Source organism: Halichoerus grypus, chromosome 5 (genome assembly GCF_964656455.1).
Source record: "Halichoerus grypus chromosome 5, mHalGry1.hap1.1, whole genome shotgun sequence".
NCBI classification, from domain to species: Eukaryota; Metazoa; Chordata; class Mammalia; order Carnivora; family Phocidae; genus Halichoerus; species Halichoerus grypus.
The window spans coordinates 176,414,962-176,637,212 of NC_135716.1; the positions used below are offsets into that span (position 1 = coordinate 176,414,962).

General features: G+C 48.9%; 2 protein-coding genes across 6 annotated transcripts; both read right to left on the reverse strand.

Annotated features, from left to right (window-relative positions):
• Positions 1-240: 240 nt before the first annotated feature.
• FHAD1 (forkhead associated phosphopeptide binding domain 1) lies at positions 241-124,625 on the reverse strand. Its single transcript, XM_078071797.1, has 32 exons — positions 124,505-124,625; positions 120,954-121,060; positions 103,216-103,422; positions 87,452-87,719; positions 78,852-78,961; positions 75,386-75,604; positions 71,557-71,680; positions 67,525-67,655; positions 65,204-65,293; positions 64,049-64,153; positions 57,092-57,175; positions 56,189-56,341; positions 55,072-55,267; positions 45,343-45,413; positions 43,583-43,735; positions 40,454-40,561; positions 40,108-40,215; positions 33,330-33,437; positions 28,799-28,972; positions 26,956-27,181; positions 25,497-25,581; positions 24,851-24,957; positions 23,068-23,227; positions 21,741-21,873; positions 18,334-18,463; positions 17,351-17,475; positions 14,649-14,741; positions 13,997-14,217; positions 13,307-13,472; positions 8,587-8,667; positions 5,946-5,999; positions 241-1,314 (listed from the first exon to the last, which is right to left on the reverse strand). The coding sequence occupies exons 2-32, from the start codon at positions 121,044-121,046 to the stop codon at positions 1,198-1,200; spliced, it is 4,200 nt and encodes a 1,399-aa protein (XP_077927923.1). The 5' UTR covers positions 121,047-121,060; positions 124,505-124,625; the 3' UTR covers positions 241-1,197.
• A 17,271-nt stretch (positions 124,626-141,896) lies between these two features.
• On the reverse strand, positions 141,897-197,205 carry TMEM51 (transmembrane protein 51). Of its 5 annotated transcripts, none has more exons than XM_078073771.1 (4): positions 197,188-197,205; positions 149,523-149,597; positions 145,175-145,723; positions 141,897-143,038 (listed from the first exon to the last, which is right to left on the reverse strand). In XM_078073771.1, exons 3-4 carry the CDS (start codon positions 145,516-145,518, stop codon positions 142,630-142,632), a joined length of 753 nt encoding a protein of 250 aa, XP_077929897.1. In that variant the 5' UTR covers positions 145,519-145,723; positions 149,523-149,597; positions 197,188-197,205; the 3' UTR covers positions 141,897-142,629. The 5 variants fall into 5 exon arrangements, with proteins under 5 accessions (XP_077929897.1, XP_035956228.1, XP_077929898.1 ...); XM_036100335.2 differs by lacking the exon at positions 197,188-197,205 and adding an exon at positions 196,157-196,498; XM_078073772.1 differs by lacking the exon at positions 197,188-197,205 and adding an exon at positions 194,975-194,993.
• Between the last annotated feature and the right edge of the window lie 25,046 nt (positions 197,206-222,251).

Consider the following 222,251-nt stretch of genomic DNA (forward strand, 5'->3'; position numbering starts at 1 on the left):
TTTTAAATTTATTTGACCGAGAGAGACACAGCGAGAGAGGGAACACAAGCAGGGGGAGTGGGAGAGGGAGAAACAGGTTCCCCGCTGAGCAGGGAGCCCGATGCGGGGTCCTGGTGATCCCCAGGACCCTGGGATCATGACCTGAGCTGAAGGCAGCTGCTTAACGACTGAGCCACCCAGGCGCCCCTCCTTCTAGTTTTAATCAGTATAAAGAATCCATTTGGTTTTAAGATAGCAAAATATTTTTATTGTGGCTTTTTAAAAATAAAAAATAAACGATATTCATGACTTCTGGCTCTTCCTCTTATTTTGTTCGGCGGTCCTGGCCACACCAGAAAGGCAAGGGGACAGATGGACGGGGAGAGGGCAGAACATGGGAGCAAGAAGAATGAGGGTCTCTACAAACACGGTGATAAAGGGGTGTGTCCACCTGGGCAGTGTGTGCTCTTCTGGGACCGGGTACTAGGGTCTGTCCTCCTCAGGAGGCTGGCGCCTGAACCCCTCAAGCAGCCGAATGGGCAGGATGGGATGGGAGTCAGAAACTGGGTTCTGGACCCAATTTTTGAATTTAGTAGCTGCATGATTTTAGACAGGAAATTTAACCTCTTTGGGCCTTATCTTCTTCATCTGTAAAATGGGGATCAGAATACTACTTACTTCCCAGGGTTTGGGGGAGGATTAGGTGAGAAGCATTTTGAAAACTGCAGAGTGCCACATAAATGTCAGTCATTATGATGGAAGCGATAAGACAACTAGGCATGCTAAATTTATTATAATAAACTTAGATATAAATGTGCTCTACCATGGCCTCAGCCTCAGACCCGAGGTTGCCATTCTGTCCTGTGGCCCCAGTACACATCTTGGGTTTTGCCAGTGGTGGGTTTCTTGCAGTTCCACGGAGGTGGATGTGTGGGTACGCCACAGCTCAGATGTGGCGCCACGTAATTGTATCTACCAAGCCTAGGAGCCTGGGCTTGAAACTTACATTCTTTGTATGTATACATCTGTAAGTAATTCTAAAAAGAACCTCCATCCCTGCATGCTCCATAATGCAGCATTGTGCAAACACCAGTCTAGGAAGCAACATACTAGGGTAACAACCTTTAAAGTCCTATAAAAGCGTCTTAGTATTTTGACACACAAGAGTCACCCACGTGACTCACGGAGGATCACGCAAGGCCCGATGGGATGACATTTCTAGGTCCTGTCACCAGGCTTAGAAAACAGAAGGCTCTGGCTGGATTTGCTGGATGTGTCTTTCTTCAGCGTCTCCCTTTCTTGGTCCATCTTTGGGGCGGCTTTTCTGGATCCAACCTTCAATGAGCAAGAAAAAACAAATGCGCAAACTCTATAATTGTGGCAAGATCCCAAAATGTTCCACTCAAATGATTTTTTTTTACTCAAAATAAAATGTTTGTTGTAAAAAAAATTATATATATATATAATTATAGCGAGAGAGGAGGAGGGAGGGAGAGAAAGAGAGAGGGATGCGTAAGAAGAAGCTAAAATGATCCACAATTATCCCGCTACCCAAAGGTAAGCATTATGACTGTTGTGGTGTACACGCTTCCAGATACACAACAGTTTCCCTTTTTACATTTTTGTGCTTTTGAAACTCGGAGCTTCTTATGCTGGGCATATTCATCGTGATGGAGTTTCTTTCTCCTTGAAAGCTCTTACTGAGCTGTGTGTGTCTTCCGTCTAGGGTCTAGGCCTTTTCCGCGCACTGCCCTTCCTCCTCCCAGCTGCCCCAAGTGTGACTGTCCCTGGTCACAGTTGATTGGATACTTGGCACGGGCTGTGCTTTGCATATGATCGCGCCCAGGATTTGGGGTTATGGGCTCTGAGATGCTACTCGTTCCCTGGGCTGGTCCTTTAAACGGCGGGATGGTGAGGTCATCTCTTGCAGTGGGATAACTGGAGAGAGAAGAGATGAGCTGGTACAGGGAGACCCAGAGAAGGAATACGGTATACGAGAGCACGCGCGCGCGCGCGCGCGTGTGTGTGTGTGTGTGTGTGTGTGTGTGTGTGTGTCAGGGAGCTGATGCCTGGGACCTGGGGCTTACCAGTTCTCTTTAGAGGCGGAAGCCTCTTTCAGCCCTTCGTTCTCATGACACATGGATTCCTGTACCCCCTATAAGCACACCCCTCCCAGTTTCTGAGCAGGTTTCCCTTAGTTGCCACCCGAGCATCTCCTTCTCACACTCTTCTGCACGTACTGTACATGGGATCCTAACTTGCATGTTTCTTTCCAACAGGCTCCAAATCCAGCCCTACTTCCTGCAAGTGTTTGACTCCAGTCACAAGGTTGCATACTCCTGGGGGTGGGGTGGGGGGGGGTTGGAGAGGGCTGGTGGGTCGTCAGGTTTGAGCTTGGCCACTTACTGCATGACTCTCGGTTTCCTCATCTGTCAAATAGGGACCAGAATATCCATCCTGACTTCCTCAGGGGCCAGGAGAAGATTCTGGGTGGATTTTATTTTATTTTATTTAAGATTTTATTTATTTGTCAGAGAGAGAGGGAATACAAGTAGGGGAAGCGGCAGGCAGAGGGAGAAGCAGGCTCCCTACTGACCAAGGAGCCCAATGCGGGACTCGATTCCAGGACCCTGGGATCACGACCTGAACCCAAGGCAGACGCTTAACCGATTGAGCCACCCAGGCGTCCCTCTGGGTGGATTTTAAAGGCAGGGACTGCGAGGACCATCTCTTGAGCTCTTTCCACTTAGGAGGTCTGTGCCAGTGGTGACAGGGGGTCTTGAAGGTGATTTGAGACTGCATCCAAAATCATTTCAGGGTGAGAAGGGCTAGCTTCTCTACACGAGCCTACCAAGTAAATCTGGGTCGGAATGCCCAGTGAAAATGAAAACAGACAGCAAATGTCAAAAAATCTCCCCCAAACCACCTCTCCTTTATATCCCCTTTTCTTTGATTTTCCATAAAATTGCTGGCTGTGGATGGTTCCCAAATTCCAGTGCCCTGACCCGTTGTGAAGTCGGCCATCAGGGTCGGAGCCAGGGATGTGGTTAAAAATAAAGAGTGCCTGGTCCCGGCATCTCTATATAATTATAGAGAGAGAGGAGGAGGGAGGGAGAGAGAGGTCGACCCCTAGGTCGGCCGGGAGCTTGGGGTAGGAAGCGCCTCAGAGCAAGCAAGCTTTGCTCCACTTTTGGAGTGGCAAGGTTGGGGGGTAGCAGAAGGCAGAGGGATGACCTGGGAAGAGGAGGACACTGGGGCAGGTGGGGGGAAGGGCTGGGAAGTCTTGCAGCACCCTTACTGAACAGGGACCACAGGTGAGCACCACGCCTTAGGCTTCTCTGTCTGGGAACCACACGCCTCACCCTTGAAATGAAAGGTCAGGGATGGGGCGCCTGGGTGGCTCAGTTGGTTAAGCATCTGCCTTCAGCTCAGGTCGTGATCCCAGGGTCCTGGGACCCAGTCCTGCATCGGGCTCCCTGCTCAGGAGGGAGTCTGCTTCTCCCTCTCCCTCTGCCCCTCCCCCCCACTCGTGCTCTCTCTCTCTCTCTCTCTCTCTCGTTCACTTTCTCTCTCTCAAATAAATAAATAAAATCTTTTTTTTTTTTTTTTTTTTTTTTTTAAAGATTTTATTTATTTATTTGAGACAGAGAGAATGAGAGAGAGAGAGAGCACATGAGAGGGGTGAGGGTCATAGGGAGAAGCAGGCTCCCTGCCGAGCAGGGAGCCCGATGCGGGACTCGATCCAGGGACTCCAGGATCATGACCTGAGCCGAAGGCAGTCGCTTAACCAACTGAGCCACCCAGGCGCCCTAAATAAATAAAATCTTAAAAAAAAAAAGAAAGGTCAGGGATAGAAGCTGGGCCATTAAATGGCGACACCCAGGGGAAAATGAACTCAGGACACACTGGAGTGGCTGCTTGAGGGGACTGCAAGCTCCAGAAAGTCCCTTCCGTTCCCACCCAGTCTCAGGGCTGTTTACGTCGCTCCTCCTGGGGAGGCCTCTCCTGGCCCTTGGACTGAGTGAGTCCTTGTGAAATCTGCTCCTGAACTCAGGCAACTGGCCTTTGTTCCCAAAGCATTATGTGCAAGGTAATTATTGAATCATTACTGCATTTACTGAAAAAAAAAAAATGTCCAAGAATGGAAGCTAGAAAGGCAGGGGATTTCGTGTGTCTCTCCTTTAAGCCTGAGTTGCTCCCCCTTGTTCTCATTATTGTTCTGCACTAAGGAGCCTCCTCAGACTCCCATTTCTTAGTTGCTCCCGCCCCCATGAAATTTTAATATGACAGATATGTGTGTGCTTTATACATTACAAAAATAATTTTCCCCCTCTCAGGGGTGGTCCTGTCCCCACTGAGAATTCCTGATTGAACCCCGACGCCTGGACAGTACCTGTGACCTTTAGGTCCTCAGTAACTATTCCTGGAATGAATGAGGGCTGCCAGGACAGTACCTTTTTGTCCACCCCTCCATCCCCCCTGCTGAGGGTGGCCTGTGGCCTAGACTAGGTCGTCAATAAATACTTGTTAACTAGAAGATGTTCCTCCTTAGCATACAACTCCCAAACAACTATAAATGCCTTTTAGCTGCAATAGAAATCAATATACAATCACTGAATGGCATTAGGAAGGACAGAAAACAAAAACCCAGAGGCCCTCAAAGAGGGAGGAGGCACCATTTCTGAGGCTTGCTAGGGATGGAGACTCTTTTTATGAGAGGGCAAGAGTCAAAAGCAGATTTTACATGTCCTGTTTTTTTCACGGTGCTCACGGCGACTCCTTCCCTCTAAGGACTCAAGGCACATTGTAGAGAAAGGGGACGCCCAAGCCGCACTTCGTAAGGACCATGAAGACCTTTCTGTACTGAGGGGGTCCTAGACACCAAACCTCTAAGCTCGGGCTCGGGGGTTGGGAGAATGGCAAGCTCACGCTTTGCTCTTAGCCGGAGCACCATGTGCAACATTCTGTGATGCCCAGAGGCGGCCTGAAATTCCGGGGAGCTCCACAGCTCAGAGAAGCACAAGGTGCCTACAACATCTAGGGCCCATCCTGGCATCTCCTCTGTTATCTCACATTCCTAGGTGCTCCTCAGACAAGCCCTCCCTGCAGAGCGGTTCCTGCCTGCTCCTGGCTCAACCCGATATATGGGTAAGTGACAAACCTCCCCCTCATTCCCACTTGGCAGGCTGGCGAAGGTCTCAGAGGACACTCTTTCCTCTTCACATCCTGCTCTGGGTAGTAACCACCTTCCAGAATTAGAAAAAGGGTGTGGGTTGAGAAGAGGCTTCTATTTTCCCAACATGTCCCTTACCTAGAATATCTGCGTTTTTTTGAATGATAATTTTGTTGTCTCGGAATTATTGTGGCCTTTTATCAAACTCGAATATGGCTCCTGTTTCTCGTTTCACTGCAACGTGTTTAGCTTTCAAGCTTCCTGAGAGCTCACCTCTACTTTCTGCAAAGTGGGAATGTGGTTGGGTCAATTCCAGTTCTAGGGCTGAATTGTGAATGGCAGTGTTTCAACATGTTTAAAATTTCGGAGTCTTGATTCCCAACTCTTAAAAAAGAGTGTTCTAGAGGATGCTTCCTTGTAATTCAAGAGAAAACGCATCCGAAATGTATCAGGTTTAGTATCTGGAGGTTGATTACCTAAAGGAGGGGAGAGGCAGGGTTCACCTGGGTGGGTGTCCAGATCTGCAACAAGTTCCAGCTCTCTTATTTAGCTGTACGGCTCTAGACAAATAACGTAAAGTCTCTGAACTTCAGACACCTCCTCTGCTAATGGAGGATTAAAACAATACGTAGCCCTAGTGTTGTTGTGAAGACTGAATGAGACATAATGCCTGTCGAGGGCATAGCTCTGTGCCTGGCACGTACTAAATGCTCAGTACATAACAGAGGGGGTATTATTGTCAACCTGGGTTTCCTGCTGACGTCCTACTGTTTTCTTTCTCCTTCTAGCTCACCTGGGGACTTGAATTCTGCATCTTGTTCTTCACCGTCTCTACAAACATTCGTCTCTTGAATACAGAAGGAATATTGACAACATTTAGCTTATGTTTTTCTTTCCCTTTTGCATCAGAGAAAAGTGCTTTTTTTTTCCCCCTCCACTTTCAGATGTTACCCATTTGGATGAAATGTTGGGCTTTCCTAGGGATGGGGGGGGGCGGTGAGGATGTGCTTCTGCGGAAGGGGGCCCGGTTTTCAGGCGCTGCTATACTGTCCTGCCGAGCTCCTTAGGGATCTCTGCTCCAGATTCCAGAGGAATCTGAGAGGAGGAGCCTTGTCAAGCAAGGGTCCCTGGAGGATTATTGCAGTCCTCTTGGGGGACAAATCAGCTTTGGGTGGAAGCAGAGCCTCCCAGATCAATGGACGAGGATGAAGACGTGGGTTTCTACCCAGCATCCCAACAGCCCGGGGAATGATGAAGCCACAGTGGTTGACTTCCCTGTCAGGGACGGCAGGCACCTGCTTGGGAGCCAGCATCGTGGCAAATCTGGAGCTTGCCCTTCCTCTGGGGGTTGATGACTGTTGCTGATCCTGGTCTCCTCAAGACCCTGCACCTTGGGACAGTTCGCTGAAAAAAGAGCATGTCCTAGGCACGCTGGGCACATGACAGTGAGAGCAGGCTAGGGCCTCTCTCACAGACTGACACTCTAGCAGGGGATGGTGCAGGGGTGTCGGGAAGAGGGTGTCTCTCAGAGAGTCCCGAGCCTCTGCGGGAGGCGCTAGCCAGACGCCTACAGGGGCTGGGGAAGTAAAAGCAGTGGGTGGAGTGAGCTGGGTGGGGAAGGCGGCAAACCCACAAGCCCAGTGCTTTTCTAAGGGGCCTAGAAGATGGTGGTTGTGGGACTATGGGCCTAGAAGCCCCAGATCTTCCAAGTTGCACAGAGAAGCTGGAAATCCAGCGTATTTTGTGAAAGTGCCCTATTTGGAAATGTTACTTAAAAAAAGACCCCCCGCCCCCCAAAAAAGAAAACCCATGAGCCAAATGAAAGGCTGGGCTGCCATTTTGTGACATGTTCTTCAGAGCCTGCCCTCTTGGCTTCCAGCTGGTGCTCAGTAAAGAGTTGTTGGTGGGGTTGCCAGATGAAATACAGGATGCCCCGTGAAATTTGACTTCCAGAGCAGAAAGAAAGAAATTTTTTTAGTCTAAGTATGTCTCATGCAATATTTGGGACATACTTATACTGAATAACTATTTGTTGCTTATCTGAAATTCAAATTTAACTGGGCATCCTGTTTTGTTTTGCTTGTCCTTAGCTCTGGCAACTCTATTGGGTATTCACAAAAGTCATGGAGGGAGTGAGCAGGGAGGCCCCAGCTCGCCATCTTTTGGAGAGGGCACGGGCATTTGTCTCTTCCATTCCCGCAGAAGGGTGCCAACGTGCCCTTACAGCAACTGTCTACGAAGGCTGAGGGGCCTGTATTTAACTGAATTGCCCTCTGGGCATTTTTCACTGAGAAGGCCCTGGGCCTGCAGCCTCTCAACATTTATCACAGGCTCAGCTGAGAGGAGCTAAGCTTAGAAGACAGTCACCAACCAAACTCCTGGAGAATTGCAAAGCAGGACTTTTTAAACCAGCAACCTCCCTTCCTCCCCCCTCTCCCCCAGCAGATTTAAGCAAAATCCCATGAGGAACTTGGAATATGAAACAGATAAAGGAGAACTTTTCCTGGGGAAACAAGGTCTATGTGTGTGTGTGTGGGGGGGGGCGCGTAAGGGGGAATGTTGAGAGTCACACTCTTCCATGGCACCCAAGGGCTCCAGGGAACCCCAGTTTGAGCATTGCTCCAAAATATCTTGGATTAAATCCAATCAGTGGACGGCTGAACACTGAAGGGCACAGATCCTGGCCCCTGCACACCTGCTTTTCCTGAACTTGCCTGAACTCCCTGGGCTGTAATGACACCAGCCTGTCTCAAGAGCTGTCCTCAGACATGGCCCAGCCAACACTACGCTGTTCTTCTTGGAGATGTTATTCATTATATCACACAGTGTCCTCTCTAGTGGAAAATCCAGTACTGTCCTTATTCTCAGAACACTTCCGAGCATTGCATCCATTGTATCTGCTGGACACTGTGAGCTCTGGGTTTTCCAGATCCCACTGTCTGCCAGAAAGCCCAGTCAAGTGTGGTTTCTCCCTTGGCAGGTAAGAAGGTCGTTAGAGTTGGCACCTTCCTCCTCACTCCTGGCTCCATTTTGTGCCCACTTTCCTCCCCTTCTTGTACCCACTTATTTCCCTCTTAGGGCAGGGGTTCCTGGGGCTCCCACTCCTTTCTTCTTTTCTTAGGACCTGTCTCCAAGTCCCCAGATCACTCAGTGCCTAGGGTGGTTGTTCAGCCAAAACTACACTTGCCTGCCCCCTGGGGCTTTACCTCCGGATAGTGGGTTGGATGCTTGCCTGTCTCTTAGGTTCATTTGCTCAGACTGCAGGCAAGGGAGGGGCAGGGGCTGGGGTGGGGGGAGGGAACGGGGTGGAGGTGGAGGTGTGTGGGTATTCCTGGCTGGGCACAAGCTGGCTTCTATACCCCACCAGGTTCTACCCTTTGAACCTACTGTATCTATCTTGTGTCTGGCTGCGAGATCAGAAGACCTCTCCATACCTGCCTCTCTTTCTCTTTGAAGGAACAGTTGCAAGGTGTTGATTCTTTTGCATTTCTCTGTTCGCCATCCTCTAAACGTTCCTGAGTGAAAATATTAGGGGAGCAAGAGAGCGTTTAGTGTGACCTGTCCTGTTTCGTTCTGGGACACACCTCCGAGGTTTCTGGGAGCCACTGGGGCGCACTGGAATTGGTGGGCAGAGGATGAAGGGCGGAAAGGGTCGTCACCCCCTATCCACCCGCTATAGCGCCCTCACCACATTTTACTTTCTCATGCTTGCGTGGGCCAGAGTACCGCCCCCCCGTTCCCATCCTACGCAACACCGACTGATTTCTAGGTCTTGGTCAAAATCACGCAAGTGGCACCGAGGAAACCTGGATCTCGCGAATGCTTGGGGCCAAGAAAATTTTGGAAAATCGTGATTTAAATAAGATAGTGATGATATCGATGATGTATGGGCGCTTGTATTGAGTAGTTCTGGGTGCGAAAGAGCTCGTATCCGTACTCTCCTGGAAGCGAACGCACTGAGGGACGTGCCGCCTTTACTCTCACCTTCCAGACGACGGAGCTGAGCTAATCAAGCACCGGGACGGTCCAGCCCCGCTCCCCGCCGACCCCACCTGGCAACGTTGTGGCCACGCCCCTGGGCCAGGCTTTGATTGGCTGGAGGGTTGATTGGCAGGAGAACTGAGGGGCTTTCCCCAGCCAGACTCAAGCCTGTCTCAGGCTTGAAGCCCTAAGAAAGGGCCAGGAAGGGGAGTGCGCGCTTCCAAATGGCAGCTTCTGTGCACTTAAAAAGGTCATAGTGAAACTAACAGCTTTAACCCATTCACAAAAAGTATCTGAGCTCTTGTTGGCCGTAGCCCGAGCTGTATTCACCAACTATAAAGGAGAGCTTCACAAAAAAGCCGCTGGCTCCAGGCGGCCCGGGAAAGCGGCTTGGGGTCGGCCGCCTGTGTGAGCGGGCAGGGGCTCTCTGGGAGAGACGCAGGCCTCGCCGCACCCGTCCAAAAGTTGTCCTTTCTCTCCCCCAGAGTAACCATGCTCGCCAGGCACCGGGCTCTGTCGGCATTATGTCATTTAACCCTCTCGGGTCCCCCCCGTTATCATTTTTGGTGGTGATTGTCCAGGACTCTGAGATACAAGGCATGACCCACTTTACTCGGGGTCACTCCGGGCCAGAGGTGGGGCTTTAACCCTCTTTGTCTGACTCCAGAGGCCGCCTCTGAACTCTGAGAGACACAGCTGCCTTATCTAGGGATGGGGGAACTGGATGAGACTGAGCACAGCCTGGGCCACGGTCATTGTCCCCCTGTCGCATGGAGGGAGTGCCAGCGGCGCCCCCCCCCCCTCATTCCTAAGTTCAGAGCTGATAACCTCAAGGTTCTCTGTGAATGCCCAGCACTGAACTTTTCCCCGCATTTTGTATCCAGTCTCATTGTCACAGCCAAAGGTATGAGTGTGGAAGTATGATTCCAGGAAGTTCTGCTTGGTGAAGAGATGTTCAAACATTCAAACTAAAAACTACATCTTTTTTTTTTTTTTTTTTTGAGGAGGGTACTGGTTGGGAAGCTCAAGGGGAGTAATTTCATTAACTAGTGGTTTAACCACCTCTTCTCTATGAATGGGTGAGCTTTGATACATGAGACTGGAAACATTAAGGCTCCTTGTGAAAATATTAGGTGTAAAACTTGAAACAAAAAGGAATTCTATTTTCCTTGAGCTTCCATTGAAAGAACGAATATATTCCTTGGAAGGAACTGTGGCCAAGACAGATGTATACAAGTTCCCTTTAGAATCCAGCAAAACTTTACAATTGATGGGTTTTTATTTCCCGACAAACAGGAATTTCCGACAACATATGAATAACAAACCTTAAATGCAAACCCAAGCCCTGGAATGAAAACCCCAGGAAGGATGGTGAGTGGAGGATGGGGGGGCGGCCGCCTAGAAAGGGAGGTGCAGAGAGCAACAGGTGTGGAGAAGTGGACTGGAGTCAGGGAGGGCAGCAGGCCTGGGGTGGGGGAGGGGGGGTAGTCCCGTTTCTGCTGCTGGGCAGCCGGGTGCCTCTGCCCTCTGTCAGCCTCTCTGAATGGGCGGCCGGGTGCCAGCATTCCTTGCAGGGTTGATGGAGAGATGAAGCGCGTGCAGTGTGGAGCAGGTGCCTGCCACTCGGGAAGGGCTCAGTAACGTCAGCACTGCTGTGATTGTGGCTGTGATTTTTCATAATCTTTCCCTAAATTGTGACTTCCTGGAATTTGAACATTCCCAGCTCCCACTCTTCTGGGGACACAGACGCAGGGTCAACTTGGCCATTTTAGATCCTCCTGCACAGAAGGCTGTCTGGTGCCCAACAGGCTGGCACGGCCCTTGCATTGTGTATGAATGAGGCAGCTCATGAATAATGCATGTAGAGCCTGATTATGTAAATCCTCAGGTTTTCTTATATTTTTAGCCAGCACATGACAATGGCCTTTTTGGGGCCCTTTGCTGTCCCATTCTGTGGTCTGGTGTTTCTGCTTTGGGGGCTAGCCTGCCAAGTCCTAGGGCGGGGTGGGGGGGGCACCTGAGGGAGGGGTGAGCTCTCCAGAGGGCACATCAAAGGAAAAGTCAGAGCTCTGTCACTGGCCCAGCTCTCCCTGACTTTGCTGGTATGAAAGGAAATGGTCCTTTGCCTGAAGCCTGTGATGTTTAATTCAGAGCCATGGATGCTAGAAACCCCGCATCTGGGGCTCCCTCAGAGCAGGGTGGCTGCTTTCATTTCTAGGGCTACAAGCTGGGGAGCCTGTTGTCTGGAAGGTTTGCAGGATGGAGGAGGGCAGCTTCCTGCAAGGAACTTATCTGACCAGCGTCTCCTAGTTGGGGAGGAGGGCACCCTTCTATGGCCTTCTATGGCTTGACCTCCTTAGAGCTTATTCAGGCAACACATACACACACACACACACACACACACGCAAACAGACATACAAATATACACACAGAAACACACATACAGCGCATACGCGCACGCACTTCTATACACTTATACACATGCGAGCATGCGTGCACAAATACACAGCCCAAGTCAGGAAAACTAACATTTACAAGGTGAAGAATGGGGCGAGGCCAGCATAGAACACAGGAACTAGGGTCAGTGGTCCCGGGGCCAGGTCTAGGTTCTGCTTACCAGCTACGGTGTGAACTTGGGCAAGTCTCTTAACTTTCTGAGGCTCAGTTTCCTTATCTAAAAGGGGGGTCATCATAGCTACCAGGCTGAGCTACCAAGGCATTAGTAACCCCGATCGGTGCTGCAAAGCCCGGGGGGAGCCCGGTGCCTATAGATGATCATGAGATAGCGGTTATGGTAATTTTCCTTGTTTGCCTGATCTTAGTCTTGGGACCTGCTCTACCTCCGGCAAGAGTTAAGAACGAGGGAGAGTCTGGTTTGGAAATGAATGCGGGAGTGAGGGGTTATGGGTATAAACTGCAGAGAAGACAGGACAGCCCCTCTGCCAACCACGGGGCAGGCCCAGGTCTGTTGGGGAGCTTCCGAAGCGCTCGTCTGGGTGCTGGTCACGCGTGCCGGGCTGTCAGCCGCACCTCGGCCGCGTCTGAGGCAGAGCTTGCCTGAGCCACCACATGTGCGGGCTTCTGGCCACATGGAGGAGAGCAGCGTCCACCTGCCGAGTGCCAGGCCCTGGGCTAATGCTTTAGAGTGTCCCTCTAGGTGTCCCTCACCTCCCGAAACCACATGGCCTGTGAGTTCACACTGCGAGAGCTTGGACAGGGAGAGTACCTGCCTCGTGTGCAGTCTCCCCAACAACCCTGCAGGGCACGCGCGGTGAGGAAGCAGGGCTCAGAGAGGGGACTGGACTTGCACGAGGCCACAGGTTAGTAAGTGGAAGGGGGCGGGATCTGAACCCAGGACTAACTCCTGCGCTGTGTGACAGAGGAGATAACAAGGCGAGGGGAGGAGGGGGCTTTTGGCTGGATCACCAGCCCGAGTCTCCAATCTTGGTTTCTCAAGGCAATGCTACTACCAAGTTCATGCCAGGAGGCAGATCACTCCTCCTCCTGCCTTTCCTCCGGGGTTCCCAGAGCCCGGGATGCACACCCGCCCATGCCTCTGGTGGACACACTCCCGATTCTCCTTTGCAACTCAGTGTAGATGTCATCACTTGGAAAGCACTCTCCAAATGCTCTGGGCTGGCTGGGTGCCTGCCTCTGGATGACGCAGCCTGAGCACCCGTTAGACAGAGACTTTAAATCCTTAAATCAGCCTGAAGTCAGCTCTTTACCCGTCTGTTGTGCACTAAAGGACATCCTTTAAGGATCTTCAAGGACATCCATCCATCCATCAAATATTTATTGGATGTCACCTATGTTCCAAGCACTCAGAATAGTGAACCCAAATCTTCATTCACAGATTGCTTGTTCATCTATGTATCCCTACCACCTAGAAGCACAATAAAAATGCAAACAACAGCTACGATTTACAAAGATACACATGAGCTAGATAGTGAGTTTCAGAGAGGTTAAGGAATCCACCTGGGATGACAGAGTAAGTGGTAGAGCTAGGGTCTGAAGCTAAGTGTGTCTGATGCTAAAGCAATTCTGCCGCCTCCCTTTGCATCAGTAAATGTGTTCTGTGCTGCCCGGAGCCCCGGGCCCTCACTTTGCTGTTTCTAAAGGGAGCCAAGGGGCCGCAGCCTCCGAGGTTCTGCCCCAAGCAAGACCCCTCACCTTCTGCTGCCGGATGGCCCTGTTGATTCTCTTCTCCTGGTGCAGCTGGTGCTCTATGCGCTCCAGAGCCTCCTTCAGCAGAGCCTTCTCTTCTGCCTCTTTGTAGATGCTGTCCTCCAGCTTTGCCACCTGCGACTCGTACATCTGCACCGACACTTTGCTCTGCCTGAGCGCACGGGAGAGACACAGGCTCTTTTCCCCTCCTCTTTCTCATCCATGTCCCCAACCTGGGAGAGTCTCAGAATACTTCCGGCGGCGGCTAACTTAGTGGCTTCATGGCAAGCAGATTTGGGGCGTAGAGGACAGAATAAATAGCTCATCGGGTGCCTAAGTGTAGTAGGAGGGTATGCTGCCAGACACCCCCCCCCATTTCCCAGGGAGGGCGTAGGGGAGCTGAGGCCACTAGAATAGGGTGAGCTATGGAAAGTACATAGGGTGAGTCCTAAGTCAAAATGCACACAAGGTGCAGCTTGTTCGTGGAGAGAGAGACAGAACGAACACTGAGCACCTCGATCGCTGCTTTCTCACGGACAGACTCGCCTCTGTCGGGCCCTAGTCATCACCGCCGCGCCCCCCCCCCCCCCCGTCCCCAAGGTCTCTCTGCCTGCCCTGGACCCGGGTCTGCTGCTGCCCCGAGGCTCAGCCGCGAGAACGGACACCTGGTCCTTTCTGTGGGGTCACCGGCGGTACCTGAGCTGTTCTATGTCTTTTTCGTATCCTCTCAAAAGCTCCTCTTTTCTCTCCAGCCGGTTCTTGAGTTGGGTGATCTTATCAAACACCAGATCGAGGTCCCTTTGTCGGAGCTGGTTGACTCTCTCTCTCTCTTTTGCAGAGAGGTATTTCATGGATATGTGACCGGACATGTCCTTGATGTTCATCAGACTCCCGAGCGTTTTGCTCATGTCCATGTACTATGAGGAAAGCGTTTGGCAGATAAGAGGCCGGGCCCAAGGCTGCTGGTGGCTGCTCTGAGGAAGCCAACATCTAATTCTGTGTCGTTCATTTTCTACAATTGCCAAGAACACACCCATGCTTGGAAGCGAGTGCCACTGGGCTTTCAGGAGGACTTTCATTTACTCCACATCCCTTTATGCTATGCCTTTTTGAGAACCAGGAGGAAAAGTGACAACAGACATAAACATTCATTCTAACTACCTAGTTTTTCAAGGAATTGGCCTATGCAACGTCTGACCCATGCAGGGAGAGTAGATGGGTCTTGCGGAGCTATTATTACAAGTAAATATGCGTGCGAAGCTGATGTTTAGTTACACTCTCTGGTGGTTAACGATGACTGTGGGGGACCCAGCTTTGGACAGGAGGGGACGGTGCTGTATGTACATACCAGCTTTTCACTGAGATCTAAAGCCTCAGCTACATCCATTTTCCCTGACTTTTCCATGGCTGGGATGGCTGAGTTGGCAAGGCCATTCTGAGGCTGAAATAAAAAAGAAGTGAAAACTCTCTTGGCGTGCCATTGTGAATGTCTACATCCTGGAGATAAAACACCGTAGTTATCGAAGAATGACTTGAGAGAGTTGATTCTCCTTTCAGTTCCTGACCAGCCCGTCTGATTCCTCTGTCAACTGCTTTCTGGTAACTGTGCTCCCACCCTTCAGAACATGACTCTCACTTGCCTTGTTCTCTGGTTACTTACTGTCTTCCCTCTGGACCAGTGGTTCTCGGTCAAGGGTGATTTTGCCCACCCTCCCCTGCATGCCCAAGACCTTCGTCAATGCCAGGATACATTTTGGTTGTTGCAGCTGAAGGTGGGGAGTGCTACTGGCATCCGGAGGGTGGAGGGCAAGGATGCTGCTAAACATCCCACAGTGCATCGGATGGCCCCCCAAACAAGGAATTACCTGGCCCAAATTATCAGTACTGCTCAGGTTGAGAAACCCCAGTCTAGAGGACAAGCTTCATAAAAACAGAGGTCGTGTTGCTTTTGCTCACTATTCCATCTCTTGTGCCCAGCATGGCACCTGGCACAGAGTGGGCAGAGAAAATAGCTTTCCTCCTTTTATTAAAGGAATCTCATTTTTAGGCAACGGAAACTATACCGTCGCCAAATCTGGCCAAACCTTCACCTAGTGCTGGAACCTGCTGGGCGAGCATCCCTTCAGACCCACTCCGGAAACAATGCCCAGTGGTGTTCACAGCTGTGCCCTCCGTAACACTCTCTCAGCCAGCTGGCTGCTGAAAGTCCCTACTGACCACAAGGAAGAGCCACCAGACAGATCAGGGAGTCTGGAAGACCATAAATAACTGTAATAAATCTCCCTAAAAAGCAAACTGGGTTTTAAGTGCTCACCCCGAGCATCTCTTGGCCCATAGCATCTGCTGGCACTCCACTGTAAACCTCTGAGATTAAAAAAAAACTGACTACAAAAACATAAAGGCTCAGCAAGTGACTGTGATAGATAAGCGTGAGCTATTTGTCTCTCCATCTCTAGTGCTGAGTGTGAAGGAGGGGATTTGAGGATGACAGAGCCTGAAGTACCACTCAGCGTCTCCAGCCCTGGGCGGTGTCTTCCGTATCCCGCTCCGGGTTCCCCTTCCTTTCCTGATGGAGGGTCACCTAAGGCAGAATCTGGTGGATGAGGTTTAATCACATAGTCCCCATGTCCTTCTCTGCAGACTAGCAGGGAGCTAGACACAGTCCTGGGTCCATCAGTCATTATGCTGTGACCTTGGGTGAGGTACCTGACTGCCTGAAGTCTTAACTTTTCTTATCTGTAGAATGGGGATCATGACAGTAACTCCAGCACAAGGCTGCTGTGAGGGTTGAATGATAACTGGCTGAATGATAAATGATAGCTTAGCTCAGTGCCTGGCACATGGCAAACACTTAATAGATGTCAGCGAGCCTTCCTCCTGCTCCTTCTCTTCTTTCAATTTGCATTATTGCCAACCTTGGAGGATTGAGCTCTTCCGAGAGGGCTGGGGGCTCTCCTGCTCTGTGGTCGTGGTGGTGGCATAGGGTCGGTGCTAGGGAGAAGGTAAATCTTGGGAAGCAGGTCAGGATAGGAGAGCCAGCTGAGTTCCCCACCTGGAGACTGTCTCTCCACTTCCAACCTCGGAGAATGAGGGCTTATCCAGAAAGCCAGTACATTCCTGAAGACTCACATCCCTAGCAAATGTCCAGAAAAATGGTGCAGGAGAATGTTGGTACAGGTAGGATGACTTTGTTCCATGGTCTAAAAGCCTCTGCGTGGTGTAGATCCAGCTGTGGAAGCAAGCCACGCCCAGCAGATCCCGTGATTGACCGTGACCCGAGCGGTCCATTGTCAGGTGTCAATCAGGCACCCATCAAACATCCATTTAGGGTACAGGGCACCTTCAACATAACGGTCAAATCACTTCTGAAAATCCTAGCAAATACAACTATTTCCCTTAAGAGAGGAAGGGTTTCTTGAGTGTCACTATCTAAATACTATTAAGCAATCATAACAGCTATCATTTATTAAGTGTTTGCTCTGAGCCGGACGCGGGGATAAGCACTTAAACCAGCCACCTCTAGGTTCTCACCAGGGCGCAGCTGGGCAAAGGAGGCCCAGAAAGGGTAAGAGCCCACCTGAGGTCACATGGAGGGCGGGACTGGCATTCGGACACAGGTCCCTCTGACTCTAGAACTTGCGTCCTCTTAATCAACCCTCCGGCTGCTCTTTATGTGTTCACGCTTCTCAGTTTGCCGTGCAAAGCAAACTTCAGGCAAACTCATGGCATAATGTTAAAAATTAGCCTGTTGAGTATTTTCTGCAGGATATAACACATCGTGTGAAAAGGAGGGCCCACCAGAGATTGCTCTGGACCAGGGTCAGTGAAATGATTTAACACGCTGGGCACAAACGGAGAGCAACCTCTCTGTTCAGACATGGGGCTGCTGGTTCACCAAAGCCTTGAGCCGGTAGTGCAGACGCTGGCCTCCCAGGGAGGCCTGGCCCCAAGCCACTGACGTGTGAGGCCGTGCTGGGGCACCCGGCTAGTGTCTGCCCCCACGCCCACCCTCTCCACGTGTCACCGCAGAGAGAAACTTTCTTTGGTTACCGCTCCGATCTCTATTCTTGAGAGAGTTGGCAAATCAGGTTTTGCGTGCAAGAATTTCTGGACATTTTTTTCCATTCTGACCGTCTTTAAGTCTAGATAGGATTCAGTCAGGTGGTCCTTATGATCTATAAAATAAATGAGAGTCAAAAGAAAGGGTCAGGAAGAAGTTATTGCTTGTAATAATCACAGCTGCTGGGGCACCTGGGTGGCTCAGTTGGTTAAACATCTGACTTCAGCTCAGGTCATGATCTCAGGGTCCTGGGATTGAGCCCGAGTTGGGCCCTCCTCTCAGCAGGGAGTCTGCTTCTCCCTCTCCCTGCCCCACCCCTCAGTTCATGCCCTCTCTCTCTCTCTCAAATAAATAAATAAAATCTTAAAAAGAAATCACAGCTGTGGTTTACTGGACCTTACTGCAGGCCAGTGCTGATCTCCACCACCCTCCCTTGGCAGGTGAGAAATAGGCCTAGACAGGTAAATGGCTTGTCCAAGGTCACACATAGTAGGAGGCTGGGGCCTCGCGGGAGCCAGTGCCGAGACATGGACGGTGAACTTTCAGCCACAGGAACCAGGCTGGAACTTGAACCCTGGCTTCTGGGGCCTAGCCCAGCACTCCCCCCCACCCCCCAGCAACAGGTGCAGTGTCTTGAAAACGTTATCCCTTCTAAATAGAGTATTCTAGGAGGTTCCCAAGCTGATCCTTGCACTGTTAGTCCATGACAAAGTTCCCACCAGGCCACAGCGAAATAAGAAAAAGGACAATGTAGTGAGTTTTTTATGAAATCCCATTTATTTAAGATCAAGGCTTGCCCTTGACTCTGAGATCATGCCTGCCATCTTTCCTCGTATGACAATGTCCTTTTGGCTATGAAGTGACAGGACAGAAGACAGTGGTCCTGGCCGATGGCAGTGCCCAGAGTGACCTCTAGAGTCTGGGGCTCAGGGCTCTGAGCAGGGAGAGGGAGACCAGCAGGGAGGGAACTTACTTGATGAGCAGGACTTCTCAAGCTCCTTGATTCGCGCACGCAGTTCAGACAAGGCCTTTTTCTGACGCTGAATGATTTCCTCATGTCGGGACCCTTTGCACTTGGCCCCTAGATCACTGAAGGATTGTTCCTGTGGCCAGAATGGTGTAGAGGACAGCTTTATCAGGGGTCAGAATCTCTCTCTTATAGTCCAAGAAACATGTACAACTCATGACTAGCAGAGACCCTGTCACTTAGTACCTTGGAAGCTACTGTAAGGGGCTTTAGCGCAGAAGGAATTTAAATTTTTCATTTCAAATATAAAGTCACATCTAGGAAGATTTCCAACTCTCTTACCTACTTAGCATATCTATAAATAAAACCCCCCTCTATGTTCCCTCCCTGTGTTTTATATTTTCTTCTAATATTCTTCTAAGCTTGGGTTTCTGTTTGTTGTCATTTGGGTCTTGTCTCAGAATAATCACATCAAATTCTGCTCCAGGAGGGGGCATTTTTAGATAAGAACACATGGTACTTTCTTCCTGACTGGAAATAGGGATGGCTCTTCAATATTTGCTAGGGGGAATTTGATAGATTGGCTCGTGGTTGGTCTGGAGAAAGGAAAACCTTCCTCCGAGACTTCTGGAGGTTCTACTGTCCAACAGAACTTTCCGGGATGAAGGAATGGTTCCACTTCTTGCACCATCCAATATGGCAGCCACCAGGCACAGAGCACAGAGCTAGTGTAGGGCTTATGAAAGGCATAGACAAGGAGAGGTCTTCTCTGTCTTTTAAGGGTCATGCCCACCTTTCAGATTCAGAAGAATGCAAGGTTCCATCTTTCAGAAAAATTCCCAGACACACAAAAATTTGTGTACAGGGGCGTCTGGGTGGCTCAGTTGGTTGAGTGTCTGACTCTTGATTTCGGCTCAGCTCATGATCTCAGGGTCCTGGGATCTTGCCCCGCATCGGGATCTGCACTCAGTGGGGAGCCTGCATGAGGATTCTCTCTCTTCCTCTCCCTCTGCCCCTCCCCGCTGCTCTCTCTCTCTCAAATAAATCTTTAAAAAATTTGCATGCAGATTCTGGAGGTTCAGGGCCCCCTGAAGCCCAGTAATGAACTCTATGCAACACATGGGCTCCGTGAGAGCAAAGTCTTTGTCTCCATTGGAGACTGTGGTGTTCCCAGGGCCCAGCACTGTGCCTGAGCTTAGTAGACGGTCCACAGTTACGGAGCCTGACTGAAATGAGGTTAGAAACAGGGTGGGAAGGAGCTTGTTCCAGCTTTCTGGCTGGGACCAGGGCTCAGCAGCAAAAAGAAGGGGACGTGCCACTCCTGGCTGGACTTAGTAGGACCTCACTTGAGCCTGACATGGGCTTCAGCCTGCTTATAGGCTGCATGGCTGGTCCACTCTTCCCAGGTTGATTCTACACTGGCCTTGCTGTCTTTGAGGATGTATGCTTGCCCAGGAATGTCATGTGTGTGTGTGTGTGTGTGTGTGCACGCACGTGTGCAGGAGTGTGGAGAGGAGGATAGGGTCTACTGACCTGGGGCTGGGGCAGCCACAGCAGTGAGGCTTGGTGACAGCCTTTATTCTGTCTGAAGAGTATGCCTGAGCCCGATGTGACCCTTACTCATGGCTCTTCTGGGAATTTGTTTATTTAGAGAAGAAGATGGAGATTCTTTCTCATACAACTCTGAAGCCCTCTGACCCACTCTGGCTTAGAAAGCAGGAAGTAGCCTGAGTTTGGAAAGCCATTCGGAGAAAGAACAAATACTTTTTTCCTTTTATCTTGCAGCCTCCCTCCCCCATCCTCTTCAGTTAATCCTGCCTCATAAGGGAAACTAATAATCTCGGCATCCAGTCAACAATCCGTTCTAGCAAACTCTGTGCAGAGTCGGAGGGGGTCTGGTGTGAACAGGAGCCCTGGGCCTCCCCCTCTGCGCCCACCCCGGGCCTGGCATGCAGCAGACACTCTATGGTTGTTGAGCGAGTGAACGAGTATGGGCTGGGTCCTGCACTGAGAGCTCGGGATTCTGACAGGTCTGAGACAGGAGCGAGACTTGCTCCCCGCCCCGCAGAGCTCAGGGTGCGGGACCGCTGGCGCTTCCCCGGGCACCTTCACCTTCCGTGAAACGCTCTGGACAGCGATGGTGCTGCCCAGATGGCTGGGCCTCGAGCCCTTTCGTTCAAGCTGCGTGCGGCCCTGGCTCACTGCTGTTTGGCAGGGGAATGGCATCTTTGAGAAAGCAGGAAGGCAGGCTGACACATTTGGCCCTGTTTCCAAGTGAAGGTCCAAAGCCCATTACTGAAATGCCCTGTTCTCTAGTTTCATAAAGCAAAGGGGAAAAGGATGTCCCTGGGCTCCAGGAAACCCGAGGCCTCAAGGAATCGCTGCACCCGCAGTCAGCCTTCCACGGACAACGGGAAGCATCCCAGGGCAGAGTGGGAGTGCCACCTTGGGGGGCAGCGTGGTGAAGGCTGTTCTCACTCGGAGACACGCTCCCTGTGTTCTGAGCAGCTGAGGCGTCCAGACATGCAAAGGCTTCTGGCCAGGCACCCCAAGAGGAGTCAGGGAGAGACGGGCACGCAGCAGAAATGGTACATGGCTCTTTGGGAAGACAGTCTGGCCCCACCAAGCACAATTTGAGATGCCCTCTGGACCCTGCATTTTCACATCTGGGGAATTTGTTCTATGTACAAACCTACAGGGACATTAACTATAGCAACGTGTGAAAGTAGACACAGCCTCAGTGTCCATCCGCAGGGGACTCGGGGTGGACAAGAGGGAGGCAGTGGAATTCTATGCACCCAATTAAAAGAACAGAGTGGTTCTTTATATACTTACTAGGAAAGAGGGTCTTTATATGTATAGTGTTCAGTGGGGGAAAAAAACACATTGCAGAATAGACATGGCTTAATACCATTATTTTGCAAAAAGATCTCTTGTATAAACATGCATATATAGGGTGCGTGTGCTTGTGTGCATAAACAAAGTTTGTTTCTCTACAACCCCACGCGGTGGTGGCTGTCATCCTGCTACTTTCCAGACAAGGGAGCCGGCATACAATTACCTCCCTGGGGTCAGCGTTTCTGGGTGCAGGGGTCTCACCCCGGGATGGAACCCGGGCGGCCTGGAGCCGAGGCTGGTCTTCGCACACTGTGGGGTCGCGCCTGTATGAGGGTAGGGCAGGCTCTGTGAGGAAAAGGGCTGATGGCACATGTGTCAAACTGCCAACAGCCGTGACCTCCAGTGGCCTCGGGAGGAGGGCGGGGACTACCGCTTTTTACTGCGCGCATTTCACATAAGCAAGTCAGATCTTTGGAACTTAGAATGCAAATATTTTCAGAAGCAAAGACGGGCACCATGGGGCTCTTTTTTCTTAGCATTGTCCCGCTGAGTGGCCGGGCCTCGGCGGCACTCACCTCTTGACCGCTCAAGAGAATGTCAGTGTGGACCGGTTCTATTTGCACCGAGATGTCACACATCTGGGCCGTGTTCCTGGGCTTCTGTTCCTTCTCCTTGTACAGCTGGACTCTGTGTTTCTCTTGGGAGGCCCTAGGGCAGAGAAGATGAGTCACTGGACGGCAGGATGGCCGGCAGCCTGAGGTTCCAGGAACCACCACTGACCTTTGGAGCCACTGACAGGACAGAAAAAGGAACTCCGTTTTTATAGGTAACTGAAACCTTCGGGTCTTCAAGTCTCCTGCCGGCAGATTTCTGGAGACTTTAGTTTCAGGGGACTTCTAAAATCGTGGCCAGGGCGGCAGACACCTGTCCCCCTTTGTTTCCCATACTAGGTCTGCGGGACACCCGCTGGGGCATTTGCTGGGGCATTTGCCGCGTATCTGCTGTTTCTAACACTTTGTACGTGTTAACCCTTCTATTTCTCGTAACAATCCCATGAGTTGGGGACTCTCTTTGCCTCATTTACAGGCAAGGAAAGAGACCCACAGCAATTTGCCCAAGCTTGTAAGTGAAGGTGGCTGGCTTTGAATCCAGGCAGCCTGTGTCTCTAACCACTCTGTGAATCTGTCTTGGCCAGGAGCCAGGAGGCATATGAATCTACAGGGTAGTCACAAGATGTGGCTTTTACTCAACCTTTCTTGGAGAAAACATTACTCTTATGTCAAAATAAGGGCAAGTTGTGGATGAAACTGCAAACTCACATGTATTTTTCAGACTAATCCGTGGAATGACAATGACATCTTACATTTATTTTAAGCTGACTTCTTTTACCCCAGTTTATACATTGGTTCCATCAATATTTATAAAGTTCCCTATGTGCCAGGCACTGTGTGAATGCTGGGGAGTCAACAGCAGGCAAGGTCTATATGGGGGCCTTATGGGGAAGGCGGATAGGCAAACAGGCCATAGCAGCCTGGCTGTGTGAGAAGTGTTAGGTTGTACGGAGTGCAGGGGCTGAGAGACCCCGGGCAGAGTAGGAGCCCTTGGCTCTGTTTGGTGAGGGTAAGTGACAGAGGGCTCCTTGGAGGAAGTGGCATTTAAGCTGAGGCCTGTCCTCTGGAATACTGGGCAGGAATGTTTACGAGGCACAGAACTAAGCAAAACCCTGTTTTAAATGATGAGGTTGTGAAGTAATGAAACACATGCCTGCCATCCATCCATCCATCCATCCATCCATCCCTCCCTCCCTCCTTTTAACATTTACCGAGTGACCTCCACGTGGGAGGCTCCCTGGGCACTTGGGTGTGTCTGGGCCCCCTATACCATGAGGGCCTTCCCACACACCTGAGCGCCTCCTTGAGGACCTCCAGCTCCCTGTCCTTCCTTTCCACCAGGCCGGTCAGCTGCACCATCTTTTCCTTGAGCGCTCTCAGCTCGCTGCTTTGTTGCTGGACCAGCGCCACGTTCCGCTCCAGTTCCATCTTCTGCTTTTCATTAAGCTCCCCTGGAGAGACAGGAAAGCTGGTGAGGGGGTCTCCTGCATTGGGGCTCTGCCAGGGCCACGGCCCATCGGCCAGGTCTACAAGAACCATGAGGCAGGTCCACGCTCCAGGAATTCTCGCGGCGGGGCTGGGGGGGCGTTAGTAACAGCCAGGGGGTCTGCCTGCGTCTTAGCAAACGACAGCAAAGCCCTGTCTGACCCCGGTGTTCCAGAAGCTGTCAGGGCCCTGCCTTTGCACCTGTGGCCTCTGGGGGCTCCCTGGTCCACCTTCGGCTGCCTGCTTCTGCATCTGTTTGCCTAAGGGCGTTCCTTCTCCGGCCTCTGGGGTCTGCTCTGCTCCTGGGTCTGCCAGGTGCATCAGCCTCCACCCGAGACTGGAATTCACAGCCCGGTTCCCCTCACCCCTGGGGCTGGCGACCCGGGGTCTGGGCTGTACCCTGCTCCCCAGCGTTCGCCCCCTGCAGAATTCAGCTCCAGCTGCCCGCTCTGCCCCTGACTGACAACACAGCTTTCTTTGCCTTTGTCCCTCTCCTGCCTCTAGTCTACCTCCATTGCTGCTGGTCCTGGGATCGCCTCTCAAACCCACCACCCGCAGGAGCATTCTGGTCTCAGGGTCAGCCTCTGTTGGCAAAACCCAAACGGAGACACTTGCATTACCTCAGATTTTCATAGCAACCCTCCAAGTGAGTTACTGGTCACAGCCCCACTTCACGGAGGCAGAAACAGGCTTGGAGAGGTAAAGGTGCTTGCCGAAACTCCGGGGACTAAAATAAGTAGCAGATCCAGAACCAGGTCCAACGTCTCCTAATTCTAGTACTGGACCTGCTAGCCTCTCTGCTATACTTTCTCCTACCTTAGTATGAAAACAATCACTCTTTGGAAAATTCAGCCATAAATGCCCTGGGGGCGTTGACAGTACAGCTCGAGGGGGAGCAAATACCACTGAAGGTTTTGGGGGTACACAGGGTTTGAGATGGGGACAAGACAAGAGGAGTGCTCTTCGCCCTCCCTTGACTTCCCCAAACCAAGTTCTGTCTCCTGACTCCCACCTGCCTGTGCGTTTTGGGGCTGGGAAGGAGAAAATGTCTATAAGAAGCAAAAGAGGGGAGGCGGAAATAAAAGGATGGGTTTGGGGCGGGGAGAGAAAAAGAGCAAAGTAGGAATATTCAGCTAGACTGGTTCGTGCTCTTTGGTCCCTAGTGTAGGAGGTCCCTAATGTCCAGCCAGCTCCAGGAAATAGGTGTGTTGTAGGTGATTTTGCACAGGAGGAAGGGGAGGTGAGGAGGGAATACCTTGCTCTAGGTCCCAGAGCTGGGGGGTGCTGGGGTTTGTGCCCTCCCTCCCAGCCTTTGCCTCCAGAGACAAATCCTCTAAGGCAAAAGGGCATTTTTCTCAAAAGGAAAGTTGCATTTCAAGGCAGAGGTCTGAAGCCCTCTGAGAATGCTCCCTGTGGCCCCCTGATCAGGCACCTGTCTTGCTGACCGAGGTACAAATGCTCAAATGCTGTGACCGCCCAGGAAAGCAGGTCAGCAGGATTTTTAATGCTAAGCTTTCCAACTCTTAAGCCTGTTCTTTCCTTTCTCAAAGTGGGTCAGGAAGTCAAGAGCCACAGGCAATCATACAAACCTCTCAAATCTGACATTCGGTTGTGGGCTTCCGTGAGGTTTTTCCTTAGCCTCATGATGACCTCCTGCTGAGACAGGATTTCCTTCTGAGCGGTCAGTAGATCCCCTCTGAAACTCACAAAGACAGGCCAAGTCAGCTCACCTCAGTCTCCAGGATGTCCCCAGTGCCTGGAAGGGGCCAGGTAGAAATGCAAAGTGATCCTCCTTCAGTGCGGGTCCGAGGGATACCAGTCCCAGCAAGGGGGAGAAGCACGCTCTTTAAAAATTCTCAAAGCAAAAATTCATTTTGATGCAAAAAAATATATATATATAGGGAGATAGGACAGAGGATCCCAGCTGGGTTCAATCTGAGGCTGAGCTATGACAAGTACCAGCTTATTTCACAAGTGATTAAACTAAGGTGCAGCGATGGGACGTGACTTGCCCAGAGCCACACACCTGCAAGGGGTTGAGTTGGGATCTGAACATAGACCCACCCAGATCTTACCATGACATCATCCTGACCTGCTAGAGGATCGAGAAATTCAAATGACAGCGAAAAGACCCCAAACTCGACTCCGTTTTTTCAGGGTCCGACGACGTGGCCAGAAGTGGGGGTGGGGAGGGGTGTCTCTGGCCTGGTGTGCACACACCCCTTGGGTACTCACATCAAGGTGTCACATACTTCGTCTTTGACACTGCCCTCCATCGGAGGTGCCGCTGGGGGGTCTCGCTGCATCACCTCCTCCTGGGCTGAATCAGAGGGACCCGTGAATGTCATTACAGTCCGCATGCAACTGATGCCCTCCTTCCCCTGGGCTTATAAACACACCTGCGTCTTTTCCAACTTAGCCACCCCCCCTACACTCTGCCGCCCTCTCCACCTAATGAGCCCCACCATGGGTTCTGTGGCACAGGCTGGGACCCCCCACGTACAAGCTCATGAAATATTTCCAGCTACTCTATGAGGCAGGGATCATGAACCCCATTTACAGGGGAGGAAATGGGCACAGGAGGGACAGAACTTGCCGGTGGCCAGTCAGCGAGGCCGGTGAGGAGTGGAGCCCCAACCACTGGACCACGCCTCCTCCCTATTCGGCCTTTCCTCCCAGACAAGTCCTGTCCTGTCCTCTCCTCACACTTACTCCTCAGCCCACCGCCTTCCGGTTTCCATCCTCATCCTCGGTTGCACCTTTACTCGTTCATCAGGTGTTTATGGAATGTCTGCTTTCTGGCAGATTCTGAGCTAAATGTGACTACTTTGTTGTCACTCTTCGGGTCCCAGCTCCCTCTGACCTCAACTTGGGTTGGGAGACTGAGTCCCGCCTCATGCCTGGGCCATGGTGCCCTGTTCCGACTGGGTCACCTGTCAGGGCCGTCATTTGATGAACTGCAGGGACCGTGCCTGGATTCCATATGGAATCCCCAATGCCTAGAATAAACTTGGAACCTAACAGACGCTCAACAAAGAGCGTCGAGTGAATGAAAGCATGACGTGAGTCCCGACAGCTTGTCAGCTGGCTGTAGACCAGGACCATGGTTCCCAATCAGGGGTGAGTTTGCCCCCCGCCCCCGGGGAAATCTGGCACTGTCCGCAGACGTTTCTGGTAGTCACCCTTGGTGTGGGGGGTGGTGCTGCTGGCACTCAGAGCAGCCCTGGCCCGAGGCCTCAACTTCCAGAACTCTCCTCCGAGAGCTCAGCGTCTTTGCAATGCATTGCGTCGCCTCGGTCATTTAGGGTGAGTACGTGCTCACAACCCTTAGTTCTTTTCTCAGCCGCTTTTGGATTTCTTTTTAAAGCTGGTTATGAAAGGCCATTAGACAAAGTCGCAAACTCCTGAGGGCAGAGAGAAGGCTCTGAAAGGCCTGGTAGTCTGTGCATCTCCGCTGGCTCGCTGGCTCGGCACAAAGGACGTCCTGTCCCGTTGTTGTGACTTCTGTCTAACCTGGGCCTCGAGGGCCCCTAACCTTGTTGTGCAACGGGAAGAAAATGGTGCCTCCAGGGAAAAAAGGAGCGTTCAAGCGAGGTGCAGCCTTTTCGGGCCCATTAGCAGCCTACTGAGACCCACGGGATAATCAGAACCTGCCCCGAACGCTAAGATTTCCTCAGCTTCTCTTTGGACCGACCTGGATTGCTGTCCTTCAAGGTTGCAATCTCTCCTTCTATTTTTTTATGGTGCTCAGTCACTTTTTGGAGTCTTTCTTCGAGGCTCACGATCGTCTGGGAGTGCTGTTTGATTTGCTCCTTATATTCCCTGATTTCTGTTTCAAATCCGTGTTTCTGTGAGTCCTGTTCTTCCTGGAGGGCCTTCACTGTCTGCTGTTCCAGCTGTATCCGCTCCTCCATGATGAGCTGGGAAAACAGGGACATGATTAGTGTGATCTTGGGAGCTGGGTGTGATGCCAAGGACGACAAAAGCAATATGCCCCTTTTGCACCCACAGGCATGGAACTTGGACCCACCTCAGGGCCTTTGCACGTGCTGTTCCTTCTGCACAGTACTCTCCTCGCCCCCAAGCTCCTTGCACGGCTGACTCCTTCTCATGTTTCAGGTCTCAACTCCAATGTCACCTCCCTCAGAGAGGCCCTTCCTTGACTGCCTGTCTAAAGGAGCAGACCGAGACACTTTCTATTCCATCTTCTGCTTTCATTTTCCGCGATGTGCTTATCACCATCTGAATGATCTTGTTTCTTTATTTCCCATTCCCACTAGAATGTAAGCTCCAGGAGAGCAGAAACTTACTTTTCCTTATTTACCAATGTACCCACAGCACCAGTGCCTAGATCCCTGCCATAGCATCTAGACCTAGATGCTCAATAAGTATTTGTTGAATTAACAAATGAACAATTTTATAAGAAAAAGAGAATGAATTTGTATTTTTTTAAATTTCTTTTTCATTTTTTAAAGTAGGCTCCACACCCAGCATGGAGCCCAACGTGGGGCTTGAACTCACGACTCTGAGATCAAGACCTGAGATCAACAGTCAGACGTTAACCAACTGAGCCACCCGGGAGCCCCAAATTTCTATTTCTTAAAAGCAAAAAGTCCCAATCATCACCAAGAGGTGAGCTGGACCCTTTCCCTCAGCCGCCCTGCCCTTCCTGAGGCTCTTCTCGGGGCTTCTCGATGCCTCATCCTTGCTCCCCTCCTGCTTCTCTGACCACTCCTTCCTTGGCTCTCCTGATGACATCAGACTCCTGCTCCTTATTCCCAGCTGACATGTTGGGCCGCAGCCCCCGATCCTGAAGCTCACACACACACACACACACACACACACACACACACACACACACACTGTTTTAGCGATCATGCCTCCTCTAAATTGAGATGTCTTGTCTTGCCACAGCCTGAGCTGGCCTCTCCAACTCCAGTCTCTCTCAAATTCACTTTGCGTACTTTGGCCAGATGAGTCCTCATTACTTCCTTGCCCACAGACCTGTTGGTTGAATGTATGAATGACGAATGAGTGCAATATTGAGCCCTGATGGTGGAGGGCCTTGAATGCCGAGCTAAATTTTAAAACATTATCTTAAAGTCTGTGGAATAGTCATTGATTACTAAGGTCTGGGGCTGCTCAGTCCTTCAGCCTGATCCTGTGAGGACCCTGTATTACAACATCTTAGAACTCCTGGAGAGAGGGCATTGTAGCCTCAGTTCATTTTTTATTCAAGACCAGTGCTTCTCAATAGAGGGTGATTTTGCCCCCCAAAGGACATTTGGCGAAGTCTGAAGACACTGTGGGTTGACATGTCTGGAGGGAGACTGCAACTGGCATCTAGCAGGTGAGACCTGGGGCAATGTTAAGCATCCTGTGATGCAAAGGACGGCTGCGCACAAGAAAGGGTTAACCAGCCTGGGGCACCAGCAGCACCCAGGCTGAGAGCCCCTGGTCTAAATCGTGAGTTCTCCCAGCGTTGGGATCCTTCATTGAGGGAAAGATTCTCCCGTCCCCGGAAGGCACCAACTCACCATTTTTGTCTTGGCGGTTTCCAGTTCAGCTAACGTTTCATTTAATTTCAGGGTGAGGCTCTCTGCTCTTAGGCTCTCGGCTGCCTTGGTTTTCTGAGTCTCTTCTACCATGGCCAGTGCGTCATTTAATTTATTATTTAAAACATCTTCTTTTTGTACTTTTAAGTCTATTTCCTGGACAAACAGCAAACATCAAATTAACAGAAATTCAAGAATGAATATTTACCCTAGCCACCCCCTGGCCCGGCCCCCCATTTTCAGAAAGGAGGTGAACTCCATTCTGTTATTGTCCCTTTTTCAGCCCGAAGTCCACGCTTTCCCGGGAAGGTTCCAGTTACTATAGAGCTTGCTTTTCTCTCCAGCTGAGACTGTCTCCTGGTGATTTCTGGTCTCTGAGCTCAGTTCTGTCACCTGGAGTGCACTGAGCAAGTTTTATTTCTCTTTTATGAGACAGCCCTTTAAATATTTGAGGAGGGCTGTCATGTCTCTCTCTAAATCTATTTTCCAGGATAAATGTGCTGAGCTCCTTTACCCCTTCGCCACAGGATCTGCCTTCAGCACCCTCCTCCGCATCCCTCCCTGGCTTCGGAGGGATGGCCTCCCCTCTTCCCTCTGGGCTCCGGCAAGGTGGACTCCCCTCGTCATGTCCGTGCACACCTCATCCCTCCTCCTGGATCCACTCTTCCAGCCCTGGACTCCCCAAATTCTACTCTTCTCCAGGAGCCCCTCCTCAGGCCATGCAGAATGTAAGCTTTGTGACTGGTCTTTGGTGGGGGCTTCATGAACTTTATTTATTTGACTTTATTTTTTTATTTTTTTATTTTTTATTTTTTATTTTTATTTTTTTTTTTTTTAAGATTTTATTTATTTATTTGACAGAAAGAGAGCGAGAGAGGGAACACAAGCAGGGGGAGTGGGAGAGGGAGAAGCAGGCTTCCCGCTGAGCAGGGAGCCTGACGTGGGGCTCGATCCCAGGACCCTGGGATCATGACCTGAGCTGAAGGCAGACGCTTAACGACTGAGCCACCCAGGCGCCCTGACTTTATTTTTTTAAAAAGATTATTTATTTGAGCAAGAGAGAGAGAGAGAGAGAGCATGAGCAGGGTGGGGGAGGGGCAGAGGGAGAAGCAGACTCCCCACTCGATCCCAGGACCCCGGGATCATGACTTGAGCTGAGAGGGCAGATGCTTAACTGTCTGAGCCACCCAGGCGCCCCTACTTGACTTTATTTTTGAAGAGCGGTTTTGGGCTCACAGCAAAATTGAGAGGAAAATACAGAGCTCTCTTATATGCTCTCTCCCCTCCATTGTGCGGGATCATCAACATCCTGCACCAGATGGTACCTTTGTTCCAACTGATAAACCTGCGCTGACACATCACAGTTACCAAAAGTCCGTAGTTTATGCTAGGGTTCACTCAGTGCTATACACTCTACGGGTTTGAACAAATGTATAATGACACGTATCCACCATTATAGTATAGTACAGAGTAATTTCACTGCCCTGAAAATCCCTTGTGCTCCATCTAGTCATCCCTCCCCTCCACCAACCCCTGGTCTTCGGTCTCCATAGTTCTGCCTTTTCCAGAATGTCACAGACTTGGAATCATACTGTAGGCGGGCTTTTCACAAACATTATTTCATCCAATGTAAAATAGTAGTTGATGAGATGTAGTGCTGGGTCTTCTCAGCCTCTGTTGCTGGCAGGATAAACTGGTAGGACCTTTTATTTGGGAACGTGTATCAAGAGGCTGAACATGTTTACACCCTGTGACCCAGCGATTCCACTTTTGGGAATCTATCCTAAGGACATAACCGCACACATTCGCGAGGACTGACGTGCAGGGCTGTTCAGCCAAGCATTTTTTCACTCGAGTGGAAAGTGAGAAACAGTCCCAGGGCCCAACCACAGGGGACAGGTCAATAAATTGGGGTCCACCCAACGCAGTGCAAACCCTGCTCAGCTGTCCGTGGCAGGTCGTGGAAGAATGTTCCATGCCATAGAGACATTTTGGTAATGTATTCAGTTAAAATACAGCACCCAGGTCAGTGTGCACAGTGTAACAGGGTAAATCACTTTGTAACAAATGGATGTTTGTGGTGTCTGTAATAAGGATCAACGTGTAGATGGTCTGGGAGGAAGCCCATCAAAATGTCACTAGTGGTAACTCCGCTCAGTGGAAATCATCGGCAGTTTTTTATCTTCTTCTGAATGATTTTCTATAAATAGTTGCTCCTTTTATAATTGGGAAGGGAAACGGATTTAAAAACAACAAGAAAAATCCATTTTCGTCATGTGATTCCTGTAAGCCTCACCGGGGAGCCACTTCGTTCTCTGCGTATCACCACTGAACTCCATCTGATTCTATTTCGGGGCCTTCACATCACCGTGACTGTTGAGAAATCCCAGTGCAGTGCAGACCACGTGCAGCCCTGGCCAGAGAAGGTGCTCACCAGGGACGCGGGCAGGCATCCCACGGAGCCGCCTGTCACCTGCAGCGAAACACTCCAGCTGTCCCCGAGAATCCACAGCAAACCAATGGTTTCTTTGATGGGCCGCGAAGCTGCCCAAGGGCAGAACGCACTGCCAGGCGTCTTTGCTCCTTGCCAACCGCTCAGCCTCTTTGACCCAAGGACAGGACAACAAAGTTGACTGTGCCCCCGGGTCTGGATTTATTTTTCTTCTCCCCGCTCTCCTTTCTTTGTGCCCATTGCTCTTCTGTGTATACGAGTAAAACAGCATGTGAATAAGCAATTCTATGTCTGGGTGGTTCTTTGACCTTGCCCTTCCTTGGTATTTCCTGGTACATGGGGATTTCCTGGGGAGGGGTCCTGTTTCTCCTTGTCCGGTGTGATGCCCCCCGTCTGCCTGGAGGGCAGTCACGAGACCTCGCCCTCTGATGTCACTGTTGTTTTCCCTGAGGCTGTTGAGGGTGTTGAATGCACAGCAGAGTCCTCTATCTGATGATCCTTAGGACAGATTCTCTCTGGGTTGAGTACCGAGAATGGCTCAGTATCCACGAGCCATCAGTTCACTTTGATCCAGAGAATTGTGCAGCCCCCTGAGCCCTCCCTTTCGCTGTAACTGTTAGAGTAAAAACTGACCGTTTGTTGATTTCACTGATACACGTTTTTTTATTTTTTTTTATTTTTTGTGGGGTTTTTTTTGGCATTAGTCTCATCCCTGATCCATTTGATGTCCTCACTAATGTACTTTAAAAATGTTAATGTCTCCTTTCCTCCTGCCCCGAACTGAAGTGTTTTATGGAAGATCCATGGTGAATCGTTTGGGGAAACAAGGCTGTGTGTGAACAGATTGCGCCCCTGGGGCTCTGTGGGCCCGCAGTGTCTGCCCGCCCTCCCTCAGTGCACCAGCCTCGGCTGACAAGCCCTGCATCATTTCCCCCCGACTCTGGTCTGCCTTCTCTGGGCACGCTCCAGTTGGTTAAGGTTCCTCTTAGGAAGCCGTGCCTGGGACTGATACGTCATGCAGATGTGGTTTACTGATGCCCATCTCTCTGGGGCAGCGGTGTTCCAAATGCACCAGCACCACGTGGGGCTGCTTGTTAAAGATGCAGATTGCTGAGTCCACCCCCTTGACGGTGAATCTGAATCTCTGGGGGCAAGGCTCAGGAAATGGGCATTTAAACACCGCCCCCTCAACCCTGCCTCAAGTGATTCTATGCATGCTAATGTTTGGGAATCTTGTTTTAAAGAAAGTGATCTCAGATTGATGTGAATAGACGCAAAGACCTTTTTCGTCCCATCTGGTCTTCAAAGTCCTCTGAAATTGTGTTTACCTGCATTGAAATTTAACCCCCTATTGTCAGGGTGTGTGTTGAATCCCTTGCCTTGACTTTTTCGATATTAGCCATTGTGTGTGTGTGTCCCTTGTACTGTTGGGACCCAAGAGGAGTGAATTCTGTCTTACAGCATGGAGGTGCCTAAGACAGGGTCCCATCAACAACCTGTCTGCTCCTCCCAGGAACAATCATCAGTGCGGTTTGACTGGGCAGGTCGTGGTACCCACGGGGACAAGTTCGGCAGAGACGCTGCTGTCCAGGTGATGGGAAATTCAGGCATCCCTCTCCTGACATCCCCTCTGTGACCCCCAGCAGCTGAGGCCACACACTGTTCAAGGATAGTAGGGAGAGGAGGGGGACAGTGCGGGGTTCGGTTCTGCCCCTCCACATCCCAGCTATGAGCTCATAATAATAATAATAATAATAATAATAATAATAATAAAATAAAAGGAGCCGACACACAGAGCATTCACTGAGTGCTAGACACTTTCCTCTGCGTTTTATGAGCTTGTGAGCAATCAAGCCTCACCACTCGATGGGGCTGATCTATGGGCATTATCTGGACTTCATAACTAGGGAAACGTAGGCACAGGGATGGTAAGACACTTGCCTCAGATTGCATGGGCAGAAAGCGGCAGAGGTGGGATTCGAACCCAGACCGCCTGCCTCCAGAGCCCTGCTCTTAACCGTGCTGGGCGTCTCCGTGTCTGCTCCTCTCTGAGACTCTTACCTCTTTCTGCTTGGTTATGTCGTTCTCCAGATCTTGCACCTTCTTCTTTTCCTTCTCTATGGCCTCTTTTGCTTTGTGTTTCTCGTAGGCGAGGCTGCTTTCTGAAATCTGGAAGTCAGGGACAACTGGTTTGAGGGAGTGTACGCGAGGAAGGAAGGGAAGGGGCACCATGAGGGAAGCCAGGATTAGTAATTGCCCAGATCAGTGAGTCAGGGCTTGGGAATAAGGGCTCAGGGAACAGGATGCTCACGGGAGAGAGGGGTGGGAGTCTTGGCATGCCCGCCATGGCGGCGAGAACCTGAAGGTCATATCTGTTTGTCACCGCATAAAAGAGAGGGTTATTCATCGTTCAGGATTTCGGGGCTGTGTTCAGGAAGTGACGTGCTGGTGAGTGTTCGGGTCAAGGCGTTTGGCACTGAGCCACTAATTGAACTGGAATGTGGGCCCTCCTTTGGGAAGTACCTGGCTTCTTGGGAGGTGGGGCAGGAGAGGCAAAGTGGAGGGGAGACACCTCCTGTCCCAGCAGACCTGACACACCTGTGGCTTCAGGCTCTCTCCAGCCTTCAAGGGCTTGGGTCCAAAAATTGATGTCCAGGACCATTTGGAACTGAGAACATGTAGCCCGCGGGTCCAGTGACATGGAGGTGGGGATTGAGGACCAGCCTCACCTACACAAGCCCCAGGAGGTACACAGTGCAGGGGGGTTGGAAAACTCAATTTGCAGCTTGGAATCCTTGCGGTGATGCTCCCATACAAACACAAAGTTCACAGAAAAATATTTTAAATATATGCATGTATGCATAGACAAGGGCCTGAAGAGATGTGTACTGAAATGTAAATACTGGTTATTTTGGGGGATTGGGATTATGGCAATTTACATTTCCTCTTTTCGCTGGTCTGTATCTTCTATATTTTCTTGCGTGAACATACATTATTTGGCAAAAAGAAAAATGACTGCAAATTGTCCTAGGGAATGCGGTGCTGGGGGGTAAGACGAAGCTTTGGGGCTGCGTGGCCCTGGAGAAAAAGTCTTTCCAACAGTCCTGCCATCGGAGCATATGTCTGCGGTCGCCATCCCGCCTGCCCTGCTCTGCACAGGCCTCCAGCCCCACCTGGGCTCTGACTCACCTCCCTGCACGAGCTTGGCATTTGCCTGCTGCCATGTCTGCTTAAGATTGCCCAGCCCCCACCCTGCCAGTCGGAAGAGGCTGCTGGCCCCCTTCTGCGTGCCCCGTGGGATTCTGCGCCGCTTGGCGTGTCGCAGTTGAAAATAATGATGACACTGACTCCTCTTGAAATGCTTGCAACACGAGTGCTGGGCACCAGGCACTGAGCGCATTTGTGCATCTCATCAGCAAACCCCCAGAACGTCTGCCCAGCGAGCTGCGTTCTGCAGGTGAGGACATGGTGGCTGTCACCGAGGCAGTAAGGGGACGGATAATGTACAGAGGTCACACCACCGGGGAGTGGCGGTGCACGCTGGGACACCAGCGCCCTGCCCTAACCATATGGCCACTCGGCTTCCGGACCTTGACTTATGTGTCATCCTGATTAAAACCCCACCCTCCCCGGAGGCAGAGACCTGCTTCTACGCCCATACTTAGTCGGGCACCGTGTCCACCGCACCACGGCGGGAGCCAGCGCCTCAAGACCCCACTCCTGGCCCATCTGTATAAGGGACACTCTAGGCACAGCTGCTAAGTTTGACCTCACTCCCTGCACGGGCTGACACAGTCCCACTGCCAAGGTCTTTGCTGGACTGTCTGCCCCCCCCCCCACCTCATTGGACCCACACCATCCTCCCCACCCCACCTGGACGCTGACCTCACCTGGGCAGGTACTTCATAATGAATACACTGACTCCTCACGACAAACGTCTAGGGTGGTTCTGCCACTACACCGTTACAGATGGGGGCACAGAGATGGCAAGGCACTTGCCCAGGGTCAAACAGCATGTTGGGGTAGAGCTGGGATTTGAGCCAGAATTGGCACTTTTCGCCTACCAAGCTTTCCTGCTTCACCGCCTTTGCGTCTCCCTCTGGCTTTCTTCCCCGGACCCCTCATCTGGCTTCTATCTTGTTCCAGCTTTGTTTCCTTCCTCACACCGCTGCCCCTGTCCCTCCGGCTAAGGGAGGTCCCTGTCCCCTGCAGCTGGGCCACTTTACCCAGTGGCATTTTCTCCCCCCCCCCCCCAGATGTTCCCTTCATGCTCCTTCTCCCCTCCAGGTCTCACTCAAGTGTCACCTCCTCAGAGAGGCCCTCCCTGCCTGGGGCCACTCTCTAGCCCACCCCTTTGATCTTCGCTGCAGGCTTGTGGCCCTGGAGTTCTCGTGTGCCCCTGGGTATGTGGTGTCTGTCCCTCAGCCTAGAGTGGAAGCTCTGGGAGGACTGTGCACTGTGGTGTCGCCAACGCCCAATAGGGCCTGGCCCATGCTAGGCGCTCGGGAAGCACTTGTGGGTGGATGAATGGAACAGAAATGAACAATTCATGGAGTCAGTACTCTGTTTCTGGGAGTTCCCTGAGGGCCAGCCCACGTCGGTGCCCCCTGCGGCCTTGGAGCCCAGCTCACGGAGCTGCCACCACAGGTCACTGAGTTCTCGCCCTGGCCTCCAACTCCTTCTTTGACTTCTTGCGGGGAGGGGGGGGCGGTTGGGGTGTTTGGGTTAACCTGAGTGACATCCCTCCTCTCAGCCTTAGGCCTGCCTTCCATGACTGCTCCAGGCCGGTGTGGCTGGTGGAGGTGGCTAGAGGTGGACGTCTCCAGCACTCCCCAGGCATGGCGCTCGGGCCTGCCCAAACCATTGTCACCCTCTCCCTGAGGGTGCACTTCTCATCCGCTCCGGATCTCCGGCACTTACTCGTGGGACTGCTATGCGAGCCTGTCATGTACTGGTCTACGCCATCTTACTCCACAACTGTTTGTGTCTCTATAAAAGATCTATGAAACCAGGAGACCAGAGCTGGGAGCGAGTGTTTTTCTACGGCGCCCGTGCTGGGTTGTGTCATAAATACCTTTCTGTGAGGAGGAGGGGGGTGCTGGCTGAGGGACTGACCCAGACCCCAACCCAAGGGTTCTCTCCTGGAGCGCATCTCTCTGCCTTCGGTGGCTGGGCGGGGAATCTACATGCAAGGTGCAGGTCTAAGTCCTCTGTCTATATTACTCATTTAATCCTGCCAGGCAGGGGCTGTTACCATGCCCATTTTACAGAGGAGGCAACTGAGGCCCTGGAGGTTAAGTGACCTGCCCTAGGTCATACAACTAGTGAGTTGTACTCGACATTGGCCACTTCCCACGGAAGTGCCACCCAGCACCTGCCCACTGGCCTGCCATATTCTCCACTGGGGCGTAGAACCATGGCCTCCTGTCTGGCCTCAGAGCTCCTTCCACAGGGGTTTTGGCTGCCATGGCCCATTTATCTCTCTGCTCCTCATACCTCCTTCTGTTGGGTCAAGTGGTTCTCCAGATCTTGAACTCTTCTCCTCTCTGTCTCTAAAGCTTCCTTTGCTTTCCTTTTCTCATGGGCCATGCTGCTCTCCAAAACCTGAAAATCAACGACCAGTCTTTTCGGTTGCCTGCGCATTTCGGGCGGGGAAACTGCTCATTCTGGCCATACCACTAATAGTGGTAGCAGCTCCCACGCTGGGGGGTGGTGAGTATCCCTGCTGGGGCCCACGGCCAGCACGTCACACACAGTGAACCCTATCACGGTGACCCTAGCGGACGAGTTAGTGGCCCCAGTTTGTAGACAAGGAAGCTGAGGAACAGAAAGGTGCAGGAGGCCCAGGGGTCATGCAGTTTGTTGTAGGTGAGGTCAGGATTTGAGCCCTGTGCAGAGGACGGCCCATGGCCTGCATCCGGAGGCCCTCGGCAGGGAGCACGTGAGCAGAGGGAAGCGGGTCTGTCTTATTTTGGAGCCAGAGCTCTTATCACTGCGCCAGGCAGTCGCTCTGATAAGGAGAAGAATCTCATTAATAATGGATATCCTATTATTAAAATAAATCTCCTAAAGAGAACCAGGTTTCAAGATGCGGACAGTGTATTGAACTCATGAGCCGCAACACCAATTTCTAGAAGGGGTGGGGGTGGACCTCACACGTGGAGCTCGGAGAGGGCGTATGGGGAAAAATGTGGTTTGGTACTCGTGCTCAAGGAATTTTATTTAGGAAGTAAATGGCTAACACCAATCGCAAAGGATAGAAATTGCCCACAAGGCCCCTGTTTCTAGTCCCTGCAAGAAAGGGCACGTGAGCTTTCAAATGGGTTGAGTTCTAAGCACCAGCTTGACAGTAAGATGTCTGGAACTTGGAACACGGTTTCCATTATAACCCGTGGGTAGGGTCCCAGAGATTAGCCTGCCCAGATGAGCCTGGCTGAAATACTATTTTGTAGTGAAAAGTCATTAAAAAAAAATCCCAATAGCAGCCCTAACGAAAGCAGAAGAACAGTAGCATCATGGGAGTTGGCACACTGCTTTTGAACATTTGGTGGGGGGGGGTCGGGGTTTCCTGTAATTTGTGGAAGAGACTCCCAAGCACTTTCCAGTGACTTAGGGTCAGCTCCGCTGCATCTGATCTCGCATCTATACTCACGACTTTGCTCTCGGCAGCTCCTTTGCAGCCGAGAGGGGCACTAAGGGGAAGATCGTCTTTGCATGACTTGACACGCACGGGCCCTGGCCCCCTCCGCCGCTCTGCTCCCAAGTTCCCAGGCAGGTAATGGGAGTTCACCTCTAACGTTACCTCAAAACTCGCATTATGGCCTAGCATTCTGTTGCCCTTAAAGATTCATCTGATAATGTGGCAGAAAGCCTAATAAAAAGAAAAATCAAAGAACCATTTGAGGTTGATTAAAGTCTGTGCCTGGGACTTTTTATCTCAGATTTCCCCATCAAGAAACCACAGAGAGGTTCTGCTGGGAGAGGTAGGCTGCCGTTTTCCTAGGCTTGGGGTGACCCGGCCACAGCTCCTCCCCTGCAGTGAGGCTGACCCCATCACGCCTTCTTCCTTAAATCTCTCTCCTGAAGTCCCCCATGACCTCGACATCTCTAAATTCAAGGGCTGCCCCGGGCCCTCGAGCTGAGCTGTTGACCTCTCGGTGGCATTTGGCCTCCGTGAACCCTTGGGAGACTCTGCTCCTCGTCAGCACCCCTGGAGAGATAACTCAGAGCCAGGCCTCCGTGACACTGTTTACACAGGCCGCCAAGCACAGCCATACAGGTGACCCCAGGTGACACCCGGCACATAAACATCTTCCCTCCTTGGATCAGGTGGGACCGCACAGGCTCTGCCCGGCCCGCCTCCTTGTCTTTCTGGCAGCGGTGGGTGGGCGAGGACTTCCCTCTGGGCAGTGAGGATGGGGAGGGGGCCGATAGGGAGAGAAGGGCTTGTGAAAATTCTAACAGCTACACTGACCGAGCAGCAATTCTGGGTCAAATGCTTCACTGTGCATGACCGCTGACCCTTGCAGCCACCCCAAGAGGAGGAGGGTCCTGAGCGAGCTGCCGAGGCCCGTAGGTCGTCCAGCCAGGATTTGCACCTGCTTCTCACGTGGCTGCAAGGCCTGCACTCTTCACCCCTCTGTGCTGCCTCGGGGTGCAAGAGCTCATGATAACAGTATGTGAAAAAGACTCCGAGGTCCAAGGGTGACCACAAGGCAAGCTTGAGCCGACGATGTCATAGAGCACTCCCCAAAGTTGGTTTGGGAGCGTCAGTACAAGTGCAAAATCTTCAACAGGGGAGCAGAATCCTGCCCTGGGCCACCATGGCTGGAGAACCGGGGCCGATTCTGGCCGCCGCACTTTGGGAAGAAAACAGAGCAGGGGTTGCAAACTCAGATGTCTACAGGGGCCAGACAGGTGCCAGCAAGGAAGTGGGCTGCGTTGAACGCAACAGGGAATGGTGGGGACGGTGGGAAATCCCTGCTGCTTGGTTGAGCTCCCATCCACTTCTGCCAAGTGGAAATGGGGCCAGATTTTCTGACTTTTCAGGAGAGGATGGAAATCTGGATTTTTAAGTAAATGTTATGAATTCAAAATAAAATACTCGGGGGCCAAACGTAACATGTCCCCAGGCCCTTTTCAGCCACTGAGCTGCTAATCTGTGCCTTCTGGAGAACAGAGCAGGCCAGAGGAGGGGACCAAGGCCAGGCTCCAGGAGAAACAAGGGCATATTCGGGTCTGGAAAGGAGCAGATGTCTCATTTTCAAGCCTTTAAAAGGTTATTATGTGGATGAGGAGGTGGACAGGTCTTGCAGGGGCCTGGGAGGCCAGTGGCGGATTGATGCTCTTCTGGGAGAAAGAGTTTGCTTGTGCTCAACCTAAAAGAAGAACTTTCTGCCAGCCCAAGGCATCACCACTGGGTTGGACTGCCCTGGCCTGTACAAAATTCCTTGATGGTGGAGCTGAAGGCTGGATGATTTTAGGATGTTGTTGGGAGGACTGACACAGCCCTGAAGTCCCAGGACCCTGTACCTCCTTCCCGTCTATGCTTTGGGACACAGTCTCCATGCAGAAGACGCTGTGTCACCAGCGCCGACTTGTCTCTCAAGTTCTATGTCTGCATGTTTACAATTTTTCCAACTGGCTGTCAAAGTTACGACTCCAGGGCTCTCTCCTTGAGCCCCACTGCTTCCCAGAGTAGCCTAACCCTCCCAAGGACAGATCACGGTAGGAAAGCTCTGCCACGCTCTACCCCCATCATCCGTGGTTCAGAACTCACTTCCACATGGCCCGCAAGCCGGACTTGGGCTCGAGCTGACTGTCTCCCCCAGCTGCATACCTCCTTCTGGCGGGTTAAGCGATTCTCCAGCTCTTGGACTCTGGTCTGTTCTTCTTCTAATGCTTCCTTCACTCTGTTTTTCTCTTGGGTAATGCTTTCCTCCCAGACCTGCAATCCAATGGCCACTGTTTAATAGACATAGTTACCATGGCAGGAACCTGGACTCTGTGCCAGGAACTACACCGGAAGCCCTTCGCTGCTCACCACAACCCCACGGGGGAGACTGGGCAGCCAGGAGCAAGGGATCCGGAGTGGGCAGGCTCAGTTCAGAGCCCCAGGTTGGTCCTCCCTGGGTGCGTGACCTTGATTTGGGCTCAGGACGACTCTGTCTCCCCCAGCAGCATACCTTCTTCTGGTAGGCTAAACGATTCTCCAGCTCTTGGATTCTCTTCTGTTCTTCTTCTAAAGCTTCTTTTGCTCTGTTTTTCTCTTGAGTAATGCTTTCCTCCAAAGCCTGAAAGTCAATGACTGCTGTTTAATAGACATAGTTACCATGGCAGGAATCTGGACTCTGTGCCAGGCACTGCACGGGCTAGCTCTTTACTCCTACAACAACCCCATGGGGGAGACTGTGGGGAGCGAGGAGCAAGGGATCCAGAGCGGGCAGGCCCAGATCAGAGCCCCAGGTTGGGCCTTTCCAGGTGCATGACCCTAGGAAGGTGAGAAGCGATAGAAGCTTCAGTCTCCCTATCTGTACAATGGGGACAATAATAGTGCTTCCTGCATTGGGTGAATGTGAGGGGCAGATGAGAGGCTGAACACAGACCACTTGGCACGTGATCACCGTTCATTAATAAGGGTCAGTCATTTCTTCTGTGATCTCTATTTTGCAGAGGAGGAAACAGACTTAGAGGGACTAAGGAATCTATCAAATTTGCTAGCAAATCACATGAGCAGGGATTCGAATCCTGGTCCATTTGACTCGAGAGCCTGTTTTCTAAGCCAGGGTTTGGCTAACCATAGCCTACCAGCCAAATCTGGCCTGCTGTCTGCATTTTGTAACTCAAGTTTTATTGGAACACTTCCTTGCTCACTGTTTGTAGATTGCCTATGACTGCTTTTGCACCAAATAGCAGAGCTGAGCAGTCATGACAGAGCAGCGTGGCCCGCAAAACTGAAAATAAATACTATCTGGCTCTTTATGGAAAAAGTCTGCTGACCCTGATCTAAATCATGAGTGTGTGCACAAGTTAAGTGCATGTTGTTAACATTTCATAACAAAAAAGGATTAGCTTGATAAAGCAACCTAGAATTTCTTACTTTTCAAACAGTCCTCAAATGAGTCAGGATTCATGAGAAGGAGTTTAATTAATGAATTTTGACACATGTATTTTTAGAAAGGGTGGGGGTGATGGTGTCTTATGGTGCAAGGAAGGTTCATTTAAAATTGGGACCCCCGCAGGGCTCCTGGGTGGCTCAGTCAGTTAAGCGTCTGCCTTCGGCACAGGTCATGATCTCAGGGTCCTGGGATCAAGCCCCGAGTCAGGCTCAATGCTCAGCGGGGAGTCTGCTTCTCTCTCTCTCCCTCTGCCCCCTCCCCCGGTTTGTGCTCTATCTCTTTCTCAAATAAATAAAATCTTTAAAAAAATAAAAATAAAATTGGGACCTGTGTTGTTAAGTCTCGGACAGTACTTTCAGCTGAGTCCCTCGGGTCAAGTTGATCTACCAAGTGTCTGGTGAGTGATGACCCTCAATGGGATAATAATGACCATGAGCAGGGTACCGTCTGGGTGGGTACCTGATAGTGCTTTCTCCTCCTCGTGCGGTGGTGTGCACTGAGGTTCATTCTGTTTAAAAGGGATTTGCAAGGCTGGCTTCAGGATCTTGTCTGCATCAGGATCGAGGTTATAAATGGGCATCTGGGAGGCCCAGGCTGGTGCCCAAGTTGGCATTGAACCCAGTGGGGCCGAAATACTGCACACCCGCAGTGGAAAAAGTCAACCCCAAATTAAAAGTCAAATAAGACATTTGGAAAGGGAGAGGGTAATCAGGGAGGAGCAAGGAAGCAGGTGGAGAGCTTTGTGAGGACTTTGAAGATTTCCAGCTCTTTCTGGTTTTGTTTTCCTCTCTTGAATGACACTGGCTTTTCCCAAGTCGAACTGACCTTCAAAACGGGCTCCCCTTGATTTAAGGCTATTGTTAATACTGCCTTCAGGGGACCACATGCAATTTTTAGTGTTCCCTTTTTAGTCTTTTCCTTCATAAAAAGCAGAAAGGGGCAAACAGAAGAAGAGGTAGAAGGAGGAGAGAGATTTCTTGAGATAACTGGGCATGAATCAGAGGCTGAACGAGGCAGAGAGGTCTGCAGAGCTGGTGCGTGTGACAGGGAGGGGGGGGTCCAAGCCAGAAGTCACGCAGCTGCGACTGAGGAAAGGTGGAGAGGGTGTCAGGTGCAGCCCTCCTCAGGGGAGCAGGGGGGTCCAGCAGATCTGGGGCTGTGGTCTCCAGGTGGGTGGGAGCCGGGACAGCGAGCCGTGGTTCTCAACCATGGCTGCATATTGGGAACCACCCAGGAGCACTTACAGTCCCAGCCACACCCTCACCGCAATTAGAGCTGAACCTGGGGATGGGGGTGGGAGAAGAGGGGCCAGGCATTATTAGGACCTTTTAATCTCCTAAGTGACAAAAGGGCAGCCAAAGTCATGAGCCATGGATCTAGGGTGGTGGCAGTGAAGTAGTTAAAAATTCATGGCAGTCCCTGAATATCAAAAAGAGCCAACTCTTGGACAAAGATGAGAACCGGTTCATTAAATGCTGTTTCCTGGCCTTCTCCAGAGATTCTGATGTAGTGGGTCTGGGCTGGGGCCTGAGAATCTGTATTTTTAACAAGTGTCCAGGTGGTGCTTATCAGGTAACTTTGGGAAAACCTTCCTCCAAGATTTGCTGCTGAAAATGTGGTCTGCAGACCTGTGCTCTCAGCCCCAGCTGGGAGCTGGTTGGAAATGCAGAATGCCAGTTTCTGCCCCCAGACCTTCCCGAGTCAGAATCTGCATTTTAACAGCCTCCCCAGGTGCTTCCTGGGCACCTCTAAGTTTGAGAGGTGCTGCTGCAAAGTATCTTGTAACTGGCTTGGTTTTTAGAAAAGTAAGTAGCAATCTTGGCTATTTGTTTCCTGTGATATGTATCAAGAGAGAGCAGAAGACGAAAATAATGTGAAGTTGGTCTTGCACGTACTTAAGAGACGGTCGGTTACGAACCAGGACCGGCAGCAATGACTCGAACTTGGTAAATCGACTGTGGTATCTGAGCTAATAAGGTACCATTTCCAGGAATTTCAATAACTTTACTGTTTCAAATTGAGTTTTAGAGTTCAAGCTTCATGTTAATTCCTCCAACATTACTCACCTATTTAATTAATTTACTTCCATAGCATCAAACAAGGAGTTGCTGAGATTTCTCCTCCCAAGTACATGCCCTCAGAAAAGGCCATTCTATCAGTTTCCAGGAGTAAAGAAAACGACGGGGACCACCTTACCGCCTTCTCTTCCATCAGCCGTTTGATTCTGGCTTTTAGTTTCTCCTCTTGCTGCAGCCTGTCCTCATTCAGCTTCTCCTTCTCTGCCAGATGCTCCCGCAGCTTCTCTTGCATGAACGACTGCTGAGTTTCCTGAGAACTGTGGATCTTGATCTGAAACGAGAGGAAAGGAAACTGAAGCTGATGAGGGGGAAACAGGACTAATTAAAGGAGTCATGTCAACATTTTTCTTTTACAAGTTCTTTACCTTTGGGGGTACAAAGGTTTACACAAAACTTTCTTAAAAACACAGAAAAACTATGCTTAGCCTAGTTTCTGGTAGTGAAGCAGTAGAGTAGAGCAGATAAGAACTCAGACTCTCGATCTAGATAGAATCTCAGCTCTACTTCTTTCTAGATGCTTCTTCATTTAGAAAATAAGGATAATAATGGTATCTGCCTCTTCGAGTAAGGACTGAGTGAGAGCGTGATGGAAAGCTTTTAGCACAGTGCTTAGCACAGAGTAGGTGCTCAGTTAATGGCAGCTAGAATTATTAGTTATTATTTGCTGAGTGGAAGAGAAAAAGCAGTGAGCTAGGGTCAGAAGGCCTGAGGTTTTGTCTTGATTCTTCCATCAACTAGCTATGTGACATTGAAATAATCACCTGCCTCTGAGGCTCTATATTCATATCTGTAAAATAAGAAGAATGGACTAGATCAGGGGTTGACAAAGTGCTGTCTACAGGCCAAATCTGGCTCACTGCCAATCTTTATAAATAAAGTTTTATTGGAACAAAGCCACGCCCATCATGCTCATTCATTTGCATATTGTCCTTGGCTGCTTTTACTCTACAGCAGCAGTTGAGTAGGTGTGATAAACGCTATATAGCCTGCAAGCCTAAAATATTGACCATCTGGCCCTTTGCTTTAGGAAAAGTCTGTCGACTGCTGGACTAGATGGTCTGTGGGGTTGATCATGATGGTGGTCCCAATACTTCACCCTCTCTCCACCATGTCTTTGGCCATGTACCTTGCAGGGACCACCCATATGCTGCTTTGACACTGAACTCAGCCATGTGACCTACTTTGGCTAATGGGATGTTAACACAGCAGAGAATTGAAAAGCTTTCCATGACTGGGCTGCTTTTTCTCCTGTACCTCCTCATCGCCACGGGAACATGGCCAGGCTAGCCTGTTGGAGGATGAGAGACAGGTGGAGCGGAGCATAGCTCCTCCAGCTGAGGCCGGCCTAGACCAATCAAGGCCAGCCAACAGCCAGACACTTGGGCAAGCCTGTCCAGGACAGGTGTACCCACCTAGTGGCTGACCCCAGACATGTGAGCAGTGAACAATAATTGTGGAATGCCACTAAAGTTTTGTAGGTGTTTATTACAAAGCCTTGTTATGGCAGTAGCTACCAGAGTGGTACAATCCCTAAGGATCATTTGCCTCTAAAATGTGGACATTACGTAACTTCTGGTAATCCTGCTCCCCATATTGTGGGTAGCTGTGTATTTAATAAGCATAATTCTCAAGATCTGATGGCATTTAAATCTTTCTGATAATTTTGACAGAAGACAACAAGCATCCTGTCTTTGCCCTTGCCCTCCTGGGAGATTTCAGCCACCCTGTTTGAATCTTTTTGTGTCAAGTGGAGATATCATATCACATCTTGGAGAATGTGGACTGACTAGTTAACAGAGAAAAAACAGGGTTAAAATGCACAGTGCTATATAAACGCCAAGGAGGAGCTGAAATGAACTTTCAAAGTTAAAATATTACCTGAAGTTCCTGGGTTTGGCTTGTAATTTTTTTATAATATACCAGAAGATATTCCAGGTACAAAGACAATCCTTGAAAAGAGAAGCAAGAAGGTAAGTATCAATTCGATTCACCTCCTTTGCTTTCCAAATAATGTTGTAACAGAGCTTGTTCGCAGGTGGATGCGGGTGACATGGCCCCCCCATCAAGAAGACATGAGTTGCCATCCAATGTGTCTTTTTAAAATGGTTGGTCAGCCTTAAATGGGCTCAAATCCAGTTTCTTTTTGAAGGTGGAAAATGAAACCCATCAACAGAGCACCTGTTGCCTAAATGTCCCCTGTGTGCAAAGCCATGAGCTGAGTGTTGGGGGGGGCAGGGGATGCTATGAAGCTATTTCTCAAGGTTCAGTCTGAGGCACAGGGTCTAACTGTCTGATGGGAAATAGGCAGTGGCTCTATGTAACATGTAAGTGACTGCTGATGGAGTGCGGGAGTGTGAGAGTCTCAGAGGAGGAGAGGTCATTAGCCTGGAGGGATCATAGGAGGCTACTTGGCCAAGGAGCTACTGGGCATGGGCACTGCTGGGTAGGCAGAATTCAGAGTTGGAGGGGAGGGCATTTCTGAATGGAAGATGTACATGCCAGGCTACATGGTGGCCGCCAAAGATACCCACGTCCTAGTCTCTGGAGCCTGTGAATGTTACCTTATGGGGCAGAGGGAACTTTGCAGATGTCATCAGGTTAAGGACCTTGAGATGTGGGGGGTTAGCCTGGATTATTGGGTGGACCCAGTATCATCCCATGGGAGGATCTGACTCCAGACAGACGGAGGACAGGTGATGTGAGAGAAACAGAGCCTGGAAGATGCTGCGCTGCTGGCTCTGAGGATGGAGGAAGGGACCACAAGCCAAGCTCTAGAGACTGGAAAGGCAAAGAAATGGATCCTTGCCTGGAGCCTTCAGAAGGACCCAGCCTCGCTGACACACCCTCACTGATTTCAGGCTTTTGGCTTCCAGGACCGTACGTGAATAAGACACTGCATTTGTGGCACTTGTGAGAGCAGGCGCAGGAAACTAACACGGGGGAGGGAGGGGGGAGGGGAGGCAGATGGGGAGCTAGGGAAAGGCAGCGCCTATCCCGTGAGGATGCTGCGCTTAACTGGGCCGCACGGATGGTGCGAGGCAGGGCGCGGAAGGTTGGGTCAAGTTGTGGCGGGGTTACAACAGTAACCTACAAAGTGCAGACCCGATTTAAACATCTCTGAAGTGTTCCGAGCATGTGCTGTGTGCCCGGCTCTCTGCCAGGCGGTCAGTGCATCACCCCACTGTATCACCTGATCATCCCCCTGTGTGACAGGTGAGGCAGCTGGGCTCTGGGACCTGTGACAGCCAAGCGCCACAAGGCTGGCAAATGGCCCAACCGGGCCTTGGGCTCAAGTCAGCGTGACGCCGGTGTCTGAGTCACTGTGACTTCAGTTGCCGATGGAGCAATGAACTGCCCTGATGAAGAGTGTTTTGTTGTTTTGCTTTTTAAAACAATTTTTCAGAAAAATAGCCGGGATGGATTAGAGGCGAAGGGACTAGCAGGGTATCCTAACTGAAGCTCTACTGATAGGTGGGGCTAGGCAATTCTTTGTTGGGGGGGGGCGTCCTGTACACTGTAGGATGCCAGGAGCACCTTCTGCCCCAGCTGTGACAACCAAAATGTCTCCAGACATTGCTGGGTGTCTCCCAGTGGCCAGATCCCTTCCTGCGAGTTAGAGGCTGAGAGCCCACGGACGTCCAGTCTTCAGTGCTGAAGTTCTAAAAGAGGGTGGGAGAAATGGGGATAAAAAGGAGAGAGAGAAAGCTCTTTCTAGGGGTTGGATGGTGGCCCCACTGTCAGACAGAAGAGACAGGTTGGGTGGTGTGGGGGCTGGGGAGAAGGGAGGAGCCGCCAAGCTCGTTTTCAGACAAGTGGAATTTGAGGTACTGGAAGGACTGTCAGGAGGGTGGTCGGCAGAGAGCAGGAATAGCCCGGCCCACCCATGGTCTTTGTGAGATTGGGAAGGTGCAGCCTTCTTCCTGGTGGATGTGCCCCGGCCAGGGGTCCCACCTGCTGCCATTCCTGGCAGCATGGATGTGGAGGTGTCCCCTTGGCCACTGCTGCCATGGGAGGGGTTGTTGAAGCACCTGGATGGAGACTTTCTTCGTGAGAAAGGAGACAAGAGAGAGGGGAGGACCACCGACTGCATTGGAGGAGACACTCGGGTAGGGGCAGGAATAGGTGAAAGGGGCTGCTGAAAACAAATGGAGAAGGTCAAGAGATGGGCAGGGTATGCCAGTCCCAGGAGAGCCAAGGGGTGAGAGTGTTTCCAGGAAGAGATCCAAGAGCTTTGGGTGCACCAGCGAGAACACAGGCTGGAGAAAGATGGTGGGCCTGTCAGTGCAGGAGGGCTCCGTGTCAGTTACATGCAGGGGCAAAGCAAGGAGGCAAAGACAGAGCAGGACATTTGCAATGAAGACAGAGGGCGTAACACACTTCCTCAAGATCATAGGTGGGACAGGAGAGTCAGTAGTAGAAAAAGAGCTAGAGATGCAGCAGGTTCCAGGGAAGGATTGCCCTCTTGAGAGGCGTGTTTGATGGCAAGAGGAGGAATAAGGGGGAGAGAAAGGCTGTAGGTGCCAGAGAAGGAAGTCATAATTCCAGACCTTGTGCACAGGCTCCCTGGGAAGGGACAGCGAAGGGGAGACACGGGGAGGGGAGGGAGGGAAGGGCTGCATCTGGAGAAAGCAGTGAGAATACAGTGGGAATTTGGAGGGAAAGGAGAAAAGACAGTCGAGAGAGAGAGAGAGAGAGAGAGAGAGAAAGGAAGAGAGCTGAATATGTTGATGCCTGGAGCCTTGATCCCTGGCAGTGCAACTTTCAGAGAATTTCCAGCATGCAAGAGTAGAGCAGTAATATTATAATAATAGCTATCGAGTATTAAGAACCTGCCGTGTGCCAGGCACCATGCCAGGAGTTTTACACGTGATACTTTCTCATCGTTATAAACAACCCAGCAAGGAAATGTGTTTGCATTTGTAGGTGAGGCAACAGAAACTCAGCAAGGTTGAGGTACAGAGCTGGTTAAGTGGTAGGATCAGAATCCAGACCTCAGTCTGTCACTCTCTTTCAAGTGACTGGGTGGCAAATATGAAGGGTGCATCAGGAGAGGTGCTCTGTGAGGATATCAAGATGGCAGGCATCGGGGGAGGTGGCCTGGGTGATGTTGGCATGAACTTTAGGAGCACATGGATTTGGGGTGGCTAACTTGGGATTCAATCTGCGACCCAGGAACCCAAGGGGAAGGAGCAAAGCATGAGTAGGATTCAGAGAGGATTAGGGAGAGGAAGGACTCAAGAATGTTGAAGGGGAAGAGGGAGAGTGCGATCACGTGTCTGGGTTCGATGATGAGCTGTAATCATAATAGGATTTCTCTCTTCTTGAGAAGCAATTCTTCATTATATTTCTGGTTACAAAAGTTATGTGTCTCTTATACAAATCCAAACATTATAGACATCCATGACGTGGAAAGTGTTCACTGCTCTAGCTTCCCGGGCCGGCACACAGTAGGTCTGCAACAAATAGTTGATGAACGACCAAGTGAAAGCAAAGGTCCTGTGTAATCCCACCATGCTGGATAATGCTCCCAACACTTGCATGTCTTTTTCTTCAGAGTTTTCTTTTGGTTGGATACTGATACTTAGAAATGGGAGCACACTATGCATATTGTATTACAACCTCCTTTTCTCATTTAAAAATGCTGCGTATTTTGGATATCTGAGAAAGAGTGATTTTTCTATGCATGCTGGGAAGCCTTTTATTTGTAACAAAGTCTTGCAGAAAGAGAGACAAACAACTGACCTTGCAAGAAAAAATGCAGTCCGTCCTTTCCTTTATCAAAAGAAGCCGAGAAACCAGGCAGGAGGAGTGGGGACTAACTTTCAAGGTCCCTCTTTAGACATTTTACATCTTCCCAGCTGGACCACACAGCAAATCCTTCACCAGTCAGGTCTTTAGTGGCAACACGAACCTTCTGGGTCCCTTAGGATGCTAGCCAACAATACTTCAAATAGTTCCCCTTTACATTACTCGACCTGCATTCCCCTGGGGGATTTATTTCAGGATTTACAAACCTAGCTGTTAGGTGTGCTTTACCTCTTAGGACAGTATTGGAAAAGGCAGGTGGTATGGTAGTTAAGAGTAGGGGCTTGGCGATCAGAGGGATCTGAACTGAATCCCAGATCTACCACTTGGCTGTTGGGACACTCGGCCCATTGTCATGACTCTAGGAAGGAGACCTGGGAAGGGCTCTTTTGGGTGCAACCCAACTGACTGCTCATGGCTAAGAAAATCCCGTTTGCTGCCAAGTGGAGATGGGAGGTTGCACGTCAAGTTACCTCAGTGTGAATAAATCAAGCTGTACGGCCTATACATATACCTATCTGACCCATGTTTAGGTCAAATTAGGTCAACAAATATTTCAGGTTGGCGATCATGGCAGCTTCTGTTTATTAAGCCTACTGTGGCCCAGGCTCCATGATTGGTGCATGCATCTCAGTGTTTAATCCTTACAACATCCCTATGGGATCTTAGCCCCATTTTATGAACAGGAAAACAGGGGCGCACGGAAGTCAAGCAACCTGCTCACACAACTAATAAGTGCACAGTTGAGATCCAAACTTTGGCAGCTGGTCTCCAAAGCCCATGCTCAGAACAATTCTGCTGGGGAATGCAAATGAGCCTTCAGAGAGGCTCATCAGAGAGGCAGCTCACCTTGGGGAGTGAGCACTCTTAGCTCTTTCTTTGCCCAAGTTGATGACAGAATCTGTCCTCTAGGAATTGGGCATGTACCTGGTACCTCTCTGGATCTTCAGAGAGAGTGTGGGGTCACAGGAAAAAAAACACAGGTATTAGGATCACAACGACTTGTTTGACTCCTGACCTTACCAGGTACCAGCTGTGTGACCTTGAGCAAGTTTCTTAATGCACTGAGACTCAGTTTCCTTACCTGAAAAATAAAGACAATAATAGTACCTCGCTTATTGGGATATGGGAGGATAAAAGTATACAACGCCTATAAAACGTCTAACACAGTGATAAGCTCCCAGGAGGAGCTTAAATAAACCATGGTTCCCACCCTTCTCTCGGGAACTGGGGACACAGAGGCCTTTAGGAGTGTTTGTGGATGGCGGTGAATGACTGGCCTCAGTTATGTGAAGTACCTTCAATCTCCTTATCATGCTGGAATACTCACAAAAGTGGTTTTTGAGACATTTTCTTCATTTCTAAAATGAGGATAACAGTACCTGCCTCACAGAGTTGTTGTGAGGATGAACTGAGATAATGTATGGAAATGCTTGGAATAGCATCTAGAATAGAAGTGCTCAGTAGTGAATGATGACCACCACCATCATCATCATCACCATCATCCTCCTCCTCAACATTACCACCATCGCCATTTGATCACTACCATGATTGTCATACTTATCACCATTATCCTCTACTACCACCATCATCATCCTTAGCACCACCATCCTCCCCACCATCATTGTCGCCATCACCATCACCATCCTCCCCACCATCATCATCATCATCCTTCCAACCATCATCGTCATCCTCCCCACCATCATCATTATCCTCACCATCATCATCATCATCACAACCATCATCATCATCATCACCACCATCCTTACCATTATCATCATCATCATCCTCACCACTGTCATCATCATCACCACCATCATCATCATCCTCACCATTTTCTGCATCCTATCACTACCATGGCAGCTGCCATCTGTGTGTAGATGGTTCTGTGTTAGGAATGAGGTATACAGTAGTACTTACCACAGAGAATACAGGGAATTCTCTAGCTCATCCCTTTCTTTTAGTCTTTTGGGACCTTGCCATAATACTGCTTTTACTGGAAGAGAAAAATACCTTTGCCATCAACTTCTCCTGCCGAATGAATGAGGGATGGGCCCTACTCACTGACCTTTCTGTTATTACCCTCCATGCTTCCTCTTTGACTTCTCTGAACCAAGTAGTTGTAATTACAGAATATAGTCTGTGTTTCCCCCACAGGTGTTCCACAGAGCATTATTCCAAAAGATATTAGATGCAGGTGAGGACAGCAAAAAAGGAGAAATATGTTTTGGGAACACTGCATTCTTTATCCCATTTTTCTAGATCCATAGTGCATATTAGTATAGGAGGGACTCTGCGCCTGAGATGGCAGGTCTGAGAAATGTTGCCTGAAATGACTCTTTGTCAGTCTTTCTGGAATTGCTGGCCTGAAACTTAACTCTATAATCCACATTTCTTTATGAAAACATGTATGACTAGATTTATGGACATAAGCTACAATGACTAAAATGGTCTTGGACATGGGGAGGGGATGGTACACACATGGCTTGGCCCCACTATTGCTAGGATAGAGATGACGGTCTTTGTTTTAGTTCTAATCTTGAAGAACAACTAGCACTGTGATCCATGTGTTACCTGATTTCATGTTTGCTCAAGATTGCCAACATTACCACAGTAACACTGGGATTGGGGAGCCACTGGGTGGTCCGGAGAAGACCAGCTCCCCTCTTTGTGCTGTATATGATGGGCAGGCAGTTATAGAAGTTAAACTTGCTTTTGTTTTTGCTTTTGCCTTCTTTTTAAAAGAACTTTACACCACCTTCAGGACTACTTTGGAGAAATCATGGCTAGGGATGTTGAATAATCAGAGTTGAAAATCACTCCTCTATTCTCATTTATTGCTATAAGAATGTCAAAGTCATTCTATGAAGGGTGACTTGGCAAGGTGTAGCAACAATCTCCAAAATGTCAGAGTTCCTCAAGGTGTAGCCCTGGGCTCTCTCCCTCATATACTTTCTTCCTAAGTGAGAGCATTCACACCTATGGCTTTAATCATCCTTCCATCCATCCATCCATCCACCCACCCTTCCATCCCCCCATCCATCTATCCACCCACCATCTACCCACCCATCCCCCCATCTATCCATACATTCCCCCATCTATCCATCCATCCATCCACCCACCATCCACCCATCCACTCATCCGTCCATCCATCTACCCACCCACCATCCATCCACCCATCCACTCATCCGTCCATCCCTCCCATAGTTATTTATTAAGCACCCACTATGTGGCACATGCTTTTCTGGGTTCTGGAGATACACCACACTAATGTCTATTTCCAGACTAGACATACAGGGTGACAGCTGCATCCTTGGCACCTCATCTTGAATATCTCACAGGCACTTCCTTCAAACCTGGTCTTCATGCAGTGTTCCTTATTCTGGATTTTAGTGAAGGAAGCATTGTCCTTTTACACAAGCCAGAAACCTGGAGGTCTGTAGACCCCTTTCTCTCTGTCACTTCCCTTCTAACTACATCCAATTCCACTACCGAGGCCTGTTGATTTACCTCTTAAATGCCTGAGAAACTTCTCTCTTTCTCTGTCCCACCCCTGCCCTGGAGCTACCATCATCTCTTGTGACAGCCTCCTAACTGGTTCTCTGGTGCTCTGTGGTGGCCATTTTCCAGGACATTTTCCACTCACAGCCAAGAGGATTATCTCCAAAAGCAAACCTGTTCCATCAGTTCCCTACTTAAAATCTTTCATTGGCTCACTGTCCTTAGGTTAAAGCAGAGTTTCTTAGAAGGGCCCTGCAAGCCCACACGGCACAGCCCCTGCTGACCTTCCCTGCCAGCCCTGTCCCACCTCTGATCCCCATTTCTTTCAGTCCCTTGTGTTCTTCATGCTCCCCTCCCACCACCATGCAAATCTTTTTGCCCAGAATTCTCTCCCCTCCCTTCTTCTCCCCTCCCCTCTTTGGCAAATACCTCCTATGCATCATAACTCCTATGCATCCTGCAAATGCCCTGCCCTCCCTGACCAGGTCAGAGCTCTGCATGTCTTCTTTGTAGCACTTGTCACCTTTAAAGTTTTACATGTGAGTGATTTTTCAATTTGTTCCCACCCCCCCCTCCCCAGACCACAAGGTCTTTGAGGGCAGGAATAGTGCCTGTTTTCCCCTCACTATTTTAATATGGCAAATTTCAAACGTACATAAAGCTAGAGGAATTTTCCAGCTAACACCCATACACTCTCGGCCAGGATTCCACCTGTTTCTGGCCCCACTACATCTCTGCCCCACACAGTGCTGATGTCTAGTAGACATGCAATAAGTCCTTGTTGAATGGAAGTGGTTCAATGTCCTTCCACCTCTAAGATGACAAATGTAAGGTGAATAGATGTATGTTCAATAGCGTTCACTTCAGCGTTATCTGTAAGTATGGAAAACTGGAAATAACTTAAATGTCCACGATAAAAAAAAATTAAAAAAATGTATAGGCAATGCCTACTCTGTACCAGATACAACTCTAAGTACTTTGCATATACCAATACATTTTAATCCTCACAACAACCTTAAGGGGTACGTACTCCTTATTATCCTCATTTTACACGTAAGGAAACTGAGGCAAGAGAGGGTAAGAATCATACAGCTATTTCCATGGGAAAATGCTGTGGAAGTTACACCTGAACTATAACAGTAGTGACAATATCAAATGCTGGCAAAGGATGCGGAGCAACAGGAACTCCCGTGCATTGCTGGTGGGAATGCAAACTGGTGCAGGCCCTCTGGAAGATAGTTTGGTGGTTTCTTTAGAAACTAACTCTACTCTTACTACATGCTCTAGCAATCATACTCTCTGGTATTTATACAAAGGGGTTGAAAACTTATACCCACACAAAAACCTGCATGCAGGTGGTGATGGTAGTTTACTCCTAATTGCCAAAACTTGGAAGCAACCAGGATGTCCTTCACTAGGTGGATGGATAAATAAACTATCCAGACAATTATTCAGTGGTCCGTCCAGACAATTATTCAGTGCTAAAAAGAACTGAGCTATCAAGTCATGAAAAGACGTGGAGGGAACATAAATGCATATTATGAAGTGAGAGCAGCCAATCTGAAAGATTGTATGATTCCAACAGCGTAACATTCGGGAAAAGGCAGAACGATGGAGGCAGTAAAAAGATCAGTAGTTGCCAGGAGCTGGAAGTTGGGGGAGGGATGAGTAGATAGAGAGCAGAGGATTTTTACGGCAATGAGACTCTCCTGTGTGTATGATAATGGTAGATACATGCCATGATACCTTTGTTCAAACCCACAGAATGTGCAATGCCGAGAGTGAGCCCAATTGCGAAGCATGGTCTCTGGGTGTAATGATGTGTCAGTGTAGGTTACCAACTGTGACAAATGTACCACTGTGGTGGGGGATGCTGATAACGGCGGGAGGGGGGGGGGCCTGGGCATGTGGGGCGGCAGGGGGTACACGGGAAGGCTCTGTACTTTCCTCTCTGTTTTGCTGTGAACTTAAAACTGCTCTAAAAAAAAGTCTATTAAAAATTATATATGTATATATATATATTGGTAGTTGCTTCTGAGAGATAGGATTTAGCATAATTTTGATTTAATCTTCCTTTTGCTTGTGTCACGTCTCATTTTTCTTCAGTAATCAGGTCTCACTTTTTTTTTTTTTTTTTTACCCCCAAGGAAAAAATCACTTCTCAAAGAAAGTCTGCAGAAGGGAATACTTGGCCACATACCTAAGAAGCCTTCCTCAACAGATGTCCCACCATGATAAGATTCAACGCGACATTTTAGAGTCATGGGACTATGTGAGAGAAAAAAAAAAAGTGCCATTAACCTGTGTCCGAGCTGGATAACTGGATCCCGACGTCCCGGAGGAGATGCTCCGTTTCCTCCAGCCAGGAGAGCGACAGGCGCAGGATGTCCAGCACCACCTTCTGGAGCCCTGAAACAGGTGGGCTCACCTGAAGGGTCTGAAGCATGTCCACCTCCTTCTTCAGGTCCTTGCTACAGCAGGACATTTTCATGCAAGCCTGGAAAGACACGAGGTCATGGGGCGCCCAGACCCTGTGGCCAGAGATGGCACCTGAGCAGTGCCCTCGCCTTTGCTCTGAGGCAGATGACGCCCACATGCTGGACGCACTGGGATGGCTCCGTTGTATTTACCTTCCTTTGGGGGGCAGCTTTTTTTTTTTTTTTTTGCACTCTAATTTGGACTTTGGATGGTCAAAGAGACCCCACTTTTAGGTATCTGCGGTTCCAAAGCCAAATTGCCAAGGATACCTGGCGGCAATGGGAACCAAGTTTGGCGACTCCTGTTCATCAAAATTCCTGTTGAGATCAATGCATCAGCTGGTCAGAAAGTGGGGTTTCCTGATTTCAGAGTGCTGACAAGCCAGCGTTTGCATGGGCTCTCCAAATAGTAGCTGCTTATTTCCAGAGAAAGCAGAAGCAGCTGCCTGCTCTGGAAGGCTCCATTTCGGTGTGGGAGCCGCGGGGGTTCAGGCAGACTTCTGGACCCGTCTCCTCCAGAGTCAAAAGCAAAAGAGGCACACACAAAAAAAAGACCCCCAAACAATAGCCTTTCCACTGCTGGACCAAAAAAAAAAAAATAATAATGCAAATAAAGAGCCGGGATGTTTCTTTGGTTTCTCTGGAAATAACAGGGGACTTATTTAGTTATTTACTTATTTTTGCTGGGGTCTGGGGTCTCCCCAAATCAATACCAGAAGTGTGTCAGGCCTCTTTTCCTTGGCCACACCAAATTCACCTGGAGGCATTTTTTTGAGGCTCTTTGTTTTCTGCTCCCAAACAGATTTCTCCGACAAGAGAAAAGGACAAAAGAGAGCAGAGCATTTCTGCCCGACCTGCTCCACGAACCCTGGGCAATTTCCCAAACCAGCAGCACAAGAAAGAGACGAAGGGGGCGTTTGTAAAAAGCCGAGAGAGGCCACCTGGCAGCTTTCTAAAGATGCCTTCAGCTTCTCGACATTCTCCGTGATTGCCTCCTGTTTGGAATTGCTGAGCTGAGTCTCCTTCTGCAGCGTCCATTTTTTCTGCTGAAAGTTGATGTTGTCCTCGGTGACCTGGGTAATCTTCTCTATTAGCTGGTGAGAAAAAGGAGAGAGAGATTTACAGAAAAGTGTGGCTCTGGGAGGGGAGCTGGGAGCATAATTCAAGCTCCCGGGTCCGCAGCTGAGCAGGGAGGCCCTGACGTGTCTTGGTGATGGCTCTGGAGAAGGACATCGGCTCTTGTCCCCAGGACATGTCTCCCAGGATCTGAGATGGCTTTTAAGAGCCAAAGGTCTGTAATGTTGTCATGAGTTTGTTCTAGATTCTTCTGCATAGTAGCAGTGATTTGTAACATGGAGCCTGATGCTGTGGGCTCATGAATAGCAGGTCAGTGTCCACAGCCGACGAGAGCAGCCCACGGTGTGTCTTCTCACATTTGCATGGACACAGAGGGTTGGAAAAGAAAATCGGAAGAATGACCAGGCAATCGTTATGGCCAGAAGTCCACCCCCATTACCATCTCTTCCCTGGAAGGAAGAAGTGAGAATGCATCATCTACAGAGAGGCAGCCCCCCCTTTTTTTAAGGTGCTAACGAAGGGTAAATGTGTGTGTCTGGAGACCAGAAATAGGCCTGAGTGGTTTAATTTGATTTTCACAGAAACATTTCAAGGGAGTTTAACTGGCTTTTACTTTAAAAGCCAGGAAATCCCATAAAATCAAAACAAATCTTTATGGTGTAGCAACAGTGTGAAAAATATGTACCACCAACAAAACACAGAAGCATATGCTCCCAGTGCCTGGAGTCCCAGGTCCCCGGAGGAGGAAGTGACAACGTGAGACAAACCTGTTGATCCGTGATGGGCTTGTCCAGGAACGGCTTCACCCGTCCGTAGGTGGCCTTGATGACTTGACTTCTGAAATGCTCCAGCTACAGCACAAAGGGAAGGCGACAGAGTCAGCGGGGCTGGCAGGGGGCCCTGCAAGCCTGGGTGCGGCACTTGCGGCGCGGGGGGGCCCAGGAGTGAGGAGGCTCCGCGCACTGCTAATGGTCATCGTGGGTCATGAAAATCTTCACCTCTCGCTGGAAGGGGCAGTGCCGACAGAAGAGAACAGAACAGCGGGTTTTAATTACTTTTTCGGTCTGCCTGCCCAACCCAACCGACCCACGTGGTCAGCGCACACACGTCTGGTGACCTCGGAAGAGCCACTCGCTGCCAATTATCCAGTGGGATGTCTGGGGCCGGGAGCGCTCTGTGATAATTGTTAAGTTGGCACCAGACTGTGAAATAAATATTGAGGCTGTCAGCCGAAGTAAATGGTGTCATCAGCCCGGGTGCCCGGCGAGAAGGACAACGTGCTCCCTTCTGCCATCCTGGGCCTCCGACCATACGTGTCCTGAACACGGTGTCTATTGTCTTTGTCTCTCCAGAGCCTGGTACGGTGCCCGGCAGAGTGGGCGCTCAATACATATTCATCGGATGCTTGTATGCAGAGACATCTGTTACAAACCCGGGTCCTCTACTCCGGTTCAACCGGCTTTTATCGAGTGTCTCCTGGGCGCTGGTGTTTTCAGATTATGGCCGATGAAACAGCACAGTTAAATTAAATCAGGGCACACAGAAGTTCAAGTTCAAGGCATCCAGTTCCAGGAGAAGTGAGAAGCAAAGAAGCCCCACTTTCTCTGAGAATTTACCAACACGGCCTGAGTTTTTGGTTCGCTGGCAAAATGTGGTTATTGACTCTAAAAGAGAGCCCTGAAAATTAAAAAAATAAACAAAGGAAAAAGAAAAAAGAAAACAAACACACACTCACAAACACACAAACAAAACAAAAATAATAAATAAATAAATACAACAGAGCCCTGAAGGGACCATAAATGCCACTGAATCAACTTAAAAATCAAAAGGTCCTAATATGCAGGGTTTACTATATACTGTGGAGTTCTGGGAACCCAACAGTGGAATGATGAATCTCCTAAGGATGCCGCTGCAATCAGCCAGCCCAAAGCTGACTGGGGGGTGCCTCGAGGCATTCCAGGCCATCCTCTGGATCCACAGCCAAGGGGAGCATCCTAACTAGCCCAGGAAGAGGAAGAGGTTATGTAGAGAGGCCCCAGTGAATGATGGCTCCCCATCACCACCAGAGGCACCCTACAGCACGGCTCAGGGACAGGTCCTCCTGGTTCTAGGGCTCAGTCCTGGAGCCACTTGCCTGGGGAGGGGCAGAATCTCAGACAGGGAGCAGGGCCATGGAAATACGGGGGGTGGGATGGGAAGGTGGCAGAGACAGGGCTCATCCTCTGTCTCTTGGGTCTAGACCTGGAGGAATCTCAGTGTCTCTGAGGGTCCTCCCAAAGACTTCTCCCCAGAGCCATTACCTGGACCATGGTACTTGGGCAAGTGACACAGATCATGCCTTCAAATCAGGTGTGTGTTGGGGGCTGCAGAGCACAGGAAGGGTGAGGGGCTAGTCCAGATGCAAAAGGGAGGCCCAGATTGGCAGGCTCTCTGCCCTTGCTCTGTGCTGGCCCCCTGCAGAGATGACACTGGGGGTGACATTCGTTGAAGGGGCTTTAAGATCTGCCCAATGGTCAGCGTCATTATTTAACTTGTGTGTGCCTCTCACAAAGCCAGGTCACGCTGCCCCGGGAAGGCTCAGAAGGGCTTTGGGAGCTGGGCCTCATGGGATAGAGGGCTCCTTTAAGGCTTGTGGTTCTTAACTTTTCTTGGTGGCTCACAGACCCTTCGGAGAATCCAATGGGCGACATGGTGCACCCTCCTTCCCAGAAAAACAAAAGCACAAACACATATATACACATAAAACGTTCTTGGGTCCCCTGGAGCTGTCCGTGGTTGCCAGGAGAGAGCCCCTTGGGGAGAAGTCCAAGGTGGGTTGCTCTTGGAGGGCCATATTCTGGAGGGTCAGTGCCCCCATTCTGGCTTCCCGTTTGCTCTCCTTTAGCCTTTGGTGAAGTCTTGTTTGCATGTTCTGGCCCTCACATCTGTGCCACACATAAGAGGAAGGGTCACTGGGCCACCTGGAGCCAGAGTATTAGAGAAATGGCATCCCCAGTCAGAGCCTGCTCACCACCCTGCCTAGGGACTTCCCCATCGAGCGAGTGCTCTGACATTCTGGGGTCTTACTTTATTTCCTTAAGGACACTGACTGTGACATCTGCTGGCGAACAGAGGAAGCGAGATCATGCTAAATGTCAAGACGAAAAATGTGAGGAAGAAAGTACTAAAAACACCATGGGATCAAGAGGCTCAAACTTCCCCAGAGGGAGCCGCCCCGGGGGTTAATTGGGGCAGGCATGGAGCCGGGATGGGCTGCCTGGGTCTCAGACAGGGAACTGCTTGTGTGGGCAGCTTCCCAGCAGGAGAAGCCTGTTCGAGGTGTTCACTGGGATGCAGAAGCCACACTCGGCTTCTCCTCCAGGATAAAAGGGAGAATTCAACCATGGCCAATGTCCTCACTCATCCCCACCAGCGGCTTGGGTGCAGAAAACCCATGGGGAACGTGGGCCACTAAAGGGGGCTCTGGAGCTGGCCTACCTGACCTACTGCCCTTTCCAAATTGACTTTAATGAGGTTCTCTCTGTTCCCCATTTCTTGTAGCTGGAGCAATTTCCTTCTGGAATCCTCCTGAAGCTTCTCTTCAACCTGAAATGACGATGAAAGCATGTGCTCGCCACTAATGTGATCATAATGCACTCCGGAGAACTTCCTCTAGGAGGTCTAATGGCCATGGGGGAGTCCCAGGGGGGCAGGGGCGGTTGCAGCCCAGGTGGCAGGGGTCACAGGCCAGAGCAGGGTGGAGGCAGGCTCGCCAGAGCTGTCCCCCAGGGGAGAGGGCCGAGCTCTGCGCCCCCCGGGGCTCAGGCTCCGATCCCCTCTAGGTCCCCAGCAAGCTGTGTGACCTCGGAACAGTGTCCTCATCTGTCAAATGGGGATGATGATCCTAGTACGCCTCATAGGGTTATTGCGGGGATTCAAAATGTTTAGAGTAGCGCCAGGGCTCTATGCGTGCATCAGGTGGTGTACTCTGTAGACGGGGACAGGAACGTCCACCAGGCGGCGTCATTCTAATGCCGCTAGGAACTGGCCCATGGTGAGTACTTGGTAGATGTTATTATTAGGCTTATTATCGTAACGATTTGTCATTGCCACTTTTAGCACACTCACCGGTGGAAACCGCTCTAGGGGCTTGCTAAGCAATGTCTTTTAAGAATCGCAGATTTCAAAAGAAGGCGTTTACAGCGGGGAAACTTGCCCATTTATTCCCCCTTGCTTGGTCAGTAGTCAAGGCGAGGCGAGCTTGCAGGTGCTCGAGGCTGCCCCCTGCTGGCTGTTATGGGACCCTGCAGCTGAGCCGTTCTTTCCTGAACAATAACATTTTGGACAAGCACCTGTTGAACCAGGGCTCTGGCACCATTGGGAAATGAAGCAAACTCCCCTAAATGAACGTGAGGATTTTGTGCTGAAACAACTTCACGAGCTGTTTCTTAGGGGGCTGATGGGGGCGGGGGAATCACAGAAGCAATAAAAGACCCAGAAGAGCCCCGTAGAGCTTTCTTCTGAGCAGTGTGGCATGGTGGCAGGGACTCTAAGTAGTGACGGTACCTTGGCAAAGCCATCCAACCTCCCTGGGCCTTGGCTTCCTCCGCGTACATCCCCCTAAACATGTCTAAACATGCTCCCACTTCTATTTCAGCAGACTTTCTCATACGCCGGGAAAGCCAAGTCCAGCCCGGACTCTGCTCTTAGCTACGCTCCCCATCGAATGAACAGCCCCTCATTCCCCGCCCCAACCCTGGGGGTCTTCCTGCGCTGCCAGCCCACTCTGTCTCTCACGCTCGGTGATCTCCAAGCCTGTGGCTCCAACCCCCCTCACATCCAGTCCACGTCTCCGTCCCTAGCCTGGCGAGCCCCGCCACCGGACACTGGGCACCTCTGGCCTGGGGTAAAGTGGCCTCCTCCTTCCCGTTTACTTCCTTCCAGCACATTCTCCACGGTGCTGTGCAAGTCACCAGGCTGTGGGGCAGCTCGGTCTGACAGAGCTTTCTGCAGCGATAGAAATGCTCCACGTCTGTGCTGAATAGTAGCCACATCTGGGTCTCAAGCGCTTGAAATGTGGCTGGCGTGACTGAGGAACTCAATTTTGAATTTCACCTAATCTTGATTAATTTCAGTGTGAAGAGTCGCGCGAGGCTACTGGCTGTGCCCCAGTGACTGGAGCCAGACAAGCTTGGCTTCCAGTCTTAGCTTCACCTCCTGCTGACAGTGTGGCCATGGGCTGGTTGCCCTACTAGTGACTGAGAGCCTCAATTCCCTCATCTGAAAAATGGAGAGGATAAATGTTTGAGAGAGATTAAATGTTTGGCATAATGCCTAGTACATGGGAAATTATAGCTATTATAGCTATTGTTTTCACCATTATTATTATTATTTGTACAGGATTTTATTTATTTATTTGATTGAAAGAGAGAGAGAGAGAGAGCGCACAAGCAGGGGGTCAGGGCAGAGGGAGAGGGAGGAGCAGACTCCCCGCTGAGCAGGGAGCCCGACGCAGGGCTCGATCCCAGGACCCCGGGATCATGACCTGAGCCGAAGGCAGGTGTTTAACCGACCGAGCCACCCAGGCGCCCTTCACCATTATTATTGATCACAATGTAATCATACCAGTTCCCTGTTCAAAAGCCTTCAGCAGCTCCCCACTGCCTGTGTGGTAGGTCACCCGAGTGCCACACTAATGCAAAACACCCAGCCAAGGATTCAAGAAGCCCATATGAATGCCAAACAAGGTAAATGAAAATGAATCCACACCTAAATAAATCATAATAAAGCTGCTAAAAATGAAGAGAAAAGAAAATCTTAAAAGCGGCCAGGGAAAACCGATTACACAAAGGCACAAGAGTTAGGCTTCTAAATGACTTCTAAGTGGAAACAACAGGACCCGAGAGACAAGGGAATGATGGTCCTGATGCTATGGGTAACGCGCCGGAAGAATGTCATCGCCAATGCAGAATTCGATACTCAGTCAAAATGTGTTTTAAGAATGAAGGTTAAATATTCATTTCCAAAGATGCATGTGCAAGAATCTGAGAGAATTTGTCATCAGCACATCCATGCTGAAGGAAAACACAAAGTAAATAAAATAAGATAAAAAATAAAATAAAATAGGGGCGCCTGGGTGGCTCAGTCGTTAAGCGTCTGCCTTCGGCTCAGGTCATGATCCCAGGGTCCTGGGATCGAGCCCCACATCGGGCTGCCTGCTCAGCGGGAAGCCTGCTTCTCCCTCTCCCACTCCCCCTGCTTGTGTTCCCTCTCTCGCTGTGTCTCTCTCTGTCAAAGAAATAAATAAAATCTTTAAAAAAATAAAATAAAATAAAATAAAATAAAAGGAATAGTCTAGAAAATGACAACAGTGGCATACAAATCTGGAGGGGGATGAGCGAAGTTAGTGTTCTACGGTCATTGCCTTACCAAGGAGAAGTGAATAATTATCAACTAATGTTGGATCTTGGTAAGTCAAGAATGCAGATTATAGCCATTAGGCTGACCATTAAAAGAATAAAGAGTGAGAAATTCAATTACTATTGGATTTTGGTAAGTCAAGGCTGAATGCTATTGTCTTGCTATTATTAAAAGAGTAGTAAAAGAGGAAAGAATTTCCAAGCTAAGAGAAAAATGGAATGACAGAAAACCACTAACTCAAAAGAGGGCAAGAAAGGAAGAAAAGGGAGCATCACACAGATCGTAGAGCTGGTACTGAGCAGGAAGGTAGATTTAAACCCCAATAAACCAGCGACCACTTTATATATAAATGGACTAAAAAACAAAGATTGTCAAAGTGGATTTTATAAAGATGATGTGCTATTTAGAAGAGATGTGTCTAAAACTTAAAACAAAGATTGACAGAAAAAGTAGGAACAAGATATGCTATGAAAATTCTAACCAAAAGAAAAACCAGTGTGGCCACCAGTTTTATATATATATAAAGATTTTATTTATTTATTTATTTATTTATTTATTTATTTATTTAAGAGAGAGCGAGAAGCAGAGGGAGATGGAGAGGGACAAGCAGACTCTGCACTGAGCGCAGAGCCTGATGTAGGGCTTGATCCCAGGACCCTGAGATCATGACTGAGCCAAAACCAAGAGTTGGACACCGACTGAGCCACCCAGGTGCCCCACTGCCAGAGTTATATTAATGACAAAGTAGACTTTAAGGGGAAAACACTATTAGAGATGAAGAGGGATGTTTTATGATGATCAAAGGGTTTTTTTTTTTTTTTCCAATGAGAAGTGTTAAAATTCTAAATTTATAGGCACCTAGTAACACAGCCTCAAAATATACAAAGCAAAAGTTGGCAATACTAAAAGTAACAATACACAAATGCACAATGATGAAATTTTAAAAAATATACCTCTTCAATGACTGATAGAACACATAGCCAAAAACATCAATAAGGGCATTTAAGTTTGAACAACGTCATTGGCAAACTTGATTTAATGGATCAATTCTCTTCTGGATAAATTTTACCAATTACGAGTTGAAGTCAGTCTAGACTAGCAGTTACACACAAGAGCATTGGAGTCAGATAGACCTGGGTTCAGGTTCTGAATAGTACAGCTACTTTATCTGCGTGAACTTTACCTCTGTGAGCTTCGGTTTCTCAACCGTCAAGTGGGGTTAATACCGGTATTGACCACACGGAGTCGTTGTGAGATTCATGGAGATGTTGCGCGCAGAGAGCCTGGCCCAGAGCGGTCACTGGGCCACACTGTCCTTGTCTTACCTTGCTCTTTTCTCGCAGCGTTTTAGAGATCATGTTCTGTTCAGTACAACTCTTCTTCAGGTCCTCCCTGAGCTTCTTCATTTCTTTCTCCATGTCTTGGATTTGCTGAAAGAGTTTCAACAACAGGAAGTCAATTTCCCTCATGGGAAGTGGGAGTTGCCCTCTAGGCTGAAAATTCTGAATCTCTGTAGCTCATTTCATTGGGTTCATTAAGACAGAAACCTAGTCTGGTATTAGCTTAATTGCTTCCCTTGGGGGAAAATTCTCCATCCGTGGGGCAAAGTAGACGTTTCTTCAACTGATGTATGGGAAATTGGGTAAAGGGAAATGATTAGTTTCTTTTGAAAATCAGCATGGACCCTGGATTAAACAGTACAAGATATCTATCAACTCATTAGAAGCTCTTCTCCTGGGGTATCTTCTTGAGATCAATCTAAATAACGGCTGCTTGGATGAACAATGGACACGGTTTGGAAGGACAGAACAATGAAATTTTTCTTTTTTCCCATTTCGAGGCAGAGAATAGCAATGTTCCTGGCACAGAGAACAGACGTGTCTCCTCCTCGTGGCTAAGGCGCTGTACTTCCCAGCATATGGAAACTCACGCCTGCTGTTGGGGAAGAGGGTTCAGCTGGTGCAGGCGATGAGCATTTTCATTTGAGTGCTCATATTTTTGTCATTGTTTATTTCCAAAGTCATCATCTATCTAAGGCAAATGATACCTTTTCTTTTTGTTTTGTTTTTATGAATTGGTGTAACGTTGGTTTATTTCCGCAAAAATACTTCAAGAAGAATTTTGTGTTAATAACCGTGTCCATGCCTCTGATAAACTCTGACAGGGGAACATGACAGTGTGGGCACCATGGGTCCAGGGGCCGGGGCCGTGTGTCCCACACCCAGGCCCAGGGGGAACGTGCCCACTGCCCGGAGAATGCTGGGAGAGTGCGTTTTCTACGGTATTTTCAGCCATCTCTTCCTTGAGGCTAGAGGCAGCATTTCAAAGAATTAGGAGGCTAGGTTAATGAACAATCATTAAAGCCCCACAGCTTGTGCTATCTAATGGTCCAAGGAACCCCTCCCCGGCCCCCCAGAAAACGCTGAGGGTCAAAGTCTAGCCCTTCTGGGGACACTTAGCAGTGAGGAGACTCAACTCACAATTTTGCAGAGTTTTAACTCTTTCCCTTGGGCTTCCTGTTGCTCCTTGTGAGCATCTTCCTTCTTTAACTCTTCTTTCAGCATGGAGCACTATGGAGAAAAAGGACAGCAAGACCACATGGGGTTGTCTGTGGGTCCCTAGTCCCCGTATTTGCCCCTAAGAGCATTTCTTGTTGTTTCATCCAATCACTTCCCCAAATTCCCAGAGGCGAGGCCATTTGTGTCTGAGGGATGCCCCGGGCCCTGCAGCAGTTCCTAGTCACCCCTCTCGTGATTCCCGGGGGTAACATATGTAAATTCTTCCCCAACGAGTGCCTGGGTGGCTCAGTTGCTTAAGACTCTGTCTTAGGCTCAGGTCATGATCCCAGGGTCCTGGGATCGAGCCCTGCGTTGGGTTCCTTGCTCAGCGGGGAGCCTGCTTCTCCCTCTCCCTCTGCCTGCAGCATCCCCTGCTTGTCCTCTCTCTCTCTGTCAAATAAATAAATAAAATCTTTTAAAAAAAGTTTCTTCTTTAAGATCCAGCAATCTACACGATGGGACAGACACAGCTTTGCAGAGTCTGGATCCTTAGGGTGGAAGGATGGGTGTGTTTTCCTCTGTGACCAGCCAAGAGAGCTTGCAGGAATACCGGGAGGGTCTCGCTAGTGAACTTGGATGGCTCTCAGTGCTTTCTGCAAGTTAACATCTCAAAACACAGCCGCCTGGCCGTGGAAATGTAAGTGAAACAGCCCTTCTGGAGGGCAGTTTGGCAACACGCATTAAGAACATAAAGATGTGCCTTCTTTTGACCCAGAAATTCCCACTTTAGTATTGTCTCTTAAGGATGATGATTAGAGAAATCAGCAAATCTGTAGGTTCAGGGATGTTCTTCACAGTATTATTAGCAACAGGAAAAAAAAAAGAAAGAAAAAAAGAAACAACCGTGTCCAACCACAGACCGTTTTATTACATTGTGTACATCCAGAAAAATATTATGTAGCTTTTAGGACAGATGATATGAGCTTTTATTTATTAATATGGGAAAATAGTAAGCATTTAAAATTTAAAAAATGTGTATAGTATATATGTTAAAATATTTATCTCTTTATTGTATATAGAAACAAGATTGGAAAAATATACATTAAAATATTAATGTGGATTTCTAGGGTAGCATTTTCTTTCTTATCTCTCTAGTTTTGCTTCTCAGTATCATCTACTTTTATTTCCCTAAAATTCACACGCATGACAAAGGGAATTAGAAAAACAAAAGATAGGCCTCCCACATGCTCCCCAGAGCCAAACCCTTGGGGGCAGGACCCCTGTGTGCTAATGGATGGCACAGGCTAGGGGAGGAGGGATACCTCATTCCAAGGTCAATGAGGAAGAGGAAATGGGGAGAAAAAGAATCCAAATGTACTTTAAGAAGTAGAACAGTCAAAACGGGGCTGTTTTTCCATATCTCTTCCACTTAGCATCAGCTCTGCAACCCGCCCCCCCTCCCCAACATGCACGCACACACCCACGCACACACTCACGTACCCCACATAAAGCAGTGATACTGTGCATCTAGGGAGTCAATCTACCTGGGAGAAATGAATGTATGGACGGGGCTCGGCCAGGCAGCTGACCAGGTGCAGAGTCGGAAGAGCACAACTGAAATCAGCCTCTCACTTCTCAGAAAAATGGTTTTGTTATCCCCATTTCACAGATGTGGAAACAGAGGCCAAATAAGTTACAAGAAAAGAAAGCTCTGGGATTGGATCCTAGTCTGTCCAACCCCAAAGCTCACGTTCTGCCTTTTCTCAGTTCCAAACTGAGTATCGTACTAAGCACCCGACACTACTTCTTGTGCCTTTTCTTTGGAACTTCGAGCTCTATCCAGCCACCCCCCCCCCATCCCTGCAGACTGAGCTACCTGATCAGGCAGCCACTGGAATCTCTGAGCTGCCGGCCAAGATGACAGCTATTGGGTTTTACCTCGACTCATTGAAACACACAAAGCACATGCATCCTGAGAAATCGTCCTCTACAGGATCAGGATTCTAAAGTCAGGATTGAAGGCATCATTTGCAGAGTCAAAGTTACGTTTAAAAAGCTCTTTACCTTGCAGAGAACCTGGCCCCTGCCTTTAGTCTCTCCAGGTGGGCCTTTGGTGTTTTGGGCCACCCAGCGGCTGTCCTCCTGGTGGACACCAGCCCTTGGGCACCAGTCCATCTCACAGTGGTGGGAGAGATGGGAGTGACATTTAAAGCTGGGGCCCGGGGTACGTGAGATGAGTCATGGGACTCTGCTCTGCTTTTTGGGGACAGCTACAAGGATGATGATGGTGCCCCAATACTCACTCTGGAGCTGAGGGCTTCAAGCTGGTGATCCTTTTCTTTGTTCTCACTTTTTAGTTGGTTCACCTCCTGTTTGAGTTGTTGAATCTCCTCATCCCTTGTTAACACTTCTTTTTGCAATGATGACACCATCCCTGTAAAAAAAATAAATAAATAAAGACTCGCAGAGGTCAAAGGGGCAGGAAGGATGACCGTCACCACAGCTGTCGGCCAACTTGTGGGGGAGCCCCTTCCAAGCCCGGGAGGCCCCTGGTCCTCGTCTGCAACTCAGGAGCTTTTGTCCAGGCTCCCGGAGCTGGGACAGGGATGACCCTGAAAAGCGTGGAACAGTGTTTGTTTAAGACCTCAGTGAGAACAAGAAGTCAGCGAGTGTTGCTGGGAGAAGAAAAGCCTTTGGGGGGCCCCTGTGGGCTCAGGTTTGGCAGGAGAGGCCACGCCATGGGCCTGGGGAACAAAGGCCAGTGCGGGGAAGGACCAGGAATTTTTCACCAGGTGCCATAAAAAGTCTTACGGCAGAAGGAGGCTGTGAGCAGGGTGGCTGGATTCACACTCACCCGAGTTTGGAACCCGTTTCTACCACTTAGTAGTGTGGTGTTCTCGGACAAGTTATTTTCCCTGTAAGTATCTTTCGCTATATGTCCCCCATGGAGTTATTATAAGGGTTAAAGACATATAAAGAATTTAGGAGAGTGGCTGACCCATTGTGTTCGTTACAGGGTACCCATTATTTTTTGTGGTAGCCGGCTTCTAAAATGGCCCCAGTGATCCTGACCTCCCGGAGTTCATGCCCTGGCACAGCCCCTTCCTACCATGAGTAGGGTTGACGTGTGTAACCAGTGTGATTTTGTGGAAAAGATGGACCGTGACTTCCTAGGTGGGTCATAAAAGATACTGCAGCTTTCCTTTCGCTCTCTGTCGGATCACTCACTCAGCGGGGGAAGCCAACCACCATGTTGTGAGGATGCTCAAGCCGCCTGGGGAGAGGCCCAAATTGTTCAGAATGGAAGCGTCCAGATAACAGCCGTGTGGACGAGCCATTCTGGAAGCAGATCCTCCAGCTCCTGATGCGGCTTTAGATAAGGTGACATTTGCCTCAGCCAATGTCCTGGCTGCCCCTCATGGGAAACCCTGAGAACCAAGTCACCCCCTCATTCCTGAGCTCCAGAAGCTGGATGACATAATCAATGGTGGTTGTTGTTTTACCCATGAACTTTTGGGATAACCGGTTAGGTAGCAGGAGATCACTAATACATTATTGGATTCTCAGGTTGAGGACACGTGGGAAGAAGGGCATGGAAATGCTGTGGGATTGGATTATCTCACGTGGTTCTTTTCTTGGAAGAACATTATGCCCAATTTCGTTGATAGCCGTCAATCAAAAAAAGTATGTGAGATGAAGGACAATGTGACCCAGAATTTCATTTAAACAATGAGCTCTGTCACAGGACACGGTTAAGTTACTTTGAAACAGGTTGATCCCTTTGGGACTTGCCTTCTAGCTTTGGGAGGCGGGACTGGAGCAACACACATTTATTTATTTATTTATTTATTTATTTATTTATTTATTTATATTCATGTGGATTTTAATTTTATTCTTATTTTTAATTTTTTTTATTATGTTCATTTAGCCAGCATATAGTACATCATAAGTTTTTGTCGTAGTGTTCCACGATTCATTAGTTGCATGTAACACCCAGTGGGCATCCCAACACGTGCCCCCGGAGCAACCTCTAGTCTAGTGGCATTTGGGCCTCATGAGTGAGCCAACACCTTTTTGACTATCAGATACCCTGTGGATTATGAAGCCGCTCCGTTCTGGAGGCTGGGAAAGTCAACCATTCTTGGCCTGTGTGAGCTTCGAGATGGTCCCCTCTGCTCCTGCTGGGTTTTCTTTCCCTGCCCACCTACCTGTGCTGCTCAACACTCAGCTGAAGACTGGTGGGGGACCCTCTAGAGATCACCTCTCTGTGTGGCCTCTCCTCCCTGGCACGCTGCCCAGCACCCCGGAGCTGTGTTGACCTCTCCAGTGCCATCCCCTCAAAGTGGGGGCCCACTGGTTTGTTTCCTCTCTCCTGGATCATGGTCATGTGAAAATAATTATTGCAGATATATTTTTTCTTTTTTTGGTTGTTTCAGGCAGGAGAGCAAACCCAGTTCCCATCATTCCATTTGCCCTGTACGTCTTTCCCGCCTCTCTCACTGTGGAAGCAGGCGCTGTGATGGCCTCTGTCAGCCTGGTCCCTGAGTGGCCACGATGAGCAAAGCCCCTGCTAACCCACGATGGATACCACGTGGAGGCAAGACAGGAGCCCGTCTGTTATAAGCCACTGAGCCTCGGGGCCCGTAGCTGCAGCGTAACCCAGCCCCGTGCTTCTCGAGCTTGAATGTGCATACGAAACCCCAGGGACTTCAGCAAAGTCAGATGCCCTTTCAGGAGGTTCTGGGCTGGGGCCTGAAACTCTGTGGTTCTCACCAGGACCCAGGGCAGGCTGATGCTGCTGGTCTGGGGACCACACTGTGAGTGGGTCCAGCCCACCCCAAGTGTTACCCTAACGCAAGTCTGTCCAATCCCTGAGTGAAGAAGGTGGTATCCGAGACAGGCCTGGAGCACAGATGAGATCTGACAGGCCGGTGTGGACGAGGAAGATAAGGACCCAGGGTGTCTGTGTCTGGAGCCGTACCCGGCTCGCAGGAAGGGCTCAGCAAATATCTGAGGACATTGTAAATTAGGGAAGAGCATGACCAGGCCTGGCAGGTGGTGGGGGTAAGGGTGGGAAGTTGCAGAGTGAGGCGGAGGAAAAGCCAGGGGTCAGGCTGTCCTGGTGCATGGCACCCGGATTCAGAAAGAGATAGATGGCGATTCACCTGTGGCTCAGCGCTATGCTCGGCTTTCACAGCTATGGACGCGTTTCCTGCCGTGTAGCCGGTACTCTGAGAGCAATATGCCCCTTCCAGACTCACTGCCTGCTCCCCATCCCCCCTGCTTCACTCCCTCCCCTCTTTCTCTGTTAATGGCCCATCCTTCTCAGGCATGCGATTTCTCTCTAAAAACCCCAGTGGCTCCCCATCACCCTTAGAATAAAACCCAGACTCCTCCCTGTGACCTACCCCCTGCGTCCCTCTCTGACCTTGCCCGTCCCCCACTCCCACGTTCACCCCACTCCAGCCACACCCGCCTTCAGCTCCTCCCACGCGGCCAGCTGGCCCCAGCCTCAGGCCCTTTGCATTTGTGATCCCTCTGCCTGGAACACTGTTCCCTCTGGCTCCCTCACTGCCCTTCCCTTTCACCTCTTCAAAGACCTGTCCCTTCCAGCCCACTAAGCTATTCTCCCTTCACTTCCGCCCCTGAAGCACTTCGCTCCCACACTGCCCACTTGTCTCTGAAACAGGCTTGTTTATTTACCTGTTTACGTTTAGTGTCTGTCACCCACTTGCACATGTGAACCCTAGGAGTACAGAAACATTGTGATCAGGGCTGTCTCTCCCCAGCACCTAGAGCAGGGCCGGACACCTAGTAGTGCTCAGTAAACACGTACAATGAATGAAAGGATCCAGGGTAAGAAGCAGCTGGCCTCTGGACGATGTGCTCGCCCCACCTCCCCCAAGTCTGTAGTGTGCAACCTCCTCTGCTGGCCAATTAGGAAATGTTTCCACCGGGGTCCAAGTGCACCAGGGCCCTAACGTGGTGACCCCACTCTGTCCATATTCTAGCTTGCACTGAAGGCAAGCTGGCTTCTGGAACCACCCAAGCCACACGGTGCCCTGTGTTCTCCCTGGTGAGCCTGGCACTCACTAGACATAGCTAAGTGATAACCTTCACTCAAATCGTTATCAGGCCCTGCCCTAGGAACCAGATGGCAAAAACCCTCTCTTGAGGGCAGGCTGCAACTCACAGACGCAGGTCACTCAGAAGATCTCCGAGGCTGCACCCCAGATCAGTGAGCAGCGGTGCGGTGGTTGATTGGTGATGTCTGCTGTGGCCTGGGAATGAGGGGGAGGGGAGCGGCTCTCAGGCCCACATCAGAGAGAGCTCACCTGAGGTGACGGCATTGTCCCTCCGCAAGTTCTCGCCCTCGTTCTTCAGGGATGTGATCTCTGAGTTCCTCTCAGACAAGGTCTGGCACAGCACCTGGCTGTAGCCTTTCTGTAGGGCACTGATCTGTGGGAGGAGGCAACACACAGTCAGAGGGGGCCGGCCCAGGCGTACTTCTCCACGGCTGGACAAGAGATTTGGACTGATCTTTGGTGGGGTGTTGGGGAAGCCGAGTTTTTAGTTTTAACTAGTGGGAGGGACAGGAGAGGGCCTGTTCCTTCAGTGACCACTGTGTCATACGAATGAAAACGTGAGCCTTAGCTCTGTGTCTACAAAATGGCTCAGGAGCAGCTGCCTGGGGACAGCTGATCCCTGACGTGCCTTCCTACCACCTTTGGACTCCCGGCCAGAAGGAGACCAGCTGTTGGTTCCGGGTCATCCAGCGCCGACCAGATGCAGAGCAGAGCTCACGAGAGGGAAGCATGTTATAAAATTAACTTCCCCGAATGAGAACAACAGCGGCTTATATCTCAGAACACTCCAGAGCTCACAAAGCCCGTTCCCAGATGCTACCTCCCTAGCTCCTCACCGCATCGCAGGAGGCTGAGGTTCCCATTAATGCTCCCAGGTTGCAAGCGAGCATCCCGAGTCTCACGGCCGTGAGGATGACACGGCCGGCAGAGGTGGAGTCCCGATTCGGCTGGTCTCCAGGTGCCCGGTTCCCGCTCTGCCCCCCTTGCCGGGTGGCTCTAGGCACAGGAGTCCGGGCTGCAGGCTGTAAAGCACAGCGTGGACTTGGGAGCCCGACTGTGGCCTGCAGATTCTGTTGCTGCCACTCACCGGCTGAGGAACACACCGGGAGGACACCGGATTCTGTCTCACTGTTTCATTAAGTGGGGTGATGGCAGTCCCAATCGGATAGGATCGTGAGAAGTATTTTAATAAGTTCGTGTATGTACAAGCGCCCAGATGGTGCCTGGCCTACGGCATACAGGTGGTAGATGCGACTGTCCTCTGACCTCACTACCCAGGTGTGTGTGAGCGGTAGCTCCCCGAGTCAACCCCGCAGCTCCCTGTCAAGCCTCTTACCCTGCTGGAGGTGTGGCTTAAAGAACGAAGGCAGGTGGGGCGCGCTCAGGTAATGCGGGTGTGGGCGCAGAGGCCTTGGCCAGCAGAGGGCGCTCACGGTCCTTGTTCTTGGTGTCTGTCCCTGAAAACCTTGTCATTCTTACTCTGGGAGAATTAACAGAAGGAACAAGGTTTCACACGTTCCCTGGCTCATTTCACGCACCATCATTGTTCAGATTCTATGACAGCTGGGGCAGGTACACTTACTTTGTCCCTGGGGTATCTGAGACATTGGGAAGGGGGCGTCTGCAAGAAGGTGGTGGGGACACAGATGACTCTGTCCCCCACCCTCCCCAAGGCTATACTTTTGCATGTTTGTGCTTTTGAAACTTTGAGTGAAAACGTTTCTTTCACCTCTTACTGTTCTCGGTGGGGGACATGCAACTTTCCCATAAAAGGTACTTGGGATAATTTTTAAGAGTGTTTCTAGCTCTTCTCCGCGTCGTGCTTTTATTTGCACAACACCAGAGGCACAGGGCAAAGAGACAAGCTTCCAGAAGGGATGGGAAGACATATGCCCGCCTGCCCAAAGACGCCAGTGTTTCTGCTTCTGACAGATAGAAGATAATTCAATCTAGGCACCAGGGTTTGAGGATTTCAGATTACGAGGAAACTCCAGTCTTCAAACCTCTGTTTCCTTCCCCACCTAAATAAGTATCCAGATTGTCTCTAATGGGCATGTATCCCAAGAAGTTGCATGTCTGCTATCCTGGGTAATAAGATGGGCACCGAATCTTAAGAAAGCTGATAGCGTTAGGAGGATGGCCTCGAGAAAATAATTCGGCTGTTAATTAGCTCGGGCGTTCAAGAACAGGCAGGGGCAAGCACTTCCCAGTGATACTGTAGCGGATGGAAGACCTTTGAGAGCCCTCATGATGCACACACTTTCAGGGGGACCTGATGACTATAAAGTAATCAGAACAATAAATCAACCAGCCGCGTGGCTTATATTTCTGGCTGAATGTTCTGCAGGCAGTAGAATATTTAAAAAACTAAAATGTGAGCGGATAGAACTTGATTTGGGTTCAGATCAACTGCAGTTTCCAGTCCAGATATGCCTTGTTACAAAATACTCTCTTTCGGTTACAAGTGAAGATCCAGGGGTGGGGGGCGGCGACAGTATAATGAATTGGTGTAATTATTTCTAGATACTTTCTTTGTGAACATTTTCCCCCCAGATATCACTAGCCACTTTAAACAAGACTCGAATTGTGACCTACGGATGCTCAAAGATACGTGAGGATTACACTTTACATGTCAAATATATTTGACTAATAAAGATTATGTGGGAATTATTCACCCTTGTCCGCGGACCTGGACAAGACACGCCACTTGTACTCAGGAAAGCTCTGAGATGGGAGAATAGCCGAAAGAGATATTACCCTGTCCGATGGCAAAACTGGGTTCAGATCAAGAACAAGATGCCCGTCAAGGAGTTAGCTTCCTGTCAAGTAGCTGTCAAGTAGTAATTCCTATAGGATCTACTACTTTCCTTGTTTTTCCCAAAACACGTCTGACAGAGAGTCATTTGTTCATTTGAATATGAGAGCATATATCTGTTTACTTATTAATTCTGTCTCCCTCATTGGAACATAAAGGAGGGAAGGCAAAAATCATACCTGCCTCGTTCTCTGCCGAATTCCCAGAGCCCAGAAGAGAGCATGGCACAAGATGGGCACCCAATAAATCTTACTTGAATGAATGAATGAACAAATGAACGGACACGGTCCTATCAGTGTTCTAGGAAGTAGCTGGGCCCACTCTTTGCTCTCATGGAGCTTACGGTCTCCTGGTAGAATCTCCTAGGTTCACCACGCACAACCTAAGTCCTTTCCTGGGGCACCATTTCTCGGATCAAAGCCACGCACCTTGAGTTGCTTAGAGGAGGGGAAAGGCAGTGAACAGGGAAGCAGAGAACAGAGGCCCCAAGCATAGGGAGTCTACAGGTTTGGGCAACAGTTTATACCAAGGCCACAGAACTGTGGCCAGTTTGTTGTTGTTGTTTCAAATCAACTTTGTTGACATGTAATTTATGTACAAGATCAATAGCCAATTTTAAAGTAGTTGAAGAAAATTTTTTTTTGGATCTAGTTAGTCTCAAGGATAATGTAGAAATTCTGCGTGGAGAATTTTTGTTGGAGGAAGTTCCCTACAAGTGAGCCAGCAAGTGCCTTTGGGCTTGGGTTTGGAAAATGGGGGATTCCTTCTCCCCCTCTCCAGCTGACTACCTACAGCTCGTTCTGGCTGGGGCTGGGGTGGGGGTGAGCGACAGTCACTGAAGCCATGGAGCTGTGTAGGTGGGATGAAAGCAGAGGATCTGCAAGGAGGCAGACCTGCATTCAACTTGCACCACCCCCTCTAACTTCCTGTGTGAACTGAACAAGTTCCCGGGCGCCCCCAAGCCTGCCTCAGTCTCCTCATCTGTAGAATGGTACATGTCAGAGGACCGTGCGGTTTAAGTGAGCCAATGCATCTACAGCACTTACACCAAAGCTTGCTCCTTGAACGTGGTTCTCCTGGGCTAGGAGCCTGCCATGCCCCCGATTCCTGGGATGTGTGCTCATACCCACAGCACTGCGCTGACCATCCCTTTTCTATCCATCTGGGTGACTCCCCTCCATGCTCCCCTGGCTCTCCCCGACAGCTGCTGCCCTGTGTCCTGACTCTAAGGCCTCCACCAATGTGTCTCCGAGTCCTACCCACCTGGTTTTTCAAGCTCTGGATCTCTCTGCGTTTGGCATCGATGTCTTCATCCAGATCCTGGAACTGACTCTGCCTGGACGAGGCGGACTCCGAAAGCCTCTGACTCAGGCTGGCCACTTCATTCTGCAGCTTCGCTATCACGGCGTCTTTGTATTTGGATTCAAGTTCAAAATCCGAGAGACGGCTGATTTCTTTCCCCAGCAGCAGAATGATTTCATCCTGGGTGGAGGCCAGATGGGGAGTTTAGTAGGTGTGGGTCCGGGGTGCAAGACTGAGCCCATTTTTAAAAATGTAGGGAAAATGGAGTGTGATTCTTTTGGGAGGGTGAGGACAGGTGGGGAGGGGAAAAAGCGTAGTTTCAAGGTTATCTCCATCACTTGGAAAACCTCACCGAGACAAGAGTTTGGCGAAAATGATACACTTGTATACAGACCCCTGTAATAGGTGTTTATACTTCACAGAAAATTTCCTTTCCCGTGAAATTATACTTTCATGTTGAGAACAACTGCCCCACATGGGAACTTTTGTTGCTAGGGAGTTTATTTATAATATTTTTGTTTATAATATTCAGCCTAGCACACTGGGGACCCAGGAAAGGTAGTTAGGAAAACGACATTCTATTTGACCACATCCTGCATATAATGAGGACTATTCTTTAACTTAAAAAATTTAATACATTCTGAAATATTTCTTTTCCCTTTCCTCCCTTCTGGTACTTCCTGCCTCTTTGCGTTATTCATGCAAAAATTTACTCCAGGTAACTGAATCTGCAAGTAAATGAGATAAGAGTGGTGATTTATTCGTGTGGGCTCATCAACTTTGGGTCGGGGAAAAAAAAAATTGCCGGCTGACTTTACCCACAGGTATAATTAACCCAGTTCTCCATCTCTCCAAAAGAAAGAGCTCTACAGCCAAAGAATTTGTTAGGCTTCCCCACCAAAAAGAGAAAAAAAAAATTCCCCAAACTTTTCACCAGAAGTCATCAATAAAATGTCCAAAAAAACTGAAACACAAGTCCCCAGATGTATTTGCAAATGTAGCTACAGAATTTCTGCTTCTAAAGTAGACCCTGCTCTTCCAACCATTTCCCACTGGTTGGAAGGAGGTAAATGAGTAATTTGTAAGCCAGCTCGTTTCCTGGGGAGCTTTACCCAATCAGCCTCAAGACCTTCCAGCTCCCCGACCCATGGAAGGACAGGGTTTCCGTCGTGAGGAAGCTTCTCTGGCATTGCCAATTGCTGCCAAGGGTCTTTCTTTGAATCCCTGCAAATGCTTGTGGCAAAGTTTCAAGGGATAGCATCAAACAGATTCCATACTCCTGGGCGGCCATGCCTGTTTCACCCAATTATGGTCAGCCAGGTGCTTAGTATCTAGTTATGCAATAAACATTTATTGAGCAGCTACTATGTGCCAGGCCCTGTGCTGGGCTCTGGAGTATAAAGAAGGCTGTAAGGTGTGCCATACAGATGGAGTTTAAGCCTTTCTGTGAGGACCCCAAGCTCTTCCTTGAGAGAGTCCTCCCCCTTCCATGTGGTCTTGGTAGGACTGTCAATCATGTGCCCTGCTCCTTCCTGTCCCGCCTCCCCGTGTGCACGTGACCCAAGCTGTTCAATCAGGGTTTTCTCAGAGATTTCACGCCTCCATCACAGAGGGAGAAGATCATGCCTCCTTTTGGATCACAAACTTTAAATTTATGGGCTTATGTGCCTGAGTTTGTCTTTTCCAACACATGAAGGCTGTGTGCTATAGAAAGCCAAAATCCGAGGGAAACAGAGGGAAGAGATCGGTAGTAGGGAGTGTTTTGATCTCGCTTATGCTCCCGTATCTGGCCATGCCTGAAGCTAGTGGGCTTTTAAATTTCCAAGAAGATGAGCCAATAAATGCTTATTTTTTTTAATTTATTTTTTTTTGCTTAAGCTAATTTGTTTATTGGCACTTGCATTTGAAGGAGTCCTGGAAAGTCAGGGCATAAATGGCTTATAAATAGAAAAAAATATATAAATGTGGTTGCATCCTATTTCCAGTTTAAAACTGGGGTAGATTGAAAAATGACCACAAATGCTTTGCACCTTCTGCCATCAAGCAGAATTGGACTTCCCCATTCCCTAAGTTGGGGCCGGTCCTGTATCTTGCTTTAACCAATAGAATATGGCAGAAGTGATGTACAGCAATCTCCAGGCAAGTTCTTAAAAGGCTATATGGCTTCTGTTCTGGCCCTCTGGGAAGCCTGGGGCCACTCTGCTGTGAAGCAGCCCCAGACGATAAACCATGTGCAGAGAGAGGCCTATCACTCCAGGCATGCTGGCTGAGGTCCCAGACATGGGAATGAGGCCATTCGAGACCACTGGCCGGGCCACGCCACTGGTTGACTACAGTTGCATGAACGAAGCCAGGGGACACCAGCAGAAGAACATTCCAGGTCAACCTGTAGATTCTGGGAAGTAATAAATTGCTGTTTTTTGGGGTTTTTTTTGAGTAGGCTTCACACCCCACATGGGGCTTGAACTCATGACCCTGAGATCAAGAGTCACATGCTCTACTGACTAAGCCAGCCAAGGTGCCCAATAAATTGCCATTTTAAGCCACTAAGTTTTGGGATGGCTTGTGCACAGCGAGAGAGAACTAATAACAGCGTCTGAGCCTGGCTTCTCGCCTCACTGCAATACTTCTCCAAGGTTTGGTCCTGGGACACCTGCCACCTGAAGTCGCAGATTCCCACGCCCAGTCTGGACCCCACGTGGTTCTGCTCCTCATAGACTCAGAGAATTGCTGCAGTCTCAGGCCCCGGTCTTTAAGGAAAGTAAGATATCGCAGGACTGCTTCTTTTAGGATAATTTCAGGTTGTGTCTATGTAGGGAGAAATCAACCTGGACCCTTCCCAGCATGGCTTGAATTCATCTGCTCTGGCTCCCATTCCCATTTCATTCTAAACCTCTCTGGTTCTTCAACAAACCTCTGTCTTCCCTCAGTCCTCAACTTCATTGCTCACTACTTCCTGCCAGGAAACGTGTTTTCCCCACCACTGTGCTGCTACTCATGTTTGACCAAGCAGTTACTGTGTGGGAGCCAGGAGCACCAGCTTGCAAATTAACCAGGCCTAGCTTTGAATCCCAGCTTTGCCCCTCACTCTGTGCAACCTTGGGCCAGTTACTGAACCTCTCTGAGCTTCGGCTCCCTCCTCTGTAAAGTGAGGGTAGTAACATTTATTTTGAAGATGGTGAAGATTACTGAGCTAATTGAATGTCAAGGGCCCAGGACACAGTCCAGCACACAGTAGGTGCTCAATACTTTGTGCTTGTAGATGTTGTTATTTGGGATAAAATGAGCAGTCACCAAACCTTTGGTTGAATGTCCCGGGAGTAAAAGGTGGTTTCTTGGAAGTAGTAAAAAAAAAAAGGCACTTCTAGACCACAGAGAGCAAGAGACAATCCCTCTGCAGTCTCTCTTGCTGCTATAGACCCCTCACCTTATCCTGCTGGGCTGCGTCCTGGTCCACGTAAATATCCCTGGAAGGTCCTGCCCCGGAAATTCCTTCGACCACTGACTGTTCCGACAGCTCCACAGCATTGGTCCACACTAACGCCAAGATCAACAGAGAGCACACAGGACATTGTGAGTGACCCTGAGGTCTAGAAGGATCTTTTTAGACCACCTTCTTAATTCTTTTCCTGCTGTTATTAAAAATGGTAAAGCAGTGTCTACGTTCACGGCAAAGCGATGAAGAAGGCATTACAGAAGTATCAGAAAGGGACAGAACAGCCTCCTCCCTCTTCTCCAGGGTTAGCTGCGCTGATTCGCTTTGGTGCACCCCTTTCTAGGCTTTTTGCTATTCCATGTAACAGCTGGTGACCTTGGGCAGGTCATTTACTCTCTAAGCCTTGGTTATATAACTTACATGTTACAGTCTCTGTTATAGAGGACACTTTGAGGATTAACTGAAGTAGTAGAGCAGGGGTTGGCAAACTATGGCACTAGGGACAAATCTGGCCTCCCAACTGTTTTTGTAAATAAAGTTTTATTGAAACACATCCACAGTCATTCATTTGCATATTGTCTATGGCTGCTTTCCAGCTACAAAGGCTGGGTTGAGTAGCTGTGACAGAGACGATATAGCCCACAGAGCCTAAAATATTTACAGAAAAAGCTTCTCTTTACAGAAGTTTCCTACCCCTGAGCACTATATTAACATTAAGCACGAAATGTTAGCGATTTTTATTGCAATTATATCTTTAAAAAAACAAAAATGGATTTCTATTGCAGAGATCTTTCCCCAGCTTGCTTTTTCACTTGACACTATATCAAAAACATCTTCCTATGTCAATATTTGTAGCTATGCTGTGGTGTTGTTTTTTTTTTTCTATAACTAGAAGTTTGTACCTTTTAATCCCCTTCATTATTTATATTGTGTTCTGTTTTTTTTAAGATTTTATTTTTATTTTTTTAAAAGATTTTAGTTATTTATTTGAGAGAGCGAGAGTAAGAGAGCGCGAGCACAAACTGTGGGGGAGGCAGAGGGAGAGGGAGAAGCAGACTTCCCGCTGATCAGGGAGCCCCATGGGAGGCTGGATCCCGGGACCCCGGGATTATGACCTGAAGCAAAGGCAGATGCTCAACCGACTGAGCCACCCAGGTCCCCCGAGATTTTATTTTTAAGTAATCTCTGCACCCAGCGTAGGGCTCAAACCCATGACCCTGAGATCAAGAGTTGCAGGCTCCATTGACTGAGCCAGCCAGGCACCCCTATGCTGTATTTTTTTTAATGGTAGTGTTGCAGTCCATCGTACAAATGTGCCAAACATATTTAACTTGGATCCGCTTGATAGACATTCAGGATTTCCTGATTTTTTTTTTCTTTTTTTTTTTTTGCTTATTTCCCCACAATATTACAAGGGTTGTTCATGACTTTCAGGAGGCCTGGCATTGTTATGCTTGGAGGCCCCACTCTGTATCTCATCAAACACACCACGATTCACTCACATTAACACTGAATACATTTTTTTTTTTGGGTGTACAAACTTTTGAAAAGATTTCTATATTTCTGTTTTTGAGATCATTTGGCTCTAAGTGGCATGTTTTAAATTTCCAACTGACTGATTTCTGGGCAATCATTGCACATTCTTGTCTTCTTGTGAAGTGAGAAATTGAACCAATTGTTTTCAAAGGCTATGAAACATTAATGAATGTTAACATTAACAATTAATGAAGTACACACCTTCACATTTGTGGACATTTACTCAATCATTTAGTCCCTTTGATTCTGCATTTTTTATTTACGCACTTCAGAGCCAACGATTTTCTCCCCCAGGTCTCGACCGTGTTTGTGGACTCCAGAAGCACGAGTGGACATAGTCAAAGGCCTGTGGTGCCTGGCAAATGCGTGGCCTTGCGTGTTGGATGAGTGGCCTTGGCCAAAATGTTTCCTGGGCACGTGGAAGGGAAGGGGCCTGGGCTCCCAACCACCCTCCCTGCATCTGCACCAGAACAGGCTGGGATAGGCCTCCTGGTGTAGCTGGACCTTGGGTCACATCCCCTCCCTGGCTAACACCTGCCATCACTTCCTTCTTTTTATAGGGTCTTTTTACAGGGTCTCAGGCCACGTTCCTCTGGGAGGGTACTCTTCAGCCACACTGCCCAACATCTCGCACTCGTCCCAGCCACTGCCCACCCTTGCCACTCACTGTCCCTTCCACCTGGAATGCTGTTCCCTCCCCTCTGCACTTTGTGAAGGTCACTTGCCTTTCAGTGCTTGGCTTGAGTGTCACTCTCTCGGGGACACCTTCCTGATCCGCCAACTAAGTCGGGGCCTTATAGTTACGAGCCAATGGGTACTGGGCATCTCTGCTGCTGAGTGTTACCATGGTTACCATTTTATAGATGTTGTTCTGTGATCCTTTTGTTAATGTCAGGTAAGTTCTGTGAGATAGGGGACCATGTCTCAGTTTGTGCCCCTTAAAATGAATTGGCTAATCCCATCTGACAGATATGTAAATGGGCACAGAGAGAGAACACCTCTGCCCAAGCTCACAGAGCTGGAAAGAGGCCAAGCCCTCACCTATCTCCATTCTGTGATGCGCTCATGGACAGGGAAAGGTGCTCAGGAGTATTGTCGAAGAACAAAAAGCTCAGGGCCTGGCCCACTCTTGACCAATAACTCACGAAAGGCTTGTTGGCCACTAGTGCCTTCCATAAGTCAATGCTGGGGCTCACAAAATCCGCTGTGAGGCAGCTGCTGTTACAGCCATGTTGAGAAGCCCAGGTGCAGAGAGATGGAGGCCACGCGTCTGGTATGGGGCGGTCAGGTCTGACCCAGTCAGTGTGGCTCCGGAACCGGCGCACACACCCGCACGTAGGAGGTCCTCCCCGGTGGTGAACATGTGAATGAGGCCGTGAGTGAGGAATTTAGGAGCTGGTTCACCGTGACAAACCCGTCAACGAGGAGCAGTTTCGCATGGACCGTGTCCCATGGAGTGTCTCCCTTCCTACTGATCGCCAAGGACTGGATTTGGGATTCACTTGATGGAGTTTCAGCCGCTGCCTGATGAAACTGGTCAAGTGACCAACTGTCCTGGTTTGCCAGGCACTGCGGGGCTTCCTGGGAGGGGGGACTTTCCGTACCAAAGCTGGCGAAGACCCAGGCAAACCAGGACCAGTTGGTCTTCCTAGAAATAGTCGAGAAAAGAAAGCTCCCTACTTACCCACCTACACACCCACTTGGTTTCCTGTGTCCATGCTGGAGGCCAACAGCACTATGGACAGAAAAGGCTTAGGGAAAAAGTCCTGCTGGGTGCGCTGGCCTCAAATCTCAGACACAGGTGTGCTCACGCCACCCCTGAGCATGGGCCTCCCATGTTCTGTCAGTATTCTGCGTGTGGAGAGCAGGCCTGGGGCCCAAAGCACCAAGATGGCGACTCCCTCTCTCTGTGGAATGCTCTCCCTGCTTCCTCCCCAGGAATTCTGGAAGGTGGCTGCCGCTACGTGTGGGGGGAAGGGCAAGTGCGGAACAGAGTAAGGGGCAACAGAAGGGCTTCCTGGGGAATGTCACTGAGCAGCGCTGTCTTATAGAAAACTGATGGGAGCTACATAAGAGAATTTAAATTCCTCTAGCACTAGTCACATTAAAAAGGTAAAAAGATGAAACTGATTCTGAAATGTATTTTATTTAACCCAGTACGTTAAAACATCGCATTTCCACATGTAATCAAGACCAAAAACGATGGAGGTGTTTTACATTCTTTTTCTTTTGGGCACCAAGTCTTTGAAATCCAGGGTTCCTTTTACACGTCTAATGCCCCTCGATTTGGAAGCTGCATGTTCAACAGGAAGACCTGATCTGTGTTTGGGCTTCACCATAACTTACAGTTGGGAAGAAGCAGATTTGCATACTCAAGACGTTCTGGGCATACTTTAAACCTTCCAATAACTGAATCAGGTATCGGTTTTGAAATTTAAATTAATGCAAATTAAACATTTTGTTCCTCTGTCCCATTAGCCGCCTTAGCTCAGTCCCTGTGTGGCTGGTGGCTACCCCATCAGAAAGCACATGCCGGGCAGCATTACATGGACAGGCCACAGTCCAGAGACAGCTCTGACACCTGAGGCTTTCCTAATTAGCAAACTGAAGGCCAGAGATGGGTTTTTATTGGTAAAATTGGTGGCCCGTGACCTTGTATGCTCTGTGTTAGAAACAGGCTCCCAATGGTCAAACGGAGGAAGGAACTGCCTGAGGGTCAGCCGAAGTACTGGGGAGCCCCTCCCGTGTGCTCCCCAGGAGGGACCTGTGTCCAGATGATCTTTGCCATCTGATGCCATCTCTGGGAGTAACTCCAGATGCCCCTGTGACCTTGTCCTGGCTGCCTTGAGTGAGCCTTTTCTACCAGGTGACAGCCGGAGCCCTTAAAGGACAGAGAGCCTAGACTTGATCAAACCTATAGGGCAGGCTGAATGAGGCTTGGGACCCCTTTGCTATATTGTTTACTGGAAGTCTGCATGGGAATTTATCTGAGACTTGCTTTCCTTATACCCAGGCAGGGAGGTGCTGGAGCAATTTCCCCCACCGGCCCCAAACGTCTTTACTGGCTCCTGTTACATTTCAAAGAGAACCCAAGGGCCTGGTGTGACCAAACTGGCTTAACTCAGTTCAAGACAAACTCTCTAGCTGCTGGATCATTTGGAGGTCCCAGTGGGGAGAACCCCGAGGGAGGGATGGGATGGCTGGGGCAGTGGGATGGCAGGAGTGGGAGACAGAGGTGCTTTAAGAAGTTTCAAGGTACAACTATTTGCCAAATGGGAGAGAAGTTGCTTCAATATTTTAACAACTGTCTGGCTCTCCCGGAACTTATCAGATAATTATCAGTTCTCACCAGGGACATCATGTGTGTTCCTGCATTGTGTCTTTAGGATTTGGACTGCGTGCCTTTCATTGTGTGGTGGTCAGCCTCCAAGATGGCACCAATGGTTCTTATCTCCTGGTATCCACACCCTTGGATTGTCCTCTCCAACAGTGGATGGACTTTGCAATGGTCAGCTCAGCAGCCATGATGAAATACCATAGACTGCGCAGCTTAAGCAATGGAATGATATTCCTTACAGCCTGGAGGCTGGTAGTCCAAGGTCAAGATGCCATCAGGGTTGGTTTCTCCTGAGGCCTCTCTTCGTGGTTTGTAGACGGCTACTTTCTTTCTGTGTCTTCACATGGCCTTTCCTCCATGTGTAGGCATCCCTGGTCAGTGTGTCTGTCTGTTTCTCTTTCTCTTCTTATAAGGATCCCTGTGATGTGGTGGCAGGAAGTCTTGTAACACATTGCCTGTGGTGATGGGGAAAGTAGAAAATGTTCCTAATGAACTGGGTGATGGAGCTCAGGCAGAGTGCCACCTTACTCCTTTCTGGCACTTACTGTGAATGCAGGAGGGGACAGAGGCCAATGGAGGGACTGTTGAACCACAAGGAGCTGGGACTCGATTGGGCTTGAAGATTCCCTGCCTCTCCACGTGGCAAAAGAAATGCAAGACAGGTTCTGGGCAAAGGTCAAATCCAGGGCACTCTCAGGAAAACATGCTCCGAAGATGAAGCTGAGTGTAAGACTGTAATATCCTTTGTCAAGAATGCAGAACAATCTGAGCCAGTGTCTCAGAGAATGATCTGGGCAAAGCATGGGGCTTCTAAGAAGTGCTGTCCCTCCCACTCTTGGCAGAAGCCCAGGGCAGAGGAGTGCTTATGTCAAAGGAACATGTGGGCATGGCTTTTGCCTAGTTGGGTGAACCCCAATAAGGAACACTACCAATGTGGATTGAGGGAGGCAGAGACCCACAAAAGCAAAAGAAGCCAATGAACCCCACAAGTCTATAGGCAGGTAGCTGACTATAAAACTATGCAGTTGCAAACATGTGATGTCCTTCATGGAAAAGGTAGGAGGACTCAGAGGGCCCATCCAAGGAACCAGAGGGCAGAGGCGAGAGCCATGGAGGGTCATTTCTGGGCAAGAATAGGTCTAAGTCCTAATCAGGGAACTTCCAACATTTTCCTGGCTGGATTTCAGAATTGCTTTGGGCCAAGCACTCCTGTGTGTTTGTTTTTCCCTTTTGAACAGAAGGCGTGTCCACAGCAGTATGCTATGGGTGTCCCACCAGTGTATGTTGGGTGTGTGAGGGACAGACGACCCGTCTCTTTAGTTCAAAGGTCTTCAGATTGCTGGAAATGGTACTTGAGAAGCTGAACTTAAGGAACTACACCTAGTGAGCCTCATCTGCACCTGGACTTGATTTAGATGATGAGATTCTGGAATTTAGGCTGATGCTGGAATGGGGTCAGACTTTGGGGGAACTTGGGAGAGGGTGAGGGAGTGGTACAAGTGGGGGGGGTGAATCCTTGAGGACCAAAGGGCAGACTGTGGTAGCCAGCCTCTAAGATAGGGCTGCCAATAACACTTGCCTCCTGGTATTCAGGCCCATGGGCTGTCTTCTCCCAACCTGGATGGAGCTGACTTGGGTAATGACAGAGTAGCTTTGGAGGCTTGCCCTAAGAGATGTTGTAGTTTCCATCTTGCTTTCTTGGATCACTTGCTCAGGAAGAGCCATCTGCTATTCCATGAGGATTCTCCAGCAACTCTCTGGATAGGTCCCTATTGTGAGGACGTGGGGCCTCCTGCCAACAGCTATGTGAGTGCGCCATCTTGGAAGCAGATTCTCCAGCCCCCGTCAAGCCTTCAGAAGACTGCAGTCCTGGCCAACAGCTTACCTGCAACTTATAAGTGACCCTGAGCCACCCTGCTAAGCTGCTCCCAAATTCCTGACCCACAGAAACTGTATCAGATAATACATGTTTGGGGTTGTGTGTGTGTGTGTGTGTGTGTGTGTGTGTGTGTTTGCTTTAGGCCACTAAATTTTGGGAGAATTTGTCATGCAGCAGTTGATAACTTATATATGTTGCAGTTAATTTTACATCAAAAAGACAAAAACTGTTGAGCTCTGGTTACTGTTACATATATTAACATATTAAGGGGGAAGACTATAGATATGTGCAATTTATTTTGAAACATATCAAAAAATAAGATGGGTTAACGAATGGGTAGAAGGATGGTTAGAGAGATATGCAATAGAGTATAGCAAGGTGTTTTTTTTTTTTTAAAGATTTTATTTATTTATTTGACAGAGAGAGAGACAGCCTAAGAGGGAACACAAGCAGGGGGAGTGGGAGAGGAAGAAGCAGGCTCCTGGCTGAGCAGGGAGCCCGATGTGGGGCTCGATCCCAGGACCCTGGGACCATGACCTGAGCCGAAGGCAGACGCTTAACGACTGAGCCACCCAGGCGCCCCGAATATAGCAAAATGTTAATGATGCAATTAGGTAGGATGTTCTCTGTCAAATTCTTTTTACTTTGCTGTATGTTTGAAAACTTTCATATTTATAAAATATAGGGGGGAAATGGCTGAGTAATTTCATTTGCTGTTGATGGCACGTAAGGGTTCCTCTGATGATGAAGATGAAGATGAGGATGATATAACTGCATTTCATTTACTCCTCTGTTTGTATATTTCACAACAATAACTATTATTTGAATGGCTGAGGGAGGTGATTAGGTGAACGGTCCTGAGTGACACCAGTGGAGGATGAGAAGCCACAGACACAGCTGGGGACTCCGAGGGGTCTGGGGCTGGGATGCAGAGGAAAGAGAACGGGATCTTCACATCACAGGCATGGAGGAAACCGGAATCATGCCAGGGACTAAATCAAACTCGCTGGTGAGGCCAAGAGGACAGTGACAGGCAGGAAGTCCCCTCCTCAGATGCCATGAGACCTTCCGGGGAAGGGGTTGAGGAAAGGAAACCGGGAAGGCTGGTCCCCAGAGTGACCGGGCTGTGAGTGACAGCAACAGTGACTGAGATAACCAGCCTTCAATTTGACTGAAAAATGTTAGATTGGACTAGATTGAATATGTCACATCTGGGAGGTAATTTTCCTCAATAAGCCTCAGCCTCCTCTCACCTGTAAAATGATAATAAAATATTTAAAAACCTCCTAAGGCTGTTGTGGCCAAGGGGGATTTCAGGTGCCAATATTTCTGCACATGTGAGTCAAAGCTGTGAGTTTACAGTCCTGCTACACATTCATATATAAGCACACACACACACACACACACATACACACACACCCACATCCACCCACTCGCCACAGGGACACTGATGGGTGCCAGCGTGCAGAGCACGAAGTCTGAAGGGATATGCCCCAAAAAGTCAACAGGGGATATTGGGTGATGAGGGTGACAAATGGTCTTTAACTATTTTCTTACTTTCTCTTTATCCCTGATTTTTTTTTTAAATTTTTTAAGTAGGCTCCACCCTGGGCTTTTGCCAACGTGCGGCTTGAACCCACCACCCTGAGATCAAGACCTGAGCTGAGATCGAGAGTCGGATGCTCAACTGATGGAACCACCCAGGCACCCCTAACCCTGATTTTCTCACAATTAAATGTGTTCTACTTTTAGAATTGGAGAAAATAGGCAAAAATCAAGACCCACCCTTGTGGCTCTACGCCCATCCCCAAAGCCACCAGGGGAAGCGCGCATGAATACCTTGCTTGATGATGGGAGGCCTGTGAGTGCTATCCACCACAAAGGAGAACATCTTCCCACCAGCACTCACGGGCCGCTTGTGGGAGGCAGGCGGGACCATGGTGGGTCTGGGAAACCCCTGGGACCAGCTCCTCTGCACTGGTGGTGTCCAGATGCCTGGGCGGAAGGGCATCTGTGGTGGTGAGGGTGACTGTTTCGACTGCTGTGTGGCTCGAGGTGGCTGTGGTCTTGGCCAAGGTACCGAACCACTCATCCATGGGAAGGAGACCTGCAGGGGCAGACAAGAGGGTCAGAGGAGGTTCCGATCTGCCGGGGGGTGGTCTCCACTCTTGTCCCAGCCCTATAATTGCTGCCCTGGGGCTCACCTTATAAGTCTCTTCCCCCAGGAAGCCCTCCCAGACTCTCCCCAAGTTTGCACATTGCACACTGTCACACCACCATTAATTGGGGGCAGCCTTCATGCCAGGCATCCTGGCAAGAGGTTCACGTGCACTGCCCTATTTAATACACCCAACACTCTTCTGTCGTGAGACTGAGGCTGAGCAAGACCTCGTGACTTTCCAAGATCACAGATTTGCCGGTGAGCCTCTGAGCTGGTAGAATGTCACCTCTAAGAGAAGAGGGCTTTTTGTCTATCTTGCTCACCCCTGTATCCTCAGCACCTAGAATAAGTGCCTGGCACATACAGAGCAGGCCCTCGAATACTGGGTGAAAGAACGAGGGAACAGATCACTGAGATTCACACCCAGCTTTCTAGGACCCCCAGCCTGCTTTCTTTCCATCCATGCAGCCCATCTCTTGGGCACTTCTACGCCATCTGTCCTCCGAAGCCGAGAGCTCTGGGATGACAGGAATCCCAACTGTCTCATTAACCTTTGATCCTCAATGTCTACCACACCTGATTCTTGGGAGATGCTCCGTAAATATCTACCAAGGGAATGTTTCAGCATCTGACCCGTGGAAGATGTCTGCAGCCACTGTCATTGGGAAGCAAGCCCAACTCCATCTAACCTCGGCCAGGCCCCTAGAGGGGCTGACACCTGGCTTGTGCCTGGGTTTAATGCCTCTGTGGTGGCTTCTCCCTGTGTCTAGGGGTTAAACAGTGACACTGGGGCAGGCTGTCATTTATTGCTCTTTCCTTATCCATTCCTCACAATAGCCCTTCAGGTCTCCTGATTCCTACTTTACAAACCGAGGCTTGGTGAGGTTAAGGAATTTACTCAGGCTCAGGTCGTGGTGGGGAAGGAACTGGGATGGAGGTCTGATGACCCCTGTCTCTGTTTCTGTCTCTCAACCCTCACTCCCTTCTCTTGGCAGAAAAAACACACTAAGTTCAAATGTTTGTCAGGACCTATGTAGGGCCACACATCTATTCCCCTTGGCTCACATTTCTCCTTCTGTAGACTGGAGAGAATATGAGTTCAGAGGCACACAGAGAGAAACAGACACTTCCAAAATATGAGCACCAGCTTGCAGAGCTTCAGTTGGATTTTATTCAAGAGGAAGGCTCTCCCGCTCACTCAGGCTCCTGAACCAAGCTTTTGGTCCAGTCTTTCCCCAAAAAGTCAAGGATCCTGTGCGTTCCCTCTGAAGACTCTTTCTTGGAGACAGTGAGATCAGTGTTTGGGGGAAATCAAGCTCCAAGCTCCAACTGCCTGGAGACATCTGGCCCAGCATTCCTAACGTTGCTGGCTCACTTTACATCTGCTTCAGGAACAGACTTGGCAGGGTGCCGGGAATCTGTTACCTTCTGCGCAGTTTCGAATTTCTCTCCACTGTCAACATCTTAGTCTCTCCATCTGTGCCTTCCTCCTGTCTTCACTCTCCGCGGCCGAGGTGCCCTGCCCCTGCCCTGACTTCTCCATCCACCCTGTCCCTTCCCTTCCCCTCCTCTTGCCTCAGTCACTCCTATAACTTTTCCCGTCAGTTTAATAAATATTTATTGAACGAATGGGCCCAAGGAGACAAAGGGTAAATTCTAATGTGGTTTACCCCCAGCCTGCTGGAGAGCAAATCTAGAGGTTACTGGCAGGGGTGGAGGAACTCCCTCTCATGCTGGGGTCCTCAGGTAACCTGCTCACCGCTAACCAACTGCAAGGATGCTAGCAGGAGTGAACACACCGGGGGTCTCCAGTGCTCCACTTCCCTAGCGCTCAGGCCAGAACCCACTCGGGTCTTTTGGGAGATCCCCGGGGAATCCCCCACCCAATAGCCGAGCTCCTTATTGTGGGTGGGGCTACACACTCAGCCAATCACATCCCCTGGGCATCGTGATTGGTCCAGTAGTGGGGCATGTGATCCAATCAGAGGACCCGTGGGACCCGTGGGACCCGCGGGACCCGCGGCTGGACACCGGGATCTGGAAAGACCTCCCAGACTCGAGAATGTAGCCCCCGCGGATGAGGGAGTGGGGCCCAGGCACCGAGAGATGGAAGCTATTGCTGTTTTAATTTGGTAAATCACACATAACATAAAATTTGCCATCTTAACCATTTTTAAGTGCAGGGTTCAGGAGTGTTAAGGACACTCACATTGCTGGGAGACAGATCTTCAGAAAGTTTCCATCTTGCAAAACTGAAACGCTGTCCCCATGAAATAACACCTCCCCTTTTCCCCTCCCCCCAGCCCCTGGCACCCAGCATTCCACTTTCTGTCTCTATGAATTTGACTCTCTAGGTACCTCAGGTAAGCGGAATCACACAGCATTTGTCTTTTGGTGACTGGCTTATTTCACTGAGCAGCGGGTCCTCAAGGTTCATCCACATTGTAGCAGGTGTCAGAATTCCCTTCCTTTCTGTATACGTCACATTTTGTTTATCCATTCAGTGTCAGAGGGCACTTGGGTTGTTTCCACTCTGACTATTGTGACCATGCTGCTGTGAACGTGGACGTGCACGCGGGGAAGCTTGCTTTGAGCCCTGGCTTGGGTGCCCTGAGCTGCTCAGCCCCATGAGGCCAGCTGGAACAGCACAGAGCCCTAACCATAGGGCGTCTAAATGGGGAGGAGCCAGAGACTCCTGAATGCAGCAAAGCCTCCAGTCGGCTTTTTGGGTTCGAAAATAAAACTATAAAGCTTTTCGTTTTCTTTCTCAAGCTTGTTGATTGTGGATGGCTTTAGTTGGAAGGTTAAAGTTGATTTTTTCTGGTTTGCCTGCTTGCTCTATAATAGGGCAAGGTCAAGGTTTTCTCAGAAATTGCTGCCGGTAACTCTAAGGAAATAGGCAGGGGTAAAGCAAACACAGAAAGACTCACATTAAACAGCTGGTTCTGGGCTGTGCTCACATTAGAATGTACACAGAGGTTGGGGTCAAGGTCAGTTATCAACAAGTCTGTTTTTAGAAACTTTAGTTTAAAAATACATGCTAATGCCTTTTCTTGTTCTTTTTTCCCCCCCATTCTCTGACCCTATGGCATGCTGCATGGTTTTTTTTGTTTTGTTTTTGAGGGAGCATATGTGATGTTCACACTCTCTCTAAAATAGCAGGTTGTCAACCACCTGGATTAACCATGACACGCCCACTGCTGAATTTATATCAGCTTGAACAAACACCTGGCAATGATTTACTCAAGAAAACATAATCCATTTTTTTCAGATTATCTACTTGTTCTTTGTGTTATCTTTCCAGTATGTGCTTTTAGCCCTGTAAAAGGTGCAGGCTGAATGGGACACTCTAAAGTAATCAAGGTAGTTTGGATACAGGGTGCCTACAGGACACACACATTCTGCCAGGAAGCCCTGGAAGCTGGGTAGAAAGTGAAGTAGACCTTGCCCTTGGAGAGCCTGTCACAAGCTCTGTTATTTGTAATTGCCGATACTTCTATGACTATGAGCCACCATGTTGAGAAGGCACACGTGTGCTGGAGACTGTGTTGTGCACTGAACATGTGTGTTCTCATCTGATCGCCAGGATAATCTCGGAGGTGGGGAGGCATTTTTACCCCCATGTTGTGGATTAAGAAACTGAAGCTCAGAGAGGTTAAGTGACTTGCCCAAGGTCCCACAGCCAGGAAGAAGTGATGCTGTTTGACTCTAACACCGTGCTCTCAGAGCTTTGAGGTTATTCAAAGTCATGATTTTATACCTGCTTTCTATACCCACGAAAGGGTCTTAAACGATTGGTTAGTGAGGAATAGGAGATTTTCTGAGTTATAAGAAAGAAAATAAGAAAGAAACAGTGTGAAGAACCACAAGATGTTGCAAGGGGTACTTGGAAACAGGATTTTCTAGGAACACTGACAACTCTTTTATGGAAGTGTTATTCATATGGCACGCGCTGGATGTGACTCAGAGGACACCAGCCTCCACCCAAGCAGGACGGGGGCATATCCTCTGTACCAGGGGTGTGCTGGGGCCAGCCGCTACCAGCTCGTGAGAGCCAGTTACTAAATGCCCAGGAGTTTCTTTTTTTTTTTTTCTAAAGATTTTATTTATTTGACAGAGAGAGACACAGTGAGAGAGGGAACACAAGCAGGGGGAGTGGGAGAGGGAGAAGCAGGCTTCCCGCCAAGCAGGGAGCCCGATGCGGGGCTCGATCCCAGGACCCTGGGATCATGACCTGAGCCGAAGGCAGACGCTTAATGACTGAGCCACCCAGGTGCCCCGCCCACGAGTTTCTTGAGCTGGTTGAGAGACACAGCCATTAATAAAAATCAAATTACATAAACATACAATTAAATGATATTAGAAACAAAGGTAACAGATAGTTAGAACTCACCCTTCCTAATTATTTTACTATATTTTATTATTATTTATGCTCTTGAGGTTATTTAACTCTACATATGTGTGCGTTACCGCTCGTCTCTCTGCATCTCTGTATTCAGTGAGGTCTCACTGGTCGCTTGACAATGGCCTTGATGGAAGTATTTATACCACAGAAATCAGGACATACTGTAAATCAGAGCTTGATCTTTTTTGTTTTGCTGATCGTCTACACTTAAGGAGGTTCTGGCGAAAATGTTAACAATGTAAATTACATAAAAGCATGTATGTCTAGAGCCATTAAATTATGAGTAGCATGTAAAATTGGCGAAATAGTTCTCGAGGAAGTATTCAAAAACTATTATCTGGTACAGCAAAGAGGCCACTGATAAACACGTGAAGTTCCAACATACATCTTCCTTGTTTCACTTTTGTCTTACTCGTGGATGCAAACAAAGATATCCACCCACGTTCAGGTTGGGAACCCACTCTCTCGTCAGTCATGAAGGTAAGTTGGCTGTGGGTGTGAGCATTCAGCCCGTCAGTGAAAGTGCTCTGGGAGAGTCGATTGGCTATATGCAACTTACGATAAAGAGCAGTGTATATTTTATTATTATTTGTAGAGAATGTGTTACACATTCTCTCCATCAGTAAGGCTTACACTCTATGTGCATACTTTACTTTTTCCAGAGAGCTGGTTGGTAAACATCTTCCAGCGGAGCATGGCTGTGCCCAGCACCCCGAACCGTGCCTGGGACGTGCTGCGGGTGTCAGCTGGCTGAACTGAATGGGACAACTGGCAAACAGAGCACAAGTAAAGAGGCCTTTGGCTGATTCTGGAGGTGGGGTGGGGAAAATACACCACAAGCCTGGCTCATCTTATAATAGTGGAAAGTAAGGAGGTCCTCCAAAGCCAAGGGTGGGGACCTGTCAAGGGACATGGCAACCAACCTCAAAGAGCTCCCAGTGGCCAAGGCTGGAGTTATTTGAGCGGCAAGACAGATAACGTAGTATTGGATCATAACCCAAAGTATACACGGAATATACACAAGTTCATACTGATATAAATACATGATTCAGCAAATACATAAACAGGGAAGGAGAGACAATCTTCCTTACAGAAGAATTTAGCATATGTAGATAGGCCCCCCTCCAGGAGGTGGAGCTTGATTCCCACTGTCTGCTCCTTCCTCCCCTCTCCTTTGGGGTGGGCTATACACATGACCTGCTTCCAAAGACTAGAGTACGAAAGGGGAGAAGTAGTAACTTTCTAGTGGAGAAACCTGGCAAAGACCAGCTTAGCCAAGTGAAGAAGTTAACATCCCCAGGGATGTCGTGTGGATATTGGGTCCCCCCTGATATGTGACAAGGACACTTCACCTTTGTGGCATGTTTTCTGAAAACCATAACCCCAATCTAATAAGAGAAGAGGATCAGGCAAATCAGATATGAACACAATGCAATCCAATCAGGTATCCTGGAGAATGACCCCTGGTCAGTATTCCTCAAGACTATTGAGGTCATGAAAGACAGACCAAGAAATTGTCCCAGACCAGAGGAGGTTAAGAAGACATAGTGATGAAAGGCAGCGTGGTGCCCTGTGTTAGGTCATGGAGCCTGAAGTTCAGTTAATAATCGTGGGCCAATGTTGGTGTCTTGGTTTGGAAAACTCTACTATGGTCATGTAAAATGCTTAAAATGGGGGAAATGGAGGGAGAGGTATACAAGAACTCTCTATACTATCATTACAACTTTTATGTAAATCTAGAAATTATTCCAAAATGAAAATGTTATTTCCTTGGCTGGGGGCGGGGGGCGGGGAAGAAAGGCTTTGAGTTACCAGGAGAAAACCCTACAAAATCCTTATGCAACTACTAATGTAGCTGACTCATGGGAGAGTTCTCTGGGACTGCTTCCAGCCCCAGAAGTTTACAAAATAAAGTTTACTAAACTTTACTCTTGTAGCTACACAACTGTAATGACTGGAAGGGGTGAAGGTGGAAAACAGTCACACTGACCACAGCAAGGAGGCTCAACTGGATAGACTAGAAAACACAGACGTTAGCGCCCACAGCCAGCAGGGGGCACTATTTGGCACGAGGGCCAACAGACTTCCCTACCTCAGCAGCTCCTGGGCTGTTGCACTAACTCCAAGTGGGGTAATAATTCTAAGTCCCCTAGAAAAGGAGAAATTGTGTCCAAGACTTTCAGTGTGAGAAATCAGGATTATGCATTTGGAACAGGGACGTGACAGGTTATATATAATTTTTGGAGCTTCAGAAAGGCGGTCTGTTTGAGCGGTTCATAAGAATCATTCATTTGGATTTTTACCAGCTGGGTTAAAAAGGAGATCTGGCCCATTGAATTTCTCCATTGTCTGTAAGTCTTCTAGCCTAGAGTTTTCCCTTTCTTTTCTTTTTTTTAAGATTTTATTTATTTATTTGACAGAGAGAGAGGGAAAGCAGGGGAGGGGGAGAAGCAGAGGGACAAGCAGACTCCCCACTGAGCAGGGAGCCTGACATGAGGCTCAATCCAGGACCCTGAGATCATGACCTGAGCTGAAGGCAGATGCTTAACCGACTGAGCCACCCAGACGCCTCCAGTTTTCCCTTTCACGTTCTAACTAGCTTCCTGGTCAGTCCACAAAATGGGAAATAAGAGTCTAATGAGAAAAGATCCAGATTTTTGCAAATAGCCTCTTCTACCCCTAGATGAGGTCTATTTCAGGTCAGTCTTGCCAGATTGAGACTGAAGGGGTCAAAGAATGATTGATCTCCCACTAAGTTGAGAAAAGAGAAGCAGCAAGGTGGTTCTAGTGTGATCATAGAGTGTGAGCTTCCAGAGGACGCCGTAAGCAGCCACGGTCGGTCCCTTGTTTCCTGGGCTGGGTTGTTTTGCCTGGATGCTAAGGCTTCACCTGCGCATTTCCCTCTGCGTCCCCGCCCTGCCCTCCGATGTCATCTGGGTGGCCTGTAGACATCTGATGACAACACAGACCTCAAGAGTCCTTTTGTGTGAGTTTTTGCTGAGGACACCTCCTGAGGCGTGTGCTGCTCAGGCCCTACACGCCACTGGCCTCAGAAGATCTCCTCCGACAAGAAACACCTGGCCTCAGGGCACCTCATCACATCAGCAGGTCCCCACACCTACGAGATCAGGTTGGGGATGACAAAGCTTGCCTAGCAAGAGGTTTGTTCTGAAGAGCTCTCTGGTCCATTTGGTCACTGGTCCCTCAAGCCTGGGGACAGGCAAAGCCACATCTTCTCAAGAATGGAATCTATGCAAAGGTGCCATGAAGATGGAAATGCCACCCTTCTCCAGGATGGACCAATAAGCCCCCAACTCCATGAGCTTCTCATCACACCCATTCACCAGAGGAGATGAATGAGCTACTCTGCTTCTTTGGGGATTGGCTTGGGGCTTTTCCAATGGAAAAGTGGATTGTTTCTCATTTTCTTCCCTCTTCCCCCAAATTCCTACTCTCAATCCTGTTAGGAAGGTTCGGTTGAGGCAGGGGGAATGCTTCCTGATGTCACGGACATCTGGAGTTTCTTTGTTTGTTTTGCCTACCCTGCATCCATTTCTCCATCTTCTGGATGGGCACCTTAATTTTTGTGGAGCAGACAGCCTGCTCCCCCCCACTTTTGGTCCATGTAATTCTGGTGGGGCTGATCCCTTCTGCTCCAGGGGAGAGACCATGACCCAGGCCTGGCAATCAGAGCATTCCTTGTCCCTGGCCTCAGTGATTGGTTCAGGGATAGGCATGTGGTCCAAGTCAAGCTAATTAAGAAATTTCTACTTTTCTTGGAACTGCTAAATTTAGAGGGTGCTGGGGATGCTGGCCACCACCTCACTACAGGTAAGGCAAGGGACTGCCTGAGATTGTGAAGCTAGATGAAAAAGACAGATTCCTGACCATTGTTTGGGCACCTGGATCCAGCTGGGCCTGAAGCTGGTACTTTTGGCCTTTTCAGTTACATGAGCTCCTCCCGCCCACCCCCCGCCCCACGCCTTAGGCTGTTTGAGTTGGGTTTCTGACACTTGCAAACAATAAAATTTCCTGGAAAATATGCTTATTGAGACTTTAGCACAAGCATCAGGATGTAGTCAGAATGAGAGGTGTTACGCAGGTTATGATATACTCAAATACAACCCACCAGATCGTAAACAGGCACCACATTTATCTTTAAACTTGTAAAAATAAAGCAGTGGCCCAGAGAAGAAGTGATTTAAGACCAAGGAACCAACCATAAGACCAGTAGTGAAACATCACATAGAGAAACTTTGAAAAATAAATAGTTCTCTAGCTACAGCGGACTTCAGACTACAAATCCCAAATATCTTTTCAAAGTTATACCAGGAACAACATTCCAAGTTTTAAAAGAAAACTTTCCAATTGAAGAAACAGTAAAATGTATAATATGCATCTGTTGTATATATTATATATTAACGTCTAGGATATCTATCAGATATGTCTCAATGTGATTATATTATGACATGTGCAAATGCATATATATAATGTATCTACATATTTAGAACCACATATTTCCAGCTTTTTCAAAAAAGATGTGGTGAAAAGATTGTTCAAATCTATTTTTTCAGCTTGCCTATTTTTTTCTTATTCCTCAGTTAACCAAGTAAAAGCAATTGAGAAGCACAGTTTCTGGAACACAGGAGGGCTCGGGCTGGGCTAGCTCCTTCTCCCTGTCCTCACCTCCATTTTCAGCTCTTCTTTCAGAAAACTAAGGAAAAGAGGAGAGTCGGTGGAGCATGGGGTTATAAACAGAGGCTGGTCAATGTTTCCCGTAGAGCCAGACAGTAGATGTTTCCAGCTTTGTGTGCCGCATGCTCTGCCCAGCTAATTCTGCCGCCGTAGCAGGACAGCGGACTTAGCTACGCCGACATGAACAGGATGGCTGGTTTCCCATAAAACTTTATTTACAGAAACAGGTGATGGCCTGGATTTGGCCTGTGGGCTGTAGTTTGCCAACCTCTGGTTAGGAGCGTGGGATTCAGCATTACACAGAATCAGGTGCTGCTCCCTCTTTGTCCCTGACCATCTGTGTGACCCTGACGAATGTGTTCGTTTTGTGCCTCATCTGAAAAATCAGGATGGTAACAGCTACTTCTTAGTTGGTGAGAAGTGAAAGAGATAGCGCATGTACCACGCTTAGAGTACTTCCTGGTACGTGGTACGTGCACACCGAACAGTAGCCATCAGACATTATCATCAGCAGCAAAGAGGAAAAAGAAAGGGTGTGGCTGGATTTGCCCAGGAGCTGCAGCAATATCCGGGTAAAAAGTTAGTGGAGGCAAATAAGGAAGCCAATAAGTGCAATTGCATTTTCTTCTGCTATTGGTGGCTTTCGTTTTTACTGCCATGATACATCTTCCCCATCAGCAGGTGCAATTGCAGGCTGGCCTGGGGCCCCCAGGACGTGCCTTGACCGCCCTGCAGTGAAGGACCTGCCTGAGCTCTCGCAGCACCATGGGGCTCCAGGTGCCCCACTGTTAGGAAAAGCCCCTAGACCCCTAGGGACTCAGGAGAGCAGCCTTTCAATCCCAGCGCTGGCTGTAACCAATACATAACCTTGAGGAAGTCGCAGGAAATCTTTGAGCACCATTTACACAATGATAGGGTGGTCCCAATGACCTCTACAGAAATTCTGAAGGGAGAAGGGGGACCTGTGATTAATGAGTATCTCCTTGGCAGAAACTGGAAACAAAAGCTTAGAGAGGTGACATAAGTTGTAGCTGGAATTTGAACTTGGGTCTATCGAACTCCAAAGCGCTTGCTTTCTTCACTGTATCTGCAGAGCTTCCCCATCACAGCGGCAAGCAGCAAGGGGTGCTGGGCTGATAGAGGTGCTCTTTGTGTCGGGTGGGATGTCATGACGTTGCAGGAAGGACGAAGGAGGTATCCAGGTCACATGGGACAGTGTGGCTGGACTGGGAACAGGGCCAAGCAGCTAAAGGGAAGGGTAGTCATGTTTACCACTGTGGGGCCCCCCACTGGCCCCTGTGGGCAAGGGTAGCCCAGAGCCCGATCTGGGGTGGTTGCTGATGGGGCCATGCACGGGGCAAGGAAAACCGCTGCCAAGGGCTGTCAACCCATTCATGAAACAACTGTACACATCACTTGGGACGTCTGGCTTCCTTTCTTCCTTCTGCACATTTCCCTTAGACTTGCCATATTTCAGAACAGAGAAAGACCCGATTTATAGATTTGGGTGAGGTGGGTTTCCTTGCCCCTCTGCTTGATCAGAATACCACTACCATGAATAGGACAGCTTGTTTCCACACCTCCCTTCCCAGAGATCAGAAAGCACTCCAAAAGGCAACCACAGACAAAAGCCACAATATGGCAGGCATGTCCGGATGTGACTTCAATTGCCCATGCCTCGTGCTGAAGCAGAGACTCTGTTATTACTTAACTGTTTTTTGGGGGGCATTGCAAATGTCCCTGCAGCTCATGTCCTGCCTAGCTGGGGTGGGGGGATGGCGCCCTCCACATGGACTCTGATGTGAATGGTGACTCTGGAGTTGTGCAACATGGCGGCCCTACGTTAGACTTCGGCGGAAGAACTATGATTTACAAAGCATGTTCCCGGACATATCCCCGGGGGCAGGTGCCAATGTATTTTGTCAACCAAGAGGGGTTTTGGGGGGTATTTTTTCATCTTGGATGTCGTCCCACAGGTAATTTATATGGACATGTATCCATCTGCTGGCTGGGGAGGTTTTGGGGGTCCTTCCTGTCCTGTCTAACTCCCAGAAGAGGCATCCTGGCCGCTAACATGCTTATTTGCTTGGTTCTAAAGCTGAGAGTTACCATGACCTTGTCAGAGGGGCTGGACGCCAGGCCAAGCGATTTACATACATTACGAACTTAACGCCACAGTAACTTCATGCGGTAGGGACCGGTAGTGCCCCGAGTTTACAGCAGCAGGAACCAAGCTGTGAGAGTGGGGTGACTTGTGCATGAGCCCATGGCGTAAGCGCAGGGCTGGGACTGTGCTCGAGGCAGCCTGACCAGGACACACACTCTCCCCACCGTGACATCTGCTAATACATGTAGCTCCCCGACCTCCCACCACCCTCCACCCCCATCCCCAAGGAAAGGCGGTCACATCCCTTCTGATTGGTATGGTCACCACAAAGCCTGAAATAAATGTTTTCATTTGGGAACTCTGTCAGGAAGAGAATAGCTCTGATCATGCCCATCCCTTTTGACATCATGATGATCCTCCTTGAAAACTCTACCTCAGGGGGAAACACAGTGCCCTCACCTGGGACCCAAAAAACCAGCCAGAAACAAGAGTATGCAGCAATCAGGATGGCCACAAATTTCCTAGAAAAGCTGGACCTCAAAGTATTTAATGAGAGATGCCCTTCATTACCTCCTCTTCCTTCCTTCCCTCCTTCCTTCCTTCCTTCCTTCCTACCGCCCTACCTTCCTTCCGTCCTTCCAGTCCATAAGCCTACCCTCACTCAGGCCCTGCAGAGGACCCCTCCATTACTAAGAGCTCAGAGGATGCTTGCATGAAAGTCTCTCAATCTAGGAATGCCCTGAGCAGAGAGCACTTTGGGGAGGATGGAGGAGGGAGAGCCTGCAGGGAAAGGTGGCTCCCTGGGAAAGCCCAGGCTGCTATAAGCGCCCTGGGCACAGGCCTGCAGAACATTTGTGCAGCTGATTGCAGTCACTTGAGGGAATGAAGCGGGACGCAAATGCTTATAGAAATAAGAATGAAAAAAATGTGTGTATATTCAAGTGCCCACAAAAGTGTGCTTTGCTGTCTTTGGAAACCAGTCGGGGATACTGCTCTGGCTAGCATTAGATTAAATGGTTTTCTTCCCTCTGTTCCCCACAAGTGGGGACAGAGATGAATTCTGCATTGACCAGCTGTGTGATGCTGGGAAAATCACTTAACTTCTCTGAGTTTTGGATTCTTTGTCTGTAAGATGGGGATCATGAGAGAACCCACCTCGTAGGTTGTTGTGAGTGTTAAATAAGGGAGAGCAGGCAAATTGCTTAGCACAGTGTCGTTCATATCCGTAACTCCTGCTACTCCACTGATTTCTCTTTTTACCAAGCGTCCTCTCCTTCTGTAGTCGAGGTTCGAGGTCGTCATCATTGTTTCTTACACTTATATCAGAAACACCTCGTAAAATGAAGTACCCCTTCCATACTTAGACACCTGTGTGCATGACACCCTTATTCACAACAGCCAGAAGGTGGGAACAACTATCGATGGATGAATGGCTCAATGAAATGTGGTGTAGACCCACGACGGAATATTACTCAGCTCAAAAGCATCCCTTTACTCAAAAAGGAAGGGGATTCTGACACCTGCTACAACATGTATGCACCTTGAGGACATGATACTACATAAGTGGAGCGAGACAGTCACAAAGGGACAAACACTGTTAGATTCCACTTACACGAGGTGCCCGGAGAGGTCAAATTCAGAGAGACAGAAAGAATGGTGGCTGGGGGCGGAAGGAGGAGGGAGTTTTTATTTAATGGGCACCAAGTTTCAGTTTGGGAAGATGAACAGAGTTCTGGACACTGCTGTAGAACCATGCGAATGTAATGGCGTGGAACTCTATACTTAAAAACGGTTACGATGGTGAATATTTTCAGTATTTGGCCACAATCTTTAAAATTAAAAATTAAAAACAAACAAAAAAACCTAAGTACCTCCAAGGTTGTTTTTTTTTTTTTTTTAAAGACTTTATTTATTTATTTGACAGAGAGAGAGACACAGCGAGAGAGAGAACACAAGCAAGGGGAGTGGGAGAGGGAGAAGCAAGCTTCCCGCGGAGCAGGGAGCCCGACGCGGGGCTCGATCCCAGGACCCTGGGATCATGACCTGAGCCGAAGGCAGTCGCTTAACCAACTGAGCCACCCAGGCGCCCATAAAGCTATTTCTTAAAAAAGCAGCACAGTTTTCCATATACGAACGAACTCCTTGTAGTTTTTTCAAACAATGCCCCCTTTTGATGGATATTTAAGTTTCAATTTTTGTGTCCCTATAAATAATATTTCCATAAATATCTTCATATGAAAAAAATGCAAACACTGTTGGTCTTTCCCCTGCTGGCAAGCCACAAAATAAGAATTTCCCAGGCAGGGCTTTCTGGGAACCTGTAATTTTGTTGAACATTCCAGAAACATTCTTATAATCAAACATATTTGAGAAACATTGACTCAAACTTCACAAACTTGGATTTATAGGCTTGGGGTTTGAAACTCCATTTTCTCTGGTTCAGAAAAAAAATCTGTAAATGCTCTATACAAGGGATTCCATATTTAGGCTTCCCTTCTGTTGGGGGTACATCGGAATCACCAAGGAGCCTGTGAGAATGCATATTCCCCAATGCAGGCCCCACTCCCAGGGAGGCTGTGTAGGGTCGCCAGATTTAACATAAATAAATACGTAGATTAAAAAAATATATATAAATGAAATATAGAGTATCCAATTAACTCCGAATTTCAGACAAATACTAAATAATTTTTTTAGCATAAGTGATCCCTTGCAATATTTGGGACATACTTATACTAAAAGATTATTTGTTGTTTCTCTGAAATTCAGATTTAACTGGGTGTCCTGTGTTTTTTCTGGCAACCTTAAGTATGAGTCCTTGGGCCTCAATGAGGCCCAGGGATCTGCATTGTTGGTCTGCTCCCCACAGGGTTCTGATGTGGGTGTGTGTGTGGGGGGGTCCTTATTATCCATGTTGAGATCTCTTGATCAGGTCAACACCTTCTGGGTCAGGAGCCCTGCCACTTCAGTGCTGCCCCAGGACCCTGGTGCATTCCATGAGCAAACATACTTTAATGGTCTAAGGAGGATAAGGCAGCTGAGCAGCAGCTGAAAAATCTGCCTGCCCCACATCTTCAAAGCCAAATGTGATGGATGTGGCATCATGACCCACGCAACCTGAGGGACGCCGTCCATCTTCCTGGGGTGCACAGTTAGGGCTGCCTGTGGGCTCAAAACCCCAGGAGTCTGTCTAGATCCTCTAAATTTGATTTATTTATACCCAGCCTTGTCCCAGAAAGGATTTTAAGCCTTGGAGGCCTCAGTCCATGTAGCGTTCTTGGGGGGCGGTGAGTAAGATAAAGATGCCGTCTCTCTTGGACACACGTGACAGATGTTAATTGTGTGCTCACCGTGAACGGGCACCATGCTAGTTTTACAATTATAATCATCTCTTTCCACCCTCAAGGTGAGCCTGCAAGGTAATTGCTGTCATTGGCCCCATTTTATAGAGGAAGAAAAGGAAGAAACGGGAGGTTCTGGGGGGTCCAGAGGCTTGCTCAGGAGCGCATGAGATATGCGAGTGGCAGAGCTGGGATTCTGACCAAAGCCTGAGCCACTAACCAGCCCCCCGCGCCCCCTGCCCCACCTGGCCCCAGCCTGCCTCCCCCGTGAACGGTGTGTTCCTTGGGACTGAGCTTTAATGAGGAAGTTTTGTATTGCATTTTGCTTAAACTGGGGCCATATTTTAGGTCAGGATCCCAAGGATGTTTCTGATCGGGGGTATGACAAGAGGGGCCATGTGCTGACTCCCTGCCGGGGGCGGACACTGACTTTCACGCTTTACAGATAGATACCCTCTCAATGCCGTGCAGCATCGGAAGCCCGAGACCCGGGCATATAAAGAACCCTGGCTGAGGTCACAAAGCAAGGAAGCTGCAGAGTACTGATCTGCCTAAAAAGAAGCATCCATTTCTGAGTTTTCAAAAGGACACGCCTGCTTTCCTCTTGCCCTAACCAAGCTTTGCATTTCCAGGAAAACGCTATGGTTCGGGGTTCGCCCCTGTACAACTCTTACACGTCATTCCAGGAAATGCCCAGAAGAGGGCGCTAGGACGCACACCCCACCAGGATCCGGCGGGATTGGCGTGAACCTTGCAAGGTCGGGTGGGTCAATGTCACTTGTGTGCACAGCATGAAATCCGGGTGGCACGTTCTGGACAAGCACCACCCTTTGGATGCACAAAAGGCAACAGGACATGGCGCCTCTGGCCCCCTACCCTGCAAGGGCATGGACTCACCGAGGGTGGGTTTTCGATGACCAGTTCGTAGGTCAGCCCTCCAGACCCAAATCTCAGGACGTCTCCGGCTAGCAGCTTCACGGCCACATTCTGAATGTGGCACTCGTTGACGAAGGTGCCGTTTCGGGAATTGAAGTCCTGGAGAACAAAGCTGTCCTCGGCCTCATTATATTCAATAAGTGCATGATGGTTGTCGATGTCAGCAGACTGAAATACAGAAGGAAGACAGCTGTAACCAGGGCCCCAACATCTACTAGTGAGCACTGGGTACCGGAAGGTGCTAAGTCCCTCGCCTGGCCAGCTGGTCACCACAACCCTCATTTAAAAATGATAACGCTTGGCCTCTGGGCTGGGCATGGAGCCTGCTTAAGATACTCTGCCTCTCCTCGGTCTGCCCCACCCCCACAACACTCTCTCCATTAAAAAAAAAAAAAAATGATGACGCTCAGGGTCAGAGAAGTTAAGTGACCTGGCCAAGGCCACATGGTTAGTGTGTGGCGGAGCTGGGGTATGCGCTCTCTGACTCCAGACCCAGAGCAGGTGCCCAAGTTGTGAGGTGGGGAATCAGGCAGCACAGAGGCAAAGGGAACTTGGGGGAGTCTGAATGAGCACATATTCTGGCCAGGGAGTTGGCCCCTTTCTCTTTCCCTGACCCCACATAGGTACGCTTTTGGTTGTCCAGAATGGCAGGACAGAAAGCAAAAATCACCCCAAACACAAACTAGAAAGATCAGTTGGCAAGTGACAACTGTCCACTTTCCTGCAAGGAAAATACCAAGTTTGTGGAATAAGGTACATAGAGCTAAGGAAGGGGAGAGTTTCTAATGATTGTTGTTCATTAATTTTTTTATTCATTTTGAAAATAACATTTTAAAAGTGTTACAGAAAATGAGAATTGGAGAAAAGCACAAAGAAGACATTATAATCACTTAGGCTCCCATCCCCCAGAGGCAGGCACCGTTTTAACACTGTGGCTCACTTCCTTCCAGTCTTCTGTCTATGCTTACAATCTTTTTAAAAAGTTCAAACAAAATTGAGATCACACCACATAACATACAGTTTTATAACTACTTTTACAAAACCTTGGTGTACAATGAAGGTTTTCCCATGTGATTAGTTATTTCTATTGCTTTTTAAAAGCTGCTCAGAATTTATCTCATCGGTGATGATCTGCTTTTCAATAGGGGGCCAGGTGTGACTACATTTCCAGAAAGAAAGGGACCCCAGCCCAGATAGTGTGTCTGTGAGTTGGCAATGCGGGGCAGAAGGCTCCTCCGTACTTTCTCTTTCGTTAGAAGAGTGAGCAAAGTTTAGCACCCAGGAGGAAAGACTACATTCCCTGGGTCGTAGGGCTCTGGACTGTGGCTGTAGGGCACGTGTGAAGTCTTTCTCTTTTCAGGACACTGTGCCTATGAGACATCCACCCCGGCCTGAGACTTTGCAATCAGTTTCTAGATTTATCTTCTCAGAGTGCCTCATCTGACATTCTCACAGAGTACTTGCACTTAGAAAAGTATAAAGTCCCATAATACAGTACAAAGTGTAAAGTCCCATAATACAATGATACCAATAGCTTGTATTGATAATATAATAATAGCTTATATTATATAGCTTATATTGTTATACAGTAATATAATAACTTGTATTAATAGAATATATTAATTCAACATTACATGCCAGGAAATTTGCTAAGTGCTCTACTGCATTATCCCATTTCATCTACACAATAATCCAAAGGGATGGTTCTCTATTTTGTAGATAAGGAAACTGAGGCACAGAATGATTAAATTTGCCCAAAGTCACCCAGCTTGGCTAGCCTGGATTGTATTCAGATTTGCTTGATTCAAATGTCTGTGTTCTTACCCACTTTGCAAATTTTTATCATATACTTCGGTATTCAAAATATTGAAACACAGAAAGCAGGAGGAACTATATTAATTTCAGATGGAACTGACTTCAGAGCAAGAAGTGTTACTAGGGGTAAAGAGAGGCATTACATATGATGACAAAGGGGTCAATTCTCCAAGAAGACATAACAATCCTTAATTGTATGTGCCTAAAGATAGAGCATCAGAATAGGTGAGGCAGAAAGTGATAGAAGTCTGAGGAGAAATAAACAAATCCATTATGATAGTTGGAGACTTCAACATCCCTGTATCAGTAATGGACAGATTCAGCAGGCAGAAAATTAGTAAGGATAAAGCTGAACTGAACACCACCATCAGTCAACTGGATCTAAATGACATGTATAGATTGCTTCACCAAATAACAACAAAATGCACATTGTTCTCAAGCTCACATAGAACATTCACCAAGATAGACCACACTCTGAGCACAAAACATAACTCAACAAATTTAAAAGAACAGAAATCATACAAAGTATGCCCTCAGCCTATGATGGAATCAAACTAGGAATCAATAGCTGAAAGATAGTTGAAAATTCCAAAGTATTTGGAGATTAAACAACATGCTTCTAAACAGCATGTTGGTCAAGGAAGAAGTCGTAAGACAAAGAAAAAATTATCTAAATGAAATGGAAGTACATGCAAATGAAAATACAACTTATCAGAATTTGTGGGATGCAGGAAAGCAGTGCTGAGAAGGAAATTTATAGCATAGAATGCATATATTAGAAATGAAAGAGTTTAAAATCAATAATCTAAGCTTCCACCTTAGGAAATTAGAGAATGAAGAGCAATATAAGCCTAAGACAAGCAGAAGAAAAAATTAGGACAGAAATGAATGAAATAAAAAAACAGGAAAATAATAGAGAAAAATCAATGAAATGAAAAGTTGATTCTTTGAAAAGATTGATAAAATTGGCAAGCCTCTAGGAGGCTAACCAAGAAAAAAAGAGAGAGGGTACAAATTACTAAAATCAGAAATGAAAGAGAGACCATCACTACTCATCCCATAAACATTAAAAGGATAATAAAGTAACATTATAAATAATTCTATGCCCACCAATTTGATAACTTAGATGAAACTGACCACCTCCTCGAAAGATACAATGTATCAAAACTCATACAAGGAGAATTAAATGATCTGAATAGGCCCATATATATTTAAGAATTTGAATCAATAGTTAATAGCCTTCCAAAACAGAAAGCACCAGGCCCAGATGGGTTCATTTGTGAATTCCATCAAACACTTAAGGAAAAAATGATACCAGTTCTCTACAGCCTCTTCCAGAACATAGAAACAGAAGGAACACTCCCTAACTCATTCTATGTGGACAACATTACTCTAATACCAAAACCAGACAAAGATATTACAAGAAGAGAAAACTTCAGACCAATATTTCTCATGAACATAGAAGCAAAATCCTCAACAAAATATTAGCAAATTGAATCCAACAATGTATACAAAGAATTGTATACCACAAGCAAGTATGCAGGTATGCAAGACTGGGTTGACACTTGAAAATCAATTAATGTAATCTATCACCTCAACAGGCTAGCGAAGAAAAGTCACAGGATCATATCACTGGATGAAGAAAGAGCATTTGACAAAATTCAACACCTATTCATCATTAAAAAGCAAAAACACAAAACTTTTGGCAAATTAGGAATAGAGGGGAACTTCCTCAACCTGATAAAGAACATCTACAAAATCCCTAAAGCTAATCACACTTAATGATGAGAAACTAGAAACTTTTCCATTAAGATCAGGAACAAGACAAGGATATCCCTTTTCACACTCCTTTTTAACACAGTACAGTGTCCTAGCCAGGACATGCAATAAGACAAGAAAAGGAAATAAAAGGTACGTAGATTGGGAAGGAAGAAATAAAACTGTCTCTGGTTGCAGATGACATGATTGCCTATGTAGAAAATCCCAAAGAATCAACAAAAACACTCTTAGAATTAATAAGCAATTATAGGAAGGCTTCAAGATACAAAATTAATATACAAAAGTTGATTGCTTTCCTGTATACCAGCAATGAACAGCTGGAATTGGAAATTAAAAATACAACACCACTTACGTTAGCACCAAAAAAAAAAAAAAAAAAAAAAAAAAAAGGGAAAAGAAAGACCAGACAGACAGACTTAGGTATAAATCTAACAAAATATGTAAAGATCTATATGAAGAAAACTATATGATGTTTAGCATCATTTCATAGGCTTATTTGCCATCTGTATATCTTCTTTGGTGAGGTGTCTATTCATATCTTTTGCCCATTTGTAAACTGGGTTGTCTGTTTCTTAATTGTTGAGTTTTAAGACTCATTTATTTTGGATACATGTTTATAGTATTCTTATTCATAACTGCCCCAAACTGGAAGCAACCAAGGTGTCCTTTAAAAGGTAAATGGATAGGCAAATTGTGGTACATCCGTACAATAAAATAATAGTGATGAAAAGAAATGAGCTATCAAGCCACAAAAAGACATGGCGGAACCATGTAAACGCGCATTGCTTAGTGAAAGAAGCCAGTCTGAAAAGGCTGTACGATTTCAACTATATGAAATTCTGAAAAAAGTAAAACTATAGAGATGGTAAAAAGATCAGTGGTTTCCAGTTGGATGGAACTGGAATGGAATGGAATTCCAAATGGAATTCCAGTTGGATGGGTTCATCCCATCCAAAGCGATGGATGTGGGACGGCATGAATAGGGGGAGCACAGGGATTTCGGGGCAGTGAAACTATTCTGTATGACACGGCAGTGGTGTATACTTATTATATATTTGCCAAAACCCACAGAATATGCAATGCGAGGAGTGAGCCCTAATGTAAACTATGGACTTTAGTTAATAATAATATATCAACATTGGTTCCTCAGTGGTAACTAATGTCCCATGTTAAAGCAAGATGTTAACGATAGGGGAAGCTCTGTGTGTGTTTGGTGGGGCTGGGTATATGGGAACTCTATGTACTATTTGCTCAATAACCTATAAACCTCAATCTGGTCTAAAAAAGAAACATTTTTTTCAATATTAAAACACATCAGTTCTTTGGGAAATGCCACTCACGTCATGGTCATCACCATTCTCATTGATCTCTGTGTTCCATGAACTCTGGATAACCCATCAAAGAGAGAAATTCTATGGGCTGCATTTTGTTTTTCTTTTCCCAGGCCTCATTTACTTTCAGTTCCTCAGTAGCTGTCAGGCCATTATTAAGAAATCAAAGCAAGCAGGAAGTTTTGAATGACTCCATAAAATGGGGTGAGCCCCTGCCACATATTGGGCCAAGAGAGTGCTTCCTGGGACTGCCCTATCATACCAGACCGTCCACTTCCTTGGAAAATTGAAAAGCTACTATTGGGACAGAAGCCCTGCTGCTCAGATAGGCTGAATGTATAAACTCCACCCTGCTGAGCTGTACCACGATTCACTGGTGGGAATGTTAAAACGTGCAGCTCGATGTGAAAGACAGTTCCTCAAAAACTTAAGAATGAAATTATCAGATGATCCGGCATACAACCAAAGGAACAGAAAGCAAGGGCTTGAAGAAATATTTGTACGCCCATGTTCACAGTTCTATTTGCAATAGCTGGAACGTGGAAACAACCCAGGGTCCATTGACAGATGAGTGCATAAGCAAAACGTGCCAAGTACCTACGATGGAATATTATTCAGCCTTAAAAAGGAAGAGAATTCTGATGCATGCTACAATATGGGATGAACCTTGAAGACATCACGCTGAGTGAAATAAGCCAGTCATACATAGGCAACTACTGTCTGATTCTACTAATATGAAGTGGGTAGAGTTGTCAAGCTCATAGAAACAGAAAGTAGGATGGGACTGGGACTGGCGGGGGAGGGGAAGTTGGGCATTATTTGGTGGTTTAATGGGTATAGAATTTCAGTTTTGCAAGATGAAGAAGTTCTGATTGGTTATACAACAATGTGAACACTCTTAACACTGCTAATCCGCACACTTAAAATTGGTTCAGGTGGTAAACGTTATGTGCATTTTACCACAATATTGAAAATGGCTAAGATGGGAGCGCCTGGGTGGCTCAGTAGGTTGAGTGTCCAGCTCTTGGTTTCGGCTCAGGTGTTGATCTCAGGGTCATGGGATCAAGTCCCGCGTTGGGTTCTCTGCTCAGCGCAGAGTCCGCTTGTCCCTCTCCCTCCCCCTCAAATAAATAAATAAAATCTTTAAGATAAATGGCTAAGATGAAGTGCCTCAGCCAACATCAAGATGCTGGCACATGGCAGTCAGAACCAAAATCTGTATCCTTGACTTACCCCTTACGCTTGTCACAGTAGACAGTGATTTAATAGTGAGACAGGAGTGGGGTGGAACTGAATATGGGCCACGCATTTTATTATTTATTTATTTATTTATTTGAGAGTGAGAGATCGCAGGCACACGTGTGTGTGCATGGCGGGGGAGAGAGGCAGAGGCAGAGGGAGAGAGAATCTCAGGCTGACTCCATGCTCAGCGTGGAGCCTGACCGGGGCCCAGCCCAAGTGGCTGCATCGATGGGCTGATGGGCTCCTTGCTTCTGGTTTCTGGTTGGGGCTGGCCAATGGGGGATCAGAGATCCAAGCAGGGAGGAGAGAGGGTAGGGTAGTTGTTCTCCTGGCTCCCTCCCTGTGGGGTCACCATGAGCTGGGTGCAACCCTCCACCAAAAGCCACAGCTCCTGTTGGGGGTTCCAGGAGATGTAACCCCCTCACCCTTCAGGTCTAGGGGGTGGGAACAGCCCCTCACTCTTAGTGGCTCTGGGCACTGCACCATCCGGAGTGGTTTCTTTAAGTCTGGCCACCCCCTGTAGGAGTCCCTTTATGAAACCCACCTCTGTCTCTCCACACCCATTCTGGATGGCCCTCTGCCCCCTGCCAGGACCTGGAGTTCCAGCAGGGAGAAGCTGTCAGATATGACTTTCAAGTCCCCTTCTCTCAGCCATGGAGGGGCTCAGGGTGGTCTTGTCATTACCCCACCTTGTCTGGTCCCAGCTCACGGAGGGTCTCCTCTTTGTATCTTCAGTCTCAGCATGACCCCCTAACCCGTGACCATGTTCACCATCCTCACAATGCCTCCCCTCCCCGTCCCCCATTCCTTTCCATTGGTGTCAAACTGTCTCGAGAGTGTTCCTTCCCACCTGAGCCCTCAGCCCACTGTCACTGTCACCCATGGCCCCCCAGCTTCTGCGGCAGCTAGCACTGTGGTCGGGGGAGGCATGTGGCCTCCTGGTTAAGGGGCTGAAGAGGCAGGATGGTGTGGTGCTTATTGGACTGGCTTTCGAGGTGGGGGGCCTGGGCTCAAAGTCCAGCTCTCCTACTTCCTAGTTGGGTGACCTTGGGCACGTGACCTATTCTCTTAGTGCCTCGGTTTCCTCGTCGGTGAATACAGACAACAATAGAACAGCTTAGTAGTTATTGGTGACGTATAAATGAGATAACACATACAAAAGCACTGAGAACTTTGGCACATATAGAGAATGCCAAAATGCTCACTACTGCGAGCAAGAGGACGGGCTCTAGGGTTGGAAAGCCTGGAGTCCAATCCCGCCTCTGCCGCATCCCAGCTGTCAGCCTGGGGCAGGTCTCTTGCTTCCTGTGGTCGCTTCCCCTGCAAAAGTGGGTTTCATATGCTGTGCTTCACAGGACTGACAGCAGGTACTCTTTGGAGGAATTTTCAAGGTAGGAGGACAACATTTTAAAAATTAAATGGTGTGTGTATGTGCATGTGATCTAATTCCTTTTACCTTTTGGTTCTTGGCTATCCCATTCCCTTGCTCCATCCTCCTTACTGCCTCAAGAAAGATATAATGCAGATATATGTTAAGAAAGAAAAAAAGAAGAAGAAGAATGTAGCAGGAGGGGAAGAATGAAGGGGGGGAAATCGGAGGGGGAGAAGAACCATGAGAGACAATGGACTCTGAAAAACAAACTGAGGGTTCTAGAGGGGAGGGGGTTGGGAGGATGGGTTAGCCTGGTGATGGGTATTGAGGAGGGCACGTTCTGCATGGAGCACTGGGTGTTATGCACAAACAATGAATCATGGAACACTATATCTAAAACTAATGATGTAATGTATGGGGATTAACATAACAATAAAAAAATTAAAAAAAAAAAAAGAAAGATGTAATGCAGAAACAGTGAAAACTGGGGTTTCAAAAGAATAAGGAAATGAAGAAACAGCTGAGCTCTGGTAAGACAGTGAGTCTGGGAGGAGAAGGGCAGGGGAAGCATCTCTCCTTCCCTCTGTCAGTGACACCCGCCTACCTTGGTCTCCCTGGGAAGGCCCCGAGGAAGGGCAAAGCCTCAAGAAGAGGCTAGTTCCTAAAATCAGACTGCCTGAGCAGGGTTCCCAGCCCCCAACCCACCCTGTGTGACCTCAACTTCCTCACCTATAAAATGGGGGAAATGATAGTGCCTGCCGCGTAGGGTTGTTCATTGTAAGGATTAAATGAGTTAATATACTCGGAAGTGCCCAGAACAGTGCCTGGCACCAAGTAAACCCTCAGTGTGTTATGCATATGTTACTGATATGTTCCCTGGCCTGGCCACAGCTTGCTGGCTCTGCTACCTGTCTGATTACTCCTAGGTCTCCATGCTGGGCTCCTCTCCCTTTGCCTGCCCCCGGATTCCATGGCTCCGAGGAGTCTAGGGCCAGCTCCCTTTCCTTCTCGCTCCATCCACAGGTGGGGCCACTGCACCACCCCCAAATTCTCCGATGTGTATTTCCAACCCCCAGCTCATCTCCGGGCCTCCCAGTGACCGCCTGACCCTGGATGCTGATGCACTCACCTCACGTTGCATCCTGCCTCCTCCCATCCCATATAACCCTTCCCAGCTCACCCACCATCTCTCTCCACGGCTCCTGACATTGTCCTTACTGGTTCCTCCAAAATGCTCTCAAACAAGCCCCACAAGGCCACACCCTCCCCGTGGCAAAGGTGCAGGCAAGAGGTAGGATTAACTACAGTAGGTAGAATGGTCCCCAAAAGAGATCTATGCCCTAAACGTGGATCCTGGTATGATACTCCATTACATGGCACAAGGGACTATACCGATGTAGAGGTTACTAATCCATGATCTTAAAAGAGGGAGAGTATCCTGGATCTTCCAGGTGGGACTAGTCTAATGCCATGAGCCCTTAAAGCAGAGACTTTCTCTGGCTGGAGTTGGGACAGATGAGCCAGAACTGGGGGTCAGAAAGATCTGAAACACGAAAAGGCTTTGACCCAATGCTGCTGGCTTTGAAGATGAAGGGGGCCACCAGCCTGGAATGTGGGCGGCCTCTCTGGGCTGAGAGCCACCTCCACGGACAGCCAGCCTGCAAAGGAGACCTCAGTCCGTAACTGCAGGAGCTAAGTTCCACCAACCACCCGAACCAACCTGGCAGCGGATTCTCCTTGGAGACTCTGCGTCAGAGCCCAGGCCCGCCAGCACCTTGAGTTTGGCCTCCTGTGACCTGGGGCAGAGAAACCAGCTGAGTTCACCCTGACTTCTGAAGTAGAGCACTGTGACATAATCCCTTTGTGCTGTTGTAAGTGGAACACAAATACAATAGCCAACATTTACTGCAGAATTGACAGCACCAGGCACTGATCCGAGCCCTTCGCAGTAATTATCTCATAACGTGGTCGCTGCAACTGTCCCCGTGGTGCATATACAGAAATCGCAGTGGGGAACAGCTACACAGCTTGCCTGAGACCCTACAGCCCACCAGGGCGGAGCCGGGCTCTGAACCAGCTGCCTGGTGCCAAGGTCATGCCCTTGACTGCTCTGTTCTAGGGCCTCTCTGCCTGCTCTTCTCCCACCCAAATAACAAAGACCATCAGTTCCTCCCCAGCTTTAAAAGCCTTTTTCAGGGCGGGAGGCGGGGGAGAGGGGGCGCAGAGGTTCCTCTTCAAATGCTTAGCCTGGCTTCCATTTTACATATTGCCACCAACATGTCCTTTTCTCCCGGGGCCAAATTATTCACCAAACCTCTCCGGACCTTTGCACATGCTGTTTCAACACCTCGGGTGTCCTTTCCTGCTTGCTCTGCCTGGAAAATCTGAAGGCTCCTCTTTTAAAGAGGCAGCTCAAGCTTGGTTTTCTCAGAGGCGTTTCCTGACCCCCAGAAAGGATTCTCATGGGGCCTCAACTTACAGCCCCAACGGTCCTCTTGGGTGGAAAGCACTGGGTCAACATTCCCTCCCCCACACAAGTCCCCCACTAGATGGCACCACGCCAGCTAGTTGTGGGCATGAGGACCACAAGAAAATTCATTTCGTGTTTCACCTACGATCCTCACTTTGGATTTCACGCTCTGGAACTTCCCTAGCTCAGTGAACTATTTTAATATTCCAGTCAACTCACAAGGAATTTCAGATATTTAGATTTTAGATGCTCCCAAAGCTAAATTCACACTCAGGGAATGAAACTTCTTTCTCTAGAAGCTTTGAGTCAGATGGCCCTGAATCTGAAATCAGCCCCACCTCCCCTGACCAGCTGTGTGGTTTGGGGAAAGTTACTTAACCTTTCTGTAAATGAGGATAATAATGATAATAGCAGTTCCTACCCCATAGGGTTTTTTTTTTTTTTGAGGGTGTAATTTTGTAAATACACGTACAGTACACAGAATATATATGAAGCCACATGAGGTGTGGTAAGTAGTCTAGAAATGCACGCTCTAGCTGTTTGTATTATTTGTGCTATTGAAGAGATTATGATCTTCCACCTCACATCCATTAGAATGGCTACAATAAAAAAAAACCAGGATAAAACCAGTGTTGGTGAGGATGTGGGGACAGTGGAGTCCTTGTACTCTGTTGGTGGGAATGTAAAACGGAGCAGTAGATGAGAAGAATGGTATGGCGGTTCCTCGAAAAATTAAGGATAAAACGATATATGATCCAGCAAGCCCACTTCTGGGTATACATCCAAAGGAACGGAAAGCAAGGGCTGGTAGAAATGTTTGTACACCCGTGTTCACGGCATTATTTCCAGGAGCCACAAGGTGGAAAGAACCCAGGGTCCACTGACAGGCGAGCGGGTAAGCAACACGTGCCGAATGCATACAACGGAATATCCAACACGGGCAAACCTTGAGGACATGATGCTAAGTGAAGTAAGGGTCATAAGAGGATGAACACTGCATGATTCCACTTACAGGAGGTACCTAGAGGAGCCAAATTCATAGAGACAGAAAGCAGAAGGGTGAGGGCCAGGGGCTGGGGGAGGGGCACTGGGGATGGTTGTCGAGTGGGTGCAGGGTTTTGTAGGGTGACAAGCTCTGGGGATGGAGGCAGCGACGGCCGCACAAGGTGAGTGTATTGAACACCACTGACCTGTACACCGAAGAGCGGTTAAGATGGAACATTTTGTGTTCTGTTTTACCACAATAACAAAAAAAAATGAGCAACATGGGATCAGCCCCTTTCTATAAACTTTTTCCCCCCTTGGAAGCCCTCCACCTGCTGGAGGGAAAGCTGGCTCATCAATTGCTGCAGTAGGGGGGTGCCTGGGTGGCTCAGTGGGCTAAGCGTCTGCCTTGGGCTCACATCATGATCCCGGGGTCCTGGGATCGAGTCCCCCGTCAGGCTCCCTGCTCAGTGGAGAGTCTGCTTCTCCCTCTGCCTGCCGCTCCCCCTGCTTGTGCTCTCTCTCTCTCTGACAAATAAATAAAATCTTTAAAAAAAAAAATGAAAGAATTGCTGCGGTAGGAAGTGACCAGTGAGATCAGCCCCAAGTTCCAGCTGCCAGTTCTTGAATGGGGGAGAGGAAAGCTCCCCTGGGACTCAGGAGAGCAGGTGGGTGAATCCCGGAGCAGCAGGGCTCGGGGAGGAGCCAGGAGTGAGCATGGGAGCACAACCCAGGTGAGCAGGGAGCAAGAAGAGCGGATGGAAGGGGCGGCGACCGCCCGTGTCTTTCTGCGCCTTTCCCCACAGAGACTGAGCAGGGTAAGAATCCTTATCTAGCCCAGGTCCACCTGTCACCTTATTTCTCAAAATGCAGGGGTTCGCTCATAAGAGAAACACAAATGAAAACGACATGGGTGCCGGGTCTGAGCGAAGATCCAGTGGGTGGACAAGGCACGCTGGGGCAGGGCTGTCCAGTGCTGATAACCTCTGGTGGGCAATCCGGAGACGCCCGTCAGAAGTACAGATGTGTGTGCCCACATGTCTGCGAAGTGATGTAAATAACGGGACAATCGTGGCAGCCTTGTTTAATAGTGATAAACAAGAAGACATGGGCTCTGATGGCTCTTTTCTAAGAGGCAGCCCAGAACAGGCAGGTGCCAGGCAAAGGGACAAGAGTCCTCTGGCCATATGGGTGCGGGTGTGTCTGTTAGATCAGTCTTGCTCCACGACTCTCAGATCCCACCTGAGAAGGGGCTGCCACGTGCTAGACTGTTCCAGCCGGAAGGGAACCAGCTGGTAGGTACTGAGTGCCCAGGCCAAATGTGCGGGTGTAAGCATTTCACCCCCTGTCATTTTTGTCCTTTCTTCTTCTCTTCCATCTCCCCCCTCCCTGCCACAGCATGGTGCTGACTTGGGCTGTCCTGCAGCTCAGTCTTCGAGGGGATTTGGAAACCTCTCACGTGTGGCCCAGTTGAGTTCTTGGGGAGGGGTGAGGGTGGGTCAGCTCTCCACTGTGGAACTCTTGCTTCTCTTTCCCTCAAAACAGAGTATACTGAAATAGTATGTGCCCCTCCCCCCATCAGGGGCTCCCACAACATCATCTCCCAAAAAAAATGTGTGGTCAAGAAGAAAGAGGGAGGGTCCTCAAAGCATGGTCCTGGAACCAATCTCCATGGGACCCCAGTCCCCACCTGAGCCCGGGGAGCATATATAATGTGAAGATTCCTGGGCCATACCCTGAACCCACAGGGTCAGAATGTCTAGGGGTTCAAGTTTAACAAGCACTCTGATACGGATGGAAAATTCTACAACCACTGGCTTGCAGTATTTCTTCATTCTGGAAGAATTGAACCCCTTTCTCAGTGGGGTTTAAGTAACAGCCACATCTAACTCGAAAAATTACAGTTCACAAGCCACATCTGATCACACAAATTAAAATTCACAAGGTTTATGTCTTAAATGAACAAGGCTGAGGCTTTCAAGCTCTGGAAAATGGGAGAGGGGAGATTCTGAACAGAGCTCTTTAAAAAAAAAATTTATTTATTTGAGAGAGAGAGACAGAGATAGCGATAGAGAACACAAACAGGGAGAAGAGGGAGAAAGAGGCTCCCCGCTGAGCAGGGAGCCGGATGCAGGGCTCGATCCCAGGCCCCTGGGATCACAACCTGAGCCAAAGGCAGACGTTTAACCAACTGAGCCACCCAGGCTCCCCTGAACAGAGCTCCTGATGGCGAGTCTGCATGTGGCAGCCAGGATGGTCATTTCAAAATGCACGTCTCTCCCCTTGCTTAAAATTCCTCAGTTTCTTCCCATACTCTTCAGATATGGTGGCTGAAGGAGGCTTACTCATCTCTTAAGCTCTCTCCGTTCCCACTCTTCTGGACACACTGGTTTTCTCTCAGTCCCTTGGGCTCATAATATTCTCTTCCACCCCAGTGCCTCTGCACATGCCATTCCCCTTTCCCCTTGTCTAGTTAAATCTTCCTTATCCTCCATATTCTTTTCCTTTAGAGCCCCAATGTGAATAGAACCATACGTGTCTTTGTGGGATCCTATTACTTATGTGTCTCTCTCCTAGCAGCTTCCTGACTGTGGGGACCATGACTTATTCTACCATTGCTTTATCCCCAGGCTTGCCTCAGTGCTGAGGCTCCAGGTAAATATTTGTGGAAGGAATGAGTGATAACAACCGTAAAAGCTAGCCTGGTGAAAACAGGCTTCCTTTTGCCGTGAGAGAACCAAACTCCTTACAGGATAGAGAAAGAAGTCTGCAGGGCAAAACCCTGCAAAGATCAATATTGATTTTTCCCTGAGCCAAATGATTACAAGTGACTTTTATTTTCTTCCTTATCCTGTGCTTTCTCCCATTTTTTAAAAACAGTAAGTGTGTAATGACCTTCCATTATCGGAAAAAGTAAATGGTGTCAAAATCTGATGCCATCAACAATCAGAACAATATGTCAGCCTTGCCAGTGAGTATAAATCCCTAGAAGTAAGACTGTCTATTCTTTAGGATTTACTCAGGTAAATAAAACAATCTTTTTTATTTGCTAGATGTAACCTCTGGGTAATTTTGGAGATTACTTTTTATTAATATGTATTTCTGAACTTTATTTAGTGAAATGACCTCTAGTGGTACAAATAACATAAACTATAAATTGACTGGTGATTGATTCCTCAGGGTGGCCCATAGCTAATCAAGGGTGATTCTTCTCATCAGAAAGGCCCAAGGAAGTCAACAGAGCAATTTTCAACTTGTCTTGTTTTATAAAACTAGAAAATGCTGACACGTCCGCAGGTTTCAATTTTTCAAAATGGACCTGTGTCCCCACAACCCCTTTTAAGCAAATCTCCTCTCCCAAATCCATTTAAACTTGGGGAAGAGGATTTGTTTAAGAGAAGATAGAAGCGCCCATCAAAAGTCTGTTCACAAAACATTTGGCAATTCATGTGTCATCTGTTCTCTAGGGAGCCAAGATGAGCTCGTGCTTCTGGAAACACAGCCGACTGCTCATAAATCAATGTGACTGCGGCTGGCGGGGGTGATTTACTTCTTAAACTAAGTCTGAGGAGCAGTAGGTGGTCAATTATTTTTATACAGTGAATGCAACTCAATTTCTGTCTATATAAAAATTGTCCTCATTAGTTCCTTTTTCCATATAGCTTGTTAATATCAGTGGCTCCTCATCTTAATCCTGTGCACCTTTAAGGATTCTTCTCAATCTCCATTTTATGAGCCTATATTAATGATCATGGCATCATTTACTTAGAATCATGTGCCATTTTATGTGCATTTCTCACTTATTCCTTACCACAACCCTGTGAGATCAGTGGCTTATAGACAGGGAAAATGAGCTCAGAGAAATCAAGTAATTTGCTTAGAGTCACAAAGCCAACCAGTGGCCTAATGAGATTCAGTCCCAGGTCTGTCTCTCTCCAAAGCCTACAGTTTTCTAATATCATACTCGGGTTCAAAACACAGATCTCTGTTTCTACTTTGGCCAGACATGAAATGAAACTACCTAAAACCTGTCCCTTGTTGTGATAAAGAAAAATCTGCAATTCTTCTTCTTTTCCCCCACTTTGTGCACTAAACAGAGATTTCTGTGTCCTTCCTGGTAGGGAGACTACGTCATGGATAAGAACCTCAAGGGGAGATCCATTGCGTTATTTTTAAATTTGAGTGTTTCTGACAAACACTCTCAGAAAATTAGGAATAAGCAATTATAAAGATTTATACTGCTTTGATCACTGTTATTCAACAGAGTACTGGACATTCTAGCCAGTGCATTAAAGCAAGAAAAAGGAAATTAAGGGTATTTAAGATCTCCTTTTCTGAAAGGAGAAATAAACTTTTTTATCTGTAGATGGCATGATTGTTTATGTGTAAAATCCCAATAAATCTGTAAAAACTTTCTAGGAGTACCTGGGCGGCTCAGTCGGTTAAGCATCTGCCCTTGGCTCAGATCATGATCCTAGGGTCCTGGGATCAAACCCCACATTGGCCTCCCTGCTTGGAGGGGGGGCTGCTTTTCCCTCCTTCTCCCTCCCCCCTGCTGCTGCCCCTGCTTGTGTGCTCTGAGCTCTCTATGTCAAATGAATGAATAAAATCTCCAAAACAAAACAAAACGCAAAACAAAAAAAATTTTCTAGAAAGTTTAGTTATGGTTGCACGATACCACATAAGCATACAAAAATCAAGTGTATTTCTATATACTATTAATGAACATGTGGAAACCAAATTAAAAATATAATACCATTTACAATCATTAAAAAAAGATAAATACTTAAGTGCATATCTAACCAAACATGTACAGGGCTTGTATGCTAAAAACTACAGAACATTTATGAAAGAAATCAAAGACCCCCTAAATAGAAGGAGAGACATACCACGTTCATGGATTGGAAGACAACATAGTAAAGATATCAATTCTTCTCATACTGATATATTGGCTTAAATACAATTCCTATCAAAATTCCAGCAAGATATTTTGTATATACAGACAGGCTTATACTAAAATTGGTGTGAAAAGGCAAAACAACTAAAATAGGTAAAAAGAAATTTTTTTTTTTAAAAGAAGGATAAAATGGAAGGAATCACTCTACTTGAGTCAACACTTACATAACTTCAGTAATCAAGACTGTGTTGTACAGGTAGAGGGACAGACACATAGATCAATGAAAAACATATAGGAAACTTGGAAATATCTCCCACACAAGTATGGCTAGATGGTTTTTGACAAAGTTCCAAAAGTATTTCAATGGAGAAAGGACAGTCTTTTCAACAAATGGTGCTGGGACAACTACATATCCACACGCAATGAAGACGAACCTTGACCTAAATCTCATGTCATATACAAAAATGAACTCAAAATGGTGCATATATTTAAACACAAAACCTACAAAACTTTTATAAAAAAATATGAGAAATCCTCCGGATCAAGGACTTGGCGACATATTCTTAGACAGGACATGAAAAGCATGATTCATGAAAAGAAAAAATGATCAACTGAACTTCATCAAAATCTAAAACTTCTGCCCTATGAAATATTCTGTTAAGAGAATGAAAAGATAAGTTATCGACAAGGAGGAATGATCTGCAATCTCTGTATCTGAAAAGGGACACGTCTCTAAAATATTTTTTAAAAAACTCTCAAAACTCAATAGTTAAAAACCAAACAACGTGATTAGAAAATGGGCAAAAGACATGAAGAGACATTTCACCAAAGAGGATGTGCACAAGGCCAATAAGCCCATGAAAAGATGTCCAACATCACTAGCCATTAGGGAAATGCAAATGAAGACCATGGGGAGGCATCACGACACACCAGAACAGCTAAAATTAAAAACCAGTGATAACACCAGTTGCTGGTGAAGATGCAGAGAAACCGTGTCTCATACATTTGATGGCGGGAATGTTAAATGGTACAGCCACTCTGGACAACAGTCTAGCAATTTCTTTAGAAAACATACACTTCCCATCTGATCCAGCAATCACACTCCTGAGCATTTATCCCAGAGAAATAAAAACTTGCGTTCACACAAAAACCTGTGCACAAATGTTCATAAGTAGATTTATCTGTAACAACCCCAGATTAGAAACAATCAAAATGTCCTTTAATATGTGAATGGTTAAACAAACAGTGGTACATCTACACCATGGAAATATTACTCCCAATAAAAAGGAACAGGTGAACAACCTAAATGGATCTCAAGGACATTATGCTGAGTGACAAAAAAACAATCTCAAAAGGTCACATGTGGTATAATTCCATTTATGTAACATTCTCAAAATGTTGTACACATCACAACAGTCTCCAAAAGCTCTGGAAAAGGCGAGAGGCCATTGCTCAAGCCGAGTACTTCAGGTGGCCCTCGCTGTCAGGCCCAGAGCAGGTGAAGGTCAAAGCATGAGCTCCATGCCCCCTTCCAAACGGCCCCATTTGGCTGGGGGGAGGGGACGATAGGTGGGGCATCCGTACACATGGTCAGCAAAGGACAGAGGGCACATCACACTCTATCTCATACTCATTTTCACTACACATGCTGAGGAGACCAGTACATTCCACAGGTAGTTATGGGTCGCACATGGAGGGAGGATGTGGCTGTTCGCTAGAGGATGTGCTTTAAAAAAGACTCGAGTCCACAGAACAGCAGGGACGTGTGGAGGGGGTGAGATGCTGGGAGTGGGCAGGAACAGTTCTTACCTCTAAAACAAGGTCTGAGTCTTCATGCCTTCCAACAGTAGTACTTTTATTCAGGACAAAAAAGCCTTCTGCGCTCTTTAGGTAGGCTTTCATACTCTCTGCTTTCCCTATAGAAGGTTTTCAGAAAAAAAAAAAGTTATTAGGAAAATGCAATCTTCTGATTATTCAACATCACATTTAGAATGGATGAAATGCACCGTCATGTTAAAGGAGAAATCAGCAGAGGTTGGAGAGGATAGATGGACTTTACAGTTTGAGCACAATTTCTGCAGATTTTTAAGACTATCTTTTTAAGCAGTGACATCTAGCAAAGATGAGCTTGGTTCTGATCATCAAACAGAAGACATTTTTTACATAACTCAGTGCCCAAACCACCAATAACAGAAACAACCCAACGAGAAACCTGAATTCCACTGATAATCTCTGTCCACCTCCCATGAAGCTCAGTACAATGTTAGTTATCTGACACAGGAGGTATTCTGTCCCATATTCTTAACCCACCACACACTAGCTCTGTGACTTTGGGTGAGTTGCTTCTTTCTCTATGCCTCAGTTTTCTCATCTGTAAAATGGGGTTAATAATACTCTGTAACCCAAAGGGTTCTGTGAGGATGAAAGGCAATCATGTGTGTGAACCTTTTGGGGTGGTGGGCGCTATACACTAACCACACATTTGTCCTGTTATGATGATGATGATGATGATGATGATGATGATGAATCTTGGGCTTATTGAACTTGAACCCAAGGAAGTTTAGCCTTCTATAGAGCTTCTGAAACTGCTGAGTTAGTCATTGAGGGAATGGGCTTTAAAGGATACTTTCTTTGTAAATCACTCCGTTTCTTCATAAATTAGGGGGAAAAGGGTAACTTTGAAAGGCAAACCATCAAGACTCTACCTTGAACATACGATCAAGACTCTGTACATATTTCCCCCCAACCTTTTTTTATGAAAATGTCAGATACGCAGGTGAACTCCTTTATACCCACCACCTAGATCCTACAATTGACATTTTGCTATATTTGCTGTATCAACAACCCTCCATCTAGCCATGTATCCATCCATTTTGTAGTTAGATGCATTCCAAAGTAAGTTCTATACTGGTTTTTTAAAATATAAAAATCTCAGTGACTTCAGTAGGTTCCCAAATGTTGGTAATTCATATGACGCTTGAATTCTGATTTGAGGTATGTCCAGTTACACAGTGGGACATCCTTCATCTCAGTGCCGTGTCCAAGAGCCGAAGTCCCTCTCTTTTCTTTTCAACTAAAGGGTCACTGAAATGCGATGCTGTTGGACTGCGGATAAAAACAAAGACCATCTAGTTGTGATCATAGGGGTCTCGGGTCTGGTTCTGCTTTTCATCCACATCTACATCATCAATGACTGAATCCCTCCTAAGTGCCAGGCACTGTGCTATTTTTTTTTAATTTTATTTATTTATTTGAGAGAGAGAATGAGATAGAGCATGAGAGGGTCAGAGGGAGAAGCAGACTCCCTGCTGAGCAGGGAGCCCAATGCGGGACTCGATCCCGGGACTCCAGGATCATGACCTGAGCCGAAGGCAGTTGCTTAACCAACTGAGCCACCCAGGCGCCCCTGTGCTATTCTTTTATACACACTGTCTCTTTTCCTCCTTGGAACAGCCCTGTGAGGTAAGTATTAGTACTGTCCCACTTTACAGATGGGGAGACTGAGACTCAGAGAGGTTAAGGACACACAGCACCAAGTGTCAGGGAGACAGCTCTGAGCCTTTGCATGTAACAATCGGCCGGCAGCTCAATTTCCATGTCCACTGCTGCTGGGTGGGACAGAGAGGGGTGGGGGGAGTTGCACTGTCTCTTGACACCTGGGACATGTCAGAAAGTCCTTGACACCCAGATTCCATCCTCTGAAAGGAAGAAAAGACCCAACCTGGGGGCAAGAGAAATAAAAATAAGCCAGATAGTTTATTTTATATTTGTAAACTCTGAGAGCTACGGATACCTCACAAATATGTTTTCCTGTAATGAGAAATACATTTTATTAAGTTCAATGTCATTCACAGAAAGGGAGAGACATTTCCTCTTCTCAAAGAACCATGCTCTGTTAGCTGTCAAATCACTTCAATTATTCACTTCAATGGCAGAGGACCATGTTATCAAGCAACACATTCAAGCCTGATTAATCCGGAATGCAAACTCGGGAGAAAAGTCTCTTCTGCAGGAAAACCACAGGAAATGCTACTAAATTAAACCCCAGAACTTGGGTCGTGTGCATGCTCGATTTTTAGCTCTCCCCCTAGATGTTCCCAAGGCTGGTGTCTTCTCTCTGCTCAGATGTCCCCCCTGTATGGCAACCACCTGACCACCCTAGCTAAAGGCACCCTTTAGTCACTATTGCCATATACCACCTGCTGTGTTTCCTTCTTTGTGCTTATCAACCTCTGACATTTTCTGGTTCCTTTATTTAGTTGTGTTTGCCGTTTATTTTCCTTTCACTGAGATATATGTTCCCAGAGAGCCAGAACTGCATTGTTTCTGTTAAGAGACAGTTCTTCATGGGTACCTTGTATTTGTACCCATTATGGAGCAAAGGCATTGACAAATTTTGTCCTGTGTTTTCTGCCAGCATCTATAAGCTGGCCAGGCTAACTTATTAGCTTGCAAGCAAGGTAAAAGCTCAGACCCTTTGCAGTTGCTCACAGTTTTGTTCATTACCCCATCTCCAGCATCTGCAGCCTAAGTCTTCATGCCTTGAGTGAAGGCATGAGTCAAGTAGAGTCATAGTAGATGCTCAGTAAACATTTGCTGAATGAACGAAAATGCAAATGACACATCAAAGCAAATCTGTGCAGCCGGCTGGCTAGGAATCTTCCCACCCGGTGTCTACCTTAGATATCCTTTTTGGAAACCCTAAATTCTACCTGGAGCTTTTGGGTTGGACACTATCTCTCCATCTTAATCTTGCCCTGTGCAGTCACTCCCCTGCCTGAAAACACCGTAGAAAGTAATTTGAATGTGTTAAATTCTGGAAATTCGCTCTTAGTGCTGTGAAGCACCAGGCATAGTAAAGAGCAAATCACCTGCATACCCCCTGACCACTTGGGATGGCTCAGAATTGGGCTAGAGAAGCAGTATGTCTTTTCAGGGCTACAGGTCTTCAGTGGCCTGGGAGCTGCAAAAGTTCCTCGAGGGAGGGAAGGTCACTAAGGGGATCTCTGGCCATTGGGTGGGTGTTGTCCCTAAATCAGGGGAACCAGAGGGCACCCCTCCTAATCCCCGCTGTACCCCACTGGATATGTAAGAGCGGTATGCTTGGTGCCTAGGAGGGTCCTGAAGCTCCCGCCCAGGCTACTTCTGGAGGCGGGATGGGGGCCTGCATTTTAGGGAGGAGGGGCTGGTGTTGGAGCACCTCCTCCGGGTGCTCCTGGGGACCTGAGCCTGGATCGAGGGGAGTTCCAGCTGGGGGTGGGGCTGCGTCCCGCACCTCGCCTCCAAGCTCTTGACCTCGCAGAGCCCACCGGGTCCGGCCCCAGGTCTCCGCCCGCTGCCTCCTCCCGTGCCGCACTCACCTGGCCGGAGGCAGACGCCCACGCTCTGTCCCCAGCCGAGAGGCCGGCGGGGTCGGGAGGAGCCCGGCCCGCTCCCGGGCGAGGCCGCCTGGCCGCGCTCCCGCGGAGTCTCCAGCCGGCGGCCGGCACGCCGCGCGCCCGCCCGGCCTGTGTACGCGCGTCGCCATGGCAACGCCGCCGGGCCGGTGAGGGGCGTGGCCTGCGCGGCGCAGCGCGGGGGGGCGGGCGTGGTGGGGGTGGTACGCGGGCGGTGTGCCGGGCACCACCTCGAGGATCACAGCCTGCTGCAGCGCCTGGAAGTATCCCGGGGTCTGCAGCTTAGGGATCCCCAGGCCCGTTTCACAGATGGGGAAACGGAGGCTCAGAGGTCACAGAAATAGCCCGCGGTTTTCCAGCGAGGAAGGAGCAGACCCGAGAGTCCTTCTTCCTACTCTCTGCTCTAGGCTGGCTGCGTGGAGGCGGGGTGGGAGGGTGATGGAGCTGAGCCAGGAGAAGCTTAGAGGTTAGAACCCCTGCCCCACCCGAATCTCGACTCCTCTCTGTTGCAGAAAATAGAGTAAGCTGGGGGGGATCACCACTTCTGGGGGTGGGGGTGGCATGGGGATGGGAGACGGATGGGGTGGAAGGAACAATTTTGAAAGAATGAGGATTTTTTTCCATGTGCTGGGGAAAGGATACTTCCAAACCGCCAACCCCACTATGATTCCTGTCCTTCCCTGTCAAAACCGACGTTTATTCGGCCATTTGTTCTTTATCTCTACAAACATCTCCTGAGTCCCCAGAGTTGACCTGCATCGGTCACTGTCCTTGAAACCCCCACCCTGGGCCCAGCACTGGGGGAGGGGCTCTGTGGAGAAAACATGCAAATCCCAAAGATCTCCCACCACCCCCATGTCACCTTCTGCCTGGGAGCAGAACAGCCCAGCCGACTCTGCCTACCTGGAGAATGCTTCCCTTCCCTGGCAGGAAATGGCCGGCAAGGTGCCTCCAGAAAAACTCAAAAAACATTTAAAAAGATGAAATGTGGCAGACTCTATCCTAGGCAATTAGAACAAGATCTAAGAGAGAACTTATGGAAATGGACATAGTGAAGATGCTCAAACATGCCTAGAGGCTTTTAGAAATGCAGATTCCCAGGCACAGACCCGATCACAGATTCTGAGCAGGCAAATGCGGAGGGGCATGGTCTGGGAATGTGCATTTCTTACAAACTTGGCAAAACCCTGTCTTAGGAAGTCGAACTGCAGAGACCTTCCCCGGGGCCTATTCCTGGAAATCTCTTCCAGGGCCTCACGCAGCCTGGAAGGTTGTGCCTGGGGTCAGTTCCCCACATCCAGAAAGACCCTAAGCCTAAAGTTGGAGGAGTGACCACAGAAACTGGGGCCTAAGGAATAATAGCTTCACAGGAACAGGAAGGGTCAGGCTCAACTCCCCAGGGCCTTTCTGCCTCAGGGCCTTTGCACTTATGTTTTCTCTCCCTAGAAAGCACTTCCACCAGGGATCTCCTTCATCTCTTCTAGATTTTTACTCAAATACTGCCCTACTTCAAATTCTTTAAAAAAACCAAACCCAATAAACAAGGAAGAGCAACAAGAGCAACAAAACAAAACAGAAACCTCAACGCTCTCTCCCTCTTCTTCTCATCTGACCGCTTATCATCTAACATCCTGTTTGATTTATCTCATTCGTGTGTCTCCTTGCCCCACCCTCCTCCAGGAGGGCAGGGAGTTTTTTTCTGTTTAGTTCACTGCTGGATCACCAGTACCTAGAACAGTGCCTGAGTGAATGGGGGGTGGAGGGGACAGCCCCCGCCCCCAACACTCACCCACAGCCTGACTTCCTACTTTCTTGGGCCGCTGAGCTGATCTGTCCTGACCCCAGGACATTGGCTTCTCTTGCCAGCTGTCCAGGCAGTGGGCTCACGGGAGGCCTGAGCACCACCCCTACTTGGACCTCCACCTCCATGTTTGATTTAGCCCAATTCTTGTCCCCAGTATGAGTGCAGGATGCAAACTTGCTTACTGCCAGGCAGACCCTAACAGAAGCCAGGCTGGCTGTGAGCCAGAGCAGCCCAAGGCCCCAGATAGTCTTTGAGAGGTCATTGTCGCCAGTAGCCCATCCCTCTGAAGAATTCTAAACTGAGAGCAAAGCTGACATTCAGACCCACGCGAGCAGAAACTGCTAAATCTTGATTGGACTCCCCTCCCCCCAAAATGCCACAGTTGTCTCAAAGGGTGTGTACAATCCTTGAAATGCAATAACATGTAATCCATTTTAATTTCAAAAACAGAACATAAAACACCCCAATAACTTATGGCTTTATGATTTCTTGGACTGAGAGAGAGGGTTGTAACTTGCAATTAAACCATGATGGGGTGTTAAAAATATTGCCCTTGAAGGAAAAAATAGAGGTTTCTAGAGTATATGGGTTCCTTGGTGATGCTTATAATCTATCAGTGTTATTCAGCTGTGGGTGGCTACCAAGGCCATATTGTATCGTGACTCAACGGCAGAAGTGCTGGCATCTGAAGGGCCCGGGGTTCGAGTCCCGGCTCCGTTGTTCCCAGCTGTCCTCATACAAGGGACTGAATAATGTAAAACTGAAGGCTTGCCTGAAGCAAGGAGAGAAAAGGGCCAGGGAAGGGGCTGGGCCAAGAGAGGGCAGCTGGGGCCTGCCCCCAAACTCGGAGGCCCAGACACCGGGCTTCCTTCCTGGGGAGAAGGGGAGGGGCTCTGCCCCTGTAGGACCTCGTTCCATGTCAGCCACCTTCCCTGGGCTGTCCTTGATCAGGGAGATGGCACCCCCTTCGCACCCTTCCCAGACCTGCCTGTCCCTCCTAGTGCCTTTGCATTCCAAACTGAAATGAAGGTAGGGAGGCTTGCCCAGCCTCTATGGGGTGAGGGAGAGCCAGAGAAAGAACAGGAACAGGCGCAAGGGAGAGCAAGAGGGAGAAAGAGAGCGTGAGGGCAGGAAGTAGCCAAGCTGCTGAGTAGGATGACGGAGGGGAGAGCAGACCGCCTGGCCTGCTGGAGACTCCAGAGCCACTAATAACCTGGCCCTTCAGCCTTAGGAAATATGGGTTTTATTTACGTACACACACACACACACACACACACACACACACACTCACACTCACAAAAATAAATTCAAACTGCAGAAAGACGAACTGGTCACTGAGGCCTTCTGCCGCTGTCATCGTCCCCTTCCCTTGACAGAACATGAGAAAACACGCAGGTTTGAAGATTTTTCTCAAATGGATTCTTCTGTTGCTGGCTCAACGCCTTCGTTTCTCTTGCAAATCGGTCTCCACAGTCAAGTCCCCTTGGTTCCTCGGGCTTTGCCACGGGAGTGGGTGTGTGCCTTCTGTTTGCAAACTGCTAAGTGTGCCGATCCCACCGTGGATGCGTTCTTCTGATTTCTTCTGTCCTCACTCCTGCCACCTGTCCGGTGGAGATCGCAAGGCCAGGATGGTGAGGATTCAGGGGCCAGTAAGTGTAAACTATTAAACTGTGCCCAGTACAACAGACTCGCTCTGTGAGTGTTTGCAATTATTAGTGGCTGTTTGGTTTGTTTGTTTTGGTTTCTGGATGATATGGGAGGACAGCCCAAGGTCACAGACACCCTGGGGAGAACTTTGATTTGCATCAAGACTCAGCCCCAACTCAGAGCAAATGTGACCTCTGACCAGTGGCACATCATCTTCCCCTTTGCCCTGGGACGTTTCTGGGAGTGGATGTCAGAGATGGCTGAGCTCCCTCCCGTGATGTCCCCTGGAGGGCTTCCTGAGAACCCACCTGGTCTCTCTGGGATGGTACCTGCTGGGCAACTCCATAAATTCTACTTTCAGGCATCCGGACAAACAAACCTCTGCTGTTTTTTTTCTTTTTTTTTTTTCTTTTGCAAGTTAACAATGGACCTTTATGGGTGTGGTTAGCAAAACCAGCTAATATATATCTAGGCTTGTGAGGTGCCAGCCACTATGTCATGCACAGTTTTATTCAATTCTTAGCCTAACCCATTTTACAGAAGCGGGCACGGAAGAGTCAGGTGACTTGCCCGGTTACAAATCTTGTAAGAGGTCAGACTGGGATTCGACTCCAGAATGCTGCATTTTTGGCAAACTTGTTTATCAAAAAATAACACATTTTGAAATACTGAAAAGTGCACCAATCATAAGTGTACACCTGAAGAATTTTCGCAAAGTGCATGGATTCACCTAACCAGAACCCAGATCCAGAAGCGGATTGCCAGCCCCTAGAAGCCTCCCTGTGCTCCCTTCTAGTCATTACCCACCCACCACCCTGACCTCCAATATCGTAGATTAGTTCTGCTTGATTTTGAGCTTTGTTTAAACGGAAGTATACAGATTCCATTTTCCGCCCGGCTTCTTTCACTCACCATGATGTTTATGGGATTTGCCCTTGTTGTGTGATGTCACTGGCTCATTCATTCTCACTGCTGTACGGCATTCCACGGTGGTAGGTAGTTTTCTGTTCCTGCATAACAAATTAACGACAAACGTAGTGGCTCAAAACAACACACCCTTATCATGTCATAGTTTCCGTGGGTCAGGAATCCGGCCACTGTTGGGAGTGGCAGATTTCTGCTCAGGGGCTCTCACGGGCTGCACCAAGGGGTCGGCCAAGGCCAGGGGTCTCATCTGAGACTCAGATGGGGAAGGATCCACTTTCAAGTTCATGTCGTTGTTGGAAAGATTCAGTTCCTTGAGGACTGTTAGCCAGAGGCCCCCACTCTCTGTTTGCCGGGTGGGCTTCTCCCTAAGGTGGCTTGCTTCATGAAAGCCAGTGAGAGTCAATGGAGGGAGTCTCCTAGTGAGATGGAGGTTACCATCTTACGTAACAAAATCCCAGAAATGACATCCCATTACCTTTGCAGCATTGTGCTAGTCAGAAATAAGGTACAGGTCCCACCTACGCTCAAGGGGAAGGGATTACCCAGAGGTGTGAACACCAGCGATAATTGGGGGCCATTGTATCTGTCTTAGGGGTATGCATACATGCACCTAGGAGTAGACTGGCTGGGCCTCGGAGAACCCAGAGGCCCAACTGTAGAAGATTCTGCCAAACATTTTTCCAAAGCGCCGGTACCATCTACAATCCTTGAGCGGTGTGTGAGCGTTCCAGCCAGATCACCTGCTTTTCAAGACTATCCCCCCAACCCCTGCCTTACAGAGGGGGTTTGATCTGGGGTTCCTCAGGACAGGAGGTCCTAAACCTGGCCCTAGGTCAGAATCACCAAATTTCGGGGCCACATCTCCAGACTTCCTAATCATTTGAGGGCTAGAATATAAACTGAAAGTTACACTCCATGAGGCAGGGATCCTCATCTTCTTCACTGATGCATCCTTGGTGGTGCCTAGAGTAGCACCTGGCAGGTAGTTAGCACTCAGTAACATTAAAAAAAAAAAGATTTTATTAATTAATTAATTTATTTATTTTAGAGAGAGAATGAGAGAGTGTGTGCCTGGCACAGGGGGAGAGGCAGAGAGGGAGGGGGGAGGGAGAGGGAGAGAATCTCAAGCAGGCTCCATACTGAGCGTGGAGCCTGACATGAGGCTCGATCTCACGACCCTGAGAAACCAAGAGTCAGAAGCTTAACCAACTGCGCCACCCAGGCGCCCCTACATTTTTTTTTTTTAATTAAATGAATGAGTTCAGGCACTGTTGTTCACAAAATAGGCCTTACAGAGGGTGTAAACTCCTGAAACCGGGACAAAACTTGGACGTATCGGAGCTCTGTGCATTTTTCAGGGAAGAGGGCCCAGAGCCTTAACCAAATTCTTCTCCGCAAAGGCTAAGAGCTGCTGTGATTGGATCCAGTCTGGCTTGGTTATCTGATTACGGTAAGAAACAGCGAGTCCTGGGGAAGAACAGAGTTTAGAAGAGAGAAGAGGGAGGGTGGCTCAGTCGTTGAACATCTGCCTTCGGCTCAGGTCATTGTCCCAGGGTCCTGGGATCAAGCCCCACATCGGGCTCCCTGCTCCATGGGAAGCCTGCTTCTCCCTCTCCCACTCCCCCTGCTTGTGTTCCCTCTCTCACTCGCTGTGTCTCTCTCTGTCAAATAAATAAATAAAATCTTTAAAAAAGAAAAGAAGAGAGAAGAGGGAGAGTGATTGCTTGGAGGGCTCACAAACTGACACCTTGCCCCATTTGGATGTTTGACCCACGGTGACTTTGGGTCCGGCTGGCCTAGCAACTGCCGGGCTTCGTGGGGAACTTCCCTGTGTCTGTTTGTTGAATAGCACTTACAGAAGCCTCAGTTTCCTTCTGCGGAAGCCAACATGAGCCCCACCTTTTCAGAAAGCCTCTCGGTGTATCCAGTTTGAGATGACCTCATCGTTTGTCACCCTGTGTCTTGTCTTCTGGAGGTTTCCCAGCATCTTGCTGCTGTCTGCATTCTTTTATCCTTTGAACAGTGCTCCTATTTTCAGCTTTGGGTCATTCCCATCACATGCCTTTTATCTTCCTTCCCGAACAGATCAACCTTGTACCCCTCTAAGACATTTCTTCTCCGGTTTCCTCTGAATCATTTCATTCGGTCCAGATATGGCCAGCTTTTTCTCCTTCCTCACGGCACTCAACATAGACCCTCTCTTTTCCCCAGAACAACCGCTCTTTCTTTCCAATCCCTCACTTAGGTCCTCGTCTTTCACCATGTTTTCTGACTTCTCCTGAGAACGGATTGTTTTTTGAAATTCAAGTCTCAAAGATCATCCCTTCTAATCTGGGTCTGAATTTGGATCGCCGTCAAGAAGTACGGGGGACAGGAATGTTGCTGGGTAGTTAGGCTCCTCGGCAGAAGGGCCGAGTGCTCAAGGGGGTGTCAGAGGGACTTGGGCAGAGAGAGGGAGGTACATTCTTCTGCTATGGGGTGAGACCTGGGGGGAGGCCCTCAGGAAAGGCTCTTTTAAGGAAAAAGGAAGCATTTTACCCGAGTCTTGAAGGATGGGTAGGAGACTAGGTGGTAGAGCAGGGAGAGAAGATTCTATGGAAGGAAGGGGCAGTGAACAGAGGCTAGAAGCCCGGGAATAGGAGAGGCTATGTATGATCCTACAGAGTAGGAGGGGAGGCCAGGTGCTGAGACTGGAAACGGAGACCCATGTCAGCCCTGAGAGATGTTTGTTTGGCTTTCATAGTGTCTTAAAGACTTTAAGTAGTAGCTGAAGGGTTTGGCCTCCTTCTGTGGAGTGAAAGAGAAACCAGTTCCAACTGGTGTCAGCATGAAACAAAGTCACTAGTTACCGTGAAAGAAAAGTCTAGAGGGAACAGCTGGGTTCAGGCCCAAGTGATGTCATCAAGCCCTGGCCTCTCTTCAGCTCTTAGCAATGCTTTTAGCCATGTGGATCCAAGCTCAGAGAGAATCCCTGTATCATGGTCACAGAAGGGCTGCCATAGCTCCAGCCGTTTCATCTTCTCAGGAATCCCATGGGGGATGAGGGTGGTCTTTTCCTGAAGTTTCGCCCAAAGGGCCTCACTGCTTCTCATTTCCTCTGATTGGGGAACAGGCCCATTCCTGAACCAATTATTGAGGCCAAGAGATTGCTCTGCTCTGACTGGCTAAGGCTTGAATTACATGCCTCTCCCTGCCTCCAGAGATGGTATCCACACCATCTCTGTGAGAGTAGGCTGGGACAGGGGGAGAGATAAGGTCCCCCAAAGGGGGATCATAACACCATACTGTTTTTTTTTTTTTTTAAAGATTTTATTTATTTATGAGAGAGAAACAGAGAGAGAACACGAGCAGGGTGAGAGGCAGGAGGAGAAGCAGATTCCCCGCTGAGCAGGGATCCCGACGCGGGGCTCGATCCTGGGACTCCAAGATCATGACCTGAACTGAGGGCAGACACTTAACTGGCTGAGCCACCCAGGCGCCCCACCATACTGTTTTAGAAGAGAGGTCCTGAGTGGCAAAAACTGCAGATATCTATCACAGTGGCCAACATATATAGACCATTTTAATTTATATTAAATTAATGCCTTTCCTTGGAAAATGGGAACCTGGGCTGTATTCTTGCATATAGATCAGCAGTCTGTGAGGGCTGAGGAGGGACTGCCCTCTTTAGATACTCTCTGTGTTCCCCCTGCCCACTGCACCACTCACACTTCCTCTCGGCTTCTGGGAGCACTTGGGTTTTCATCCCCAGCATAATTTGATTCTGTAAATAAATCTGTTTCTCTTACCAGAATGAAAGTGCCAAAGAGTACAGGGGTCAGATAGCTCTCCCCGTGCTCCCATAAACTCCCGAGGACAAATGCCTACCGTTTTTGCTAGTCTCATTCCTTGCTCATGTGTAAATCCCTCTTTGAAAAAAAGATTTCATACATCACGATTTTAGAAGCTGCATCTGAGAATTCCGGTGTCTGAAGTCCTTGGGGGTGATTGGGGGGTGTGTATGTCTCCTTCTATGGTTTGCTTCTGCCCACTCTGCCTCATCCTGGCTTGTTTCTCAGATGCATAGTGATTTGATTTTGATCTCATTTTGGATTGAACTTAACCTGTGGGAATCCTTCGGGGTCTGATTCCCAGCTGCTTTCCTTTAGGAAAGCTTTTTGTTGGTTTCAGCTGGATGCCAGGGATGCTAATAACCTGTAACCACTTACATTTACTTCCTTAGCTTGGAGTTTTCCCACTGAACACATGGAGTATAAATTTGAACCCCAGCCCCATGTGGTTACAGATCCTCAGGGTCTCAGGGTGACAGTCATCTTTATTATTATTGTGGCCTTAATTAAAATTTTCCCTCCAGACCCACACTGAAAACAGACAGATTGCCTCCTAGGCTCTCTTTACTGGCAGTCCAGGAAAAAAATTTTTAAAGCCCTCCCTTTGCCTTTGAAGGTGCTGGCTCAGTCTGGGCATCTGAGACTTGGCTAGCGCACTTGGCAAAGGTCCAAGTCTTAACCTCCCATTTCTGGTACCTGTTAACATCCCAGATTGGTTAGAGGTGTTTATTTATTGGCTTACGCTGTGGTTGTAGCTCACTCTACCTGTGCTGTGTGCTCACATGTTCCTTTGGGACTGCTTACATTAAAAAACTATTTTTATTATGGGACTTTTGAAACATACACAAGAGTAGAGAAAGGGTACAATTCAATGAACTTCAGGTACCCATCATCCAGCTTCAATATTTTCCCAATCTTCTCTCATTTCTTTTTTTCTTCCTTGTTGATTTTTTTTTTTCTGGATTAACTTAAAACAGATTGTGTCTTTTCAGCCATGAATACTTCCTAACTGGAAGGAAGATTCCCACCCCCCTTTACATTACCTGCCATCCCCCACCCCCACATATTATCACACTGAACAATACTTATAATAATTCCTGAATATCATCCAACATCAGTCCATGCTCACATTTCCCTGATTCTCTCAAAGATATCTTTTCACAGTAGGTTTATTAGAACAGGATGCAGACAAGATCCACACATTTGGTTATTGTCTCTGAAATCCCTTTTATTCTGTAAAGACAACCACTCTTCCCATTTTCTCAGCCACTGAAATATTTACTGGAGAAACTAAATCCTTTGTCCTGTAGAATATTCACATCCTGGATGTGGCTGATTGCTTCCTCATGGTTTCAGTTGACTTGTTCCTCTCTTCCCCCATGTTTCCAGTAAACTAACAATTAGATCTAGAAGCCTGATTACATCCAAAGTCTTTTTGTTGCCAAGACCACTTTGTAGGCAGTACTGTGTGATTCCTTCATCTACATTGTGGGCACATAAATGTCTGTTCATTCCATTTTTTTTTTTAAGATTTTTTTTTTTATTTGAGAGAGAGAGAGAGCACAGAGGTAGAGTGGGAGGGAGAAGCAGACTCCCCACTGAGCGGAGAGCCCGATGTGGGGCTTGATCCCAGGACCCTGAGATCATGACCTGAGCAGAGGGCAGACGCTTAACCACCTGAGCCACCCAGGTGCCCTGCTCATCCCATTTTTAATGAGCCAGAGATTGATCAATAGGAGTAGTGCTGATAGACTGAGCCATCCACTACAAAGTCCCCATCAGCTTTTTTCTCCCAGTAATTTTTTATTTTTATTTTTAATTATGGTAAAATGCACATAACATATAATGTACCATCTTAACCATTTTTAAAGGTACAGTTCAGTAATGTTAAGTATATTCACATTGCTGCGTAAATAATCTCCAAAACCTTTTGTCTTGTAAAACAGTAACTTCACATCCACTAAACCACAGCTCCCTATTCCCCCCAACCCCTGACAACCACCCATCTATTTTCTGTTTCTATGAATTTGACTAGGTGCCTCTTATAAGTGGAATCATACAGTATCTGTCTTTTTGTGACTGGCTTATTTCACTGAGCATCATGTCCTGAAGGTTCAACTGGGTTGTAGCAGGTGTCAGAATTACCTTCATTTTTAATAATATTCCATTGTATATAGGTACCACATTTTGTTTACCCATTCATTCATTGATGGACACTTGGGCTCATCAACTTTTCAACTAATAGTTTTAGCCTTTTTTGAGTATCATTCTCTAGATCTACTATTTCCTTTGGGGTTGCTAAGTTGTGATTTTTCTGATTGCTATTCCTTTGGTAAGTATTAGCTAGAATTCTTTGAGAAAGAAGGGTTTTCCTTCATCAACTATTTGTTTATGTTTATCATAAAATAGGGTTTGTTCAGGAAAGGCAGAATAAAGAATTGGTTCTTTCTTTTTATGTATCAATATTCAAAGTAAGAAGCAACTGCCAAAGTGACCAATGAGTTTTTAAAAATATCATTAGGAATCTTTGATTCAAAAATCTGTAGGGGTGCCTGGGTGGCTCAGTCAGTTGGGCATCTGACTCTTGATTTCAGCTCAGGTTATGATCTCAGGGTCATGGGATTGAGCCCTGCACAGGGCTCTGCGCTCAGCGGGGAGTCTGCTTGAGATCCTCTCCCTCTGCTCCTCCCCCCATGCTCTCTCTCTCTAAAATGAATGGATAAATCTTAAAAAAAAAATTTGTAGAGGTGCTTCAGCTCATCGAAGCCATTATTTGGGTTGAGGAGCACACTATGCAATCTCAGGGGTCCACTGAAATGGGCTCTGTGTGCTTTGTTTTTCCAGGTGGAAACCACACAATATTTAATTATAACTATCTATGTTTGTATCACCTTGGTGTGGTCTTTAGGTACACATTTTGTCTTAGTTTCCTTCTCTGTACAAGGAAGTTGGACAAGATGAGCTCTAGAACCATTCCAGCTCAAGACTACTTTTTGTAGCATTTTCACATATAGTTTACTCATTCGACTCTCCCAGTCTGGTGACCCGAGGTGATTGTCAACATCTGCATTTTACAAACGTGGAAAGTACCACCTGAATGATAATATTTTTTTCCAATTTCCCATCCTGCACTTTTTCCACTAGACTTCAAGCTCTGGTTCTCAGGGATATTTTACATCTCAGGGGACTTGTGACAATGTCTGGAGACCTTTTTGATTGTCACACGTGGGAGAGGCTACTGTCATCTAGTTGGGAGAGGCCTGGGATGCTGCTAAACATCCTATGGTGCGTAGGACAGCATGCTCCCCAGCCCACGTCAATGTCATCCAGCCCCGAGCGTTAATAATGCCAGAGTTGAGAAACCCTGACTTGCATATTCCCTTTAATCTAATGTTTATTCAATGAAAGGATGTATAAAAATGTACACATCTGAGAATTCCAGTATACAAGAAATAGAATGATGGGACAGTCTGTTCCTAACATATCCACAGAACTTAGCCATTTGGCGTTCTCCTACATTTCCCCTTCTTATTTCTGGCTCCTATTTTGCCCCTTGAGACTGTTCTATTATTGGCTTAAGGGAAGATTAATGGACAATTTTTATTGCTTTCAGGCCAATGGGAAAACATTATGCCTTGATTTTTTTTTTCTTTAACTTGAAATAAATATCAAAATCAAGTTTTATCCCATACAGCAGTCAGCTCTTTTGGGTCCCATTCCTTTGCCATTTTGATCAATTGAGTGGATGTTTTCCATAAACTTAGCATTACCTTTGAAAGTCATTAAAGTTATGGCTCACAGCTTCTCCCGTATCCCTTCTTCTGCTGCATTTATATTGATTTAAAACAACCCCCTTGGTGCTGAAGTGAATTTACCAGTGGAAAGTGCTAGAATGGTATGTCCTTTACTATTTGAAAAGTCAATTTGTGAACAAGTTGAATCTGATTTTTAAAAAGACAACTAATTTGTCAGAAACAAAAAATGCAGCTTTTTATTTTATTTTATTGGTTCAATTTTTCAATTTGAGGTAAGGCAGATGCATTTTTTCGCTTGCTTATATCAAGTACTCACACACTTTCTCTTATAAACACATATTTACGGCTTGTCTAGTTGCTACCACATTGTTACATTATCTATCCCTCTTTTGTGCTTTGCTAAAGTAGATGTTAATAATTTTTCTTGACTGGACACAACTACCAAGATGCTTTCTAAAATAAGACATCCTGAGGATAAATAGTAAGAACATTCTTGGGTTTAAAGTTTCCATGCAGGGCACCTGGGTGGCTCAGTCAGTTGAGCATCTGCCTTTGGCTCAGATCATGATCCTGGGACCCCGGGATCGAGCCCCGTGTCGGGCTCCCTGCTCAGCGGGGAGCCTGCTTCTCCCTCTTCCTCTGCTGCTCCCCCTGCTTGTGCTCTCTCTCTCTCCATCAAATAATAAATAAACAAACAAATAAATAAAATCTTAAAAAAAATAAAGTTTCCACGCACCTCTCAAATTTTATACAGTACTGAGCCCAGCTTCTCCCTGAGAAGCTTGCTGTATTATTGACATTTTTTCTGAGAAGACTTACTTACATCCCAGAAGATCAGGCCATAATTTTTGCTTCTCAAATTATATTGTAGTTGTTTTATTTTGAAATATAGCCTTCATTAGTATGCTTTTAAGTAATCTAAACTTTCTTAAAATCTTTTTGAGTTTGTAAATACTACTGACTATTATCTTTCCCACATCCTTTAAATGACAGTTAATAAATTCCAACGGAGAGTTTTTAATGCACAGAATAGGGACTGGGGATGGAGAAAAGGAAGAGAGATCTGTTTGTTTATACATGCCGTGGAGAATTAGATTTATAGTTCTATTGGGGAGGGATAGGAAAATGGTCTTTGTAAAAGTGACAGTTTTTTTTTTTTTTTTAAGGAAAATCATAAATACCACACTCAGGCTGATCTCCAAGGATGAGTGTTTCTGGGTTTTTGATAGAGCTGACCCTGGGTGGCCAAGCTCTATCCCCAGAGTCCCCACTGCTCAAGAGAACAGATCTTCCTTTGTCCAGGGCAGGATTTGTCAACCTTGGCACTCTTGACATTTGGGGCAGGATAACTCTTTGTTGTAGGTAATGTCCTCTGCACTGTAGGATGTTTAATAGTTTCCTGGCCCCACTAGATGCCCTTAGCAGCCCCCCATTCCCCCCACCACCACTGTCACATTCCCAATGGCCCCTGGGCAGCAAACTCAATCCTGGTGGAGAACCACTGATCTAAGGTGAAGATGTCCAGGTCTGGCATTTGTGTGAATGTTTACCAGTGTCACCGGGAGCTGAGAATGTTTTGTCACACGTTGTGTCTGGGGGCTGGTTGGTTTGTATCAGCATGTCATCCATCTGACTGCCTTCCTCCCATGTGAGGTTGGCTCTCCCCCGAGGTGTCGGGTTCTGGGCCATCTTGTGATCATTGTGATCTTTTGCTGGGGCCCTCACAGGCGATCTTTGACCTGAATGCCACGCAACAAGGAAGCTAACGGACAGCTTCGTCAATGAGCTGTAGGACTTTGGACATGTCTCTTGTCTGCTCTGGGCCTGATTCTCCCCCTGCAGAATTACTGGGTTTGGCTCAATCACCATTCCCTATGGGGTAGTCCATGAAAGCTGACCACGGAAGAGCCTTTGTGGGGAAGAAAGGTGGTGAGGCCAAACTGGTTTGGGAAATGCTATATCCTGCAACATCTGCTTGGAGATTCATAATGTGCATAAGCGTGTGAGAGGCTTTCTAGAATTCTCTGCACCCAGATCTCCATGTGGCTCACTCCCCACTTTTCTCCAATGTTACTTCCCAAGAGACTTTTCCAATCACCCAAACAGGCGACGCTCTAGTTGCCTCATCTTTCTTCACACGGCTTCTCATTTCCTGACATTATAGCTTATGTATTTATTTCTTTGTTCATCATCTGTCCCCCTCAACCCAGAACATAGCCTTGGTGTCAGCAGGGACTTGGTCCATTTGTTTGCAGCTGATCCCTAGCATGTGGCACATAGTAGATGCTCAGTAAAAATGGGGAGTTTCACTTGTGGATTTCCAAATGAATTTAATCAGGGACTTTTCCACTTCCACTCAACAAAGTCTAGGGAAGCAAGCTTGGGAATCAACAAGGGAGAGGGTCTCTAAGTCCTGATAGCCATGGCCTCCTGACATTCACTTTCTTAGTATGCGCCACTCAGTTCTAAAGGTACCGAAGAGCTGGTATCAGGCTGGAGAGCAGACAAAATGGACTGACTTGCCCGCTCTCCATGATGGGAGTTGCTGTCTTGGGAACTGAGGAAGAGAGAAACCTTTTGCCTCAATGATCTGCTCGTGGCTCCCCTTCGCCAGGACTCTAACCAGTCTGAGAAAAGTGAGAGTAAAAATCGGGGATAGGTGGAGTGCCCACTATGTGCTCAGCGCTGTTTATGACGCAAAGGCGGTGCCTCCCCTTCAAGGACTTTGGCTAAATTTAGGATCAGAACTCAAAAGGGGGATTTACTGGGAGGACACAGCATCTCTTATAGAACCCAAGGGCTGGGCTGGGCTTCCCAAGGGACAAGGACCAAGGACCAGAAAGCCATCCAGAGACAGCTATTTCCGAGGTCTCATTGTTCATGTCTGCCTCTTTCTGCCTCTTCCCCTGCTTTGCTCACCTGTGGCCCATCACGATGGCACCCAAACTGCCCCCTAATCCCTGAGACCCCATCATCCAATGGCCTCTCCATCCATCGCAGGACCAATTCCTGAGGGAGCAGGGCTTAGCCCAGCTCAGCTTCTGATTGGTTCTCCTGGGTCAGGTGGACACACACCTCAGGTCCAATTAGCTGTGACCTGAGAGAGTAGCGCTCACGTGGCACCAATAGAGTGGCTGAGATTCCTCCTTTTTGGGTGGAGTGGGAGCGCTGGGTGGGATTTTTCTCTGCTCTTGGCCCTGGGGCTATTTAGGCTCAAGAAGCCTGGGTGGCTTTTTGAATTTTCTCCCATATTTCTGTCCTTTCATGTTTACTTTAAGAACAGAAACATGATGGAGAGGAAAGGGCTAGAGGCTTTATTCTGGCTTTTACCCTCTGCCCCCCACCTTTTTTTTTTTTTTTTGAGTCAAAAGATGGAGGGCCCTGATAGATCTGGACCAAGGGGCAAACAGGATGAGTGTGCCTTGGGGAATTTTGAGGTGAAGGTGGTCCCCTGCTTTGACAGGTGGTTTTAACTTAATACTGCAGATGGATTTTTTTTTTTTTTTTTTTTTTTTTTTTTGCTTCTCTAGGCACTGTTCAGGTCTCCAGCCCCCAGGCAACATTTCCAGCTAACATTCTCTCTGCCTTCCTATAGACAAAGGTGAACCATGCTCTATATGCTACATGTTCTAGGCAACAAATTCCCACAGACTTGGTAGCCTAAAATAATAGAAAGGTATTTTCTCATGGTTCTGGAGGCCAGAAGTCCAAAACCAGCATCAGCTGGGCCACAGTCAAGGTTGCAGCTCCCTTGGATGCTTAGGGGGGAATCCCCTTGCCTCCTCCAGCTCCAGGGCTGCCGGCAGTCCCTGGCTTGCAGACACACCAGGCCAGTCTCTGCGGCCGTGGTCACCATGGTTCCTCCTCTTCTATGCGTGTGGTGTCCCCCAGCTCTCATTTGCAAGTGCACTTGTGGATGGCATCTAGAGTTCACCTGGTGATTCCCGGATAACCTCATCTCAAAACCCTTAATTTAATCACACCTGCAAAACCTTTACCTTGTAAGGTAACTTCCGCAGGTCCTAGGACTTAGGTCCTGAGATCTTTCAGGGTTACCATTCAGCCCACTACAAGCCCCAAAACTTTCTCCCTCCAGGAGGGTCGAGGCTGGGCAGACACCCCGCAGGATGATCCACCAGAGCCCAGACTGAGGGCCCTTTCTATCATTTGGAACCTTGCTATTCTCCTTTCTTTTTAAAAATTTATTTATTTTAGAGAGGGGGCGGTGGAGGGACAGAAGGAGAGAATCTCCAGCCGACTCCCTGCGAGCGTGGAGCCCAATGCAGGGCTCTACTCTGGGCTCACTCTCACGACCCTGAGATCGTGACCTGAGCCGAAGTCAAGAGTCAGAGGCTTAATCAACTGAGCCATCCAGGTGCCCTGCTCATCTCCTTTTCTTTTTCCTCCTGTTTGTCTTCCCATCAGGAGGAAGCATAAAGACTAACTGAAGAACAAATGCAGCCCCCAGATACATGGAGAGTCACAGGCCTCTGGTGTCTTAGCCACGAAGCAGGTCCTTGCAGCTCCCTTTTAACAGATGGATTTGCATAAGGAAAGTGAAAGGTTGGAATTTAGACCGTACTGCCAATCCCGAGATCAGGAGTGATTCATTCCCTACCTGCTGCCCCTTCTCTACTCAGAAGTTTTTAGGAAACATCCAGGGCCTCAGAATTTACTCTTCTCCTAGCCATGCAGACTCCGCTTCATGCTTCCCAGTACCAGGAAGGCACTCCTGGACTCAGGTGTGTCTTCCCAGACTCCCACTCCACGGTCTAGACCCTGACCCCAGCCGTTCCTCTTCTGGCTTAGTCTCAGCAGTCAGCAAACCCTGGGCATCCTCATTAGTTGAACTGCTTTCCTGGGTTCCACAGGCAGGCACTTTGCCCCTGCATGAGGACACACTCACCCGGCCTTTCTGAGCATACAGCCCATCGGCTCCCGCTGGGCTGGGTCTCAGGAGGGGGATGCTGGGGGGACGTTTAGGTCGGTAGGAGCTGCTGTCTAGACAGCCACCATGTTCTGTTGGGCATGTGGGTCGAAGGGGCAGCAGTAATAGCTTCCCCTTCCTGGGAAGCACAGATCCTCATTCGAAGTCTGAAAAAGCTCTTTACACTGAATGGCACAGTAGAGCATTTAAAGAACTCAGGCCCTGGAGCCAGACGGCTGGGGTTCAGACTCTAGCGCGGCTACTTCCTAGCGATGTGACATGAGGCACTTGAACCTGAGCCTCTGTGAGCTAACCTGCAAAATGGCAGTGATACCAGGATGCAGAGGAAATGCCGTAACACACGTGAAGTGTTTTGTGCAGATTAGCAGCAACTATTATTATCAGTGATATTTCTCCCTAAGCAAGTCAGTGTTGGAAGAGCTGTGACAGTAATTCAGCGCCCAAATGTACTACATATAAAATATTTTATTATAAAAAGCTCACTTGCACGGCACTTTAGAAGGAATAAAATATCTCACACAGCTTTCCTTTGTTGCCCTTACCCAGAAGGCACTAGGAAAGCGTACCAGTAAAGACTCTGATCTTATGCATCACCGGGCCTTGGGCCCTCCGAGAGCCAACAGTTTCAGGGGCTCTGAGAGAGCCCCAGCTGGGCCTCACCCCCACATCATCGATCAGCCTCTTGTTTCGCTTCATTCCCGAAACGGCCCCGCGTCCTTTCTAGAAAGCTGAGTCACATCTCCTACCCACAGCTCAGGACTCCGGTGAAGAAAGCAAAGGCATATCTTGTTTTCTTTTTGAAACAAAACAGTCCTAGTGGAAGCAAAACAAAAATCACAACCTAAACCAGCTGCTAGGCATCCTCTCCTGTTTGGAAAGAGAGGTGTTGTCGCCAACAACCCAGAGTTAGGGAAAAACGATGGGGAAGGTGCGTACCCCGCGAGGACCCCGACGGGGTCCACATCCTGCGATCCGAGGCAGCAGCTATTCCCGATGCACCTGCCACGTGAGGTTCTGTGGATGTCAGTCAGTCCCTAGTCACTGGACTCCCCACGCCCCCCTCCACATCAATCTGTATGCATCTGCCCCCTCCGCTCCTCAATTCAGCTGAAGTGGCTTCACTGGGGGTCCGTGGTGTGGAGGGTGAGCGACCGGAGGAACACACCTGAGCGGGGCCGTCAGTCAGGTGGCCGGGCATCAGAAGCCTTCTGCTGGACTTCATCATACTGTGGTGGGGGGGTCAAAGGCTCGATGGAGGGAGGAGGGACGTTTTTGTCCGGGAGGCTGATCCTGAAGTCTTTGAGGTGAAGCTTTTCGGATTTAATCCTTCGAACTTTGAGTGGCTTCAGGCGTTTGGCCAACTTGGAGTTCTGCCTGTCGGGTGGATTCCCCGGGCTGGTCTCCACGTTGGCCCTGGCAGCTGTGGGGCTCGTCTCGTCAAGACCTGTCAAGGACTCATAGGACGGGAGAGAGATGCTCATCCTCGGGTTCTGGTCCAGTTCCCTCGCTTCTGAGTAGTTTGTGTTCATCACTTCCTCGTAACTGGGGACATAGTACCTGGAGGAGGCCTCCTCCTCCTCCTCCTGGCTGCAAGACAACAAGCACCAACATGGAGAGTGTTAGCATGCGCTCCCGCCATATTGAAAATCACAAGTAGATGAACTCCGGGTCCTGTGTCAGCACCGGGTCCACATACACCAGCCTTGTGAACAACCCGTGGGTGCCAAAAGTAATAAAAGCTAACACTTCAACTGTGTGCTAGGTGTCAGGTACTGTGCTAAGTACTTTAACACATATCAACCAGTTTCATCTTCCTAACAATGCTATGAGTTAGGTACTATTTTCATACCCATTTTATGGATGGGGAAACTGATACGTCAAGGTTATGTGACTTGGTCATATATGTGGGAAGTGGGAGAGCAGGAACTGAATGCCACACTCAACGACTACACTGGATGATCTGGAAGTGTTAACATGAGGAAGTGTGAAACCCCCTTTGCTTTTAAGACTCATGCTTAACCACATGCCAGATGGGCTGTTCTGGCGCCAAGCTGGGTCCTTTTGCCAAAGGCCACACAAACATGCACGAAGCAGCAGCCAGTTTGAAGCAGAATGGTTGTCCCCAGGTAGAGAAGGAATTTCTGCTATAAAACTTATATGTATTTCAAGGTATTCTGTAATTTTGTTTTCCAAGTTCACTATAAGGCTCAAAGGTCTTATCCTCAGGCTTAGTCTCCTTTGACTGTTGAAAGAGAAAACCAGAAAGTCAGGGTGTCTTTTTTTTTCTTTCTTTTTTTTTTTTTTTTACACATGTCGAGGGAATAGTGCCATAAGCCATAGTCCAGGACTCTGCACTTGAACCTGTAGGGTGATAATGGTCAACATCAGCCCCTCCCTGTTTGTCCAGGCCTACCTCTCATTTCCCTTAGCATGTGTGTGCTCCTGGCTAGGGTGGGGAATTAGGGGTGACTGATTCTCCTTCTTTGTTCTTTTCTGTATTTCCTGAGTTTTCGAGAATATGTGTGCATGATCTTTTATTATCAGAAAATAGGTTTCATTTTTCCAAGCCAAAAACAACTCCCTTCCCACTAGAAGGATGACAAAGTTGCAGAAAACCTAAACACAGGAAAACCTAAGGCAGAAAATAAAAGCGTCGCATCTCCTTCCACCTGGAGACAACCACTGTTAACTCTCTGTTGTACACCTTTCCAGACCCCTCTCTAATCCCACAGCTGCAACATTTGATGCGATTAGGACCTCACCACAGATGCCGTGTTGTAACCTCCCTTTCTCACCACGGTGCATACGGTCCCACATTAGCAACTACAGCTCAGCAACGGCTGTGCAGAATGCCGCCGAGAGGGCGTGCCATGATTTAGCTTGAATGGTGGATATTTAGGTTGTTTCTCAATTTTTGCTGTTCTAAGCAACGCTCTGATAAACCTAAGGGCACAGACTCCTTTGCACTTGCGTGATTTTTTCTCCCAAGGGTGAACTCGTAGGAAGAGAATGGATAGGGACACGCATCTTCAATATCTCCTCTCACTGTGAAAACTCCTCTTCAGAAAGGTTGTGTCAGTCAATACCCCCATCAGTGACCCATTTCCCTACAGCTGTCCAACACTGGGGGCTGCCCGGCTTGGCCATTAAGATAGGCAAAGAATAATGACACCTTCTTTTTGTTTGCATTTCGTGACGAATGAGGTTGAACATCTATTGTCTGAACATCTATGAGATGCTTGCTTGTATCCTTTGTCCCTTTTCCTACTGATATGCTCCCCTGTCACACTCATTTGCAAGGGCTCTTTTTCTAGTAGGGATGTCAACCTTCATCATGTGTTCCTCGATTTATTGCTTATCTCTTAAATGTGTTTGTGGCATTTTTGTCCAAATAGAACACTGGTTCCCAACCTTTTCAACGCAAAGCACATACACACAGCCCGTCTGGAGGCTCTGGCTGCCCTGGGCCCCATGCAGCTTTCCTGCCGGTGGCAAAATCTTGATACACCTGTAATCCATTCATACTGTATGATTTGGGAAACTCTGGGATAGAAGTATAAAGTTATTTGGAAAATTATAAACTGCTTTACAGAGCCTTAGTGGGGGAAAGTGGGAAGGCAGAGACTCCCAGACTAAAACAGTCTCGTCAGTGAACCCTGTGAGTGGGAGCGTGTGTGTGTGTGTGTCCATCCCCCGGTGCGAGGGCGGTCAGCCCGTCCTCACCTGTCTTCCTCCTGGCCGTGTGGCTCGACCCCCGGCTGGTGCTGGATGTGGGCCATCTCCTCGCCTTGCCGCTGCTTCCTCTTGTCCCGGATGCTCAGGCAGATGGAGAGCAGAAGCAGCATCACCCCGGCCCCGACCAGCACGTAGGCCACGGAGAAGGTCTTGCTCTTGAGAATGCCACCGCCTATCTCTGTCTTGTTGTTCCCCTGAGCTGTCGGCTTTTCGTGGGCACTGAACCCGGGCACCAGGTTCCACATGGCCATGATGACCCCGAGAACCAGCATCCCCAGACCGATGGCGGTCAGCGCATAGTGGGAGCCGTTGGCCTTCGACTGGGCCATCATGCCAGTGGGAGCGGGCCGAGGGCCGGTGCAAAGAAAGAAAGTAAATAAGTGAGCGCACCAGCAGCGGCAGCAAGAACAACAGAAACCCCTTCAGCGCACGGAACGAAATCCCTAGTGCCGCCCTAAAGAAGCAGCGGCTGCGCTCTCGAGGGACGGCTTCCAGCAAATTCGAGGCATCCTGCGTGGACAGCTGCGGCCGAGAGGTCTGGAAGGAAAGCAGAAAGAAGAGAGAGGAGGCTCAGTTCGGATTCCGGACGCGTTTGTGGACGCAGCGGCGCACTCTTGAAGGAGTCCCGGAGCGGGACCGAGCCGCGCGCTGGCCGGGCCTGGCCGCTGATGCATTCCAGATGGCTTACGTGCCTGCAGAAGGAGGGCCGATCCGCCTACCCCGCCCGAAAAGGAAAAGCCAGACCTTTCCATGCAGGAGACCAGAGAGGTCAGCACTCTGGGGCCTGAAAACATTTTGTGGAATTTAATGAAGTGCAGTGAAATCTCGGCGGGCACGGGGTCCAGCGAGGAGCGTGAGCCGTGGTCAGTAGCTGTACCCAAATCGCCTGGGCGACGGGCATCCATCGGGGGTGTGTCCCAGTCCACGCGGCCTATGGGCTGCTCCCCACCCTCCATGGCTCCCCATGTCCTGCAGCAGAAAATCTGGGCTCCTGGAGTCACGCGTGTGACCGCCTCTCCCCCCTCATCTCTCACCTCGCCCTTCTCTGCACACCCCCCTCCAGCATTTCTGCAGTTCTCTGGTTCCCCCCTGCTCAGCTGCCCCTTCCGTGGACTCCCACAGGCCACCAGTGACTACTGTGGCCAGTCTCTCTCTTCCCATGACACATCTCTGCGCCCAGAACATAGCAGGGGCTCCAAACATGTCTGCTCAATCACTGAATGAAATGAATAGAGGCCACCTGAAGTCTTCCTGCAAGACTCGCCTCCCTTCAGCCCCACGCAGTTTTGCTTTTCTTAAAGGGGCAGAAGCCGGCCTATTCCCCATCTTAGCTGCTGTGCCCAGCTGGGCGAGAAACCCTCTTCCCACGAAGCAGCTCAGAGACCTTGTCCTCAAGGGAACAAGCCCACCGTCCTGGGATTCCACAACCATTTGTAAGCTGGGAGAGTGAGCCAGATAAGCAAGTCACCTGAAGGTTTAGCTCAGAACCCTTTCAGGGGCCAGGAGGACCAGCGAGCAGCACCCTTCCTGGCTAACTGCTCCTCTGTACATTATTCCCAGGACAGCGACCTTTGCAGAACAGTAAAGCCTGACAGATGTTTGGATGGGCAAGGTCCTATTTTCAACTCTGCATTCTTTCCGATCTTTCCAGAAGGACAGCCAACCAGGCCACTTGAAATCTAATGCTGCAGAGATATTTTCTCATCAAACAACGGGCTCAATCTGAAAGTGGCCACTTTGTTAAAAAAATACTCTAAAAATATTTGGGATAATATCCTTTATCGGCTTGAGGTCTGTTCCTTCTTTTTTTTTTTTTTTTTTCACTCCACAAATATTTCTTGTGCATCTGCTAAGCAGTGTTAGGCACTGGAGGGACACTGGTGAGCAAGTTAAGGGTTAGTGGGGCTTCTGGGCCAGCAGAAAAGTCTACAAGGAATAACGACAAAGTGGGAAGAAAGTCTAGAAACTGTGGAATTTGGTAGGTGGGTGTCCTAACTCAGGCTGAAGGGCGTATGGAAAGTCTCTGTGAGAGACAAGTCCCACTTCAGATAAGAGGGTCTGCACCCGGATCGTGCAGTGCTAAGTGCATACGTGCATACCCACATATACATGCATACTGATGTGTGAGCATGTATGTGTAGGCATGCAGGGCACTGAACAGGGATCCCATCCCGCTGCAGACAGTTGCTGTGGATCAGCTGAAAAGCCTACCTAACACACGAGGGTATTTGTTTCCCAAATATCACTCATAGCCAGCAAGGGAAAGGATGAGGGCTTTAGCAGTTCTGCCAAATGGATCTGAGACAAGGCCAGAGGAGGAGGAGGGCGCAGTGGTGTGGAGGTGCAGCCGGAGGGCTGGTGTGGGAAGCAGGAGATGAAAAAGCCCATGACTGAGCACCTGCTAGGGGTCCAGCAGGTAGGCCTTGTCCTTGGGAGGTGGAGAGTGTGTTTTCTAAACCAGTGATTGGGGCTACTTTAACCTCCCACCCTCCCTGCTCTCTCGACTCAAGCTTTGCCTTACCTGTCACATGAGTAAAACAGGCCCCAGATGAGAGTCACCAAAAGAGATGAAAATGTCGGGATTCACACATTTGGGCCTGTTAAATGGTCAGTGATGGAAAACAGGCGATAATACCCAATGTGGGTAATGGTGTTAGGATAAGCGATTTCATACAATTTTTCCGGACGGCAAATTTTGGCACTGATGGATCAAAAGTTTCAAAAATGCTTATACCCTTTGGCTCTGTAATTCCAACTTCTAAGAATTATGTACAAGGCAAGGATATTCACTGTAGCTTTGTAGCAGTGAGAAACTAGAAACTGTTTCAATAGCCAATAATCTGCATCTGGTTAAATAAAATATGGTACACGTGCTGGTTAAATTATGGTTTTAAGCCAGCTAATGATACATTTTAAAGTCAAAGTTAAAAAAAAAACCAGTATGTTCAGTGTGATTCTAATTTTTTAAAAATTCTATATACACATTTGTATACATGAATATATAGGAAGGAAGACTGGATGATCCTCCTTACATTAAAATAAACAAGAGACAGAAGATTTTCATATATACAAACATATATGTAAAAATCTCAGGCAAGACACATTCCAAACTTAGCAAAGATTGCTTCAGAGAATAGAGAGGGCTTGGGAAGTATACCTGTTACTCTGTTTCTGTATTTTGGATTTGTTACAATCAGAAGGTGTTGTTGCAAGGCAAAGCAGTTATGAACTTTGGAACCAGGCTGTCTGGGCTCAGATCCTCACTCCCAACTTTCCCAGCTGTGTGCCTTTGGCAAATTACTTAATCTCTCTGTGCCTCAGCTTCCACAACTGTAAAAGGAGACCAAGTCTTTCTGGTATTCACCTCATAGGAGAGTTATGATAAGTGAACAAGAAAACATACATAAAGTACCTAGAATTATATGTGACCAGCACATAGCAAGTTCTTCTAGAAAGGTTTGTTATTTAATTTTATTTAAAGCTTGCATTCCCAATGGGGTGAGACCACCCACGGTGGGTGGGGGCAAAAATTCGTTCTTGGGGATGGTGTAATATAGTCTTAGATATTACAATGGTTTGTGGCCCTCCACCATACATTAACAGACACACAGGATATCTGCAGTATTAAAATTTCATGGGATGGGGGTAAAATGGGGACATTACAAAAACAATGTCTAAAAAGACTCTTTAGGGAACAATACTGGGAAAAAAGGCTGAGAAACACTTATGTTTTATATTAAATTTCAAAACACTCAGATTATGCATTCCATGGTCTTTTTAGTTGTTTTCTGCACGGTGGGATTAGAGTGATTTTTATTTTCTTTTTCTTACTGGGAGAGTAACAATTGGAAACACACAAATGTGTATGTGTTGGTTTTAGAATAAAAAAATGAAATAAAGGTTTTTGTGTTTTGGGTTCGTGGCAGGGTTATGTGTCCTGGGGGTCGCTTAAAATTGTCCGTCGATTCTGCCCTCCCTCTGGAGACCAGGACCCTGGTGGGTTCACCAGGGGTGTGGAACCCAGCTCCTGAGCTGCAGCTGCTGGCTGTTTATCTTGTTTCTGGCTTGTTGACCCATGTTATATTTAGTAAGGTGTTCTTTCCCTTTCAAAAATATGGAAAGAAGCTAATTTTGTGCTTAGAGGATTTGGACCGCATAGTTTCCAACACATCCCTAAAACAGAGCAGCCTTGGCGGGCAGACCGGGGTCCCAGCTCCGCCAGACTCACCTCTGGCTGGACTCTGGCTCATGTTCGGGGAGGCCCTAAAGGATAAGTGAGTGATCCTATACCTGGGTTTTCAAGAAGAGTGGTTAATCTGTTAAGAGAGGCACCTACCTGTTGTTACGTGGGGGTGCTCAGGGCAGGCCTGAAAACAACTCTTCATGCTAAACTCTTGAGTTAAGGACCCACCTGTAAAAAACCAGAAACACAGCTTTCTAATCAAGCTGTGAGCATTTCAATTTGAGACGCTTATGAGGGAGGAATGTGTTTTCTTTGTTTTTTCTTGGTGGGGTGGGGGCATAGGTCGGGCTGGAGGCACAAGCGAGAAAAGTTGTACCAAAAAGTGGGACCGCAGAAGGATGACAGTCTGGTAGCTGCGTTTACCAGACCCTTCTGCGGTTTTATCTGTCTTCCACAAGTGCCCCGGAGGCTAAAAGAAGAGGAAACATTCCCCCAAGTCATTTTATGAGCAGTGTATAACCTTGACACCAAAACCAAACAAGGACAAGGCAAGAAAGGAAAATGACAGGCCAATCTGATCTGTCTGCACACAAACAAAAATCCTAAACAAAATACCAGCAAATGGAATTCCACAATGTGAGAAAGGAATCCATCAACGTCCTAGAGGAGAACGCAGACAGCAACCTCCGTGACCTCTGTGACAAGCAACTTCTTGCTAGACACGTCTCCAAAGGCCAGGGAAACAAAAGCAAAAATGAACTATTGGGACTTCATCAAGATAAAAAGCTTTTGCACAACAAAGGAAACAATCAGCAAAACCAAAAGACAACCGACAGAATGGGAGAAGATATTTGTGATGCCTTATCAGATAAAGGGCTAGTATCCAAAATCTATAAAGAACTTACCAAACTCAACACCCAAAGAACAAATAATCCAGTCAAGAAATGGACAGAAGACATGAACAGACATTTCTCCAAGTAAGACATACAAATGGCCGACACATGAAAAAATGCTCCACATCACTCAGCATCAGGGAAATACAAATCAAAACCACAATGAGATACCACCTCATACGAGTCAGAATGGCTAAAATTAACAAGTCAGGAAATGACAGATGTTGGCGAGGATGCGGAGAAAGGGGAACCCTCCTACACTGTTGGTGGGAATGCAAGCTGGTGCAGCCACTCTGGAAAACAGTCTGGAGGTTCCTCAAAAAGCTACCCTACGACCCAGCAATTGCACTACTGGGTATTTACCCCAAAGATAGAAATGTAGTGATCCGAAGGGGCACCTGCACCCCAATGTTTATAGCAGCAATGTCCACAATAGCCAAACTATGGAAAGAGCCCAGATGTCCATCGACAGATGAATGGATAAAGAAGATGTGGTATATATATACAATGGAATATTATTCAGCCGTCAAAAAAATGAAATTTTGCCATTTGCAACAACATGGATGGAACTAGAGGGTATTATGCTGAGCAAAATAAGTCTTTCAGAGAAAGACAATTATCATATGATCTCACTCATATGTGGAATTTAAGAAACAAAACAGGAGCATAGGGGGAGGGAGGGAAAAATAAAATAAGACAAAATCAGAGAGGGAGACAAACCATAAGAGACTCTTAATCATAGGAAATACACTGAGGGTTGCTGGAGGGGAGTTGGGGGGGGAATGGGGTAACTGGGTGATGGGCATTAAGGAGGGCATGTGATGGAATGAGCACTGGGTGTTATATGCAACTGATGAATCTCTGAACTCTACCTCTGAAACTAATAATACACTATATGTTAATTAATTAAATTTAAATAAATTAATTAATTTAAAAAAGATAAATACATAATACATCACAATCAAGTTGGGTTTATCCCAAGTATGTAGGATTGGTTCAACATTAGAAAATCAAATAAAGCCATGCACCAGGAGAAAGGATAAGCCATGACAGCATTATTCCGTGAGTCCCACGCAGCCACGAATATGTCATCCGCAGCTATGTGCACCAACGTGGCCCATTCTGACAAACGTGACATTGAACAGAAAAGCAAACGCAGCATGTTTCCATTTCTGTGATGTTCCAAACCAGGAAAAACCAAACAATATATGGGTGTTTATTTATTACATTATTCCTTACACTTCACAGATACCTTATAGAGACCCTTTTCATTGGCTGAATTACTTTGTAATAGGAATTTCCAACACCCATCAACACCTTTCCACCACTCTTCGCATAAATTCCAAACTCCTTTGCTGTGGCCTCAAGCCCCACCAGATTGGATTGGCTCCTGCCTTTCTCATATCTTCTCTCTTGGCTCACCAACCCTCAGTGCTTCTGTTCTGTTTTTTACCCACACCAAGCACGTTCTGCCACAGGGCCTTTGTACTTGCTGTTCCCCATGCCTGAAACACTCTTCCATCTGTCTCTTTGGTCTGGCTACTTCTTTACTACTTCTGTCTCTCAGCTCAAATGCCACCTCCTCAGTGAGGATTTCCTTAACCATTCTATATAAAATGTCCCTCCATCACCCAGCTACTCTTAAGCCCCATGCTTGGTTCCTTGATGACATTCCTTCCCATGGATGGATGACATTACCTCACAATCTATAATAGTATTGTTTCGCTTTCTTGTTGGCTCCCTGTCTCCCCCAGTGGAGGATAAACTCCCCGAACGAAAGTTCTCGTTAGGGAACCTAACAGGTGCTTAATAACTATTGGTAGAATGAATATCTGGCAAGTTAAAAAGTTTGACCAATATCCCGTATCAATTTGGGGAAATTCCTAGTCCATGGTTGGCACCGAGGGGGAGAGGATCAGTTTGAGCAACTTTCCGGAGTATCTGTAAACAAACGATTTGCCAGCAACATGGGAGAGGTGCCCAGGCTAAATGTGACTTCCATTCTGACCCAAGAAGGTGACTCTACCAACATTCCCTGGTGGAGGTTTTTTTTTATAGATTATTTATTTATTTGTCAGAATGAGAGAGAGAGAGAGAGAGAGAGTATAAGCAGGGGGAGCAGCAGGAGAGGGAGAAGCAGGCTCCCCGCTGAGCAAGGAGCCCAATGTGGGTCTCGATCCCAGGACTCTGGGATCATGGCCTGAGCCGAAAGCAGGCGCTTAACTGACTGAGCCAGGCGTCCCTCCATGGTGGAGTTTCAGGTTTCAGCGTTCCCTTGTGTTCCTAGGCAGAAGTCTGCAGGGGTGAGAGCCCGAGCCTCCCTCCTTTTGGGCAGTCTCTGTCTTCCCTCCCACCGGGCACCCTTGGCCGACCAGAGCCAGCAGGGATGTCCGGGGTCGGGGCGGATAGTCATAGCTCTGGACTTTAGAGCACTCCACCTGGTTGAGACCCGAGTGTGGCCATCCCGCACCTGGACTGGAGTCTCTATGAATCTAATGTGAAGACAATGCTTTGAATAAAATTGAACAAAAGAAAGAAAGAAAAAAAAAGAAACGGTGCTGTCCTCGCTGAGGTAGAGCAAAGGGCCCCAAGTGATAGCTAAGCCTTCCCTTGTCCCGTTCCCAGAATTTCTGAATCCCAGAAATTCTATGGGGATTTGGAAAGCAGGGATCTGATCTAGACCCCTGCGTGGCCATCAAGCTTGCCCCCTGGCCCTGGAAGGCACAGTTCCAGGAGCGCCTGGCCCGGCCCGGCTGCCTTTCGTGGGGAGGGGAGTCTCAGCGGTCCGAGGTGCCTGGCAGCTTGACCAGTTCCCAGGACAAAGAGGCTCCTTGACCAGTCTCCCTGTGCCCCAACTTCTGCCTGCCAAGCTGCATAACTGGGAAAGGGATCCCCAGCTGCATTCCCAGGGAACCAGGCCACATTCCCATCACAAAGGAAGAACTCAGTGGGGGCCTCTGGGCCAAGTTTCAGCCCCTAGTCACTTTGGTCACCAAGTTCCGGTCCCAGGCAGGGGGGGAGGAGAAAGGCGCTGAGCCACCACCACCATGCTGCCCCAGTCCTGCCTGGGCATTTCAGGCCACCTCCCTACCAACCAAGGTCAAAGGCATCAGGTTCCCATTCTTTGAGAACAAGTTTTTGTAGCTTGAGCATTCAGGAAAAACGAAGTGCAGTGAGTGCAAATGAGTCATAAAGGTAGAGGGGAGGAGAGAGGGCTGCCTGGGCTCGAGAAAGCTGACGGGGGTAAAAGGAAAGAAGGGATGTGCAGGAATCTGCCAGGCAGAGCGGTAATTATAGGAATAGTAGCAGAAGTACCAGCAGCATCCACCCTTCAAGGAATGATTAGCCCCACTATCTCTGAGTCTCAGAGAGGTTACGTAATTTGCCCTAGGTCACACAGCTCTAGGCAGCAGGCAAGATTCACAATCAAATCCCCGCTGACTTGGCAGTGCACCTCCTCCTCTCGCACCACACCCCTCCCTGGGCAGGGCGGGCAGGCCCGCAGTGAGCACTGCACTTCATCCTCAGAGAGATTTCGTCACAAAAGCACTGGGGGTAACAGGTGTGCCTTTGTGAATTTCTAGAGAATTTGAGTCCAACAATTCCCGGGTTCCTATTGTGTGCCAGGGCTTTGGGGGACACACATCCATGCACAATCCTTCGAGAGCTATTATATTTGTTTTACAGATAAGGACACCGAGGTTCAGAGAGGTAAAGTAACTAATCCAAAGTTACACAGCTAGTACGAGGCAGGGATAAGGTATGTCTGATTCCAAAACCCATGCTTTTAATCACCAGTACTGCTAAAATGGGGCTTAACAGGAGGCTAGAGAGAGAGCAACAAATTAGCTTTGGAGCAGGTGGGGGAAGGAAGATAGAGCGGCAGCTGGGGGCACCTGGGTGGCTCAGTCGGTTAAGCATCTGACTTTGGCTCGAGGCTGCTTCTCCGTCTCCCTCTGCCCTTCCCCCCTGCTTGTGTGCACTCTCTCTCTCTCTCTCAAATAAATAAATAAAATCTTTAAAAAAAAAAAAAAGCAGCCGCTTTGCAAGGCCTTAAGGTGTATGTACATTTACGATGGGTGGAGTTTGGGGGTACGAGGACATGAAGGAGACCTGTGGGAAGGGTTCAGCCTGAGAAATTGCAGAGATGGGGGAGAGGACAGTTCCCAGACGCTTGCCACTTGTTGCAGAGAAAAGAGGCAGCTTCCCCCCTCCCAACAGAAGAGCTCCATGGATTTTATAAGACCTGACATTTCCAGTCTCCTTGCTCATCCATTTAAGTGTTGGTGAGATTAAGGAAGTCAAACATGTTCTGATGACTCCAGGAGTCATCAACAGAAGGAGCGAGTTAACAAACCGGGTATTGGGGCGCCTGGTTGGCTCAGTCGGTTAATCATCTGCCTTCGGCTCAGGTCATGATCTCAGGGTCTTGGGATCGAGTCCTGCATCGGGCCCCCTGCTCAGCTCAGCCTGCTTCTCCCCCTGCTCTCGCTCGCTCACTCTCTCTCTCTCTCAAATAAATAAAATCTTAAAAACAAAACAAAAACAAACCGGGTATCTAAGTCTTCTGGAGCTGGACGCAGTATCTTTCTCTAAGCAAGTGGCTGGTGTGTGACCCTATTTGCAAGGCTGGCACTGGGAACCAGTCTCAAGGGCTCCAGCCACATTCAGTCTTTCTTGGGAAAGGTGACATCGCTGTGTGTCCCCTGCCAGGACAGAGTCTGGTGCCCATGAGATGCAGGGCAGCAACCAGAGCTCCTGTCACCATCGATTCAAAGGGAGTCTGACCATTTGATCCCTCACCAGGCTCCGGGATTGGGCCACCAGAGGCCTCCCACTCTGGCAAGCAAGGCTGAGCGCAGGCGCTGACCATCCCAGCCGGCCCCAGCCTGCAGCCAGCAACAGATACATCTGCTACTGTTTCCCAGACCCTAGAGTGTGCTGGGCTCACACTGAGTGCTTGGCATGGGTCAGCTCATTTGTTCCACCCAAGCAGCCTATGAGAGAGGTGCTCTTATCCCCCATTCTGTCCACGTTTATCACAGAATACACTGAGGCACAGAGAGGTTGAGAAACTCGCCCCAGGTCACACAGCATGTAAGTGGTGGCCCTGTGCAGAGTCTCCTTGTTCAGAACTCCCTCATCCACGAGGCAGTAGGAAAGCAGCCGTTCAGCCAAACTCACCAAGGCAGGGCAGGTGGCACCTGTTACAGGTACCCCCCGACTGGGGCCAGCGAGATGTCGTAGCCGAACTTCCCGGGACAGGGAGCTCATGCGACCAGCGGCTGTGCTCCCACCTTAGCCCGGCTCTTTCACACTCACTTGGAGGCTCCCTCTCACCTTTGTCCGCTTCAGCAGCCTCACTGGTCGGGGGAGCTGGACTCGGATCAACCTCGTGGGTTGGTATGCATGATGGGCTCAAAGTTTGGGGGTTCGGGTATTTAGTGATTCACTCGACAAAACATTAACAGACCACCTACTGTGTGCCGGGACCTGCTGTAAGTGCTGGGGATAGAGGAATGGCCAAGACAGACAGACAACCACCTGTTGGAGAAAACTCCATAGAATGCTGGGTGGGGAGGACAAGCTGGGAACAATAATGCTGACACCCCCCCGGGGAGGGGGTAGGGAGTGCGGGGGTGGGGACTTGAAATGCAGTGGTCAGGAAACACAGTCACTGAGAAAGCGATATTTGAGCAGGGGTTTGAAGGAGGCGGGGGAGGGAACCATGTGGATATTTGGGCGAAGGACCTTCCAGGCATAGGGAACCACAGAACAGAGGTCCTGAGGCAGGAGCCTGCCGGGCTGTTTCCAGGGACAGTAAGGCTGGAAAATCAATGAGTGACTGCATTACAAGCACAGAGTAACGGCTCCCAATGTGTTAGCTGTTATTTCCAGACTTGTGGAGGCAGGTGAGCATCTATCATCTTTACAGAGGCCCGGGGTGGGGAGGGGTGGGGGGGTGTGAGAGGCTAATTCAAGGCCATTCAAGTTGGGGGCAGAAAAGAATCTGGGGCTTAGCTCGGGGCTATTTGCCACTCACCCACTCCGTGTTTCTCAGAATTTGGGAGAAGGTAATGGGAGGCTGAATAATGATCCCCCACCCCACCCCAAATATCCAGATTCTAATCCCTGGAATTTGTGACTGTTAACTTTATATGGCAAAAGGGACTTTTCAGGTGTGATTAAGTTAAGGATCCTGAGATGGGGAGATTAGCCGGGATTATCCAGGTGGGTCCAATTTAATTACAAGTGTCCTTAGAAGAGGGAGGCAAAAAAGGTCAGAGGAGGAAGCAGGAGATGTGAGGTCAGAAGCCAGGGGCTGTGGCCACGAGGGGAGGGGCCCTGAGCCATGGGGGGCAGCCACCTCTGGCACTGGAGAAGGCGAGGAAGCGACTTGTCCCCTCAGCTTCCAGAAGGAACCAGCCCTGCAAACCTGCTGACTTGAGCCCATGAAACTGACTGCGGGCTTCTGGCCTTAGGAACTGCAAGAGAGTACAGGCGTGTTGTTTCCAGCCACCCTGTGGGGTAATTTGTTACAGCAGCCGCAGAAAATGCACGCAGGCCGCCCGCACAAGCATACCCTTCCTCTGGCACCTGCCGGTGCTCAGACCGTTCACTTGTCCAACAGCTCCTTTAATTGGGCACCGTTCCTGGATCCTGATCAAATGGATCCCTTGCTGAATTTTGCACCTCTTCCTCGTGTGGCCAGGCTGGAGGGAGGCTGGGCAGCCTGGCCCTCCTGCACCGGGGTTACATTTTAACCCGAGGTTGCTCTGGCGGCAAGCCTGCACTTGTTCTAACGTGGCTGGGGTGGAAACCGACAGAGGCGTGCATTCTCACGCTGTATCAGCAGGCACCCACTTTCCTGGTGGCTCATACCTCCAGTTCCTCAGCCCTTGGGACAAAGCTTGGCAGACGTTTATTTTCTGGGGTCCTTAGATGGGGGTTTCGAGTCAAAACTGGAGGTGTGGAGAGAAGACAGGCAGACCTCCGCTGGCCGATGGATCCTGCAGAAGCAAAGCCCTCCCCGTTCCCAGGCCTTTAGCAGGGCTGCCCTTGAGTGTGGAGGCCAGGACACAGTCCGAGCGCGTTTATCCTGCCCATATCTGGACATTTTCTTTTTTAGCCACAGTGATGCTGCTTCCGCAGAAGGGGTTCCCAAACCTTCTGCCAAGCACCGTTTTGGAATCCACTCAAGCTTGTCCAGCTCTCTCCCTGCCCTCTCTTCCCGTGCTACCTGTGATTCCCACTTGAAGCCCCCCACCTCCACCTGCTTCCAGTTTTCAGGAAGTCACTTCCCTGAAAGTCACACCCAATTCTTTTCCCAACTGTTAACGTTCTGGGATCACAGTAGGCATCCGTGGATGGTCTCCTAAGCGCTTACCAAGTGCTGGGTGCTTTCCATGCATTTATTATTATTGTTATTAATGGTATTTAGACAATTTGGTGTATCTTACTTGATATAAATATTAACGATTTATTATTTCTATGATTTAGTTAATATACTTATTTTAAAAATGTATCATATATTAACACATTGAACATTCCCAAGAACCCTGATGAGAAACTTTCTGGAGTAATCCCCATTTCACAGATGAGGAAATGGATGTTCAGAGAAGTTAAGACGCCTGCTCGAAGTCATCCAGCTAAGCTTCAAACTGGCTATGTCTGAGGGCAGAGCTAGTGCTCCACCCCCCACCCCTGCCTCCCGGTGCCCCGCACCCCCACTGAGAGCACCCTCGCAGCACCCTGGATGCTTCCAGCCCTTCTGAGGCTGACCTCAGTCTCTGTGGTCAGGTGGTAGAATTCCTTGTTTCCCTTCATGCTATTTCCCCTCCATAAAAACCAACTTCTCCCGTGTGAGTCACTCAGCCCCTGCAACCCCTGATAGTCATCTGGACATATTGTAAATAATTGACGCTGGGATGTTTAATCATAAAACTGGAACCGAGGTTAAGACAGGGCAGCCCGCAGGAGATGAGGAGGAGAATAACAGCCCATGGAGGAGGCTTGCTTGGCGGGGCTGGCACCTCTGCTGGGAAATAAAAGGAGAACGAACCTCCGCGAGTGCTCACGACGTCCACAGCATCGCTCGCACTCCCCAACACCGTGTCCCTTGTTGCTCCCACTAGCCCAGGAGGAGAGTGCTGCTATAACCCCCCAACAATACACAGAAGTTGGGGAGCACAGTCTGTGCAAGGGTTGGGGTTCAATCCCCTCTGTCCAGTAGATCAGGCAGTGTCGACCTCATAGGGTTAAGGAGTGAAGGGTTAAGGGACAGATGACGTTTGGATTCTGTGCTCGCCACCATGAGAAGTGGCCTCATCGTCAACAGATGAGCCCCGATGAAACCCCTGAGGTGCGAAACGATTTCTCAGGGGCACCAGCGGGCATGCCTTGGCTGCCATTCCTCTCTGCCATTCTGGTCTGTAACTGCCAGTCAGGCCCCAGCTAAGGGCTGGAAAAGGCGATGACCTCCTCGGGATGCCCCAGAACCAGCTGGCTGAAGTGAGATGTCACCTGGAGGGCACAGCTCACCTCCCAGCCCAGCTCACCTGATCTTTTCTTCTCTTACCCGTGCTGGAGGGAGGGAAAGAAGAGCAGGTAATGTTGACTCACTAGCCTGATATTCTCAGTAGGGTGGTTTTGTTCTGCCAGCTCATGGTTCCAAATATCCACTCTGCCCTTCCTCCATTGTAAGGAAACTCCTGGTGCTTAGTTTTCCAGGGCTTCCCAGAATAAAGGGCATTACCCAGCCTCTTGGGCTGTGCCATGGCACAGGACTATGTTCCCCCCAATGGGACGTAAGCAGAAGTGTGTATCAGGGGAGGGGGACATTCAGGAAGGGTTTGTAGAAGGGACATTTAGAAGGTACATCTCTCTCTCTCTCTTTTTTCCCTTTTCTCCTTTCTATTGACCGTGGTGTAGATGTGATGGCTGGAGCTCAGCAGCCATGCTGGAGCATGAAGTCGAGGATGGCAGAGCAGTAAGAGAGAAGGAGCCTGGGACCCTGGTGATTGCTGAGCCATCCTCCCAGCCCTAGACTGCTGAACTCTGGACTCTGTTTACACGAAAGAAAACAAACATTTACTTTATTGACTCTACTGTTATGTAGGGCTTTTTGTCACCTAAAGCAGCCCAGGCCTGGTGAATAGTAACAGTGAATTTGTTACTATTTATAGCCTAACAGCTATGCCAAGGATACTGCTAAAAGCTCTACCTATAGAGTTTATTTAATCATCCCATGAATGCCGAGTCAGATGGTATTGCCCCATTTTACAGATGAGGAAACTGAGGTCTTGCCTAAAGCCAAACAGCAGGTCTCTCTGACTCCAGTCTCCCATCCTGCCATTAAGAAAAGATAACCAGAAGGAAAGTATGGCAGGCAGACTCATAAAGTGGCCCTGCGGTCCCTGTCTCCTGGTGTTTATGCCCTTGAGTGACCCCTCCACTTGAGTGTGGGAGGAACCTGTGGTTTGCTTCTGGCCAATAAAACATGGCAAGTGATGGGATGAAGGTTATTATGTGAGACTATATTACGTACAACTGTAATGTCCCACCTTGCAAGGAGATGTTCTCTTGCTTGCTGACTTTAATAAAGCGAGTGAACATTTTGGGGAGAGACCCATGTGGCAAGGACCTGAGGTAGGCTCCCAATGACAAGTGTAGGCACCAATTCTGCCGTCAGCCACAACAGCTTGGAAGTGGATCCTTCCCCACTTGACCCTCCAGATGAGAACCCATCCGTGGCCTACACCCTGATTGTGGCCTTGCAGAGAACCGGGCTGAGCTGTGCCTGAACTCCTGACCCACAAAAACTGAAATAATAAATGTGAGTTATTTTGTGCCACTAAATTTGTGGTAATTGGGTACAGAGCACCAGACCAAGAGGGGAACTTTATGAAGAGGGTAACAGCGTGTTCCCAGTGGGCTCTGGAGAGATATGGGGAGGTCAGTGAGGACCCCATCTCTCCCCATAGGAGGACTAGGGGTGAGGACTGGAAAGGGTGGGGCAGTCTGAAAGTCAGGCTGAGAGGCTTACAACGGTGGGAGCGAAGCCTGGAGGCTGGCTGTGGGCAGCTGCAGCTCTGTAGGGCAAAGATGCCACATTCCAGAGCCAGGCCTTGGCGACTGCGCTCCATGTGGATCGGGAAGAGAGGGGACTATGGCCGTGCAAGGCAGGACTCCGTACCGGCCGTGGCTCCTCTGTTCAACTAGCTGTTCCTTATACCCCATGGAGCCTCAGTGTCCTCATCTGTAAAATGGCAGTAACGATACCTTCCCGAAGACAGAATGTGCAGAGAAAGTGCTCGTCGGTGGAGCGCTGGCTGAGCAGCCATCTTCACAGGAAAGAGGGGCATGAGAGACTCAGTGCGGGCTCTCTGAGAGCCTGAACCTGACCTGGGGAAAGAGGACAGCCTGGACGAAGAAGCTGAGAAGGGCTCTTCGGGCAGAGAGGCCAGGAGTCGGGAGGGAACACAGGGTCCAGAGGTTCCGGAGGTGGGGCAGGCGGGGAGGGGCAATGGTCAGCCTCAAGCAGCCTGGAGGCATCCAGAGGACTCTGCTCTTCCACCGGCCCGTGGCCATTCCCATTCCTGGTGGAACGGCACTAGGATTTTCCTTTGCCAGGACCTCCTGGCTCTCAGTCCAAGTGTGTGACCCTAACCCTGATTCCAGGGGCAGCACCTGCCAATCACAGGGGCCAATCAGGGCATTTGCCAGGGTGGGGGATGGGTGCTGGGAGAGGAAAGGAGAATGGAGTGGGGGGAGGGGAGAAAAGGGGAATAAAATAATAGCAGCAATAATCAAACAAGACAGAGGCCCTGCATGGCTACTGAAGATGATGTGGTGCAAATTAAGGGCTGGATTAATCCAACCTCCTGAGCTGAGGCCCAGCACCTCCACCCAGCACCCCGCAAAGAAATGCTGGTTCCCTAATTCCACAACCACCCAGCCACAAGAAGCTGCAGAGCCACGTGGGGCCATTGCTGAGCCATCCTCGACGTTAGCAGGGACGGACTGATGGCCGTGGAGCTCCGCAGGGTGGCACGACACAGGTTGCACCCAGGTCACTGTCTGGATGGGCATCGGCTGTCTGCCACAGGGACACTGCCCAACAGTCGCTGGCCACACGTGGCTAGTGAGCCGCTGAGATGTGGCCGGTCCACACGGAGATGGTCTGTACAAGTGCAGGATACACATCGGATTCCAAAGACAGAGGAACGCAACAAGAACATCTCATTAACATTTTTAATCAATTTTGTGTTGAAATGATATATTTCAGATATACCAAGCTAAATAAAGATCACGATCTTTGCCTATTTCTTTGTACTTAAAAAAAAAAAAATAATGTGGTTACAGGAAATCGAAAATGACACATGGGGCTTGCATCCTATCTCCACGGGACAGCGCTGCTCTGGAATGTGAGCTCCGCAGGGCGGGGACTTTGGTCTGTTTTGTTCACTGCTTTCCCTCTGTCCTAGAACAGGCCTGGCGCATGTAGGAGGAGCTGCATCATTGCTGAATGAAGGAACGGCATGACGTAGCGGTATCGTGGAAAATACACGGGTTTTAGAGTGTGTCCAGGCTTTGCTTAATTCTGTATGCCCCTGGCAATGCACTCCACCTCTGCGAGTCTCCGTTTCCTTCCCTGTACAAGGAAGATGCTGCTTCTGAGGCTCCAGTGTCATAACCTACGTCAGGTCTGGCCGACTGCTAGTGGCTGTTGTAATGTTTGGGAACCCGGAACGTTCTGCCGCAAAGCTGGTGCTGTTTTGGGTGCGTGAATGATAAACCCAAGTCAGGCGCCAGGCTGTGGCCTCCAGCAGCTGCTAAGAGGCAGCTTGGAGAGGCACCAGCTTGGAGAGGGAGGCCCAAGGCCAGGGGAGGCACACTCACAGCGCACGTCCTGGCCGGGATTTAGAAACCCCCAGAGCCATGGGACACGCTGTTCTGTGGGGCTTCTCGCAGTCTGTTCCAGAAAAGAAATGACTGGTGAGAATACACCTGCATGTCAGATGCGCTCCACAGGGTCAGGGAGGCCCGACCGGGAGGGAAGGTGGTTGTCCTAACACCCAGCAGGGGGCTCTGGAGGCCAGCCGGGATACTCTGCACCTGTGACTGTTGATCATCTGCCTGTCAAAGGAGGTGGAAATCTGAAAAGGACCACAGACCCTCTCCTGAGAAGGGCTTGTTGGCTTCCCATTGCGGGGACAAATCACCGAAAACTTCGTGGCTTAAAGCAACTCCAGTTCATCCTCTGTGGTCCGGGAGGGCAGGAGTTCTAAAATCAAGGTGTCAGCCAGACTGCATTCCCCCTGGAGGAGTCAGGAGAGAATCTCTTTCCTTGGCTTCTTCAGCTCCCAGAGGCTGCCTGCGCTCCCTAGCTCCCGGGCCCCTCCTCTGTCTCCCAGGACTTCATTCCCACCTCTGCAGCCATCAGCACACCTCCTTCTGACATTCCCTACCCCCTCTTACAAGGACTCTTGTGACTACGACACACCCATCTGGATAATGGGAATCCACAAAGGCCTTTGATCAAGGAAGGTAACATAATCACAGGCTCTGGAATTAGGTGGACATCGTTGGGGGGAGGAGGGTGCCATTATTCAGTAATACATTTGTCATCCAGCCTACGGTAAGGGCCATAGGCGCAATCTTGCCCAATCTCGGGTTCACAGGCCTTCCAGGGACTGTCCTCCAGGATGAGAAACCCCAGTCTGGAACCCGCCCGCGTGGCTCTTGATGCTTCAGGTGAATCTGGATACAGACGACCCACATCGGACGCAAATTGGGGGATTGCATGTTTTACAAAAGGGCCCTTTGTTTGCAAAAGCATGTGTCTTTAAATCATGATAAGAACCGCTAACCCGCCTTGGATGCTTACCCTGCGCCGGGATTATCTCACTCCATCTTCACAGGGAGGCCGCTACCATCACCCCCATGCTGCAGATGCAGACACTGAGGCCCGGAGAGGCTGAGTAACCCGCCCAAAGTCTCAGGTTAATAAGTAGCAGAATGAGGCGGTGAACCAGATGGTCTGAGTCCAGAGTCCCTCTAACATCCTGCCTCTCCTCTGCCCCCAAGCCAGGCTGTAAAAGCATGGTTTTTTTGAACGGCTACACCGCTTCCCGAACAAGGCACTCCTTTGTCCACTGCGGGCAGCCAAGCTTTGCTGATGGCACAGAGATGGAGAGGACTCGGGTTTGTCCCAGGCCGCTCAGTGACCAAGATAAACACCAGTGTCTTCAGTAACCTGCTTGGAAGTCCAGCGTCAGGGCTGAGTGCTGACCTTGCGCCTCTCTGCCACCCGGGCTCAGCCCCTGTGACTCGGGGCTTCGGGCGGCTAGTCACATGTCCCAGGCCACAGCACAGCGTTGGGGGTTGCAATTCCTTCCTGGCACTGAGCTAGACACTTCTGCACATCAAAACAGTCGCCGGCTGCTCCGTCGTCCCCACTGCAGAGGGAGGAAGGGGGGCTGAGGCTGGGGGGCACTCAGACACCACAGGCTCTGTTCATGTTTGAACGTGGATCATCCCCGTGGAAGCCCCACAGCATGTGTCCCTGTCCCCTCAGGCCAGGGGCTATGCCAGGGGGCCCAGGCAGTGCAGGACCCACATGCTGGGCAACGATGGAGGAGGCTGCCCGGTGAGAGTGGGTCCTGGGGGGCAGGAGCAAGGCCGCCGACCTCTGTCTTGCCTGCTGTCTCCTGGCAGTCTCTCCGCCCACCCCCAACGTTAACTGGGTACCCACGGCAGGTGCCGGGCGGAAGTCCAGGTGCTGGGGGACTGAGGCGGCCAGCCCCACACAGAGGCCCTCTCTTTACAAAGATCCAGTATCAAATTGGAAAATCCCCAACTGGGAATCTGAGGGTTACCTATTATTATCACAAAAGTCTCTGCAGGGACCCTTGGAATGAGGCACTGCTGTGCTCTCCGCAGCGCTAAGTTGTACAGAACCCGTGGCACAAGTCACTCCCAAGGAGGGTCCCTGGAGGCCTGGGAGGCCAGGCTCTGCTGGGCTGGGGGAGCCAGGCTGCCCAGGGCTTACCTGGACCAGGGCACAGGTGCCCTGTGGCCAGGCTGGTGCTCAGCATCCCAGCCACCTTCTCCAGGCCCGAAGTCTGGGCATGACCAAGCCTGGCCAATCAGATCTTCCTATTTCTCAAAGGGCGGGGCCTGGCCCAGCCGGGACCAATGAGACTCAATTCTTCCCTGTTGGGGAAATGCCCGGGAGAGGAACCCCCGCTGGGTTTGCTGGAGGGACAAGAGGTAGTTGGTGGCAGCTGGTGGCCATCTGGTGGGAGAGGCTGCCCGAGGAGGGAGCCAGCACGGAGGAAATGAGAGCCGGACGCCAGAACACACCACTTGAACCCAAGAATCCCGCTGGACTTCCCAATATGCCAGTTGCATGAACCAATATAAACCCTCTTGCCTAATTAAAAAGAAAGTTAAAATAAATAATGACTTAAAAAAAAAAAAACCCAAAAGCAAAACCACACTGGCCCAACCCTCCCCTTTCTGAGGCAAGCTTGGTGCTGACCAAGTGAGCAGTGGCCACCACCTTCCCCTAGGACACCTCCTCACACATCCTCTCAGATTGCAAGGTCAGGCCCCGAGCACCTGCACAGGTAGGTGTTCCGGAATGCAGGGCCAGGAATCAAGACCCAACTGCAGGGTTATTGGATCTCCTACCTTGGTCGGGATGTTTTGAGGATGACTGTTAGGGCCGCTGATTAAGAGAGGCCTGGGGCCATGGCAGTGACTGGGGAAGGATGCGGTCCACGGGCTGAAAGCTGGGGGCAAATCTCTCCCTGTGTCACCGCCCTTGAACCCGCCACCCGGTAGATACTGTCATAAATCACGAGGCTGGGAATGCCTCTAGGCTGTTAGCAGGAATCACAGGGCAGAAAGAAGAACCAGGTCTGCCCTTGAAAACGTTACTGCCAAGGTTATAATGCACAGCCAGCAGACAGACACACGCAGGAAGAAACAGAGGAAGAGGGGAAGGCGTTGGAAGGGCATGAGGGGCAGACACGCCCGAGGGGTCGCCATGGCTCTACCTCGTGGGCCGGGCACTGTGCTGGGCACCGAGAGAACCCTCAACAGCACTCTGCCCTCAGCCTCCTGCATGCCCAAGAGGAGGAGAAGGAAGAAATACAAGGAGAGATGACACAGGGAGAGGGGTGGGGGTGGGCACCAGGGAACAGAGAGGCTCAAAGAGGGAGCAGAGATGGAGGGGCCCTGGTGAGAGAAGGAGAAGAAATGGTAGTAGGAGGAAGAAATAGCTAGTAGAGAGCAGGAGGCATGAGGACCTGGTCCCCAACAGGCAAGGGGGTGTTGCTGGGGAGACCACTGTGGGGGAGGGCGCAGATACAGGGCTAGGGTGTGGGCTGGATTTTTTGGAAGGGAGGGTGAATCCGGTGCTGCTGGGTTCCCACTATGGGCAGCTACTGTCCCTCTGGTCAAACGGCCGGCGTTGGTTGTCCGGCAGCTGTCCCAGGGGCGGGCCCAGCATCTGCACTGTGTGCACAGCTAAGGCACAGAGAAGCCCGGAGCAGGGGTGCTGGGCGAACATCTGCCTCCTCACATTCAACGCAGTGGTTGCCCGAGCACAGAGGGGACCCAGCAAGCACGTGGGCCCTGGGAAGAGTCCCTACCCCAGGATGGCCCGCCACCTCCTGCTCGGTAAAGGCCAACCTCACCTGGATGGGGACCACGAAGGCCTCCTCTGGGGCCTCCCTGCCTCCCAGCCTGCCCTCTCTATGCTGTTTTTGGTGGTGGTGGTGGTGGTGGGGGGGGGGGGTCTTTCCAAAAGGCAACTGTGATCATACCACCCTCAGTCAAGATCCCTCCATGGCTCCCCATCACCCTCCTGGCCCCTAGCACCTGCCTGCAGCTCCCCTCAGGTCTGGGCTGATTTCCATGCACTCTCCATGCACAATCTCGTTTCATCCTCCCCACGCCCCTGGTCTCCCCCCATTCTACAGACAACTGAGGCTGGGAGAGGGTCCGTCTTCATCTGAGCTTGAAAGCCAGCTCATCTGTGATTGCTGGCTCTCCCTAGTCCTTCCCATCAGCCCCTGTCAATTCGAACGTCCATTTATTCCTCCTTTTCCACTTCAGCTGCTACCACTCTGGCATAGCGCCTTACACCCCGCTGTCCCTACCTGAGCTTCCTGCCCCACTGTCTTTCCTTTCTATCCAACTCATCCAGCATGCCGTTGCCCTTTTGATCCTCCAGAAACAGCCTTTTTTATCCTGTTACTCTCCTGCTCAGAAACGCTCGGTGGCTCCCCAGTGCCAGAGAATCAAAGACCAAAGCCCTCGGCTTGGCATTTAGGTCCTTCTGCCCAGCCTGAGGGGTCTGGGACATAGGTAAGGAGCTCTCCCAGGGAGCTATCTGGAACACAGCTAATAAGCTCTGGTCTGTGGTAGCCAGTGAGGGGCGGGGGGGTGCATTAGGATAGCTCCCTGGGAGGGCTCCTTACCCATCCTAATGCACCCCCTGCCCCTCTCTAGAGGTTTCACCTCTCCCCACTGGCCTGCTGGAGGGGGGCCACGGGCTACAGCACTCTGAGTCTGAGGCTGCGCTGGAAGGTGACCACCACATGGTTGTGGCGCTCCACGGGCATTTGAGGGTGACGCCGAGCCTCACCTTCAGTTCAGCCACTGAAAAAAGATGAAACTAGGACTTCCAGACCCGGGAATTCACAGACCAGTAAAGTCCCTCCCAATCTTTGGAGAAGCCTGACATTGGGTCACAACCTTTCTCTTCTACCATGGAAGGGCATTAAAGCAAAACAAAACCCAGACAAAAAGCATCCTCCCTTCTACCGCCGTCTTTGTGTGGTAGAAAGCTTCGTGTCACAGTAAAAACAGTAGGAGGGAATCTTGGGTAAAGGGCACACCCTTAGATGCCATTAATTTTTATTTGGGGGAAATTTAATACATTGTCCTTTGTTTTCCAGCTGTGAACTGATGAAGTGTTTCTCACTGCCAGGCCAAAGCCTCCACGCAGCCACTGAGGAATGACAAGGCTAAATTATGTCTCCTCTGTCAGCCATCGTAACCAACCTCACATAGGGAAGCCACCAAGAAAATAAAATCAGAAACATAAGCTATCACCACACATCACAATAAAAATCAGAGATTAAAATCTCTGATCCCGATAAATTAAGAAGAGACTATCTATTATAAAAGGATCTTCCCATTCACAAAAAAGTCTCTGGCCTCAGTTTTCCCATCTGAGACACAGGAGGTCGGGCAAGACTGCAGATTATCCCAAAGTTTCTTCCAGCACTGAAATGCTCAGATTTCCTAAGTTAGCCCTGTTACAGAGGCTTCATGCATCATCAGGATACGCAGTCTGTAGAGTTCTTTGGAGAAAAGGAGGAGTTTCACAACTTTTAGAGGAAATAGGTTTTAGGCCACTTGCCCACCTCCCGGCTCCTCTGGCTGGGCCGTGACCTTTATTGTGGGGTGAGAGATTCAGCAAAACAGATGCCCTCCTCTAGACCCTCCTCCCAAGTTTTGAGCACTTGCCTCGTCTTCCTTGCCGGGTGAGGTGATTTACAGGAATCTGTGTATCTGCAGCGAGCAGCCCCTGGACGGTTATGCAGCAAACCTGTCATGGTGGTCATCTTTGGGGCGTGGGTGGGGTGAAGAAAAAGGGGCAACATCCTTCTGACTTTCGACATTTCTACACCAGGGCTTTTCCACCTCGGCACCATTGACATGTCGGGCTGATCGTTCTTTGTCGTGGGAGCCGTGCTGTGCATCGCAGGATATCTAGCAGCGTCTCTGGTCTCTATCCACTAGAGGCCAGTAGCATCTCAGTCCCAGCTGGGACAACAAAAATGTCTCCAGACATGGCCAAACGTTCCCTGGTGGTGGTGGGGGCGGGGGGTGGGGGGAAGATGCCCTCAGCCAGGAACCACTGCCCTAGATGATTGGTTTAAGATTTTTTTAAAAAAGCATGCACAATCATTTTTATGGAGATTATTAAGGATATCTCTATTCAACACCTTGGCAAGTGTTATCTATTCTCCTTGCCCAAAGATCCATCACCCCCGAAAGTTCCTTGTGTGTGCCTTCACCCAGTGAGCCCAAAGACACCTACACCTATGTCCATTGCGGCCACCCTCACCTGGACGACCGCATCCGCCTCCTGCCTGGTCCCCCCGCTGCTGCCCTTGCCCCTGTGGCAGCCCAAACGAGCTTCCAGTAGTGCCCTTCAGTTACGTCACTCTCCTGCCTGGCTCCCTACTGCCCTAAGAATAAAATCCAAACTCCCCACCTGCCTTCCGGGCACTCTGTCGTCTGGACCCTGGCTCCCTCCGCCTTCTTGCAGGCTTCCGATCTCACAACAGCCCCCTGAGGAGGCGCACGACTGTGCCCATGTTACAGATGATGAAACCGAGGCTCAGAGAGGCAGACGGACAGATCCTCAAGGTCACACAGCCACGAAGAGAGTAGGAGTTTGAATCCAGAAGTGACATGCCATGCTGTGTCGCCACCCTGCTTTCAGCCTGCTGCAGTCACACGTTTGTCATTTATAAACCAGCCTGCACGTCTCACCAAGGCAGCTGGATGTCACAGCTTGATTTTTGCTTGCAACCCAAGGGAAACAGAGAAGCTTGAGAAACCCACACTGTGATTCCCAAGATGCAGGCAATCAATCCACGAATCACGCAAAACCAACAAACAAAAGGGTTGTTTGTCCCCCTTGAGCTCGGTCTTCTGGTCTTGTCGAGCCGGCTCAGTGGGGCGGGAATCTCTCCCAAAGGCGGCCACAGGATGGGTAGGAAACAGAGCCCGGGATGAAGGCTTTGAGTTTTTCAAGTGAGAGAATCCAAGAGAGGGTTTAATCGCAGACCTTCAGATTCCCTGGACATGGTTCAAAAAGGCTTTTTGCTACACGTGTCCCCACAGGCCACCCTGGAGACTGTCCTGTCACTTCCTCGAAGTCGTGGGGGACAGCTTCAGGTGCATCTGCCCCCGGAGCCCCACCTAGCTCAGTCAGGAGTGGAGCAGATACAGTAAATACAGCTGATAGGTGTGACGGGCTTACCATGTGCTGGGGGCTGTTCTGCGTGCCCTGCACCTAGTGACTCACGTCATCCTGTCATCCTCGCAACAGCCTTTCAAGGCCGGTATTAGCAGCCCCGTTTTGCAGATGAGGAAACTGAGGTGGTTAAGCAACTCATCCAAAGTCCCACACAGCTGGTAGAGCAGGGATCTGAACCCATCTTCAGAACTAGTGCGTACGGCCTTCCCGAGGAAGGGCACATCTCTCACTCAAGCGGTGATGTATACTCATTCCAGTACCCGGGGGTCTTTTACAGTGAGACCCCCATCCCACAAAGCTGATGGCGGGTATGGTGCAGTGGAAAGCATCAGGAGCTAGGTGCCCCAAGTTGTAATTCCAGGTCCTCCCTGTGTGACTTTGGGCCAGGGGCTTGGCCTCTCTGAGCCTCAGATGTTGCTCTCTAAAATAGGGATAAGAATAGCTCCTAACCCATAGGGTTATTAGGATTAAATTAGGTAATAATAATAATAATAATAGCCAACATTTCCAACATGTTTTCCATGCTTAAGGCACTATGAAGAAAGAAGTATTGCCATCCTCTTCATTTTACAGATGAGGAGCTCAGAGAGGTTAAGTTACTTGCCCAAAGACACACAGCTAACTGTAGAGATGTGGGGACTTGAGCCCAGGTTGCCTCTGAGCCCAGGCTCCTAATGACGGCATCCTGTTATCTAATTCAACACAAAACAACCAGCGTAGTGTCCATAACACAATAGTTCCTCAACACGCGGCCAAAATCATTAATATCTGGAGGGTGGCCAGGGAGACAGAACCCAGAGAGGCCCTGTCTAATTCTGCCTGATGCCCAGCACCTGGCAGGCGTCTGCAGCCCCGCGTGGAGTCCAGCCCTCTGTTCCTAGCATAGCAGACCCTGTGATGCCTGGCACACGACCAGGATCAGCGTGGTGACTGAGGGCGCTTTGTCCATGGCTTAGAGCTGGTCTTGCCGGTTACGGGGAGACAGCCCCAGGGCCAGACTTTGACCCCAGTTAGGTTTATGCTTAAAAACAGACTAGCAGTAAGTGCTCGACATCTTCAAAGACTCAACTGTCTTGGCCAGAAGAGACTTTCATGATTAGAGCCTGAGGGTGAACATCCCAGGTTGGGGGTCACCACTGTCTGTGCCACTGGTTGAAACGCAGATGCCCTGGGGTCCCTCCCAAGACCTGCTGACTCAGAGTTGTCGGGCCCGGGGCGGAAGCATCTGCTCCTTTGCTTATTTGTTTACTTAAAGTATAATTTATATACAGTAAAATGCATAGAACTTAGTGCACAATTTGACGAGTTTTGACAACTGTGTACGCCCATGTAACCACTGCCCAGATCCATCACCCCTGCAAGTTCCTTGTGTGTGTGCCTTCACCCAGTGAGCCCTCACCCTCCTCATCCAGACAACCACTGATCTGCTCTCTGCCACGATGGGTTAATTGTGCCTGTACTAGAGGTTTCTATCAATGGACTCCTACAGCACGCGCTCTCTCTCTGCCTTCTTGCTTTCATCCGCAGAGTTGCCAGTCTTCGTGGTTCATTCTTTATCTGGCTGAGCAACAGCGGCACGGTTTACCTGTTCACCTGCTGATGGACACCTGGGCTGCTTCCTCCTGCAGGCTGTTATGCAGAAGGCCACCAGGAACGTTTGCGTAGGAGTCTTTGCATGGGCAAATGTTTACACTTCTCTCTGCAAATACCCAGGAGGGGAATGGCTGGGCACAGGTAGAAGAATTTATTTTAACCCTCTCTCCAGGTGCTACAGCAGTCCCATGGGGGGCTAGGATTCCCTGCTATACTCTCTTCAGCCCTCTGTCCAGGTGGGAGGCCCCTGGAGATTACAGGACATGCTCTGGATCACAGAGCAATCAGTTTCCTTAACCAATGATCATTCCACATTTTGATTCACATTTAGCTTTGAAAGCTGAACTAAATCTGGATGGTTTGTTCTGACTAATGGTGTCAGCTGTTCATATTAGGACTTAAAAGCCCACGGAAATAGTGCAAGGAATATTCTGGGTACCAAGGCTTTTTTTTTTTTTTCCCCAAGATTTATTTATTTGAGAAAGAGAGCACGCATGAGCAGGGAGGAGAGAAGCTGACTCCCCACTGAGCAGGGAGCCCCATGGGGGGCTCAATCCCACAACCCTGAGCTCATGATCTGAGCCAAAATCAAGGTCGGCCCCTTAACCGACTGAGCCACCCAGGCGCCCCTGGGTACCAAGGCTTTGGCCAAATTTCATGGCTCCTTCCCTTATAGTCTACAGACTGAATGCACTCATGAAAATGCATCATTCACGGCCCTTCCTCTAAACCCCACCAGGGGCCTTCAGGGACTCCCCCCCCCAATACCAGTTTAGCAGAGGCAGTAAAGATGGTCAGAATCAGTGATGATTAAATCCACATCTCTCTGAGCCTCGTTCCCCTCATGTGTAAAATGGGGATTCTAGTAGTACTACCTGTAATACGGAGTAAAGATTAAGCAGGCTGAGGTGAATAGCGGGAGGTGGCAGTGGTCGGCTGAGCAGCAGATGGGGGTCAAGAAGCAGAGGGAACAGTACCTTGAGACCCACTGCTACCTGAGGACTTCTGCATCCCCAACCTGGCATGGGTAGGGCAGGGTTTGCTAAATAAGCAGATTCTGGGGCCCAGAGGCTCCCTAAGTGGTCCCAATGCTCACAAAAGCCTTGGAACTCTCATCCCCAGTGTGGACCCAGGCAGAGCCTGGGAAGTCCATTGGACACGAGGATGCAGAGACAGGTGGAGTGGAAGGAAGGGCAGGTGATGCTTGGAAGAGCCACAGAATGGAAGGAGGCCAGGGAGGACCAGAGATGGATTTATTCCTTCACCAAGACTGCCTCCTGGCTCTGCCCAGGAGCTCTGGCCACATGTGCCTCATGTGGCCTGTGGGTCAACTCAGCAAAGTGCTGACAGCTTAGCGAGTGTGGCATTGTTGGGCCAGGGTTAAACGTTCTGGCTCCGGAGTTAGGAGGCCCTGGATTTGACGCCCAGCTGCACCACTTCCTGGCTGGATGAGCTTGAGCAAGTTATTTCAGATCAGCTGTAAAAAGAGCCTAATAAAATGTAGGGGGCTTTTCTCATACAAATGCTGGAAGGCGGTCATGAGCTCGAGTGGGTAGAGCATTTAACACCATCACGCGGCGTCTGTCACACGGTCAGTGCTGAAAGCGCTAGGACTTTATCTTGCTTCCTCTTTCGGTTTGGGGATGCATTTGGTGACTCCTGACAACTGAGAGACTGTCCTCAACCCATACGGCCCCGGGGACAGAGGACGTGTCTGGCCGGACAGCCTCTTTCCCTCGGGCCGCGTTCGCCTCCTTTCCGTCTCAGCTGTAAGGCATCTCCTCCAAGATGTTCCGAATGTACCCATTTGCTTAGCTCTGTACAGATAGATAATGGGGTCTCCTGCTAGCCGGGGAGACCCAGCTCTGCAACCTGAGTGGGGTGGGGTGGGGAGCAAGCAGCTTCACTGCACTGGGTCTCAGTTTTCTCATCTGTAAAGTAGACATGATACTGAACCCACCTTAGTGCACTGTTGTGGGGGCTTCAGGAAAACATGTAAGCCAGATACACCAACTAACCTGTGCCTGGCTCACAGTAAGTACTTAACCTGTAGCCTGTGTCACCCTCCCTCCTGCTGGCGACTGTAAGCCCCATGACCACAGGGGGGCTTGTCAGACAATCTACACCTTGTCAGACAATCTACACCCAGGGTCTCAGGATGCTCCGTGGCATCTCTGACCAGTGAGGTGGCCGACGACTGTTCTTTAGGACCCCTCCCCCCATGGCTGGAGTCCCTCAATGGTGAAAGGAGGTTCTTCTGAGCTGTTTAGGGTGTGCTGCGGCGTTAGGTGGCTGGGGGAGGGACAACAGACTGCATCAGCTGCAAGATTCCCCTCTGCCTTCCACCTCCAGCCAGACTGTATTCAGATTTCAAGGGGATCTCCACGGTGGGACTCCCGAGGCCCAGGCAGGATGAGTGGAACCAGGAAGGGCCCTGGGTTCATCGTGTCTGTGTCCCTCATTTCAGAAGAGAAGGTGGGAGCCACGCAGGAGGAAGGAGAGCCAAAAGACAACAGTTTCAACCATCATGGGGGGGACATGAACACTGGGGAGGGGGCTGTGGATGCCTCCTCCCAACCCATCAGGGCTGGCATTCTCATACACGGGTAACAAAGACCCAGGAAAGCGGGGCCTGAAGGGACTCTGCTCAACGTCCCTGACAGCCAGGGGCTGGGCCAGGACTCGAACCCTGTCCCTACGTCTCTAACACCAGTGTCCTTACGTGTGCCTCCTGCCAGGGGCCAGATCAGGCCATCTTAGGGGGCGGGGGGGGGGTAGATAAAACACAAAGACAAAAATCAAAACCAGAATAATCCCCTTAAAGAAGCACAGGGGGCCCAGAGAGACCACTTCCTTACTAGTCCCCAATTAAGCACAAACAGGCCCTCCCTCCCATCTCAAACCCACCGCCTTTGCAAGTCAGCAACTTCCCCAGCTCATAAGACCATCCACCTCACTTCAACATCTTCCACTCCGCACACCCCTCTCCTTCGACTTCCTAATTACAGTGCAATGGCTCACTATTGTCCTGGTGACCTGGTCTTGAAATCTCAATGCCCTTGGGCATTCTCTCCCCTCTTTACTCTATCCCCCAAAACACACACACCTCCGGGTCTCAAACTGGCAGCCTGAGGGCTGTATCTGACCCATAGAAGTATCTTCTTTCGACTGTGGAGGGTTATTTATTGTATGTAATATGGAGTGGTAGCCCATAGTGAGAGTATGGGTGTGATCTCATATATAAAACTTGAAAATCTGGTAAGCCTGGCCCCAATTCTCCCATGTAACAAGCAGCTGGTGCTGAGTCAGAGCTGTGTCCTATGGAAGGGGCCTGCCTTCCACTTTGCCACGATCCCCACCACTCCCTGATGCCTCACGCCTGGCCTGACTCTCTCCTTAACACACCCCCTGCTGCCTCCTTTCAGACACATGTGTTTGCAACCCCTGTCTGCTTCTGGACTCAGTTCGTCCCAAATTCATTTCTTCTCCCTTCCCAAAGCCTTTCTTTGGCCCCCGTCCACCTCCCTCTTACTTCTCAGGCCTGGCTGACTGTGACAATTATAACCCACTTCTCTAAGGCTGTCTCAGCCCCCCGGCCATGCTAACCCTCCAGCCACTGTGTCTATCAAAGCTGCAAAGGAGTCCCTCACAGCCTACAGGACAGGAGCACCCGGACCCTCGTTCAAGCTTACTTCCTATGCCAGTGTTCCTGGAGTACCTGCTTTGGCTCCTGTACCAGGTACCAGCAACACAGGGTGGAGGAAAACGTGCTTTCTCCCAGGAGAAGGATCAGTGCAATGTCAGGGACGTGTCCAAGGGAGGGAAATAGTCCTGATGTCACAACTCCAGTCACATGGGTCTGCCTTGCATCCTCTGCACGCTGTCCGGTCTCCCTGCATTGGCTTTCTCCCCTCCCCCAGCTGACCATGAAGGCCTAACCTCTTTCCACATCCAGCTCGCATGCCCTGTCTCTGTGAAGCCTCCTCCCATGGCCAGCGAGAAGGAGCTCTCCTCTTCTCGAGCTTTGTCAATGCCGGTCATTTGTATGAGCCACCTGATCCTGACCATTTAGAGAGGTCTGGAGGGTGTCATTTTCATGCTACTTTCTCTAACTACATTTGAAGTTAAGCAGGCAGGGCTTAATACCTGTCTGTGTTCCTCTTATTGCTGCCTCTGGGCATTTTGACATTTCTCCGGGATTCCTCTAACACTGGGTAAAGAGCTGTATGCATCGCAAAGTCTCAACAAATCTCTGCTGACTTCATTCATTCATTCAACAAATGTTGACTGAGCAATCCTGGGTGCCAGACACAGGAATGGACACAAAAATGAGCAAGACGAAAGGCCTGTTCTTGTGAAGCCTCTCTTCTAAACATTGGAAGGGATGGATTAACAATTGTTCAGAAAAGAAAACAAAACATAAGCATAAAGGTGAAGGTGGTTCTTTAGATGAGGTGATGAAGGAAGGCCTCTCAGAGAAGGAAACGTTTCAGCTGGGATCAACAAGGTAGCAGCACAGCAGAATGGGAAGGTGGGAGGAGTCCTGGGTGGAGACAGCAGTGAGTGCAAAGGCCCTGAGGCAGAAATAACCTTGGAAATGGGCGAGGCAGAAGGGCAGCAGGGAGCCAGTTAGGAGGGTACACTCCTAGCCCAGGGCAAAGTTGACTAATGGAGATGAATTTATCATGGATTTGACTGGGGAGGGAGAGTGGGGTGAGGGGGCAGACGATTTTAACCTGAGCAATCGAGAGGATGCTAGGGCACTGTTAAGAACTGAATTTAAATCCACGTGTTGAAGCCCTAACTCCCAACGTCCTGGTATTTGGAGATGGGGCTTTTGGGAGGTAATCGGGGTTGAGGGGGTCATGAGGGCGGGGTCCTGGTCTGATGGGATTAGTGCCCTTATAGGAAGAGACTCTAGAGAACTTGCACGCGCTCTCTCTCTCCCTCTCTCCACACCTATGTCCCAAGGAGAGGCCATGTGAAGAGACAGCAAGAAGGCATTCATCTGCATGCCAGGAAGAGAGCCCTCACAAGAACCTGACCATGCTAGATCTTGATCCTGGACCTCCCAGCCTACAGTACTGTAAGAAAATCGGTTTCTGTTACTAAGCCACCCAGTGTATACGGTATTTGTTCTAGCAGCCTGGGCTGACTAATCCAGGTCCTTTCCGGAGATGGGGAAAGCATCCCAGACAATGAATGATTACAGATGTCTCTAAGACGAAAAATCTCAGAGTTGAGACTGATATGGGAAATGGTGAGATCACATCACTGAAGCCTACAGAGGTGTGTCTAAGGTGTGGAATGTTGCATTTGCTCCGTGCCCTTGGGCCTCGGCCTAATGTTGAAAGCTCTTCTCCAAAGGCCCCCCCTTCCCTGATTTCTGACCATTAAAAATCATCCTTTCCTTTTTCACCCTTCTAGCAGCTGAAATGCAAAAGCTTCTGTTTTCTTTATTGCTGCTTTTGTTTGCTTTGGGAATAACAGGCTTCTTTAAAAGCTCACTTCAAAGCCAAAGCTCCTTTTATCAAATAGCCTGGCCCGGGAGGTACCGCTTTCATCCACCGAGGAGCAGACCTTGCGAAATCTTCCAGCTTTGCTTTCTTGGAAACGCAGTTCGTTCTATTACACAGACCACAGCAATTGACTGAGTGTCAAAGTGACAGACACGGAAGGAAAGATGTTTATGGAAATGTTCCAAGAAAACAACAAAGATTCCAGATTCAAGGAAACGTTTTGAGATGAAACCGGGCTGGAGGTTGGGGTGGTCTCGATGGAATCATTTTTGTTTAAAGATGGAATTTGTGAAGTTTGCCTAAAGAAATAAGCAACTGATATTTTTTTTGAAGAAATTATTCTTTTTTTAAAAATTCCAGTATAATTAACCATACAGTGTTATATTAGTTTCAGGTGTCCAACATAGTGGTTTGACAATTCCATACATTACTCAGTGCTCATCAAAACAAGTGCCCTCCTTAATCCCCATCACCTATTTCCCTCATCCCCCTCCCCCCCCCCAACCTCCCCTCTGGGAACCATCAATTCGTCCTTTGTGGTTAAGAGTCTGGTTTTTTGTTTCCTTTTTTCTTTCTTTGTTTTGTTTCTTAAATTCCACATTTGAGTGAAATCATATGGTATTTGGCTTTCTCTGACTGACTTAATTTCACTTATTCCACTCTCTAGCTCCATCCATGTTGTTGCAAATAGCAAGATGTCGTTCTTTTTTATGGCTGAGTAATATTCCAGTGTGTGTGTGTGTGTGTGTGTGTGTGTGTGTACATATGTCATATCTTTTGTATCTATCCACCTATCGATGGACACGTGGGCTCTTTCTTTTTGAATTAGTGTTTTCATTTTCTTTGGGTAAATACCCAGGAGTGGAATTACTGGATCATATGGTAATTCTATCTTTATTTTTTTGAGGAACTCCATACTGGTCTCCACAGTGGCTGCACCAGTTTGCATTCCTACCAACAGTGCAAGAGGGTTCCTTTTCTCCACATCCTCACCAGCAATCTGTGGTTTCTTGTGTTTTTTGATTACAGCCATTCTGAGAAGTGTGAGGTGATCGCTCATTGTGGTTTTGATTGGCATTTCCCTGATGATGAGTGACATGGAGCATTTTTTTCATGTGTCTGTTGGCCATCTGGAGGTCTTCTTTGTAGAAGCACATCTGTTCGTGTCTTCCGCCCATTTTTTAATTGGATTATTTGTTTTTTTGGTGTTGAGTTGTATCAGTTCTTTATATATTTTAGATATTAACCCTTTATCGGATATGTCACTGGCAAATATCTTCTCTCATCCTGTAAGTTGTCTTTTTGCTTTGTTGATGGTTTTCTTTGCTGTGCAGCTTTTTATTTTGGTGTAGTCCCAATAGTTTATTTTTGCTTTTATTTCTCTTGCCTCAAGGGACATATCTAGAAAAATATTGCTCCTGCTGATTTCAGAGACATTTCTGCCTGAACTCTCTTCTAGGATGTGTATGGTTTCAGGTCTCACATTTCAGTCCTTCATCTATTTTGAGTTTATTTTTGTATATGATGTGAGAACGTGGTCCAGTTTCATTCTTTTGCACGTAGCTGTCCAGTTTTCCCAACATCATTCGTTGGAGGGACCGTCTTTTTCCCCACTGTACATTCTTGCTGCCTTTGTCATAGATTGAACGTAAAAGTGTGGGTGTATTTCTGGGCTCTCTGTGCCATAGCATATCTTGATATTTGGGAGTGTGAAACCTCCAGTTTTGTTCTTTTTCAAGATTGAAGCAACTGATCTTTATATGAAACAATGCCTGGAGTATGAATGGAGACACAGGAAAAGCAAGTCTGGTTTTCATGATGTCAGGAAAACAATCTGTGTAAGAATATGGCCAGGTGAAGGCCCAGATTCCTAAGAAGAAAGAGAAGACTCTGGGCCCATCTGACACACCCCTGGACGTGTATATGCACAGTTATTAATTGTATTAAGCACCATAATATTCACGTGCCAGAAGTTTGTGATACATTCTGTCATTCAGTCCCCACGACCCTCCACGAGGAAGGCAGGCATTATGCCCATTTTACAGATGAGTCAACAGTCTCACATCAGAAAGGGTTAGCTGCTTGCCCAAGATCACAAAGCTAATACTTATAGAACCAGAATTCAAACTCATGTCTGCCTGGCCCCAGAGTCTCCTTTCTGCTCCACATGTCAGGAGTCCCAAACTTGGCTGGATGTCTGAATCAGCTTCAGAGCAAGTGAAAAATCTAGATTCCTGGGTCCTGCTGTCGGAGGCCTGGGCTAGGGCCTGGGAATCTCTGTTTTTTGTAAGTTGCCTAATGGGTTCGAATCCAGCTGATTGATGCTCTGAGCAAAGGATCGCTGGGGATCGCTGTGCCAGACAGAAGGTCCTGCTGGGAGAGCTGGGGAACCCCCAGCCAGGCCCCCCAAAGCACCCGTGGGCTCAGGGAGGCAGCTCCATGGCAGGGATTGACTAATCTGTTAGGGTAGCTTATGCTGTGTCAATTTGGTGAAGCTGGAATTGCTTTCCCCAGAATCCTCCTTCCTATTGGCTCCAGGTTAGAATTGGCCCAAAGAGGAGTCTGTGGGAAATCTGGAAGCTGGAAGTGAAGAAGTAGCCAGCCATTAGGCTCTTGAGGTAGATGCAGTGATGGACAGGCCCTGTGCGGCCCAGCAGGTTTGAGCCTGTCCTGCTGCCTGATCTGTGTCCAGCTCTTCTCTCTGACTGCTGGTCTTGCTGACCCACAGACTCCCTAGGCCTGCCGCCGGACACCTGGCTGGGCACCCACCAGGCCATAGCTGCCCACGGGCTTCTCCACTAGCCTCCCTGTGGTCTCACCTTGGTGGCTGGACACCCTGGTCCCTCAGTTCCTGTTTCATCTTCACTTCTGCTCCCCCACCTCATAACTGGGTAAGATCTAATTCTTATCATAAATTCCATTGGTTGCAGTCCCCAGCTCCCCGGGTTCAGCCTGAATGAGGTCATCATCCACCCTTTCCTGCAGACCTTGCAATCTTAGGCAGTGGTTTTCCAAGTGTGGTCCCGGACCAACAGCATCAGCACCACTGGGAGCCGGTCAGAAAGGCAAGTTCTCGGGCCCCAACCCTCCAAACCTACCGGATGAGAAATTCTGGGGCAGCTTCTAACACGTGCCGAAATTTAAGAACCACTCCTATAGGCATTTAAAAAGCCTTCCTCCATTTCTGTCTAGGATGATGAAAAGATTCTGGAACTATAACAGTGTAAAATATGTTGTATTATTAATGTAATTATGTCATATGGATTTCTGAGGCCTAACCTGTCTGTGAGCACTGGCAATTCCTGAGACATTGTGCTAAGGCTCAGCAAGCTTAGGACCACTTCATCTTCGCCCCCACCCTACGGTGGTGGCATTAAATTCTATTTAATCGATGTGGAATCCAGGTAGTCTGACTCAGAACCTGAGTTATTTCTCTGTGCAGCGGACAGAAACCGGACATCAGCCAGAGCGCCCCTTGGTCGACACATTTTTTTTCTCTGAAAGATTTTATTTATTTGTCAGAGAGAGAGAGAGAGAGCGAGCACAAGCAGGGGGAGCGGCATGCAGAAGGAGAAGCTGGTTCCCCACTGAGCAAGGAGCCCGATGCGGGACTCGATCCCAGGACACTGGAATCATGACCTGAACTGAAGGCAGTTGCTTAACGAACTGAGCCACCCAGGTGCCCCTTTGGGCAACACTTAAAAGCAGCAGCTCAGACACTCAGCTCTACCCTGCCCTGCAGCAGAGGCCAGAGGGACGGCAGGGGTGCACACGGGCCTCCTCACAGGTCCACAACCCCAGGCCTGTTGCAATAAAGCCCCCACCTCCCACTACTGGAAATGGTTCGTTTGGATTTGGAGTGGGCTTGTCAGAATGGGAAGGTTTTTAAAAAGCAGTTATGACAATAACAGCATCTAAAAATGTACCGAGTATCTACCGTGTGTACTTTCTACACATAGCTCATTTAATCCTCACTAAATCCTACAACTCTCTTCCCCATTAGGAGACATTCAGCAATTACCCAAGTCAGTCCAGTCCTTAGGGCCAGCACTTAAATTTTGAAATCTGTAGCTTTAATACAAAGTCATACATGGTTCTCTATAGGAACTTTAGAAATGGTAAATATTCAAAATCTTAAATTCTTTGTATCCTTTTTAAAATGAAAAAAGCGGACTGCTTTCATAATCTGCTTTTTCACATTAAGAGATTAGAATTGTCTCGTCTATGGCCATACCACCCTGAACGCGTCCGATCTCGTCTGATCTCGGGAGCTAAGCAGGGTCGGGCCTGGTTAGTACTTGGATGGGAGATTAGAATTGTCTTTTGAGGTCTCTCAAGGTCTCCATCACCGCCATGTTTAACAGCCGTGTGGCATTCCCTTGTGTGGAAGTACCACAGTCTATTGTCCGGGCTTTTATGTTGGACATTTGGGTTGTTTCCACAAGAAGACACTTCAACTGGGGGAAAACGTTTTAATCAGGGTGCTGAAATTTAGCAAAACCTCCTCCCTACAACAAGCAGCAATACGGGGCAGTCAGCTCAGCACGGATGATGTCTGTGGCGGAAAGACCCGCGTGCCAGGCAGCAACGAAGCTGATGCACATGTATTTCAGGTGCAAACTTTTGGGGAAAAAGGCTTTCATGTTTATGTGCAGAAGATGAGGTAAAAATGTCCATGAGATTTACCCAGCTCAGTCCTTAGGAAGAAGAGCTTGAGACCTTGGCAATGAGGCGCCAATGTTCTCCAGAACGCCTCGTATTCTCCCTCCCTCCAGTTCTGAGGTGACACACCAGGTAAATCTAGCTAAAAGCCAGGGCTATCATTTCTTACTATGATGTAGTGGTTAAGAATACAGACTCTGGAACCAGACTACCGGGGCTTAAAACCCGTCTCTACAACTAGTGGTTGGTGTTATTAGCTCACCAAGCCCTTGGAAACCAAGTACTGAAGACAGAAGAAGCCTGGGTCCCTGAAGGACCTTGTGGAGCAAAGACTCCACACCTTCCCCACCCAGCAGGTGACACTGTGACCTAATTGTCTTGGGCCCTTGAGATGTGGGGCTGTTTGCACAGTAGCTAGCATACTCCTGCCTCAGTTTCCCCATGTCATTGAACTGTTATGAGGATCGATGAGTTATGAGTTAATATACGCAAAATGCGATGGGTGCATTTAAACTAACACGGGAACTACCTTGTAAGGTCAGACCCTCTCTCCATCCATCCAGCCAGGATCGGTCTCCTCCTCCAGGGCCATCCCAAAACAAGGATATGGGGAGCCTGGTTGTTCCGTACCCTCCACCCCATCAAGAATATTGACCCCATGAAGGACATTTCCCCACACGTTCATGACTTTCAACACCAACCAGATATGGCTCTGGCTCTCAGGAATTTCCCTAAAATCTTTTTGAATGTTTTTCAGCCGGAAATCCTCTTGTCAGAAGCAAGTTTGTCTCCTCATCTCTGTGAGAAGTTCCCAGTGAATGGGTAACTCCATCCCGGGCAAGAGCATGCCTGTGTTCTAAAGCTGCCAACACACTTCCCCACAGGCAATGACTCAGTAGAAATACCCAGGGCTGAAGAGCTCGGTGAACTTCATGGCTGTTGGCTCAGCCAGGCATGGTTCCCCTTAGCCCAGGACAAAACTGTTCAATGGCTCCATTGGCTTCCGACCACAGAACTAGGGACCAGTGATCCATAAATTCAGAACTTGCACCCCCAGCTGATTACACATGTAACTACTTTTTGTCAGTAAAAGGTTGCTTCTCTCATACCCGCCCGCCATGCCTTTTTGTGTAAGCCATGTTTCTTCCTCTGTGTGTGTGTGGGGGGGGGTGTGCATGTGGGGTGTGTGTGTGTGCACAGACCCCTGATGAAAGCTACTGACCCTCCACCGAAAAACGCAGAGATGGAAGTTTGCCATAAAATTTCAGGTGGTTTGTGGGTCCTCAAAGGCAATCCGAGGACCCCGATATGAGTGATTACGAGTTTAAAAGTACCCAACAATTTCGGAATGATCGGACAACTATAACACTTGAACATCGAAAAGCAGCATTTAAAAGCACCTTATCCACACAGAACATTTCTGGAAGCCTAAACAAGAAACGGTGAGCCGTGGCTATCTCTGAGGAACGAGACTGGGGGTCTGAGATGAAAGGGAGATTTGTATTTTTTCATTGGATATCCCTTTATACAGTGTGTGATTTTTAAAAAGGTTCACCACGGGTAACATTTTTTTTCTAATGAAACAAAAAGAGTTGAGAAAAAGTTATTTAAGAACTAGACACAACCCATTGTGACCGTCTTTGCTGTGACATGGGGAAGGGGCAGATCACCAATGCGGAAAAGGTCAACTGACTTGCTGGCGGAGTAGGACCCACATGGGATGGGGAAAGGCAAAACGTCAAGGGGGCGGAGGTGGTGTGACTCTGTTTCTTCTGGGTGTTCAACATCGGTCATTAAAGTTCCAAGTTGAGGCAGGGGGTGATTCATATTTCATTAGGTCCATACACCGAGCGGTGCTGGCAGTCGGAACTGGGAAGAACCTTCTTATGGAAGTTCAGGGAGAGAGCCCTCAACCTAACCGACTTTGAGCCATTACTATCTAGTGAAGATAGTAAATGCTAGAACAAAGTTGGAATGTGGAGGGAAGACATTCGGTGGAGGCTCAACAGTCTGCCACCGCAAACCCTCTCCAAGTTCAAAGAGAGTAACTCTGCGTTAATTGGTTTGAAATGTATGTCATTGCCTGTTCTGTGGGTCAAGGGGTAGCCGGAGCTTGTTATTTCCTCGGCTGTGCTGAGGACCACGTGAGGCCATGCGCATGAAGCTCCTGGCGCTGTGGGAGGCACACAGTAGGTGCTCAGCAAGAGTATACTCCTCCCACCCACCCTCCCCTCCCTGGATCCTCAGCATGACACATTCAAGTTTGGCCACTTCATATAAAGATCCACTCCTAGATGAACCATGAGAGACGATGGACTCTGAAAAACAAACTGAGGGTTCTAGAGGGGAGGGGGGTGGGAGGATGGGTTAGCCCGGTGATGGGTATTAAGGAGGGCACGTTCTGCATGGAGCACTGGGTGTTATACGCAAACAATGAATCATGGAACACTACATCAAAAACTAATGATGTGATGTATGGTGATTAACATAACAAAATTAAAAAAAAAAATCCACTCCTAGGTGTTTCCTCAAGAGAAAGGAAAACCGTGTGTGTTCATACTCCAACCTGCACATGACTGTTCATAGCGACCTTAGTCATGATCGCCCCGGAACTAGAAATTAGACACAATCCACATATTCTACAACAGGTGAAGGGATAAACGGATTTACCCGTGCAATGGAGCAATACAATATGGAAGAATCTCAAAGCGTGATGCTGAGTAGAAGCAGCCAGACTCCAAAAGGCTTCATAATGCCTGATTCTATTTGTATGACGTCCTGGCAAAGGGAAAACTCTGAGGACGGCCAACACCAGTGGTTGCTGAGGACCAGGGGGAGGGAAGGGGTTGGCAACAAAGGGGCAGCACGAGGGAATTTTGGGGGGCTAATGAAACTTTTCTATCTCTTGATTGTGGTGGCGGTTACACAACGGTATGCGTTTATCAAAACCATAGAACTACACATGAGAAAGGGTGAATTTTACTGTTTGTAAATTTAGAAGGATGTATGTGACATAATGACATAAATGACAGAGTGCTGGGAGGGTGGTGTCTTAGCTCAGGCTGCTGAAACAACCATCACAGACTGGGCAGCTTAATCAACAGACATTGACTACGCCCAGTTCCAGAGGCTGGAAGTCCAAGGTCAGGGTGCCGGTAGATCTGGTGTCCAGGGAGGGCCCACCTCCTGGCTTGTAGATGGTGGCCTTCTGGCTGTGTTCTCCTGGGGCCTCTCTTGGGCCCCTCCAGGGTGATCTCTCTCTCCTCCTCTGCTCTTAAGGGAACGAATCCCATCAGGATAGACTCACTCTCAGGACCTCATCTAAACCTAATTACTGCCCAAGGCCCTGCCTTCTAATCCCATCACATTGGGAGTAGGGCTTCAACATATGAATTTGGGGGGGACAGAAACACAGCCTATAACAGGTGGTTTTCACAGGTGCAGGCGAGTGCGCTACTGTATTTTCACCATGCTCCCCTTCTCAGCTTTTTAAGTCTGGGAAGGGAGAACCAGATGCTCAAAGTTAAAATCATAAAAGAACCACCTGGACTAGGGGCTGATCTAACGCAAGCCCTCAACAGCTCACAAGCACCTTAACTAGCAGTCATCCTTGGGGGATCCACTACAACCCTAGGAGATTTTAAAAAAACAACAACAACATTTTTCTCTTATTATAAAAACAATGCTTCTTAATTAAGCAAACATTAATGAATCTAGATTAGCAGAAAGGAAATGAAAATCACCGATTACCCCACCATCCCTAACTACTGATAATACCTATGATGGTGTTCAGACTTTCTTGCGTGTTTTGTAAACAAACATACTTTTTCTTTTTTTTTACAAAAATGAGATCTTACTGCAACGTGGCTTGGTGCCCTAGCTTTTAAAATGTTGATCCATAACAATTTTGCACAGCACCAGTGTTCCTCTAAACCATAACTTTTAGTGGCTGAGGAATATTCCAGTACGTGGAAGACTCATAATTTACATAACTAACCAATCCCCTACTCCAGATACATCGTTGGTTTCTAATTTTATTGCTATTAAAAAAAAATAACAGTATTGAAACTAACTCCTTACACAATTGTGTTTCCTCTAGATAAATTCTTGGTATTGAAACTGCTGTGTTTTTTTTAAAGCTTTGACATGCATTTCAGACTGTCCTCGGCCCCACCATGAGCTTGTGAAAGATCAGCCTTCTTTTTTTAACTTAAAAGTTTGAAACGTTCAGGGTGGGAGGATGGGTTAGCCTGGTGATGGATATTGAGGAGGGCACGTTCTGCATGGAGCACTGGGTGTTATGCACAAACAATGAATCATGGAACACTATATCTAAAACTAATGATGTAATGTATGGGGATTAACATAACAATTAAAAAAAGAAAAAAAAAAGTTTGAAACGTTCAAAACATTAAAAATTTCATATGTGAAAGATGGTATTGTTTTAAGTGGCATTTTCTTTAATATGATGGGGGGTGAATGTTGGGGTTTTCTTTCCACATGCTTATTGCCTAAGGGCATTTCTTCTTCTTCTTCTCCTTCTCTGCCCCCTCCTCCTCCTCCTCCTTCTTCTTTCTTGAGCTCTGACCTGCTGTGCTTTCTGATGGGATGCAAGACAACTATCCCACAGCGCATATGAAAATGTCTTGCCATAAAAGTTTAGAACTCATCCAGTCATGAGCGGAGAAGCATAGCAATTAAGACATTGGCTCCATCTCTTCAAAAATGTCAATGCCGTGGAAGACCAAAGAAGGTTTGGGGACTATCTTGGATTAAAGGAGACTAAAATCAATGGGTGGCCCAGGGGAGTAAGGAGGGCACTTGTTGTAATGAGCACTGGGTGTTGAATGGAAGTGCTCAACCACTATATTGTACACCTGAAACTACCATTACACTCTAGGTTAACTACCTGAAATTTAAATAAAAACTTAAGAAAAATAAAATCAATGGGTGATCCCAATGTGGACCCTGATATTATGGGGACTCTTGAATAGGGACAATAAATTAGATAATATTGGTATATCATTGTTACATTTCTTGGTTGTTTCTTTTTCTTTTCTCCCCACATGCTTGTTGACCAACAGCATCTCTTCTTAGCTCCAATTCCTTTTTGTTTTTGTTTTGTTTTTTGTTTATTCCATTGCTTGAGGGCATTTGACTTTTCCTTACTAACTGGAAAAGCTCGGTATGTATTCGGAAAACAGCCCCTTGTCTGCCATGTGTTGCAAATGTTGCCCTAGTTTATCATTTGCTGTATTGAAGTTTTTTAATTTTAGGAGCCTAATCTATCAATCACTTTCAGTTATTTCTTTTATAATGTTACCTTTTACTATCACCCTATAAAAGCCCCCTCCAAAAAGGGGCTGTAGTAATTCTACAGTGGAGAAGTCTTGCAGACACCACTTTTAACCAAATGATCAAGATCAGCATCATCGGTGAGTCGTGTTGCTATATATCGTGTAAATCCTGATGTGATGCAATGATAAGGATACTTCACCTCTGTTGCATTCTTTCCCCGAACTCCAAATCCCAGTCTAATCATGAGACGACATTAACCCAAAGTAAGGGGCGTTCTAGAGAATACTGACTAGTACTCTTCAAAGCTTTCAAGGTCACAAAATTCACAGAAACGCTAAGACACTGGGATAGACCGGGAGAGATAAGGAAGACAGGACAACTGAATGCCCTGTGGCGCCTTGGAATGGATCACAGAGCAGAAACAACAACAAAATAACCTGGTGAGATCCAAATAAAGTCTGCCATTTTGTGAGTAATAACGTGAATTTCTCAGCTTTGTTGCGATCGCCATGTTAGGTAAGATGCTAACATCAGGGGAAGCTGAGTGAAGGATATAGGAAAGCTATTATTTCTGCAACTTTTCTATAAATCTAAAATTATTCCAAGATAAATAGAGTTTGGGTGTGTTTGTTTTTTTAAGAGTTTTGTCTAGGACAGAGAATGGTCTAGGCAGAAAAGCAAAAGGAATAGAAAGAGAAAAACCATCACGGTTCATGGCTATGGGTGGGGGTGTAGGAGGGAGGTGGAGGTGGGAAGTGGTTCTGGTTCCTTACAACTCATCCATTGGTTGGGGGGAGGGGGTGGGGCAGCAGCAAAGGGTCTGGAAAGGTAAACTGAGTCTGTACTCTAAAGAGTCCAGTATTTAGGAGAGTCCAGTCTTTAGAACTTTGAAAGCTAAGGGTTTTAGCTTAGCCTTGATCCTTAGCAGGCAGTTGAGGGAGTGGTAAAGATTTTAGTTCTGTGAGTATATGATTGTTGGTTACTTCACTTATTTGTGTCCTAATTTATTGATTCCTCGCTCTGCCCCAATAAGGTGTCAGCTCTATGAGAGCAAGGACCATGTCTCTCTTATGGACCATGTCCCCCCAAAACCCAGAACACCTGGCCTGTAGAAAGAAAACTCAATAAATATCGGTTGAATGAATGAGTCTCACTTCCAAAATGACTTTTAAGAAGAAATTGTATAAAAGGTTTTTCCCATCCCACCCTTCACATCTAGTATCAGCCCATGTCAATTAACCTCTTCTGCTGCCAACCTTCTGCCCCCCTTCAGATTTCAGCATAGATTCAGTTTTCTGAAAGCCTGCCCTTGACACTCCAGGTCTGAAAGAAATTTCTTCTTCCCGCTCCTGGGCTTCGTCATCCCTGTCAACTGAACTGCAATGGTGTCTTTACATCCAGCCAGCCAGCCCTCTAGTTCTCCACGGGCACACAGAACATCCCAGTACATTTCTTAAAAGCCACAGCTTGTGGTGAGCCAAAGATAACGCCTCCCACCACCATAGTAGAATCTGCACCTGTCACTGGTTGAACACAATGACCCAAGGACAACTCCACTATGTAATTGCTACCGTCCAAACTGCAGTTAATGAAGACGTAATATTTAGGGTCCCAAAGTGTGAGTGTTTGTTTTTTAATCGTATCTTCCTCTACCAAATATCAACAAACCATGCCTATAACGCTAACCAGCAGGGGCATACCTCGGAGATATTGTGGGTTCAGTTCCAGAGCACTGGAATAAAGTGAATATTGCAATAAAATGAGTCAAATGACTTTTTTGGTTTCCCAGTGCATTCGAAGTTATGTTCACACTAGGTCATAGTCTATTAAGTGTGCAACAGCATTACGGCTGAAAAAAACAATGTACATGCCTTAATTGTGAAATACGTAATTGCTAAAAAATGCTAACCATCATCTGAGCTTTTGGCAAGTTGTGATCGCTGATCACAGATCACCACACAAAATATAATAATAATGAAGAAGTTTGAAATATTGTGAGAATTACCAAAATGTGACACAGAGACAGGAAGTGAGCAAATACTGTTGGAAAAATAGCACTAAGAGACTTGCTGGACACAGGGTTGACACAAACCTTCAATTTGTAATATACACAGTCTCTACAAAGCGCAATGAAATGAGGTATCCCTGTAGACGCCCAGCCAGTAGGTGTGGGGAAAATGTAGAACAAGGGTAAGGTCAGTAAATTCTCTTTCTCTCTCCCAGACCGGATGTGGAGAGGAAAAAATGGCAAAGACATAAAATTCACCAAGAATTAGAGCCACCTGGTTCTATATCCTGAATCAAAGAAATAGCAGAACCTTCTGGAGACATCCAGAACTGTCCATCATATGAGGCCACAATCTTAAAAAAAAAAAAAGGAACTCACCTACCATGGTGAGTTCCCATCCTGGATCTGCCACGATTTGCTGGGTGACCTTGGGCCCATCACCTCTAGGATGCTTCCATTAGTGAAGCTCTGGCGACATTAAGAAAAGGGGAAATGCCAAAATGGACTTACCAATCCTGTGATGAGTTTTAGATGCTGACACTGAACAAATTAATGTTTTGTGCACCATGGCAATATAAACTGGGCCATGAGCATGACAGTTATGGGCTTTATGATAAACATGAATTCCTTGTTTACATGAACGTGTAGCCTGTGGGCGACTCAGGCTGCATGGTGAACGTGTGTTTCAGGCCAACAGCTCCGTCTGATACTGACTTTGGCATATCATTTGGAGAGGTGTCAGAGGTCTACACTTAGAGACCCTTGAGGGTGTGGCTGGAGACCCCACCTGCCCCGTACAGACCCTCTGTTTTCTGGCCTCTGTTTCTTCTTCTAAGAATTGAGGTGGATAGATAAGCACTGGTTTCCAGCCTGCTGTTTAGTATTGTTTTTAAAGCCACAGAACTTTTTTTTTTTTTTTTGAAGATTTTATTTATTTATTTGACAGAGAGAGACACAGCAAGAGAGGGAATACAAGCAGGGGGAGTGGGAGAGGGAGAAGCAGGCCTCCCGCGGAGCAGGGAGCCCGATGCGGGGCTCGATCCCAGGACACTGGGATCATGACCTGAGCCGAAGGCAGACGCTTAACGACTGAGCCACCCAGGTGCCCCAAGCCACAGAACTTTCTTAAAGGAATCTTTCACACCCCTGACATCTGGAACATTTGTAAACAGAGCTTCCTTCCAGCTGGCCCTGCCTCGCACTACTCAGCTCTGTCCCCTCAAACCCCTGAATGCCTCTGGGACCTGTCCAAAGAATTCCAACTTTCCCAGAATCACAGTATAAAAAGCAGTGGACCGTTAACACCATACACAAAAATTAACTCACAATGGTTTGAAGACTTAAATGTAGGACTTGAATCCACAAAACTCCTAGGAGAAAACAGAAGCAGTAAGCTCCCTGACATTGGTCTCAGTGATGTTTTTTTGGATCTGACTCCAAAGGCAAGGAAAACAAAAGCAAAAATAAACAATTGGGACTACGTCAAACTAAAAAGCTTCTGCACAGCAAAATAAGCCATCAACAAAATGAAAAGAAAACCTACAGAATGGGAGAAGACATTTGTAAATCATATATCTGATAAGGGGTTAATATGCAAAATATATAAAGAACTCACACAGCTCAATAACAAAAGAAACCCACAAAGAATCTGATTAAAAAATAAGCAGATGATCTGAATAGACATTTTTCCAAAGAAGACATCCAGATGGCCACAGACACATGAAAAGACGCTCAACATCACTCATCATCATGAAATGCAAATCAGAACCACAATGAGATAGCACCTCACACTTGTCAGAATGGCTACCATCAAAAAGATAAGAAATAACATGCATTGGCAAGGATGTAGAAGAAAGGGAACACTTGTGCATGGTTGGTGGGATTGTAAATTGGTGCAGCCACTGTGGAAAAAAGTGTGGAAGTTCCTCAAAAAACTGAAAATAGAACTACCCTATGATCCAGCAATTTCACTACTGGGTATTGATAGAAAGAAAACAAAAACACTAATTTGAAAACATACATGCACCTTTATGTTCATTGCAGTGTTATTTACAACAGCCAAGACATGGAAACAACCTAAGTATACCTCAATGGATGAGTGAATAGAGAAGATGCGATATAAATATTTATATATATAAATAAATACTACCTAGCCATAAGAAAGAATGAAATCTTAACCATTTGCAGCAACATGCATAGACCTAGAGGATATTATGCAAAGTGAAATAAATCAGACAGAGAAAGACAAATACCACATGATTTCACAAATATGTGGGATCTAAAAAACAAAACAAACTAAACAAAAACCGTAGACTCATGAATACAGAGACCAGATTGGTGGTTGCTAGAGGGGAGAGGGCTTGGTGGGGGCAAAATGGGTGAAGGGGATGAAGAAGTACAAACTTCCAGTTATAAAACAAAGAAGTCATGGGGATGTAATGTACAGCATGCGGAATATAGTCAATAACATTGTAATAACTTTGTCAGGTGATAGATGGTAACTAGACTTACTGTGTTCATCATTTTGCAGTGGATACAAATGTCAAAATCACTATGTTGTCTACCTGAAACTCATATAATATTGTATGTTAACTGTACCTCAATTTAAAAAGAAACCCAATGGACCGGAGCAAGGGCTGCCCAAGGTTCTTACCATGCAGATGGAAATATATTTATCTGGTGACTCAGTGAATACCCATATACAGATAATTGAGATGAAAGTTTTACTAAAGAATGCTTCTCACGACAGGAGATGCATTTTGTTTTCTAGTCCGCTCTCTTCTATTTCACTTTTTAAAAGCCAGTGGAAAACTACTTAACTGATTTTATTTTTATTTTTTATTTTTTTTTATTTTTTTTAAAGATTTTATTTATTTATTTGAGAGAGAGAGAGAATGAGAGAGAGCGAGTACATGAGAGGGGGGAGGGTCAGAGGGAGAAGCAGACTCCCTGCTGAGCAGGGAGCCCGATGCGGGACTCGATCCAGGGACTCCAGGATCATGACCTGAGCCGAAGGCAGTCGCTTAACCAACTGAGCCACCCAGGCGCCCACTACTTAACTGATTTTAAAACCCACGAAGTTGCTGCCCACAGTCTACAGGCATTGGCCTAAGGGACCCTCCGAGATCACTTCCAGCACGGACAATTTACATGGCATTAATGAAGCTGTGATCTTAGAGTCTGAGAGGTGACACCAGGTGACCCTGTCCCAAAGGTGAAGTTACCAACCTGGATCACCTGAGTAAGCAACAAATTCTGGCTTGCCATCGAAACTGTCATCTTGCTGTGCAAGATGCAGGGCTCGGAGACAAGCAAGCCGAATACAGTCCTGATTTTCCTAGGGACCCACACTTGCCTCCCCAGTGCCTAATCCTGGGGAGATTCAGGGCAAGGGGTGGTAAGAGGGTGGTGGGAGCACTTGGCTGGGTTAAAAACCAACACAGAAAAAAAAAAAATCAGAGGAAACGAAGACTTCTCTTTCCCTCCTATAATCTTTGGATCACACCCATCCCACCGAGATGGCTAACCTCCTCCATTTCTAAGACGCTCACTGAGAATCGGATCTTTGCTTCAGATTTTTGTAAACATAGCCCTTTCCCAAACACCATGGCGGTGCGAGACATGGCCCCCTGAAGTCCCACACGGTGAATAATTTGCATAGTGTGCTAGGATTTTTGGTGGCTGGAGTATTCTGACATACCACAAAAAGCTGGCTTCCTGAGAACCCTCCAGCCATCAGAGGGTAGAAGTGCGTGAGATTGACAGGTTAGAACCGGCGTGCTGTCACACGGGGAAAATACATGTTATGACAATGAACCAGGATATTAAATAGCAGAGCAAGCAAGCAAACCCATCCAGGTTTTCTACAGTGAGCACTTCCTTGGTGATCTGGGGGAGAAAACAACTTTAAATGCCAATCCATTCAGAGGTACATTATAAAGAGCAGCAAGTAAGGTCGGTTAATCACTAGCTTACTCCCTGGCGTTAATATCAGTTTGAACAGATAGGACCTGAAAATGTCAAGATACATACTCCTTGATGTGCACCCCTCGTCTTCCGGGTCCCTCAGCATGTACTGCTCCTGGATAGGTCACCGTGGACGTCTCCAAAGCACCTGCCTGTGTGGAGCGTAGAGAGAAAGGGGCTTCCGGGCGGGGGGGTGGGCTCCTCTGGTTTTATTGTGTTGGTTTATTTTCAAGAACCATCCCTGAAATCAGGAAATGGGGTCTAGTCCTAGCTCTGAACTCAGGCGAGTGCCTTCCCTTCCCTGGGCCTCAGTTTCCCCATTTGTAAAATAAGCAGATTTGACGTTCTGACGGCTAAGGTCCCCTCTGGCTCCAAAATTCTAAGAGCTAAAGGGACCAGCATTCAGGTTTAAGGGCTGCTAGGTCTGATAAATCTAGGGCAAGAGAGAATAAGAGACTGTTGGCAGCTTAGCGCAAGTAAACAACACTGGATAGAAGGCAGGGCCAACCAGCCTCAGGAGATAAGGGTTGGGGCCAAGGGGAGGGAGGAGTCAAGAGTCTGAGGCCACAGCTAGTCAGGGAGAGCTCAGGGAAGAGTCTCACAGGGCTGCCTCTGGCCAGCGTATTGGGACAGTCTGGCCTGAAGCAGGGAAAACCTGTTTCTTTGGGGGACCAGAGCTCCCAGGAGGGGCAGCCAGTGCACCAGGGGCTCAATCCAAGGGGAGGAGAACAAAAATGTTGCCAGGCCAAGCTGGGCCACCTGTTCAGGCTGGGGAGGAACAAGACTCTATGAAGCGGCCAGCAAGATAGAGATCCTGAGAAACCACCGAACCTGTACTAAACGGGGGTCTAAAACAAGTCTCTGACCTGAACGTGGCCAGTCTCCTGGGAGAATGAACAGTGGTCAGGGGGTGGGTGGCAGTCCCAGTTCTGCTGCTGACTTGCTATGTGCGCTTCTCCTCTCTGAGTTTTATTTGTCAAATGAGAGTGGTCCCCTCCACCCAAGACATTCTGGGGTCTTCCTGGTGAAAGACAGAGTGTGGTCCCCTTCCAAGCAAAGGGAGACTTCCATCACAGAGGACACTCTTAGAGCTATCAATTGCAAGAATGACCCGTCCAAGCTTCAGAACAAAGTGAAAGCAAAAGCCAAGAGCCAGAAGCAGACCCCTCACCACATCCCCAACAGAAGACATCTGAGCTTCTGGAACTTTCTCAGCACTTAGGGAGAAAACTCTGCTCAGTCCCTTGAATTCCACCTTAATTTGGAATGGGGAGAAGAGAAGCCCAGAGCCAAAGCCCCTCTTCTAGCCTGAGGGTCCTGAGAGGTTTACTGCCAGCCGCATGGAGGGAGAGAACATTTACAGAACCGTGACCCAGGAAAACAGGAGCCCTAAAAGAGGCAGGTTGTCCAGGAGATGGGCTCCTGGCTCTGCCTGCAGCTTTGCCATTCCTCACATAGAAACTCCTAGGTTTTGTGCCTTCTGGAGTCTGGGAGCAGGAAGGCCACAGCTGGAGGGGCTTGGGCCCTGCCAAGGTCCCAGGCACTCGCCCGCGCTCTCCGGTGGAAGACAGGCTGGCAGTTTGGGCCTCACACCAAATCCACAAACCTCACCCTTGAGCAGTGGTCACGTGTGAAGACCACATGTTAATCTCTGCCTCCTGTGCGGGGCTCCACTCCAGCCCCCCGTTTCATCCCCACTGCCCCCAGCCTGCAGACCAGCCTCCTCTCTCCCAGCAGTCCTCCCCAAACTCTCATCCGACTTCCACACAGAATTATCTTCCTCACATAGATCAAACAGGATCAGATGACTCCCCTGCTTAAAGAACTTGAATGCGATTTGTTTCTGTCTTTGCCTTCCTTGTTCAGTGATCCATCCTGAGCACCTAGAACAGTGCCTGGCCCACGGAAGGCACTCAGTCAACATCTGTTGAATGGTTCCCAGTCGTCCACATGATAAAATCCCACGTGCAATGATTGGCCCCCATTCCAGACCCTCCAATTCCCTTTACTTTCCCCACCTTCCCACAAACCCATCTGCCATTGCCTGAGCACACTCCCCCAGGCCCACCACACCCCGTGTACCTTTGTACCTCAGTGCCTTTGCTTGTGCTGTTCCATCTGCCCAGACACCCTTCCTCCCCCTCCGCAAGGGACTCCAATACACTGTTGCATAGTCCAACATCCTTTTCTTAGCAGGGCGTCCCGGCACACCTCAGCCTGAGTTATTTTCTCTCTCCTGTTCTTCCTTAAGCCCTGTAACGGAACTTCCTGCTAGGCATGAAGGTCCCACCTAGGAGGTTATCACTCCCATCGTACAGATGAGGAAACCCGAGGGCCAGTGAGGCAGGTCACACAGCCAGGCAGTGCTGGGGCCTGACTGTAATATCACCTCTGAGCGACTCGTCATTTACTACTCACTAGGCTGGGAGCTCTTGAGGTCCCTAGGCTCTGCATCTCTGGGGCAGGCCTGGCCCTGCTTGATGCCCAGGAGGCCCTAATCATCCAACCACTGGACAGAACACTGTGAGGAACAGATGCGCCACCAGCCTCCTCCCCTTCCTCTCTTCTGCCTTTTGTCCCAGTCTGGGCAGTACCTCTGGCAAGCTGCGGAGGGAAGCATTTGGAGGGAAAGGGGCTCCTTCCCAATTCCATTCGTTCCTATCAACTTCGGTCAAGATCCTTGTGTGACGAGTCTCCAAAGTGTGAAAGCCGCTCACAGGTCCCAGAGCCGACCCTCCACTAGAGAAGCCATACTCCAAGAGCACCACGTCGAACGAAAGCCAAAAGCCAGCTCTAGAGGGTAACCCCTCTCCGGCAGCTCTCCTGGCCTGGCTCCGACTCCGCCCCCGCCGCTCCGGCCCCGCCCACCCAGGCCCCGCCCGCGCCGCTCCAGCCGCGCCGGGAACCCCGGCGCCTGGACCACCCGCACTGCTAGGAGGGATCTGGCCCCGGCCACGCAAGCTCATGCGAGAGTGCACAGGTGCCCCATGGCTGCTACCGGCCAGGGAGGGCCCAGGCAGGGCTGGGGAACCGTAAGGACATCCAGGTTTCCTGTTTCCCCCACCCCTTGGTTAGGAAAGCTTACTTGCTATAAGAGACCATCCCTTTCAATTAGACTTGGCAGTCCCAGGCCACACGCCTCCCATCGGGAAGCAGACAAGAGATCTGATTTGGATTTTAAGTACTTGCTCTGTGCTAGGCACGAGTGCCCCACCTCATCCCAGGAGGTTATCATACCCATTTCACAGTGAAGAAACTGAGTTTCACCCCACTTCGCTCACGCCCGATTTCTCACCCTTTTTTGCCTCTGGTACGTAAAACACACACACGAATCTAAATTCCCAAAAAGCCTCGGTTTCCAGAAAAGAGTTAGGGATGGGGGAAGGGGGATCAATTGGGCAGCGCCAGGGTGGTTTCCGGGGACTTACTGGGAAGTTCTGCCCTAAGCATGGGTGGAAGGTGCCTCTTGGCCGAGGCCGAGAGTTCGAAACCCGCCTGGCGGATGGCGCCTGTCCTCGCCAACAGGGGGCCCCGGAGGCTGGGTGCCTTCCCCGGGCCGAGGTCAGCGCGATGCCGTGGAGGCGGGGTGTCCCGCACTGGCGGGGCGCGGCTCCAGTGAGTGCGGGTTCGGAGTCCTCCCGGCCGCAGACCCGGGACAGGAAACTCCCGGACGGACGGACAAACAGACCCCGCCAGCCCTCGACTCCCTCCCCGGCCCCGCCAACAGTCACTCCGCGGGGCGCCGCGGGGCGGAAGGCGCGGCGGCGCAGACTCACCCGGGCGGCTGCGGGTCCAGCACGGTCACGGTCGGGCGGCCGGGGAGCTGGGGCTCCACGACCCGGTCCCCCGCGGGCTGCCTCCTTCGGAGCGCTATGATCCCGGGGCCGGAGGTTCGGCGGGGTGGGGGGGTCTCGGTCGAGGGAGGCGGTGGCGGAGAGGGCGCACAGCTCGCTCCGGGACCGGGATGGGGACGCAGGAAGCTCGGCCTCGGAGCGCCGGCGTGCAGGAGGGAGGGACGGCGAGAGACAGAGGGCGGCGCCGGCCGGGAGCGGCCTCCAGCCCCGAGAGGCGCCGCCCACCAGCCGACCCTCCCTCCCGGCCCTCCGCGCCACCCTCAGGACTGGGGCGCGGACCCGAGCTGCGGAGGGAAAGCACCCACTCTCTCGCGTCGGATTGCGGGGGGGGGTGCCAGCGGGTGGGGGGACGCTGGGCCAAGTCCTCCCCCGGCCCCGCCCCTCCGAGTTGGCTAAACAGGGATGGGGGAAGGGAACAGAGCCCAGACATCCCTACCCCCGGGCCGCGGAGGTGGATGTGGGGGTGGAATGAGGGACGGTGACTCGGAACCGGAGTCCAGGTTATTTAAATGTTAAGTAGAGCTGGGAGACCCCCCCCACCCCAATCCCCACTCAGGCGCGAGTAGGTAGGTACAGCACTGCGGACCCACCTGCCGCGCCTTTACCTGGCCCGGCGCTCACCTGGCCGCCCGGTGCGCCGGCCTCTCCCCCCCACTTCCTGGGGAGGCCACCGCCCAGGGTTGGTGGTTTGCGAGGTGACTGATGGGTGGAGGTAGGAAAGGAGGAAGCAGGTTTTTAAAAAGCGAGTCTGTTCCTGCCCTCGGCCCGGCCCCCCACCCTCTCTCCGGCCCCCTGCGCGCCCCCTGCGGGTTCCCGGTCGCACGGTCCGGATGGAGCCCATTTCGGGGGGCCCGCGCCTGCATGCATACGGGATGCGGGCGCCCTATCCCGAGAATCTCGCCTACTGGGGGCTTTCATTCCCAGCTTTCCGGAGAACTTTCCCAATGAAATACCGGCTGTCGTCGTCCTGAGCACCAGGTTGCAGGCGTTGGCCCACCTCTGCTTAGAGCCCCAGAACTGCTGCCTGAGGCCTGGCTCTGGGGAGGGTCAACCGACTGGTGAGGGTGCCTCTCTACCGCGGCGGCTCTGCCTCTGCCCCCCCGCCCCCACCTGGAGGTTTGCCCTGGAACCATGCCTCTCCCGCGACCAAACTGATCTCAGCCAGACCACAAAAAAACCTGGATTCTAAACCTAGAGGGAGTAGATAGGCCGCTGCCTCTCCCAATCTTAGATTGTTTTGAATTCCAAGAGAGGCCAGTTCGGGGGTCCCCTTCTCCCGCAACTGTCCAGTTCTCTGAACCCTGAGAAAGGCCAATAGGCAGCTGGCCAGGTGTCAGAGGATCCAGCTGAGGACAGAAGGCTCCTCCTACTGGGAATCTGCTGTGTCCCAGACAGAAATTAGACACCCTGGTGGAATTGTAATCAAGTCCACCCTGGTGAAATTGTAATCAAACTCCAAGTTCATGGGAATACATCATCCAAAGGTATGTATACCTATGTTGTCCCACGTGGGTATTTTCTCCCATTGTTGCTTTTTAACTTGAACAGTAACAGTTCAACAGGTCCCTGGTGTCCACAAATAGGCAAATTTGGGGCTGACTTGTGATTTGGGGATGAGGAAAGCATTTAGGGAAACATGAACAGATCTGATGAAATCCTGCCTTCTTTCTAAATCCATGGTGCAGACTGTATCACGGAGCCTCTTAGAGAAGAGACATATGGTGGACGCTTAGCTGAAAAGGTAGGTGACATAAACATCTGCCTACATGGGAACCGTCATCTTCCCCACCACCTGTTATGGTAATGGGTAACCATTGAGTCTCCATGAATATAACAATAACAGCTTATTCCTCACATCCTTACTATGGACCCATCACCAGATTGCTACTCACTTCCCAGCCCATTTAATCCTTGTAACAACCCCAGGGATGCTTTTTGGTTACACCCACTTTATAGAAGAGAAAGCTGAGGCTTCAGAAGGTGAGGTCATCATTGCCCAAGGTCACACAGCTGGGAAGTATCAGCAATTAGACCTCAGTCGTTTGGCTCCAGAGCCTGTGTTCTCCCATCTTTGGAAGAATTCCTTGTCACTCTGCATATACTCTCTCCCCTGAGGCAAGGTTCCCTGCTTCTCCTGTCTTTCAGGAAGAGAAGTTACTTTTGTCTCATTCTGCACAGGGACATAATTCTTTACAAGTCTGCCTCCTGCTCCCCTTGAGGATAGGGACCCCTGTGTCCTGCCCACTTCTCCTGGCCCCCTGCAGGTGCTTAATAAATATTTGTTGGCTAATTGAAAGCCCCAAATAGTAACATTATTTTATTGAATGGGGTGAACTGTTTGTGTAGGCAGGTACCTGTGATCACAAGCTCACATTGGAGAGCTGTGTGTATTCCATCACAGAGTTTAGACAATGAATTTGGGAACCTTCCAGTCTCCAAATGGTTGATGAGAAACAGTCATGTAGCTCTCAGATAAGACCCAGAATCTGGCTTTCATTTCACTCTGAGAGGCTCAGACTGGGGATAATCATTTCAGACAGTGGCTCTAGCTCCCATCTGGAGGCAAAGAACCTCAGTACTTTTCCATGCCAGGATCCAACTCCAGATCCATCCTGCTATGCCACACACCTAACTGGGCAGGTCTCGTCTATCTCAGCAAATCATCTTCAGAGTGTTCCTTTTAGGCAGGTTCACCCTGGCTAATCTGGGAAGAGGCTGGAGAAATTTCCATCTAAAGTGGAGCCACAGGCAAAACTAGAAAGTGGCAGAGGAAGTGTGTTTCTCCTTGTCATCCTACCCTTCATGGCCCTCTCCCTCTGCATGGTAAGTTTCTCTGATTCTTCCCTGGTTTACTAGGTCCTATTGAGGAGCCTGACTTCATTGAACTGCTAACTTCTCTGTCAGCTCACAAGGGCCTGAGATGTGACTGTGTCCTTGGGGAAAGAGCCAAAGAAGTAAATCTCTAATGGTGGAATTTCTGTTACCCATTACCATAACAGGTGGTGGGGAAGATGACGGTTCCCATGTAGGCAGATGTTTATGTCACCTACCTTTTCAGCTAAGCATCTACCATATGTCTCTTCTCTAAGAGGCTCCGTGATACAGTCTGCACCATGGATTTAGAAAGAAGGCAGGATTTCATCAGATCTGTCTCTCGTTTCTGAGTCCTCTGCCGCTTACGAGCTGTGTGACCCTGGATAGATGTCTCATCCTCTCTGAGCCTCAGTTTCTAAATCCTCTGTAAAACAGTTTCTGAATCCTCTGTAAAAACTCCTATTCTGCGGACTGACATGAGAGTCAGGTGCGACAGGATGTGGCCTCGTCAATGGCCCAGTGTCATCTGAACACGAGTCGCTTGGCGCATTAGCTTGACCATTTCTGGAAGTCTGGATTCTAAGAGGAGAGAATGCTGCTCTGAGCCTTCTCCTAGCAAACATTTGTATCTGCTCCAGCTGAGTGGGCAAGTAACTAGTTTAAAGTATTAGGCTGTCTCTGCTTGGTGACTAGACCTCAATCTGTAAGGAAGTGAAGCTGAAAACCTACTTAGAGGAACAGATCATCATGTGGAACTCACATAGGTGCTCAAGACCGTGTGTTCAAGGGTTTTCACTGCTGATTATTTAGAATGGGGAAAATGGTTACCAACCTGAATATGTCCCCAGTAGAAGATAGTTAAGTCGTGGTGTAGGCTTATGCCGGGATGGTATGTGGTCACGAAAAAGAAGGAGATAGAGCTGACAGGGAAGAATAGCCAAGATGTATCATGAATTGAGAGAGGCAAAAGACTGGGCATTATGATGCCACACAAATTTTTTTTTTAAGCTATAGACACACATATATTTGCTTATGCCTAGAAAGTATATGCGAGGGGGCATTGGGTGGCTCAGTCACTTGAAAGTCCCGACTCCTGATTTCGGCTCAGGTCATGATCTTGGAGTTGTAGGATTGAGTCCCGTGTCAGGCTCCATGCTCAGCAGGGAGTCTGCTTGGAGTTCTCTCTCTCCAGCCCCCCGCCCCTCCCCGTGCTTGTGCTCACTCACTTTCTCTCTCTCTCTCTCTAAAAAAATAAAAAATAAAAAAAGAACATGTTATGAAGGAATGAAACCAAACTGTGGTTGCCCTTAGAAATCGAAAAGCAGTGTGTGTATGTGCTAAGAAAAAAAAAAAAAAAAAGGCATCCAGGAGGCTTGTGTATTGTCCCTCAGGAGCACACCCTCCCTTGCCCCTGTGTCTTCCCCCATCAGCCACTCTTTTGCTCCATTCTGAGCAGGTGACCCCTTGTTCCCACTCACTCTGGAGGAGGGCTCATTTCTAAACCCTTGAGAAGCTGAGCAATGTCTCCACTGTGTGACTCTTGCCAAAGTCAGCAGTAATCACATATGTACGTGTACTTGTAACATGTCCCTCATCTGGAGCGGATCCCATTAGTCACTGGGAAGGGATGTGCTCACAGGCTGGTTTCACCCGTGACGTACTGGCCCAACCTCTCTGAAGGTTGCATCAGGTCTGGGTGGCAGAGAAATTGTGCTCATACAGTGCAAAGTGAAATTGGGTAGGTGGACTATTGGTTTAAATGAAATCATTTGGATTCAATTTCCCAAAAAATGCTTCAGAAACTATGTCTCTACCTCAGTTACCATTGTAACTGGGCCTATGTAGACGAGTCAGACAGTCCAGAATGGAGCTAGTGAGGACCTCCTTACTTTAGGGTACCAGTTCTTGAGGCCTCTGAGCACAGAGAGCCAGCAAGTCTCTCTCCTTATCGCCCCGATTCTTTGGTGCCCCATCCCCTAGAACCTTCCTCTATGTCCCATCTGCAGTTCATCCAGCTGCTTCCTAACTGGTGTCCTGCTTCCAGGCTGTCTCCCTTGAATGCGTTCTCCATGTCGCACGGTCAGCGGTGTGACACACAGACCTGAGCCATGGTTCCCCGGGGCCCTCAGCGTTGAGTCTGGACTTCTTGCCCAGGAAACAGGACTTCATGAGCGGGGGGGCCCCTCTGACATACTCAGCCTTGTTACTCATGGCTCTCTCAGGCTCCAGGCCCTGTCACGCTTCCGTGGTCCCTTTTCCATCAGGGATGAGACCTTTCCCAGAAGCTCCCTGTAAACTTCCTTGATAGCTCCCTTGCCAGAACTGGGTCACATGCTCATTCTGAAACCCATGACCAGCAAGGGCCCTCAAGACTGGTGTAGACTTTCAGGAGTCACTGGGGTTGGCGCAGACGCCCGAATCAGATGGAGCCTCTGCCAATAGGAAGAAGAGGCCGGTGCACCCAGTAGGCACCTAGAGCAGCCGCCCCCCCCCCCCCCCGCCCCGGGTGCAGGGAGGCCGCCAGTTTCCACCAAGGCAGGAAGTCGGCTGCAGAGAGAGCACGAGAGGGAAGCTCCCCGGTTTGCTGTCCGCCTTCCTTCCTTTTTAGTGCTGAGCAGCATTCCTGTTTTTCCAATGAGTTTCCTTTTTTACTTAAACTAGTCTAATGACTAGTCTTATGTTTCTTGCAATGCAAGGATCCAAAGAGAATCCCTCCGACGCTCTTGCAAGGAGCTGACAGCAGTGCCAGAAGCCGGGCACAGATGCCCTGACCCTCTCTCGGTGAAGCGACTGCATTGAAACCCCCAGCAGCAAGCACCGGGGCCCTGTGTGACCTGGATTCCAGGAAACCCATTCACTTCTAGGATAAGTGAGTGACGACCATAGCGGCCGGCCCCTCTACAGCGCTGACTCCGTGCTGGGCCGTGCTGGGCACCATTCTACACAGTTTACAATTTCTGTCTCATTAATCACCCCCATAACCACAGGAAGGAGGTATTATATTCCCCCCTTTTACAGACTAGGAAACTGAGACCCAGAGACCTTAAGTGACTTGATCAAGCTCACTCAGCTGGTAGGTGGTGGCGTGTGGCTGGGAACCCAGGCTGCCTGCAGTCCGGGCACCCACACCCTTCTCTACCCTGACTCTCCCACTAGTGCGGCTTGCGATGCTCTTAGGGACTTCTGATCCAGGTTTGGAGGATGGGAGATGAGCCTGGGGACCAAGATTCAGCTGTCCCTGGCTGGGAAGGGCCCACAGAAGAACACGACGGTGTCTTCCATTCATTCCTCACATACTGCTGGAGTGAGCTAATACTTCATGATAGTGATGAAAGGGTTTGTTTTTTTTTTTTCCTTTCCTTTTTGCTCTTTCAGCCAGTGGCTCTTCTTATTTTGGGGTGAACCAGATTCACCAGAAAAGCAGAGATAATGTTTTGATTTTTAAGAATCAAGACTTTGGGGTTGTAAGAACCTGAGCTCTGAGTTTCAAAAGTGGGAGCCCTGGGCGTAATGTTTATGTCATTAACGAAAGGTCTGGGGACTAAGCAAGATCCAACAACCACTTGCCCAGGCCCAGATAAGATCAGGTGTCTCTGGGCTGGGGGTCCACGCAGAGGGCCAGAGGAGAGGGGAAACAGCTATGATGATGTGGGTCTCCAGAGAGGTGAGTGGTGGGCAAAGTAATGGTCCTGTGGCAGCTCTGAGAGTGGGTGTGGGCTGGGGGGAGCCTCGGAGGATGTTTGTCCCTCACCCAGGATGGTACCAGAGGGGATATGGTCACATGGAGTGGCGACAGCCTTGCAGCAGTTTCCCTGGCCCTGCCAATGTCCCCCGTGTGCCTAAGAGGTGGGCAGAAGAAGCTGAGAGAAGAAAGAGGGAGAAGCTGGGTGAAGAGAGGGCATCCAGGAGGCCAGGAAGGCACGTCTGCCATCCGGAAGACAGAAATGAGGCCATGTCAGCAGGTGCCAGAGAAGAGCAGATTGCTGCTGGCCCCTGCCCAGGTCTTGGCACGTTGTGAGCTCCCTTCACCAAAAAAAGAAATATAGATACAACTTAGAACAAGCAGTAGGGAGACTCTGATTAATTGTGATTTTCTCCCACCCAGCAAAACGGGGACTTGAAATCGAAATTAAGCCTAGTTCTGAAAACTGAGGTTATGTTTCTTGTACACTCCACAATGCAGACTGAGCGTCCTGCCTGCCTCCCGGCTGTTCCTAAAAAGGCTTTGCATGTTCAGTTCTGCTCTCTGGTCCATTTCTGCATGAAGGAGGCTAATAAGGTTCTTCAAGAGAAATGGAAGAAGAGAGCATGGAACAGAGGAACGGTACCCCTGCATGTTCTGCATCCTCTTTCAGGCAGCCCTCCAGGCTTCATAGTGACCCTCTCTCAGCCCCCGACCAACAGTGTGCTGCCTTCACCAGACCTGTCATGCAAATAATTGTGTGTTCAATATTACACTGTGCTGTCTAGGTAGTTGCTGTCTTTGTCCATGACATTTAGGGCACTTTACACCAGAGTTTTGCAACCTTGGCACTATAGACATCTGGGTGGGATAAGTCTTTGTCGTGGGGGCTGCCCTGAGCACCGTAGGATGGTTAGCAGCTTCCCTGAGCCTCTACCTACTAGATGCCAGTAGCAACACCCCTCTCAAGTTCTGACAACCAAAAATGACTCCAGACATTGTCAACCGTCTCTGGGGGGAAGGGAGAATCACCACCTGCCCCCATTAAGAACCACTGCTTAAAATACTGCATACAGGATCCCCAGCATGTGCTTTTTGCTCTGAAGTTGATGTCAGTGAAGATAGATGGCAAAATCTAACCAGAGAATTAGTGGCCTGGAAGTCAGAAGTCCCGGGGTCAAGTCTCACTTCCCACCTGTGTGCCCTTAAGCAAATTATATAGCCTCTCTGAGCTTCAGGTTTCCCCGATGAGTATTGGGGATAATCAACGAGGAAAGGAATTTGAGTCTGTTTTGTTCCCTCCTGTATCCCCAGTTATCTAGAATAGTACATAGTAAGTGCTCAATAAAAATGTGTTCACTGACTGACTGAATCTCTGCCCTGCCTCCCTCCCAGGGCTTCTGCAGGGTTCAAATGAAAAAGTCTGTGCAAACTTCCATCATTGAGGGATCACGGAAAATATTGCACCCTGTCCAAACTCAGAACACAGAGGCCACTGGCTGGCATTTTCTGAACTAATTTTATAAAAACATAAGGATTCATAACAGCCAAATACCGGAAACAACCTACATGTCCTTCGATAGATGAGTGGTTAAACTGTGGCAGATCCACACCGTGGTGGAATACTACGTAGCAATAAAAAGGAACAGATCCTCGAGGCATGCAGCAATCTGGATGGCTCTCAAGGAAAGCATGCTGAGTTTAAAAGCCAATCTCGAAAGGTCCCATACTGTATGATTCCATTCATAGAATATTCTTTTTTTTTTTTTTTAAAGATTTTTTATTTATTTATTTGACAGAGAGAGACACAGCGAGAGAGGGAACACAAGCAGGGGGAGTGGGAGAGGGAGAAGCAGGCTTCCCGTGAGCAGGGAGCCCGATGTGGGGCTCGATCCCAGGACCCTGGGATCATGACCAGAGCCGAAGGCAGACGCTTAACCATCTGAGCCACCCAGGCGCCCCCATTCATAGAATATTCTTGAAACCACCAAGTTTTGGAGATGAAGAACATTGCCAGGGGGTGTGGTTGTGCCAGCATGGGTGTGGCTTCCACCGCGCAGCATGATGGACCTTGTGGGAATGGCACAGTTCTGGATACTGAGGGGGAGGGGCCGGTTACATGAACCTGTACACATGATAGAACTGCACAGCCCTACACACAGATAGACTCACACACAAATGAATAGAGGTGGACCCGGAAATCCAAATAAATTCTGTGGGTTGTACCAATGTCAATTTCAACATCAATTTCCTGGCTGCACTATTGCTCCAAAGGCTGGGTGAAGGACACACAAGACCTCCCCGGGATTTTTTTTTTTTTGCAATTTCCTATGAATCTGTTATTATTTCAAGATAAAGATTTGAACCCGGGGAAAATAAATACCCAGGGACAAAAGGGAGGAAAGAATTCCCCAAAACATGTGCAGCATAAAAATAGTTAAATTCCCCAGATCACTAGAGGAGGTGAGAGACTCAGACCACAAACTCAAGCTGGCAGGAAATGGAACTATTTTTCCATGACTCAGCCTGATTTATCTAGGAGCCCCTATTCTGCCAGGTGGCAGAAATGCTTTCCTTCTCCCTCCCCCCCCTCTGCTGGGGTTGCATCTAAATTCTGAAGCCTTGTGTCATGCCAAAGCCTCCTAGGGGCACATCTGGTGCAGATGCCATCCATCCCTGTCCCCACACTGGTTGCTGGGCTGTTGGTCCCGGCAAGTCCATGCTGAGCCTGAGGGAAATCTCGCAGGACAACAAGTCACTCCCTGGTATCCTCCGACTCACATGTAGTCCACAGATACGTTTCATTTGATCCATAGCGTATTTTAAAAGATCACTTGCCAATATCTGAAATGGGAATTTTCACATAAGCGTCTAGATATTTGAAAGAAAAACAAGATATTGGTGTCTTGTAAAAAATATGTTCGTATTTTGTAAAAAATAATATTTTTATGTCTTGTAAAAAATAATATTTTCACATTTTGTAAAAAATAATAAAGATTTTCATGTCTTGTAAAAAAAAATCTAGAAATTTGGAGCAGGTCATTCTGGGGACACATCCCAGTGGGGCAGGAATCCCACTGCGTGGTGGCTGCCCCAGTATACCAGGCATGCTCACTGTCGGCCTGCCACAGTCCCCACCATTCCCTATTATGGGGCCTGGCTCACTCATTTGCAAAATCTGCCTAGCCCACATAGTCGCTTGAGTTGGCAACCTCACTCTTTCCTATTTCGGTGTCACTTTTGGGTCCCTGGGCCCCATTTTTCTCCTGCTCCTTGCTGGGGTGCAGAAAAGCACTGTGGAGCTGTCTCAGATCCATCTGCCTTGATTTATCAAATGGCCATTCAGTCCGGGGTCTTGCTGCCCTCCCTGGCTCCACACGGGAAAGGAACACAATGGGACACAGCCCAGGGCCCTCATTCTCAGTTTCCCTTCCTTTCAGACACTCCCTCCTCCTCCTGATCTGGGAACCTTTGTCCGCCCTAAGAGGCAGGAAGCCTTGCTAGTCCAGCATCTGTGTCTCTCTCCCCGCCCCCCACCCCATTCTATTGTCTATAAACACACCAGTCCTTTCTATTTCCCTTGATTTCCTAGGCTTTCAAAATCCAAAGCCAGGACTCTTTGGTTCTCTTTTTTTTGCTGTGTCATCCCTTTCTGGAGGCATATGATAACAGCTGCCTGAATTTTGGGGGTGGAGAGGATCTTGAAGCAGTAACAAAAACTGGGAATGAAAAACGCATCAGTTAATTTAAGATGTCACCCTTCATCATCTTTCTACACGCCAGGTGCTGTGCTAAGCTCTTTATGTGCGTTATCTCATTTCAACCTCAAATTGGAAATGAGGCCGAGATGAAGTGTTTGTCCAAAGTCAACAGCTAGCGAGGGGCAGATCTGAGACTTGAACCCAGAGTAGATCATCCTAGCCATCTGGTTCCCCCAAAGGTATGGCTTTATTTCACCTACACCCTTTCGGCTTCCTGAGCTCCCTGGTACCTGACCACGGTGGCAGAGGCCAGTCCGAATCCTTACCTGGGTGAAAGTGAAAGGCCACTGGTCGAACTTTTACTAAGCCCCGCCCATCCCCCAGCTGATTGGCAGGGTGGCCGTGACTGACAGGTTGGCGATCCTTGGCACAGTGAAATATATTGACCCCCCCACGGCAAGCCACTTTAACCGCAGCATGAGAGTCCAGACGGCCAGGACAGATCGACTCCCTGGAGAAGAACAGGGATAAAAATGGAAGGACAAAACAAGAGGTTGAGTCAGAAAGTTGGCAAACCTCGTTACGGGAAAGGATAGATGCTGGCTGCTATCAATTTGTAAATCAGCAGCCCGCCTTGCAAGCAGGATAAAGCTTTTTTCTCCAAAATCTAATTATAAGACAGAGCCTAGAGAGCCGTCCTGGGTTTTCTGCTCAGCTCCCTGCAGAACTTGTTTCCCCCACCCCGCAGAAAAGACAGACCCACCCGAGGTCCTTGGGCTTTCTCCGAGGCGGCATCCACCCGCGCAGCATCTGGACCAGGTTTGGATAGCACCATCCAGCTAACTGGCCCTCTGTTTGGCCAGAAAGAGGGAAGAGTTTTGTTTTGGTTTTAGTTCAATGTAATTCAACGTTTAAAAATGGGTATTAAGTGAGATTGAGATAAATTCCTGCTAGAAACATACCGCTTTCTTTCACCTACATTGCTCTTTAGCTAACACTGGACACCATTCGAGATGCTGGCACTTGTATTTAGCGTTGTTCCTCTAGGAGGGAGTCTAGCTCGGTACTTAGAGGCGCATGGCCCTGCAGCTGGGCTGCCTGGGTTCAAATCCTGGCTCCACGTTACTGACTACAGCTCCTTGCGGGAGGCATTTAACCTCATGGAGCCTCAGCTTCTTCATCTGCAAAATGGGGTTAGTGGGAGTCCTGACCAAGTCAGTGTCAGTGAAGGGCAGCAAACAAAGTTGCTCTGTAAAAGGAAGATCTTATTATTGAAGAAAAACTCGCAACACAAATGAAACTGTTCTAGGTCAGGTCAGGGAGGGATGGGGTGACAGGGTCGCTGCACTTGAGGCTGGGGTTACTCAGCAGACCTCTGACTGGAGTGTCAAGGACATAGTGCTGCCAGTTGAACTAGACTCTCCAGTGTCTCAGTTGGCACTGGAGAACCAGCCTCGGGACCGACCCATCGAGCCACTGAGGCGAGGAGGGAGGTGCCCCGCTGCGATTTCTTCTCCAGCTCATCCTGGATTATGGAACACTGTTTGGGGAGGAAGGCAAGGGATGGAGAAATGGGACCCACTCAGAGGGCTCTCAGGAAGGAGGTAGGAGGGCAGTGGAGGAGGGTAAACAGCTTGGGGCCAGAAGCAGCTGTGCCCTGTGTCCTCTAAGCTTCTGGGGACCAGGCTGCTCAGAAGGAGGAAGTCGTGGCCAGACGTGCTGAGTTCTGAGTTAATGACATTGCTGGCTGCTAGGGGAGGTGGGAACCGCCACCCAATCCTGTGGAAATCCCCTGTGGATGGGTGGCGGGGGGGCGGGTGGAGGGCCTCCCTGTGCTGGAACTCTCCTCCGGCTCCAGCCCTTTACTGATTTTTATTTATTTATTTTTATTGAGTCATAATTTACATTTAGTGAAGTGCAAAACTCTTAAGTGGACAGCTCGATGGGTTTTTACCTATGTATATACCCGTGAGGTCACCACCCAGGTCAAAATCTAGAGCATTCCCAGGACCCAGGAAGGCCGCCTCCTACCCTTTTCCAGCTCAAGACTCCCCAGGGTCCTCAATTCTAACCTTTATCACCCTCATCTACTGTTGCCTATTTTTGAACGTCAAATAAACAGAATCGTACAGTATGTATTCTTTTGTGACTGGCTTCTTTCATTTGATATTGTGTCTGGGTTTTCGTACATCTGTACTTCATTTTTCTTCACGGCTGAATAATATTCCATCGTGGGAATATCCCATAATTTATGTTTGTATTCAGTTCCTTTCCAGCTTGGGACTGTTATGAATAAAGCAGCTAGGAACACTTTTGCACCTGGTTTTTGGGGCACAGAAGTTCCCGTTTCTGTGAGACATCCACCCTGGAGTGCTTTCAGGCCTTTTAGACATTCTATTTGAAAATGCTCCAAGATCAGGGAATAGGGAACTAGCGTGTTTCCTGCCCCTCCACTCCCCTCCCCCTGCACAGCCGTGTCGGGGTGGCAGGCGTGACAGTCTGAGAAGCAGAAAGGAGACAGAGGGTCCCACACCACAGCAGCCACGTTCAGAAGAAGATGTAAAAATACGTCGGCCCCTTGCCAACAGCATTTCCCTTTTCAAAAATGTCATCTGACCTCATGCTGGCAATGTATGTAGAGATTTTCTGAAACTTGGAAGAAAGTTCTGCTCTTTCTCTCGTGATGGTGCCTGCTGAAGTCTCGAATGTCATGTAGGAACTCAGAGATGACCGAGTACATTTTCCCCATTTTACAGATAGGAAAACTGATACCCAGAGAAGCGACCTGCCTAAAGCCTCACAGCTGGTAAATGGCAGGACCAGGGACACAAAGAATCCTGGCCTCTAGTGGCCTCCTCTGTAAGTTAGGAGGAAGGGACCATATTCTTTGGGCTTTCCCAGTGCTATCTGGCTAAACTGGAACTGTCGTCCCCAAAGTTTAGAGTCTCCTAGTAATCATCCTTCCATGATTAGTGGATGTCAGATTCTAGATTTACTCTATTGATCACCTACTATGTGCCAGGTACGGTTTTAGTCTCTGGGCATACAGCAGGGGAGGAGAGAGATTAGCACTCCAGCCCTCATATAACTTGGCATTGTCACAGGGGAGAAGGCAATAAACTCATAAGTAAGTACATAAAGTGAAGTAAGTTGGATAAAGATCAGTGTTATAAGTAAAACAAAGCAGGAAGGACGATGGGAAGTGCTAGAGGCTTGGGGGCAGGGAGGGTTGGAGTTTTGAACAAAGTGGTCAGGGAAGGTGACTTTCAGAAGCCCTGAAGGAGGTGAGGGATGCCTGGGGGGGGGGAGGTGGGGGCTGTGGGATAGGGAGAGTGCTCTGGGCAGGGGGAACAGCAAGTGCAAAGGCCCTGAGGTAGGATCCTGGGGTATCCGGGGAACTGTTTGGCAGAAATGAGTTGAGCAAGTGGGAGGGGTATGGGAGATGAGGTCAGAGAGGTGAGGGACAGAGAGGCCATACAGGTGGCGAGGACTTTAGCTCTCTGCCTTCTTCATAACACTGCAGTTTGTAATGATTTATTTATTTGTTTATTTATTGATTGTTTCATTTCTCGTGCTGTAAGGCATCAGAAGGGCAGAGAATGAGTTGGTCTTGTTGACTGTCAACTCCCCAAGTACAAAGCTCGAAACGTAGAGGGACAGAACCTCTGAGATGGCGTGGGTGAGCCCCACCTCCTGGTATTCACACCTTGGGCATCCCTTCCCACACCGAATAGGGCTGGCCTTATGTGACCGATAGAGCGTGAGGTGACGGGGAGGTGACAGAATGTGCCTTCCACGCCATATATACATATATACATATTTATCATACATGAAGACTTTTAAAGGGTAATTCCTCCCTCCTTCCTTTCCTCCCTTCCTTCCTTCCCTCTTTCCTTCCTTCCTTCCTTCCTTCCTCCTTTCCTTCCTTCCTTCTTTCCTTCCTTCCTTCCTTCCTTCCTTCCTTCCTTCCTTCCTTCCTTCCTTCCTTCCTTCCTTCCTTTCTTCCTTCCTTCCTTCCTTCCTCCCCTCCATCCTTCCTTATCTCCCTCCCTCCCTTTAGATACATATAAAATCGCCTACTGGTTCTGCTGCTTTGAACCCTGACTAATACACAGGCAATCAAGGATCATGAGCTCTGAAACCAGTCTGCTTGGGTTCAAATCCCAGGTCTACCTTTTACCTGCTCTGGGACTGTGGACCATTTCTTAATCTTTTTGCCTTTGTTGCCTCATTATAAAATAAGAATTATACCTACCCCATTGATTTGTGCATATTAAATGAATTAATGAGCAAAAACGCAGCAGAACCTGGCACACACACTCACTATGGGAATTTAGCTATAGCTTTTTTTACCTAGCACATAATAGGTGCTCAATAAATATTCTCCAAATGCATGGCTGGTTAGTGAATGAGAGGGGCCAAGGGTCCTTGTGTGCCCCATTTCTTCCCGGGGTTGCTTCTGAGTTCAAGTCTTTATATGTAAGAGGGCTTTTAAAGGATATTTTTTGCCTCCCTCCCTCCCTTCCTTCCTGTGCTCTCTTCTATATGTATACGAAAAAATTATTGTTTGTCTGAAATTTGAACTGAACTGGGCATTAAATTTTCCTTTATTCTGTCTAAACATGCTCCATGTTCTCGGAGGCTTAGTGAGGTCACCTCTGTGTGATGGACACTTTTATGTGTCAACCTGGCCAGGTTCTGCCCTCAGTTACACGGTCAAATGTTAATCTAGGTGTTGCTGCCCAAGTATTGTATAGATGAGATCCAAGTCCGGAATGATTGACTTCAAGTAAACTAGGTTATCCTAGATAATCTGGGCAGGGCTAATCTAATCAGTTGAAAGTCCCTAAGAGCAGAGCTGAGGTTTCCCTGATGAAGGATAAATCCTACTTGTGGATTTTAGGGACGGCTGCCTTGCCCCCTGCCCCAGAGTGTTAGCGCACCCTTCCCCATGGCCCACCTTTCCCCATGGCCCGCCCTACTGAGCTCAGGCTTGACTTGCCAGCCGGCCAAACTCCTTGCAATAAATTTCCACATATGTCTCCTGTTGGTTCTATTTCTCTAGTTGGACCCTGAGGTACACAACCCGCTTCTCCTACACACAACAGAGGCTTGGTCCCCCGTATGCCTGGGTTACTGTAGCTTTCAGCGCTAGAGTCATACAGACCTAGGATTAGGTTGATGGAAACCAAGTCCCAAGTGGGGAACAGGGTTTCAGCTCAGAGGGGGGACCGGGTCCAGGTGGAAGATTGTGTCTTTTAATAGTCGAGGGCTGGGGTCACAGATGCTTGTTTTCTGCCTGCCTAGCATCCATCTCTCCTTTCTCCCCACCCATCTGATGTCCTTTTGGGGGAATTACTCATCTCCTCTGGACAAGGTCTGGTAGAGAGGAAGGTAATTGGTAGCTCTGCCCTCCTGCAGCCATGGTGGTGGGCACGTGACCCAGGCCTGGCCAATCAGATGCTTCTCTGGATCTGAATCTGACCAAGTCCATCCTTTGAGTGATGCCCTGAGGGCCACTTCCAGTAAATTCCCTTTTGCAAAAGCCCGGGGGAGCTGGTTTCTGCTACTGATTCCCTTCTTTATTGGTGTCTTTTCCACTAAAATGTAAACTCCAGGACCCCCGGGGACTCTCTGGCTCAGTGCACCATCCCCTGTGCCTAAAACAGTTCCTGGCATCTAGCAGGTGCTCAGTTAAATGTTTGTTGAAGGAATAGACAACAGTTAGGCCTGAAGGGGAGGCTGATTCCAGAATAATGGCTAATAATTCAATCTCACGCGGCAGGTTTTGGGGGTTTCTCTCCTGAAAAGTGGGATAATGTTACCGATCTCCTGAGGTTATTAGAAAGATTAAATGGGTTAGTGTTATTGAAATACTTACACTAAGGCCTAGCATAGAGGAAGCTACTGGGAAAACAGACAATTAAGCATTGTTTTTAAGGGGCACCAGTTACCATCTTTATTTAGGGCTTACCAGGTACTGTGCTAAAATCTTTATACACATGACCCTGTTAGTTCTCACACCTTAAATTTCCCAACCGAGAAGTAGGTTACCTGGTGGGGGGCAGGTAGGGGAATGAAACATGACTCTGATTGGCTTAGCCTAGCTCCCATGCTCCACCCAAACCAGAGGGGGTCCTGGGATTCGGGGACAGGTGAGCTGAACTTGCAGCAATGACCAAATACAAATGATGATAGTAAAATGGCAGCCAGCATTTACATAGGGCTTGCTCTGGTCTCAGCAGCAAGAAGGAGGGGGGGATGTCTGGGAACTTAAGCTAGATACATCTGTCAAGTTGTCTTGGGAAACTCTTATATTGGGTGGGAAGTTGGATGAAAAAATCAGTGGTGTTCAATCTTGGCTGCCTGTTAGGAACACCTTTTATTAAAGAATAACTATGAGCCCCACCTCAGACCAATTGAATAGTAATCTCCGGGGGTGGGACCCTAACATTAGGGTGGAAAGGACATTCCAGGTGCTTCTACTGTGCCTCCCCTCCAGGATTAAGAACCCTTTAGTTAGCTCAATGTGTCTAGGGAGCATCTGTATTTTAAACATCCATTCAGGTGTTTCCTATGCTCGAGGACCCCTGAACCAGGGCCCTGCTTTCCATCACAGCTTGGTACCCTGAGGTCAACACATAAGGCTGCTCCTGGCTAGAGGAGGCTGGTCTGGGTGCACCTGCTGGTCTCCTGAAGGCTGACGGGACAAATCTCTCAGGACCCTTTCACCACTTGGCAGCGGGGACTTGATCCAAAGTCTCTTTTATGAATCTATGAATCTTTAAAATTACCCTAGCGCCTTTAGAAGGACTCTGGTTTAAATTTTTGATAATCTCATTTTCCTGTGAAATTTGTGCTATCTTTTTTTCCCCGGAAGGTTTTAAATTAGATCTTGCCCCTTGCTCTGACTTAACGGGATGGCCACCTGGGGGAGAAAAAAGTATTCTCTCCTTATTTACCCAATGGCATTACCAATGATGACTGCACCCTGAATGCTGCTGATTGAAATAGTCAAGAAAGCTTTATGGGAGCTGGCCAGTCCATACCCAACCGGCTGCTTACATTCCAAAGGTGCTTTGATAGGTGCGTGAACCGGGAATCAAATCTGTTTTCTTATAACCACAACGTTATTAAAGCCTAGGTGGTTTTCCAAGCTAGCCCACAAGTATTTGTTCAACTCCTATGAATAATTGTAAAACTATATGAATAACTATATGAATAACTTTTCACCTATATTACTTATCTAAGATTATGGATGGGAAAAACTAAAAACTAATTCCAGAGTTAATAGACTTTGTATCAATAGAAAAATATTTACATCTCCCTCTTAATCTGTATGTTTGGGGCATATTTCTGTCTTCCAGGTCTGATTATTTCCTGAACCAGAACAATATTAGTACAGCAAATGGGTGGTGTGTGATAAAACACATTTGTCAGGTGGCAGGGGGGAGGGGCAGTCCTGATAATGACAATCCCCCGTGGTTGATGTACATAATTGAGCCTGCAGCCCATGGCCCAACTGTACCCCTTAGCTGAGCCCTGAGGGGGCAATCAGGCACAGGTCATTGCTGCCCACTCAGGGCTGTGCTAAACAGCTCAGCAGCCTCATGTCCTGTGTGGTATAAACATTAATGACCAGGGCCTCACTTCTTTTTTTTTTTTTTTTTTTAATTTTATTTATTTATTTGACAGAGAGAGAGAGAGACAGCGAGAGAGGGAACACAAGCAGGGGGAGTGGTAGAAGGAGAAGCAGGCTTCCCGCCGAGCAGGGAGGCCGATGCGGGGCTCGATCCCGGGACCCTGGGATCACGACCTGAGCCTAAGGCAGACGCTTAACGACTGAGCCACCCAGGCGCTCCCCAGGGCCTCACTTCTTAAGAGGAGCCACGAGGATGTTGGGATGGGCCTTTGAAGAGTAGACACCTCTGGGCAAAGGCACAGAACTGTGGGGTGGGGGGTAGGGGGTGGGGTGGGGGGACTGGGGCACCCCTTTTGTGGTCTTTTCTGTGCCTCAGGTGCCCCACGAGAGCTCCTGTTACTCTTCAGGGAATTTGTTTGCTCACATGTCTTCTTTCGGTAGAACGTAAGCCCCTCGAGGGGTGGGACCATGTCCCATTTGTTTCCTCATTGCTGACACTTGATAAGCAGGTGATGAATGAATACGTGAACTTCACAGCATGATTTACTTCTATTCCAGATAGATCCCCATACTATTTCTCCCCCTCCACCTGCCCCCTCCCAGCTAGAACCACTTCCCCTTCCGAGGTGTGGTGCACGGGGGGCATGACGAGCCCAGCCGTGACTATTACATGACAAGAGTGGTATTGGACGGACTCTGGCCCTCAGGATACTCCTTCGCCTGGGTCTCATCCAATCCCCCCAACAACCCAGGGAGAGAAAGGCACACCTAATCTCATGCCCCTTTTCTAAACAAGGTGACTGAGGTTGGGGTATTGTCTAGGCAAGGTCATGCAGGTAGGAAGTGGTGGGACCAACCTTGAAGGGAGGTCTCTGGGCGCTGAATCTCCCCAGAGGCTGATCTAGCAGGAGGGGAAGGCTGATGAGTGAGCGTCGCATCTAGAAGTACGTCCCATACTCAATTCGGCCGAATTGAGGATCTCGTTGTAACCTGACGTTAGGAGTGACATCCCATCCTTTTTGCTGGATTCTAGTCTTAGAAGCAAGTCACACTGGAGGGGAGGGGGTTTCACCAGAGCGTGAACACCAGGAGGTGGGGCTGACGGGGAGCCACGCTTGGGGCACACGGCTCTGCCATCGGGGCATCAGAAAGATCTCGGCTTTGGGGTCTGGCAGAGCGGAGTTTGACGCCAAGTCTTCCTCTTACCCCACAACGTGAAACCACACATTAATCAACCTCACTGAACCTCTTCTGTAAAACAGAGGCTGCTTCCCTCGCCCCGCTCCCCCGGGGCTGAGCAGAGGGTTAAGTGGGATGAGCCGGCTATGCGGCCTTGCCCCGTCATTTCCCAGGGCTGCTTAACACACCCCACAAACGTGATGCCTCACACAACGCGATGTATCCTTTTTCAGTTCTGCAGACAGGCGTCCCACACAGGCCTCCCTGGGCTAAAAATCTCGGTGTGGGCAGAGCTGCATTCCTTCCTCGAGGCTCCAGGGGAGAATCTGTTGCTTTGTCTTTTCCAGCTCCTAGAGGCTCTGGAGCTCTGGGGCTAGTGACCCTGCCTCCAGAGTCTGCCAAGCTAGCCCAGTAGCATCTCTCGGACCAGCCTCGTGATTACAACTCCCTGCACTCTCCTCTTCTGTCCCCCTCGCCCACTTCTGAGACTCCTTGGGATTACACAGGGCCCACCTAGAAGGCAATCCTAGAATAGGATCATCTCCTTATTTTAAAATCACCCGAGTAGCAGCCTTAATCCCATCGGTGATCTTAATCCCCCTTTGATCATGTAACCTAACATGGCCCCAGGTTCTGGGGATGAGGGGCATGGGTGTTTCCGGGGGCCCACTGATCCGCTCACCACAGAGTCCTTCCATGCATTTGTCTTCATTTGAGCCGAGGGTCGCCCCTTCCCCACACCTGGCTGCCTGATCGTCCCTGTGGTGACCTAGCACCAGAGGTGAGAGGCCCTCTTCGGCGTGCCCAGGAACCAGGAGGAAGCCTCATTTGTTGTCTAGGAACGTGAGGATGAGGCAGGTGGCTGGACAAGGTGAAGTTTATGGCCATGCTTCCGGTGCCCCATCTGTGTATCTGACTCTCTTGGAGAGTCAGATATGGTCCCGTGGGGCTGGTTTATAGCCTTCTCTGCCTGGGAACAATGTCTGGGAAAAAGTACCATGCTGCTCCCGGCTACCTCCCAGCAAATGTCCTGCTCCCGGGGCCACCCACCTGGGGTCCCTCAGAGGGAGGGAAACTGTTGGAACCTGGGTTAGCACCGGCCCCAGTCCTCAGCTCACCGCCAGCACTGTGCCCGTCAGGATCTGGGTGTCCTGTCTGGGAGGGAATCTGGGTGGGCCAACAGGTATTCCGATTTGTCCCGAGCCCAGCTTCCAAATTTTGCCTGTCCCACTGAAGATGTGTTTTTGCCTCATGTCGGGGAAACAAAAACAAAAGACATTTCCCCCATCAAGAGCCACCCTCTTTGGGCTGCAGGGAGGGGCAGAGACAATGAGGGGCACCTGCCTCAGGAAGCTATGCCTGTTGGGTGGGATCGCTGGGTGGTCTGGGTTGGTTTGCTCCTTCCTGGGTAGAGCTGGGTTGGGCTGGCAAGGGACGTAGGTTCGCGCCATCTAGTGGTGGGTGGTGGGACTGGGAGCTATAATGGCTCGAGACCCATCTATACTGGACTTGGTTATCCTGGGGCCATGATCCCAACTGCTGGATGTGCCATAGATTCACCCAAGGAGGTTTCAAAAAATATGAATGTTCAAGCCCTATGCCACACTTACTGCATCAGAAACTCTGAGTCCTGAAAATCTGCAGTTTAGCTTTAGAATATAGATCTCCAGGCTTTACCTCTAAACTACTAGGTTTGGGATAGGATTTGGGAATCCAAATTCTTTTTTTTTTTTTTTTTTTTTAATTTTTTTATTGTTATGTTAATCCCCATACATTACATCATTAGTTTTAGATATAGTGTTCCATGATTCATTGTTTGTGCATAACACCCAGTGCTCCATGCAGAATGTGCCCTCCTCAATACCCATCACCAGGCTAACCCATCCTCCCAACCCCCTCCCCTCTAGAACCCTCAGTTTGTTTTTCAGAGTCCATCGTCTCTCATGGTTCTTCTCCCCCTCCGATTTCCCCCCCTTCATTCTTCCCCTCCTGCTACATTCTTCTTCTTCTTTTTTTCTTTCTTAACATATATTGCATTATTTGTTTCAGAGGTACAGATCTGAGATTCAACAGTCTTGCACAATTCACAGCGCTTACCAGAACACATACCCTCCCCAGTGTCCATCACCCAGTCACCCCATCCCTCCCACCCCACTCCCCACTCCAGCAACCCTCAGTTTGTTTCCTGAGATTAAGAATTCCTCATATCAGTGAGGTCATATGATACATGTCTTTCTCTGTTTGACTTATTTCGCTCAGCATAATACCCTCCAGTTCCATCCACGTCGTTGCAAATGGCAAGATCTTATTCCTTTTGATGGCTGCATAATATTCCATTGTATATATATACCACATCTTCTTTATCTATTCATCTGTTGATGGACATCTTGGCTCTTTCCACAGTTTGGCTATTGTGGACATTGCTGCTATAAACATCGGGGTGCACGTAGCCTTTCGGGTCCCTACTTTTGTATCTTTGGGGTAAATACCCAGTAGTGCAATTGCTGGATCATATGGTAGCTCTATTTTCAACTTTTTGAGGAACCTCCATACTGTTTTCCAGAGTGGCTGCACCAGCTTGCGGGAATCCAAATTCTTAACACAACTCCCCTAGTAACTCCCAAGGGCAACTTGACTTCAACACCACTGACTCAGCTGGCCACAAGTTAAATGAGACAACTGTGGGATATGGATTTTTTTTTAAAGTTGATGCTATATTTGGTCATATTACTAGAAGCATAATACCTATGTTAGGGGAGGTTATAACATAGTGTTAATATCTGGGTTCGAGTCCTACTTTTACTACTCCCAACTGTGTAACCATAGGCCAGTGTCTACACTTCTTCCTGCGTCTGTAAAGTGGAGATAAAAGGTCATGAGGGTGAGCCGTCATGGATGGGATGAGTGCCCTTATAAGAGAGACCCCGGAGAGCTCCTTCGCCCCTCCTGCCAACCAGGATGATGGACACAACGAGAAGGGGGCAGCCCAGAAGAGGGTCTTCCCCAGACCCCATCCTGCTGGCTCCTGATCTTGGTCTTCCAGCCTCTAGAACTGTGGGAAGTGAATTTCCGTTGTTTGTAAGCCCCCCTGCCTAGGGCACTTTGTTACACAGCCAGCTGGACTGAGACACCAGGCCTGTATTTATGGGGCAGGTCTGTGGATGTGGCAGAAATAGTCAGGGTGGTCTTGGGGAATCCAGCCTCAGAGGAACATTCTGCGTGGGTCTGAAGATCGATCTTGGTGATGCTGCAGGTTGCTTTTTCCCACGAATGCAGACTGCACCCCATACCCCCCACACTCTGGGTGCTTCTGTGAAGGGGGTTGGCATCTTTAACAAGTCAGTCCAAGGCTGCCGATGACTCTGACGCTGGAGTTCACGGAGTTAAGAGGCCATGAAACCAGAGCCACGGGTGGTTCCGGAGAGGGAAGGAGCAAAAGAACTGCCTTGTTGGCGCCGTGCCCACCTCCCGAGCATCTCCTGCTGTCTTCTCCCCTTGCCTTGTGTGTTTCTTTCCCCTCACACCGGCTTCCATGTTATGTGTTTCTTTTTGTCCATCACTTGAGGCCAGAGACTGGTCCCCGGCTCTCGCATGGACGGTGCTGCGTGCCAGCTGCCTCCGTGGGGCCCCCCACAGAGCCCTGCTCTGGGTGCTCTGGGCTCAGTGTTGTCAGGATGACATTGGCTCTATCCTCTTGGCTCTGGACTGACCGCTACGGTGGGCTAGAGCCGGAGTGGTCCTGCCTGGCTGTGGAACAGAGTGGCATTGAAACGCCATCAGGAAACCGAAAGAGGGGTGACATCCCTTGGGGTGTCCAGACGGTGGTGTGGTAGTGAGGAGACACGGGGCAGCATTGTCCCCACAAACGCAATGTCACAGGCTCAAGGGAGGGCGCAGCTCTAGCTGGGAAGATTAGGTCAGTTAAAAAAAAAAAGATTTAAAAATCATTTCATCCTTCCATGTTGTTCTGTGTAGTGCAGATAGAGTGTTTGACGTGTTGGGGGGAGGCTGTGTGTGCGCGCACAGGTAGGTGGCATATGTAGAGATTAGGAGAAGGGACAGGGGCGTTTTGGGGTCAAGCCCAGTGGATAGCGTGTAGCTTAATGGAGGCTCAAGGGTCAGGAGACTGAAACCCAATTCATGTTGACTTAAGTAGGCCGGGGGAGGGGGGGCGAATGGGGGAGAGTGTTATGGGCTGAATTGTGTCCCCCCAAAATGTACATGTTGCAAGCCTCATCCTCAGAATGGACTGTGCATGGAAACAGTATCTTTAAAGAGGTGATCAGTTAAAATGAAGCCATTAGGGTGGGTCCTAATCCAGTATGACTGGTGTCTTTATAAGAAGAGGGAGAGGGGACACAGAGGCCGAGGGAAGACCATGTGAGGACCCCGGGAGAAGACAGCCGTCTACATGCCCCGGAAAGGGGCCTCAGAAGAAACCAACCCTGCTGGCACCTTGATCTTGGATTTCTAGCCTCTAGAACTGAGACATTAAATTTCAATGTTTAAGCCACTTTGTTATGGCTGCGCTAGCAAACTCACACAGGGAAGCAAAGAGGGGTGAGTGGGGCGGGGGGTTAGGGTCTCAGGAAGCAAGGGTGGATCTGGCAGCGACAGGTTGATCCAGAGAATATATGATCCTCCCTGCTGCCTTCAAGTGTCTTGTACTCTGGCCCTGGGTTGGTCCCGTTCTCTTGTGGCAGGGACATGGCAGCCTGCAACTCAGGGGCACATCTTACGGCTCACGATCCAGAAGGAAAGGGAGAGCTAAGCTTGCAGTCCCTGTTTGGAACCATCTGGGTAAAAGCGTTCTGGTTTTCCCCTCTCAGACCTCAGCGCCTACTCCTGGGGCCATTTGCACGGCCTTGGGGCCCACAGGGCTGGAATAGGTCCAGCCAGGATCCTGTGACCTCCCTGAAGGCACAAGTGTGGGTGGGGGTGGGGATGGAGGTAGTGGAGGTGGAGAGGGCAAGAGGAGCCTCCCCCCATCAGCCCCACCCCCGAGAAGTGAAGGTGGAGCAATCCTCCAAGGCTGGCCGAGGAGGGGAAAGCATGCTCAGCAGAGATAGGGAGGCCCAGACCTGGAAAGGAATTGGCCTCGGACCACATAGCCTGGGTCTGTGGCCGAGCTTGCAGGGACAGAGTCCCGGGCCCGTTCTGCGACTCCCAGCGGGGTTGAAAGAGGAAGGAGGGCGGCACCTCAGCTGCTGTCATGAATTTTCTATGAGGTCTTGGGCGAGTGTCCCAAACCTATGCTTGTTTCCTATTTTTTTGTTTGTTTGTGTTTTAATAAAATGGGCATGATGGGCGTGTGGTGTGAGATTAGCTATTATAGGAACTCACTCAACCAGACCGTTCTAGTCCCTAAATTATTACCTTGTTCTAAGTCAGGAGCTCGAGGGGCTGCTTTCAACCCTGTAATTTACAGAGCAATTTTCTGCCAGGCAGAGGGAGCGGATCCAGCTTCCAATGTCGTACTTAGTATAGAGGAAGGCTTTTCTGCCCTGGGAACATTTGGCGTTAGGAATTTTTTATTATAAACAGCTGGGTGGGGGGGCGCCTGGGTGGCTCAGTCGATTAAGCGTCTGCCTTCGGCTCAGGTCATGACCCCGGGGTCCTGGGATCGAGCCCCGCGTCGGGCTCCCTGCTCCGCAGGAAGGCTGCTTCTCCCTCTCCCGCTCCCCCTGCTTGTGTTCCCTCTCTCACTGGGTCTCTCTCTGTCAAATAAATCTTAAAAAAAAAAAAAAAGGCTGGGTGTAGCTGGCCAGCCTCAGGCCATTGGTTTTGAGCCCAGACTCTGCCAAGAGCCAGTCTGCTCCCCGCTCCCACTCACTCCTAATCCAGTATGACTGGTGTCTTTATAAGAAGAGGGAGAGGGGACACAGGGGCCGAGGGAAGACCATGTGAGGACCTCAGGAGAAGACAGCCGTCTACACGCCCCGGAAAGGGGCCTCAGAAGAAACCAACCCTGCTGGCACCTTGATCTTGGATTTCTAGCCTCTAGAACTGTGAGACATTAAATTTCAATGTTTAAGCCACTTTGTTATGGCTGTGCTAGCAAACTCATACTGGGAATCCCGTACTGGGAATCTACGTAACCGCCCCATGCCTCAGTTTCCCCATCTGTCAGATGAGAAAAGCCATGCCTACTTGAAGGGGTTGCTGGGGGGGATTCAAGGGCAAAAACACATCCAGCTGTGATTCTCAACTGGGGGTGTGTGATTCTGCCTCCCCAGGGGACATTTGGTGATGTCGGGAAAATGTGAGAGTTGTCATGACGGGATGGTGGGGGTGATACCAGCATCTACTGAGCAGAGGCCAGCGATGCTGCTGAACATCTTGCAATGCACAGGCAGGCCCCCTGATTAAGTATGTCCTGAATGTCAACGGTGCCGAGGTTGAGAAACCCTGCGGTAAAGGACAGGGCACGTGTCTGGTCAAGGCTGTCTGTTACTAGGTCTGACCTCTGGGTCCGACCTTGAATCCTTGAATCTGTCACTGGTGCTTCTGTGAGCTGCTGGGTACTGGGACTCAAGTTTCTTTCACTCTGTGAATATCAGGGGGTCGTCTCCCCTGGGATCCGTTCTTGCCCCACTGCTAGGGAGAGGAGACATCTATCAGGGAAGGAGAAAGCCTTTGGGCCACATTAAAGCACCCCCCTGCCAGAGTCCCCTAAGAGCCACGGACACATCCCTCAGGACATTGGACCCGGTGGGCTGCCCCCACCCCTGGTAGGCTGGAGACCCCATCCCACTGAGCCAACGAGATTCCACCCCGAGACTCTGCTAGAACTACCAGGTCCTCTTTTGACCAGCACGGCTTCAAACAGACATCTCAGATTTCTACTTGGGGTCATGAAAGAGGCACCTGACACCTCTGTTGGCCTCAGGTCAGCTCTGCCCTCACAGCCCTGGTGCCACCTCCTGGGCCCACTGTGTCATTCTGTGACCCAAGGAGCCCAATTTAGCCACAAGCTAGAGCAAACAGAAAGAGGGACCC

Bases quoted from the DNA above. Each gene is read 5' to 3' on its own strand.
- FHAD1 (XM_078071797.1), bottom strand. From the start codon at position 121,046: ATGAAAGCCTACCTAAAGAGCGCAGAAGGCTTTTTTGTCCTGAATAAA. The intron at 65,294-67,524 runs GTGAGTATTGGG...TTTTCTCCATAG, and splicing joins TTGAAGCCCTCAGCTCCAGA to TGCTCCATGCTGAAAGAAGA. The intron at 21,874-23,067 runs GTGTGTGGGAAG...TCTCTGCCCTAG, and splicing joins GTCCTCAAGGAGGCGCTCAG to GGCCTCCCAAGAGAAACACA.
- TMEM51 (XM_078073771.1), bottom strand. From the start codon at position 145,518: ATGATGGCCCAGTCGAAGGCCAACGGCTCCCACTATGCGCTGACCGCC. The intron at 143,039-145,174 runs GTGAGGACGGGC...GTTGTCTTGCAG, and splicing joins CACGGCCAGGAGGAAGACAG to CCAGGAGGAGGAGGAGGAGG.